The 274,770-nt window shown below is 40.5% G+C and overlaps 1 long non-coding RNA gene across 2 annotated transcripts; it reads left to right on the top strand.

Moving 5' to 3' along the window:
- Positions 1-44,530: 44,530 nt before the first annotated feature.
- On the top strand, positions 44,531-200,486 carry LOC131577523 (uncharacterized). 2 transcript variants are annotated; one of them, XR_009277229.1, is made up of 3 exons: positions 44,531-44,646; positions 140,943-141,042; positions 199,221-200,486. It is a non-coding gene; the product is annotated as an uncharacterized LOC131577523 (long non-coding RNA). The 2 variants fall into 2 exon arrangements; XR_009277230.1 differs by lacking the exon at positions 199,221-200,486 and adding an exon at positions 198,987-199,120.
- Positions 200,487-274,770: the final 74,284 nt, after the last annotated feature.

The raw sequence follows: 274,770 nt of genomic DNA, 5'->3' as shown, positions 1-274,770 counted from the left end.
AAAGACTGATCAGAACAGAGGGATGCAGTACAGCTCTCCCTAGTACTGCAAGCTGAATTATGTTCAGTGGATGGTTACTGTCCTTGGCAATGTACTGTAGCAGGCAATGCAGAGTGTGAGCTAAATTGAATTAGGTATTAAAATGAAGGTGTTTATTATCTAAAAATACTTATTTGGAAGTAAAAATTCAATGCATTGACAAGTTTATTAAACTCATTACATGTCCAGAAGCTTTTTTAGTGGTATGAATTTACATACTTTCGTTTACAATAAACTCTTCAGGTAAATAGCAATGCCTTCAATCCATCTAACAAGAGAACTGTTTTGCCTCATATCCACAGGACTGCTTATGTGAGTATACATGTCAAAGGCCCATAAAAAGCTAAAATTACAATGCTTTATTTCTTCAGGTTAATGTCACTGTTGTATCAAATGAAGGAGCTGTTGTACTCGGGAGGTTTTATTTGTTTAATTTTGTTTAATCAATTTAAAAAAAAATCAAAGACCCAAAGTGTGTTCTTGACCAAAAGTAGCACATTTGTGTAAAGCAGTTCTTCTAAATAGGTTTGGATGATGTTTGGAAGTCTGTGTGCCTTGTCTCGTATCCCTTTCAACCTGATACTGCAGATGGCAGTGTTAGACTTTTATAAATAGACTTCTGGACTAGGTGTGAATGCTGAGGTCTGCATGTACAAAGCACGAGATTCAAAATGTTAATCTCAAGCTCACAGGTGTGAAAAAAAAGAAAATAGGTCAGGTGTTCTTTCGCTAGTGGGGAAGATGGTTGGATAGAAGTGGCCTGAAGTAGCACAAACCAGAGCACTTTAATACAGAAATTTTCTGGGAGATAACATCTTCTGCTTTGAGAGGCATTGTCTTGAGGAAATGACTAGCTCAGCTTGTACTTATGCACAGTGCTGTTAATTAAAAGGGGATTGGAGGACATTTCCATTACATGATTTTCCTCCTAAGCTTCAATTACAGGTTTTGTTTTAAAAGGATAATTTCTGAAAAGGATCATAATTCATTGTCCAGTAAAATACACAGGTTTCATTGGTAAATGTTTAAACAAGAGTAATGCAAGGCTATTAGCTAAGACTCACTGAGATAGAAGTCCATCTGGCATAATTAATTATATGCAGGTATTTGACATTTTTAATAGGGCAGTTTATATAGATATAGCATATGCAATTTTTTGAATTTTTTTTTTTAAGGCTTGCATCATTCAGCATGGCTGTTAGTAGTGTGGATTGTGGCTTTGGTTTTCTGACACAATGCAACCCACACAAATACACCACAACCTCACCCTGTGCTTATGCACTAACAGCCCTATTAGAAAGAAGCTTGAAATCATGATTATGAATGCTAAACGGTTTTTGCATCACTGAAGTGATTTTTGTTAAAAATTTTGTTTTGATTCAGACATTTAGTGAGTTGAAACTTTTCTTGCTTTCCAGTCTTTGCACCAAGGAAGTGGTGAGGTTGGTGAGAGCACGTGAAGTTGGCAGCTGGGACTAGAATTTGGTATGAGGTTGCATGGTGAATTTTCCAAGTTCACAAAAATATATTTCATAAGAGAAATTAAATTGCGGCTCAGGATGTTAAATCCCATTCGTGTTAGTGGCAAATAACTACATAAAAATAGCAATTTGGCATTAACTGTCCTAGCCATATAAGGAGATTTTTACTGTAACACCATGATTATCTGACATGAGAAACTAGGTATTCTCCCAGCAGTGTGAAGTTTCCATAGATCTACTCCTAGAAAACATTTCTCTGACAGAGAGTTTACTGTGGCTGTAAACAAAGAGGGAGTTTTCCTAGGGCTTAAATTTCCAGCCTTAAAAATGCTACCCATATGACTTGGGAAGTCAACATATCAGTGAGGCTCATTTCTACTCCTTCAGTATTTTTATTACTGGAGAACTGCATTCCTAAGAGTTTGTTTTTTATTAAGTCATCTTACTTTTCCTGGCCTTGAAAATCAGTGCTAGCATAGAGCTTTGTCAAAAACTGTCAGTGTTGCAGTTACACTGAAAATCTCCTCAAACATATTTGTCTGGAATAGTAAAAGCTAAGCAAACAAAATTCTCTCAGGATTAAGAATTTTCTCGGGTTTAAGAGGGTAGACTGATACTCAGTTTTTAACTGCAGGGCTGGGACCATTACAGATGTCAAGGGAAATCCTGGTTTTCATAGTAAATGACACACATTACCCAGGAAGTGATGGTGACCTGTTTCTGCAGCTCTAGAAGGAGAGACCTTGGTTACCTAGATCAAGATTTGTACCAGCTCAGCCCCAGAAAGCTTTTGGGAGCCATGAGCAGCAAACTCCAGATGTGTGGAGTTACATTGGTGGAAGTGGCAGCTGTGGCACAGGGTTTCCAACTTAGAAGTCCCAAAAGAATTCAAAGTGGTTGCTTCCCTAATGTGTACCAAAGGCTATGAGTTTCTTGTAAATTGAGATGTAAAGATGTCAAAACAACATTATTAGTTTATGTTATTATTTATGTTTCTTAGACATTCACTTGCCAGTGATTAAAAAAGAAAAGGGTGTTAAGCTACACCCATTATAGAAAATAAATACAATTTGTCATTTTAGAATTACACATGATACGTATTTGTTAAAAAATGCATTTAAGTTCTGCAGTGGAACAGTGTAATTTCCTTTTTCCTAATCTGCTTTGAGTAGTGCTTCTTACACAAACTTTCAGAAAGTCCACATGAATGCTTTTGTTTTGCAGAGCACTCTTAGCATCTTAGCATTAGTGGTATTTTTTTTTTTTTCCCCCTTCAACTTTTTCTTTCCAGTGGGGATACACTTGTGATATTTTATTGATAAAACCAACAGTTTATTTTTTTGCTGACTTTTAACCTTTCCTGTAGCAGAAGATTACAGATCTATGGAATATTTAGTGTTGGTGATCTAAGAAGCGGACCTTGAACTGCACTGTTTTCATCAGCTGTACCAAAGGGGAAAGAGCAAAAGCTTGTTTTTACTACTAAGCTGAGTGAATATGGCATGGAAATCTTGTAATGGCAAGGTATCAATTTGTAAAGTGATATATTTCAGAGGGGATACTAAATTTGACTGTGAATAAAAAGCTTTATAAATGGAACATTTAAGAGGCTATCTTTTACTTTTCAGTGTAGGGTTGCCTTGACATGCATCATTACAATTTGGCAGCCCCAGCAAACTGATGGAAGCAATTCAGTATGATAATTCAGTATTGCCAAGAGGCTTCTTCTGAGTCTGGTGTGGACATGTTCCACGGACAAATTTAAAGCCTAAGTGATAGAAAATGGATTTAACCCAGCTCTATACTGTTCCAACTTTACATCGAGACAGTCTTGGTATCAAAGGTACCTAGAGAGCATATCCAAAGAGTACATGAACCACAAACTAATTTTCAAGAGAAGGATCACCTCCAATTTCTGGTGATACATCTTGGACAACATTGTTCTAGAACAGACAGAAAAGAAGTAAAACTCAAATGTGGTTGCAAATGGACTTTATTAAAGTACTAATTCTAGGGGTAATTCCTTAGCTACTGTTTACCTACAGAGTTTGTTAAGGTAAAGGAGCAGCTGCTGAGTTCTGCAAGTGAAAAAGTGGTCTGTGATATTCTCTCATATGATATAGATATTTCCATGAATATGGTGTAGCATTTTTTTTTCTAGATTGCTTCTTTTTCATTGCCACCTGAGTGGTTTTTGCCCCCATAGGAACAAATGATTTCATTGTTTAAAGTAACAAAGTTCCTGTGCCCATTATGGAAAGGTGAGAAGGAGAAATGCCTAGTAACAAACACAACTTGGAGAGCATAAGCAGTCTTTTTCATTTGTTGCCCTGGGCTGACAGACCTACTCCTCACCTCACACACAAGACAAAACACGTTTTCTCCTGTGAAGTTTCCATGGAGAGGGCGATTCCTTAAGGCAGTTAATCACATGGGGTGCTGCCTGTGGATGTACACATTACACATCCACCTGTGTGTTATAGATCTCCTGGCTGTCAGGAAGTTTGGTGTTTAACAGAATACAAAGTGCATATTACTGAAATGCTATTGTTGGAGACTCTGTATAACATCAGAAGCTTAATTCTCTTTGCTTTAAGTCAGTTTAACTCTTGATTTCATTAAGGTCACAGTGGCAAAAATTCAGTACAAAAGAACTGAGAATTTGGCTTTATGTAGGTATGAATGTCTCTATGTAACAAAACCAGCACTGAAACACTTACTTCCAGTGAAATTTATTAGTCTGTTAAAGTCTACTTCCTCCCTGCTTTGAGAGTATTTGTTAAGCTTTGTTTACTTTTTATTACATACAGGGCTTACTATTCATACTTCCATACAGTGCCTCAACTTCTTATGGTAACATGGTCCCAGATGTTTGTAATTTTGCCAGCTTTTAGCTACTTGTATTGAACTTTTTCATGTTTGGTCTCTTCCATGAGTGAATTCCCCAAAACCCAGAAAGGTTGGGTAGTTCTTAAGAGTGGTTGAAGAACATGGTGTGTGAGGTATAGCCCACACTGGAATGTCAGCTTAAAATTTCCAACTATTGTTTTCTAAAGGTTGTAACTCTCCTTCACTGAGGTAAAAATTTGAAATGCATCGTTAGGAGATTAAAAAGAAAAGTTATCTCAGTGAAAATTTATCCAGGTACCTCACAAAGTGCTTGGTAGGTAGTGGCCCTTACCCTGCTCGTGTTCTGTTTTTGCCATGCATGGGACAGTTCCGAAGACACAAATTGGTTAGGGAGGAATATGGGCTTGAAAATTAAAGTTCAGTTTGTCTCAGGTGATGACAAGGCTCTTTAACATACTATATTTGAAGAATTTCAGATCTAGTACAGCTTTTCCATTTTTAACAGTGTTGTTTTAATGTAGATTTTTATTAATTTCAGATTTTTAAATACCTAAAGTAGACCACAGATGCTCTTATATGTATCTGATTCATTTGCATTATGATCACACTGGGATTTAGTTTTGTACCAGTTAAACAAAAATGGAATTAACTCACATGTGACATCTCCCTAAGTGGTAACTCCAGTGTAAGGGTGCCTCTTTTCACTGTTTAAGTATGTTGGATGTATTAAAAATCTGAAATTTTGATTTTGTCTCACCTCAAAGCATAAAGAAGGGTTAGAGTTGTCATACTTGAGTTTGTTTGTTTTGTAAAAGGAGGTGCATTTATTTTTTTAAGCTGTGGGGGGCTGCTTTTTGCTTGAGCTGGTAAAATAAAGTCTGGTCCATTTCACATACTCTTTTTAATAGCTGTTCTTGTGGTGTGTCAAATGAAGTATCCTGTTTTTTGGAAGATAGATCATTAAAGACTAAGAATTCGACCTCATCCCTTATATATAGAATTACACAGAAGACTTTGAAATGAGTAATTTCTGGGCATAGGTTAGTATTTCTAGATGTACCTGTGCTTTTTCTTCAAACCAGGGCAAACTGCCCAGACTGAGACTTATGTACCTTGTACACTTTATACCTACTTACACGATTTAACAGGAAAAAAAAAAGTTTCGAAAAAACTTCTTGTTTTGTTTGTTTTTTGCCAGCTGGGTGAGGTTGTACTATCAGAAAAATGAAGGGTCAGATTTTGCCCATGGATTTTCTTGCACAAGTTTTCAGAATGCAAGAGGCCAGATTCTGGTATTGGCTACAGGGATTTCTGACTTGCAGAATTATCTGAAGCCGTGATTCCCATGGCAAAAAGGCAAAATCTAAGCCAAGCCTTCAGTTAATGCATAATGGTAAGTTCATCTTGTCCAAAGGGAATTTGAGGTTCTAAGTCATTTAAGACAAAGCCTACACTGGGTGGCTGGCTGGCCTCAGTAGTCAGTACCTCAGCTGGCAAAATTAGTAATGATTTACTCTACTCAAGCATCCCACCAACAACAGGGGGAAAAAAAAACACCTGAGAAAAATCTGAAAGCTGATTTTCAGCTGGCATTACCTGCAGTGACTTTGCTGGCAGTGTGTGTGTGTGTTAGCACATTTGGGACCCCCATCTTGATAAAATAGCTGAATATTTCTTTGCTGTAACTGCAGAGCACAGACAGAGCTTGGGTTTTGAAAAGCACCTGAAAAATGAACCAGTCAACCATGAGCTTCGAAGTTTGTAATTTTTCTCTATTTAGTGTTTCTTGTATTTTTTTATTTTAGCAGTTTAACTTACTTGTGTAAGTATTAAGTTTTGGGTTTGTTTTTTTTTTTCAGTTTGATTACACAGCACAACACAGAAGGTGGGTAAATTCTCATGTTTAATTATATTAGTGTTTGAAGGCCATTTAATCTCTTTTTCAGTCTTTCAGCTGCCTTTCCTATGTTCACCTTCAACGTAATTCAACTGTGTGGCTCTACTTCTGCCTCTGAAATTAGATTGAATGAAAGAAATACTGCCAGAAATTCTTCAGGGCTCCTCACAACTCTGTGAGTGTGATATTGTGTGTGATATTGCCTAAAAGACAATAATTGCTACAAAAACGATGAATTAAAATGGGGAGAATATCTTACAGTACATTAAAATGGTTCAAATTAAAAGCAAAAGTGAACAGTATAAACATCCCTGAAAACCAATATGAACTGTTTGGCTCCTCAGGAGCATCTTCACCCGAGTGTCTCCCTCAGCACTCAGTGCCCTCCAGTACGGGCAGCATTCCTGCCCCAAAATCACCTGCTCACAACGCAATGGGAGTTTGTTCCTTTCACCATTTCATAAATCTCATCAGCAAAATCAGCAGTGCTGCCTTAGGGGGCACCTCCCCTCGCTGAGCAGGCCTGTCACATGCTGTGTTTGCTTCCCAGCACATGGTGAGCTGTACTTCACTTCCTCTACAAGGAAAAGTGCGAGGAAAAAAATCGACTTTTCCTTGTGTTTCTGTCTGTATTAAGCACACCCGTGTCCCTCAGCGGAGGAGCAGCAGCTTGGCAGGGCAGCAAAGCGGGGACGTGTTACTGAGAAAATGCATTTAATGCCTGAGGAGCCCCTTCCTTCCAGTGCCTGTCAGATGTGCTGCCGAGTGGCATTGTCTATTTATTATTTGGACAGTCCCTTTTCACGTTTTCCCAGTTTCTCCTATGAATGGAGTGCCGTGGAGGGGCGGCATTGGTGGGGGTGACCCTGGCGGTGACAGTGTCACCTCCCCATCCCTGCAGGTAACCCTGGGGGTGACAGTGTCACCTCCCCATCCCTACAGGTGACCCTGGGGGTGACAGTGTCACCTCCCCATCCCTGCAGGTAACCCTGGCGGTGACAGTGTCACCTCCCCATCCCTGCAGGTAACCCCGGGGGAGGAGGGGATGGCTTGGGAAGGAGGGAAAGCAGACTGAGACGAGGCCTTTGGTGTCAGCTCCAGGAGCTTTGGGCACATTTTTGCCGCCCTGTATCTTTGCCACGTGGTGGCAGCAAAGGAGCATCGAAGAGAGAAAAGAAAAAGAGAGAGAAGAGGGAAGGGGGAAGGTGGAAGAGAGAAGAGAAGAGAAGAGAAGAGAAGAGAAGAGAAGAGAAGAGAAGAGAAGAGAAGAGAAGAGAAGAGAAGAGAAGAGAAGAGAAGAGAAGAGAAGAGAAGAGAAGAGAAGAGAAGAGAAGAGAAGAGAAGAGAAGAGAAGGGGAAGAGAAGAGAAGAGAAGGGGAAGAGAAGGGGAAGAGAAGGGGAAGAGAAGGGGAAGAGAAGGGGAAGAGAAGGAGAGAAAACTGGGCGAGAAGAGCTTTAGTCTTAGAAATCTGCTCCTGAGGTTCTATGGGGGAAAAAACGACCCCATACAGACATCCCTCCCCCCGCCCCCCCCCCAAAAAGAAGCCCCAAATCCCAAAACAAACAAACCAACCCCCCCCCCCCCCAAAAAAAAACAATCAAAAAACCCACCAAAACCAAACAGACAAACAAAAAACCCCAACTCCAGAAAGCAACCTCTCAAAGTCTTTAAAAATACAAAAATACTGCATTTCTGAGACAAGTAAAACTGCTGCTACATGCATCAGGTTGTCTAGTTAAAAATGATGCTTTTTTTTTACCTTACCTCTTTTTAACAAGCCCATGTAGCAGACTCCACCACGGGAGTAGACAGACTCCACCATGTCTTTTGGCTTTGGCAGATTTTAGCAGCTTTTTATGAGCAACCAGTTAAATTTCCATATGTTCTGCTTGGTTTCTGTCTGATTTCCTGGAGAGGTTTTAAAAATGGTGTGTGTATATGTGTGTGTTTATGTACACAAGTAATGTAATGTAATCTCTGCAAAATTGGAAAGTAATACACTGCCTTCTAAATTCAGCTGAGTTTATGGACCTGTTTCTACTCTCACTTACACCTGTTTTATACTCGTGGAAGGCTGCTAACGTGGATAGCTTTGCTCCTGATTTACAGTGGTGTAAGCAAGAAGCAGATTAGGTCCTTTATTCTCAGGATCCTGATAGGTGGCAAATATTGAGTGGAAAAGGGCAGCATTTCTCCTCTGCAGACTGGAGAACAGGACTCCAGCTGGTGCTCTGTGGGCTCTAAAGGCTTTGCATTTCTTTGGGAATGAATGATTTTACCAGAAGGGCTAAGCAGGTGTTGCCTTGTGTTCTGTGGTCACTGCTGGCCTGATGTGTCACACCTTGTCTGGGGTGAGCACATCTGTGCAGTGCCCTGTCCAGATTGTGTCCTTCCCACTGTGTGGGGAAAGATGATCAAGGGCTGCAGCCTTGGCCAACAAAAGTAGATGTTCTTCTCTTATTGGAATGATGTTGAGTTTCACCAGCACAGGATGGTAGCCCCAAATACCCCATTTTTTCTTTAATGACTTTATCTGGGAAAGTTTTTTTAAGTCAAAGTCTAATTTTCATGGAGTTTATTCTCTGCTTAGCATCTGGTCACTAATTATTTTCATGCCTGTGCCTAAATGAGCAAATAAGCATGCCACAGGTCCAAGAAACTCTTATTTTAAGTCTTAAATCTTGCTTTAACTTATACCTCTGTAAATCCTGGGAGGCTTAACTGATTCCTGTGGATTTCCACCATAAAAAAAAAAATCAAGATATTAGTAAGGACTTATTTAAAGAGTTTCCTTAGACCTAAAATTGGATTCTGTTTTTTAATAAGCCAGGTATGACTCTAATGAAATCACTGGTGTTCTGTGGTTGTGAAATCCTGATGGGGGCAATAGAGCTTGAGAGTTCTGCTTTACATTCCAAGAGCAAACCTTTTGGTGAGTCACCTCTCCTGGCCAAGTTTGCCCACTGAATTTAGGAGGAATGCAAAATCCAGCCTTTGGGTTCAGTCACAGCCCACTGACCCATGTAGTTACTTGCATATTGGTTGTTCTTTTTTTCTGTCTAGAATTTCAGCAGTTGGAGTCTCTTTGAAGATTTTGCTCCTGAATCAACCCATTGGTATAAAATTACTCTGGCTGAATCCCAAGATGAGTTCCCTGTTTGAATCTTGGAAAGTGAATGCAGAATACTCAGCTTCCAGAAGAAACCCTGAAAAGAATGAATCTGGTTTTAACCCTTTAGCCCATTTTTTAAAAAAATTTCTTTTTAGAGGGAAAACTTATATCCATTGAGAAAAAAAGAACTTATACCCTTTCTCCTCTTCCCTTTTCTTCTTAAATGATGTGTCTAGACTTGTTCTGCTTCTTATAACACTCCTGAGTAACACTATAAAGGACATCAGTGTAACAATTAAGATGGATTTTAAGACAGGGAAATGAAGTCCTCCATTAGGCAACCATGGTTTCTGCACGTTATTAGAGTTGCCTAGTTCTGTTAAAAAATCCTGTCAACATTCCTAACTAATTAGGCTTATTGGCCCCCAAAAAGTTGTTCCATAACTGTATTCTTGTATTTAAGCAGTTGCTTTAGTGACAGCTTCCTTATTTCAAACCAAAATACACAACTTACAAGCCATTTGTTCCTGTGTCTAAGTACTGCTTTAGTTTAAATGGAAAGCCCAGTTTTGCTCCAGCTGAAGTGACTTTTTCTGGTTTTGATCCATTACAATGTTATTCATAGGTTTGCTTTGTAATGGAGGGAGTGGGATTACAACTGGTAGAAACTTGTCTGTAGGTGCTGAAAATACCATACTAACACTCTGATCTCAAGTCCCAAGCAAATTTCACTAATTTGGATTAGGTTTTGCCATCATAAATTTCAAAGTCCTTCTGTCTTCTGGATCTGGAGGTGAATCTTTGCCCTGAATGCAGAACTTAATTTACCTTTCTACTAGTGAGTGCTTCTAATAGTGGGTGCTATTTTCTAGTAAAATAAATAATTGGTCTTTTCAAGCTCAGCAGGAGGTCCAAAACTTCAGTCAACACTGTGCCCATCGTCATGAGTGATTGGAAGAAAGGAGGATATTAAAGATTAAATTTTTCTTTTTTTTTTTTTTTTTTTTTTTAAATGATTCAAATTTCCAAAGGGGAATAGCAGTTTCCATCTCATGCCTTTACGATGTTCTTTACGGGTACAGAGACCTAACCCTCTTTAACTCCTCAAACCCTCCTCAAGCAGCAGCAAGCAAAACTCCCAGGCTTTTATTCCAGCCAGTGGCAGAGAAAATAGAACTGGGAAGAGAATATGTCATCTCTTTTCACTGCATTTCCCTGAAAAGACAGGTAATCTCGGTTCTGCCCTGTGAGGATAAGTGCCCCCATGGCTCCCCAGCAGCAGCTGGTACACAGAGCACTTTGCCATGGGGGAAAGAGGTTGGGTTTTTTTTTCCCACAGTCCCCATGAATCCATTGTTATTATTATTGTTGTCTACTGTAGACAGGCATGGAATTTTTTCTTTTAAATTTTATTAAATTAAATCCATTAAGGAAAGATTGGCAGAATCATTTGAATTGATATAATTTTGATTATAAGTTTATTATGCCTTGATGATGGATGAGTCAAGGAAAACAGACATTTTTCATGACAGAATCAGGTTAACTTGCTGGTTATAGTGAAATATAATTTTCTAGCTGTCTTTATGGCAGTGAGGCCTTTAAGTTTGGAGCTGTAAGTGCTCTTCACATGGCTACTGGCTGAAGGAGCATTATTTTGAATTATGCCAGCTGCAGATGTGGACCTTCATTTGTGGGGCCATGTTGCAGATGGAACAATCTTGAAAGGCAAAGTTATGGTTTTCAGCAGCATTCCTTCAGCATTTTAGCCAAATTTTAGCAGAAAAGATAAAGCACTTTCAAGGGCTTCTCCCCCTCCCTGTGTACAAGTGTGAAGTGTTTTCTTTTTGACAGACTGAGAGCTGTTTGTCATTGCTTCAGCTTTGTTCAAGGATTGTCAAAGCGTGTGGGAGAAGAGGTGAGAGAAGGCAATGCTTGCATGCTCTCAGACCACCTAGAGTTGTCTTCTGTGTGCTCTTGCCTCCCCTGCTCTGTGCCTCACGCCAGACCTGCCCTTCTGTACTGCCTGTGGGTATTGTTTCATTGTCTGAGGGTTCATCTTCTCCCTGCTGTCACCAGACCATCATCTCTGAAAAACTGAAAGCTGTAAAGAAGTTCTTTGTAGCCCTCTTGGCCCTGACGTTTTGCTTCCCCTCTTCAAAGGCATCTTGCTCTGTTGTGCTCTTGCTTGTCATTTAAAAACCAGCAGTAATCTGTTTCCTTTGCTGTTGGCTTTGGCCAGTGTGTATAGAAAGCATTTCACTTCTACAAGTGTCATTTTCAGGCTCTTGAGGGCAGGGATATTCACCAGACTAGGGTCTTGAAACAGAATATGTTGTCCCTGATTTGAAGAGGGTAAGGCTTATTTTGTATGCAAATAACAGAGTATTTATAATAACTTTTAATAATTTGGCTGCTCAAAGTGAGCTACAGAGGTTCTTATCGTCACTCAGAGAGGGGGCAGGATTGCTGGGTCAGGTCATTCCAATCCACATGTCATTTTGTCTGTGTGTCATAAGAGAAAATTCTGGACTTGTGGTTAGACTGGAAGATTTATCACTTTTAATATATTGTTCCCCTCTTCCCTTTTGTTTCCTTTTGTTCTTATTAACAAATACAAACTCAAGATCTTAACAAGAAAATCTGGCTGGTGTTTGAGATGATGAAAGGCAGCAATCCTACTTTTAAGTAGTCACTAGAGGTGAGGAGGTTCAGCCAGAGCTCCTCAATGACTCCCTTGTAAAGGCAGGATCCCACTGCAGGGCAAATAGTCACAGTTTCACTGAGACTGATTTCAGACAAAGAGTCATTGGGCTACTCCAGGTGTTTGTCCAGATTCTTCTCCAGATTCAACCAGTTACTCTTTTTCTGTTTAAAACTGACAGGTGAAACTATTTAAAAGGGCTCCCTTTTGTAGGTTATTGCCTGAAGATCACAAAAGATACTAATAAGAACGTTAAAAATAAGAAAGTAAAAAATCAGGCAAGAACTACAAAGGAATGGAATGCATAACCCCTCTTTCTCCTCAGTATTTACCTTGGAGTGTTCCCCTCAGAGATCATCCTATAATGTCAGCTCTGTTTACTCCTTGAGTAAATGTCTGGTGTCACTTTAATAAATCAGATGAACTCTGCTCAGAGAGATATGAAGCCTGTCATTTGATCATTAAGATTATTTACTGTAGGGCATGTAGCTGAAATACAATAGTAATACAGACACACACAAACCTAAACTCCTAAACAGAACAAAATTAATGGATGAAGCCTGACATAGTATGTTTTAAGGTAAAAGGACATAAATCAATCAATACCTAGTTTAGATCATTGTGATGGTGTTTGATGCAGAACCTTCTGAGCCAATCCAAAATAGTACAGCCTGTTTTAAGTAAATCAGCACAATACATAAGACTAATTTTTATGGGCCATCTGTACATAACAGGCTGCTTTCAGATATTTTTTCCAAGTGCTATGAGATGTAACTTGCAGCTCACAGAGCAATGTAGGCAGTATGAGTCTTAGGTGTAGGTGTATTTACAATTGCAAAGCTGTGCACCAAACCCATGGAGTTGGCTTTCCTTAGGGAAGAGCAACATGATGTTGACATATTATCCCCTGCATTTCTTTGTTTCTGTACCCTAGAAATGGGTTGTTTACATTTTGTCAGATTAATTTGTGTCTTCAAAATCAGAGTGCTCGTAAGAGAAATATGTCCTCAGCTGGCCCCAGAGGTTGTGGATAGGGAATATTAAAATTTTGTTTGCTCCTTGCTTTCAAGATGCAAATAGCTTTTCATTACAGTTATAAATGTTGCCAGAATGATTCCTTGAGAAGCCAACAGACACGGACAGAGACCTGGCAGCTCTCTGACTTTGCAGCTCATGCAGCTTAATCCTGAATGAATTCCTCTGTGGCTGAGCAAGGCCCAGAGCAAGGGGCAGGCTCTGATATCTGGAAGTGTAGTGGGATGGCATGGAGGGCCAGCCTGTGCTCTGTAGGAGGATCTACAGGTGCTTGCTGACAGTGTTCTGTATCAGCTGTGATCTGATGTGCAGCTGGATATCATTCAGAAGGGACATTAAACTGTGAAGGGTTGTGGTGCTCCCAATGACTTCTTCAGGATAAGCTTGAGTGGAGATTGATGGGCTGGCGTGTCCACACTAAGAGCCAGACTCCTTTCTCTTGCTCCAGGCACGTTCTGCTTCTGGCTAAGCAAAAGGGGGACCTGCTGTTTATTACAAGTGTTTCCCCCCACCCAGGAGTGCCCTAGGACTATCCCTCTCTGATCCTCAGGCGCTGGAGGAATAATTGTAGGACTGGGGTGAATGCTGTCTTCCTCCCTAGGTTTTTGTGAGGCCAGTGGGGTGCAGTTAATGCCCTCAGGAGATGAATTTCACCCGGATCTGCTGCCTGCAGAACCTTGCACATTCGTGGGATCCAATTGCAGGCCATGGTCTAAGCTGTATTAAGTTTCAGGAGGAAGTCTGGCTCAAAGTCCCGAGCCTTTGTGTAGCAGAGCCAATAAAGATGTGCTCAGCTTTGTGAGTAACCCCCAGCTCTCACCTCTCCTTCCACGAGAGCAGTGAGAAGTGCAATTACTCAGGACAGCAGAAGTCACAGTGAGCCAAACACGGACGTGTGTTCTACAAAGAGCTGTTTTATAATCCCTTCTCTATGGGCAGCACAGACTGCTGTCCACCTACACCCAAACAATTCAAATGGGCTTTGGTTGTTGTAACTCAGCCAAAACAGATTGGGGGGGGGGGAGAAAGAATTTTATTTGGAAAGAAAGCACCTGAGCTGTTATATCCCATGTTCTTCTGTTGACATTTTCATGTTTGTAAAACCTCACAGTTTGATTTGTTGATCCCATGAAATCATCAAGGGACTGAAATACCTGGAAAGACTGTTTGCCATGAAAGCAGATAGTGAGAAGTGTACTGAACTAGTCACTTGAAACAGTAAAAAAATTAAATAAATATGAGAGAGAGAGGGGAAATGACAAAACAAGCAGTGGGAAATACCATTCTAAGTTTGTGTGGCCTAGGATCTCTAATGATAGGCTTTTATCCCATTACATCTAATTGACATAGAACTTTATCATTAACAAATTGAGAAGTATTTATTCCCTGAAATATTTGGAACATTTTAGTGACTTTCTACTCATGATAGACTGTTGAAAGGACTATTATGGCTTGGCTGACGTGTAACCTGGGAAAATCATCCAGCAGCCTTCAAAGTTAACAAAATGTCATTTGTCATAGGCTTTGCAGGTGTGACTCTGTTTCTATGTTATAAGACATGATGGAGTAATAGCTGGATTGCAGGCCTGTTGCCAAGCATGATGCACATTCTGTGAGTGTCACTGGTGCAGAATTGCATAAATCTTACTGATAGTGAGAAGTCTTGAAATGCATGATCTTTCTCCTCTAAGGTCAAGCAAGAGTACACCATAACTTAATTTTAGCCTTGCTGTCTCTGCAATCAAAATGGTAACATTCAACATTGGCTGTCCAGTGCCTTCCTCTGATGGGTTAATTTTGAAGGGCTATTTGATTTGATTTGATTTGATTTTTTATATCTTATTTTATATTTTATATTTTATTTTATATTTTATTTTATTTTTTATATTTCATTTTATTTTACTTTATTTTATATTTTATTTTATAATTTTATTTTATAATTTTATTTTATTTTATTTTATATTTTATTTTATTTTGTTTTATTATTTTATTTTATTTTATTTTATTTTTTATATTTTATTTTATATTTTATTTTATATATTTTATTTAATTTTTTATATTTAATTTTATTTTATTTTACTTTAGTTAATATTTTATTTTATTTTATTTTATTTTATTTTATTTTATTTTATTTTATTTTATTTTATTTTATTTTATTTATTTTATTTTATTTCTTGTTTCCCTCTCCTTCTTCCCCATCCCCAGCCAAGAATGGCATGAGCAAACTGGCTCTGGAAGAGTGTTTCGTAAGGAATTTTTTGGTTCACTCCCAGGCCTTTGCACCATGTCAGAGCAGAAGAGATGGCATTTTTTCTAACTTCATGACTGAGGATGTGAAAAATTCTCAGATGGCTCCCAGCAGCTTTACCAGGACTATTGGTGGGTTACTGCAAAGTCTCAGATTCAAAAGCTGCTGAAGTAACTTTCTTACAGGAATGTGCTGTTGGCTAGAGCTCTAATTACAACAAATAGTGCTATTTTCTTTTTCAGTGCCAGATGTTTAGTTGGGGTAAATCACTTGATGAGGTTGAGTGAAAATATTGGAGAAATTCAAAAGGGAAAAATAATACCCAACCCCCTTCAGTTTATCTTGTTAAAGATCTAGTCTGTTATTTCTTGAAAATTATGTTTTCACATGGTTGCTGTTTAGATATTTTATTTGCACTTGCTCTCCCTGAGCAAGAAAGCAGAACAATGGAGAAGGGAAGGTTTGATTCTTTCCTGACATGCAAAGCTGATAACCCTGTGCACCATTTTCTGAATTGTTTAGTCAATCATACACAAACCTTAAAATCTTCCAAGTTTGAAGTGCCCAACACATTTGCTTAAACATTAAATCTGAGGTACCTGGAACAAGCCAGCTCATAGAGAAACCTGGAAATGCTCTTTATGCTTTTGCATATTCCTGCTCATGCACATTTCTGTCCCTCTCTGTGATGCTGGCCCTCACAGCATCACAGCTTGAAAAACCCCTTTTGAAAAGGGCAGGCAAATTACAGGTCTGCACCCCCTCTTAAAAAACCCCCACAGTATAATAATAATAATAATAATAATAATAATAATAATAATAATAATAATAATAATAGCACTATTGCACAGAAGGTGAGGCCTGTCATTACTTCTCTAGGCTCTCATATGCAGAGAAGTTTAGTTTTGCTGGAGGCCTAGAGACTAAGCTTTACCCATGTGAGTACAGCACCACCCTGTTGCACACACTTTACCTTCCAAGTAATCTTTCTAGGTGGAAACTGCCTGCATGGCACCCTTAGTGCTAAATACTAAAGGACAGGTTTTGTTGGTATGCTTAGCAGAATCAGGTGTGTTGAAATTTAGTTCTTAAATTATATTGTTGTTTTGGTCACATTAAAAAGAATAATTTTTTAATGATAGTTACTTGTATAGGTTTATAAATTCTTATATGGTTCATGAAGGCCGTGGATTCTGTTGTCCTGAATTTTATTTGCCTTTAGAGGAACTGAAAGAATCTTCTAGGTCTGTGTGGGTAACGTGGCTTGAATGAGTCATGGAGATACACCTCACTATGTAGCCTTATCCCAGCTTGTAAACCCCATGAACCTAATTTATATTTTTTAGAAGACTGAAGCTGTTGCAATCAGCTCCTAAGTAATATGGTGTGTGCCTTACAGGAAGACTAGTGAAAACAAAATACTCTTTTTTTTTTCTTTTTTTTTTTTTTTTTTTCCAAAATATGTCCCCTGTGGCCCCTCACCTTCCTCCCTCATTGGTACTGAGATTGAATTTCAAAAGAATTCTAGAAGCATATTGAATTTCAGGTTTTGTTTTCCCATAGCAGTGATTCTGGCCAAAAAGCTTTTTAATCAAAAGGACCAACTGTAACCTTGTTAATAACTAAGAAAACAATGGCCAAAGGGAAAAGACCTGCCAAAAGCTACAAGTCATTCCTGTTGGCAGAATAATTGGTAGATCGTTATTTTGGTTGAAAACAATGTGATTTGTATTTCTAATTTTGTAAAATTACTTAATTAATAACACATGGCCAGCAATGTTGATTGCAGAGTGACTCTTGACAGAGGACACTTTTAAAGAAATGTTATGGGGGCAAAGGTAGGATTACGCAATAGCTGAGCAAATAAGGCCATGACTGCTGTTCAGCAGTTGATTCTTCCCTTCTTGGGAAGGCATAAATTATTGTGACAGTGAAAACACAAAACACTGTAAAGAGGACAGAAGCATGCAGTCGTGGCCATGGGATGCAAACTGGGTTAATTCCACAATCCAAGAATTGCCTCCTCCTTGTTAGAGGAGAATGCTACTTCATGGCTCTGCAGGGGAACTTCTGGCTACTGAGAAAATACCTGGGGAGGAACTGTATACCCACAAAAAGGAAGCCTAGGGAATGTTGCTGTTTCTGCAGCACCAGTGGTGTTCAAGTGTTTTTAGGCTCCAGTATTTGTGTCCATGTTTGTGAGCAGAGAATGTGGGAGCATTAAGGGAAAGTGTGGAGTTACAGCCCTGGCCTGTAAGGAGCCCACGGTTCACAAGACAAAAAAAAATCCAAATCCTTTGTTACAACATAAGAATGGAAATTCCTTTTGTTTCCCAGCACATGCCTTTCTCACTTTGGTTACTAGCTGCCATCAGACTGGACTTGCAGCACAACTTTCTGCTTCCTTGCTTCTTTTGTGCAGTCTGTGTTCCTTCCCCGAGCAAAGCAGCTCGCAGTGTGTGTGGAGGGGAAAGGGTGGGAGAGAGGAAGCAGAATACAGGAGTTTTACTACTGCCAAAACCATACAACCACCAAGACACTTGCTGCAATTATCCAGAACACTGTGGCTCTTGGGATGCCTGCAAGTGCTTGTCTGCTATGTTATGTACAGTACTTGATTAGCTATTGTTTCACGCTGATGAAAGAGGTTGTTCTCTCCATCACTGAGATCTTCACAACCTCTTTTCTGTAAACCTTGTCTTTCTTCATTATACCATGCTAATTATTTCCTTTTTGTAGAGTGCGTAGCCTAACACCTATGTACCTTGAGTGCCGGGGTTTGAAACAATAATAAGGCAAATGCTCACCTTTGAAGCCATTATTCCAGTCATTACAACACAGTTTATTCCTCTAGAGGACATTAACATTTGAAAATGTGTCAACTAGAGTACGAAATTTATCATGGTCATGAACCACCTGCCATCTCATTAGAATATAACATTCTGATTTCCTGTACTCCAGTATTAATCTGATGCTTTGCAGCCATATATATTTTTAAGTCATTTTAGTTTCTATCAAGTTGTTTTTGAAGGCCAAAGCAGTATGTTCTGATGTGGGAGAGATCAAGCAAAGAGCCAAAGGTGTGGTCAAAGTGCTGCTTACAAAGGCTCAATCAGCAATACAAGAAATGGCAAAACCACTGGACAGGGGGCAAAAAGGAGAGGAAGAGATATTAAACATTTCTTTATATAATTAAGGAGTAGTTTTAAAGTGTCCAGTCTCTAACAAAAGAACAAATTGGAACTATTCTGCAATAATGGAAATGTGTTAAAGCTGAGAAGAGTTTCAGAGTATCACCTTGCTAGAAGTCTGAAAATTCCCAGTAACTTTTACTGTAAGTGAGGGCTCATACTTCAGCTCAAGATGTAATATAGCAGTTGGTGGTTCTGCCTATTTTTTCAGCAAAACAGTTCTTGTTAACAGTAATAGTTCTGCTATTGGAATGAAAAGCTTTTTCAGGATTTGAATAAAAGGCGTGTATGCAAATGGCTAAAGCATGTGATGACTTTTACTGGCAAAATCAGACTCCCTGAAGATAATCTTGTTTTTGTTAGTTCCTGAAGATCCACTCAACAGATGATGTTGCAAAATCATGCCTTTTAGGGTGTTTCAGATTATTAAAATAAGTTATGTGGTGTTACAAGGCTGAGAGAAAGTGTTCCTCAGTTTGAAGTTGGAATTTACATCTCAGCTGAATCCTCTTCCCCCACCTTGCAATGGCCAAATGATTTTGCTATTTGATTTACCTCACTTGTCAGTGTGCCAAAGGGCTTTATATGAGAGAAACATTTGCAGAGAGATGTATTAAATCCCAAGTGGTTAATTATTTGCTGTAATTGTGATCTTAGCTGTATGCTTTGCTTTTCCTTCACGGTAATTTCTAGTTAAAAAAAAAAAAAAAAAAGGAGTAATAAATATGCATAGTGCTAGGATGAAAATGAATATTTGGTCTTGGCAATCAGTAGGTCTCCCCCAAGGAGTTAAAATAAGTCTTAGGCAGATAGCTTCAAACTGATGCTTAAGGAGCTGCATGATCCCAGAACTGGTGCTTTTCTGTTGACTTCAGTTCAAATCTGGTTTTCTCCAGAACACTTTTTTGATTCTTCAGGAAGAGAGAAAGATTGAGAGAATAGTTAATGCAAATGAACAGTCACAGCTGTGCAGAAGAGTTCATGGAAAAGCAGTGCTATGAAGAAAGGGGAGAGGGGGAAAATAATTCCTTTCTTCACCGTGTGAAAAGGTAAACCTTTAAAACCTCTGCCTAGAAAAAAGGGATCGTGATTCAGAATAGCTTCATGAACAGAACTTTGTAATAAAACCTTAATTTGTAAAGCCTGACCAGGTGCTGTGTGTGTGTCACAGATGTGAGTTCATACATGGTGGAAGAGGTGGCCTTGCACTGCCCTGGCAGCATCGGAGATGTGAGCTGCAAGTGTTCCACATGGACCAGCTGGTGGCCTGACGGCCAGCTCGAAGCTCTTGCTCTTATCCATCCAGCCCCCCCAAGCTTCTTCCCTGGACAACAGCTCTTTGAGCTACAGCATTCCAGCAGCTGAACTTGTCCTCCAACACAGAGCCAAAATGCTGTTGCTGTTGACAGGAGGTGTGTGTTTTTGGGGCAGAATTAGTTGCCACCAAGGGGCAGAGGTCCAAGGGGCTCAGCACCCATGGTGTCTGTGGCAGTGCCTCATTGCTGCTGCTGTGTGGAAGGTCTCCAGGCACTGCTGCCCTGGGTTTGGGGAGGGAGAGGCAGGATGTGCTGAGCAAGGTGGGAGGAGAAATTGTGAACCTGAGGCTGGACCACCCTGCGCTACCAACAACAGCAGGGCTCAGTCAGGAGTGTGTCTGCACCCACCAGGCATCCATCAGAGATGCTGTGTCCTTGCATTCTCTGAGAAACAGCAGGTCTGGCTGGCAGGAGCAGGATGTTGTTCTCAGAAGAGCTGTCCTGGCTGCCTCTTACAAGGGACGAGTGTGTGCTGCCGCCGCTGGTTCAGGAGCCCTGGCCCCTCCTTATGAGAGCTAGTGGCCCACTGAATTCCAGAAAAACAGGATTTGGAGAATCTCAGGTGGGAACCATGGAGAAATGAGTGCCTCAGCAGAGAGGTGAGACCAGGAGGAGAAACTTCTGCCCAGTCTTCCCGTTAATATATGTAAATCAACAATAACCCAGCCTTATGAAGGGTGTGTGAGGAAGTGCAATGATGTGTTGCCATGAGAATAAACAGCAGCCAAACCTCAGGACAGGCTTGGAAGTAAAAAGTCCAAGGTGTAATTTTTTTATTCCTTGCTTTGTATGTCCGTATTTGGACACACGGGGAACAGAATAGAAGAGAAAATCCTTTTCCCTGAGTCCCACAAAGGAATATGCACCTGACAGTGCAGGAAATTTGTGACTTGTCCAGGGGTTTTACTGGCCATTATTTCTTCTTCCCCCAGGGATGTCACAATGCCAATGGAGTGATGAAGCCATGAGTATAAACAAAATATGACTCACATCTGCTTTAGGATATGTCTATATTACTACCAATTTATTTTTTGCTAATTATTACATTTGAGTTCGTTCTCTGCTCATCACCAGACATAGTTTTGCAGCCTGCCGCTCTGATGGTGCCAAGTTTGGAGCCTGCCACCTCAGTTTTGCAGCAGATAACACATGTCTGGATCCAGCCTCCTTGCAAGCACGGTGAAGATGCCATCTATCCCAGCAGCAGTGAAAAGATGAGGTGGCAATGCCTGATTTTGCCCTCAACTGTCCTGCTGTGAACTAGAGCTAATCCCCTGGAGAAGTTATGCCTGCAGTATAAGCTGTGTGTGGGCTGTGAGGATCTCATCTGTTGTACCTTACAGTTTGTAGAGCAGTTTCTTGTTTCCTTGATTTGGAAGGGGAGAAGGAATCCTGTGGTTAATGACTGCTGTCTGAGCCCTACTAAATTACAGCTACTTATCTAAGTACAGCAGGAAGGCTTCGTTCTTGGCTGGTGCAGTCACTGGAAATGAATGATCCAGGCTGCCTATGCTTATTTGCAAGGCCACTTACCTTTGTATAAAAAGCCTTCTGCTAGATCCAAGCCCCTTTTCCCCCTCAATACTATTGTAGAACAAATTCTGATTTTCTCCTTACCTGATGCAAGCCACTAGTAAGGGAAGTGAAGCTCAGTACTAGGTGTACTTCTCAAAAGTGCACAACAATTCAGTGGAAATGCTGAAGTCATGGCCAAAACAACTTGCTCTATTTTTGGGGGATTTTTTTCCATGGCTTTCCCAATTCTGTGAGAGCTTAGGGTATGTAAAATTAAAGTGGGTGATGCCTGAAGTTCACAACATGTCAGGTAGTATCAGTGCTGATATTTCTTGTCTGAGTTTATGCAGAGCACATTGGTCTATAGCTACCAGATGGTATTCTCAGGAATTAATGCAAAGCACTTCATGTACCACATACAACTGCATAAACAGGTTTACAAACTAACCCTGTAAACACCGAACCAGCAGAGATCTGTGTTGGTATCACTCACTACTTGCAGCACCACCACTGAGCTCTCCTGGCTTCATCCCAGTTGAAGGAACTCAGTCAAACAGAAGAATCCCACCAAAGCATCTGGAAGGGACTTCTGACATGATTTTTTCACTGCTGCAAAGGCTGTTTGGGGTGTGTGGAAAATGTCTTCAGCTCTGAAGAATGGCATAGTGTAATGTGATAACAAATGCTGTGAAGGTTATCAGTGATATAATCAAATCTATCTGTGGGACAAAGACACTCACTGTACAGCTAATTAAAACTTGTTTCTTCTCTGCCTGCTCTCATTCACTGGCCATTATTTAGAACTGAGCTGCAAGGCACTGGAGCGGAAAGTTAACTCAATATTTTAAGACTAGCTCTGTCCAAAACCTTGTCTTGAAAGAAACCACATACTCTTTTTTTCTTGTGCATGAATGGCAGATCATGAAGCCATTTTTGGGAAATTTTTGTTTGCTTGTAAGGTCAGTTATAAGACAAGCACCTGGAAAAAATCCAATACAACTGAACAAAAAAAACCCCAAAGAAACAAACAACCCCCAAACCAAACCACCTAAAAAAGCACCCCCAGACTCCAAAACTTTCCCTTTTAAAATTTCTTCCAGCTGGTCACATTATTGCAATGGCAATATATAAATATATAAAATGTTTTGGGACTTGTTGAGCGCTTTCCCATTCCTTCCATGAGGCAGGCATATGTGGGTTGCATCTGCTAATTCCTGGTTTGTACCTCAGGGATGGATTCCCTGCCATTTCTCAAAGGTGATGGTGTTGTTGAGTGTCTCCTTCTTCCTTCACTGTGTAAATTCAGGGAATGACATAAGGACATCCTTTCTCCCCAGTTGAAAAGAAGGGATTGTGGGGTACTTTTTTTTTTTGTTGTTGTTGATGGTACCTTTCTGTTGTCTAGCTTGTTCTTAGTAGTTATGTGATCTTTACAAGATAAAGTAGCTGAGATAAAAGGTTGGAATTTGAAAGTTTGCTCTTGACTCAGTCAAAATCTGAAGAGTTTGACACTGAGTATGACCAGACTGTGAAATATGAGTAGTGATTCTTGCAAGTGGCCTGTGACTCTGGTGCACAGAATCTCTGCCATTTTAGGCAGACATTTAGCTCTATTTCAGTGCCTTCAGGAGCTGGAGAAGTCGCTGAGTCTCTATGTAGCAGTGCTGGAACTCTAATGGCCTACTTTCCCTTTTTAGAAATGGTCACCCTTCACGTCTCTGAACCTGCCTGGCTTTGGCTCCTGGCCATGAGGTCTTGTCATGCCTTTTCCACTAGAGTAATGAGACCTTTAGTACCAGAAATATTCCCCTTGTAAGCATTGATCATATCTTCTGATAAATTTAATAGAGTTCTGTTCCATTTTCTTGCTACAGTTCAGACTCCCTGGCTTAAGTCACTGTGACTTCCAGCAGTCTGCATCTCCATCCCTGCTTTTCAAGGTGTGGATAATGATACTCAGGGTTTTGTCTTCCTGTTTTCCATTACGTGGTTTTTTGCAAGCTGTTTTATGCCAGGGACATTTTCCTTACAATAGCTTTGCAGAGTTTCTGGCCTGTGAGCTCTTGACCTGGGCTGGGAATCTGAGGTGGCTACTTGTTATATCAGTAACAAAATTAAAATAAATACATTCAAACTCAGAGCTTGCTATGTTCCCCTCCAAGTTTTAATACTTGTTCAATTAAGAAAATAGCACATTCCCACGCTGCTACTCAACTTGAATTAAAACATCATAACGTAAATCATATTTTATTAATTTTTTAATTACTAGGAAACACATTAGGGAAAAGCCTTTCAGGTAAGGTTCCAAATTTGCAATAGTGATGATCTGAGAGGAAGTGATTGTTTGCCATGAAGTAAATTATGCATTAGAGGAGCCTTTTAATATTCTTATTTAACATCCAATACTGATATATTTATCGGTCTACAGAAGCTGCAGTACTGTAATATGCAAATCAATTAAATCTGTAATTAAATTGAACAATAGGTACATGCACCAGGACTTGTGACAAAATGTGTGTGTACATATATAATCTTCAGTTCCCTTATATCTCCACTCTGCAGTGACTGATGCTATTCTAAGAACAAAAGAAACCTCTCTGGGCATAGAAGTTGCAGTAAACAGAGTAATTTGGCTGTTAGCCTGTGCGAGCTGCAGATGATGCATCACTTCCATTTGCTCTTTTTAAATACGTCTGTTTATGCTTTGGCCAAGCCCACGCAGAAAAGCTTGGAAGAAAGGGCAATCTCCACACCAGTCACATTCTCTGGCAAAATGAGAAGCACGTGGTGATGACTGAGAAAATAGGTGGCAGTGCCATACAGGACCCAGGCAGCTGGATTTCCATCAGTGATCAAGAGGCAGCAGTTTCCAATGAATGTTTGGCTCTCTGTGGTTGCTGTGTGCCATTTGCAGCAGTATTTTTCAAGCAGACAAAAGCCAAGAATTCTCTTGCTCAAAAAGCCAGTACCAGCTAGAAAGGTGCTGAAAGTTGTGGAGGTTTTTCCCCTTTCCTGAGGTACCTAAATAAGAGCCATCCACCAGAGAATACTGCCCTTCCTTTCCTGCTGAAGAAGCAGCTGGATCCTTATATCTGCTCTCTACAAATGGCAGGTCAAAGAGAGTTAAATCCTTCCCAGTGGCTTGGAACAAAGTGGCAAAGTGACTCTGACTTCTTCAGAACAGAAGTAAAGTCTAACACAGATGCCCTGCATGATGCTGTAGCACAGAAGGTCTCTGTGCTCTGGCTGTCACCCTGGAAACACCCAGAAGGAAAAGCAGGAAACTGCTCCCTGTGCTACAGCCCCTTGTGTAGAGAACCCTGATACACCCACATTCCCTGGGTCTGACTCCATGACTTTCCACAGAGAACATCATGTACCAGTGGATATAGAAAACTACACCCAGCCTGCCTTGCCATTCCCAGAATTTAGGAGAATATCTGTAGCTGTCCATCTTCAGCACCATATAACTCTTGAGGAGCTCTCACTATGTGGGCTGCTACTTCATATTTTTTTCTCTTTTCCATTGGTCTGTTGTAAATGGAGGAAAACCAGACAAGTGCAGGCAATCCCAAGTTTGTGATCATGAGTAATTTGGAATGGGTTTTAATATGGTGGAGGAGAGGATAGAAAGACAATATTTTTCTGGCTTCTTGTGCTTTAAGCTGGGAAATCAGAACAGTAATCCTAGGACCCTCTGAGCCTGGTTTCTCTCACAGCAGCCCCAGGGATATCCCAGGAATATGTGGCAGATTCTGCCTGCATTCTGCTCTGGCAGACTTCAAGAGATCTCTGCTTTTGGTTCTTGGTTCAAGTGTGGTATTTATGGCTGGGTTTGCTTGTAAAAAGAGTCTTTGAAGGTTATTTTGGGGACTTTCCCCCTGAAGTAGAGATATTACAGAAGTATCTTGGACAATTTATTTTTCAAACTTGATTGTTTGTAAAGCAAACAGTGAATCCAAGTGATACTTTTCAGATTGGATCTGAATTCAGACCAATTCATATTCATATAACTGAGCTACCTCAGTCAAATGAAATACAGATCCCTTTCTTGCCCTAACTTCTTTTATAAAGAAATAAGATAAAAAAACCCAAGTAAAGTAAAATCAGAAAGAAAACAATGTCTTTGTCACAATGTTTGCCCAGAGTTCAGGTCCACTTGAGATATTACTTAATTTCTAAACTAGAATATTCATTCACAAGTAGACAGTTAGGTGGAATTTCCTGTAATCTGTAATTTTTTGTTAGTTATTCACGCTATTTACAGGTTGCACAGAGTACAGTATCATCCCTAGGGTCCTGTTTTATGAGTTTACTAAAATTAAGTTTGGAGAGTTTTCCAGCCAGAAGGAACACAATAAAATAAGTAGGGAAGGATATCCTTTCATCTTCAACTTACATTTCTAATCCATGTAATTTTTAATTTTTTTTTTTTTAAATTTTCTTTCCTCAAACATTCCTATTTCCCTCCTACTTCCCCCTGTACACCTATGTGAGCCCTGGTTTGAAGTCATCCATGTGAACAACAGCCCACAGCTGCCCTTCCAGATGCACCATGCCTGTGATTCAGATTTTGTGGTGGTGGAAGAAAGAGGGAAACAAACCAAAACCCACCAGTGTTGGAAAGCAGTTTTCCTGCTTACCTTCTTGGTGGTTGCCTAACACACCCTCAATAAACAAGACAAGGAGAGGGTGTCCCTTACATTTAAGGTATGTTGGGAGCTCCATGCTAAGTGACATCTTCAGCAACCGCTGTGCTGGGAAATCTTTGTTTTCAGGCTTACATTTTGAAGGTCACTTGTAGGCTGAGGATCCTAGTGGATCAGGGCTGAGAGTTCAACAGTGAAGTGGCTATAGGATGTAAAACCACTGTTCCTAGTTAGCTTGCTGGTTTTGTTTTCTGATTTGCTGGGATTTCATCCTGGTGGGTTGTACTTGCTGGCTTTTGCCTGCATGCTTTTATTTTTCAAAAAAATGAAAAATCTTTTGTGCAAAGAATGTTATTATATAAAAGACTTTTTGTATGGGAAACTTTCTCCTATCTTTTAGTGGGAGGATTGATTAATAAATTTAAAGAATGAAGATGGAATTTTGGATAGGTGGTGAGATGAATCATTGTATGGAAGAGAGATTAAAAAATGCCATGGGATTTTTGAGTACAATTTCCACTGAAAGTTTCTCTACTTCTGTGTTATTATGAGAAGTTTTAACTTGGAATTTCAGTCGTCTGGCCCCAGAGCACTCCAGGCTGTGACAAGATCCATTTCCAGAAGCAGAAAGTGGAGGCAGAAGCGATGAGTACTTTCCCCAGTCCTTGAGTGATTCTCGGAGCTGTTAGCTGGCTCGTTTTCGTTTTGGAGACCGTAATGTGCACTCCTGGAATTCTGTTCTCTGAAAAGGGGATGGTAGTGGAAGCACAGAGGGAAAATGAGGGTCTAGAGATCCTCTGCTCCTGTAGAACAGCTGGGTAAGAAACAGATGTTTGTCTGTGGCTGAAGAGCACAGTAGGGCAATGTGGGCAGGTGCAGCTGAAATCTCTTCTGCCCTTCAGCACTGATAGGGAAGGAGCAATTAATTAAAAAAGAGTAGGAAAATCCACCAGTATAGGACAGAAAACTCTTCAGTGTGGTATTAGTTCATAATGTAGGATAGATTTTCTTTTGCAGTATTTCTTTTCAGATTGTCTTTCTAGAACAAAATGAAAATTTCCTGGGGTTTGAGTATCTTCTGTCTGTAAAACATGACTTTTTGATCTTGGTTTTACTTACTGGGTGTTTCTTTGCTATCTTTTGTGATATCTTCCCAGTAGATGGTAAGCTTTGTGGTATGGCAATGACAACTGAAATGAACTTTATCCTTGAATTCAGTATTTCTGGGGCAGCACGTTTTCATGTGCAGAAAAGGAGGCTGACTTAAACATGGCCCAAGAAGTGGAAAATAGAGGTATATCATACTCTTGTCAAAATCTGAAGGAGAAATAAGCATTCTCTCACAGAAGTCTTACATACTTATGGTACCTGGGTGTTTTGTTTGGGTTTTTAGATGTGTTCTTGAGATTTTTTTTGGAGTGGAACACATCTTTCTTTCCTCATCTAGCCTTTTATTAACATTATTCTTTATCATGAATGCCATATGACTGCATACCCTGGTTAATCTTCCCAACAACTTTGCAAGGTCACCTGGGGCATTCTCTGCACTACTTGAAAATAATAAATTCCTCTCTTAGTGCTATGCTGCAGTGACCATCTCAAAAAAATGAGAGAACTTAGTGTAACACAAAGTGAAAATCCACTCTATTAAAACAAAATCCCCTAAAGAAATACCATGACATCTGGGGGATGGATTGGAATTCTTCTCATGAAGTGACTCATGACCACAGCTAAAACACCTAATTTAGTATCCCATTAAGTTCTGTTCATTGCAAAATTTTCAGATTTTTAAATTTTAGGACTAGCATTGTGTGCTACAACTAAATTTCACTGCTACCCAGGATTCTGGGTCAGTACAGACTCTTTTGGCTAGAGGAAAATGATTTTCTTCTGAACTTCTCTGCTTCTGAATAGCTTAGAACTCACAGCTCTGCTTTCCTAATGAGTTTGTCTTAGCTCATGAGGGTAAATTAAAGGTTATACATTCCAAGCAAGGCTTTATAGTTTTCCCAGCTATGAAATGAACTTGTTTGATAGGAACCTGAATTATGGAAGGAAGAAGGATGTAAAAATTAGATTCTTGGTCCAGTTTCGAGGTCTTTGTTTACAACTTCATGGGCTATTGTGATTTTTATTGTTAGCAATATGGATGCCATTTCATGTAAGCAAGTGTTTATTTTGATTTATAGTGCACCCTGGATTGTCAATTAGAATAAGACATGCCAAAATTAAAAAATAAATTATATAGGAGTAAAGAAGTGTCTTGATCCTCACACAGCAATATCCATGTTAGAGTTGTTAATATCAAACTATGATTAACAAATCAAATTAAGTCCATGCTGGCAAAAGAAGAGAATATGCTCATCTTGGTAAGTAGGACTGCACCTATTAATTGTGTAATGCCAAGCTTCAGGATTTATCCTGTCTTCTTCCAAAGTATGCACCAGCACTATCTAAATTTTACTAGCTGTGAAGCTGGTCTGTTTATCTATGGAAGCAATGAAAAATTCTGGTTGTTTTTGTAGCAAAAATGCTTTTTTAAGAATAAAATTAAGAATGTCTGTAATTTTTTGCAGATTAGACCTTCTGTTGTACTCTTCAAGGAATATTTTTCTACTTTTCCTACAGGAAAAATTTGATTATTAGACTAAGATGTCTGAATTGCTTTAAAAGCATAAATATATTTGTTGCCTTATATGTCTGTTGCAACTGTTTGGGTTTTGTTTTTTCTTGAAAAGAAAATTCATATGAAGATGTGTAAATAAAAGGAAGAATGCTGATGGGATATTCATGAACTGCTCTGCCTGGAGAACTTTGAATCGACTGTGTTACCTCATAGCAAAGTGAAAATATTTCAAATACTGAAAAGGCTCAGAAAATAATTCTGCAGTGATTTCAAACTTGGTATTTATTTTAAAAAGAATTTTCTAATATTGGTCCTTGAGAACTCCTATGCATTATGCAGGTAGTAAGAATATAATATTTTCATGTGTGAATCAATAGTATTTCCTACAAAAAGAGATAAAAATTCTTCTGGAGAGCAACAGCTGATCCATAAAAGATAAACAAGCGTGTGGGTTTTGTAAATCTTTTGAGAAGAGAATTGATGTTCTTCTCTAACCTAAATACAATGACAAGAAGAAAATGTAGTCCAAATAGGTTCTACAGCCAAGCCTGGCACTAGAGAGAACAAAGGCAGAGGAAATATATGGGCAGCAACATGTACTTCCACGAGCTACCACTGCACTCAGATGAACATGGATGTGTTTTATTTACACAGTGAGGAAAGGAGAGCATATAGACTGCTAGCTAGGAGGATTTATTTTTTTTTTCCCTTCATCTAACATCATGAGATGCACCTAAATATTTCAGTACCTGATTTATACCTTAATCCCTGGGACTGTGTTTTACCCCAAGCCTTCACTTTAAGGAGGTGACATATTTTCAGGACTGGGTGTGAGGGGGGAAGTGAGAAGACCTGCTTTCTGTTCCTCACTCTGTCATGGAGCTGTTTGGTGAACTTGGAGCAGTTGTTTAATTTCCTTGTGCTTGTGAGAAACTCAGTGGAAAATCTTGTATGTTAGAGATGTGTAATCCCTACTTAATATTTATGGATGCAAATTTACCCAGAGTTGCCATCTGCTTGTATGCACAGGACCTAAAGAACTTCATGCATTAAAACACCGAGGTTTGGGTGTGTTTAATTCTGACATTCTGAACTTGTGTAAGTCTTTGCAAGGAATTTTAGCTGGAACTGCTCTTATGCAATAAATGAGTCCTATCCCATCAATTTAATAGTACGTACAGAACAATTTAGGGAAAACAGTTAAGAAAGAAGTGATCTGAAATGAGGGCAGGATATAAACTCATATGCTCAGATTTAGCTTTGATGCCAAGTCAGGCAGCTCTCTTGAGAGTGGAAGTGGATCCCAAGGATCCCTGTGAGTCGGGAATTTGATTTGGACTCTCTTGGAAAAGAGAGTGTCTGAGCATCTCCTGCCATTCTTTTGATGTGGCTGATCAGAAGAAAGCTCCATGTACAGAACAAATGACCCTCTTCCCCCAACAACCCCATGCCTGTTTTCTCAGCTGACACTTGACCAGACCTGAACCTGTGTAGATTGTGAGCTTTGGAGAGATAAAAGGACAAATAATGCTGTAGGGAGAGGAAGCAGGTCAGAATTTTTTAACTCTAACATTGCTGTTACTTCACTGGTTTTGAAATCTTAGCCTAATGTAAGAAAAAGAAATCATTTTAGAGCTGAGGCAAAAGAAGGGATTTACAGCCCAATATGAATCAAGTGCAAACCACAAGGAACTTCAGCACAAAATCTGCCAGAAAGATCTGTTTCCAAGGCATGGGGTATTTTTTTTTTTTTAATGCATTTCCTATGTCCATTTGACTGGACAGGAAATCAAATGAAAATCACATGTAGTAGTAACAGCTCAAGAGGTAGATCACTGATGAAGAAAATTTTGGAGAAAATTATTACTTTCACAAGATTTATGCATCTTCTCCATTTCTATTCTACCTCCCAACTATGTTCAGTCTTCTGTTTAGATGATTAAAACCAAGGCCTGCTAAATCTGGGAGAAAAAAGGGATGGAAAGAAAAATAGCAAAAAAACCCAAACCAAAACAACAACAAAAATTAAAAAAAAACCCCAGCAACAAAAAACCAACAAATCAAACCAAAACAAAAAAACCCCAAGTCATCACGAATGGCAACCCATGAAAAAAGCCAACACTTTTGCCTCTGGAGGTGAGACAGTTTCTGTGAGTTTTTCCCCTTCCTTAAACTAAATAAATAAGTACTTTAACGAGTCTTGTTAACAAGGAAGCTGTTGGTTGTAATAATATCCCCCCTTCACCCAGAGCAGAGGTTCTATTCTGTTTCCTTTCACACACGTGGCAAAGGTCAGCTATTGAGCACGACTTGTCTTTGCTACTGTGGGAGTCTGTGTCTCTCTGCTACTGGCTACTACTGTTTCAGTCCCAAGTGTTTATTTATTTTTTTTTTTTAAGGCTTCAGGATTCCAAGATTATTGGGAGAGGAAATATATCAAAAAAAGGAGCCCACAAACAAGGTTAAAAGCACGAATGAAGATGAAGAGAGAAATGGAAAGGGGAGGAGAAAAAATGGGAGGGGGGGATCAGTCCAATTTTCTTTGGAGAGGTATTGCATTGTTGGGGCTGTCTGGCAGTGTTCCAGGGCTTCAATTGAAAGTGAATTTCTTTTATTGAATTCCATCCAGAGATATCATAACCTCAAAAGGCTACTATTACCCAGAGGGTTTCAGATGAAACCATCTGAGCGTGACTTTCGAAATGCAAGAAGTCACAATTGTTGTTTGACAGCATGGGACCTGTCAAGGACCCTCTTTCCAGACAATTGTTTACATAATCCTTTCACCCACCCTATTGAGGTGAAAACACTTCCATTGCAGGCCTTTTTACCTCAGAAGGTGCAGAGCGAAAAAAAAAAAGAAAAAAAAGGTCAAAAAGGCATGGTGAGCTCCACAAAACCATCCCATGCCTTGACAAGCAATATTTAACCACTGGCTTTTTAAATGTGCAGTGGAAGGCAGTGAAAAAAATTCTAGGTTTCAATTAACCAAGTTACTCCTCTTGTAGTGATAATTATAATAAAACAGAATGGCAAGTAAAACAATTGTTTGAAAAAAGACATTAAAAAAAATGCAGCCACAAACCTTAGAAAAACCAGCATGCAGAAGGTGATTGGGAAGCTGATGAGACACATCACGGACCCTCAGCTTCCCCTGATGATGTAAGAGTGAAACACAACCACTGCTGGTGGGAACAGCTGTCATGTACCCCCACCCCTCACTGGGTGAGGTGATGGGGCTGAGAAAATTTGAAGGTGAGTGGCATCCTTCCTTCAGCTTCTGGAGAGCAACATGCCAGGAATCTTACTAGAGACATCCAGAGTTAATTTCTAGTTTGGAAGATTTGGCTGGTCTCCATCGATGCTGTGATAGTGTGTGTGTGTGTATGAGCGCACATTTTCAACAGATCTTGGGGTTTTGGCTGCTGATAGACTGACTATGTGTAGAGCCCAAAGTGGAGCTGTAATGATACTCCCACACTTCATAGGAGGTTTTGATGCAAGAGGAATCAATGTATGGGGTGTGTAGCACATGACTTTTACTGAGGACAAAAGAAAGCAGCAAAAAGATTAGTTGGTTGTGTTTTGATACAGGCTCCACTCCCAGACTGTCAAGAGGGCAGAGAAGTGTACAGTGAAAAGGGGAGGAAATCATAAAGCATGCAGTAGGCAGGCTGCATAAAACACTTGGGGGAGGCAAATGGAAATAAATTTGACAAAGATCTGGTAAGAAGAAAAATACATAAAAGTGGCATGTGGGAGAAAGTGATGGAAAGCCCAAAGGAAGTACAACGTTTTCCTTGTGTACAGTCACAACACAGCGTGGTTTTAGGCGTGGGGGGGAGCTCTGGTTGACAGTGATGCAGCAGTGGACAAGGTACTTCAGAAATCTTTTGGGAGCAGTTTGGTGACCAAAAGACAAGCTGCACTTCGACTGCACAATGTGGGTGAGAAGATAAATGTCTTATGATTCACTGCTCAGCAAAATCCCTGGTGGAGCTGAAAATACCTTTAAAAATTTCCTTCAGTGTCAAGCCTTTCTAGGAGAAAAAAAAAAGAAAAGGAGAGTAAATGAAACATTTTTCTTTCGTTTGTCTTCAAGCAGGAGAGACAAGATGTAGGTGTGACATTGATCCATTTGAATTCCTCAATACACCCACAAGCACTTACTTGTAAGTTTTGTTTTACAGAGTGTGAGATCAAGATAAGAAGTTTGATGAACTGTTGATTAACAGTTCATGGAGCAAAGTGTTTCAGACCACATTTAGGACAGACTGGTGAGTGTCAGATGAATGTAGATATGTGGTGGAATAATGGATGTTGTGTGGAAAACAGCATTAACATGACAACATCCCTAAGTCCCCAAAAGCCAAAATATAATTTTTTTTTTTTTATGTGCAAAAGCAGAAAACAAAACTGAGGAGTAACTTTGGTAGACAGGGAATATGTGAACAAAAAGACAGTTCAAAAAGGAGAACATGTGTACATTTACCTGTCTGCAGAGAATCTTAATTTATAGAACTACTGCATGTTGAAAGGCATTCTTTACATAAAACTTTAAACTCCACTCCTTGAAACTTTTTGAGTACAAGAAATTATGCTGGCAAACCAGAAAGGCTGAAGAAAATGGAAGATAAAAAGCAAGGAATACTCCGGTTATTTGCCAGATTAAAAAGAGAAACTTGTAAAGGAACGTAAGAAGTTTGGGAAATGTAATGAGACTTCCCTATAAGGTCAGGAAAAAACTCAAGGGAAGTTATAAAAATTATTTACTTTGAGGTTCTGTTGGCAATCTCTCCCCAGTATTGTATTCTCTATCTAGACACTGCTAATTTATCAGTCTGCTTAGGACTGGCCATTTGCTCCAGGTCATTCAGATGCATCAAAAAGAACACAGGGAAGAATGTTATGCAGGGAAAAGGTGCCCTTAAAGAGTTACAGATTACTGATGGTAAAATGCCCCCATATTTTAGGACTGCATTTGGAAACTTTGGAACAGACCACTGCAGACAAAAACTGATGTCTGCTGTCTGTAAGCACAGCGATGCAAAGACTGTGACAGTGTACAGAACTGCACAGAGAGAGAGAGGTTTCTTGGGACAAAAAAACCACCACTGTAAGCTTGTATTTCTTAATGCTGAGTAGGGTTTTGAATTCTAAGTGGAGAAACATATTGATGAGCACTCAAACAGCACTGTAGTAAACTGAAAAATCCAGTTCTATTGGAAGTAAGTCAATATAGAAGATACAATAGCATATGGAACAGACGCTGGAGTTCTGCTGCAAGAAGAATACTAATTCTGGATATGTGCCTGATCCAGATGTCCTTTCATAAAAACAAGAGTTGCAGTTATCATCTTGGAAGCTATAGTAAATCCATAAATATAATAACACTCAGCAAGAGCAGGAAACATACCAGTGGCAAATTTGCAAGGCATTTGTTGCTCTTTAACTCCCTATTTAAGTGGGCATAGTTTTGTTGATCGTGCCTTTACTTCTGTCAGGAGACGACTTTAGCATTGCTAATCTCTTCTAATTAATGAAAACAATCATATCTCAGTTGCAGTGAACTGTATGAGGTGGGTAATGAAAGTGTGAGAAATCCGAGAGGGTGAGTTTGTGCAAGAGAGAGCTGCTGCTAACTGTACCAGTCTCTCAGTAGGGAAAACCATTATTTTCCTGTGGTAATCTGGAGTATGAAGATTCATGGTTTTATTTTTTGTGAAGTGTCTCCTCATCAACAATAGGAAAAAGTATTATGGCAGAGAATGGGTCAATTGATTTCACTGACTGGTGCAGGTTTGCTGCTGAGGGCTGGGAGCCTACAGGTGTTAGTCCCACTGAGGCATTCTCTTGTCTTCCTACAGTTGTTGGAAGTTATAAATACAATATTCCTTCGTGATATACTTCCTCCCTCAGTACATTATGTCAGGCTGTAATAACGAAACATGATCTGTAAACATACTTTTCAACAAAAGGATTCCTGGCAGTAGAAAAGTGGTAATTTTGTATTATGTTGTTATCAGTATGCTAATTAATATATTTTCCAAGGCAGTACATGTTACATGTGTGATCTGCCAGTGGTGTCATAGCTGAAAACTGGAATGCCATGAGGCACTGCAGTAGTTCAGATGAACTCAAATAAATATATCTCCATTGGAACTGGATAGTTTTGTTTTTAGTCTCCTAAGAGGAAGAAATGAGATTTTTTTTTGAATGGAAATGTTTTTCCTGAAACTACTTGTTTCACTTGAAGACCTTTCCCTCTTAGACAATTCCAACCCATGAGTGCAATTATGATTAAATCTTGCCCTCAGTGTTACTGAAGCTAGTAGTGTTTGTTGTGATTTTTACTACATGACACTAAATAACATCTGTAGCATTTCAGCAGGTGCTTGCTGTAGTTCTAGCTCGGCTATACTCTAGTTCAGGTGCTCTCTGCAGGAAATGTCTGGGAACAGGAATGAGAAAGAAAAATCATCACAGGTCACTAATTGGAATGAACCTGGATGTTTATTCCTTGTCTGGCAGTGCTGACTGTGGAGCTTCTTGGTGGTTGAGTTGTGGCTAAATGAGTGTAGCTGCTCCTGGTAGCAGCAGTGCATTTCTGTAATTTCTCCCCTTCAGGTTTTATAAACCAATTTTTTTTTTTTTCCCAGAGTGGAGAACAAACTCCTAATTTCAGAATTTGTAAAACTAAGAAAGAACACACTGATTTGTGGCTATCCTTACAAATCTTTCATCAGTATGCCTGTATATTTCTTGATACCTTTCCATGCTATTATTTTGGGTAAGACTGTGCACAGAAACACTCTTCTGTATCTCAGGATAAAATATTTCAGAGTCACTGAATTGAGAACAGTAAGAATTTTTTCCACTGTGTTGATTTTGTACAGAATAACTCCCATTTAGTAAAGTATTTCACAGGACAAAATGAAATACATATGGGAGATTCCCACATTTCTGCCTGAATCTATCTGGGTACTTTAGTTTCTAAGCAAAGAGTTTAGAGACCCAGAAGAGGAAATATAATTTGAAACTGATGTTTTTGCTTATACAAGAATCTCTCATCTGCTGGACTACAGGGATTTACTCACCCTTGGGTATTATCACAGCAGGTGTCAGCCTTCAAAAGTGAGAGAGGACTGGAGGGCTGATGCTTTGAAATACTGGCATTTAATGTTTTTTCTGTTGAGCTGATGTATTTTGATCTCTGTCAGAGCCTCTTTATAAATGGTTCGGCTGCAGCAAAATGCAAAGGAGGGAGGTAAATCTCATGGCTGGTGTGCTGGTACTCCCTCTGTGGTAGAGACAGCCTGGCCCTGTCTTAGCAAAATGACAAACCAGTTTCATTCATTCCTTTTCATCACCACTGAGCTTCAAATCATCAGGGAAATGTGATTTGGTTTCTGGCTTTAATTTTGTTTTTAAAAAAATAGACAGCAACACATCTCTATGCCTGCCATCAAAAAGAGTGTGCGATAGTGCAGTGACAAAAGATGTCTGAAAATGTTGCATTAATTCTTCTTGTCTATACTGGGGCAATCTTCAGGTAAAAGAATTCAGTAGGAAGGGTTGTCCTCAGGATGAAAAGGGCACTTTTAAGCCCTGGCCTGCATGAGCCATCAAGTAGAGCCAGGAGACATGGCTTCTCACTGGGTAACACATGTTGAGACCTGAGAAAACAGGATGCATGGAGTTTCACGGCAGCAGGTTACTCAGCTCATTTGATCATAATTCAAACCATTTGTGTGACTAATGATGCTCTCAGATGTTTGGCAGAATAAACTAATCAGCTGTTTAACAGCAGCACAGCTTCTCTGTGGCTGACATGGATACAACAGACTCTGCTTCAGTCAAGGACGCAGCTCCTCTCTCTGCATCTTCCTTAACGGCGTAGTTCAGTAGCCTTTCAGCAGACCTGTCTCTAAAACAAGTAGTTCAACAGGAAGAAAGAAACAGGCTTGGGAAAAGGCTCTCTTGGTCAGTTGCTGCACATCTGGTTTAAAGTCTTAAGGGTGAGGCTGTGTACCAAGCCAGCATGTGTCCTGCTGAATCTGAAATGGTGTGAATCAAATGGTGTCCTAGATGAATGCCCTGTTGTGTGGTTTGTAGGTGTCTCTCATGCTAATCCAAGCCCACTTCAGGTTAAAAATCACACACAAATTGCCTGAAAGATGAATCAGATGATATAGTCATAGTAGTTGAGTTTTAGATTTTACATTTCAATCTCTCTTTTTTTAAATTTTTTTTTTCTTAAGGGAGGACTGATGAGACCTACTGGCCCCACATAGCACGGTGTTATAGCCCAGACCCTCTGCTGTTACTAAAGGTGCAGCTCCATGGTTATTTGTGCAGCTGCACTAGTTCATATTAGTAAGGAATATAGTTGCCTGATGCATTTATCAAACTGATTTCCTCCTGTATTTAGAGAAAAGCTAAGCCTGAGAAACATTTATTCTATCTCTGTACTAGTTTGAAAGCAAACCAATGGGAGTCAGAACTACAGTTTAATTGGAAAATTAAAATAAAGGCAATAGTACTGGCTTAAACTGAAAGAGTCAGAATATGACCTGACACATTGTTGGTCAGGGTGATGGCAGCAGCCTGATTAAATGGTGCCTACAGTCCCACTGGAGTGATGGATGTGGTTCTGGGGTGGGGGGAAACCCACCAATTGCTACAAAGGGCACAATCCTCTTGATAAACTACTGAGCATGTTGGCAGGGTTTCAGGAAACAGGCCATTACAGAGAAGTTGGCATTTTGTTTTTTCACATCTGTGTTGTAGGGCCCTGAAAACAATATTTACAGCAAAGTTGCTAATACCACCAAGTTCCACAACTCCAAAACCATAATATTAGTGCTGTGCAGGTATGCACATTGCCACAATGTATTACTCTGTCCCTGGAACAGAAACCACAGTTAATGATGACTCTGGATGAGAGCAGTTTAAAGAGGAAGAAATAGATAGGTTAGCCAGATGATTTATTTGACAAGGAAGCAAATTTATCCATTTATGGGATAGATTTTCTTATTTTCAGGCTTTAAAGCTTCATTTAAGTTTTAGTGCAATATATTTGATAGAAAAAGAGGAGTGTGTTTCCAATAGAATTAGTACCCCTAAAGGTTTCTTTTTGCCTGCTGTTTCTGCTGAAAACAGAGGCTAGGATTATTTATTTATCCTTTTGTTTGGTCTCTGATACCCTTTTCAAGGAATGGCTGGCTGCAGAACCTGGGTATAGTTTGCATACTAATCATTTTTGTAATTGATCTTTTCAGCTTTCTTCAGTCACTGTGGAAGGTTGTCAGCTGCTTCTTTGAAGTTAACTAATGATCATACAAGCAGGGAATCTGCAGTAGGAGCCAGGATCTCCCTGGTGCTGGAGCAGCAGAGCTTCCTCCTGCTGGCACTCTCCTGTCTCCTTTCGTGGTTTACTCAAGTGAGCTTGGAGTTAGAAAGATTTGATTGCTGTATATATTATATATTATATATTATATATTATATATTATATATTATATATTATATATTATATATTATATATTATATATTATATATTATATATTATATATTATATATTATATATTATATATTATATATTACATATTACATATTATATATTATATATTATATAATATAGATATGTTACAGTATGTATCTTGGGGATCAGGCTAGTGCAGAGGTACTTCCTCAAATGGAGGAAAAAACAAAAAGGCAAACACAATGCTCTTTTCTCCTTTGTGTCAGAAGCTGGCATTCCTCTACATAATTTACACCATAAGGGTTATAAAGTCTAAAATAGACTTTAAAATCCTTTTTCTCACTTGAACATTCACAGACATGTTTTTGTAACTTAAAACTGTGTACAGGAGAGGCTGGGCTGGCATCTGTGAGAATTCTTCTGCTGACCTGGCTGGAGTTTTGGATTAGCTCTTAGAGTCAGCCTATACAGTCAGATACTAATTGTACAGGATGAGTCTTTTTTCCCCTTGTTTTCTTTCCTCTCACTCTGCCAGTATGTTTCTAATAAAACCCTCATATGCCAGCTTTTGAAATGATCAGTCTGTCTTTATTTCTTCTTTATTTTCCCTTTTTATCTCTGTTTCTCTGCTCTTGTCTGTGACTACTACAGCAGAGCTCTTCTCTCTGCTCTAGTCACCCTTAACCCATAAAATAAACTACTTTTAAAAGGGCAGGGAACAAACTATAATAGATGGTCTAATAAAAGATACTGTCTCTCTCTACAAGCCTTCTCTCACTTCAAAACAATACAGGAATGTGATAAAATAAACTGATGTTGCCATATGTTTTGCTGAAGAACCCTTCCCCCTCTCCCAAGTGGTGACAGAGTCACAGTTGTGTTGAATTTGGTATAGCTGAAGGCTGACCTTTAGAGCTCTTAGTTTGGAAAATGATCATTTTGGGGTGCTACTGTAAGTATTCTTTACTGACAGCCAAGATAATGTCAGTGAAAAAAGAGAAGAAAAAATAATTAAAAAAAAAATATATATATAGGTACACATGTATACAGATATATATACATATATATATACATGCACCCTGTTATTTTACTCATGTCATCAACAAAACACTGTTGTGGTCTTGCTTGTTTTTTCCTTACTCATCTGGAATAGGTCTTGCTGATGCAACAGGCTGTGGGAGGACGTTTGAGAGGAAAAAGTGTTGTGTGGTTTCCTTGTCACCCTTGCTGTTAAGCTGAAGCTGTGTTTGCATCTGTTTTGTACTTAATGTGCCTCATGTGAGAGCAGCACCTTCATGGAACTTGATTTGATTCTAGGGCCAGCATTGCGTAGCATGCTGGGATTTTTTCTTCCTTTTCTTCTCCCCTCGTTCTAAGAATATACTTAAGTCTGGGAAAACAGTGTTTTTGGGTTTTTAAAAAAATTATTCTTAGTTATGTATTCATAGCAGGTAAGAAATCTGTTTATCAATCACAGCAGGAGCAGGGCTTGCAATTTTAATATCTGTTAGCATCCATGGTACAGTCTCTGCATTTGTCAGTCAGTGTTTATCTAGATGTGCTAACATGTACTGAATTCCTGTTCTCTGTTATATCTCAGTTCTGATGTATTAAATAACAGTTGATTAAAGTATATTTTCAGAGGGATTACTTTCTAAATCAATAAGCTACCTGGGAACATTGGTTATTTTTAATCCTAGCTCATCCTGCTACCACTGAAGGTCAGAGAAAACATCTGTAAGCTCTCTAGGCTACGACACTCTGCCCTAGAGTTTGACAAGGTGCTCCTGTACTGATGTGACTAGCAGGGGTGTCTTTGTGTTGATACCAGCATAAAGGCTTCATACTTGTAATCCCAGAGGAAGGATTTAAACTGTAAAATGAAATTGCACTCTTATTTTTATCAGTCATTTGCATATTGCAAATATTTCACATATTCCTGTTTCTGTTAGTGACACTTGGGGCTGGGGAGCATCATCTGTGACAGTAGAGATGTCCATTGTGCCTTGTGAAAACTGTAACTTGTCTAAACTTGAATACTTTATCCCTTTTCTTCCTTCTGCAGATCTGAAAGAAAGGATTTTTTTTTTTCTTTAGGAAACAGTTTTTTTTTTTTATCAGGGCAAAATAATATCTATTCTTCAATCTATCTATTCTGCAGGAAGCCAGCTAACTGCCTCCCTTGCCTAGTTGTATTGGCTTAAGCCTGATGATAGGCTTGGAGCTGTACAAGCCTCTGGCATCAATGCAATCAGTTCCTAAAAAGTCATATGGAATGAGAGTCACTATTTTCAAAAGAGAAAAAACAACTGTTCTCATATAAGAAACAAACAAACTTAACACATGTCTTTGAATTGACTGCACCCAACTCTGATGTTGCTAGATATTTACTAAACAGTCTATCATGGCCAATGTGGAGTATTTTCATCCCACATCCATCAAGCCTTACTGCTGAATGTAAAAGTTATGAGGTGGTTGAGAGAAAAGCCACAGACTAGATTTGGAACACGCATGGGTCACCACGAATATGATCATTTGGGGCTTTCTTCCCTTTTCCTGTCATTAGCCAATTTGTTGCTTCTGCTTCCTATTTTACTTCTTAAATAGTACTTTTTATTTTCTGTTTTCCCCTGTTTGCATTGGGATTTTCTTCCTCTTCCTTCCATCCAGCATGATGCTGCTGAGACTGGCTCGTGGTGATTCTGGGCTTTTCTGGCACTGCTCACTGAGATAAAAAGTGACAGCCCAGGAGCCCCCTCGTGTGCTCCAGTGCTTTCAGCCTGTAGCACAGAGCAGTGTATCAAACATCAGCAGGCCAACTCCTTTTTGTTGCATTAGCCAGTCAAGCATTTTGTGCTGCTGAATGTCATCTTATTTAACATTTTGTTAAACAACTTCTAAAGGTCTTAACAATATGACAGATGGGCTATTGAATGGATGCTTTAATGGCTAAGCATTAGTTTGTTTTCGTTTCATAGTGTTTATTGTTAGTTAAGTACTGTTTAAATAAATCAAGCTTTTCCCTCTCTCTTTTACAATGCAGACACATTCAAGAGAGGGTTTTATTCTTCTTGTGATGGCTGTGTGTTTCATTCTGTCAGGCAGACCTGATATATGGTGGTCTCGTTTCCAGTCAGTCCCTGCCTCATAGGATATGAACCCAAAGTCTAGGTCATATCTCTAAAGGTGAAAGTGTGACTTGAGTATTCTGCCTAGATGGCAAAGTAAAATTTGGAATGACATTTTTTTTGGTAACCTTTTTTCAAGTTACAACCTTCACTGCCACCTGTCCTGTCCTGTCTCTGAACTTAATTTCCGTAACCCTTAAGCCTGACTGCTGTTAGAGTTGAGTCCATGTGAAGGCAGCAGACTGGGTGAACCATATTCCTTCCAAAGGTGAGAAATCACATGTGCATGCAGGCTGTCCCTTTGGCACACGTGGAAAAACTTCCTTTTGGCAAGAAACAGCTGCCTCAAATCGCCATGTGCCATGCTGGGCACACCTGATGAGTCAGGACTGAGCTTTCCTCCAAAGCAGGTGTGTGGACAGGCAGTGGTGGCTGGCAGGAAGAGCATGCTGTATCTGGAGCTAATCTAGAGACTCTTCCCAGATATTGTCACTGACTTCTGCTACCAAGGTATTAAAGATGCCTTTTGCTTTTGGTAACACTGGACTGCTGGATTTAAAAATTATGTATGTTAGATTTCAGGAAGTCTCTGGAAGTGTTCTCTTACATGCTATGGTCAAGTCAGAGACTGGATTTCTTGGCAGTGTGAGAATTCTGTTTTATCAAAACTAAAGGACTACTCCTGGGATGGGGTGAAACAGGAAATAAAATATTTGGAGAGTCAAAGAGAAGCCATCTCCTCTCTGCAGCAGGTGGGAGGTTGGAATGCAGAGGAGTAGCATTTCCCATCCCTGAGAGTGTTCAAGGCCAGGCTGGATGGACCCCCACAGCAAACTAATCTAGTGAAAGGTGTCCCTGCCCATGGCAGGAGGGTTGAAACAAGATGTTGTACATATGTTATTACATAGATGTAAAACATTCTGTGATTCTCTGATAAGTAACTGCTATCCCTGCAGCATCTTCTGTAGCGGAGTCCAGTTGGGCCTGAGTTCATGGGCTGCAGAACTATGGCTATTTTGCAGCTTGCAGAAGTCTGATGTAGTTAAAGTTACTGATTTTGCTTCTGCAGAGAGCCTGCACTAGCAGAAGTTTTCAAGACTTTGGGATGGGTCCCCAAGGTACAAAATGCAAGCAGTGTGCCTCCTCCTCTTTTTCTGACAGCACGTGTTCGTGTCAAGTACCTGCCAGGATTAGTCCTTGGCTTGAGTACAGCTATTGCAGTCTATTTCCAGAATCTTGAAAACATGACACAAGATCTAAGAGTTAGGAATTTAGTGTGGCTATTGATGCTTAGCTTATTTTTGACTTCTGGGGAATACTGAGCTGATTGTAGATTCCAAAGTATGAAAATGCTTTGTGTTCCCTTGAGACAATTGTGAATTTTTGTCCGTGATCAAAATTTCCATCTGTGGTGGTCATTAGAGGTCCAACTTTACAGGAACAGATATCACCCTTGGTGTTTCAACCAAATTCTAGTTTCAGTAAACAAAGCTCATCCCTCTGTTATTCCCTTTGCTGTCTCTGGTGGCATATCTATTCTTCATTTCATGGGTCATTCATCATCTCATTCATCATTTACATACAGAACTGGGGAAGAAAATACAGGTCTGTTTCTGAGGCAGTGAGTGGCCTTAGGTGATGCCATTTGCCCATAATTTTTGAGCATCAATTCCTCACTGGGAATATGGGAGCAAATTTACTTATTTTGTGAGATGGTATCTGGCTTATTAAGTGTCGTTGGGGGTTGAGTGTCTACACCATTTGTAATTTAACGTTGTCTGGATCTCACTTTAACTGTTCATGCATCTTTGAGAGACAAATAGCAGTAATACATTTGCTTTCATTAATTTGCAGACTGGCTTTTTTCATTGTCCCTTTTCTTTTTTTCTTTTTTTTTAATAACTCCATCCCCCAAACTTTCAAAACACTCATCTGAAATAACAAAGTGTTACAGATGAGGTCTTCTGATTATTGCCCTTTAAAGCTTTTTTCACATGGCCAGGCTTCACAAAAACCTATTTTACTCAAAGAAATTAGGTTTCTGGTTAGCAGGAGCCCTAAATAGACATGAATTACAGGAACGTCCTTTGAAATCCCACACAGTACTTGTTTCATTAAATCCCATGAAGCGACCTTAATTTAGTGGAACACTGGATAGGTTGCTCTTTTAACCTATTAGCACTTTGGCCAGTCCCATAAACCATATTCATGGATGATTCCATCAAGAAGGACAACAGTGGGATTAATATTATTTCAGGATACAGTAAATGCCACAATGATGAAGCTGTTTAAGATCTGGTGCTCACTGTGTCACACTGAATGCATTGACATTTACTCTGCCATCACTTCATTTCCAATATTCTTTCCAAATCAGCCGATGCTAATGTTTCAGTGTGTGTGCAGAATACAATTCCATCAAGGCTAGGGACGAGGAGAAATGAGCTTAAAGCAAGTCCTTCTCCCCTGTTCCCTTGGCACCCTGCTGTTCCACTCCCACCCCAGCATGGCAGATGGCTTATCTGCTGTGACTTTGGACATGGCTAGGAAAGAGCAAACACACAGGTGGTAGTGTGACAAAATCAGGGCTTTGTGTTGTGTGGAGCCAGCATGGGTCAGGCACAGGTGTAGTTCAATGGTGTGTTTATAGGCACAAGAGCACAAGGGAAGAGCCCTTTTGCTCGCCATGTGGCAAAGGGGCAGCATGACAAAGAGCTGGCTTTTTCACAGGACAAAGATGCCACCCACTGCCTCACTTTGCCTTCCCCACATCTGCCTTTGGAAGGGCAAGAAAGGCCGCCTAGTTACACACCCCTGCACCACCATAACCGAGCTTGAGAAGGCTTTAATATCTTTCCTCCTCAGCAGCTTTGGGGAGTCAGCACAGAGCCTTATGCTGTTTTGCAGGCTTAGGACTCAAAGGGGATTTCAGTTGTGATTCAGTGGAGAGAAACATGCTCTTCTAGAGAGATTCCAAACTGCTCTCATTCAGCTTGTGTAGGAGCCTCTATCTTTGCCAAAAAAAGGATCCCAAATTTCCTTGCTGATGTTAGCACAGGAAACCAGCTGCAGAAGAGAGGCTGAACTCAAGTTTCCCTAGCCTCAGTCTATCCAAAAGACATTCCTTGATGTGTCTGAGAGGTAGCAGGAGGAATGAGGAGAGAGCTGTCATAGGGCATGACCGATGTGGCTGGGCTGCTATCAGCTATGCTGGGTGGCACTGAAAGCCTGCTCAAGTTCATCTGTCATGTTCAGTTGCAATGCAGGGGAGAAGATTACACAGCTGGTTTCATTAATCACTACTACTCTGGTAAGCTGTGGGAAGCAGGAAGGATCTGGGTCCTCTGTAAGCCAAAATTCTTGAAGCTGGGAGAATGAGGTTAGGAAACTAGTTATGTGTTGGTCTCATGTTCATATCCTCCAGTAGTGTGGATGCTAAATGCAAAAAATAAGGGAACAGAGCCTGTGTGAAACTGTCACAGGCTTCTCATTCTGGCCTGAGAAAGCATGAGAAAGAATCCAAACAGTCCTTGGTAAAGGACAACAATCTTTGCAGGTGGTGTTTGGGAAAACGGTCAGGGGTGATGTTACACTTAACCAATGATGGTGATGTGTTGCTTTAATGACCAATGCGAGTTTTACCTCTCGACTTTCTTGAACATGTCTATAAAAGAAGATCAAAATGATAAACTTTTCTCTCCTGTTCAATGCACAAGAGAGAGCCTGTGTCATTCTTCTCACTGTTCCCAACAGAGCTACGCAGTAGGACTTTTCTGTTGGTCACTGCTGGAGGTGGTGGGAGTTGGTTATCTGCTCTGACTTGGTGTGATCATTCTTGTGCTAAGGAATGACCAAATAAACTACTCCTACAGTGAAGAAAATGAGCATTTTGAGCAGAAAACAAGGAGCTGAGGAGAACTGGGGCAGCCATTGAGACTTTGGATTTACTGGATGTGCAGGAGGACCATTGGTTAAGCAGGTCTATCCAGATTTGGGTTTAGGTTATTGTACTACAAGGAAAGAGCTACACAGTCTATTTGGTCTAGGTTAGGCAAACAATTATGTTATAGTCAAGGCAATGCAATACTTGTACTTGCATAAATAGAAAATGTGCTGGATTGTACTCTGCATGGTGGAAATGAATGTGCCTATCTGGGTAATCTTTCTTTTGACTGGTTATTTTTCATGACTCAGTAAAGGTAACTGGATACTTGAATGCCTTACTTGTTTATGATGGCACACAGTGTGTTGAGAACTTCAACCTTGATTTTGTACAGTGTCCACTGGAATCCTCCATAAGAACTTGTGTCATTTTATTGTATCACCACAAAACCTTATCATATAATATCCTGTGACTGGTGCTGTTAACAGCTTTGTGCTCCATTTGGAAAAAGATGGCATCTTGCATTTGGAAGGCCTTGTTGCACTTGGAGAACTCAAAAAAATCAGATACTATTAGCAAGAAGTGTTAAAATGATAAATTATAAAGCCAGACAGACCCATTCTTCATGGAACAGAAATCTACCTTTGAAACATATTGAACTGCATTGGTCCTCAGTATTTTGATGAAGAGTTTTCTCCCTTCTTCATAAAAGAGCTATTCAGCTAACTGGAGAAAGTGAATAAATTCCAGAGTCTATGTAAACAGAAATCCATGAATTTGGCCTACACTTTACCTAAGCATTTGGAGCCCATAAGTTCTCTTTCCTCTGTTAGAGCTGAGCCTTAACAGGTCTTCAAGGGCTGCATTACAGCTGTTTTGGAAGGGCAGCTGGCATTTGATTTGGTTCTTGTGTCAGGAGTCTGGTGAAGAATTTTGGTGGAGTGGTGAAGAAAAGGGCTAGGTCCTGGAGAGAAGCCAGAAGATAGGAAAGGTGGCATCTCTTGACCCTGTTGTCTGTGGTGTTACACTTGCACAAGATTTTGAGCTCCCTGCAAGAGTACCAGCAGTTCTAAGCTATTGTTAAGCTGCAAGATGAAACTTGATTCTTCTGCCAGAATCTCAGATTATGTGCCATTTTGCATGGGTTTGGATGCTGAAAGATGGCACACATGCATATTTTAAGATATCTGATTTCAAAGTGCAGAAATTAGACTAATCTAATAAGAGTGCATGAAAAACATTTCCCTGTGATGGTTTCATAGCCTTTCTTACTGCAAGAATGTGAATGCTTCAGAACAAACACATACTTTGAAAAAATAGACAGATGTAATCCTCCTTGCTTTATAGTAGTGGGTGAAAAAATTTTAGATCTAACAGACTACAGAGGCCTCATGGTGTGACTGGAAGTCAAGTGTCTGCAGGGGACTGTTGATAAACTAGGCCCTGGAAGTGAAGTGTGCCTGTGGCTTTTGGCCCTTTTCTTAGTCCCTCTGACTCAGTTTCCTCATCTGCAAAGCAAACCTCAGAGAACCCTCTGTGAGCGCCATTAGCAAAGTCAACAATTATACACAGTTATTTTAAGTAGGAAGATGGTTAGACTTTTGAACTGCCACCATGTGGTTCCTTCTTACAAGCCTTTCAACTTTCATTTTTATCAATTCCTGCTTTTCCCAACACATTTAGCATTGGAAGCTCTACCGTGTCCTTTGTTGTGTAAGGTCATTGCTTTTACCAACACTGTTTTACAGTGGATTTGATTTATTGTTTCGTCAAAAGATCCAGCTTCAATCATGTGCCATATTTTCTGTGTTATCAGGTCAACTTTGAGTTATTTAATAGGAGCAGTTTTTTGGAATCTCAACGATGATGTTTTGTGGAAACCCTCTGGAATTTGGCAGGAATAGGATTATCCTATGGAGGTGTCTGACATTTGTTGGTTAAACTAATCAAGTAAATTTTCGGAGTGATGGGCTGTTCATGGTTACATTTTGGTCAGCTGTATGGGGCATCAACTGGATATCTTTGGTGTGTAACCACAAATTTTCAATACCTGATTTCAATATAACTTCTAAAATAGAAGGGGAATGGGAGGAAGGGAATTGCTTGATCTTGAAATGATGGGCCCTGGCAAAGAGTTTTCTTTTTTCTGTTTAAAAAAAGTGATATTCCTGGTTTAAGGGAATCTTGCAAGCTTGACAATTTTATGAACATATACTATGTTCATAGTATATATATAATATATTGTATATTATATACAATATATATGTATATATATAATATATATATAATATATGTACATAGTATATAGATAATATAAATACTATCAAGAATTTATCGACTTCTTTTAGTTCTATATTGTGTAGTGATATTTTCATTGCTTTACCATAGTATTAGATTCCTTGGTGACCTATTAATTCAAATTTGAGGTTAAGACAGCCTTTTTAAAAAATAAAAAAATAGTAAGTTGAAAGCATCAGGAAAAGTCAGTGGGCTAAAAAGAAGTAACATTTTTAAAGGCTAGAAGTCCGTACTTGAGTGTCAGCATTTAATGTTAGTTTCTTCCTTTAAGTGTCTGTGTCACACAGCACAGACAAAAGACAGTCAAAGGACTCCATGGGCACTTTTATAAGGTCACTCCAACATAGAGGTGCTGAAAAATAGTTTTAAATCAAAACAAAATCTTTGCTGTCTTCTCAAGAGCTTGAAAGGCAGCCAGGGACATTTCAGCAAAGCAGCATGTCACTGTATTAACACCAGACAAATAATTGTGTTGATTGCAACAGGGAAGTCTGTGTAGGGTGTGTTCCAGAGACCAACTCTTTTCCAACAGGGTTGTTAGACACCTTGAAAGTTGATTCACTTTTTTTTTCCTGGGAATAAACTAATTTCTATAATTTTTTGCTGGATATTCTACTGGATAAAATTACTTCCTCCTCTGTTGCTGATATAAACTTTGTGCAAGATCTTTGGGCTGTCACAGCTGCTCATAAAAATAGTGACCATTGCTGGGAGCTGTGTTTCTGTCTGCTTCCTTACAAATAGGCTTTCTTCATGGATTGTAGGACAAGACTGGAAAGCAGATCAGCTAAAGGGGGTTGCAGAAGACATGTGATCAAATTGCAGCTTGGCATTGCTGTAAAGTGCAACAACTTGCCTGTGTCCCAAACAAAGGATGAGGTACATATGCACTGCCTATTTTTTGAGGCAAAAGAGAGAAGAAGTGCTGCAGCTGGCAGAAATTTGCTTTTGGGCAGAGAATATCCAAGTGCTAGCTCTTGTCCTGGAATCAGTCCTCTTGCTTATTGAGAACAATTGAGAGCTTCCTGCTAATTTTGGGGGGCTTATGTTCAGAGCAGCAATAGTGCAGTTGTCTACAATGAAAAACATTTGAGCCTTCTGCATGCACCTGGCTTATGTTTTCTGATTATTTTATCACCACTGTAGATACTGCATTTTTTGCTTAGGTCTTGCTAATTTTAGGCTTCTTCAACTTGGTCCCAGTTGTCATGGGTAGAACACTGATGTCAGTGTGGTTCTTAGCCCTAGCAGGAACTGCTTCAAACACCTCTTGGGTGTGGCTTTTTCCACATTGTCCAACCAAATTTCTCCTTTTCAGAAGGTCAGCTGACCCTATCATCTCACTCCTGCTAACCAGTAGCCCAGCTGGCCGTCCTGGATCCCTTCCTTGTTTCCAACCACGCTCTGTCAGTCAGTCCATACAGCACTTCTGCTGATTACATCATATTTAGCTGCAGAGGTGCACAACAACGCTCTTTCCCTTAAAATGGGAACGCTTTATTTTACAGAGAGGAAGCAGGATGATTTCCTGTGTGAGACTTGCTGCGGATTAATGGGTCTGTCAAGATCCGTAATCGGCAGCTTAGCTGGGCTGACACATGAAAGGACTGCAGTGCTGTGTGTGAACCACCTTCAGGCTTAAAACTATTTCTGTAGTTCAGTCCCAGAGAGCTGAATGAACATGAACTCAGAATTCAATTACTTCCTCACAGTCCCAGTAGAGATCCATTTACACGCCAGGAGAAACCATTGCTGAGCAAGGACATAATGCTGCTCTCGCTGGGACCCCATAAGCAGGATAGCTGTCCTCCAAATCCAGCATGTTTGGCTGGAAGTCTTCAAGGATGGCTGTTTACCACATGACAAACCTGTACTTTTCACCAGTATGTCATGCAGCATTTTTGAAAGCTCTTCTCACTTTCTAGAGACTTTACGGCACATTCTGGTGCCCCATAGTCTGACAAAAGAAATTTCTCTTTAGTAGGCTAGAAGCAGACCCTAGGGGATTTTCAGGGTGAAAAGACAAAGGGTAAGGCAGAATGGATATTGCTAAGTTTTTACTTTCAAGGACTAGTGTCTTGGGGGTAAAATCTTTACTTAGTCTCTATTTCCTATTTACCTGTCCTTGGATGAAAGAGAAAAAAAATCCCAAGAAAATGATCTACAGATGCATAATAGCCTTTTCTGCAATGGCTCTGTATCTTTCAGTTTACCCATTGAAGGAAAAGCTGTAGACTGCTTTTGTAACATTGGAAGAGATGAATAATGTCTATGTCGTGCTTTTGGCTGTAGCATATAGTGAGCAGAGGTAGTGGTAGTTTATTTTGCAGCTGTAACACTTTGGTAAGCTGCAGGAAAGAGAGAGGTATCCTGCTTCTGAATTTTGCTCTATAAATGCTATATCTCTGACTTCTCCAGTATGGTAAACTGAAGCAAAAGTCTTTCAGTGAAAAGGAATCTTCTATGTATTGTGAATGTTTAATGGTATTTCATTTAAGCAGTCTACTTCCTCTGATTCTTTTGCTTGATTCATTCCCTTTTGTGCATCATTACTTGGCTTCCCTGTCTGTATGAAAGCTCAGGCAGCTTGTCTTTTTTGGGAGACTTGCCAGGGAAAATCTATAAGCCAGTGGTTTGTACAGTGCAACTCCAGTGTGGGTATGTCTTTCCCAGTGGCACTGAAAGACTGAAGAACACTGGCACAGTGAAACCTACCCAGCCTGTTCCTTCCAGGCTGGGATGTGATTTACCTTGTCAGCCCCACAGGTTACACCCCATCTTTTGGCTGCAGATACCTCCTATGGCTTTCAGTTGGAATTAGCATACAACAGGACCTCAAAAATTTGTTGGCAATCATTTTCCCATGAACATTTTAAATGAAACCGCAGTCCAGCTTGTAAAAGTTTCTTTTTTCCTCAGATGGGCTATTGAGCCTGAAAGGTACTGCTTTGGATCTGTTTCTGACTCTACTTTCACCCTGAATTTTACTTGTATTTCCCCCTGTGGTGCTGACAGGATAATAATATTGTAACATTGTCACATCTGGTTAGGGAGAGGGGAAAGAAGAGGAGGAAATGAGGAACTCTCTCCTGAACTAACCTAAGCACTATTCTATAAACAAATGAACACAGGAAACTCTGGTGAGTGGGCCACAGCCTCCCACAGCTGCAGAGGGATGTGTCTTGCCTTTTTCTGTGCACCCAGTGCTCTCATTAACTTCAGTGAACCCCAGAGACCCTGACATATGAAGATTTAGAAAGTCGGTGCTAATGCAACCTTTCATCTACTGTCTTTTTTCCCTCCAAAGTCAGTGGGGGACTTGGATGTTCAAGAACATCTGTTAGTTTCTAAACATTGGAGTATTTACCTTTTCTAATATCTCAGGTTGCTCATTTGTACCCCAGCAGGTTCCTAGGAGCTCACTAGATGACCTCTGGGACTTGGATTCTAGGCCTAAAATAAGCAAGATGGAACAGCAATTTTTAATTTTTATTTTGCTTAAATAAAAAAAATAAAAAAATCTGTGAGCAATGATTAAATTATTGAGACTTACCACTAATTATTATTTTCCACATGCTAAATCAACTTTGAAAATAACACAGAAGTTTACAAACTACCAAAGCAAAGCCCCAGGTTTTGTGGTAATTGCCCAGGCATTGTACCCTTTACTTTCAATGCTGCAAAAGAAGCATTAGAGTGAAAAACTTTTATCTTCCCGACAACAAAAAGAATAAGCAAAAAGTATCATAACCCTTTTTCCCACTCTTTCCCATTTTAGGACTCAAAATCTATTGCCTGCTTCTATGACCTTTTTGCTCTGCAGTTGGGTAAGACTCTTCCATGAAGTGTAGTGTGATTCCAAGCCTATTTTTGGTCCCACTAATCTTGAAAATGCGGATTCATGACACAGAGCCCAAGCTTGCTTGCCAGATCTGTGCTTTTGCTGGCAGTCCAAATTCAGTCCCTCTGAGCTCTGTTGCCAGGCTCCCTTTTAGTCAGGTACCAGTGCAGGCTGTGTAATGTTTGCAGCAAGACTCCCTATCTGAGAAGTGTTTCATCTTCTTGATAGATCTTTCTTTTTGTGTGTTCATGTGTATTCAAATCAAGCATGAGTGCAGCAGACCTGCTTTTATTGTTTTTCCCCTCTTCTTCACCCCCCAGCTCCTCTTCTGCTGTGGTTGGAACCCCTTTATGGCAGCTCCTTTGTCTTTGCAGATGTAGTAGGGGTATGCAGTAAGATGAAATGCTTCTGTTGTCAGGGAGCCAGCCCAGCTGGGTAGGATCAGGTGTGAAAATGTGCTGCTTATATCATCCTCAGGCTGAAGAATTACATTCAGGTGTTACACACCAGTTTTGAATAAAGAGGAGAGCATAGTGAGAAAGATCTGTAAAGCATCTGGTGTCCACTGTTCTCCTCTGTTTCCTGCTTCTTGAGTTTTTTTTATTCTCCCCCATGTTTCATTTTGTTGTGAGTCTGAATTGTATGCCTGAAGTCTGAGCAGGTGAAGAGGAGTCCTGAGAGTAGTGAGGGGGTTTTCTCTTCTTTCAATATTTTTGTTCCCTTTTTTCCTAAGGACTTTTTCTGTAGCCCCAGAAGAGTGGGACTGTGGTGATAAGGCACACAATCCTTACAAGTCACTGTCAAATCTCTTCTGGGCAAGCCAAATACTTGGCCTGGGTGCCAGCTGAGTCCTGAGGAGTGGAGTTATGCTACGCTATCAGTGGGAACTTAAAGGAGAGCATGAGGAGTAGTGTAAGGGAGCAAGGTTTCTGCATATGCCTACTAAAGAGTAATGAAGATCCAAGGAATCCAAAGAGCTATGAGCCCAAAGCTTTTTCAGAAGGATGGAAACATTCCTTCTCTGAACAGAAACTTGAAGATTTTCAGGGGGAATGATAGAGGCTGGTCCCACATTTCATTCTTTCAAATTGTTTTTTTTTCCTCCATCTTCAGATTTTTTTTTTTGGTTTTTTTTTTGCCTACTCAGATTCTTTCTGTCAGGGCATGAACTACGAATTATGTAGTTTAAAACAGCAACCAAACCAAAGTATCTATTCAAGCAATAAGGTTCTGTATACCAAGAGATTTTTAGAACACAGGGAGCCAGTTCAGACTTTAACATCAAGGAGGCTTAGACTCATCTGTACTCTTAGACACATTCCATACCTGCTCCTAGGTGAAAGTACCATGATAGTAACATATGGCGCCATGTGGGCCTCCAGCTCTGGGCAAAGGAACCACTGTGACTGCTTTTGACACTTGGAGAGGTGAGTTGTCTGCTGGGTTCTTTGATTTAAGGATGGAATATTCCTTGTGAGGACCAGAGTCCTTAGGGCTTTAGATTGAAAAAAAAAAATATATGAAAATCAGGATAGTATTTCAAGTGTTACTGTGCACTAGGCAAAGATCATGATCCTGGCACAGAATCGTCGCTGCAGAGCTATGGCTTTTTCAACCCCTCTGGTAGTTAATAAACTTGGGAGATCATGGATACTTTTAAAGTCTTGGCCATTAAGGAGGCTTTTTTACATGTAATACTGTGTAGTCACTAAAACTGGGGAGTAATTAATGAGTATTATTGGAAGTATGGTGTGTTGAGGCTGCTTCACTGCCCTCACTTTCCTGTGGGGTGTGGGCTACTACCCTGACAACTTAAGTTAAAACCTGTCAGATCCAGCCATATCCTCTGGCAACTGCAGTGGAAATTATGTGAACCACTAATTCAGTGGTGAGGTACAATTTCTGACAGCATAACAGAGAATCAGAATGTTTAAAATAGTTTTGGCTATGACTTTTGTATTTTGAATGTTTCTGGGGAAATCTTTTCTTTTAGGTTTGCTTTTTACCTGGGGGATTTTTTTTTATGTGCTTAATTTATTTTAAAAGAAGTCTGAGTGTGTAGGGTCTACTTTGCCTCCTTGCTGTTGGTGCAGTACTGATCCTGAATGCCAAGTGCAAAGACATTAAATATTATATTTGCTAAACAAAACTGACACATTCCTACTTTTACACAAGGAAGCAGAGGCACTTCCCATGCTCCTGAGAGTTTAAAATGATCCATTTTATTGAGCGAAATAATGACAGCACTAGCTGAGCAGAACAGTAATTATTATCTCTAGGAGACCCAGGAGAACAGTGTTTTAAAAGGAAAAATACTGTTTTTCATGTATTTCTTTAAATTCTGGTATCAGCAGTTCAAGATTTGTCAGGCGTAACTAAAAATAGAAATTGTAGCCAGATGTGTTTCAGGGGACAGATTGTGTGGAGGCCTCTTGGAGTCAATGGGGTGGGATAAAGCCCAGAATTTGTCTGTCCACTGGCTCCACTGCTCTGGGAAACCTGGCACAGCTCAGCATGTGTATGATGAAAATCAAGTAGAAGGGACTGTGTTTAACTTGTATTCAGGCTGTTTGAAGTGGGGGTAGGAAGTTGAGTTGGCTCCATTTCGCCCCTCCAGGATTTTTGTCAGCACAGGTGGTCTGACTGCTGCTTGCTCTTGGTCTGTCTGTATGACAGTGTAAGATGTGAAAGAAAAAGTCAAAAAAACTTGAGATGCTGCAAACTTCTTGGAGTGTGTACTGGTTTACAGTAGGAGGTAGGAAAGTGTGTAAGCTTTGATTACAAGGACTAATCTTCAATATTTTGTGATGCTGACAAAGTAACAAGTGCAGACAAAATAGTAGTAGACAACTATGAGAGTAGACAAGGCAATTAATCTCTTTTCTTGTAATTGTAAACAAACAAAATAAAAAATATGAGCTGTGATAAGGTCAGACTTGAGTTCATCCTTTATCTTAGAGGCATCGCTGCATGTCCGAGGTTTTCTTCTTTCTTGCTATGTTGTGAGCATCCTCACAGAGGGTACTACAGAGCTGGCTGTGCAATCTTTCTCAATGCTGTTGGATCACAGGCATATTTATTATATAAATGGATGCTAAATTTGGTATTTTTCTGGGAATATGAGGTCCCTTTAAGACCTTGTGTGAGTAGAATGTGACATAATGAATGAACTTCCACATTATTTTCTCAACCAAAAAGCCAAAAATGCCTAGAAAATTATATTGGTCAGATCCTCAGCTTATGTAATGGGCCTTCTGAATGAGTTTTCCTAGAAAGGAATCTGTTCACTGTAAGTTCACTTGGCTTGGTATTAGCATGGCCTGTGTTACTCAGACATTCCTTCCTAAATTCAGCCAGTTGGCATTCTGCCCACTGCGGTTATTTTTGCCTTTTGTCCCTAAAGACTTTTCTGAGAGCCAAGGTCCAGGTGTATTCTTGGGTGTCAGTTGCACGTCAGATCTTAGGGCAGCATTAAATTCCAAACAGGACAAATGGAGTGCTGGCTGCTCCCTTCCCACTATAGAATATTCTACTTGATGACACAATTCCTTCATCCCCTAGATTTACACTTCATTAGAAACCCAAACCTGCTCCCAGGTTTTCAAGAGCTTGTTAGCTCTCAAAGCACCAAGAGTGCTGCCTAATTTGCAAGTGGGAAGGCTTGGGGAAGGCAGTATGACATGAAGTTTCTTTGATCCAGCTTTTCAAGTTGTCATGGTTTGATACTGGCCAAATGCCAGGTATCCATGAAAGTCGTTCACTTACCCTCTCCTGCAACAGTTGGGCAAAGGAGGGGGAAAGAAAATTAACAAAGGGCTCATGAGTTGAGATAAGGATGGGGAGAAAACACTCTAAGGGCAAAACTGGTTTAAATTCAAAGGTATAAAGTAAATTTGTTATGAACAGAGTCAGAGGAGGATAATGAGAAGTAAAATAAGCCTTTAAAAAACCATTTTTTCCCCCCCTCTTTCCCACTGACAGTGCAGGGAGACAGGGGTTGGGGGTCTTGGTCAGTTCATCACTCAAGATCTTCCTCTGTTTCCTCAGGGAGAGGAGTCTTTTCTCTGCTATGCCATGGGGCTCCTCCCATGGGCAGTCTTCCCAAAACTGTTGTGGTGTGGGTCACTTCTCCATGGGCTACAGTCCTCTAAGGTTCTACTTTGGAAGGAAGGGCCTTCTCTCTCTCTATTCAGTTCTCCCACTGGACCACAGCTTTCTCTAGCATCTACTCACTCTGGTGTGAGCACTTTTCCCATGGGCTGTGAATGGATTTTTGCATCTGCCGTGGACTTCACACATCACAAGGGGACAGTTGGTTTCACCATAATCCTCACCACAGCTTGCAGAGGAATCTCGGCGCCTACCTCACCCCTCTCTTTCTTTTCCACTGACCTTGGTGCTGCCATGTCGTTTTCCCTCACATGTCCTCACTTCCTCCTCTTCTCTGACTGGAAGAGAAACTGCTGCTTGTACATCCATTGCCAACAAGTTCCACAAATTCAAAGATTTCCCATAGAGAAGTTTATCTCTATGGTTCCTTGTTGGGGAATTGCTTGTCATGCTTCCCCTGCTGGTCAGTCGGCCCTGCCACAATTGTGCAGGCAGTGGTGGCCCCTTTGGCACCAGAGCTATTTAACTCTTGTCAGGTGGGGTGCTGGGAAGGGGAAACCACTGCCCCAGCCCTTTTCACCCTCAGTGTGGCTGGCTAGGGGCAGCCAGGCAGGCAAGGCTCACTTACAAAGATGGTGGTGGCCACAGTGGTGCATTGTGGCGTGCCACGCTGGGGACGGCCCCCAAAGGCTGCACTTTGCCTGTCCTGGAAAAAAAACTGTGCATGCCGTTTTGATTTTCTTCTTAAATATGTCATCACAGAGGTGTTATCAACCTTTCTAATTGGGTCTGCAGCATGGGTGTATTCAGAGCCATCAGAAATTGGCTCTGTCAGACATGGTGGAAGCTTCTTCTTGCAGAAGCTACCTCTGTGCCCACCCCCCCCCCCCCAACAAAAACCAGTCTGTGTCAAACCAACACACAAGTGAAGGTAAATAATGTGACCAGGACTTCAGGAGGAAAAATTAAAATAAGGAAAAAGAAAGTGTTGTCATAGAAATACAATTTCAGTAAATAGCAGTGGTGCTGATTTCTGGAAAAACAGAGTTAAGTCAGTATGGAAACAATTAATGCTGTCTGCTGTACCCATGAAACAGAAGTAAAGATAGCTGATGCTTTGGGATAAAGTTCTTCATCAATCACTGGTTTATTTTATTAGCATTCATAGTGCTGTGTGGTGTGATTACTTCTGATGTCTTGTGACAAGCATAATGAGAAATTTCAGGGCCAAACCCAGACCTGGCACTGGACCCACACACACAGCTCTGAATTTGGACTCTAATGTAACACATATGAAGGCATAAACCTTTCCTGAAGGAATACAGATTCCACCTCCACCCCTGGCCCTCACTGAGGTTATTGCCTACATTCAGATTTATTGATAAAGCATTGCTGAAACTTTGTCTCCTCTTTTAGCAATTGCCCTACAAATGATATGTTGAAAAATCAGAGGTTCCCATATTGTCTGGACTGTTCTTTATTGTGCGAACATCCTGGTTTTTGCTAACTAAATGACCAAATGCTTTGCAGCCAGATGGTATTGATTCCTTACAGTTGTGTTCATATATCAGATGTAGATATTGTATTCCACTTCCCATTACATCTGAAAATGACTGAGTCTGATTGACAATATGGCATTCACATTGAGATGTTTGCTTTGTGAAAACTGACTGCTGCTCAGAATTATTTTGTATTATTAACTCCTTTACATTGCCCCCGCTGTTTGATCAGTTTGTTTCTCTTTGTTCTAAGCCATATGTGTTTTCAAAACTAATACTTACACACCTTTCAAGGCCTTTGATTGCTGTACAAAAGATGATGAATCTCTAGGGGATCTAACTATGTCCTGGAGCATACAACCTAATGAGAAAAATAAGTTCAAAATACCAAAGTATGGTGTTCTGATATTCTATCTCCTAGCTTTCAAATTCAAATGAAAAAAGAAAAGGATCTGCTGTGATGAAGCATTAGCTGCATGAATAGCAAGTCTAACTCCAATATTCCCAAGAGACACTGTATTTAACAGTGCACTGCCATTGCTTCTGGATTTCTCATCAGTTCTTTGTACACTTTCTGTAGATGGTAAATACTCTGTTTTGTTTGTGAGAGGAGAAAGAATGTTGTTTCGAGGCCTTTTTTTGAGGTTTTTTTTTAAGGTTCTCAAAAGCTTTTTGACTGCTGTCTCTGTGGAAGAATTAGGGGGAAGGAACAATTATTTTTGAGTTGTGAATTGTGCTGGATTTGCACAAGAGTGAATATACCCCAGATTCTTTTGAACCTTGCCATAGCTATGATGTAGGGGATCACTTAAGGGTAGAAAAAGGAGATAATCTGTGTGTGACTTGAAAAATTGCTATTTCCTCCCTTCCCTAAGTCTCCAGCCTATCTGGAAATGAAGATAGCAGTATATCTCTGTACCTTTTACTTTTGCTCTTCTGCCATCTTCTACAAAATGGTAGGTAGCCTCAAGTGTAAAGGTACAGCCATAGGAGGAACAAGGTAAGGACACCATCACCAAAATTACAGCATCAAGGATAAACTTTTCTGTCAGTTGCTTGGGAATACAGAGTGTAGGTCTAGGAGGATGTAGTAAGCTGGGTCTTTCTGTGGCATCAGCAGGAAGCTGCTTTAGCCAAGGGAAAAAGGATGAAAGCCTTGCTTCTGTTCAGAGTAGAGGTGCTTCATCTCGCTGTTCCTCATTGGCTTTTAATCCTCTTCCCCAAGATGAAGCACAAAATGATGCCTCTCTTGACAAGGGGACAGTTGAACAATGAGGACAAGAAGTTGTTCCATTCATGTTCAAAATGACTGTAAGAGCTTCCCTTCCCTGAAAAGTGACCAATGTTTCATTTTGCTATTTTTGGGTGACATTTTGTTGTTGTTTTAGCCAGCTGCACTAGTTTTAGTCTATCATTCTGTTTGGTTCAGTGCCTTGATATCATGGCCCAAGTAGACGTGATAAATATTCACAAGCTCATGAACAGTACACAGAAGCTAAGACTTGACTTTTTTTTCTGTAAAGCTATGGAATATCAACTCTCTGTGCAGGTACTACAGCTTTTTTAGGAAAATGTGGTATGAAAATCGACAAATAAGATACAGTTTTCTTGTCCATTGTGAACCAAGAGAAAGCACTTAATGCAGATCTGGTAAATATGTTAAATCTGATACAAAAGGCTTTCCTGGCACAGGTAAAAAAAATATTTCAGGGGTGAATTTGTGTGCAAGCTGCATGCATGTGATGTTTTTTATTTAGAATCTTTTTCTGCACAAAGGATTTTGTAACAGTGCAATAAAACAATCATGCCCAGCCATCTTGAGCCAGAAAATGGTATTTAATTTTTGTTGGTGGAAATAACCACTGTTTCAAACTCCCAGCTTAAAACAGTTTGGTGATCTGAGTGAAGCTCTGAATGAGCAGCAGTGAACCTTGGTTACTCCTACATGGGCAGATGCCAGCTGGGAAATAAATAACTTCTAGGTACTCTTAGTGCCTAACATGAGTACCTTCTGTCCTTCAATATATTTATCCTCACCTCACCCCTCTGAAAGGATATATCCCCACTTGTGCAATTGGGGGTTACATTTCAGAAAAGCCGAGTAATACACAGCTGAGTAACAAGTCTTTATGGGAAATGCCAGTTAAACTCGTTTCTTCAGGGCCCTGAGCTACCTCTGCACTCAGGCCTGTCCAAATCACTAGAGATCAAAACCCAAAACTGATTAAAAGATAATAGGACAGTGCTTAGCATCTTTGGCATTAAGAAGCTCCTACTATGCCCAGTGGCTGCAAAAATACGTTAACTGGATAGTTATATTGCAAAAGAGATTACCCCCCGATTTAAGAAATGCAGGGAATGCCAGATCCCTTTTTCCAGGGCTAGCCATAATCAAATTCCTTTCTTTACTGTTTTTTGTAATCCCACTAATTGAGATCACCCAAAATGTTACCATGAGCTGAAGTCAGTGTCAATTAAAAATCCCATTTATATTCCCTGTGAAAACACATGGCCTTCAAAAGTGTTTGATTTTCATTGGACCTTCTCATCTGTTTGTCATTTAAAGTTCAGGCCATTTTCCATATTTCTATCAAATGCTGCCTCATATGGAAGTCTGGCAAATGAGTTTGCAAAGTAACTTATTTGAAGTTATAAATAATCTAATGCTTGCCTAAAGTTGACCTCTCTGTACAATAATATACAAATTAATGTCTGAAGCTGAGGGACATACAGTTCTCTAGAGCTGCCTTGTTAGTTAAAGGCAGGGTTGCACTTGTACCCTTACAACACTTGTGGTTATTCCCACTGGTGCAGATCAGGCCATGAGGTAAGAAGGATTTGGAGGAGGAAGCAAGGCAGAATCTGTAACACTGGCAGCTCTTTTAGGCATAGGAATTGACTCTGCCATCACTCCCAAGTACCCTCTTGTTTATCAATTAAAAAATCTCTGGTGAGTAGGCAAATTTATTTTGCTGTCACATTTGTTCCTTCAATGTCTATTCAAATTAAAGTCTGGTCTCTGTTACATTTCCTGTTATGATGGGGAAGTGTTTGGGAACCTACTGGTTCATGGGTGGTTGGAGGATGGACAGGGGGCCCATAGGGTGCCAGGGCCACCCCTGAGACTTCAAAATTGTTTTGGAGAAATTCACCTGTCAAGGTGCTATTCATCCAGTGAATTAGCAGGCACAGACGAATTCTTGTATGCTTTTTCATTTCTTTGGGTGGAGAGAATGGATCAGCCTTAGCCATTCTGCATCTCTCTAACGAGGCAATCCCTGTCTGATTTATGCTTCCCTGCCACTCATCTGTGACTCAGACTTTTGCAATGGGAGGTTCAGCAAGTTGTAGCAACAATTTTTGACTCTTTTTACCCTGCCTGAAAAATGAGGATGGTCCTACTCAGCCCATGCTGGTTTCCTTAGTATCTTATTCTGTAGAGTATTCTGTAGTGTATACTTAATTTTGGTGTTAGCAGTTAGCTTTATACGGCAGAAGTGCCTTTGAGCCTGGCTTGGGGTCAGACTCAAACCATCCCATCCACATACTTAATTCCTTAAGTAGGGCTGGTTTGTTGTTATTCCACTGGTAAACCTGACAGATGGGAGCCTAGGCTGACTCCTGTGCTTTTGGAGCAGCTCTGCTGAGCCAATTTGCCCAGTTAGTTAGAGCTGCAAATTTGTTGACGTTCCTTGGGTGCCCCATCATCCCATTCCTCTAGTCTGCCAAGGGACCACATTCCATCAGCAGCATGGGCAGGTGAGCTTGAAATTGGGGTAGAATTTCAAAGTGCTTATCAGTAAGTTCTGGACATTAGCTATAAGATAATTGGAGCTCTTTGGATGTCAGGTCACTCCCAGAACTGACCAGTGGAGATACACCAAAGATGTAACAAACAGGAGTGTTGGAGTGGAAAGATGCTGCTCATTTTTCAACAGAGCTGCAAAATCTTGTTCCTGAAATCTTTCCATGTGAATTCTTATCAGTGTGACACTACACTTGGTTGAGCTCCTTTTGCTCTTAGGCACCTGTCTCATGCTGATTACATTTTAACATATTAGTTAAAGGACCTAAACATTTTTGGAGGTTATTGGCACCTGAAATTAAGGTGTATTGTTATCTCCTCTCTCAGAAAGAGAGGACTCTGCTAATGTGAAGCTCTTGAGCAGAGTTTTATTTTTCCTTTTCTTCTAATCAACTTCAGATATAAAGTACTGTCAGTGAATGACCATATTTGCTAATTAAATTGAGACTTGAATGACCAGGGTAGCACTCCAGTTATCATTATGCTTCCACTTGATGGATTATATTTCAAGTTATTCTAGAGATTTTCTTAATGGCAATCAGGTTAGTGGAACCTTGATCTTACCACTGTGTATCCTTTTGCTTAACTCAAGTAGGTGCCCAAATGGAGTCCAGCAAACCTTTACTTAGTCTTTTTGTTGTTTTTGTTTTGTTTTCACACAGCAAGCATTTAGAGGAGTGGGAGAAACTCCATATCATGTGAGGTAAAATGCCAGTATCCTGGTTCGCAAAAGGAGACACTAATATTTTATATGCTAAGAGAACCAGAGTCTATTCACATCAATAAAAATGTCCTTTCCTGTTGTGAGAGCTCTTTTTTCTTTTTTTTAATACACCTTAAGACTGAGCAAGTTTTCTTACTTCTTGGGGAGCAGATCTGTGCATGTAATTCAGCATTTCATGTTGTGCATGACAACAAAGATACTAAAAGATTAGTATCTTTTCTAAATTTGTATATGCAAAGCTACAGGTGGTCTCCAAACACAGTGTTGTACATTTGGGAAGATTTATATGAAGATTTTGCATAACCATGTTGAGGTTTAGGAGCTCTCCTATTTATTTCTGTTAGAGAATTTTCTCCATTTTTTGTTGGTAAGAGACAATAACGGCAGGGTACTTAGGAGAGACAAAAGAAGTTTCCCTGGGAGGAATGCGGCTTGCTACCCTCTTAGCTGGGGGGTTTTTCGTGGAGGGGCAGAGAGACTGTGAGAACTGGGCTGGGGAAGAGAGGTTGGGGCAGCTCCTGGCTCTCTCTTGCTCTCTGGGCATTCTGAGGGGAAGGAGGCTGTGGTCGCTGTGGGGAGAATTCCCCAGCACTGCAGGATTCTGTTTTCTGCTGCCTTCTCCTACCATGAGTGGAGCTCTGCTCCTAAGAGCTGCTGATGCACTGGGACCTTACTAACACCCAACCTCACCAAACAAAGGACCCTTCACCATCTGCTGGGGTGCCTCAGAGGAAATCCCAGGATCCTGGAGCCCCTTTCCCCTCCCAGGGAGCCTCTCCCTGCCTTGTTTGGGAGCTGCCACTGCCCAGCCCTGTGGCTTCTCTGCCGCTGTTCGCTAGAGGGTGGCCTGCCCGCCCTGCCTGCTGGAACAACCTGAGGTTCCAGCTACAGCTGCAGAGTTTCTGATACATTTTGTTTACTACTCCAGGATCTGCTGGTCCCTGCTGTTCCATCTTGCTGTTTCCAAGATTACTGCTGCAGCTCATTTCGCCATCCAGAGGACACCGGGACCTGCTGTCGCTGGGTTTTTGCAAAGGAAGCTCCTTTTCCATCCCTTCCACCGGCCTGTCCGCCATTCCCGTGTGAGGGGAACGCGGCCGAGCTGGCGGCACAGCGCCCCCTGGCGGCGCGGGGGAACCATCGCACCCGCCCTGCCCGGCCGGGAGCCACCAGCGCCCCTGGCGGCTGCGAGCGGAACTGCAGCCAGGGGAAAGCGCCCGCGGCCGGGAGAGCCCGGGACTGCGTTTGTGGTTCCGCTTGTTGGCGCTGCTGGTGCTGTTTGTCTGCCTTGTTAGATATCTATTTATACTCTATAAAGGAGTGTTATTCCTTTTCCCGTATCTTTGCCTGCAAGCCCCTTAATTTCAAAGTTATAATAATTGGGAGGGAAGGGGGTCATATTTTTCATTCCAAGGGACGCTTCTGCTTTCCTTAGCAGACATCTGTCTTTCAAATCAAGACACCCCAAAATACAGAAAGTTATAATTTGATATTTACAAATATTACATCTACATATTGGTTAATAGCTTTCATGTTATTCTCTGAAATAGTTAAGTTTAGATGTTATTTGACCTTCCTTACATTTAAGTGTAATCACAAAACCTCCAAGACTGGAGTTTTACACAATAGCAACAAATATCACAAGCTTTGTAATAATAAACACAAGGATTGACAACAATTACTTTCCTTAACCCAGTGAGAATAATGTAAAGCCACATATCTGTAACACAGGAAAGTCCCAAAGAGGTAGATGAGCAGGCAGAGAAGTTGCTCAGCTCTTTGTCAGCCACCTGGTATTCTGAGGATCCTGGCTGATAAACACAGCCATCCCCATCTGTAGATGGAGAGTTATAATTAATTACCATGACATTGATAAATTTCTTTTATGATCTTCTCTTAATCCAGTGGTGCATCTGCATCAAGTCCTCTGTTCACTCTTCTGACATGAAGAGTCTATTTATAGACTTAGATTCATGTTTCATTTGAAAAAAAGGATGGTTCCCAGGAAAATGTGAGCTCTAGTTCTGCATTTGCACTGGGCTTTGTCAGACATTACATAAGAGCTTTGCTCATATTGGCCTCCTGCTCCTGGCTTTTTAGATCATTCTTTGTATTATGTTTCCAGTGCATGTGGATAATTTAATTTAATGTTTTTCTAAATGCCAACATGCAGGAAGGCTGACCTTATAAGATCATAATTAGAATTATTTATATACTGAAAAAATGTAACTGATTTGGAATTACGGGAAAATGTGAGATTTTAAATTTTTTTTTAAGAATTAGTTTTGCTGGAATGGAATTAAGTTAAAGCTGTAATTATTTTTCAACTTTTACCTTATGCTAACCTTCTCCTTCTTGATCACATCATTTCTTTGACTATATGTAAAGTTCCCTTTGGCAGCAATAGCTATCCTCTTTATTGCTTTGTTTCACTAAGCCTCTAAGTTCTAATAAATTATGTTAACAGGCTTAAAAACTTGTGTGAATAATGTCTTCAGGTTACTGAAGCTAATGTAGATTTGTGTCTTGATAGCTATGAAATAAACAGAGCCTCCATCCTTGTTGTACTAGATACCATTTATACTATTAACCACTGCAGCCTGCCTTGGCTGGGAGATAAATGTGATCATTGGTGAGCAATTAGAAAACAGTTTTGTGGAGATCTGGACTTTGTGTAGCAGCCTACTGGGGCAAAGAAGCAGCCTATTTTCTGAAGGTCAGAATATGTCATGAGGGGATGAGCTCACACTGGAGAAAGAAACACAATTTTAATGAATGTGTTTTGGTGATGTGGAGAAGAGAGGAGGCAAAAGGCTCTTTTTTGGTGATGCAAGTTTGTTGACACTTGACCACAGACATTTTGATGCCTGAAAGCTGATCACAGGCAGTTTTATTTTCATATTTATACATATATTTTTTTAAAAAAAGACTGCTCAGTCTGAGTTTCAAGGAAAGGCAATGTTCTGATGTAACACAATATGGCATATATACTTCTGTGCTTTTATATGTGTTCCAATATATGCAACAAATACATGAGAGAAACAAAGAAAAACCTCCAGGCTGCTTGTTTGACAGTTTACTTCATTTTAAAATTGAATAAGTATGGAAATACTATGAAGAAAAACATTGAGTGGTCATTTCTGCTCCAGAAATTAAAACCCATATAAATAGCATCAAAGCTTGCCTTTGCTACCCTGCGCAGAAATGGAAAGGACAGGTTTAATGCCATGCTCAGGACTGTAGATGAGTAGTGAAATGACATCAGCCTGTCTTAACTTCAGTTTTGGGTCAAGCCTAACCTCAGCTATGGACCTCCAGAAACTAAGGAAAATACTAGTATTGAGACATTTAAATATCACACAACGTGCATGGTGTAAGCACCTAGGATGGAGACGAAGATAAAGTGTTAAATATTTAAAGATTGGGTAAAAGCTGAAGGCTCTGTATAGACTCTCTCTTTCAAAAGGTAAATTAGCAGTAGCATTTATGGCAACAGCACAGGTTCTATTTAACCGTGTAAATTCCTTACCCTGCTTTCAGTTTTGCCATGGTCTTGGCCTTTTAAAGTTCCATGAAAATAGAATTTCAGTACAATTCTAAGTTTCTCAGAGAAATTTGCTTTTTCCAGTTTCTGAATTTTCTCACTTTTAATGTTATAATCTGTCTCCTTAACTATGGGTTAGGACTAAAACATCAGGCTTTTTTTCACAACATTAGGCTTTCGTGGTATCTTTCCTGCTATTTTATATATTTTAGCATCACCTTCTGAGGCTTTTTGGGCACCTTTTAGCAGTTACTGGGAGATGGGTGGATGTCTGCATGAATCATAGTCCTGGCTCTTTTGAGAAGCTATTTTCTGTGATGGAAACCGCTGGGTTGGACCATTTTTTTTTCACTAGGCTGCTGTACAAGCTTCATGCTTGAAGCTTGAACTCAAGCTTGTCAGACTGACCAGTTTGGGTGTTTAAATTCAAACTCCTATCCTACATCTCAGGACATTTTTAGCATTTGATGATTCATCTATGAGTGGTCTGGACAAAACCAAAAGGTTGTGGCAGCCTAATTCAGAACAAATGATTTCAATCCACTATGTTCTGTAGCAGGCAGCAATCCTTTGACTTACTTGAACAGAAGAAATGGGACAACTGGGCTGGACATAAAGCTTAGAGAGTAGTGGCAGGAAAGAGCCTGACTTCTCTGAAACCAAATCTTGCCCTGACCCAGATTAATTACTCAGGAGTTGTTCCTGCAACCAAATTCCTGCTGTCAGTATGTCCAGTGCTGCCTGCCAGGCCTGCCAATGAAAATAGAGCAGTTGTAAACCCTGAGAATTATCCGTGTGGCTGGATGTAGTGTCCTATCAAATAATTATCGTGTGATTGGGCCCCTAGTGCTTTCCAGCTTCTCTGGTTCCCCTGATGAAATATTAATATGCTTTCAACATTTAAGGTTATTATTCTTGTGTGCTACACTTCAGGCATATCTTTCTCTGCAGCCATCAAATGCTTTATAGAGCCAAAATACCCAGTACAGGAGAACAGATCTTTATGTCTTCCAAGACAGCCTTATAATGAATGCCCTTAGTTGAATCATTATGCTAAATAATCAGCAGTGCCTTAAATACCCTAATATGGGCTGAAGCAAGTGTAATGCAGTATGAAGTACACAGCTTTTCCCAGAAGAATTGATTCTTTCATCTCTAGCTTAGCAAGTAGAGCTGGGGACCTGCTGGATGCCTGGCTTGCATGTTAACTTGCCATGAACAGCACACAGCTGTCCCATGCTGGGGTGGGGGCTGGCTCCAGGCTGCTGCATGGAAGAACAGAGACATCCTTTGGATAAGCATGGAAACAAGGGGTTAGACTTCCTTAAATAATACAGTTTTGATAGCCAGCAAGGTATATTTTTAAGCCCAGTTCCAGGCTTTTCAACAATCTCAGGTTCTTTTCTATTCCAAAATTCTCTGAAGCTTCTCAAGAGGAAAGAAGCAGATTTATTTGATTCTCTTATGCTTGGGCTTAAGAAGTTCACTTCTGAGTTTTCTTCCTTAAGAGGGCAAGAAATGCACATTAAAAAAAAAGTTACTTTCTGATAATCATCCACTTTCAAAAGCTTGAAATCAGAGTGCAGACCAAAACAAAACACAAGTGTTAGGAGACCTGCAGCAGAACCTGCAGGCTGGCAATATTTTTATGAATGAATGAGTGAATGAATCCAGGCTTTTCTCAGCATGGAACTTGCTCATGGTAGCGATTCCTCGCACATAGGTATTTGGCTGTGCAGGTTATAGCTCTTGCCAGCTTTTCTGGAAAGCATATTATTTGCCTTGATGTCTGAAATTCCCTGAGGATTACCCAAAGAGAGCTCTTAAAGTGGCACTATTTTGCTAATTAGTAAGGCCAACTGTTGTCTGGCTGAATTGTCTGCACTAACAACGGGCTATCTCTCCAGTTTTAATTCTAATGCTAACAGAGCACACTGTGATTATGCTAATAATTCTGGCTTTCCTACATAAGGACATATGTGAGGTGTGCTGCATTTTCTAATTGTTTCATTCTAGCCCTAATCATTCCTGTACATGGGTCTTATTCTGCTGAAAAGGACAGGTCAGCCTAGTTGGCATTGCCTCAGCAGGCATTTTTGGGGATGGAAAGCAAAGGAGAAGCAACAGCTTTAGCCATCATTTAATTGTTGCTGTTTAGCTTGGTTACTGATAAAGCCACTCATGAAATGGTAGTTGAGCACCTCAAGGTCAGCATTGCTTGGGGTTAGTGTGAAAAACCCCAAGGCAGAGAAGACATTGAGCAGTTCTCAGGTGCTGGTTAAGAGCCCATCACTCCAGGTTTTTCCTCCTGGCTGGGAATGTGCCAAGAGGTTTGTCAATAAAGCCATCTTTTCTGAAGGTGGAGGATAAATTGCTCTCTGAGGAAAGTGTAGCTGTGATTGAACTTCACAAGAGAAAAAGTAGCTCCTCCTCCCAAAACAGAAAAACCAAAAAACCAGACTCTCTGTAGCAGAAATCTGGCTGAGACATGGAGTTTGTACTTCTTAATATTTTTTTCTTCTTCAGTAAATGGTGAAATCTTTTTTTGGTTTGTTTGTTTTTGTAGCAGTATTAGGTACAGGTATTAGGTTGAATGCTGCTTATGAATTAGGTTGAATGCTGCAGAGTAAAGTTGACTGACATAAGAATGTTTTTACTGTGGTGTTAATTTTAAATCTAGCCCTCAAAAATAATCTCTCCCTCATGGAGACATCCATGACTGGACACATCTGCCTCCACTGAGCTGTTTTCCTGCAAGCTGGGTGAAGCTTGCTCTGGTATGTGGTACCAGTACTGTATTGAATCTTTGTAGCATCATAATCGTTCTACAAAGGGTAGCTTTCTGCCAGAAGGAAAAAAAGTGGCACAATGTACTGAAATTCATGCTGCTGGGTCTTGCTCTGCATGTGCACCTGTGTGCAGAGGCACAGGGAAAGGGACACAGCTGCAAGAAGATGATTTTACATGAAACAGGACTGGGGCCGAGAAGGACAACCAAGACTTGGCTTTACTGTACTTCACACAATCACAGACTCCATGCACACAGTAGCTGTACCTGCAGGAGACCTGGCCATCTTTCTGACTTTTGTGTCTCTTTGAGGTCCCTTTGCTTTGTGCACATGACTCACCCCACCTTCAGCAGGGGGTGATCAGTGTCCAGGTAGTTTTGGCTTTAAAGGGCATTGCAGGTGGGCATGGAGCCTGCAGGGAGAGCATTTCTTTCTGCCACAATATTGTGCAGAGCCCTTCATGAGATGCTAGTGAAAAATTGCTGACACCCCCTCGGTGTCTGTACCCAAGTGTTGCTGCCCCTGCTAGTGGTCCATCATACAGTTTTATAAATCACCTTGAGATCTGGTGAAAATGCACATAATATTTACAGGATAAGCATTATTGAGAGTACTGTGAGATTCCTCTCTTGATGCTAAAATTCTGTATATCATCCCTTTTGGGCTGATGTCCATAAGTAGTGGTTGTCCTGACACAAAATTTATCCCAATCTTTATGGCATTCAGAACCAACAGGGCAACCAAAATTACAGTTTTGGTGTGACTGAGTTCTGTTGTTTTCCTGGCAGTTTAAACCAGATTGTTAGCAAAATAGCTGTTTGTTACAGGTTTTGTTTATAAGTTGCTTTTTTATTTCTTAATGTTAGTTAAGGACATAAAAATGAGAAGCCAAAATATAGGTATTTATTTGATTGACAGTAATGGCTCTGAGAGAAGCCATTTAAATGTTATTTACATATTATTTGAAGCCATAATAAGCGATCATGTCAATCCATAGCACCTCATTGTTATTAAAGGAGTCTGCAATAGTGTAAGTCATAATGGTGTTATGCAAATCAAGCACATTTTAAAAAACTTTTGTACGAACATTACTGTACAAGCAAAGCAGCAAAGTTTTCCACATCAGCCACACTCTGTCATTTTAAATTTAAAATGCACAATGTGTATGTGTGACTAATATCTCTGCAAAGCTCTCTAATAAGGACCAGACTCAGCAAATGCTGAATGTGTAAGTCCTTCCTGATTTAAACAAATGTTTCAGCATGTAGGACTTTACTAATGTTGCCTTGCTGAACTCAAACCAACTATTACCCTAGGATGGATAGAAAATGAAAATATATTTTCTCCTCTCCTTAAAAAAATTTCTCCCTTAGAACAGCCTTTGGATGTTGAGATTTGGTAAGGCTTGGATGAAAAGGGGCATAGGGTACAGTTTAACAAGGAAATGCTGGAAGATTTCAGCATTTGTAATGGTGGCAAATGACATTTTTCTGTAAATGGTCTCTGAGTATGTAGTTCTACAGCAGTAAATACACAGCTGAGTGATTATCTTGGCTGGCCATATGGTTTTGGAGCAAATGACTGCTCCAAGGCAGGTGCTCAGCTTCCTCACCAAGACACAGATTATTAGAATGGTGTTGTCTAAGCTCTTTTGTAAATAGACCTGAGTACAGATAAAGGATTATGAACCCCTTTTCTCTGTCCAGAACACTCAAAAGCCACCTGGCTGGCCAAAATACAGCTTGAGGAAAATCTAGCTCAGAGCTGTATAATCAAACTTAAAAAGGATGGATGGGTCCTATCCCTGAGCATGTGATGAGAATGAGGCCTCCCAGACATGAAGTGTAACTACTGCTACTCTTCTGGGTAAAAGCATCAGTGGCTAAGAAAACATTAAGCTGAGCTGCTGTGCAAGTGTCTCCATGCAGTCACTGGAACACATGGCTTATCCAACCTGCACAACCTGGGGAATGAGACCCTCTTTCTGGAAAATCTCAGCGTGGTACTAGAGACATCTTGAAGGAAAAATGAATCTGTTTTTCAGGAGTATCCTCCTAAGGTGCAGAGTAAACATTTTCTTGCAGATATTCACATCTGTGTCTGAGCAAAAGGTTGAGTCCCACCAGAGGCTGAGGAGGTATTCCAGCCATTCTTTTCCCTGTGTAGTGGGACCATTAAATGTTTCATGGGAGCCCACAATACCCTCTTGCAGTATGTCACTTGAAAAATTACCACAGTCATAAAATTGTCATTTGGGGTTTCCTTTGAGTCTGAGAAAATATGTTCTCTCTGTCTGTCAGTCCTGTTCCAAGTTTGTTTTTTGTTCATTTTGTGATTTGGAGTTTCTTGGCAGAGATGTGCCTCCCTATTTCTGCCACTGTTTTCCCTTCTTTTTTATGAGCACACATTCACACATGTGTGTATGACTGGTGAAAAAAAAGTGTGGGGAACAGTCTCACTGGCCTAGACAACATGCTGTCAGCACCATTTGAAGCCAAACTTGCCTGGATTTTTTTTTTTTTTATTTTTTTTTTATTTTTTTTTGGCTGTGCAGATTCCTATAACATTGAAGAAAGCAAAATGAAAAATGTATTTTAACCAAATGAGGCTGCATTCTTTCATTTCAGCTGTCCCACGAGGCTTGGCCAGTCCCTCAGGATAGGTTTTTAGAGGGATTCCTGCAACTGGCTACCAAAAAAGTGGCTTTGGAGTGTCCAGCAAGATCTGGATAAAGCTGCTGTGGTGTGCCAGCTGCACTGGTATGATGAGGAGACTGCAGGGTCTGATACAGACACCTTGCACTGACTCTAAACATTCACTTCTCAGGCTAAATTCCTGTGCCTTGGGGAGCCTGCAACCGCTTCAGGATGTACTGACATAACTTCCAGTTGTATTGATGATGGAGATCATGCATACTTTGGATTTTGTGAGTGTTTGACTTTAAAATACACCTGGTTCTGTTTTGCTCTCTAATGAAGCTTGACTGCTTAGAAGCAAGCTGTGACCAAAATGCATTGTGCATGAGAAGATGCCTCCAAAAAATACCACCCAAACTCCAACACAACCATTCCTAAACACTACCCCCTTATTGGACACTGCTTTTGAATTTCTTCCTGCCCTTATTACCTCCATTTGATTTCCAGTCCCAGTCTGCCAAAAGATTTGGATTCCTGTCAAGGCAGTTTGGAAGAGCATTAATACTCAGATAAATAAATGCAACAGGCAGCTAAGCTGCTGTGAACTAATGGCAGGACACTTGAAAATGCTGTATTTCAGATAATGGTGTCAGTTTCAGAAAGGCATGCAAACTGGTTTAATCAAATGTTATATTTTAGGAAATTCCTGACCATTGGGAAGGAGATTGCATAGGAGAATTTGAAAGACTGGGAGTTTCTGGCTTTATTTCTGCACTGCTGATAAGCAGCAATTTTTGCAGAAGGGGGAGAAGTAACCCTCTGCAATAAAACCATTTTCATAATACCATGGGAATGAGTTATTGCTTGAGGTGAGGCACAGTTTCTAATGGCTGCCTAAGCTTTCATCTCCATCTTTCATGGGCTAGTCAGACATTTTTATAGTGCTGACACAAAAAGAGAGCATTTATGTTGCTTCCATTCTCCATCTGTCAACAGTTAGGTTAAAGTGCCACTACAGGAATACTTTTCATCTGATTTCTATTCCAACGTGGTTCATCAATATACTGTATTTGAGCCATGCCAGCTCTCAAGGTCCTAATCACATATTTTTTATGCACCATTAATGGTTAGCCAATAGGAGACAAAAGTCTGCCTTTTTAATGTGAAGAGGGTGGTATTTACTTTTATTGTGAATTTTTCTGATGTACCTCCTGTACAGTTTTCTGAGCTATCAAGAGCTGGTTTCCAGTAAATAGTGTGAAAAGTCAAAATATGTCAGGTAGATTTTCATTTGTCTTGTATGAGATACATCCATGAACACCAATAATTGATTAACGATTTGGGCATCAGGTAGGAGCAAAAGGGGAAGAACTCTCATAATCCCTGTTTTACATATAATTCCTTTCAGCTAATGAACTGAGTTTTATTAGTGGCAGAGACCAGAAAAAGGTTATGTAGTGCAGAAATTTAGAGACCTTAATGAAAAAACTTAAGGTCTTATTCTGTGCTTAGTGCAGTTGTAAGTTTGGAGAGGGTAAGAGTGTAGATGTGTTGGTAACAAATCCAGAGAAAGGTAGCTGTAACAGAAAATTGAACTACAAGGGCAACAATTATTACCTGTATTTTGGACACATTTTTTCTGGGCTTTTATCTAGGATTATTCTTGCAAATCCTGGTGTGATTTTTTTTGTTTGTTTTTTGTTTGTTTGTTTTTAATTGCTTTTTATTATTATTATTTTTTTTTAATCTAGGGTTTCTTGTTTTTTTCCTGGTTGGTCTCTACCTTATTTGTAGAATAGCACCTGGACCCAAGTACCCCCAAATGCAGCTTCTTTCACTGACATGGAGAACAAAAAAGCTATTCCAGACCACTTCAGTTCTGTTATACAAGACAATATGTTCCAAAAATATCCTCTCTGTGCTGAGAAAGAGGTGGTTAGGGGATGACAAACTTATTTTAAATTAGAGGAAAAAAAATAAAAAGGAAAAAAATCCCTAAAGAAAGGAAAAAAAAAAAAGTTAAGACTGAAGAGGGGGAAAACAATCTGTTTTTAACAGGATTTTCTTCCAAGTACCTCTGTCCCTTGGGTATGCAATATTCACTTAGACTAAATTTCTTCCAGCTTTCTCTCAGATTTTGAGAGCCTCATTTTTCTCCAGCTAATATAGTGCAGCTCATATAGTATATTTTATGGGTGACTGGCTTCCAGAGGAATGTAGGTGTGAAAGACCACACAACCATGAATCTGAGTTATAAGGAGTAATCACTACAGGGGGAGAAGGAGTGTTTAGTCCCTTTCTTGTCACAGTCAGATGAGGCTTTCACACTGTGGGAGGGATTGTAAAGATCCGAAGGAGATATTATTTGATTTTGTTTCAAGTTGTTTTCAGTTCATTGGCTGAGATTCCTGGCTTCTGGAAACCTTACATTACGTTTTGATGCTGTTGGCCACTGGGGTGGGTATTATCACACTCTCACTCTACGGCTGGCTTGAGCTCCATGATTGGCTTTTTAGCTGTGGTCTTGTGGTCCATGTGTGTGCAGATGTAAAGTACTGTGTCTTGGCTTCACGTAAACAAAAGGCTTTTTTATTTATTTTTTTTTAATCTCAAAAAAGTGCATTGTGTTGCATTTCTTGCTGTCAGAGTCTGTGTGTTTGTATAATTAGGACTGTCCAGCTGGTGCATGTGGTTCTGTTTCTGAGTTCTTGCACAGCTGAGATATATGCCTGAATTTTCACAAAATTAAGAGATCAAATCCAAAATTCCTTGGGCCTTTTTTTATGTCCAGTCTTTTAACTGCCTTTGTCCTGTGACAGAGTGACGCAAAGCATCAAAATATTTTAAAAGTGCATTTATTTGGGGGTTTAAGATGCTTAAGTTGTGCATATATTTGTAGGTCTGATCTTACAAGTTTTTCATGCAGCTGGGAGCCTTCTGTTCCCTCAGCCAATCTTTCATTGTTCCCACTAGGCAGCAACCAGAGTGCTATTAGAAACAGGAACAAAAAAATGAATTTTATGCCTGTTTTATTCATATCTACAGCTTTCTGTCTCTTAGTTGTGTTTCTTCAGCCCTCTTCTCATATTGTTGTCCACCCTCTGTTACCTCCCACAATGATGATTAATGGAATGCTCTACATCTTTTTTTGAACTCTTGGTTTTTCTTCTTAGTTCCTGATTATTTTAATTCTGCCAGACCCTTTTTCATATCCTTTCCTCGTCTGCCACTAATCTACAGTATATCATTTCTCCTACTCCAATCCCTCATTTCCATTCCTGTAACGTTCCATGTCCTTTCTTGGAGCCTGGGCTGAGCACACAGACCAGTTAAAATGAAAATATACTTTCCAGATTTTAGTAGCCTAATTATTTTATTTTAAATGAAGCCGAGACATCAATCAGATTGTTCTCTAAATCCCAGTCACATCAGCAGCTAAATGAAAATATCAGTTATTCTCTGCCATTCCCAACCCACTTGCCTTTAAATGGTATTATCACAGCAAATATTAGGAGTTTAGACATGTCCATAGTCTTTTGTTGAAAAGCTCTTGCAAACAAGGCAAGGGAGATGCATCTGAAATCCTAATATCTTGTGAAATATTATTAACAATGGGTCTGGCACATGTGAGAGTTTAGACAGGAGGCTGTCAGATCCCGGGAGGTTGAAAGAGAGAAATATTTGAAAGACAAAGAGCAAATCACAGAAATGGGAAGTTAAGAAAAATTTTTTCAGGCTAAGCAGTGCAGGCTCCTGGGGCTGGTTCTCAGTTCTGACACCAGTTCACTTCTTGGCTCCAGCCAGAGATTTCTGAAGAGCTGCACAGGGCTCGAGCATCACCAGTAATCAGATCCTGTCCTCCCTGACAGCCTCAGCTTTTGTCAGTCATGAGTGCCCAGAGTTAATAGGGACTTTAATTAGAGCTGTGGATGCTCAGCTTGGCCAAAAACCAGATCCAACTCAATAAATGTGTGGCCACATTGGAAATATTTGCCTTTCAGACCTTATAAGATTCCTCCCCTTCTATCTTCTTTGCTGTTAACCAGGAGAGATACTGCAGAAACTGAAAGTTATATAGCTGAAAAAGCTATGTTAAGAAGGGGGACACTTGTCATATAATCTGCTTAGAAACTTCTCTGAGCTTTTGAATTTGAGTCCTGTGTATTTACTCACTGAGGAAGCATGTAATAGATGTTAAAACCTCTTTTGATTTTGGGCTCCTCATTGAAGGCAAATCTGTGAGTCCCTCTGGTTAGTGGGGAGGGGTGTTCTTCCAGAGGCTGATTTGTTGACTTTTAGGGGCGTTATGTGAAACAGATTTTTCTGATAGTTTTTACTGCTTCCAAGCCCTCTTTTGTATCCTTTTCTGGCCTCTCTGCAGCTTGCAGTAGATTGCTTCTCCTACTCTGACCTGTTTTCTCTGTAACTGGGAGAACAGAGGAAACTGTGAAGAATTTAGGCACATCTAGCACTACCCTCTATGCAGGGAAAGACGAATTAAATGGGCAAAATGATGGGAGGATGCTGCAGAGGATGAAGTAATTTGTGGTCAGTAACAGAGGTAGGAGTATAATTGTAATTGTCCTTCCAGGTCTACTACAGTGTTTTTTTGGTTTTTTGTTTTTTTTTGTTTTTTTTTTTTTTTTTCCCAGTAGACTGTGCTTTCTCTTCTTATAACTACATGCCTTAGAGGCCAGTCTTACATTAGGGATCAATTCCATTTTTGTTTTCCCTGAGCAACTTGCTGTATTTTAGCTTATCATAGTAATGAACCAAAAAAGTCTGAAGTTTTATTACTTCTATTTCCCTTTTAATATATTTCTATTCCTGTTTTTATTTTTCCTCTTTTTTTCTTCCATTAAACTCCATGGGGATGAAGGTACGTGAGAAATGACGTTAAGAGCTTTATCAAACTTCTGTGTAATAATAATGAGATTTGCAATGGGCTTCTAAAGGACACAGATCAGAACCACTTACCATAATGACACTACAAAGTAATGAAGATTCAAGTGGTTCTTATTAGATATGAAGCTCTTTCAGAGAATCCAAACTCTCCTAATATCCTTTTTGCTAGAGGAGAGGTGGGCATTGGTGCTGTGAAATGTTTCTCTTTTTTTTTGTTTCAAATCCAGGCAAATCTGTTTGGATGTGTGGGACTTTATGCGTGCATGCTGTGACTCTCCCTCCCATTAAAGCTTTAAATAAAGGTTCTAGTAAATTCCCATTAAAATAAATAGTAACCACATTTAATGACCAGTTTGTTTGAGTGTTAACAGCCTGTAAGCTAACAAACTCATCATTAACTGGTGATAACTTCTCTCGACTTGTTTAAATAATCCCTTAACATCAGCCCTGCTTGTATTAAGATACCCATGGAAAATTTCTGCCTGATTCTTCCTTTAAATTTTTTCTTCTGAGAATACTGTATATTTTTTGTCTGTTCTTTGATTGTTCCACTTTCCACTACTAGTATTTTCTCCTTATTCATTAAGATAGCAGTTTTATTTTCTTCCGTATTTTTTTTCCAGATTTATCTTAAAATCTCTGCTTGTTCAATGAATTAGGTGACAAACCCCTAGGGATAAATTCAACTATGGAACATAAAACTCACAAATCAATGGAGCTGTGGGCTACATCCTGATTATGTACAGAATTCAAATGAGCTTGGGGAACCCATTTGTGTGCTGTTAGAGGAAGCAGAAATCATATCCCCAGTCTTGCAAAGATACCAGTGCCTTTCTGCAAGTCCAGCAGAATGATTTATGCATAGACTTGCATCACATTTGCAGATCTAGGATCTGTGTGTTGGAGGCCTAATTTGGTTGTAGCATTTGTTTTATACCACAAACTGTCTTGGCTTCATCCTGTGGAAGGAGGATGAGAGTCAGTTCGGTTCAAATAAAATCTTAAACTTTGGCCAACACTCAGATTACAGTTGAAAGCCACTTCATGTGATATATTGTGGGGAAGGAGGAAAGAATAAAACATTTTCCATGTTCATTTTCTCTGAATGATTGCAGACTAAACTAGTAATTGTCTGTCTGTGTCCTTACCTCAGAACAGGATTGCCAAAAACTGTGTAGCATCTGGCATATCTATGTGACCTCTTTTTAAAAGATCTCCAGGACCAGCTGCCCTGTAGCTTTCTTAGGTTTTCTGCTCGTGCATTTTGCTGCTTTTATTACTGTCAATGCCAGCCTGGAATTTTCTTCCTGCAGTATAAGGTTGTTTCCTGGCTACAATAAAAAATGATTCCTTCTTCTTCTTCACAGTAACCTACCACAGACTTTAAAATGTTTTCCCATCTCCACTGAGTTTTATGCACTTTAGAGTAAATAATCCCAAATGTGTGCCCATCTCTCCAGCTGAATGACAACTTTCCTTAGATTCAGGGTTCAAAGCTGGACCCAGTATGCAGCTACAATCTAGCTATAGATATAAGATCTTTATGGATATAGAAATTTTGTTTCAGGTATCTTAGAAGATAGATTTCTGTGTACTTAATCCGAGTATAAAATATTCCTTTTTTTCCCAGGAGCATTAGCATGGCCTCTCTGAAGATGTGTTATCCAACAGTTTGCCACCACTCTTTATTCTTGCATGCAGTTATTCCTGCTTAACTTACACCTGTCCTATTGAATTCTTTTTTTTTTTTTTTGCTTGTCAGTATGTCATGTCAAGTTACTATAAGGGGACCTATAGTCATGAAATTCCCATTGCAGCCTGGCAGATGCAAAAAATCTGGGTTATTCAGATATGCATGCATAATGTGTGTGCCTCCTATACCACCAGTCTTTTAAGCAGTTCAGTGTCATTCATTGCAGTTTTTACATCTCAGTTACTCTCTGTCTCAATAGCTAATAAAACAGAATGTAAAGCTTCATATTCTGTAGGCCAAAATTGAGGATACTTCTGTTGTTCTGTTTTATTAAGAAAATAGGATTTGCAGTTCAGCAGTCCTTGCAGCTGTCTGCATCCAAGTCCCTCACAAATAACTTTTGAACATATTACTGCACTAATCTGACACAGGGAGAGAGCCCTTAAGGGGATTGAGGCTTCCAGGATTTTGGTGAAAGCTTGAGTGGATGGAGGGAAGGGAAACCCTCTTGGCCAAGGTAAAAGCAGCAGCCACATGGCATGCACAGAGTTTTTGTTCAAGTATTGAATAGATGTTCCAAGGTGTTGGTGAGAGTTGAGTTTTTTGCCATCTTTACCAAGCAGGAATAGGCACTTATGCATCCACTCTAATAGACAGGTAGAAACATCTGATGAAAAATTTCCACCTCTAAACTCAGTTTGATTTTTTTTTAATAGTAAAAACTTGGGTTCTGTCAGGTCTTTATATTTTTTCAGACCACAAAGAATAAAGTGAGCAGCTCTTGTGTGGCTTTGTATTTGGTCAGTTCTAAAACGTGAGCTGATGTTAATATGAGCACATTATTTGAGGAACATTATCTCTGTATCCTTTAAAATGGTCACATCCAGCAGTGGAAACATGTAATTCAAGATGTAATTCAAGTCTCTGTATCTTAGGATGTTATCTGATTTTTCCACTTGTGTTCTGTTTCTTGCAATGGGAAGGACACTGGAAAATTGTAAGCTCTGGGGTGATTTAGTGCTATGCTTTAGTATTGTCAGTTTAGCCTGTACCATCTAAAGGTCTTCAGCAGGAGACTTCCACTGTAAATAAACTGTCCAGTCCAATGGAGATGTCTGGTGAAATTAAACACACTTTAAACAGAGGACTGCATACGCTTCTTTACCAAGAGGCTGCAGATTTACAAATCCTCAGCTTCACCTTTAGATGGAGACAATGCATTTCAGCCACAAGATATCTGCAGGCCCTTTGGGTGCCCTAAAAAATCTCTTGTAAACATTTCCAAGGTCATCATGACTCTCTGGAATGGAGAGGCTGAAGTTTTGGCTTTAAGCTTTTTGTGGATGTCTTGGATTGGGACAATTTAAAGGAGAAGATTCTGGAATGAGTCATCACCTCTAAGGGTTCCACCAGTCCCTTTCCAGCAATAAGAAACTAATACTAATAGGTGAAAGTTTATTAAGAACAAGAATGCCAATAAGCAGGGAGGAAAAGACTAAATAACTGCTAGGTATTGAACTGCTAGACCTCCCCACCCCACTGAAACAAAGACAGACCCGAAATGCTGGAAAATCCCCGTTCCCAATATGGGCCTGTTGGGATGGCTTGGCAGGATGCAGTGAGCAGATGGTGTCAGATCCGTCTCAGGAAGGCAGGAGCCTCACGGAGCAGTTCCAGCAGCAGATGAAGAGCTTCCCCAGTGCAAGGCATGGCTTTTCTGAGCCAAGGGGGACAAAAAAACCAAAAAAAAACACTCCACAAGAAAAAACAAAGGAGGAAAGAAAAGGTCCTTGACTGAGTAAAGGCTGAGCAGCCAGCTATGCAAATACCATGCTGTGAAAAGCTGTGAAAAAACCTGGTTGCGGTGATTTTTAAAACACCTGTGCAAAGCAACTCCACCCCCAAAGTCCCTGGCTGCAGGGCCTTAAAGATATAATAACAATATTTAGGGCACAGCTGAATATGGGATACAATATGAATCACCCCAAGACGGGCCACTTTCCATAAAGTAACAATTTCCAAATTGCTGCCTCTTCCAGGAGAATCAGAAATGTGGGTTCCAGGGATAGATCAAAGGTGTGAGTCCCATTTGAAAGACCTTGCATATAAAGATATCATGTGTTATTCTTGTGTGCTCAGATGGACTTTTCCATTCAATGAGGCTTTTAATCACCCTGTATACCCCAACAATGTAGAATGAGGTGGCTTTAGAAAATCATCTGTGTTAAAAATGCTGAGAAAAAAGCTTGCTTTTTTTTTTTTTTCACACCGCTCTTGTGAAAATGGAAGATGTGTCAGATGTGTTATTTTATAGACTTGTTTCTCCTCTTTTGGTTTGGGCAGTCACCTGGCTTTAAATGATGTAGCAAGGACTTATTTATGTTATATAGTTTGAAGCAGAGAGAACTTCCAGTCCCACTTCAGCAAGCTGTTAGATGATACTGCATTAAGAACATAGGCAGTCTCACTGGAATATGCTTGTCTCTAGGTGCCTGCTTCCATGCCTTGCTGAATTGAGACCCAGGGACCGGTTTTTGAAGGATAGACAGGCACCAAAGCAAATCAGGTACAGAGCAGGCAAATAATGGGTGCCTAGGTCATGCTATTATATTGCTTTCTCTGCTGTCTTGATCCAAGCAGGGGCTTACAGGTATTGCTCAAATATTGAGTGAAAATGTGTGTCTCTCTCTGCACTGGAAGAGGAGGTGCGTGATAGCTAAAATCACTAGAGACTCATCCTCTGTTTTGTTTAGTGTTGTTTTGTTTTCCTTGGTTGACAACCCATTAGTGAATGATTTCTTCATAACAAACTGCGATGAAAATTACTTCTCTCATTTTCCTCAGGCAGCAGGGATGGGAAAAGCCAATTCATAGCCCTTGTGCAACTTAGGTGATGAAGGAAATGGCAAAGCAGTTGCTTGTGGTGTGGCTGGCTGGCAGTAGTGGGATAACCATGAGTGACAACTTTCTGCAGAGGTTCTGCATTAGTGCTGCCTTGCTTTGAGCAGATGTTCTGGCTATTCTGGTCACTCCTCACCTTTGTCTGCAAGGTGCATCAATCACTGTAATTTATAATGGGACATGGAGCCAACAACTGAAGGAGAAAAATCAACCCAGTCCTAGGAACAATCTTTCTTGATGAATTCTCCCCCCTAAATTGAAACAATTTGCTGGGTAACCCAGCTGGGGTTCATATGCTTTTGATTACTGTGGGCTATTTAGCTTTACAAAATGACATGCTGCTTAATGGTCTTTTAATGGTTATAGGTTTCTCTCTCTTTTTTTTTAATGAGCTTCACCAGTTTGTTACTAATGCCCTGTAGAAATCTGGCAAAATGCCAGATTTTGTGTTACAAATTTTCTGGTTTTTGCGTGGCATAAGTGGAACCTGTGCAGCCAGTGGGGATGTCTGTGTTACTAATCATACTGTAATGCCATTAAAGAAAAGGGGAAAAAAAGAGCTAATTGAGTATTCTGCAGTCCCAATAATGGCATATGCAAAGATGGTATCATTAACACTTCGCAGCTGAAGTCTTGCAAGAAGTCCAGTCTGTTGTTCAAGCTCTGAAAGATGGAGTTTCTCAAACCTCATGTATTCCAGTTAAAATGTCAAGTGAAGGTTGCACCACTGTCAAGGCACAGATAAGATTATGCCCTTTTTGATAAGGAAGTGAGAACTTTCCTAACATTTTGCTAAATATAATGGCCTATGTTTTCAGCAATGACTATAGCTCAGCTTTCAAATGTTCCTTCTTATGGGGCCTTGTTTATTTTCAGAGAGTGAATACTCAACACATTGTCGTTTTTTAAGTTGAAGGAGATTCCTGTTCTGCAATCATTACTTGAAACATGAGCTGATAGTACAAGTAGGTCTTGATGGGAAATCTGGGCATTGCTTTTGATTTATATAAACTTACAGTGAAAGAAGATTTAATTATTAAATCTCTTTTACTGTTTTAATTTGGTGGTAGCACAAATCTCCCTAATAGAGCTGATAATCCTGAATTAATACATATTTCTACATAAACTCTCTGTTCAGTCTGAACTGTCAAAATACCTTGGGCAAAGCCCCTCTTCAAGCACCAGTTTTAGGTGGGCCTTAGGCAGGTAGAGGGTTTGTACTGTGTTTGTCCATGGCATTATGGACATGCCACAGTGTGGATAAGCCAAACATGTGCCAAGCTTTGCCAAATTCTCTGTTGAGTCCCAGAAGCTGATGTTCAAGAGGAGCCTTGTTTGTGCAGGTGCCGGTGCCAGAGAGGGATGTGCCATGAGGCACCGTGCTGGTTTCTGAGAGCTAGCCAGCCACGCTGTAATGTCGGCTTGAAGAAGGGGTCAAGAACCAGGCAAAGCTTTGACTCCTCCTCCCAGATCTAAGGGGCTGTGTTGCTCTTCTACTTCCAGCTAAGTATCTGGGAAATACTGGGCCATCCCTTCTCACTGTAAATTCACAACGCTCACGTGGTGTTGTGGCAATCATACAAATTTACGCTGGGTGAGTGTCTGGGCTTCTGGTTTCCATGAATATCAAGCTCAGGTACCAGCTGAAGTAGAAACAATGGGAAGACTAGTGCTGTTTCAGCTCAGAATAAAATCTACATTATTTATGCTTAAAGAAAAATAAAAAAATAAAAAAAAAATTGCTGTGTTGTCTGGAGTGTGGCTGTTTGTGTTTTACCGAGAATGAGAAACTGCATTTCTCTTAATCAAGAAATGAATGCTCTTATTCAGGAACTGGATGAGAATTTGGTAAACTGCCATCCCAGGACAAATACGAAGGAAGAGTAGCAAACATACAAGATGTTCTTTGGAAAGTTGTAAAAGGATGGGCTTCCAGACCTATACTTTGAGCACAAAACATATTGAAAGGTTGGATTCATGACTTTTATGGCAGACAAAACTCAGCTGAGCTCAACTGTGTTCCTGCTGCAGCCAGTTTTTCTTCTGGGCCTTACATTGCACTCAGGTCATGTGTGAAGAGATTGTGCTTGCTTGTGCAGCTGGAGCCTAGGCAGGGTTTTCCAGCCATGATTAACAAGAACAGTGTCATGGTCTTCTTTTGGGTCTGTCCTCTGGGCTCTGGTCAAGGATGCTTTTGGAAGTGTGGCTTGAATCTTTGCAGTTAGTTTCTTTGTTTGTAAATTCAAGCAAAGTATGAAATTTTCAGCAAGGTGTGCTCAACTCCTGGTTAGTGTGAGCAACAGGCAGGAAAGAGCTGGAATAACCTACATAAAGTAAAACTGCTCAGCGCATTATACATCTGCAGCTTGCACTATCAGCACACAATATGTAATATTGCAATAATATTATAATAATAATGCAGTAATGCAACTGTGGAAAGAAGTATCATCAAGACAAAATGCAGAGGGTCCTGTATGATTGGCCTGAGCTGGTAAATTTGCACAGCCTGGCTGTAAGTGAGCACAAAGAATGCTTCCAGACTGATTTCAGCTCCTGGGGAATAACCTACAGCATCTCTACTCTCATGGCCCCTGCCTGGAGACTTCGTTTATGGATAACCAAGAGAGGATTGTACTTTCGTTTATTCTTTATGAAGTTACAGTTTATCTTCAGCTGACTTTGCAAAAAACAAAGACAAAAATGTCAACAGAAAGTTGATAAAATACCAGCTGAGTCCGCTAGCTTACTGAAGGTAGTTGATGCAAATATTTTGTTCCCTATTTCCTTTTGCTCTGAGGTTGCAGAACTTTGTAATCAAGCAAGGACAAATAATAACATACTTAGGAATGTCATAAATTCAGATAAAAAACCCTACAAATACTTGTCTGAATTCTCAAATTACATTAGTTTATGTCCCTTTTATAATTCAGATGATTGTTACTACCAGGAGATGAATTTGGCTAAATATTCACAGAAAAAGCAAATCTAAATGAATATCAAAAGTTGTTCAACGGGACAAAACGTTTTATCTGAGTATTTGCATCCAGTCAAAACTGGTCAGACTTCCAGTGTCGAAGTTACAGAGATGTACTACTGCAGTCAGGGATCTTGATGGAAACTGTTTGAATTGCCAGGATATAAATAATTGTAATGTTGAGTGATGCCTGTATAATCCATCTGTGGACAGATAAAAAAGAGGCGTAATTCACGGAGTGAAATTGTTAACTGCAATTCTTAATTGTTAATTAAGAGCAGATAGCAGCTCTAAGATGTATAGGTCTAGAAGCTTGGTCTTGGTGAATTTAGCAGCAAAGCTTTAAAACTTTACTACCAACAATATCTGCTGCACTGTATGGCCTCATCCCTTTTCAGAGGGATAAAATTTAATGTTACTTCCAGGACTGAAGCATGTGTAAATGAGTGTTCTTTTTCCTCCTTTTTTTTTTTCCTCTAGACTATTCTTTAAGGTTTTACATAATTTACATAGAACTAATTTGTTCCATATTTTAATAATTTCCCGTGTAAGGAGAAAGATCAGGGGGCTTTCCTGTTGTACTGTGAATGTATCTGCAAATATATCTCCATTGTATACACTGCCTGTGCTGGATCTGACCTGTTCAGGCTGGGATTTCTCAAAAGAACTCATTTCTTAGTTCAAGGAGTCTATCAACTTGACAGTATTTGTTCAATTTATTTAATGGCTTTGAAAACCATCATCATATGCTGAGACAATCCTAGCATAGGAAGAGTCAGGTGCCTTGGATCCTTGTACAAATACATTTCTCAAAAATACACGCACACATACAAATAAAATTCCTCAAGCAGATGGGGAAAACTTGTAATTAAACTTGCCTGAATTTTATTTACTAATGAACACTTTACTTTAGCTGACCTGGTGTTCACCAGGAGTAGTAGAAATCTTCCTGTAAAACAGCAGCAGATTTTGAGTCCAGCCCGTATTGAAAATATCTCAGCTCTCCTGAGCAATCTACCCAATCTTAGTGCCATGGCATTTCTGAATAATCATAATCATTCCTGTAATATCCATAGCTCTGCATCTTCAGTCAATTAGCCCCACCACCTTCATGGCAGGGTCTGAATCTCTCCTGCTCACCTTATTACTACGTCTGTGCCAGCTGGAAGATGTACAAACACATGGCTTCCCTGACAGGGCAGTTTTGGGTCTCCTACCCCCCCTTCCACGAGCCACTTTGGCCTCTTGCACGACAGGATGTAGCAGTGGCCAGAGACACAGCATTATTTCACATCTTGCACAGAATATGGCAAGGAAAGTTTTCCTTATTTTCCAATTATTTGTTCTCTTCCTCTCCTCCTGAAATGGTTGTAATATTCTTAAAAGTTGACGTATTTATTACATTTAGCAAAAGAATCTCCCATTAGCCACAGATCAGGACAATTTTACGGGCTGTGAACAGAAATGCTTTGTGAGAGCCTGTTTTGCCGTGCCTCAGCCCTTATTTGAGCAAGAACTGTTTAGTTTCCCACTGAGATGTGGGTCCAAGCTCCTGAATGGTGGCTTGGATGGTGCTGGCTGGAAGTGTGGCCTCAGGCAGGTGCCTACCCGGGGTCCCAGCGCTTTATCTGGGGGGTGTTTCATGGGCTGGCTTCAGCTGCTGGTCTTGCTGATGCCTGTGGTAGAATTAGGTGGCAAACCTGCCAGAAGTCTGCCCAAGAGAACTGATGTTTTGTATTAGGCAGACTTTTTGAAGATTTTCTGTAAAAAAAAGGGAACACAAAGCTTTTAGTGAAAACAGCGACTTTTTAAAGATCGTTTTCACTTGCTGGGTTTTTTTCCCTCCTCCCTTTAAAGCCTCACACACAGCTTTATCTGTCAGGAAAAGCAATAATTTGTCACTAAATTGTCGCTGTGACTAATACTCTGTGACTAAACTTACCTTTGGCTCAGGAAAATGCTCTAAAAGCCCCAAACTGGGGATCCTCCTTAAGACACAAAAAAGAGGGGCAGTGGAGATCCTTCCTACTTGTCTGACCATAAGCAGTGTGGGTACCAGTCTGAGGATTTCCTGTGCTTGGTTGAATACTCTCCATCTGGGATAGGTGCAGGGAAGTCAAGCTGTGCTTTATCACCAATGATTTAGTGGACAGAAGGCTTCCTGTTCCTATTGAGTGCTTTATCAAATATAAAAGGAGATTAATTTCAAGTGGCTTTGGGTTTTGCAGTGAGCACTGCAGTGTCTAGGCGGGTGTCATTCTCCCATAGGTACTCAACAGTTTGCAGAGTATGATTAATAATGTTTTTCAGTAATCAAAATGCAAACTGAAGCCCTTGATTCTAGAAATTATTGTTGTGGGGTTTATTTTTGACCAAATGGAAACGTAATTGTTATGTCTTCCTACAGATTGTATTTATAGAAAATGGATGAACACAAGCCTGAGGCCAGAGCTAGGAGGGCATCCACCAAAGCACCATTTTTCTTACCCACTTGGGATTTTTTATCCTCAGGCTGGGATAGATGTAGGGCAGGCACAGACATCCTATTTCCAGTTTGGACACAAGAAGCTCATGTTATGTCCTCCCTGCAGTGGCTCCACTCTCATCCAGTTAAAACTGAGCTCTCTGAGTTCTCAAACAAGAATCACTTCATACTAAATCCTGACACAGGAGCATGAGGGGGAGAAAAGGTGCATTGGGCAGTGAATCCATACAGCTGGGCTCTGAACTGGGAAATGCAATGTTTCCTCTGGGCTTGAATTTAAAATTGACTCTCTTGGGTGCTGATGAGCTGAACCTTCAAAGTGCCAAACCTCTGAGCTGTGTTTGTGTCATCAGCAGCATTATTCCTTGGACTTTGAAAGAGAGCTTTATTTCAATGTTTCACTCCAGCAGTATTTTCTAAATCTTTCCTTGTTATGCAGCTCTGGAGGCAGGACACCAGCCATGTTGCTGCTTGCTTGTTGCAACTCCTATGCAGGCCAGCAAATGATAAACAAAAGTCTTTTGTATAATATTAATAAGCTTTCAGCACTTCTCAGTGTGGCCTGTTGTCATCAGAGTAAATCATGTTTATCAAAAGCCCTTATATGTGAAAGTTTGTTTTCATATCTGGCCAGCTTTTCTATTCAAACCCTTTTATCATCTTGTAATAAAAACATTTATTTATTTTTTCAATAGCACTTCAGTCATGGTGCAGGAACTGCTTCCATGAATAGAACAGCACTTTTCTGAGGAGCTTTCTTTCAAATCATTTCAACTGGCCCCTTCTAGCTGCCAGTGGACTTTGAATCCGGTTTACATTAAAACAATAGTAGCAGCTTCATAAATAAACAGGAGCACACATGTCTGAAAGCCATCTTGTAATTGAAAAATTAAGGTTTTCTCCTACTCAACTCTTTTATCTAATTCACTTTGGGTTTGAGCTAAATTTAAAGTTCTCTCTTTATGCTTAATGCACAGATCATATTCTACTGATGTGTCCTACAGTGAAAGTTTTTAATTTAAGCAGGTTCTGCTATGTCAATATTTCAGCACCAACAGATATTTGCTAAAACAAACAAACACTTTTCCTTGTCTCAAGATACAGAGATAACATCCTGTCAGTACCTGTGAGTAAATAAAACCCTGAGACCTAGAAACCTTTTATGTGCTCTTGAGCTACTGCTACTTTTCTGTTTGCTTTCTAGCTTTTTTTGTGGCTGGTTGCAAATGCTAGAGGATGGAGTTCAGGAGATAGAGAGATTTAATGTGTTGGGTTGCCTTAGGAATACTTGTTAGGGGGTCTTTTAAATCTCTTCTATCTCAGGTTCAATGTTTGCTTCCAGGCACTGTAGGAAAAATTGTTTTACTTACTTTTGAACCCATTTACATTTACCATTTCTAGCAGCTTCCTTGTAATTTCATGCACAAAAAGGATGCAAAAGCACCCAAGTGACTCTAGAGTTGAAAAGGGCCTGGGTAAAACAGAAATCAAAGTTTTAATCAAAGCAGAATCAGAAATTCATCTAGCCCAAAGTCCACTCAGACTCTGAGTGGATACTGAGATATCTGGGCAGGTAAGAAGCTGCAGCTCTGCCCCTAGGATGGGCTCATAGATGTGATAAATGACTTATCCCCACTTAGGCACCCAGGTCTTAGGACCAGTCCCACACTGTCATGTCTCTGACATGGTACCAGCAGAGATTTGTGCAGGCAGAGAAATCTGCTTGTTGGATCAGTTGTCGATTTTTTTGGCCAGGAGCTTACCAGCATCTTTATTACTGGGTGAAATGCTGTTTTCCATTTCTGGAAAAATATGTCCTTAATTTGTAGGAAATTTCTGTAATCAAAGGAAATGTAATCCTCTAAGTTACATTTCTTATTATAGAGCTCTGACCTCGGAAACTTGATAAAATACTTTTTGCCTGGGCTGTTTATGTTTTCCCCCTGCCAGTGAAACAATGGCATCTCTAGCTGATCTGACATCCTTCCTGGCATGTCCAAAGGAGCAGAGGGCTAGGAGAATGGCTCAGTAGTTGGTTCAAACACCCCATGCTTCTCTCATTAAGAGAGGGCTTTGGAAGCATTTCCACAGCTCTAATTTGATCTCTGGGAAACTGAAAGGTTAATTGCACAATGTACAGGGGCAAAATAGATTTCCAAGAACATCTGGCACTATATTATTGAGTCTGAAATGAGATTAAAGTCATTCTTCTGGGACACGAGCTCTTGCCAACCACAATGGGGAAGGTGTACAAACTTTATCTGAGTTTAATGAAGACATGGTGTGTATATTTATACACACATAAATGCACACACACGTGTTAGCTTTATTTCATTTTATTTTTTTTTTCTTCTTTTGCTTATGGCCTGTGGTATCTGGGCTTGGTTTTACAGGATTTTCTCCTCACTAAATTTTCATGAGTGCCAATTAGGGGACATTTTGCTGCCTGCAATAAATCTGTGTTGCAGGATATGTGGTCTTTTCCCCTTCTTAAAAATGAAAAATCACCAGGCATCTTTCCTCTCTTATCTGGCACCATCCCTCTGTGCTGGCCAGCAATAACCTGATACTGCAGAAAGCAAGCACGGGGAGGGAATATCAGGGGACACAGTAATATCTTTTCAAAGCCATCTGTGTTAAAGGTCAAGGCAAACATTTGCCACCTCTTAAACACCAAGTTTATCCTGAAGGTATCTGGGTGTGTAATTAGGGATGGAAGAAACACTTGCTTGAAAAACATGAGCTGTGCTTGTGTCCAAGGCAGGTAGGGAAAAGACATGTCGGAGGGCTGCAGGTGTGGGAGTGAGTGGTGAGGAGGCGACTCATTTCTTCTCAGGGCATTTTTCTTTGCCAAGGTCAGCTGTGATCTATGCTCTTCTCCTCAGCTTTTCTAAGGATGAAGGAGGAATCTGTCAGTGGAAGAAATGGTAATGAATAATGATGGCAAGATCATCTCTTGTACTGGAGAAGTCCTAGTGGAGAGACGGTCTCTGAGCCATCCGTTTCCCGGAGTGGACGGCTCAGTATTACTGGCTTATCTGCCTGATATGTGACCCTCTGGTATCTTTAATATGTCACAAGTTCTGACAGATTTGGCAGGTCTTTAGCTTGAAGATCAGCTGTGTAGCTGGGTGGTTGAGCAGACTGCAGAGGGCAGTCTGAGACCGCCAGTGATGGGCTGCTGCAGCTGCTGGAGGTGTGCAGGGTCCAATATCTGCCACCTGTGGGGATGGAGTTCTGGTAGGGGGGAGTGCAAGAAAAAAAATGGGGAAGCTGCTCACTTGGATTTACAGTAAATACCTATTTGGCTTCACCTAAAAGGAATGCTTTATAGGACTTATTTTTCTTTAACTCCCTCCTTTCCCTCATCTTGCTCTGTTTGAAAAGAGCTAATGCTGCTACTGCCTGAACAGCTGTTTTTACCCTGCAGTCACTATTTGAGTGAAAGAAACTTGTTGTGTAAATCCTCCTGCTGACAGTTGAAATGACTTTTAGTCTGTTCACAATAGGTTTGACTTCACCACACTGTGAATGAACGTGTCAGTGAGTGGGATGGTGTTGTCCAAACACCATTTTACTACTTGCCAGTGCTGTGAGTTAGACAAGAGAAATCCCAACACCTGAGGCAGGGTGCTGCCAAAGCAAACAGGAATGATGGATGTTGTCCCCCTGCAAGGGGAGACAGTGTGCAAAGCAGAGCAGTGCTGGACCTGGGCAAGCATTCTTTCTCTTATTGAGGGGGCTAAAAAGCAAATTTGTAGCTGGGAAAAACTCTTCAGCTTTTTTTTTTTTTTTTTTTTTTTTTTTTTTTTTTCATGCTTTTAACCATCTGTGAGCTATGAGAGTTGGGGCCTGATCCTGTGTCCTGTGGTGATGTTAAGCCATAAGGTGATTTTACATGTTTTGAGGTAAGGGCATGTGGCACTGGTGGCTCTGTTAAAGGTGGCCACAGGACAGTGGGGTCACCAGGAGGGGAATTGCTTGGCACAGTTGCTCCTCTCTTGGTGGGCAGATCTGAGATGCCTCAGACTGTTGGTGAAAAAGGAGCAGGCTATAAGGTATAACAGCAGTGTCACACCAGTCTCACTTTTCTCCATGAAATAATTTTTAAGAGAGCATCATCTGAATTGGTAAGCTGGGGGAAAAGATCAGTCCTGTCAGATTCTGAAATTCCTGGCAGTAGAGGTTTTAGCTGCTCTGCTTCCTGCATTAATCAGAGGACCAAGAAGCTACTGGTAAACACACTTCTACCCAGTTTTCTTCTCAGGATCTGATTCTACCAATTTGATTTCTGTAATTGAACTCTAGTTAATCAGGAGCAGTCATGCAGAGCCTGCCCCTATAAGCACCTTCATGCATAGGCATATCCTTATTCCTGTTAGTGTTCTCCTGGATTTGATTGAAACTGTTTGTACTTGTAAAAGTTGAGTCTGCAGAATTTGGTCCAGAACTTAATCTGATTTTAAATATCCTCCCTTTCTAATAAGTCTTTCAAGGCAGAGTTTTTTTACTGATTTTTAAACTGCCCCTTTGCTTACAGTATGCTTGGTATTTCTTGCCTGTCTTCTGGAGGGCTTAGTTGTTGCCATTATAAATTCAGCTTCACAGAACTCCCTTGGAGGAGATGAGTAGCTTAGAGCCTGTGTAAACTGAGGCAGAACAAAGCCAAGAGGTTGTTTTCCCTTAGGGCTTGTGGCAAACCTCTGGCAGAGCTGGGAATGCAAGTCAGCTTTCCTCATCCCCAGCCCTCTTCTGCAGCCATGGGCAAGCTGGAGCAAATTAAACCCAGGCAAAAGGGGTTCAGCTCCTCTAGCAGGCAGGGAGGATTGTGCCCATCACACAAGCTCTGTGTTTGGCCCATTGCCTGCATGCTCCTAGAGTAACAGACATATGGAACACGTTGCCAAGTTAGGTCCTTAAATCAAGCTTTTATAAATGAGTTCAGGAGGAAGGGAGACATATTTTATTTCTACAGAAAGAGGGGAGGGGATTGAAGGAGGTGGTGTCCAGCTAACCCCAAAGGGGGGAAAGTTTATTAGGCCAAGTGGCCTTTTCCTTCTCTGTAATACATTCAGTTCATAACTAAGAATTCACTGTGCAAAAAGATAACAAAATACAAGCCTTGCTTCCAAGTACGTGTTAACACTTTCATTTCAGGTGATCAAATTCTGATAGGGGCCTAAGCTGTAGCCCAGCTAGAAGATCAGCTAAGCAAGAGTCTGTGGTACTGCCTGTGATAGAGGAGGGAGGAGAGCTCAATTTTTAGGCTGGAGAGCACATATTCCACACGGACCTCTTTTGCAACAGAGTAGGGGTCCAAGAATCCACTTAAGGCAAAAGAATGCTGCCATGTTAAACCCTTGGCTGTAAGCCTCAGTCAATTGCCAGCATCAACAATCACTTTTCCCATGGAAAAGAACGTTTTCTGCTCTGGCAATGCGAACATTGCCTGCTTTTAAATCAAGGCAGACTGTGCTGATACAGGACATGGCTTTGCAGTGCCAACCTACACTGCATTAACGTAGCTGTAAACCCTCACCTCCTCCCTGTTTACTTCTGAGCTCTCAAGAGGCCTGTTTTCTTTTCCTTGTTTTCTTTTTTTCCTTCCTTTGGGTGTAGGCTTCTGAAGTATATGCATTTAAAACCTTGAGCATTGCTCAGATGTGGCCCATCTTCTTCTGACTGATGTCATGTTAAATATGAGCGTTGGTGGAAAGGAGAATTTTAAACAAGACTTTACTGAACCCACCTCCAGACCTGTGCTTTCCATGTGCTTTTGTAAAGGGACAATGAACAAGAGAGAGAAACATGATGGCTCACAATAGAAAGGGGGTAGATTTGTTGGTTGCTTTTTTTAAATCCAAAAAAAGGAGGAAAGAATCTCATTTGTGTGCATTGCAATCTTTTAGAGCCCTCAGAAAGGTAAAATACAAAACTGTGTGCTGTATGTCCATGTTGTCTGGTAGAACTACTGAAGTCCTACATGCTTAGTCAGTCCCTAGAGGAGCATTAGAGCTAGTCCCAGTGCTGTGCCCTTTGCTTCTCACTATTTGGGATATTTTCTGTTGTACTTAGTAGGTAGAGGTCCACTGTTCTCACAAAAAAACCAACCAACAAAAAAAAAACCACAACAAAACTCTTGTCTTGCATAAAAAGTTTTACTACCTGATTTTCTTTGCTGTCCTGTCAGAAATTAAACATCAAACTCAAAATTAATTAATTCATTCAGGATCTACATGTAGTCTATCTGTATGAGCACAGTGTGCAAGGAACTTCAACAGGTCTTGGATGGAGGATGCTCAAAGGAACATCTCACAAGCATTGTGTTGGCTGAGGTATATTCACATGTCTTCTTTGGGGAACAGACAATGCATTAACCCTAAGAGAGTTTGGAATAGACAAAATGTGTTTTTTAGGCACCTTATTCATGATCAAGAAATCAGTGAACTGCTTTCCTAATATTTTCTGCATACTCCTTCCTGCCTTTGTTTGCAGAAGGAGATTCTGCATGATGAAGAGAAGTTGATGATAAGAGTCAAGCTGCACTGGGTTGTTGGCAGAGACATCTAAAGCATCATTGAACTATTTACTCTATTCAGTAATTTAGCAACCAAAAGGTATTTTTGGAATACAGTGAACTGCAGTGGTTTTCATTCATGCCAACCAAGTCAAGTTCTCCCCATAGCAATCTCCATATGCTGACAAGATAAATCTCACCCCTGTCCCTGAGCCAGGTGGATAATCATTGCTGTGTAGCTGGTTACATGTGCACAGGTCTACTGTCTTTCTAGAAATAAGGAGCAAGTCAGAAACAAAGAATTCTTTAAAGTTTCCAGACTTTGTGCTTCTCCTCCCTAGCTGTTAAAACTGAAGAAGTCCTTATTTAGTGTTTAAAAATCAAATCCACCTGAGAAGGGGCGAAGGTCATCTTTGTCATTATCAGAGCTGCTCAGTTTATTTTTTTCTTTTCTAGTAAATTATTTGATTTTATAATACCTTCCTTTTTTTTAGCTGCTCCTGACAATTGCAAGTGTGTTCCTTGTTTGCAAACACTTATCCAATGATTTAAGGACATAAATCCTGAGCTGTATTCAAGATAACTCTACTCTGATGAGTAGCTTTTTTTGACCTGCGTTTGGATTTGTCCAGCTCATGCAGTACTTACTCTGTACCCTGACTGTATGGTCAGAACTGGTTTAGACAGGCAGAATAAACTCAGGCTGTTGGTAATACAAAGAATGTCCCTAGTGAAGAAAACATCACAACTTACTGCATTTATCTAGTTTTAGACAGTCCTTTGAATGAAGACTTCCCAGTCACTGCTGAACAGAGGTTGCATATTTTGAATTACCCTGCATCTGTGAATAAAAATACCCTTAGCAATGCATTTTTGTGCTGTTGTTTGGGGAGGTTATCGCACGTATCAAATATGCTTGATCACTTTTTTCTCTGGCCACAGAAAGGTTTGTTTTGGCAATGTTGTGAAGATCCTTGGTTAGTATTGGCTTCAGTGCTGATTGAGGCTGAGATTCCATCTGCTGTCTCCCCCAGTATTTTATTCCTAATTAATGTTTTGAGTGAGTTCTGAACCCAAAAAGTAAGTTCAGGATTAAAGTTGAGCATAATCTCTATCACTGCAAAAGTCTACTGTTGTTTGGTAGTTGGATTTTCTGTATTTTGAGGATACATAGGCTAACACCAGGACTTAGAGGAATCATTGTCCTCAGAATATTCCAGTGACACCATCCATCATTTAAGAATCTGCCTGGAAGGACTTCATGTGACTGATTCCTATTCTGTTGGCATTCTCGTATGTTTTGGCCCTTTATATCAGTGGTGACATAAACAAGTTCTCAAACAATGTATAAATGACTTTGTTCTGTTGCTGAATTCTTGCATGCAGTGATCATTCCTTTCCTTTGTACACATTACAGTCGTCTAACTTAACCCCAGGTAAGTACAGATTTTTAAATAACAAGCATTGGGAATATTTCACACGAATATAAAAGGAAAAATGGAATTTAGGATAAGAGCACATGGGGGAAAGGTATCCTGCTTAGCAGACTGAAGACTGGGCTTAGAAGGCACAGTCTGACTGACAGTCTGTGCACCTCCTCAGCTGGTGGTTGGATAACGCCACTGAGAACATTTTAAATGAACAAAAGTGCATGTAGTTGCTTTTGGCCTCCTTATGAAGTGCTTTCAGAGCAACACAGAGCTGAAAAGCCACTCCCTGCAGCTGCACTGGAGACATGGAGAAAGCAGCTGCAAGGGTTTGTTTTCACATTTCATACTCGTGTGCCTTGAAAACAGGAATGCTGGAAGGGAGCTGGTGTAGGATCACTCACCTACAGGGCACAGACCAAGTCTGCAATCCTCACCTGGGCAGAAGGCCCATTGATGGATTTCAGTTTTTCTGTGAAGCTGCAGCCGTTGTTTTCAAAGGGAAGGCTGGCTTTTGAGCACAAGTAGAGAGCAATAGCTTGCCAGCTGTGAGCTGGGCCGTGACCCTTTGTGTGTGCACTTGCTGCAGTCTTTGTGGTGGGAGTGAGATATTTCATTTGATGAGGACTGAGCAAACACAGTTTACTCTGGACTGTTTTCACAGGGTTCATGTTTTCCCCGGGGGCTGTCTCAGTGCCAGTGGAGTGCAGTGGGTGAAGACATGGTCTCTGATCCACAACCAGTTTGTGTTGCTCAGTGTCCCTCCAGGAAAGGCATTCTGAAATGTGCCAGCCTCTGAGTAGAGCTTGGTCATGACTTGAAGAGCCAAGACTAGCTGTCCCAGAACGTGCACATCTCTCTGTTCTCCAGGTAAAAGCCTGGTGGGCAATTTCAGTTAAATGTGGCAGAAAGAAGTCTTGAAGTTACATTGTTCCATCAAGTCCTGCGAAAAATAGGCAGCCAGGTAGAAGAGGGAGACCTTATATGTGTCTCCACCAGGGAAAAAGCTGTGGTTTGAGCTCGCTCTGTGTGAAATCCCAGAGGCTCCACATGAAAGAACCCTTAATAATACCCCAAACTGGAAGGAACTTTTATCAGATCATTCATATTTCCAAACACAAGGGAACCTGACCATGATAAACAAACCCAGGGAAGACTGGATTTCATTGTGTTGCTCACAGATATTTATGTATTTATTTATGTATTTATGTATTTATTTATGTACTTATTTATATATTTATTTATGTAATTTTATTTATTTATTTATTTACTTATTATTATTATTATTTGGAGAATAAAGTAGCCGATGCTAACAGCAGCACTAGTCTAAAAGTGAAATCCATGAGAACCTGTGGAGTTAAACATTTAAAGCTATATTGCATCTAGGCATCCTGGAATGGTCTCACTGATAAAGTCACAGCATATCCTGAGTTGTAGGGGACCCACAAGGATCATCAAAGGCTGCAGGAAGGTGAAGGAGAATCCTGAAAAGCTTCAGTGCTCCATGTTGAGCACTCCAAAGTTCACATACCTGCTGCTCAGCCTCAGCTGGATTGAATAGATAGGAAGGTGGAGTTCCCATGCCCTGTTTCCACTGGGGAGCTTTCCTTCATATCACTCCCTTGTGCTAAGAGGTTTTTTTTTTCCTGTGCTTCAGCTCACCTAATTAATTTTATATCTGAATCTGATCCAAACCGTCTGAATTTCTGCTTTCACAACCACTCAAAAAACCTCAGATTTTCCAATGAAATTTTCCTTCTGCATCTGTCTGGGCCAGTAACACCTTGAGAAAAGGCTTTTTTAAGTGTGACTGGTTTTTTTCTTCTTGGGAATTAATGTGTGAGTTTGTTAAGATAATGAGTCAAAAAAAATTTTAAGCTATTTTTAAATCCACATGAAGTTCTTTCCAAGTTCAAATCTAGACCTGAATTTTGAAACTTGAAAAATCATTTAAGGCTTATTCTCCCTCTCATGGGGAAACTTGGAAGGACTTGGAGGCTAAAAGCACAGTCTTCAAGATATTCCTGTGCTCAATAAAAACCCAAATTTTGCTTAGAGAAGATAAAAATTCTAGTTAATGTATGGAGATTACAGGTTGGGGGATATTAGACTAGTGTTTTAGAAAAGCCACAAATATTTGGCTTGTGATTACACACAAATCTCTGAAGATTTTGTAAACAAAAGGGTGAAACTATCAGGTTTTGCAGAAAAGAAAATAAAGGCCATTTCCTCCACATCAAGAAGAGCAGTACTGAGAATGATAAGTGAAGTTCTCAAATGGATATGAAACCATGGACCTTTAGTGACCCAAGTAATGAATCACATAGCAGGAAATAAAATAGTAACAGAAACTTTCTTGGAGGAGTTGGGCCTTTGCTTTTATTCCTTATAGGTTTGTCTAGATGGTCATTAGATATTATCTTTAATAATGAACTATTGCTGAATTTGGATCAGGCAGTGCCATTTCACCAGGTATTTTTCCTCCTTAATACCCTCAATTATGAACAAGTTGATTAAAATTCTATTTCATTCTTCTCGCTTTTGACTCTCAGGCCACTCTTTTCTAATTGAGCTTTAAAAATTTACTGCTGTTTTTTTGCTTGGGTTTTGCTGATTTTTATTTGGGGGGGGGAGGGTGGGGTGGGGCGAGGTTTGGGTGTGAGGATGACTTTTATTGCCAGGTTTGGATTTGCTCTCTTTCCCTTATATTGTGGGTCATTCACACCATGTAGCCAATGTGTCTGCTGCGAGTTGGATGCCCTGCCTTGGCACTGCTCATCCCAGAAACCTTTTGGCCAAGATTGGGAAAAATCTTCAGTTTGTTGCAGAAAGTGTGTGAAGGCTGCAGAGAGATGGCAGCTGATTCCATATCAGAACTCCCTACCACTGCAGCCACCAGAGGGGAGAAAAGTGGGATGCTATGGAAGAAACAAACGTTTGCAATTGGATTCATACTGTTAGGATTAATGATAGAAGGTAGAAGAAAACTGGAGTAGCATTCCTAAGCCAGCACATTGGAATGATTAATTGCATTAAGGCACTGAAAAAGAACAACAGCTGCAGTCCATGAAAAGCCAAATTTATCTAAATTTCTCCAGCTGATCAGTAAAATCATCACTGTGATTTCTACTTTATAATTGCTTTTACACAGAAAACCAGAGCAAGCAGGGAAGGAAAAAAAAAAAAAAAAAACCAACTTCCTGATTATAGAGATGTCTGTGTTTACTTTGCCAAATTTTTATAGCTAGCAAACCTTCATGTAACAGAATTCCATGTTGCTGCTAGCAATGGGGATTTTCAGTGGAGCTTGTTTGGGAGTATATATGCCAGGAAGGTGCAGTAAGGACCCTCTTTAAATAAGCAGTAACTGCTGAAGTTTGGAAGTTCATATCTAGATGAACTTTTCAGGTTTTTGTTTTGAAGACAAGGGCTGCCAGAGTGCCAAGACTTCTCATAGGGGGAAACAGGTTACAATATGGACATGAGTCAAGATACTCACAACAGGCTGTCTGGGCTTTATTATAGCAGCATTTAAAGTCTCCATCAAGATCAGATATGGGAGGGATTGTTATCTCTGTGTAACAGCAGGGTGACTCAGATGGGGGGTGATTAAGTTACTTTTCTGAAGCATGTTTTGGTCAACTGTAGCAGTACAAAAATTTGAACCACCTATACTAGTGGTTCCTGTCCAAGATTGCTTTTTTCCTCCTTTCAGAACTAACCCTCTCTCTGACCAAATATGACCTAATGATAAATCAGTCTTTTGCTGCTGATGTCTCCACTGGGATCTGAGATGTCCATGAAGTGCTTTCCCACTGTGGCTTACAGTACAAGCATTTGCTGCTGTTCTGCAGAAACAAGAAGGGGTAGTGGGACACTATTACTAAATTACTAGTAATAGTAATTACTGTTACTAAATAATAATTTACTATTTTTAGCAATTAGTAATTTTATTGACAGTAATTACTAAAGAACAAGTTCTAAAGATGGTGTGTATCAGTTTATGTTAATAGAGACAGAATTTTCTTATTTGATATTATATCCCAGAGTATCCTCTGGATGTTATTTCAGTATACATCAACATATTTTTGGTATATTTCATTTAAATCTTTCTGCTTGCGAAAGTGAGCCAAGCTGTTGGTCTGCAACACAAAGCCCCTGTGTCAGGCATGTGGGCAGCACGTCCCATCTCCTCTCCTTTGGATGGGCTGTATGAACCTGATGGGATGGAGAGAAAGGAGGACTTGCTCCTGCTCTTCCCAAGGGAGAGAATGGAAAAAAAGAGTGTGAAAAGAAAATGAGAAGTTGGTGAGGTATGAGCCCAGTATGAATTCGAAGTAAAAGAAAGAAATCCAGAAGGGAAGTTGTTCTGGAAGGCTCAAGAGGAATGACACTGGGGTGTCAAACAGAAAACTGGGAGCCAATGTGAGATGGTTGGATTTGCCTTCTGCAGGTCCCAGATCCCCCTGTTTACAACTCTTGGGATTCCAGCCCTGCTCCAGGGTCCTGGATACACGTCCTGCAAAACCAGCTGTGTGTCTGATACTGGAAAGGAGTGGGACAGGATGCAGGCTCATTGCAGCTCCAGAAATCAGGATGTGGCTACATTTTGTAAGGGAACCTGTTGAGGAAGAAGCTTTTTCCTCCTGAACAGGCGGGAACTGTGGTGGTTGTTTCATGCTGGGTTTTGTAGCTCTCATTTATCTGCTGATAGCTGTCTATTCTGCTCAGTCCCACTGTGGGATCAGAGCAAAGGAAATGATTAAAACACCTGAACTTGGGTGTCTGGGGCTCTGGTCAGCAGGTGTGTGTGTGTGATATAGCATGAATATATTTCATATTTCCTCCAGTCATTTTCATGATTTGACTTTGTTCCCATAGATTTATGAGAATAATTTTATCCTAGATAAGGATATATTTTTTTTCATCTCTTTATGGCATTAAGTAGGTTTTATTTATGGGTGAATGTGTGTGCATTTGTGATTTTTTCTGTGGTTGACTTATAACATTAACCTTTCCTGCAGTTTCCCAATCTTGTGTTTGATTGCAAGTACGTTAAACAAATGGACTATAAGGAGGCAATTTTCCCTCATTTGGAAATTTTTCTATGAAATACATCTGTGGATCACCCAAAATAATAATGTTTTTGTGGTATTTTCTCTAGCTTCTTGCTAGGAAATTGTATTTTCTCTTATGTTTCCATCCATGTACCCAGCACCTGGACCAGTGATACACGGCTGTTCTGGCATTCCAGTGCCAAGGAAGAGGAAGCCACTCAAACCTTGACCCCCCCTCCCTATATATTCACCCCTTTAATTCCTGTACCAATACTTTAATTTCCTGACCAGCCCAGTAACACCAAGAACTGAAGGGAGAGTGTTTACCTGCCTTTTGTTTCAGCCTGCACTCTGTTTATTTTGTTTTCTTCTCATTTGGTTACATTCTTTAGGGGTTACCCAGGGCATATTGATGCAGCAACTAAGTAGATACTCTAAAAGGTTAAAAATGGCCGCTCTGGACTTGCAAAGTCAGTGAGAGTTTCAGCTCTGACTCCAGTGCTATTTAATCAGTGAAAATTTCTGCTGAAGAATGTAATATTCTGTTCTTTTGGACCACATTTGCTTAATAGGATCAAAGGGAGGAAATACTTTTTCTCTTCAGGGTAACTGAATTAAAAAAGCACATATTTTGATTTGCCTGTGTTCAACCTTGAGGGCAGATTTTAATCTAGTCTAAATGTGTGTAGCTCCATAAACTTTACTAAATTGTACTGATTGATAGCAGCCAAAAATCTGCTTTTGTGCTCACACTGCACCCACATTTGAATGATTGAGTGCTATTTGCAGTAATATTTGTGAAAGACAAAATACTTTGTATATTCATTTGTATTATTTGAGATGTATGCCATGGTAGTTTTGATTACTTTAGACTTGTAATCAGATATTACAGTGATCACAAGATAGTGTTATGTTAAAAAATACTTCTTCCAAGTTGAATTTTTCTTTTTTTTTTTTTTAAGAAAGCTGACATGTCTTCTTTAATGAAAAAGGCTTTTCATCAAATCAGTGGTGAAAAACAAAAACCCCAATGAAAAATAATTCAACATGTGTGCTGTCACTTTTCCATGGAAAATTAAAAAAGAATAAAGAAAAAGAAAAAAAGTGCGCTGGAACAAAAAAAAAATATTTCCTGACCAGTCCTACTTAGAAATTCTTTTTCTTAACATGTCAGTGCTGCTCCTTCTTTGCAGGAATACTTGAATTGCTTTGTAATGCAGTTTTTAGGCAGGTTACAACAATGATGTCATGAGAGCCACAGAACTGGCTGATAAACCCTGGACATTAAGTCCAAGCACTGGACATTCACAAAAATACCTTTTTTGCCTGACCAGAAAAAATTCATAAGGGAAATCCAAATGTAATTAGGTTTAACAAGCAGTCTGTGGAAACTGGTGATGTTTGAGCCAGCCTGCTCCTCTGGCCAGTGTGGAGCTGTTGTTTCACTCACTCGGGTTTTGCTCTTTGTGGGAATTAAGAGATCCTCAGCCTTTTCATTTACCAAGCAGTCAGGCCAGGATTATTTACATTTACATCCCTCTGGGCACTTTGTGGGGACAAGCTGATTTTTTCAGGTGTTGTATTTATTTTGTTTTTCATAGCATTTTACATATTGGTACAGGAACACCTTTTATTTCATTTCCAGAAGCCTTAACCATAATTAATTTCTACCAAACCCTGCTATTTGGGTTATGTTTTCTTAGTGTCTGCGTGCTTCTGGTGTTGTTAATGTCTATGCCATTGTAAAATAGCATGAATACCTTCTATTTAAATTTTGCTTCTTCAGATCACATTTGCAGATACTTCGGTCTTTTCATCTGAAATTCTTAATCTTTTGCTAGAATGGAAGTGCCTTCTGGTATGATTTTCTTTGGATGTTTCAGTGTTTATTGTGGGATAATTGTGTTTTTCTCTGAGAGGAACATTGGTAATAAAGTTTGGATTTACAAAATTAGCGAACTTTCTGTGGCTATCAATTACATAAGTGGTAAGAAAGTTTGAGGGAAGCTATTATGGGCCCATTTGATCACAGTTATTATCAGGTCACTTGGACAGGCTCTTTAGTATCCTGAGGAGTTGCATTTGGTGGGGTGATCTTGGCTGAATCATTCATGTGGATCAATTTGAAGTCAGAAGTGATTTCAGTGCTTATCTCAAAGGCTGCCCAATGAGAATCCTGTATCCTCACATGTGTAAATGCCTGTTGTACAGCTAATGGACTCATTTCCTTAGCTTGGGTGCAACCTTTGTCTCTCAGTAATTCAAGCCTCTAATCTCAGGCAAAGGAACCCCAACCAAGCAATGAATGTTTTGGGAGCTCATTGCTGATAAATCCACCAAATGTGAAAAGTTGAGGAAAAAGGAGGATTTGTGCTGTATCCTGCTAAATCCTGGCACACCTGTGGGGCAGGGAATGAAACTTTTAAGTTTGATGATAATAGTGAAGATCAGTCTGGTGATGCAGGATTGTGTTCATCCTTGGGGACTGTGATCTCTACTGTGCACTTAAAATAGGTGGTGAAAATATCCTTCTAAATGTTTTGTGTGTGAAAGCTGTTGAATGTGTCTAACTCATATTCAGTGTTACCTCTGAGTGTATCTGTTGAGGAATAAGTTATTAATTATTGCCTTTGTGAATGGAGTTTAAAAATTTGGAGCATAAATTTCACAATTCACTTCAGCTGTTTTTCTGTCCACAACCCTTTTTTCTGTTCAGCAAATAATAGCAGGATAAATTTTCCTTAAGCTCCTGCAGAAATCCTGTGCTACCAAAAGTCAAAGGCTGATTGTCCCAGACTCCATGTTTAATGAATGGAGAAGTCAGTTCTGAGTCTCTAATGTAGATTTAGGTTTTATGTTAAGGTGCTTACTCACTTATTCAGTCAGAGAGCAGAAAGAATGCCATGTACTTTTCATCTGCAGTTGTCTCCTGCCAGAATAAGTGTCAGGAACTGAACACTTGCAGACAGCTTTTTATCACCAGTAGGGAAAAACAGCCAGCTTAAAACTTAGATTTATTATTTGTTAAGAATTAGGCACACAGTGAAAGAAAATGAATTCTTATACTATCTAGTCATAGCCATTTGAATGTGTATTTCCAAGGAATAGCTCTAGATTAAGAGAAAGGAAAGTTTTTACTTGATTCTTTAACTTTATGAATGGGATTTGAACAGAATTGCTTACTGGTTTATCTCTAGTTTTTAGATACCTCAGTATCTAAGGAGTGGCAGCTTGTAAACAAAGTACGTACATCTCATACAGTGTTGTGTGTCATTACCTGAAATGAGATTGAATTTAGCGTTGTTATTGACTAGTCTTACAGATTTTTTAAAAAGCAATCATAGCCAGAAGTTACACCCTGAAATAACTGTGTGTCATTCCTTATTTGCAGCCAAAATATTCCTGGTCCAACTCCAGTCAGGTCAACAGAATGAGAGGCTTTTATCCCAGTAAGTGAAATGAATTTACGCTTGGGATGGAGCAGCAGAAAGATGAAAAGTGGTTTCCTTTCCTATAGGGATTTAGTAGCCACTGCTCATCAGCCTCACTGGACTTCTGCATGTACTGACTCACCACTCCTTAGGCTGAATAAGAAACTAAGAGTGTGAAAACATGCTATTTTCACTTAAATGCCTGCAGTTGTGAATCTGGCATCCACGTGGTTCCTCCAGTTTTTCTGTTTTCAATTTGGATTCATCTCCATAAAGGTAAAGCAATAACCTGATTTCAAGTAGTATGAACTGTACAAAATTAAATCTTTGACAGTGGCTTTGAATACTGATATCCTTTTGCTATCTCATGTGGAAGTTGAAGGGAAATGAAAGGAGGAAACATTTATTTGAAATAAGATCTGCCCTTCTGCCAACCCCTCACCTCTACAAACATAACAACTAATTTCCAGGCCAGAAGTGCCTAATGTTACTCCAACCCTTTTGGCCCTGGGGAAAAAAAAGTGTGTGGGTGGTGATGGAAGGGGAAAGACTTTTATTTGTCAACCTGTGAGAGCTGGATTGAAGAGCCTGTATTCAATATTGCCCTGAGTTATGCACAGCTTCTCCTACATATGTAGTCTCTGCCACTGGCTATCAGATCTCCCCCAGAAGACCATGTCAAGACATCAAGTCTAACAAGTGGAAATCACAATAGTCAGCTTCACCTCTTTTGTTTTTACTTATATACTTGTAGAAACTGCCAGTTCCCGCAAGCGCTTCTGTACTGGGAAAATGTGCTTGTGATGCAGATTGCTTTGATTCTCAGAAGGGTTTTGCAGACTCTGAGTCTGTCCCTGCAGGGAATTCTGTCTTTCAGCTCTCTCTGCTGTGTGTCTAGCTCTCTTCTGATCTGGAGTGTTTTATTAATTAAGATCTTTGAGTAGAGCATCAGAGGTGAGCAGGTGCCAGCTAGTTTACAAGGGTGTAGTGTAAGAGGAAATCTAGCTCTCCAAAAGAGAAATAAAAGTATTTCTAAGTGGACACAAATACCAGGAAATTGCAGATAAGAGAAGTCTGTATGGATCAATGGCAAATTGTATAGTAAATTATTTACACTAAAATTTCTGGAGTGTCAATGACAATTGAGGTCTATAAATCCCCTGTGGCACTTTTGTATAGCATGCCTAAATTCTGTTAAACCTGACCTATTTCAACAGGTTGAATTTAACATTTAGTTGGATGAAAAGAACGTGTGAAATCAACAGAACAGGTTTTGTTTGTGAAAGCCCTTAGTGGTGTGTTTTAAGTACACTTGAGGTGAAGTATGTTGAATAAGTATGGAGTATTTAGGGACAGAATTGCTGAGGATTTTATGGAACAAAACAGCAAGAAGCTTTGTCATTCCAAGCTGTAAATGATGCCTAGCTGAGCCCATAAAACACACATCAAAGGTGTACATATGGGTTACATTTTAATATTCTTTCAATATTAAAGACCTGTTACTAATTTTAAACTGCATTGGTAAAAACTAGTTTTTGGTTTGTTTTTTTTTTTCTTTTTGTCTTTTCTTCTATATTGCTAAATGATGTAAATCACTAATGTCAATTTTATGTTGATTTATGCCAGCTGAAGATCTGACCGTGAGAGATATTTCCCCTCTGTATAATCATCCCAAATAGGGGAGGGAAAAGAGGAGGAAGAAGTGGTGTCATCTGGATATGTGAATAGTTTGGCTGCAATACAATCCTGAAAAAGGCTCTGATACAAAGATGGAAATATGGGGATTATCGTAGAAACTCTTGAAATAATCCTATAAATAGCAGAGGAAATTCTGGCTAGGAGTTGTCTATTGAAACCATTTTGAAATGAGATGGCTGACAGGAAGAGAACTTAAAGCCAGAAACCACAAGGCAGATCCTCACCTGGTGTAAATCAGCATAACTACATTAATTTCAGAGGCATTGACTTGAAAGAGCTGTGATGATCTCCAGCAGCTGAGGATCTATAACCATAGGTAGTGGGTGCCAAATGCTCTCACTCACACCAGTGTAAATCTGGAGCGCCTCATCCGACTCGGTGGCGTTATTTTGGATTAACGCTACTGTACATGGGTGTAGGACACCGTCCTTTGTGTTTGGAGAGTGAAGACAATTGACTCATAGGATGTGAAATGTGTCTTTTTGGATCAAGGAATACATATACTTGAGAGATTGTTTAAGTCTGGTATTGCAGATGCAGGCTGTTTAACAACCAGGAATTTCCTTGTTCACCATGCTGTTATGGAAAGGTGTTGACTCCATACAAGCACTCATAATACTCCTGGGTCCCCTAGCTAGCACATCAATAAATGAACTAATAAATTCTCTGGAATTTCACTGTATGTTTTCCCTTCATTTTACTGATAATGACAACAGGACGTGCCCGTTGTGGCTGACTGAGGCATTTCAGTGTTACACCAGCATCACTAAGGGAAGAATTTGTCCCATGCAGTAAAAAGATAGAGTCAAAAATGAGACTCTCTTAAGTATGTCTGTTCAGATATGTATGTAGTAATTTCAGTCCACATTCAACACATATGAACCTGCTAGCACCTGGGGAAGCCTTGGTTTTCATTCAAAACCATTGATAAAGGACCAAGATTTTTAGAATATGCTTTCATTTATGAAAATACATTTTTAAACACATGTAAGGGCCTCTATTTTCCAGTGCCCAACATCCAGTATCTTTTGGTAATTACCTACTGTCTCTTTAGGGGCTAGATCAAGCCCTAGAATATGTTATCAGTAAAAGACTTCAAAAAAGGTCGCATATATTGGGTCCTGTGTGGCTGCTTTCCCATCTACAGCCGAGGGCTGTATGTGTAGCAGGAAAGCACCTTCTTCAGCTGAGATTGCCTTGGCAGAAGGAGGAGAACACATGGCTGTGTACTCTCAGTTGGCAGTTCCTAATGACACTTTTATTAACATTACCACATTAATATCTCCAGTGAGATCACAAACATGAAACAGTGTTCAAACCATGGCTAGCTATACTCTGCCTTTAACAGTCCTACTCTGCCTCTTTTTCAAATGCCACATTTTTCAGCTGGTTATGTGTGATAACTGTTTTTTTTAAGGCTAGAGTAAAGTTTATACCAGCTGTTTCCATCACTGTGCTCTAAATAAACCAAAGGGTGCTGGTCCAGAGCTGTACAGACACATGAGAATAACCAGAAAAACAAACATTTCATATTGTATCCAGAACATTTCCTATAATTACTCTGTTTTCTGCTCTGCTTCCTACAGAACTTCTTTACCCTCATTTTACTGTCTTTTGCCTCCTGTTTATTGCATTAACCTTTACTCAGTGTCCCTGAGCATCATCTGTTCCAGGTGGGGCACTGAATCCTTCATCCCCACTGTGCCTACCCCACATTCTGTGAATGGCACTTTGACAATGACATAGTCAGCTCAGCTACTGTTTCTTACAGGCAGTAGAGAAACATAATATTAACCAAAACAACAACAATAAAAATAATAATAATAATAATAAATAATAGGGTGCTCTGGACTTAAATCAGCTTTTTCTGTGGGAACGTTTATATCCCAAAAGCATAATGTAAGAGTCATGTTTCTGTAACTGGGTTTTTTAAATGAGTTTGATTGATCTGATGGTGAAAAGGCACATGAGATTGCCCCTTCTGTTTTCCTCAGGCCTCTCAAACGGTTTTAGCATCTTCTGTGTTTTTTACTTTTGTTTCTTAATTGCTGTTGTCCTGGAAGGAATTATGGACTGGATCACTGGAGCCAGGGAAATGATTTTTATCAGCAAAGCTACCAAAGCAGTGTTGAGGTTATCAGCATTATTTTCCACTGATGCAGCTGTACCTTTTGATAACTCTTAATGACATGGCATTGGCTGGGATTTTGGTACAGGACTGGATGTACAAGTGTTGCACATATGCACACAGACATATCTTCAGATTTTCCATGGTTTGGAATTAAAATTCCCAGTATTATTATGAGGAAAGTAACCAGATAAGGAGGGAGTGGAGAGGAAAGAAGGGTGATGATCTGGTAAACAAGGCCTTGTGGTAGGGCAGGGGAGAACCAGCTTACTTCTCGCCTTGTCTGAGACATTTCCTTTGGCAGACTCCATTGAGAGGGATTTGAAAAGAATTACTTGCTCACTGCTGTCCAGAGGAGCACGAGGATGCCCTTGATCTCTGCTGCCTTTTTTTTGTGCATGTTTGTTGTGGGGGACTGAGCCCTGCAGTCCCTCTGTTGGATGTTTCCAGCCAAGCCTTTCTCAGTCCCAGTGAGGAGCTCTGCTCTCTTTGGAAGTTGGTGGGAAAAAAACTCCATTTAGCTCCTGGTTTTGCCTTTGAAAACATCTCCTTGCTCTTTTCCTCTGTTGTCCAACTACAAAAGTAAGATTTCTTGCAGTGATCCATTTTGGGTTTAAATGCTGAAATAGACTAGCCTGAGGGCTATATAAACAGAGTGCACAGTGATGTTCCATGTTTGTACATATGTGTATTTTTAAATTGTGTTTATTTGTAGTGGTGATGCTGCTGTCCTTGGTCACTTGTTGGATTTGACCTTTTCCTCAATTCTGGGTGGGATTAATTGCTCCAGCTTTAGCTATTTAAAAGCTGTCTAAGCAATTTGGTTTGACTCTCTCTTGTCAGTGCAAAGAGTAGCAGCAACTCCAAAAAAAGAATTAATCCCATCCAAAGAGAAGTATTTAGGGTATGGAGGTTTTGGGAGTAGACAATGGGGAAGACAATTTTTTAAATGGAATAGTGAATTAAATGTAGTAGGAAGAAAATGGAAGTGTTTGGCACATCTGCAGTGCAAGTCTTTATTCCTTAAAATTGGCAAACCTCCCCTTAACAGCACCATCAGTCCTTCTGCAGACACAGGAAAACATTTGGCACAGGAGGTCTGATTTTAAACTAAAACAACGGTGAGATCAGAATTTATACTAAGATTTTATTTGATTTAATTACTTCTATTAATTTCATTTAACTTATTTTTTTATATATAAAATATAGCTATGTTTAAATTCTTTTTTCTACAAACAAACATCTGAATTAGCTGATGAATTATCATGGTGTGGCAATTTTAGTGACTCTTTCAGTATTTTGAAGATGAAATGACTGCATTTCACATGACTGCCTACCACAGATATATAGTTTTATATTTCAGTTGATATAAGTACAGCAAAAAAGCCCCAAACATCCCAGATGTATTCACAGATATATGTAATTCTCATTAAAACATCGTTATTATCTCCAATACTGCTGCTTTTATTAAATAGAAAAAGACTCCCATGTTTTTGAGGACATTCAGCATCAGAGTTCCTGCCTTCCTCAACAGACATTTGTCTTTTAAACCAAGACAATGAGTGATCTCTCTCTGTCCTTAACTCATGAAACCTTTGTTATATTTTCTTGTCCCTGTCCAGCTGTGGGGTGAGAGAACAGTTTTAGTGGGTGTCTGGCATCCAGCTGGGGCTTAACCCACTGCTGATGCCTTAGGGTTTTAACTTTTATATTTTTCATGTATTTGTAATCCTGCAATTCTTTAGTGTATAACTCCAAACCCCATGTAGAGTGTGAGCTACTGCTTCCCCATTTTGGTCAGACACAACAATTCCTCTCTAGGCCTGGGAATCGAGGACACCTTGCTGTTTCAGGCCCCAGTAAATGTAAACAGAAGTGAGTCCGGGGAGGATCAAACCTGGGGTAAATGACTTCATTACCTGAAGCTGTAACCGGAAGATTAATCCCCAATATGCAAATGTACAAAACTTAGAAAAGCACAACACCCCACCACTTGTCCATTTTGGGTGTAGCCCCTGGGGGAAGCTTTGGCTGCCTGAAATGTACCTGAAAGCCTTTCAATAAATATAACCCCTTTTTATTCCCTTAATTTTGTTGGCTTCTGTTTTTAGGTAGTCCCAAAAAGGCATCCATTCTAAAAGCACCTTATGGGAGGAGTGGAACAAAACATATCCTGGAGAGACTTGAAGAGAAAACAAGTCAAATTTGAAGATGCTGTGTCCTCTGCATTGTGATTTACACATACTAACTAGGCAGGCATCAGGTCTAACATGTAAATTGAGGCTCAGACTGAATTGTGCTGGACTGGCATGTATATATCTGGGTACCATGCTGGTAAAACAGTCATGAAGAATATTGGGAGCATTTGACTGGAAAGGGACTGCTTGAAAATGTCAGATTACCAAATCTGATGGCCATACCTTTAAGGCCATCTAGATTATCTTCTTACATGGAAAGGATTTCCCAATTATTTTTGGTTCAAGACCAAGAGTATTAAATAATACTCAGTAACTGCTAATGCTGAAAACCAGTATATAATTTGTCACATATACCTTGGTGAAATAGCCATGAAGTTTAAAAGGCTTAGAATAAACAAGCATAAAAGAGTGCTGTGGCTTTTCTTCTTCATAAAGATTTTTCAATTTTGTGCTCAGAGAAGCTTTTTCACTGCCAGAAGGCAGTTTTTGATTTGCTCTTGTTTATATATATATTGGGGAAAACATGTACTGGCCACCTTCTCTACAGACCCATCCTGTCCCAAGCCTGTACTGTGTCCTGGAGTTTCTTTCCTGGGGGAGGACTTTGTGTTTGTCCTTGCTGAATTTCACAAAGTCCCTGTGAGCCCTTTCCTTTGTCCTGTCGGTGTCCCTTTGAATGGCATCCCTAAGCAGGGGGTGTATCAGTAGATCCCCTACTTTGGTGTCATGGCAAACTTCTGAGAGTGCTCTCCATCCTCTCCATCCTCTCTTCCTGGTCACTGATAAGGATATGAGCCAGTACATGCTGAACTCTGGGTAGAGTATGAGCATCCTTTTTTTTTTTAATTTAGAAAGCTGTGCTGTTTCTCCATAGCATTTAAACATTTTGATTCACTTTTCCTAAACTGAGCAACAGAAATATATTTCCAGTGTATTATCAAAAGAATATAATACTCATCAGCTGCTAAAGAAAAGGACTTGTGATGCATGCAGCATCTGTAATATTTAAAATCACTGTCACTGATAATCTCGTTTTCTGTCATTCAAAGCTTATAAAGCTGCTCTCTGAGTAGGAATCAAATACATAAATGATATTCATGTCGCAGGTAGTCTATAACTCTGATTGTCACCTTGATTTACAAAGGGGAGAGTTTAGGCATTCACAGCAACCTAAACAATATTTTCTTTTTCTTTTTGTTATAATCAAATACCTTTAGATTAAAAAAAAAATCTAATAATGACTAATGGGCAATGATCTTCTGGATTAGCTGCAGAGCATTCAATATCTCTTTGAGTAGCGATTACCATCTTTTTTTGGGGGGGATATCAATTTAAAGGTCAAGTGCTTTCATAAAAAAGGGTGATTATCCAGTATTTCATATGTTGAACAAAAGCTTAGCAAGATTCATTGTGTGTCAGTTGCTTTTGTGTATAGCATATATGCAGTGAAATGGATTGCTTAATTATCTAACTACCTGTCTGCAGGGAAGGGATGTGACCGTGAATAGAATCTGTCAAATAGATACTTTGCTTTGCTTGTGATAATTAATCAATTACTATAATGGTTTCAGGTTATAAGTTGGCTTTTTTAAAATAGGCAAAAATTTAAATTACTTTCATGCCAACAGCCAGGGATTTGGTTATAAATGGGTGATTTTATTGGGAATGGAACGTGGAATGAAGATGAAAAGGAGAAAGGAACAAAACAGGGCTAAACTTATAGCTGGTCTCTTTCCTTTCAATTTTCATACTGTTCTTTTACAAGCTATAAAAGTATTCTGTGACATGATAAAAATGACTAGGGCTATATTTACAACAAATCCAAGCAAGTGAACTTGGAGCTGTTTTATAGACTCTTTTCTTCTTTTATTTTTATAATTACTTTTATTTTTTTCTGGTGCATTTTTATTAGTTAATTCTGTAGGTTAATAGAATTGGATGTATCTTAAATATATTCAAACAAAATATGCAGAAAAAATATCACATTTTCATTTTTCAACTCTTTCCCCCCTCTTGTAAGATAATTTTCTAACAGATGAAGACATTCTCATTTGAAATTAGGGGATACCTCCTTAATTTGTAAATATTTTGTCTGTTTCTGGATTTTGTTTTTGGATCACATCATTTTTGGCTGTGCCTGTATTTGTCAAATAATTAATGTGTGTTTGATCCCCTTTATTTCAAGAAACACTGCTGGGGCTTCGTGAGGTTCTGTTGGTCACTTTACATGGTATTGTTACCTCTCCCTTAGAAGAACAGAAGCTTTTAAAATTGAATAGTAATAACTGATACCCAGAAAATGTACTGGGAGTAGTGGATCATTAATAACCTTTGCTGCTCTTCAAGTAAAATATTTATACATGAGAAAAAAGTCTTTGTGTGAAGTTCAGCTACTGGCTGGACTTTTGGACAGAGATCAGCTCTGAAGAGTACAAGGTATATACCTGAGTGATGACATGCTAGGAAAATTTGTATCAAATGATTTTGATATTTTTTTTAAGGAAAATGTCTCTAAAAGTATAAAATCTAAATTTAAAAAATCCTATTGTTGCTGTAGAAGGAATCTAATAAATACTTTAAACATCCCAAGTAGGCTAGGAGTTGTAAGGCTTTTCTCATTTATACAGACTCACTGAGGATAAGCTGTTTTATCTGCAGAGGGAGAGAGAAAGGAGGCTGGGGTTTTTATAACATGTCAGATTCAGATTCATAAAAAAACAACAAAAAAATACAACCCAATGAGTTTTCATTAGTTTTATTGTATATTAGCCCCACTCTATACATGAAAGTTTTTTTTTTTTTTTTTAATTCTATGAGAGGTGAGTACCAAGGGAGTTAAGATAATTCACTTGATGTACATTGCCAAAAACCTGTGTTTGGTTTTGTGTCCCTGCAGAGTGTTAATGCCTATTGCCTAGGTGAACATCCACCTTTTAAACAGCAAGCATTAGCTATTCTTGAGCTTTGTTGCTTTCTTTTCTTTTGAGGGTTTTCCTCATGGCTGCACACATGGTAAATCTTTAACTTCAAGTGTCCTTCTGAGGTGACCAACTAAAATATTAGCAAAATAAATGTTTTATGGGAAAATGTTGGCAGAAACCCCAGCAGAAACAGGTGGTATTGGGTTATTTCAATATAATGTAATGATGCAGCCAGGTTTCCATCTGGACAGCATGTGGTTGTGTCTACTTAGAGAGTATCGAAGAGCGTGAGTATGCACCAGGGATAATGGTGGTGCACAGAAGTGTAGCTGGATGGCTACTTTGCAAAATAATATTCAGGGTTCCAGGTCCTCTGGGTTAAATACTTTTACTGTCAGAATCTGAACTTCTTCATAAAATATTAAAGATGAAGCAAACCTCTGACATGCAATACTGAGCCGTGTAATTATAAGGCAGTTCCTGGAAGCCAAGTATTGTTCATGTTATAGCTAGGCGTTTATTATAAAAGAGTTCATTACCCTTGGAAGCTAAGACATATTTCAAAAGAGTCCCTGAAGCAGAGGCACTTTCAGCAAGCTTTACTGTACGAGGAAAAAATCTCCAAGTAAGTTGATCAGAACATAATTAGGAAACAGGAGAGGAGTCGGTGGATGCATGATTGCCAAGGATCAGATAAACATCTGGAGTAAATGTCTCCCTCTTCATTGGCTTCACTGTAGGCATGCTGAATTGCACTGGGTAAGGCATTTTTAAAACCAGATGTTGTTTTCCTTTGGACTGGCAGATCCTCTCACAAATCACAGGGCTTTGCTGAGATATGCCCACAGACCCTCTTCACACCTGTGTGCTCTCTGTACAGGTGCAGAAATCTGGTTACAAACACTGGCAAAGGCTTAACTGGGGACAGGATTTAGTCTGACGCATTTACAGGGAGATTTGGAAGATACCCTTGTAAAATCTCGTTTTGTGGGCAGGGGTGTAAGGAGGAGGTTTGTGGGCTAAGAGGAGGAGCAACAAGCTCAAATTCCCTTGGGGCTGTCAGCAGGAGCCAAGCTGACACAGAACCATTTCCAGTACTTGGAAGTGAGGAGAAGTGTTATCAACACAAGGGAAGCGTATTCCACATTGGAATTATACATTCCAGTGTATCCCATGGGAAACAGAGGGCTGTTAATGAGCACACAGGACCTGTTTCTTTACTGTCTGTATTTTGTGCACATTTAGTCCTTGTTTACCACATCAATCAGCTTGATAGCATTTGACACCCTGTGTCAATTGATCAGCACAAGTTTAAATCATGGAAGCAGGGCTGAGGAAAATTAAGACCAGGTCTGAGGCTGCCATGAATCACATAGCCTTTGTGGTCTTCTCTGATGATGGAGTGATTTGTACCAGCTGAGGAGCTGGCACAGGCACTTTTTCACTGCTGATATATCACTTCTATAGATGTATTTTTTAAAAATCCCCATGTCTCTTTTTCCCTTGCTCGTGGATGACCTGATTACACTGGAAACAGTTCTTTCTGCCAGGGTGAAGAACCACCGAAAATTTAGGGTGCTGGCCAGCAGCTCTTGGCAGCTAAAGATCAACATGCTGCTGCCATTAATTGGTAGTACCACACAGAGGTGCCAAAAGCCATGGAAAATATGAGATGACATCCAGCAACTGATGAATGTGATGATTACAAGATCAGCAAGTATTTAACAGTAATGAGTATTGGACAGTTTTTGGAAGGAACAACCCTTTCCTTTCCATTCAGCTGTTATTAAAAAACCCAGAACCATGCACCTGACACTGGCTAATGAGGCTTTGTGCCAAATAGAGATCCTTTTCCCCTTTCCTGAACAAATCCAGCTCTGGTTCATAATGCCTATATTTAGAGGAAGTGCAATTAAAACAGGTATAAAGACTAGACATCTAAGGCCTCCATCCAGACTGTTCAGAAAAATAAGGATATTCTCCTTCAGGTGGCATTCTATTTAAAGTGATTTTATCTCACATACCAGTGCTGTAGTTTTCAGTTTCAGGTTGCACATGTACTCACATGCTGGACCAGGGAACTGCTGGACCCTTTTCCTGGAGCTCCAGTGACTTGAGGGAAGCTGTGTGATGGTGCAGCTTCATTTTATTGTTCAGTCTCACCGTGTTTGTGGTGCTTCCTGTGGGGACCATGCCTTGGTGTGTTGTGTGTCATTTCCACTCACTTTGCCCTTTGAGGTCCATGGAGGAACAGCACTGTTCAAATTACATTTTACAAGTGTTGGATCATGGCCTTCTTTCAAGTGAAGTCTTTTCAGCAGACTGGAAGGATTAATGGATTCCCAGTTTCTTCCAAGTTCAGATCTGTGGCTACTCTCAAGCCATGAGTTTGTGTGGCTTCTTCCCTTCCTTGCTGAAAATCAAGCCATGCTTAGAGACGAGACTAACTTTCTGTGATCTGTAACTTGTTCCTCCCCTTGCCACAAGACTAGAGTTGCTGGGGCAGCAGACAGTTTTTCCAGAGCCAATTATGCAATTTGAAAATGGTTCTTCAATCTCCATAGAAGCCTCAAATGACTGACTTGTGACAGCAAACAGGCTGAAGGTAACGCAGAGTAAGGATGTCAGTGCACATGACTGTCCATCTACATCCTGATTACAGTGCTGATTTAATAGGTCTGGTTCAAGGCTCCTTGGCTGGATGGACTGATTTGAATTTTATTTTACCAAGGATGAGAAGAACTAAGATATCCCTGATCTGAGCATGACAATGAAGTAATGGGAAAAAGAAAAAAAGTGGAGGAGCATGTGACCAGCTACTGTCAGTACTTGTAAATCCCTGTTCCTCTCCTGTCTCTGTTATGCTCCTGGAACAAAAGCCCTTTGCCACTCACCTTAGCAGTGCTCTGTACCTAAAACCAGCCTGTGACCACAGGTACATTAAAAGTATAGTACTGCTGAGAGTTTAAGAGTCTTGAGAAAGTAAGAGGAAATTTGGTGCATTCAGTCCTCCTCAGAGAATTTTTAAATTCAGATAATCCTGTCTAGAGATATAAAATGGTCACTTCAGATCTGGCAACAACCAGGAAAGTTCAGTAGTACCTCTTCTGAAGAGGCTGCCAGCTGACAGTGAGCAAGTGCCTGGTATTTGAAGGAGGAGGAGAAAGGAAGAAATCAACAGTTCTCTGGAGGAGCCTTAGCTGTAAAAACAGTCCTAATTTTTGGCCTACTTCCTCTCCCCCTGCACACCTGTATTAACAAGGAGAGTAACTCCTTTGAGCACTGAGTCAGGCTGACCAAAGTCATTACCCTCCACTTGTGAGGAAAGAGCAGATGGTCTCAGTGCATTTCCAAATGTGGGGGAGATTTAGTCATGAAACACATCAGGTAAGGGAGATTAAGAAACTTTTAGGCGACACAGGAGGGAATGATCTAGTAGCGATGCCATAGTTTCTGCCAGCACATCTCTGTGCTGTGGGGTGGGAAGCCTGAATGTGTTAGAGGAAAAGACCATGGTTCCCTTTCCTCTTGATTTTGGCTTTTGCAATGGAGTTAGGGTATGCTAATTTCCTTGACCTTTTCTGTTTGATGGGCACAGGGAATCTGCTCAGCATGTCTAAGGTTCCCACTTGACGTCTGCATGTGGCTTTGAATCAAGAAATGGTTTGGGTTGGAAAGGACCCTACATATAATCTTGTTCCAATTCCACTGCCACAGGCAGGGGACCTTCCACTATACCAGATTGCTCAGGACACCATTTAGCCTGGCTTTGAACACTTCTAGGGATGGGGCATCCACAGTTCTTCTGGATAACCTGTTCCAGTGCCTCACCACCCTCACAGGGAAGAATTTCTACCTAAGGTAAACCTCTTTCAGTATAAAGACATTTCACCTTGTTTGTCAATCCATGCCCTTGTAAAAAGTCCATCTCCAGCTCTCTTGTAGCCCTTTAAGTAATGGAATGGCTGCTATAAACTCTCCTCAGAGACTTCTCCAGGCTGAAGAGCCCCAACTCTCCCCATCTGTCTCAAAAAGAGAAGTGCTTCATGCCCCTGATCACCTTGGTGGCCTACTCTGGACTTGCCTCAGCAGGTCCATGTCCTTCTTAAGTTGAAACCACAAACCTGGACCAAACACTAAAAGCTGGGTCACACCAGAGCATAGCAGAGAGAATCTTCTCGTTCCAGAGCTGCCCACTCTGCTTTGCATGCAGCCCAAGATGAAGATGGTTCTCTGGGCATGTCTGGCTCATGTTGCTTCTCGTTCACCAGCACCCTCAATTCCTTCTTCTCAGGACTGCTCTCAAGCTGTTCCATGCCCAGCCTCTCTTTGTGCTTGGGACTGCTCTGGCCCAGGTGTGGAACCTCATAGTTGGGTTTGTTGAGGTTTGCACAGGCTGTCTCCAGGTCCTTCTGGTTGCCACCCCTTCCTTCCAGCACGTGACCTCACCCCACAGTGTGGTGTCATCGGCAAACTTGCTGAGGGCCGTGTCACTACCAACACCAACCACAGAGGAACTGCTCTCATCACTGTTGAGTAGCTGGACACCAAGTCATTGAGCACAACTCTCTGAGTGTGGCCATCCACAGATCTTTGGGTAAAGATATTTACAGATAGACCCACTGGCTCATGGTGACAAACCCCACCTCCATCATGTTGGATCCAGGACTTTCTTGTCCAAAGAGGTAACAGCTTCACAGCTGCCTTTGGACTTGAAGCTCCTGCTTTGAAAAATATGAGCCACCTGCTATTTTCTGAATTGAGGTTGTGTCTGTGTCTGCCACCATGGCATCTCAAAGGAACTTCGGTTCATTTTGGGTCTATCCAGAGTGGAGAAAGCCTGCTCAGCTGAACTTGTTCCAAAGCAGTTCATCAATCCGTAATATTTTCAAGAAAGTTTTATTTTGCCGCTGTGTCTACTAAAGAGTTTAAAGCTGCCCTGGCAGAGGATCAAACCTTGTGTTATTTGGTACTGTACTGACTTCATAAGGATTTGCAGGATGGCCTCAATTAAGTATAAAAAAATTAGGAAGGTGTGTCTTTCTGGTCTTTACATTAAATGCATACTGTTTCTCAAGTGTTCTGGAGTTGAACATACGCCACATTTTGGAGCCAGTATATTTCAAGGTCTACAAAGAAATGTACTATGCTATGTATAATATATCTCCTGGAAACAATCTAAGGTATATTTATGTCTTCTTCTGCTGTGAGAGATGTTAGTAAGTGCTTCCAGTAAAAGAGCATATAAAGGTGAATCCTGAAAGCCAGGGTAAAGAGTTGTAGGATATTATTATTTATCATTGAGTAACATTGCAAAACTCTCCATCTTCATTTCACTGGAACCCCGGCTGAGTGTCGAAAGACATAATAAAAACAATCAGTATATTCTCATTTTTCTGCGTGAGAGGATGAAGTCATGGCATATGGTCAGCTCACCAGTGCTGTTAATAATAAACCACAGCTAATTAAGTGCTGATTTATTCCTCTACGTAAGTGAAACAAATTGCTTTAACGGCTTTTGCTGAGGACCATCTAGTCAGATGGATTATGTATAGGAAGTTCAAACTAAAAATTATTAGAGATCATATTTCAGTGTAGTGGAGTTTTATGGTAGAAACAATTAGAAACCTAACAGAATGTGTCCTGTATTCTCTTTGATGGAAAATCAGATATTAATCTGGGGAAAAGTCCAATTCTCAACACAGCTGCTCCCCTTGCTCTATTGCACCAGATTTAAGCTGGATAAAAATGGAAACATGTTTAAAAAATTGATCATAGCTTATAATGGCAATAATCACCTTGAAATTGGTTGTTACTGCAGTTAATGAACAGAGTATTAGAGCATAAAACACCCTCGGATTCCCTCAGGCTATTAGCTAACATGCTGGTTATTAACTGCTGGTCAGATAGTGTCTTTATTTGGTGACCCTCTTTCAAAGACATGGAGTCGATCCTGGGAAGCTGTGGGGTGGGGTTCTTCCTTGGATTCATGGCAGAGAGAGAGTGGCACCTTGGACAGGTTATCTCCATTGTGAGCATCCTCTTTTCCCCATGCCTGCAGTCCTGTTCCTTTAGAGCGTGATTATCCACGCAAGTGAAATCCATGCTCCTCCTGCTTGTGAGCTCCCACTAGAGTTTTCCCAGAGGAGGTATTTCCCAAAAATGAGGCAAGGGCAACCTGTTGCAGGGTGCTGGAGATCTCAGGCAGGCAACCCCTGGGACTCTTTGCAAGTAGAAGCTTGGGATGGCAGACTGGGATGGAGAGAAGCCTTTCCTTTTCAGAAATGCTTAGTGGGATTTTGCACTCCTGCTGGTAGCAGTAATTGTACAGTTGCAAAAAAGGATAGGAATTGTTCAGATTATTGCAGTGAGTTTTGCATAATCTATGTTCCTTTTTCATGCATTGTTCACATAGTACCTTACAAAGTCCTGTCTGATGTGGAGATACTGCTTTAGTTTAGATGCTTACTACTTTCTGAGCTGTGAAGTAGTAAGGGGCTGATAAAATTATATCACTGGAATTGCCTCTGCTAGGCTAAAGATTCAATTTTGCCTTCTGGGATTTGGTGGTGTTCATAAATTTATGGTTTACTAGTCAAAGTTTTGGTATCTTTGGAAAACTTAATGTCACAGAGCATTTATGACCAACTTGGTGTCTTGATCCCAGGAGTCTGAAGTAATAGGAGCAAATTTCACTATTGCACATGCTATATTTAGGTGTGATTTTTTCTCAGCAGTGCTGGGGCCCTTGTTCCTAGAGGAATAGCTCTTTACCAGAGCTAGTTGCAATTTGTGGCAGTGAATTTTTTCCCATGACTTGTGACGTGTCCACAACATTAAAAATGCATATGGAAACAAGTGAGTGACTTTGGGTAAATTTCTGAGTGTTTGATGGAAAAGGTTAAAACTAAACGTTTTTCTTGACTAATATCTGGCTTATAGCACTAGAGAGGTTTGCTGGGCAGACCACCACAAGCTTTTTATGGGGCTTAAAAGCAGTTTATATCATGCTAAAACTTCAAATATAATTATGCTAGCTCAGAAAATGTTTCACAGACATAAAATTCCGTGAGTCAGCCTATAGTTTCAATATCTGCTAGAGGAACAGGCTGCTTCAGCAAGGCATTCCAACTCTGTACTGTGAAGGCCGACTCATTTCCAGGGTCCAAATATTCTGTGGCCTGTTGTGACCTATGAAACTTCCTAATCAAAATGAAGAGAGGCAACTTGCTGAATGTAACCTCTGTAGAGTAGGAGCTTTTTTTTTATTTTTTATTATTTTTTACAACATTATGCCATTAGTTTATGTAACTTAATTTTCCATTGTGGTGTCAACCATTCTTTTCTCCTCCTTCATGGGCCATGCTCTCCTGCAGCAACTGGTTACTCACATGGACCTGTGAAGCAGGCTCTGGCAGGGACATCCATTAGGGACAAGGGCAAAGTGCTTGGGTGGTCCCAGCTAGACCATCAGGGCAGTGAAGGTTCGTCAGGAGCATCAGGAGTCTGACAGCACCATGTGGGTTTCCCTTGATCTCACTTGCTTCTTGGTGGAGGTCAATTTGTGTTAAAAAAACCTGCATCGGTGAAGGGAATGGCTTTTGTGAGCGTATTGAAGGAAGTGTGTAGAACTTGTTTCTTGGCCAGGTTCTAGGCAATATTTAACTTTTGATAATAAAATATTGTCATTAAACAGCATCATTTGAACAAAGTGAGAATAATACTTCTGTCTGTAGGTGTTTTGCCATGATGCATCGTGTTGGTGGAGAAGTGAGGTATGGACTGCAATTTTCATGGGAGAAAAACAGGACTGAGGCTTTCTTCCTCCTCTCCAGATATTCTCTTCTGGGCCACAAAGTAAATGATGAGTTTCAGTCTTCTTTATATCTGATTTAATTTTATTAATAGAAGTATCTGTGTCCGGTGAAATGGTGTGGGCTTTTTTGAAGTCTGGATTTTGTTGGCCCAATAAGATAAAACCTAAACCTATTAAAATTTGGTTCAGCATGAATGTAAGGGTTTTTCCTTTTTTTCTTAGTTTTAATTCAGCTGCCAAATTGAAAAGAAATTATTCATACACTGCTACCTGACAGTTTGTTGGGGAAATAGTCTTCTGAAAAATACTTTGTGAAAGATCTGTGATTTGCTTTGTGGAAGACAAAATGCTTCATTTTTGATTCATTCAGAATCAAATGAAAACTGTAGAAAGATTGCAGTAATTTAATATGTTTTATCCTAAATTCTGCAACATTTTTTCTGTAGTTACATCTACTCACACTACCTAATGAGCTCCCCGTGCTGGTCAAAATTCCCAGACAAAGATTGAAAGTACAATGATTTTGTTAAAATATAAACAACATTTTCTCTTTCTGTGTTATAAACTACCTGAAATTTTACAGCTAAATGGTTTATTCAGCTTCTACTGAGTTGTACTTAAAGTGCTGCACTTTGCTGTTATAGGAAATCAAATGCATTTAACTTATCACAAGTAAAATGTTGGGAGAGAGTAAGGCTTTTTTTGGTTTTGATTTGGTTTTCTGTCTAAAACCACAGTTATTAATACTGAACATAACTATTGTAGTTAAAATTCTAAGAGACCTATGTCCAGCAGCCAAAGTACAGAAAAACAGCTCTTTGGCTGGGGACACTTGCCAAAGTTACATCAAAACCAAAGTGAAATCGTGTCTAAGCTAGCTGATCTTTCTGATTATTGTATTTTGGTCCAGAGAACAAAATCAAGAGCATGAAGCAGCTACACAAAAAAGGCACATGTGGAAAATGCACTTTCAGGGTTGAATTTATTTCCAGTTTTAATTTTGAGTAAGAACTCATTTTGATAATGGCTATTGTTTCAGTAGGACTGAACCAAAGAATACTTTGGTGGGAATGAGGCTAGTGGCTCTTGCTTTCAGTTAGCCTGCAGGTAAACTTGATTTTGGTACAGTGCCCCAAACCTTAAGGTAAATACCACTGAGAAGTTTTTCTGGTAGTGTTGAAAACTCCAGAAATATCTTTGTTTCTTACTGCCACTGTAACAGTTAAGAAATTTCCTTGCAATATAGCAGTTGTTACACCTCCTCATCCCCACAAGTGATAATGACCCAGCACTTAACTGCTCAGCTGTTTTCTCTACTAACAGTCTACAAGGAGGTATTTTCCTGAAAGGTTGCTGAAACCTGGAGAGAGAAAAAAACAAATCTGGACACCTGTATTTCCTGATTTTTTTCAGCACTGTAAAGGTGTTGTCCTTAGTTACTTTATTAAGGAAGCACCTTTCTGGGAAGAGCTGGTAGCATAAGAAATGACATCATGGACCAGAAAGGAAATTCAGGACTTGGAGCAGAGACACCAGGGGCCACAGCTGGAGGTATGAAGATATTAAAGCTGGGATAAGTTTGAGTTTCTCCTCACTTTTCAGAGTAGAAACAAGAGAAAGAGACAAAAAATTAGCCTAATATTAACATCATTTCTAGAAACACAGTTTTCCCCAAGAAATTTAATGCTTTCTTGATTCTGTGTGAAATGTATCTTAGCTGGAGTAGAAGAATGGTGGGCTGAGGCCAGATTTTTCTGAATCTTTGAAGAGATGCTCATAGTGAGGCTTTTAGAGTTTAGTTAGGTAACAAAACAAAGATGAGGCTTCCAAAAGAAAGAATGGACTTTGACACAAACATCAGCATGCTGTAAGCTGACTCCAGCAAAACAGAGGTGACAGGCAGTTGTCAGCTCCTTCTTTGACTTTCACTGCAATAGTTTTGTATTCTGGCACAGCCAAAAGCCTAATTCTCCAATCAGCCCTGTTTTGGGAAAACAAGGTGTTGAATGAAATGCCAATATTGAGTGTCACTGCACTTTTGCTGTGCAAGATCCTTGACATGCTTTTCAAGTTGTTCTGTGAGGACTTTTCTTCCCCAATCACTTTCTTTTCTCAAGTTGGTTTCCAGCTAAGCTTCATTGTGTTTTCACAGGAGTTTTTGGCTGAGTATCACTGCTACCTGCCCAGCCCTCACAGTAGCAGAGTTTAGTTAAATCCTGCTTCTTGTGTTGTCTGTGGTTCAGCATGGGAACTATCTGTGCCTCTGCCTAAGGGACCTACCTGGGCATGTCTGTTCACACAAACAACGTGTGGGAATTCAGCAAAAAAAACCCAACTGGCTGGTTTTAGCTGATGGTAGCAAAAGAAAAGCAGCTGCAATGTGTCTATGTGTGTCAAGTACAGACTTAGAACTGGCTGCTTTAGAAAAACTGCAGATTCACATTATATTCACATTATATTAAAATCTTGCTACTGCAAGACCAACAGGTCTCCTGGAACAGTACATTTGTTCTTGCAATGGAGTTTAGTGTGGCACTTTATATGAAAGTTCTACTTGTATATAGTTTGTAAAAAGTTAGTAACTAAAAGTGTAACAGGTAAAAACAGCTTGGCCTGTAACAGGCTCTGCACAGATATCTGAGGGATAAGTAACAATTTGTTCAGATACACCTCACACTTGGGTATCTTAATCTTGTGTTTTGGAGTTACCTTCCTGTCTCTACCTTCCTCTCTTCTTTGTAAAACTGTAATGTTGTTATACTGGCATAAGGCAAAAATTGGTCAAAGTTGAGAAGAGACATGGAAAATATCAATTTGTTTTAATTTTTTTTTATTTTTTATTTTTGCTTCTGTTAGTTGTATTATTAAGCAAAACTGAACTCTACACTTAACTAATCTGAAGTTTACGGCCTAATTTTTGTCCCCCTCTGTTAATGCAAAATAACATTTCCTATGCTTATAAAACATGCTTGAATCTTAGGTATGTCCTACACAATGGTTAAACACCTGTGAGGAGATTTCCTCTCTTAAGGACCTCAAAAATTCAACGTGCTCATCAGATGTGCCTGCTGAGATGTGCTGGTTCCCTCTTGTGTTGTCACTGCTCCGTGGCTTTGAGCTACAGGGAGGACAGCTGCAGGAAGTCACAAATACTCAGGTGATCTTCCTCCAGCCTGCCTGGCCCTGAACTGGACATCAGGGCCAAGAAATGCTGGTGCAGCTCATGTGCTTGGTGTAATTATGTGTTTTGCTGACAAGTGGGAAGTTTTGCTGCTTCCTCAGACAGCAACTTCTTCAGTCTCCACTAGGTCTCTAACTTAGCTAGTGCTAAATTAGCCTTATGATCCCTAAGATGGACTTCTCCCCAACCTCATTAACTAATTAAACAAATCAAAATAAAGAGTTCTTCAGGCTGAAAAACATTGCTGAGAGGGCCTATAGCACAAACATTGACATTTCCACATAATCCATTACCATTAGGAAGCAGAAGCACTATGCCCCAGACTGTCCTGTCTTCATCATTTCTGGGCTGTTACATATTAACACATTTTTATACAGCCCTCTCTCAAATGTCCAGGTCTCTGTCCCACAAAAATATCCTGTGTTGCTGCTTGCAGTCTGTTCTCTGTGTCAGATTCTGCATTGAGAGGTGTAGGACAAGCAGCAGGAACACCAGTGATGTCTGGCTGCTCTGCTGCAGTTTTTACTGCAACTCGTTCTCAAGTGTGCGATGCTCGAGTTTTTGAAAGGGATATTTACTGTTCCACTTGCCAGCAGGAAGGGCAGGATAATTCTTTGCCTGAATAAGAATACTGTGTGCTTCTCTCTCTCTGAGTATGCATTGAAAAACTGCTGAAAAGCAACAGGAGAGGGAAGGTGGGGAAATGATAACTTGAATAGAACGCTGGTATTTTTCAGAAGGGCAGAAAAACTCTGAAGGGAAGAAATATATTTGTGAGGGATTGTCCAGAAGAGCATGTTGCATATTGTTTTCATAGACTCTGCTAAATACCTGATAACAGTGAGAACATGGTTGAAGTTACTAATGGTATACAGTATTTTGGCAGTGATATAGGGAAGGACCAATGCAAATTTTTCAGATGCACTAAATACAAAGAAAAGTTAACACACAAATACTGTGAGTTTTACCCTCCCTAGATCTGAGAAAAGCCATCCAGTAACTTTGTCAGTTGGTGCCACACACCACTTTGGAATAGTCTTGAGTGATTTAGATGAGTTTGGAGCAGGTAAGACCAAAGTTTAAGAGATTGGTGCAGATAGATAAACACTGAAAGAATGAGCTGGCTTGAAAAACATTTAACTGAGGAATCTGTCACCATTTGCTTTGCTCAAACTGGAATTTTTGGAAAACTAGCTTCATACAGCATTCTTATGGAATAAAATTTAAAACAACTTTCAAGGAAAACTGGTCAATCAAAGCACAAAAATAAGCTCTGGCTTATTTGGAGCTCTGGCTGTGAACTTGCTTTCTAACACTTTCTGTTTTAACACAATTTGATTTTAATTTTAAAATAAAAAATCCTTAAGGCTGCAGAGCTGAAATCATAAGCTTTAGACAAAAGGTTTCTCATTATCTACATGCACACTGTTATAAATGCATACATGAACAATGTTATAAGATGTAATGGCTCTTTGGATGCTAACTTTTTATTTAGGCTTAGTTTTGATGGAGCCATATGCAAAACATTGGAAATGCAGTTGGGGAAACAGAAAGGACAAGTGAAAAATAGCCATAAGCCTGAGCTAGGCTCTCAAAATGCTGTTTTAATGAACAGTAATTGTTGTAGGTTTTCTCTGTATTGAGGGGGTCTCTAGACACATTTTGCACAAAATTATTGTACACCAAATGTAACTCTGTGATCATAACGACTTTTCATGAAAAGGATACTTTTTTTTTTTTCCTGTTTTAACTTCTTTTGAGGAAGGACAGTGAGTGTAAGGTGCATTTTCAGTACTCTTTGTCACCATCTCTTCTTCATTGCAAGTCTACATGAAATACTAACCAAAGATTGGTTCAGTGCCACAGAGCGATCACAACTAAGAAAAAGATAAAGTCTTACACTGTGCAAGACTCAAAGGTTCACGTAATTGTGCATTCATTGTCAGACATTAGCAGTTAATTTTGAAGGATTATAAGAACCAAGGATAAATCTTGACCTGCCCATCCCACAAAAAGTCAGTTCGGACTTCACAGAATTCACAACTTTATTTTGGCCAGACATCTCTTTAAAAAAAAAAAAAAGAAATTAAAAATTATTGTCAAAGTATTTACTTAGTAAATACTATGTTTAGGGGAGCACTGCTTATGTTCAGGTCACAAAGGCTGTTGTACTGCCAGAGCCAGCTCAGGACTGGGGTCAGATTTTTAAAGATGTAAATCCTAGTGGTTCCACTAGCTAGAGAAAACCATGTTGATCTGTTTGGGTCAAGAATGTAGCCTGTAACTTTTATGTCTTTATAGCTAATCTAAGTTTTCTGTTACTCCTTGGTGGATTTTTGTGGTGATATTTTCATAATTACACATATCCTTATGATAAGATCCCATCTGATAAACCTTTTTACATGGTTTTGGACTCTGTATTTTCCTGTAGCCTTTTTCATGGGGCAGTAAAGTCCCTGCTTATCAATAAACAATTAAGGGAACAAAACCAGTCCAAATACATTGTTCTTTCGTATTGCTCTTTCAACTCTGTCTCAACTTCTTGACCCTTTAGTCATAGCAGGGTTGTGTGAGCTCAGTGAAACCCATTTGCTGCTTTGCAGTCTGTACCCCTGTCCTAGTTTAGGGCAAATTAGGAAGGAAAACTCTCCATCTGGGCAACATGATGGAGAGAGTTTAAATCTTCCACATTGCCAGAGCATTTCATCATGGGGTGCCCTCTTTCCCCCAGACACAAACTGTCAAACAGAACTCATTTTCCATCAACAGAGAGCTCAGCAAAATAGGGGCCCATCAAAATTAGTGGTGGAAGAGGCTTACTGAAAACCATCTTCTCTGCTCTTTGCAGATGGAGGACTGTGCTACACCGAATTTTTTTCCCCCATCCTTTGTCCAGGCAGTTTCAGAAAGGCTCAATCAATACAGCTCAGCTGTTTCCCTCGAGAGACTATTCCACAGCCTAATGGCTAACATTTAGACATTTTGCTAAATGTTTCCAGATAGCCAGCTCTTCCCCTGCCCCATACGCAGTTTCATCCCATCACTTCTAGTTAGTTAAACTTCCATGAGCCAACTGATACAAAATCTTTCTTATTCACAAGAAAAATCCTTTTTTGCTTTGGGAGGAAGAAAACAAGGCTTGACTCAAGATGAAGCTTCTCCTTTTCCAGTGTTAGGGAAATTTCTTTCTTGTCCTTCTCCTTCTAGGAAGAGCTGAGAAGTGTTAATAGCTGGAGGTGCTTCACACACACACACACATACAATCATCAAATATTTTAAGTGCTAGATCCTACTTTAGGATTTTTAGTGAATGCTCCAAATATCTGAGATGATGGAGGGAAGCCTGGAGGGCTATATTTATTGTTTTCTTTGCTTTTTATTTTCCCCTCAAGTAATTTTAATTTTTTTTTCTGTATATAAACAACTTTCAATACAATACTGATGTTTGTCTCATTCAAAGTGAGATTTTTATTCTTCTTTCATGAGACTGACATCAGTGTATCTGGAAAGGAATGGAAATGGCCAAGATATTTTTCAGAGTGTGATTCAGAAGGGTTTAGGTCTGTTTAGTGCTGACTGTGGCGTTTTTGGTCTCAACTGAGACTGGGATGTGCAGGTAACACTGTGGTTGTCTCAGCTTCTTGGGACATCTGGCTCCAGCTTGACCTTCCTATGGGGTAGTCTCCAGGATCAGGAAATTTAGCAGACTCCAGGTGGTGGAAACAAGGATTTGGGTGTCTTTGAAGTGCTGTACCAGCTAATGCAGTGGCTTTGTGAGAATTATTATGGGAATAAATCAAGTAAATGGAGTAGATCTATTGATAAGGTTTCAGGTGTAACTCTCTGCAAGTGAGTGTTATGCTTTGACTAAGGAGTTGCTTTCAGTTGTTTTGCTGTGAAGGAGTTCTGCTGTCTGCAGTGTCACTTGAACATACCAGCTCTGACTGTATTCAAACCATACTGACAATAGTGCTGAGCTCTTCTATTTTCCTCTAATTTTTTCCACTTTCTCCTTCCTGCACTTCTCCTTTATAACACAAGAGTCAGTAGAAATGGTCTCCTGGAGGAAGACTATGTTCCAGAAGATATGCTTGCTATATTTAATCATCCTTGGAGTTTTATTTTGCTAGAGGACTGAAGTGACAGCCTTTAGAGAATAATTATATGAAACACCATGTGTGAGCAAAGTGTGAAATGTCTCCAGGACCAACCAGAGCTATAGATATTTTTATTAAATATTAATGCCATGCATTCACGAAGGGTTTGCCAAGCAGATGTTAAGCTGGTCTTCGTGGTAATTTAATTGAGCAAGGAACATTTCCTGCCATTTTTATCAATGTCAGGCTCTACATGATATTTTACATTGAAAATAGAAATTGTAGAGAAAGAGAGAGAAAAATAATTAATAATCAGTTTCCATTCATGAGTATCTTAATATTTCCCTTCAGAGGATTTTGTGTTTCTCCTGAATGTTTTTCTTGGAGGCCAATACGAATCTGAGCTAACCTGGACTGTGTGCAAATTCTTCCACAGGGCCTCCATCTGGAGTCAGGCCCACTCCTGCTAATGCAATTCTTATTTTTCTGTTTGCAAAAAGATGATGATGATGCTGTAAGCAAACCAAATTCTGAAGATTTTGATATAGAGCTCTGAAACTATCTGTGGATAGAGTCCTTCTGTCCTCCTTGGAGCATCATATGATGATCAAATGTCACAGCAGGATCTTTCTGTACAGAAAACATAGATTGATTAACCTTACTGACATGCCTCTGCACAGTGTAAAGTCTTAGCAAGATTTTGCATCACAAAGCATTTGATTATGTACAACACATCAAGCAAAAATAAATAAGAAAAAATAATAATGCAAAAAGGGAACTGCACTGTCTGTGGATCAGGTGGGACATAATGAGCCTATTCATGAAATATCACCAGAGGCCCCCTCCTCACAAGTATGACATTATTTACATGGAAAAAATGTTGTCACACTTCTAGATGTTGTTTTAAATTTATGAAACTGTTTTTCCTCCAAGACATAAGTGGACTTGTCTCAGTTTCACTCCCCAGAGTCAACATCTGTCCCCCACCTCAAGGGCGGGTGATCACGGTGGTTGACATGACCAATTGTAGCTCCAGCTGAAGAAGGGAAAAATAGATGATAATAAATCAGAGCATGGTAAGGCTGAGATAAAATGAAAAACCATCAGCTTAGTTTGTGGGTTTGACCTGCCTGCCTATAATGGCACAGGCTGCTTTCCATCATCTCTGGGAACTTCTGTAGGCACTGCTGAAACGGGTTATGTCTGTGAGAGCCCCAGAACTTCTCCTGCTCCACTCAGTGCTCTGCTGCTGCTGTGCAGAAGATGTGTGCCATTCTTTTGGTTCATTGGATGCATTTGAGGCCACCCTGCTTGAGGCAAAAAAGGTTCATTTACAGTCTGGCTCCTCTAGCGGGATACTGAAGGTTTGGTCCAGCAAAGGATCATCATGCTAATTCCTGACTTCTAGTTAAATCACTACAAGCCCAGGCTGTAGGGTAGAGCAAGGAAAACTCCTTGTTGAGGGAACAGGAGATGGTAGAGGGGCAGAAAACTTGACTGGTTTTGCCTCCTAAAAACAAAGGATTGATTATAGTAAATTCAAGGGAAAAACACTAAACAGACACCCTTCCTTTGGTTTCTAGAATTGTTGCCACTGATTTGTGTGGGTGTGTGCCTGGTTGCCTAAAAGGAGGGAAAATGGAGAGGATTTTGCAGACTACCTCTGTGCTGTTATTCTGTACCAACAATGTGGGAATGCAGTAAAGGCTGACTTTTTTAATGAGGTCTGTACCAAACCCAGATGTGTACAGAAGACTGTATGTTATGTATGTGAGCACAGAAATACAAACTTTCCAATATTTTCTGTAGAATAAACTTAAAATATCACAGTAATTTGCTACATGTGCTCAGAGATACGATACTGGTTTCTTCCCACTTCTCTGTACAGGAGAAAATTTATTTTACATGCTCTGAAAAGGTGTTAAGTTTTCAATGAATTGTCCTTCTAGACTGTTTTGAGATCAATATGTCTGGTTGACAGGCTGAGGATGAAAAATCTATTTATCAGTGTTGGAAGCAGGCCTTGGACCTGATCAAACCATTTCTTTATTATTATTTTGAAAGGAGGAGAAGGCTTAATATTTACTTGAAGCTGCTTGTTGACTACTCATATAATTTTTCACTCAGCAGAGTACTGAGCAGTATGAGTTACAAATATGAGAATAATCAAATGCTACCTAATGTAATATTAATACTAATACTAACACTGATATTAATACTAATACTGCTAAATACTAATACTAATACTGCTAAGAATTATTTTCCAAGCTCTGCTTTAAGTTTCTCCATTGTGCCTGGCATCTTTCCAGCTTCCTTCACATTTAGTTGATACCATTTGGTGAATTCATTGCAGGTAATGTCCAAGAGGCTGTAAGACAATGGGAATGTTTTGTACTCCGTAGGAGTCTGCATGCCACAAAGAAACAGAAAGCCCAGGAAGGGGCAGGCAGAGCTGCTGTGTGTTGCAAATATCTAGTGACCTTTTCGAAGGCCAAAGATTCATCTTGTACTTTGAATTTCTGGTTTTGGGAGTAATCAGCAGAAGTTTTCCCAGCAGGCTTTCTGCCCAAGATGCTGGCTGTAAGTCATGTGGGTAATGCTGGCTCAGCATCCTCGATGTAGCTTAAAAGGCTTTAAAACCTCCCAAACTGCCAGAGAGGGGTTCATCACTATCTCTTGAGAACTCCTCATTTTGCATGCACCTAGGACTGGAGGTTCTGCTGGCTCTGAAATCTGAGCTCTTTTATTAGCACAGCTGTGCCAGCAGCAGAGGTAGAACTCCACGCTTTACGCATCACGTGGCTTCTCACTTTTCAATTTTCCTTACCTGAGTGAAAATAGCTTTGAGAATGCAACACTTTCTGGGTTTTTATACAAGTATAGGAGGATTTGGGGTCCTTGGGTGGGAGACAAAATATGTGGGGGAAAGAAGGTGAAATCTCAAAGGTTTCTTTGCCTTTTCACCTTCTGAACTTGTAATTAATTAAAAGGTTTTTCAGGAAATATAAGCCATCTCCATGAGAAGGGGTTCTCCCTGTATAAATAAGGAGTTCAGGGCCTGTGCCCAGCCATCACTGCCCTGTATGACATCCCAGAAGAATAAGAACTAGTATCAGTTTTTGGTGTTTTTTTGAAACATATGGTGCATTTCACTGTTCAGAGCTTATACTCCACATGTGATGGGCACACAGCTCCCATTAACTTTAATGAGAATTGAATGCACAAGGGGAGCATATAGGCCACATCTCGAATCTTTGGATTTTTACTACTCTGTGTTACTAGCTGTGATAAATTAATATGTATCTGTACTGCCTACTTCAGTGTGCCAGCTCCAGTGGATTTTGCCATATTGGGTTGTTATCATGCTTTAACATTTACATCTTACTCAGGACCACGTCTGGTGGGCAAGAAAGACCAAGATGCTTGGCCAGAGGCTCATGTCTGACTCAGAAAATGAAATGGGATGTTGAAAGGTGTTTGGAGGACATGGTGTGCAGCCCAAAATGCTGCGTGCACTCTAGACACTGGAGCAGACAGCTCAGTATCTGGCATTTCTTGCTCAGGTTCATGACTCTAGTGCTTTGTTTCTGAGCAAAGTACGTTTCTAAGATATTTCTTTTCAGCTAACCCATGAAGAGTTAAGCTGAGGTTTCTGATGAGGATATTGCTCACTGGAACACATTTACATTACTGGGGATTTGACAGAATGTGTCTTGATTATAAAGGGTAGACTGCAGATGCAGCATCTCAAAATAAGGATCCTAAACAATAAGCATTTGTGCCAGGGAGATCAAGCTGACACTGCCTGAACTGGTGGGGTTAAGAGGCCAGAGCAGGTGTGGGGAATCCAGAGCCCAGGACTAGCAGTTCTGATTGCAACAGGTAGCTGAGCCAGGTCTGTAGAAACACAGCCAAGCCTTTGCAAACACAGACAAACTGCTTTAGGGTGCACAATGCCTGTAAACCAATGGTAAATATGTATTGCATGTTCCATGTTTTGTACTAATTTCACAAAGAATATATTTACTCCAGGCTCTGGTGCAAGCAGTAATGCCTCATCCATGCCAGCTCTGGACATTGGCAACTCAGTCCCAAGGCAGGATACAAAAGCCTAAATTGGATTTGCATGTTTGCAGTCAGCTGCCTACACTGCAGCCAGTGGTGAGGCTTTTATCTGTAAGGGCTGAATTTCCTTTGAATATTGGAAGGGTAAAAGACTAATTTCAGCAGTTTAAAACCAGGGACTGTCCCACTGTACTCAGCGCTGGTGAGGCTGCATTTTGAGTCCTGTGCTTGGTTTTGGGCTTTTCATTCCAAAAAGGACATTGAGGTGCTGGAGCAAGTCCAGAGGGGAGCAGAGGACCTGGTGAAGGATCTGCAAAACAAGTCCTGAGAGGAGCAGCTGAGTGAGCTGGGGTTGTTCAGCCTGGAGAAAAGGAGACTTGGGGGGGACATCACCGCTCTCTACAGCTCCCTGAGAGGAGGCTCTAGTGAGGTGGGGGGTTCATCTCTTCTGCCATGTCTCAAGACAGAGAAGATGAGAGGAAATGACCTTAAGCTGTGCCAGGAGAGGGTCAGATTAGGTATTAGAAGAGAAATGTTCACTGCAAGAGTGATTTGGCATTGGAATGTTTTGCCTGGGGAGCAGGTGGTGTCTCTGGGAGTGTTCAGGAGGCATCCAGATGTGGCACTTGGGGTACAGTTCAGGGCTGATTATGGTGTTGCTGGGTTGGGGGTTGAACTTGACCATCTTGAAGGTCTCATCTAACCTTGATGATTTTGTGATTCTGTGAAAAACAGGGAAATGTAGAGCCATTCATACAGTTGATAAAACACATTCAAAAGGAGCATCAGACAAAGTCTAGAATCCACCCTTTATTTTGATAAGAAAATAAGAGGGAACATCACTTTTTAAATCAGCCATGCAACTACTTCAGTGCAAGCTGCTTGTCTCTTTTGTTATCCTGTCTACTGATAGACAAGTTTGTGTGTTTATTTGGACAGAGAGGCACTAGGGGATGTATTCCCTTCCAAGCTGCTGGCAAGTTTATTGTAGGTTTATGGATTTGTTCTGGTAAAAGATGATGGTGTTTTTGTTGATGTTTTTTTTTCCTTTCCCTTCATGAGCAGAAATGTGACTTAAAATCTCCTATGTTGTTCAACTATTGAAATTTAAACTGGAAAAACAGAAAGATAGAAGATTAGTCGTATGGATGCATGGCTGGTTAAGAAGGAGGTATTTTCCAGCTGGGAGCTAAGACTGGGTCTTCCACAATGAAGAAAATGAGATTAGAATAAGACTGGAGGAATAAAAAATAAAAAAAAAAATATAGTCTGGGGAATGAATATTTCAACATATATGCTACAATGGCCATGAATGTTCTTCCTCAGTTGTTGAGGGATTTTGCAGCAGTCTGATTTAGGAACAAGGTGTATGTGACCTTTGCACTGATGGGGTCAGATCCACTTTATACTTGCAGAGGTCAAGGAACTCTGGGAATGAAAATAATTTGTGTATTTACTTTTCTTTTGCTAGAGTCCATTCTGGAAAATAAAATAAAATAAAAAAAAAAATGCTTGGCCACTGCTTTAGCAAGGAAGGAAAGAAATGACATGTTTTTTTTGTCTTGACATGACTGCATGCTGCAACCTTCATTCTTCGGTTTAAATACTCCAAAATCATCAGAAACTTGAATCTGAATGGACCACTTAACTCTGTTATGATGAGAGAATGTGATTGCCCTTAATGTTACAGAAAGAGATGTCTGTCTTTAGTGCCAAATATCTTCATTTGAAAGTTGCTCTCTCCTACTCTGTTTGAATTTTCTGAAGGTCTCGATTTCATCCTCTGGATGAGGATCAGACCTTTCAAAACTTCAGTGCCTCAGCCTCCATTCTGCACCACCACATTTCTGGCAATGTTCAATAATTGTTCATCTTGAAACTCTGGGGAAAAATGGATCCTGTTAAGACTGAGCAGGGAGAAGAGGGTTGTTGAAAGACTGACCTGCCTTTTGATGAGGTTCATCTTTATCACAGTGTCCTACTGTAACTTTTCCTAGACTCCAACACCTACTGCAAAGGGAGGGGAGAAGCTAAGGTGTCCACAGGCAGCACAATCCTGAGCTGAGTGATTAAGCTCTGCTAAGAGATCAGAGCTCTCACTGGACCAGTGAAAACCAGCCAACCAACCAAAAAAATCCAAATACCAAACCCACCACCTTTGGACCTCAATTGTGTTTCAATTGGGAGAATAAATTTGCTTTTCATAGGAAACTATATTTGGCATCTTTCTTTCTGCTGTGTAGCAATTTTCAATGGGGACTTTGATTTTCAATTAATTTTGCATTTTTATGCTGGAAGCTAGACATTGCCATGATGGCTCAAAGATGCTCCCAGATATAATATTGGATTTTTTTTTTTTTTAAATTGTTCTTGGGACTAATTGAAAATGTTAAAAATGCAGCATTTTTCTTTCAAATGTAGCTGGTATTACTCAGCCTCATACAATCAAAACCCAGAGTTTGGCTGCTTGAAAATGCAAGAGGAACAGGAAGTTTATATTCTTTTTGAGTACTGGGTTAAACTTACAGAACACTTTTGCTTCCGGTGTTCAGAATTGTCCCTGTGGTGCTGTCAGCTGGAAGCACATCTTGTAAAATTGCAGGTGAAATTTTAACGTAACCACCTCATTTTGGTGATCTAAATCCTCAGGAAAAATGCCAGATATTGAAAGCTTCCTTCCTGATAAGAATACTGTTAACTGGCAACCCTAAAAATCCAGATTTTTTTTTTTTTTCCATCAGTCCTGTCAAGGGATGTTTTTACCTGATGAAATATGCTTTACCCAAAATTGCCTCTTCTGTTAAGAGGAATGAAGTAGCACTGCCTCTGCTTGCCTGAAAACCAAAATATATTCCTAGGGAGACTGTTCTGTAAAATCAGGAATTACAAAATCTTGAAAGCTGAGTGACCTTTTTAGTCTTTGTGATGCCACATAAATGCAGAGACTTCCAGTCTTTAAGTACTGCATTTTTTCTGCAGCCACATGTCTGACTAAATCAAATATTTAAAAAAACAAACTAATCACCACCTGCTTATTTTCTCAAATAAATGCCTCCAGATTAAGGTAATGCCAGGACTTTTATCCTCTCTCAGGAAGGGATGGAGGAGGAGAAACGTGGTTATTCTGGGAAGGCATAGTCACTTTCTTGTCTGTCAGGTTGATTTGGCCAACTCCAGCACTTACTCCATACAAGGGTAACAACACTGTACTGGCACCTAAAGTCCTCTAAAGCAATATTCTCCCTTTATTTTTTTTCTTTGGAGAAAAACAGGTGTCTCATTTGAGTAGTCAAAATATAGGTAAGCCCCAAGATTAATTTCCGTATCTCATGCCCTGCTGCCCTGAAAGGTGACTTTGAGTCAGATTCTCAGGTTCTGTGAGTGCATCTCTCTCCAGTTACACCACCCTGTGCTTTCCAGAGACTGTGAAATTTGTTCACTTGTTGAAAAAATTTCTTTATGTTGTGGTTTTGAGTACTCTGTAGAGAGGCAACACAGCAACTTTTCTTTTTCTAGAACTACTCAGCTGCATCCTTTTGACATTATTTATTGAAGGCAAATTATTAACAGTTAATACTGGCTTTAATTCTGCTCCCCCTTCACAGCAAATGTTGATTCCAGCTCTTCTGATTTTGATGAAGACTGGCTTTGCTGGCAGCCTGTGGCTGGCACAACTACAAAGCTGATTTTGGGAACCTTAGAGGTTTATTTAGATTCCTTAAATATTTTGGCTTGATGGTATCATGGGTGTTTTGAAACTTTTGAAGCCTTTTCAATTCCTAACAACAACAGGCAGGCAGACACAGAAACACACAGGGACTAGGAAGCCAGTGACATCTTTGCTTTGTTCCTCTTGCGTCTCCAGGGGGAGGAAGGAGGAGAGGTCCAAGGACAAAAAGGAGAAATAATAGCAACTGGTAGATGGGGACCACGTTCTTCACCTCACTAGGGGAGGATGGAGTAGCAGAGATGATGCTTTGTGTGCCTGCCTTGGTGCAGTTTGCGTTGCTGGGAAGGGATGTGGAGCTGTGGAGTTTGGACCCTGTGTGTAAATGCTGATTCCTGTGCTTTGGTGATCATTCTGAGCATTAAAGCTAGTTCCTAGGGGTCAGCCTGCTTGTCACCTTCAGGAAGTTTACTGCATTCCTCTCTCACTCTGCTATGGGCTGTTTGGATTGGTACCCCACAGAAACACGCTGCTTTAACTTTGATTTCTTTTTTGTTTGGTTTGGGTTTTCTTGGGGTGGCAGAAGCAGGGAGGGAAATGTATGTGGAGGAATGCTGGGAGCATGTGGAGGCAGCAGTCTTGGGCAAAATGTTTTCAGTGTGCTACACCTGCATGTTTTGGTACTAGAAAATCACATTGAGCTTGAGCTGAGGAGATGGAACACCTTTGCACATCTTTTTTTTTTTGGTTTTTTTTTTTTGGGTTTTTTTTTTTTATAACTTACGGTATTAAAGTGATCTCCTATGGAATGACTGAGTAGAAATAGCCCAAAATAAATTTGATCAATTTTGAGAACTTGTATGTAGTTCCCAAAAATCATCCAGTGATTTCTTGTTAATGCAGTGAGCCATATTTAATGCTTAAGACCAAGTTGATGCATGTCATTTCTCTTACAGCACTGTGCTTCTCCATTCTCCCTTCTTCTCCCTGTCCTTCTGCCTTTCTGGGCTTCACAGCATTTTCAGCAAAGCTTTGAAGGGGTTGATACCTAATGAGTTTGTTAACTATATTGCAGCCTCAGGCCTGCTTGTCTTTCTTGGTGCATCAAAGCATGTGGGAGAAAAAGCTGTGTGCAAGAAATGTGGCAGAATATGACTTTTTCTTCTTTGCCTGGAAGGATGGTGGACAGTGTTTCGTGCATCCATTAGATTTGTTCCATTCCTTATGAGAGTGTTTTGCAGTGAGCAAGACAGATGAAACCTCTACACAACTTAAATTTTAATTAATTGAAATTAAAGTAGTCTAATGATTAGATGAAGGCTACTCCCTTAATCTTTAACTATTCTCCAGAATCCTGGCAGAAGAATAAAGCTGATTAACTAATTCTATACAAACGATCTTCTCTTCAGTTAAATGCCATAGGAATTTCCCAAATGGGAGCTAACAGACAAAACAAGTAATCCCTGTGCCCTGCACTGTCTATTTAAATTGGTAAGCAGAAGTGAATACTCCTGTCTTAAAACCCATCATGCTTTTCTGATGGGCACTGCAGGCTGGATCTATGAACCGTCTGTGTCTCTAATGCCTGGAAAAACTGTGAAATAAGAACTCCTGCTCTGACCTCAAGGTGAAGCTGCCCATGATGCACTGGAAGGAGCCTTTTCTGTTTTCTTCTTTTCGGTATTGTGAGCATTGGAAATGCCGCTTTTGAGAGTGTCTTGGTAGCAGAGTTGAATGGTTGTAGAAAGCTTCCCAGCAGAACAATAGATTGTCAATAAACAACACATTTTCTCTGAACTGATATGTATAATAAAGGTCAAAGATCTTGATTTAAGGCATGCAGAAAGGCTACTAAAATCAGAATTGATTTTCCCCTGCAAGAGAGATTAGAAACAGAATACATTATTGTCACAGTTCATAGTAGTTAGGCTTGTCTTCTGTAGCTAAACCAGAACAGTATGGGGATATGGCAGGCCTGAGAAGAGAAGCTGTGGTTTTTGTATGGAAAACCAAACTAGTCCTTGCCTTGGCCCTTCCCCCCAAACTCCATCTCTTCAGGTTTTGTGTCAATTAGCTTCAGCGACCACTGGATGTAGCTGTCGCTTCACAGAAATATGGCCAAGTAGACACCTTTCCACCTCCTTCAAGATGACATTGGAGAGATCCCTTCCTTCCTTCCTTCCTTCCTTCCTTCCTTCCTTCCTTCCTTCCTTCCTTCCTTCCTTCCTTCCTTCCTTCCTTCCTTCCTTCCTTCCTTCCTTCCTTCCTTCCTTCCTTCCTTCCTTCCTTCCTTCCTTCCTTCCTTCCTTCCTTCCTTCCTTCCTTCCTTCCTTCCTTCCTTCCTTCCTTCCTTCCTTCCTTCCTTCCTTCCTTCCTTCCTTCCTTCCTTCCTTCCTTCCTTCCTTCCTTCCTTCCTTCCTTCCTTCCTTCCTTCCTTCCTTCCTTCCTTCCTTCCTTCCTTCCTTCCTTCCTTCCTTCCTTCCTTCCTTCCTTCCTTCCTTCCTTCCTTCCTTCCTTCCTTCCTTCCTTCCTTCCTTCCTTCCTTCCTTCCTTCCTTCCTTCCTTCCTTCCTTCCTTCCTTCCTTCCTTCCTTCCTTCCTTCCTTCCTTCCTTCCTTCCTTCCTTCCTTCCTTCCTTCCTTCCTTCCTTCCTTCCTTCCTTCCTTCCTTCCTTCCCTCCCTCCTTCCCTCCTTCCCTCCTTCCCTCCTTCCCTCCTTCCCTCCTTCCCTCCTTCCCTCCTTCCCTCCCTCCCTCCCTCCTTCCCTCCTTCCCTCCTTCCCTCCTTCCCTCCTTCCCTCCTTCCCTCCCTCCTTCCCTCCCTCCTTCCTTCCCTCCTTCCTTCCCTCCTTCCCTCGTTTTTGGGGTTCTAGACTCTGTTTTGAGGTTCCAGGCCCAAATTTTTGGTGTTCTCATCCCAAATTTTTGGTGTTCTCATCCCAAATTTTTGGTGTTCTCTACCCTAACCCTCCTCATCCCAAATTTTTTGGCTTTTATACGCAGAATTTCGGGGTTCCAGACTCAGAATTTGGGGTTCCAGACTCGGAGCTTCAGGGTTGTGGACTCAGGTTTCGGGGTTCTGGACTCGGGGTTTGCGACTCGGGTTTTGGGGTTCTAGGTTTGGGTTTCGGGGTTCTAGGTTCGGGTTCTAGACTCGGGGTTTTGGGGTTTTGAACTCTAGTTTTTTGGGGTTCCAGGCCCAAATTTTTGGTGTTCTCATCCCAAATTTTTGGGGTTCCATCCCAAATTTTTGGAGTTCTCATCTTAAATTTTTGGGGTTCCAGGATCAGATTTTTGGTGTTCCAGGCCCAAATTTTTTTGGGGTTCCTACCCTAACCCTTCTCATCCCAAATTTTTGGGGTTCTCATCTTAAATTTTTGGGGTTCCAGGCTCAGATTTTTGGGGTTCCAGGCCCAAATTTTTGGGGTTCTCCCAAATTTTTGGGGTTCCAGGCCAAATTTTTGGTGTTCTCATCCCAAATTTTTGGGGGTTCTGGGCCCAAATTTTTGGAGTTCTAGGCCCAAATTTTTGGGGTTCTCTACCCTAACCGTTCTCATCCCAAATTTTTGGGGTTCTCATCTTAAATTTTTGGGGTTCCAGGCTCAGATTTTTGGGGTTCCAGGCCCAAATTTTTGGGGTTCCTTCCCTAACCCTTCTCATACCAAATTTTTGGGGTTCCAGGCCGAAATAATTGGAGTTCTTATCTTCAATTTTTAGGGTTCGAGCCCCAAATTTTTGGGGTTCCAGGCCCAAATTTTTGGGGTTCCTGGCCCAAATTTTTGTTGTTCTCTACCCTAACCTTTCTCATCCCAAATTTTTGGGGTTCTGGGCCCAAATTTTTGGGGTTCTCTACCCTAACCCTCCTCATCCCAAATTTTTTGGCTTTTATACGCAGAATTTCGGGGTTCCAGACTCAGAATTTGGGGTTCCAGACTCGGAGCTTCAGGGTTGTGGACTCAGGTTTCGGGGTTCTGGACTCGGGGTTTGCAACTCGGGTTTTGGGGTTCTAGGTTTGGGTTTCGGGGTTCTAGGATCGGGTTCTAGATAGGTTCTAGAGTGCTCTAGAACGGTTCTAGATCGGGTTCTAGAGTGCTCTAGAACGGTTCTAGATCGGGTTCTAGAGTGCTCTAGAACGGTTCTAGAGCGGGCTCTAGAGCGGGCTCTAGAGCGGGTTCTAGAGCGCTCTAGATCGGGTTCTAGATCGGGTTCTAGAGTGCTCTAGAACGGTTCTAGATCGGGTTCTAGATCGGGTTCTAGAGTGCTCTAGAACGGTTCTAGATCGGGTTCTAGAGTGCTCTAGAACGGTTCTAGAGCGGGTTCTAGATAGGTTCTAGACCGGGTTCTAGACTCACAAACTTGGGGTTCTATGTTCGGGTTCTTGACTCGGGTTCCGGGTTCCAGACTCGGAATCTGGGGTTCTAGACTCGGGTTTCGGGGTTCTAGGTTCGAAACTTGGGGTTCTAGACTCGGAACTTGAGGTTCTAGATCGGGTTCTAGATCGGGTTCTAGAGTGCTCTAGAACGGTTCTAGATCGGGTTCTAGAATGCTCTAGAACGGTTCTAGAGCGGGTTCTAGAGCGGGTTCTAGATCGGGTTCTAGAGTGCTCTAGAACGGTTCTAGAGCGGGTTCTAGATCGGGTTCTAGATCGGGTTCTAGAGCGGGTTCTAGAGCGCTCTAGAACGGTTCTAGATCGGGTTCTAGAGTGCTCTAGAACGGTTCTAGATCGGGTTCTAGATCGGGTTCTAGAGTGCTCTAGAACGGTTCTAGAGCGGGTTCTAGACCGGGTTCTAGACTCACAACTTGGGGTTCTATGTTCGGGTTCTAGACTCGGGTTCCGGGTTCTAGACTCGGGTTCTAGACTCGGGGTTCGGGGTTCTAGACTCATAATTTGGGTTCTAGACTCAGGTTTCAGGGTTCTAGGTTCGGGTTTTAGACTCGGGTTTCGGGGTTCTAGACTCGGGTTTCGGGGCTCTAAACTCAGAATTTCGGGTTCTAGACTCGGGTTTCGAGGTTCTAGACTCGGGTTCTAGACTCGGGGTTTCAGGTTTTTGAACTCTAGTTTTTTGGGGTTCTCCTCCCAAATTTTTGGTGTTCTCATCCCAAATTTTTTGGAGTTCCAGGCCCAAATTTTTGGGGTTCTCTACCCTAACCCTTCTCATCCCAAATTTTTGGAGTTCCAGGCCGAAATTTTTGGAGTTCTCTTCCCTAACCCTTCTCATCCCAAATTTTTGGGGTTCTCATCCCAAATTTTTGGGGTTCCAGGCTCAGATTTTTGGGGTTCCAGGCCCAAATGTTTTGGGTTCTCCTCCCAAATTTTTGGTGTTCCAAGCCCACATTTTTGGGGTTCTCTACCCTAACCCTTCTAATCCCAAATTTTTGGGGTCCTCATTCCAAATTTTTTGGAGTTCCAGGCCCAAATTTTTGGGGTTCCTTCCCTAACCCTTCTCATCCCAAATTTTTGGGGTTCTCATCTTAAATTTTTGGGGTTCCAGGCTCAGATTTTTGGGGTTCCAGGCCCAAAGTTTTTGGGTTCTCATCCCAGATTTTTGTGGTTCCCTTCCCAGATTTTGGGGTTCTCATCCCAAATTGGATGCCGCCAAAGCCCTTGGAGCCGCCGTTCCCAGCGGCTCGAGCTCGGGAAGCTCGGCCTGAGCACAAAGGCATGGATACAGCCCCGGGAATGCCATCAGAATCCCGGGAAAATGGGGAGAGGAGACAGGAAAAGGGAATTGGGGACCCTGGGATAGAGAGAAAGGAATGAGGGAACAGGAGAGGGGATGGGAAGAGATTCCTGCTGCAACCGGGGGGAAATCCAGTGAAATTCCCACTGAAATGGGGAAAATCCATTGAAGTTCCTCCCAGCATTTGGACATCGCTTCTTTGGACTTCCAAAAATTCCCCGAAAAGCCAGCGGGGTTTGGGATCTCGGGCTGTGCCGGGCGCAGGGAGGAGGAATTGCCGGGATTGCTCCAGGTAGGATCCAGCTGATTTCCAGCTGCCACCGCTGGAATCCCAAATCCTGGGAATTCCAGGGATCCCGGCCCTTTCCCACCCCGTAAATCCTGGGATTTGCAGCTGGGCTGTGCCCGCAGCTGGGGCCGGATCCCAGGAATCGGGAGATTCCCTCTGGAATTCGGCTCCAATTCCCTCAGCTCCAGCCTGGGAGTGGGAAAAGGGAGGAAAAACTTCCCCAAATCCACGAAATCCACGGGAGAGGATGGAAACCTCCAAAGCGATGACACCACCGGCCTGGAAGAGCTCAGCCTCCCCTGTGTCCCACCCCCGGGATTAACTAATTAATTAATTGGATTAATTACCCGGGTTAATCACAGCTGAGGCAGCACTGGGATCCTGTTTTTCACCTGGAAAATCCATCCCTGCCTCTATCCCAGCACCGCTTGGGGAGGAGTAAAATTTCTCTTCGAGCCCGGAAAATTCCATCTTTTTCCCACAGAATTGGGGTTTTTCCCTGCCCTGCTGGGGGCTCCTGTCCCCCCCAGAGGGTGCCTGGGATTTGGATGTTTTTCCCCAAGAAAATTCCCAAGATTTTCCCTGAATTCCCAGCGCAGGGAGCCACCAGGCCTCGGACAGATGTTTTCCATAAATAACCAAACAAGGAGCGCACGGCAACAGGGAAAGCAGATCCAAATAGGCCGGAGGAATTCTCTGGAAAAGGGCTGCGCTTTCATTATCAAAATACCAGATTTTACCTCTGGATTCCAGTTTTTTTTTCCCAGAAAATACCTGTCAGGGAGCGTGTCCCTCTCTCCCTAAATCCTGGCCCAATCTCCTCATCCCAACCCCTCAGAAAAGAGATCGGGAACAGCTGAGCCAAAAAAATTAAACAAAATAAAAGCAGGGAGAAAAGGGTTTTGCCAAGGGGAGGGGAAAAGCTCCGGACTTTGCTGGATTTCCCCCCTTCCCCCCTCCCTCCCTCCCTCCCTCCCTCCCTCCCTCCCTCCCTCCCTCTCCCTCCTTCCTCTCCTTCCTCTCCTTCCTCTCCTTCCTCTCCTTCCTCCCTCTCTCCAGAGTTGAACATCAGTTCCATATTTCAGAGGTAATATGGAAGAGTATTTATGCTACAAACAGACATTTTAGAAGGGCAAGTTTTCATAGATAAAGGGGAATAGCCTTAAACTGAAGGAGGGCAGGTTTAGATTAGATATTGGGTAGAAATTCACTGTGAGTTTGGTAAAGCACTGGCACAGGTTGCTCCTAGAAGTATTGTGGGTGCCACATTCCTGGAAGTGCTCAAGGCTGGGTTGGACGGGGCTTGGAGCAAGTGGGTCTGTTGGGAGGTGTCCCTACCCATGGCACACACAGTGAAACTGAATGATCTTTAAGGTCCCTTCTACCCCAAATCATTCTGTGATTCTATCATTTTGTAGGTATTCTCTGGAGAGGCAAGGAATCTTGGAGAACTGGAAACAGACTGAATCATAAAGGAGAAGATCACTATGACACCAAGGAGACATACTTAAATAGCAGGTGAAAACTGATGATCTATAAAGGGAAAAATATGAAATTTCACATCTGTATTTACAAATACAAAATCTGGGTATTTCTGAGCCATCTAAAGTTACTATACTGTTCCCTTGCCACTGTTTGCTAAAACATGAGTCAAAAGTTTGGAGGCTGGAAGTGTTCAGACATCTATACTTACATGTAGTTTACAAATATTCAAAGCTTTCCACTTATTTGGTAGGAAGCAAAAGTGATTTAAAAAACATGAAAACCCCAGGCAAAAAACCCAAGCACCATCCAGCTCCTCCTATTCAGGAAATATGCAGGAACACTGACTCACTGTTACAGCTCAGATTTTTAGCTTGAATTTGGTCATATCACCTTGGAGGTAGTGCTGGTTTATGGATTTGGTCAGAGCTGCTAGAATTTTTGTTTCCACACACTGGTAAATGCTGTCAGGTAGGTTTGAGCTCTCCAGTTTTTATGATTTGCTCTTATGCCCTTTCTCACAGCCAGCTCTGGTTGAATTTGCAGGTAGTGACAAATACTCTTGTCTTTGCAAAGGAAATCTTCTGAGAGCAGCACCATTTTTCCTACTGTCCTACTGCAGATATTCTGGGGCCTCCGTTCTGAATTTGGAGAGGTGTCACAGCCCAGCAGGGTTCACATCCTGCCTGCTGCAGGATCCAGGCTCACCTGGAATTCCAGGTCAGGATATGTAGAATAAATGTAGAATAAATTTCTTGCTCCTGTGCTGCTAGATTTTCCTACCTGTTAAGAATTTACAGGGCTGCACATGGAGACACTGAAGCTTTACTTCTTAATTCTACCTAGCTCACTGATAGGAGTACAGCCAGGTGTATCACTGAACCTTAGCAAATGGGGCTAGAAAGGACAATAAGTTATCTAGCCTGGTCTCTTTCCCCAAGGCAGGATCAACTGGACCTAACCCTCCTTGACAGATATGCAGCAAACCTGGTCTTCAAAACCACCTATAACAGAAATTTGACACCCTTCCTCAGGCTATCTTTGCCAAGGCAAAACTCCTCTAAGTGCTAGAAATGCTTTCCTAAGGACAAGCCTGGATGTCCCTTCCTGTAACCTAATCCACTGACTTCTTGCCTTATCCTCAGAGGAGACAGAAAAGAATTTTCTGCTTTGTAGCAGGCTATGGCACAGTGCAGAGCAGCCATTGCCTGTCCCCAATATCTACTGTGGTCTATGTATTTCAAGATTTTTTACTGACTCCCCATCCCCCTGGTCTTCTCCCCCCTGCCCCAGACCAAGTTTTCTGCATCTCTGTTTGCTCTTGATGCCCTCCTGTGGTTCTCTCAGGCTGATATATTGTGGAATAGCTCTTTTTTTTTTTTTTTTTTTTTGTTTTTGTTTTTGTTTTTGTTTTTGTTTTTTTTTTTTTTGTTTTTTTTGTTTTGCTTTGTGCTGGAATGCCTACAGCTGTCTCTCAGCCAAGGCACATTCAACTTTTAGCAACTAAACCATAATTTTGGTTTAGAAGGCTTTAGGGAGACAATGCATAAGTAGTATCTTGCTACCACTGTGTACTCACAGAATGAGGAAAATGTTGGAGAGTTGCCTGGCTGGTTTTTGACAAACAGGGTTGCTTGGGTGTTTGCTTCCAAGGAAGACAATAGGAGGAGAAGGGAGCTGTATGAGTGGTGTATCGTGCCCACATGTGAATTTAGGCCCTCTGGTGCTAGACATGGAAGAGGAATCTCCAAGCAGTGCAGTGTCAGAGCCAGAGCAGAAAATTCCTGGAGCTCCTCATTCAGATTGCCTGCATTAGCAAGAGCAAACGCCAAAAAACAACCAAGAAACAAAACGAAAGGAGCTCCAACACAGTGGCTCTCTGAGATTCTTTCTCATTCAGGTTTATTTTCATATGACTCTTAGTGGGACAATGAGAAGGATCTCGCCTTCCCCCCCGCTGCTTTCCCTCCCCTTTACCATGGTGCATTTTAAATCAAGCTGTCCTCTGTAGCTCTGCAGCAAATCTGCACATTTCTGGTTTTGCTCTTTCAGAGGATAATTTCTCCTGTTTAATGAGATCTGAAAATGAAGTCAGGCATGAGTTGGAGAAAGGTCACAGCATGTGCTCAAAGGTATATTAACTACTGTTGGAGCTGGCATCCATTGACTTCCATGAGGACAAAATTAAGCAGCAAACAGTAAATACATCCACTAGCACTTTATTACAAGCAGGACCATTTACAATGAATAAGAATTTGAGAGGCTTCAAGGATGAAATGGGGATGCTCACAAATAAAAAGAAAAATCTTACTACTTAGCCTTAGAATATGATTCCAGTCAAGGTTAATGGGGAAACAGTTAATGAGGGGTACAGAATCCAAAGGCTGCATTGATGCCATATTGTGTCTTACACATGTAATTAATGCTACTGACTACTGCTAAATGGCTCTACCTGAGCACATTTTCTCTAGCAGGAACTTTAAATCCCCCACACTGTGTACAGGAGAACTCTCCTGATGCTTTACGACTCCCACTAATGCTGAACAGGCTAAATCAGAACCAATTTCTTCCACTCATTTCCAGGATGGTGATTTGCATCCATCACCACCATGATACATCCATCATTCAGGGCCCAGTGGTGCAATGGCAAGTTTGGCATCAGCTTTATAAGAGGCAGGATCAGCCCTTGAATGCATGTAATGAGGGAAGAATCCCATTTTTCCATTTAAGTGGTGTTTCCACAGCAGAAAATGCTGTGGAAAAGCGAGAGCTCCCTCTTGGTGAGTGTTTTCTCTCCTGTCATCTTCCTCTTGCAATTTTTTAATTCTATTTTTTTTTGGGAAAGTTACTTTTCCACAAGTTCCAGGCAAATATTTCTGCTCAGTGGCCAGCACAGAAAGGTAAGAAAAGCATGTGAAGGCAGAGGTGAACCATTAGGCATCCTGTGCAAAGCATAAGGATGCAAAGCCCACAGAGCCAGCTGTAACCAGCTCCCTCCACTCACATCTGCTCCTGGAAGTTGAGCTGTGCTCAGGGCCTGGCATGGGAAAAGGAAGGGCAAAATGAGATTATTTTGAAGGAAAGAGAGGGACTGCATAGAGCTTACACTTACTGTCTGGTCCTGCTGTTTAAAAATATTTTGTTTTCTTTTCTTTGCACAGAGGCTTTACAGGAGGGCATTTGTAAACACTGTTCTTTCTACCCAATGCTCATTGTATTGACAGGAATTGCTTCAGCTGAACAGTTTCATCAATGTGCTCAAGCCTGTTTGTAGGTGGCATCCAGAGGGCAGATTCCACTCTCATCTAAGACCTAGGCCTATTCCATTTCTGTCTTTAAGGCATCTCCCAGGTGCACTTAGCCATTGTTTTCCTTCCCAATCCCCTCCTCCCCCACCCTTCCTCTTCTCTTCTGAATGAAATGGTTTGAAAAACCTGGGGCAAATCCTCAATTTCTTTTGGGTGAGGACTAACAGATTCACAGGATTAACCTCCAGGAGAGGGACAGTTCCTCCAGTGCCACATAGCCACGTGGCACCGAGGGCTGCAGAATTGAACCTATTCATCTTTGAGTAAGAGAGCATTTCATCAGCCTTTAATTGGACCCAAAGCAGAATGGGGTCAAATTGGGTTGTGCTGTTGAGTTTAAACAGCCTTACCAAGTAGAGGTAAATGTCTCATAAACAGGTCACAATTTATATCCTTGTTGCATTCCTTGTGATTTGGGATTTATGGCCTTTGGGGAAATCTTGGGCTGTGAGTTGGAGGAACAAAAAAAGACACAAGATTGGAGCATGATTCCAGTCTGTGTGCCTTCCCCTGCTTTTAAGTGGATTTTTTTTGTTTGTTTGTTTCAGCTTTTGACCATTGTAGTGGGCTGGATTCGATGGGGTGCCTACTCATTGAGCAGGACGAAGAGGGAGAAAATAGGGTGGAAAGAAACCCTTGTAAATCAAAATAAAGACAGTTTAGAAAATGAAAAGCAGGGTCCATGGTGGAAGCAAAGGAAAACAGAAGATTTATTCTCTACTTTCCATCAGCAGATGATGTCCATCCACTTTTATGGGAAGGAATGGTGTCTCAGAAAGGCAAATGTCCCAGTAATGAATGCCCCCTCCTTTTTCAGAGTGTCATGTAGTATGGAATATCCCTTTGGTCAGTTTGGGTCAGCTGCCCTGGCTGTGTCTCCTCTCCAGGTGTTGTCCACTCCCAAAATACTGGTGGTGGTGAGGAGCGCTGGAGACACAGCCTTGATGTTGTGGAGAGCACTGCATCAGCAGCCAAACCTCTGATCTGTTATCAACACCTTTCTAGCACTGCAAAACCCCACACTTTGAGGGCTGCTATAGGAAAAGTTAACTCCATCTCTCCAGACCCAATACCAATCTCCACTTCAATGAGAGCCAATCTGCATCCCTACAAAACTACACCAAGCCAGCACCTTCCTGTGTGCCATCCCCACTGGTTTCTTCTATTTCTGGGACTTTATTCAGCACAATTTCTGCTCTCTGCAAAGCAGCAACACAATTGGAATCTGCTGCAAACCCTGTAGATTGGTTCTCTGGGTGTGAGAGGGAAAGCCCCACTTTCTTTGAGTGGCCTGTTCTTGTCCAGCTCTCCAACAGTTTTGAAGATTGGAGTTCAGTTTATAAATTCCTCCTGTTGCATTCAGAAGAGGCTCTTAGAATGACTGAACAAATCAAAATTGTACTGACAGTGAACTTTTTCTCTTCTCTCCCTTTTCTCGTTTCTAAATGTTGAACTTTGAAAATCCTAGATTAAGTTTGTGTTACCTCAGCTGCATCATTGTTTTCTGGGAGCATGCTTGCACTTTTCAGGAAACTGAGTGGCTTTTTGACTTGGAGAAATGGGAGAGAATTAGAAGTGCATCTAATTCCTTTTGCAATGTGGTTTATTTTTGTTTGTTTGGGATTTTTGTTAATATATCCTTTACATATCTACTAGTTGCAGATGTACACATCTACACAGTTGATTGTACACATCTGCTGGTGAGAAAAGAGGCAGATAAGATGATGATGATGAATAAATTTAGATCTGTTGGAAACATCACATGAAATGAAATTTGATTGTGATAATCCTCTTGCCCAGATTTTGACCCTGTAAATTTTTAAGTGGAAGAGACTTAGGTATTGCCTATTGAAGCCTTACCCTAGTAGCCTTCTCTAGTGGTTTTCCTGACAGATTTTAAAGCTTATCTGTTTTCAGTAGTTTTTAGAAGCTGTTTCAACTGTATGAACTAAAGTCCTCAGAGGATTTAATCAGTCAATGGAGCATAAGATCTGGCCCCCTCTATTTTAAATGCTGATAATAACAATCCTGGCTAAACTCACACGAGATTGAGGTTAATGCAAAACTACATTAATAAATAAAAAGCAACACCACCCCCACCTCCTTCCTCCTGCCCCCCAACTTGTTTGGCAAGTGCAGGAGAGTGCCTGGTTTGTGAGCAGGAATGCTTAGGAGCATGTTTGTGGGCTAATGTGAAAACCTTTTTAATCCTGGTGATTTTAACTTGCTTAAATTCCTTTGAAGATCCCCCTCCTTGGTGGGGATTGAGGTTCTATTGCCATGATGCATTTTTATACTGCATTCCGCAGGAGTTAGCACTTGCCATGGAGACCTGCACTTTGTCTTTTAAGCAGATAAAAAGAGAGGTCAGTCAGATGTAATTCCCCAACTCCTCGTATAAACAATTTAACCGCTGCAGCAACATACTTGTTTGGAATTACTCCCTCAGATTCAATTCCCTTTTCCTGCTCCACTTGTAAAAATGGTTAGTGTCCTCTATAAACTGCTGCTCAGCCAGGTCCAAGGCTTGCTGTGGAGTTGTAGAATAAATGTTAATCTAATACAGGTTACTGGGTCAAATGCAATCACAGGCTTGTGGGAAAAGCTTAATACTGTTCTGCTTCTTCTAACACAGTAAACCTGGATATTATATGATAGGTTAAATACCATTGAACCATGGCAAGAATTTTCTTGAAAGTAGGATTTAGTACAAAGGAAACTACACTGGAAGAGTGACCTAGGATTGACTTTGCTCTCTGAGAGCATTCTAAGAAGCTGAGGTATGTTGTGAAAATTATCTCCCTGAAAACATTAGGTACAAAAGACCCTAGGTCAGCTACAGCAAGGATGATTCAGCTAATAAAAGGCTGCATGGGTTTTTACACTTGCTGCCCTCTGTCCATAGGAAAGAGCATTTTGCTTTCCTTCCCCTGTGCAGTGACTGTGAAGCCAGCATGATGTGACTAGCTTCAACATCTGATATCTGAGATTGTGTAAATACACACTTAAAAATATATAACTTTAACACTCACATGTGAGTGCTGACAGTCGCTTATTTCCCACAGGCTGGCTTGTGTTATCCCTCGCTGCCATGTACCTCCCTGTCCTGCAGATGTAGTTTGGCACAATATTTCACCTTCTTTAGTGCAGGTTTTGTTTGTACTCAGTACTGCTGAGGTCAGAGACTCAGTGAAGCCCATTAAGGGAAAGCTTGAGGACCCAATCCTGCACAGAGATTTGGCTCAGTGTGTGCTAATTTCTATCAGCCCAGACCAGTCTCTTTCCACAGTGTATGCTGTCTGCCTCTCCTTGTTTATGCACTTATTTATAGTCCTGGTATTTAATTACAGAATGAGGGCAGATGGGCACAAAGATGAGGGGTGTTGTGGATTTCATTTTATATTTTATATTTGTTTTTTATTTGCTGCTTTAACCAGCCAAACCATAAGTCCTGTTAGTGAGAGAACCTGGATGATAGCCAGGGAGAGAGGACAATCAGAGTGCTGGGGCTGAGAGACCAGTTGAGCTCAGACATCCTTTCTATCAGTCTGAGCAGGAAACAGAGATGAGGCATTTACACTGGGGTGAAAGGTGGCATGTGAACATACAGCTTTGCTAGTCAGTAAAAAAACCAGCCAGACCCCATTGCATCATTGCACTGAAGGGTCAAAATGCTGCCCCAGCAATGACAGAGCAGTGCCAAACCTCATTTTACATGTGGGCTGGGAAAGGCAGGGTCAAAGCAGCCTGTGGAAGAGGCAGGAGCACAGCCAAGCTTTTGAGATTGGTTGGCTGGTTTTGTTTGGTTTTAGTTTCGTTGCAAAGTTTTATACTGAAGACAAACTTCCTGCACAAGATTTTGTGTTGGGTTCTGTGTACACCAAGCACTGCATACCTTAGCTTGTCTCAACCATTGTTTTTCATGTTTTAATTCAGAAATACCACTTAGGTCTCTTCAGGCTTTGCACACGAGGTGCATTCAAGATGTGAAAAGAGCCTCTAAAAACAAGTGAGTTGTGGAGTCAAGAACTCACATCTGCTTTGGAAAATAAATCCTGGCCAGTCATGCACAGGGAGCTCCTCATTGGGGTATGCTGGCCCTGTTTGGCAGCCAGCTGGATGTTTCCAGATAACACCCTATGCCCCTGGATTTTCCAAAAAATCATTGGAAATCATCCTGGACTGCTGAAATGCCATGACTGCACGGCAGTCAGCTTTTACTGCCATCACCTGAGCAAGGATGGTCCCCATGTGTGAGAGACTGACAGGACTGAGCTCACAGAGACCAGGAAAAAGAGAGGCACTGCTTACATGGCTGTTCTGCAGGGAAATGGCAAGGGAAAGATGCTGAGGAGGCTGAGATTCATGAGACCTTTGGAGCATTTCAAGCAGAGGGTTTGCGCTTTCATCAAGTGATGTCAGAGCTTTTACACAAATGTGCCTTTAATTTTTATTTTTCTTTAACACTCAGTAGAACAACTGTGGATTGTATCTTATCTGGGGAAGCGTAACAGTCTGCTGAAACCTGTGCTGAACAAGAGAAAATGTTTTGTCTGTGCTATTTTCTTTGTGTAAGCCACGAAACCTTGGCTCTGGTCCCCGAGCTCTCTCCTTCATTTCATCTTCCATATCATATCTTGCCAACATTTTGTTGCATCAATCTCCTGAACAGCCAGGTCCTCTGCTTTCTTTTCCCTCCTCCAGGGTTAGTTGTGGGGTAAAAAAACCCACCCATTTTTTTCTTTTCATCCCTGTTCCATTCTTCACTGGCGTGTATACTTTTCCATCTTGTGTATTCTTCATCTGGGCATATTTCTGTCTTCTGCTTATTCCTCATGTCCCTCACACAGGTTTCAGCACCTTTCTCATTTCTTTGAGTCTCACTGGCCCTGACAAACCTGATGCACCTGCCAGAAGTCTCTCCTCTGTGCTCCCAAGGGCTACCCAGGACACAGCTGCCTCTATGCAGCTGGAAAGTGAGGGGAAGAGGATGTCTGGAGTCACTGGTCACTCACTCCTTCCTCCCCTCTCTCCCATTCAGGGACAAATCTATAACCTGATTTTATTCTTTGGCCAGTCAGTGAAGAAATATCAGCTGATTTTGAGGGTTCATAGAGGAAGTCCTGATCCTGCTGAAGGGTAAACTCTTACTGAATTTCACCTCTGCTTTCTCTCTTTGTTCTGTGTGGTGCTGCTGTGCACTTTCAAATAAATATGTTTATGACTTGTTTGTCTCAGGAAGAAAAGAGGTAGGAATGTCTCAAGAGTTGCCAGATACTCTGTAAGGCTTTTTTGTTGTACTTTTTAAAATCCTATTTATTTTCTCAACCCTTCTTGTCCCCAGCTGCCCAGTAACCCAGACCTTGGCACACTTTAAATTAATGCAGTTTAAACTGGAAATGCTGGCTGGTGTGTAAGTCAGAAGTAAGCAACCAGTTGTTATTCCACCTCCCCAAAAAAAACCCCCGAAAACCAAAAAATAAAATTAAAAAAAAGTATGGCTGTTTTGAGCCGTCATTTCTAGCTGGTTGATCAGTTCTGTCCAATAAACCTTTTTCATATTTTACCACAAGACATGCTTGTGGCACAGCAAGAGCTTTGTCTCTTGCTAAAGGCTCAGTGTCTCACCAGTAGCAAAGTGTGCACAAGGGCTGTGTCCTTTTTTGAGTCCTGAACCTGATGTGTGAAAGGCAGAAAGAAGGCTTGCAGGGTGTTTCTTTTCCCTTTAAGGAATAATTAAAAAACCTGTGACATTTTAGAAGGCGATTTGCTAAGCTCTGCATGTTCTGTGTACTTTAGTGTGTGAACAAATTAGATTATGAAAGGTAATGTATTAGTGATTTGACAGTAATGTGGAATTTTGGAAGCATTAATCGCTAATGCATGTTTCATAATTTCAGCTAAATGATCTCAGTTGAAATGCAAGAGAGGCAATTGAAAAATTCATTGAGATTGCAGTGGAACCCGCAGATTACTTTGATTTACTGCAAAATACTGCAAGGCACTAGGAAATGTTCACAGCTGCTGTGTTTATAATTACGGTAGAGATGTGTGATGAAACGGTAAATTCATACATGTATTTATCTTGTCAAACATAAGCCTCATTCTTCATGTTACATATTAAAATAAAACCAAACCAAGCCAAAGTGCAGGTTACAAGATAGTATTTTCATTTATCATTTGTGTTAGCAAAGTGTTTAGATACCCTAACTGAGATCAACGCTTTCATGTTTTCATGCAAGCACGACCTTGCTGAATGCCAGGGTGGCAAGTTTTTTCTTCCAAGTTTCACTCTCTGTCAGTACTGTAACAATCTGCCTGCTATGGCAGCTTGCACAAATCTTCATGTTTTTTCTTCCTGGTGGGACTAGATGTGCCAGGAGAGTTGACACTGGTGAGATTTAAATGGATGTAGGCTTCAGAGCTAATGCATGTGGAGTCCCTGGCAGTTCATCCTGGCTGCACCATCAGGTTTCTTTTTGCTATTGGGGGACCAATTTATTTTATTTGAATCAAAAGCTAAGGATTTTTTGGTCTCTCTTCTTAGCTACTGCTTAGTGAGTCATCACCATGCTGTGGTGTTCACTTTTATTTCAGTTGATGAAATCCACTGTGCATGGGCTAAACATCTCTTAAAGCCAGTTTTATGGGTTACTGACTCCACTGTCAGGTAGGAATTGATGCTTCCACAGTTGGATTTGTTTTTTTTTCAAGTAATCTTCTTTCTGCTGAGTAGTCCAGTTGATGCTGAGGACACTTTATTCCCCCCTCTTCTGCCTAACGTGTAATATATGAAGTGAGGCATATTTGGGATAGTAAAGGTGAAAGGATTGGGCTCTTTTCCAATGGCAGCAAAATTGGTTGTGAAGTATTAAGATGATACCTGGCTCCTCTTTCATCAGAAACCATAGAGGGCTGCTGTTTAATGCATATTAAGTAGCGAAGAATCATAAAAAAAGAAATTTCTCCATTGAAATTGCTTTATTTGGTGTGAGGAAAAGCAAGTCTAGTCCTCATAAAGCCAGAATTCTCTTCAAATCAAGAAAATATTGCACATAATGTGAAAGCTACAATGCTTGCCATGTGTCACTTCTTCCTCATTGAGAGGTCTCTTCATGGCCTATATTTCCCAAGTCAATTACAAAAGCCCAACAAATTGATGGACAACTTCTGTTTATAAAGAAATTTCAGCAGAAGCAGTATGGACTCTAATTCACAACAATGCAACATAACTGGTAAGTTCTTTGTGTAAATCCTTTAAAGGGGCTCAGTGGGCTCTTTACCTCTGCCCCAAAGAGCTTTTCAAGCCTATCCATGAAATTATGATTGTCCCAGTGACTTCCATAAACGCCTCTCTGTAACACCCACCCTTCTGACTAGTGCTGCTGAGTCTTCAAGAAGTGGCAGAAGCTCTCATTCCCCTTTTTAAAGTGGATGGTGCTTAAGAGAAAAATGATGTCTGTGTTTGAGCTGAAGTACAGATTGAGTCCACATGGGTACAAAGAGAGAGAGAAATATTTGTTTTTCAGAGTATAGTTTTCAACCCCTTTTTATATGATTCTTTCATTATTATACTTGACTGGTTTTACAGAGCCCAAGGAAGTACCTGGTACTTTTTGGAGCATATAGAAGGCATCTTCCTTGCCTTGAAGAGTTATTTTCCCACTGGGTGTATCCACACTGGGTAATGGAAAGCCGCTCAGGCTCCTGAGCTGGCAGACCCCTCCAAGGCAAAAGCAGCTTTGCTGTGAAGGACTGTGCTGGTTATTTTGCTGAGACATGTGGCCAAGTCCTGGCCAGGTGCCACACAAGTGTGGCCCCACTGCTTCTGAGCCACGAGTGAGGAGCTCCAGTAACTCTACACGGGGTCGATGCCGTCATTCCCTTGGCAGCCGTGCGGGCAGCTGGCCCTGGTCCTTCTTCCTAGGTGCAGACATCCTGACATCAGTGCTGTTTCTGCCCAGATACAAAGATTCCTTGGACCAGAAGAGGCAGCCCCCTTCCTGCAGTGGAAACAAACCCCTCACTTGTTCCTACTGCTGTTGAGACTTGTTTATTTTTGTCTTCATTTAAACACTGCTGTTTGTAGGAGGAAAAGTGTGCTTCCAGGAAAATGCTTAAAAAGTATCTGAAATATATAAAAATGGGAAGTACTTTTCATATTAGTAATCGGTGTTTGAGAGAAATAATAGATTAATTTTTGTGAGAGGTCATTTTGAAATGAAAATATAGAAAGTATTTTAGTTTTTGTGGCTTTTGTGAAGGATGACAGTTGTGGAGAGACAAGCATCATAAAGTTACTTGCATTCTGAAAAAAGAGAAACCAAACACCAATTTTAACTGCCCCACCTAACCAGAATAACACAGCATCCTGTCTTTTCCCACATACATGTTTACTTTACCTGTTACTCCTGTGCTGTTTTCCTAATGCATTGAATCCAGGATCAGATTGAACACTTCTCTCCTGATACCCACATCCCACAGAGTTTAAGTATCTGAGAGATCACTATAACATGACTCTACATGTCAGCTATATTATAATAAAACAGCATAATTCCTCAAACAGTATTACACAGCTTGTGAATATGATCAGAAACATTTGCCGACATTGAAAACAGGATCAAGGTTACTTCCCAAGGCAGTTTATGCACTTTAAATACATAAAATTAAAAGAACAATCTGGTTTTCAAACAGCTCTAATGTACAAAAAAATTTTGAAAAAAATGCAAAAGCAACATAATGTTCAGCGAAAAGTTGGCATTTTAAAAAAGTAACAAGCAGTATTGGAAATTAAAACTGAAGTAAGACTTAGTTATGTTGCAGAAAAAAAAAAATGTTGAAAACCTGGAAATGTGTTTGCCAAAAGCATCTGTATAGATAGAAAATGCGTGTGACAATTTTCTTTTTTATACAGCCTAATGAGGGTAAGGACAGGTGAGTAATGATAACAAAACCATCATCAGATCTTATAGTGTTATTGGATTTCATGATGGAAGTTAGAAAGATGAAAGCATTTTCACCAGTATCTTAGCAGCCTTTCTGCATCAGAAAATGTGGTGTGGATGTGGGATTCAGCCCTTCCCATATGGGGCTTGGCTCTTGTCTGGAAGTGTCAGGTCAGGACATGAAGGACTATCTGACAAGATTTTGGGAGCTGTGAAAAGAGCTTCAGAGAAAATGAAATGATATCTTATTTATATATGGACAGGTTGTGGCTAAGCTCTTAAGTACAACTTGATACTCAATTCAACCCAAAGTGAAGACCTCAGCTTCCTAACCTCTCGTTTCCCCCTTTTATTAAAGGGGATGCTCCGTAGTCTGCACCCAGCTCTCCTTGATGCTAAACTCTGAGCAGCCTGCAAAAACTTTCCTGAAAACTGGCCAGAGCAAGACACTACCTAAAAATGTTTCTCCTTTTCCTGGGAAGCCTCCAAAGTGTGGATAAACCAGAAGGATTTTCATGTGTAACCCAAAGGATCTGCCTCCTACCTGCCTCTGTAAATGGTGAAGAGATATTGGCAGCCCCCTATGAGAGAAACCCAACACTCCAGCAGTTCCCAGGTACAGCAGCAAAATCTGGGTTTTTATACCCAGGCTGCAGTGAAAGGGCACAACCTTCAGTGCTTTGCTCTTCTTCATTTCTTTGTACTTTGTTGGAAAGACTGGCATTTGATACTTTGTGCCCAAATCTCTTCTTGCTGTACCTGAAGTGCGCTCAGAGCTGTAAGATGATGGGCTGGAGTGAGCCTGCAAGGGCCTCCAGCTTAATCAGAATTGTTCTGAATTGTACCAAACAATTCTGCAAGGTGTTTCCAGGATGCCACCCCATGTGGACAGCTCAAAGAGCACACACAGTCATGTGTTAGAGAGTGAAGCACAGGGTTAGATTATATTTACAGTTAAGAGAGGAATTTTTTTAGTCAAACCTTTGACAGGTACTGTCATGGTTTTGGTGGCACGGTAAAGACACTGTGCTGAACCTTTTGGGTTCTGACTTATTTTTTTTTTTCACCACGTGCCACCTCATCCAGCATTGTGAATGTTTTGATTTATTCCTCAGAAAAGCAATTCAGCAGCTTGTTCATTGGTTTGTGATGTGTAAGGCAGAATGCAAAGTCCAAACTACATCAAGGGAGATTTTAGGAGCTTACATACACCTACTCATGAGCAAACTTCTCAGATTTTTTTGGTTTTGTTTTCCAAAACAAAAGTCATTGATTTAGGAGAAAACAGCATGGCAAGGTCCACTAATTGGATGTGTATAAAAGACAAATTTAGGCTAAAGAAGAGATGCACATGTTTAGTAATAAACATAAATCATCAGTGGAAGTATTTCCCTAGAGTTGTGATAGATAGAATATTTAAATGAAGATTTTCTGAGTTGTAGAAATCCCTGATGTGGATTCTATGCTTTAGATTAGAGAGAAGGTCAAATGCTTATCTAGGAGATAAATGGTCCTGCCTGGCTTGAAAATTCATGTATTTATTAAATGTAAACAAAATACAAGCAGATGTACATTCTCATTTACCCTAGTATTTGAGAGGAGAAAAGGCAAGCCAGCACCACAACACATATTCTCTCTTGGCATAGGAAAGAGCAGAGCTGTCCTTGCCTCTCAGACAGCAGAGTTTTGTGGGTATGTGAAAAGACTGGCTGAAGGAGGACTCTTTATTAGAGGTCTGATTAATAAAAAGATTATTGATGAGTAGTTTTTAGGGTGTCTGATTTAGAGATGGAATGATCTCTGTTTAGTTGTGGCTTATTGGCAATGCAGATAGTTAAAAAAAAATAAAAAATGCTAAGGATATGTATTTTGGATAGATGTGTCTCTGTCTGTCTGTCTGAAAACCAAATTTGTGATAATTTTGGCTATTTCAAGTTATAGGTTGTTGAATAGGTGGTCCTTAAATGAAATTGGTTGTGTGATACACAATGTAATTCTGAGATGTACCTGAATTTACCAGTCACACTCAAAAATGTGGGCACCACCTTTAAGCAAAATTGTAGCATCAAGCAAATGCTTTTATGTCATCCTTATGGGGATAACATCCCAGGAATCCAGTCTGTGGTCTGTTTGATGTAGGGAGAGTGCAGGGTCTGCTGAGGCTGCTGAAAACCCATAAATAGCACTGGGATCTGAAACATATTTCCAGGCAAAACTTGTTCTGCCTTCCAGTAAGCAGTAATTTTCAATGACCAGATTTATGTTAGAGCACTGTGTATGAGATCCAGGTGTAGACAAATTCAATGTTAAATGGTCATCTTGCTGTGGCTTGATTTGAAATGAAGCAAAGGGCAGTGCATCAGCTTGTCCAAATAAGGTACCTTAGAAAATGAAACCACTGTTGAGAGAAGCTTTTAAGGCAAGTTCTTTAACTCTCCAGTACTTAATTTTATGAAAGTGTTGTGTAGCTGCAAACCATTCAGTTTTGATTTGATTTCATTCAGATTTTGATTCAAAGTGGATGCTGATTTTGGTTGCCTAATTTGCTGCATTAAGAAATCCATGTTCTGTTCAGTCTTACCTTCATACAGTCCCAGTGAGGGCTGCTGCATTTAAAATAATGTATGAACACAGAAATGAGCTCATTGCTACATGATAATATACTATGATAAGGTGATACTTCTTTTAAATGAAAAATTCTCTTTTTCCTTGGAGAGGAAAGGAATGGAGGCGTTTCCCTTTCTTCTCGTCTCCTGAAAATACCATTAAGTTGGGATACATTAGGGCTTCTCTTTTAATTTGGAGAAAAATTTTTTTAAGATGCATTAATAATTTTTCTTGCCTAAGAACTGGGTACTTGAGGGCCTGATCTGACATCCATTGCTGTAAATGCAAAGCTTTCTCCAACTGTAAATACTGGATTGTTGCTTGCCTGGTTTTCCCATCAATAGAGTGAATTCAGAGGCTGGTTCATGCTCATCAAAATAAGTTTCTTCTTTTTTGCTCTAAATGTGTCAGTTTTGAGCATCTCCTTTTAAAGGGAAGTTTGAGATTTTAATTTATTCACAGAACAAATGTTCTTCCCTTGGATCTTCACTTTTCATAAGTCTATAACAGAAATAGCAACAAAATCACCTGAAGCATCCATTCATATACCTAGAAACATTTTATGGGGACACTGAAAGACATTGATGTTATCTTTTTAATATTGTAAGGAATAATCCTATTAAAGAAGAAACAAGGAAAACTGTTATGCCCACAAGGCAGAATTATCCAAAGTTGATTGGAGAAGCTCAGATTACTCTACAAAGCCCAAGCTGTGTGCTGGCCTATCTTTCCATCTGGGCTTGGTGAATGAACAATCATTTGTGGATTCTGCTCATCTCTCTTTGCGAACTTTGTTCAGTGGAATTAGATACAACTTTGACAAATTAGAAGTGCCCCTTAGCCCCACTGTCCCTGCCACAGCACAGTCTGCCAATTGTGCCTGGTTTTCTGAGGCTGGGCTGCACCAGAGCCCTCAATGGCAGGCCTTCCACAAAGCTACACTTTTTAATAAGGGAATCTGTCAGCACTGGCTTCACCAGCCTTGCAACCTTCTCTTAATCCACACGGCAAAGTGCCTTCCCTTTGCCTTCCCTCTGTTGTGACTTGGACTCTGAAATAAATATCCCCTTTGTTTACAATATGCCCGCAACAAAATTAACCTTTGGGATTAATCGCAACAGAGAGCGGTCTGTGTTTCATCTTTCCTCATAGTACAGGTTTGGGATTAAGTAAAACTCAGCCACCTGCCTAACCAATGTCTGTTACTTCCGTTGCTGAATCCCTGGTTTTCCTCAGAGTTTCTTAAAAGATGGTACTGGTTACTGAGCTTTATATATATTTTCAGAGAAGTTGGTGGAAATTTCAAGTAGTGACCTTCGGGACCAGCATATCTGCAGTAGACTGGGTGAGGAGGGAGAGTGGGACTAAGCTCTGCATAAAATCTGTAACTGGTAACTGGTTTGGGGTTCAGCACAGAAAACCAGCACTGCTGGGCCAGGTGCTACCTCTGATTTATACTAATCAATTATTTCAAGAGAACTGGCGTAGCAAAGAGTTTCCTACTCTGTATCTCACCTTATTTTTTTTCTTTTTTTTCCCTTGTGAAGAGTATTTGTTAAATCTGTCATTTTGGTAGGACTGGAAATTAGCAGCATATTCTGTTGCAGAATTAAAAATCACAAGTTCTTTACTCTGACCTGTCATTTCTTTTGTGCCCATGCTGCTTGTGCCGATGTGGAGGAGCTCGTGGTTTTAAAGGTGTTGGTGAGTTGCTTTATGGCCCTTGTCTGAACCTGTTTGCTGAGACGGGACCTTGAAAATGAAATTTCAGCCTCTGCTTACTGGGTCTGTAGAGACTGGCCTGAGACAGGTCCTTCAGTTCTGTATGAGCAACCAATCCCCTGCTTTATTAGCAAAATAAACCTTTACGTGTTGCCTTTGGCTCATGATATTTCCACAAACTGCCATGGGGGACTATGATGTCCCTTGATCACTTACTAGAGGTCATGAGATGAACTTGTTGCTTTCTTCAGAAGACATCATCACTGAATCCCCTCACTGCCACTGAGAATAAAACTGCTCCATATAGCCAGCTTTGAAGGAAAAATCAATGTTATCTGCATTCTGTGTACATCTGTGCATGTGCCTCCCCCTTATAACAGTTTAGTGTTGTCCATTCCCAATCCTGTGTGAAATAAGAGTTTTAAATTCAAAGGTAACTAATTTTCCCCCAGTGTTGGGGAAAATAAGAAACTGGATAGGGAAGAGTCACACTAATGGAGCATTTATTGGATGCATGGTTTCAGTGGCATGGTTTCAGTGTGTGTTCACAAGTTATTTAACACCAGAGAATCCACACAGGAAGGAATCTCATAGTGCTCTGCTGCCAGAAAACCTTCAGACTCTTGTGCTGTCTTAGACACAGAAGTCAATCAACCACAAGAACCAAATAATAAAGAAACCAGACTTCATTAGTTTCAATGCTCACGGCACTATTTCTTTCATTTATGGCTGTTCTGGAAGCAGAGATGGCTTTCCAGTGATGCATGTGCTCCACGCCTTCACCACCCCAGGGTTAGCACTGATTGCTTGGGGCTGCTCTTGCAAAGGACTTCAGTCAGTGCAGCCTGCAGCAACCTCCCTCTTGAAGGTCACCTACTATTAGCCCATAAATCTTGAGCTTTGTGCTCTGTTCTGGCTACCTGTTTATTTCAGAATATAATTCAAGATGTTGGTTATAATCTTATTAAGCCCTTAAAGGCTCGGGACAAGGTTAGCTAAGAAAATTGCTTCTCCCTCCCACCCCCACTTCATTCCCTATCATGGGAGTTATGATCTGTTGGGTTCCTGTGATTATTCTCCCTGCAGTCAACAACATGGTTTTGCTGGGGAAGCAGAATGTGTGCCTCAGAAACATGCCTCCAGCAGCCTGAAAAAACCCAGGTTTACTGAATGCAGTATGAGGCAAACAGCTTCCATTAACATTTTGAAATTTCCTTGGATATTTTTCTGCAGAAGGAGCCGGGGACTCTGGTGATGTGCATCACCATCTCTGGTATTTGCTGGTTTTGCTGCACTGCTGCCCAGCGCCACACGGTCGTGGTGTGCGATTTTTCAAAAGCACAATGGATAAAAGCTCCAGTGTTAATACTTGTTGTTTTGCAATGAAACATGGCAGCTGAGATCATGCTCCATGACTGCTCATGTTGCAGCTAGGGAAACCTGGAGCAGTGAAGCCTGAGAACTGAGCTCCAGAGACAGCTGGAGTGATATGGGAAAGGTCAGTGGAAAGTGCCGGGGGATTGATGAGCTCCTTGGTGAGGTGCTAGAGGCCAAGAAGGGCATGATAAGAAATTAAAGCAGTGAGACAGTGAAAGGAGGCAAGAAATGGGTGCAGAGCCTCCCTTGGTAGTTCCCTTGGGGACCTTGTTAAGAGAAATTTCACTCCAAGTCTTAAAGGGGGGGAGGAAATACCTTTTTTTTTCTTTTTTTTTAATGATGAAAACATTTCCTCTGATGTAAAACCTTTAAGGTACTTTATGTCAGCTCTTGTACATTTCAGAAAAAAAGTGCATAAAGTACTGGTACAAAGTGAACTAAAAGATGCAATACTTGCTAGGTTTCCCATTTTGGGGGTTTTTACACATCTTTACCTCCTCACAGCTGATCTTCCTGCATCAGTAGTGACCTTCTGTGGCTGTTTCACTGTTAAACTCTTTGTACCACACCTGTTGGACAGGCTCGTGTTGGGCTGCTGTTGGAAAGGAAATGAATAACAATATTTTAACTTTTAAAAAGGATAATGTTATATCCATCCCACTCTCCTTGTGTGCAATCTAATCTTAAAGGTACTGCAGAAATTTATGTTATAGATACAGACTTCACATCACTGTGTGGTCTTGACATGCATGCCACAAGTTTTGTAACACCTGGAGCTAGCAAGGCAGAATCAGCAACAGCCTTTCAGTGTGTGGGCAGCCAGAGAATGACAGTGTTTGCAACAGCTTCTGGTGTTTTAAAGTATTTGTTTTTCTTCTTCACTAGGAGAGAGTCAATGGCTCTTGAGCATTTCAAAGGAAGGAATTTTGTGGAAGAAGTCAGGTTTGTGATTTTTTCCTTCCCAGTGACAGAACAGTCCAGCCCAGGCCTCAGAGATGTTAGTTTTGAAAACTTTGCTGAAATAGATATCACTGTGAAATGTTCCCACAATATCAGCATATTTTGATCAAAATAAATATTTTTCTAAGAATTGTTCCAGGCAGTTCCCCCTTGAATGCCTTAACTGTTTTAATTTAAGTCAGTTTTCCATGGCAGCAAGCTGCCCTTGATGCAGGCTCTGCTCCTGCAGCCTTTTTGTTTCTTCAGAGCAACATCAAAACCAATCTCTTATACAGGGGAAGAATTTACTGTCCCCTTATTCCATCAAATTATATAAATGAAATAGTGGTGATAATTATAGCTCATCAATAAAAATATGTTTAGTCATTATCTATGCCAGACTGAAGATGTAATTAAACTATACAGAGGACCTTGAAGTGATGTTAGCTTCTTAATACAGAGAAGTAGAAATATTCATGGAAGGACAAATCATGATTTGAAATTTTACTGAGTTCATTGCAGAACTTGTTATATTACCTTCACTTAAGCATATAATAATGAACCACACTCAAGCTCAGCTAAAACCTAGTGGGATGTTGGCAATCAAACCTGCAAGCCCTTGCAAAGAGGCTATTAACAGCTAAAACTGAATCGATGCTTAAGCAAAAACTGCAGAGTTACACCAGCTTTTCTGAATACTCTGCTGATGGAGTTTTGGTCCACTTTTGATGTTCATCAAATCAGTTTCAGATAACCATGAGCATTGAAGTTGCATCAAATTAGAAGTTCTGTGTGATATTTTAAGGAGAAACTCCTTGAAACTTTACTATGCTGACCAAAGATTTGCTTGGAGAACTGGGCTTTGTTCTGTTGTGAAATGCAAAGTAGAAACTCAAAGCCTGCAAAATCCTCGTGGATGAAGGAAGGTGCTCCCACTGAGCTCAAATAAAGTTTCTCATGACTGTCATATTGAAACTGGACTTGGCTCCAGGGTTTTTCAAGTCAGGAATGTCAATGTCCCTGAATAATTAACTGGCTGTTCAGCCTGATGCCTAGAGAGGCTGACCTAGAACAGAGTTAAAGAATAAAGGAGGTGTTGAAAGGCCTTAAAAGATACTCCTTGGGCAGTACAAGAGCCTGGCCAGGGCCACACCCAAGATGGAACCAAAATGGCCACAAAATGGAAGCCCAGTCATGAGATTTCACACTTTTATAAGTTTTGGTCCATTTACAATTGGGGTTAATTGTCCAACCACAGCTTCAGGTTAGAAAGTCCCATCCTCCTGGTGTGCTCTCTTTAATTCCCCACCGTTTAAACTTTTTGGGCCTGAAGCTTGTAATCCTTGTCCTTGGTCTCAAGCTGGAAAAGGATTGTTTTGTCTAACTACTAACACTTAATATGTAGTTCAGAGCTACGGAACTTGAAAAATATGGAAGCTAAAACTCAAGGCAACATTTCCACCCTTTAGAGGCTTGACATGGCCTTTACCTTGTCGAGTTTCTACTCTAAATACCTACTAAATAATAAGTTTTAATATTATTAACTTTATTATTTAATTTTATTTATATTATTAATTTTATAATTTAATAATTTAATAACAGATAAGTATCTAACAATAGTAAACATCCAAGAACAGATAAATATCTAATAGCAAATAAATACCTAACAACAGATAAATATCTAATAACAGTAAATATCTAACAGTAAAGCTAAACAGTGAGCTCAAACTGTCTGGGAGAAAACGTGGATAAATCTACCAGGTCAAATTGTTCCCACACTAGGTTAATGCACTACAAAAGGTGATTTTGGGGACTTATGCAGAAACTTGGAAACCAGAGGGCTTTGTGCTCTGTACTAGCTGTGCATCAGCCTGCTGACATATTTGAAAAGGCCAGCTTCAGCTTTGTTCCTTACTGAAATAAGCGAAAATAATGGCACTAATGATATGAAAAATAAAAAGAAAACCAACACCAGGAAAAGCATTGAGATTGGGTTCTGTTATGTATGTCATTGTACTGGCCAAAATTTATATGCAGGTTATGTGCAGCAATAAGGATCTTTTTACACTGTAGATGTATTCTGTGGGGATTAAGCCCTCTCAATTTAGATGATATGAGGGGAAGGTAGTGTCAAGTGCCTTTCAAGATGAGACCTTCTGAGATCTGAGATCATACTGACTGGGAGCTACAGAGGAAATTTGGCTCAGGTGCTGTCCCTGTGCGTAACTCTACGCAGTATTTTCCTGGCAGTGATAACACTTTGGATTATATTTAACCCAAATACTGTTGGTTTTATTTGCATGGTTATTTTTAACCCGCTGGATTCTCTGGCTGGCTCTGTAACAAACATGTGGAAACAAGTCAGACAAGTGCTGCTACAAAAAATCACTGAATGTCAGGGCACTGCTTCAAGAGCCACCGAGAGAAATGCAATGTGCACCTAACCAAACGGAATGGTTGTGTGCTTAGAGATAAAACTCTTTCAGGTTCCCAAACCTGCTGGCTTGTCCCTGCCCTCTGCTGTCCCTCTCCCCTAACCACACCTTGTGCTGCATTGTCCCAGGAAAATGATACAGCCCTTAAAAACATAATTTTTTTATTAAACTGGAGGATTTCTTGTGAGTCTACAGCATAAGGGAGAGTGAGTATGTACCTGCCACAGCTTGGAGGTGAGGATGCTCTAGCTGCTGTGTCCTGTGTACAGCTCTTCACGTGCCCTGGGAGTACAATTCTCAACCTACAGTTGCTTTTCCTTTTATTTCCTTCCGTCTTGTGTTTTTGCAATCCAGACAAACGATTGAAAATGAGTCTTCTCTCCCTAAAATACGAAGTAGTGCCCAGAAATAAGCAACACCCAAGGATTGTGTAAAACTGAGAGCTTTGTGCAAAGGGAAGGAGGAAAACCATTTCCTTGTGGATGCAATGTTCACTTCACAGTCAAGTGTCTGTGCTGCAACTGACCTGTGTGCTAAACCTTTTCCTGGCTCAGATGGTTTGTTCTTGGGGATAAAAGTGCCTCTCTTAGCCAAGGATCAGGCGGTGTGGGATGGGGCAAACACAGCAGCGATGAGAGCTGCCTCGCTGAAAGGATGATGATTAGGATTGTGTTTATGGGAAACCTGAGGAAATTCTCAGACCTGATCTCTCTGCCTTTGAACTTCTGATTATTTCTCAGCAAGGAAAAAAAAAAAGTCTTACTGGTCTATGTGTTGAATTTGTTGTTTTTTTGATTTTTTTTTTTTTTTGTAGCTGCCATTTATGATATGCTAAATATGCTAAGCTGGCCATTCTGAGAGTAGTGGCAATAACTGACCAAGGATGGGGTCAGTTTTACAGTCTATGCTTTTAAGGCCTCTCAATGGTTTGACATTGGTTAAAAGCCAGGCACCCACAAAAAACATTCATTCATTCTCCTCTGCTATAACTGAACACAGGAGGGGGGAAGAAAAACTGAAGGGCTTATGAGTTGAGAGGAGGATTGGAAAGAAACACCCTAAGAGCAAAACAGGCTCAAATTTAAACAGTATAAAGAAAATTTATTATTAACAGAATTAAAAGTGGGTAATGAGAACTAAAATAAACCTTCAGAACACTTTTTCTCCCCCAATCTTTCCCACCGACAGCTCAGAGAGACAAAACATGGGGTCTTTATTCAGTTTGTTACTTCTAAAAATCATTCTTCAATTAGCTTAGGGGAAGGAGTTTCTTTTTTCTGCTGTGCCATGGGGTCCTTCTCATGGGAGACAGCTCTCTGCAATCTTCTCCAGTGTGGTTTTAATTTTCACAAGTAGCAGTCCCGACCAACCTGCTGCAACGTGAGTCCCTCCCACCTGCAAACAGTCTTCCCACAATTGTTTTGCAGGGGTTATTAGTTCATGGGGTGTAGTCTTCTAAGGATGAGCTGTTTTAGTTTGGAAGCAAGGGTCCTCTTTCTCTCCTTCTGGAAGCAAATGTCTTCTTTCTCTGTCTGGGTCTTCTATTAGACTTCCACACGGCCACTCGTGACACTGGGATGGTCATGGTGCCTCCCCACCCCTTGGCAAAAGGGAGTCTGAAAGGTGGGTTTTTTCCTTCTGAAATATGTCATCACAGAGGCCTTACCACCTTCTCTAACTGGGCCAGCAATATGTCCTTTGTCAGAGCCTTCAGGGGTTGGCTCTGCTAGACACAGAAGAAGCTGCAAGCAGTTTTTGGTGTTTTTTCTCAGGAGCCTCCTCTGTGGCTTCTCCTGTCCCCACTAAAAAAAAATCAGGCTGTGTCAAACTGACACACACTGATTTCCCAGGTTAGGAATACTGCAGATTAAACATGATGCCTATTCAGTGTCATCTGTATGCTCTTTCTGTGCCACTGAGTTTCTACCCCACTTGTAAGTGCAGGTTAAGAAGCAGGAAGAATTGTGGTACTTGGCAGAAATACTGATGACAGAACAGTGCATTTCTTTATTCACAATTACTGACTGATTTTGGATAGCTTTGCATGTTGAATTTAAAAAAAAAGTCTCACCATATGGGCAATATGAGTTGAACTGCCATGTTGCAGAAAACTCTGGTGAACATATTGGGGAAAACAGAAGCATTTGGTCTTTGAAGATTCTTTTGTTTTGAGGGGGGGAATGGAAAAAAATCATCTGAATCTATTTTAATTAATATTTTCCTTGTTCACCCTCTGTAGTTCTGCAGCCTCAGAATAAACATGTGATATTGAATTTCTGGCCAGGCACCACTGCTCAGATGTAATCTGAGATGGCATATCTGCAGATACCTGCACTTCTGACTTCCCTACAGCTGCTCATCAGGTCAGGATATACCATATGCCATGGCAGAATTGTCTCATCTCTGTGCTGGAGATGCTAAGTCAATCACATAGTTTTTGCTACGACTTTTGACTGATGACAGAGATATCTTGGAGAGAATGTACCACTCTGGTACCTGAGTTGACATATTTAGGGTATGTTCCAATATCTCTGTGTATCACCACACTGTGCCATAATTCCCCCAAACCCTGCTCTCCCCCCACCCCCACTAAAATGATAAATTTGCAACATCTGGCTGTGCAGTTGCCACTTTAAGTTGTTTCCCCAGATGAAAAAAGTGGCAGCAGTCCAAGAAAGAGCCAGTTTACTTTAACACACTCATGCAATTCTTCTGTTCTGTACTTTTCAATAATCACAGGGCATCTTTCAGCTGTTTGTGAGTCCTAGCTTCAAAACACTCTGGTGAAGTACAAGCTCTGTTTGCTAAATGGAGAATCAAAGCATGGGCCAGAACAACATGAGACCTGCTGGTAGGCACAAACCTGTCTGAACTCTGTTTGTGGTGCTGATGAGCTGGTGGGTGTCTGTGCCTTGCTGTACAGCCAAGCTCTAAGAACACAGAAAATATAATATCATGACTCAAGTCCCAGTGCCCAGCCAGGCCTCCTATGCCAGACCATGCTGCTTGAAGATCTTATGGCAAGCCTGCTTTCCTTAAAATTTCATTAACAAGCTGTTCTCCTTCACCAGGAATTAAAGTCCTATAATTTCTACAGCTTCCATTGCAGTTGTGTTTTTGCTCTCAAGCCCCTGTGGAGCATGGCTCAGGATTTCCCTCCTTCCCTGTGCTCCTGGATGCATCTTTTCATCTGCAGATGGGCTACAAGTGGTCATGGGTGTGGTAACTCATCCTTCTGAATTGCCTCGGTGGCAGCAAGAGCCGCTGATGACAGCCTGATTTAAAGTTGTCTGCAATATAATGAGCATAACCATAAGTAGAGGAGAATTAGCCAATAACTGCTGCTTAGGGATCGCTTTGTGAGGTTGTTCCAAATGAATTGTCTGGGAGCTGGATCAGCTTCAGATGCCAGCAAGGGACAAGTGGTTAATTGTAATGAGTTTTTTGTGTTATGCCACTCCCTAACAATAAGGTTGTTCTTAGGAACAGGGCACGGTACATGTCAGGAGAAGGTGCCCATTATGAATAGAGGTTGGAATAAACTCAAGCTCTGTTAGTTTATTATTAGAGGCAGCCTAGAGAGATAAGAGGAGAAATTTCAGTATATTTAACAGATGCTTATCAATCACCACCAGGGAAAGTGTTATGAAAACTTTTAAAGGAGGGAGGGTGTCCTCTCTGTACATGCCCCCCCCTTTGAAGGCTCGGGGTGTGTGTACATAAATCCAAAACATATAAAAATCCCAGTGACATGTTGTGTTGTGACAAGTCATCTCAGATTGTGTCAATCACAGTGCCTTATGCTATATTAAGTGACATACTATAATGTGATTGATACAACGTGAAATGACACATCATTGTACAAAATATCATCTGGAAAATTTAGGAAACTACTGAGGAGCAGAAGCTGACTGAGGCCTTTCAAGTTTTGAGGCAGGAGAACTAAAGGAGTAAAAGGAACCCCTTGGAATCAGACCTGCTGCTGCCACTGAGAATAAGGTCAAGTGTGCTCTACTACCTGAACCTTTTCATGGGTAATTAGTGGGTCAGTTTTAAAAAATGCTCCTGTTTCTTGGGGACTGACACATATCTGTGGGTCTGAATTGAATTTCTCTGAACCACTTGGCACATCATTAATTGTTAGTGTATCTGAGCCATACAAACAGGGCTGCAAGCTAAATGCAGCCAGTTTCAGTTCAGGGGAAAAAAAAAAAAAAAAGCCCTTTCAAAACAAAACCAAACCAGACTGTGCTCCCTTTCTCCATCTGGATTCTGCTTTCCTCCCATGCCTTCTCTTTTTAATTTTTCTATTTTATTTATAGTGACTGCAATCTCAAGTAGTGAGATGTCTCCAGACCCCATCACAAAATCCAGTGGGGTCTGGAGTGTCCTGTTGTAGCACCCCTGCAATGCTGTGGCATCAGTGGGCTCACCAGGCAGTGCTGTGGAGCAGCTTCTCCTTGGCAGCAATGGCCACAGGGCTTCCTAATCTTTGGATTTGGCATGGATTTTGGATACATGGAATCTTTGTGTTTTGAGAGCATCCTACCCCAAAGCTGCATGGCATGGTCTCTTGCTCTTGCCACCTGCAGGCACCAAAGCACACTGAGGTTGGTGTTGTGTTGATAGTGTTGTGTTATACTGACTGCTGGAGCAAGTAAACACTTCCTGCAAATGAGAATTTCTCTGAAATCAGGGCTTTAAAGTGAATAGGAGCTCTTGAATTAAGTTTGCTTCAGTAGACGTTTGTTTAATGGGATTTAGAGGCTGCTTTCTTATGCTTGCTGGAAAAAATGGGCCAGGTACAAAAATTTAAACCTAATTTGGTGCTGCCAGCAGATAATAAAATGTAGAATAAAGCCAAACATTTTGAACATGGAAAAAAAACCCAATAATGGGCTATATATCTTTTCATCATCTTAGAAAATGGTATAAATTGGACAACAATCAGTTCTTCAGTAACTTTTTTATTTTAACAGCCTCTCAACCCTTTCCTGCTTGTTCTGGAGACTAAGGTTATTATGTGATAGAGACATAATAGTGGTAATTTGTTCTTTCCAGAGACAGAAGGTTTGTGTTGGAGATACTTTTGCTGCTGTCTGAGCCTTGTTCCCCTCTGCTTTGAGGACAGGGCAAGAAACACACACAAAGAAAGACAATGAAGTCAGGAGAGCTATTTCTTTATTTGGTGCTGACTTTTACCTGCAACTTCATGCTACATGGAGACACAGGTGGACTGTGATCTTATTCCAGGCAAGTTTTGATCTTTGAGACATTTAACATTGCCTTTTCTAAAATGTGATTTACAGCAGCTTTTAGCAAGCCCAGTAAAGCTGCTTTTAAACAAAAGAGAAAAGCAGTAGAAATTAAAATTTAAAAAAACAAAATTTTTTTGTGGGAAAAAAACCCCACAAAAAAACCCATACCACAACAGACAGGAGGGAAGGTAGAACCATAAGGAAGGCCATTGCAGAAGATTTTTTATGAGCCATTACAGATGTCCAGGGTATAGCCAGTGTTGGGGAAAGTGCTGAAATCATCTCTCTGAGACACAGAAAGCCCAGCAATGTCACAGGGAAACCTCCCCAGTTCTTAGTGTAGCTATTTGAAAAAAAAATGTAAAAGTATTAATATTTGTTTTTCTTGTGGTTTGTATTTGCTGGTAGAAACAACTTGGCAGATTGAAATGGGTCTTGTAAATTCTAAAAAAGTAGCTTGCATCTGTCTGGCCCAGGCCAGATTTGGTTTGTGATCTTGCCATTCAGGCAAGGAATGAGATGCAGAGAAGTCAGAGAAGAAAGGTATTTAAGGTCAGCATTGCTTTAAATGGTCATCTCTAAATCTCCTGACGTGTCTCTAGCCAGCACTGAGCACAGAGTAAATTGGGACCTTCCATAAGCTTGTTGGAAGGAGAAACATTCTTTGGATGTAGGTGTATGGACAATGTAAAATCTTAGTTGAATGTGTTTGAATGCTTGCAGGCTTCTGGGGCAAGTTTATCTCACGAAGTCACTCCAACACCAGGTTCCATGTAGCTGGATTCTCCTAAAAATACGTACCAGTACAAATAGTTCCAGTCTTCAGCTGGAATGTCATTATTAGTTAAATACTCAGTATTGTCAGTCCCATGTTAAAATAAATTAAAACTAATAATAATAAAAAATCAGTCATCTGGCAAAGGAGTGGGAAATCTGCTGTACAAGCAGTCCTGTGGCTGGAATTGTTACCAGCAATTATGCAAAATGGAACCTGGGAAGATCACGTGGATAATTTGTGAACTTGGATACTTAAATATACAGCCAGTTTAGTAAAATAAATCCAATTGCACCAGAGATAACAAAAAAAGAAAATCCTAAAGCAGGCTACTTTTTTCCTTAACCCACACCTGAAGATGAAGGGGATGGGGCAGGGAATAAAGAGGCGCCACATTTGTTTGAATTTGGAAGTGCAGTCTTTGTTACTTTATTCAAATCTTTTCTGAATTAGCAGTTCCTGTTCTGCAAATGGTAATGCCCTGATGCTCAAAGCACAGGACAGTGTTTGCATTGATGTGTTGGGTGGTAATGCTGAATGTAGGAGGTCATTAGTCATTCATAATAAAAGGCAAAAGAGTAGGAGAGGATACAAGGGCACCTTACAGAATTTGAACTACACAGTGATACAGACAATTTCTCAGCTGTTCTATTGGCAAACCCCAATGAACTGTAAGCTGTGCATTTTAGAAATATGGCCTTTGTTTCTTTTTGTTTTGCTCATGCAAAATGTCTAGTGTTTTGTAGTAGCTAGTCCTATTTGTTCAGTAATTGGATGCCCGTGTGAACTGATTTAATGAATGGATATTGTCTTTTGTGATTTTTTCTTCTCTGCATGCCAGTTCTCTTTTTCTGAATGGAGTTCAATTATTATTATAGCATATATTACTTTGGATCATTTTACTGCTCAATCAATACACATATCTGTACAATAAATATTGACGTTGCTTTAATGTTCTCCAGTGTTCACTATGTCAAGATTATTTCAGTCAGAAGCCACCCATTACTGCTTGTTTCTAACATTTCCTGTCCACTCAATGTGAAAAAATTTGCTGCTCAAGCTTCTCTTCTGCCCTCCTTTCAAAAGATAAATGGAGGTAAGCACAGTGCCCTTGGATTAATGCACTGGGCAGGATGACTCAGACTCCATTCCCCTAACCCTTGTAGGTGTCACTTTGTGTCTTCTGTGCTTTATTTCTCCTTCCAACCCTTTTTTATCTCATCTGTTAGCGCTGGTAGGTAGCTGGGATCATGTCTGGAGGTGTATTTCTGCAGAGCACAGCACATCAGGGCTCAGATTTCACTTGTAACTCGCCTAGCAATGCGAGCTAGCTGCTGTGGAGCGGCGAGAAACCCGTGTTAGAAGGCACAGCACACACCGGCACGTGGAAGACGGGAGGTGAGAACAGCTTGGTTTGGTTACTTCTCTCCTGTAATGTCTTCAGGAGTAAAGGAACTGAGGGAGAGATGTTCCATGAGCCATTGTTAAATGTTACACTACCAGCAGCATAAACTATCAGTGGTGAGAAAAACACAGCATCTTTTTTAGTAATCAGAGGCAGATTTTCTCACGCGCGCGTACGGACTTCAGTGGGCGCTGGCAGCGGTATCTGGCTCGGCACATTCAGTGAAACACATATGGCTAATCATTGGAGTCTGAAAACACTGGATCACGGCTCTGTCTGTGTTGTGAAAGGCACACTGAGAGTTACTTGAAGACTGCATTCAGGTTGAAAAAATTGCCACTTTTGGTGTTTCCCATCTGGGACAATATTGTCTTATTTGCCACCAAGTAATCATAATATCTGTCTGGCATATGTGCCATGTTAACACAAACACATGTATCTGCATATCTATATCTATATCTATATCTATCTCTACATTCCACCTTCTTCTTTGTACAGTATGGCATCAGGTCAGTAGCAACTATGAAAAAATCATCATCTGTTTATGCACAAACGCGTGGCTATTTATGTCCATGAAAGGGAAAAAGTCATTCAGATTGCCTGATATTCTACATTCCTGGCTCCCTCTGCAGCCTGGGAATTGAAGTAATCGTGATGATGTAAGTGAGGTATCTACAGTAAGAGACTAAACACAGCCCAGAGTCACCAAGCTGAAAAACAAGTGTGTTTAAAATTGCTAGAATGTCACTTGGGAATCCTCTTCCTAGGTGCCTGCTGGAGGAAATGCTCTACTAATGCACTGGCACTCGAAGCCAAAGGGAGATGTCTTGCTTAGTTGAAGATTTTTGGGGCTAGCAACCCCTCTGGCACAGTTTCTCAAGTCTTTCTTGTCTTTTGGCAACACTTAAGGTTCAATATCCTGGACACCTGTTGTTCCACCATTGTTTATAGTTGCTTTGGTTTTTTTGGTCCTAGCTTTGAATTGTCACAGTTTTATATAGGCTGCATTTAGGTGAAGCTAATGTCTCTGAGTGAACAGTACTTTGTACAACTATCATTCATTTTCCATATACTTCTCACGTGAAAAATAACTAGTGAACTACTGCTTGTTACTATTGATGAAAATGATTGCTAACAAGTTTTATAAGGGTGAAAAAAAGAGAAGTTATTAGGAATGTCTATACTGTAAGGGACTTGGAACTGGAGACAAGAAACCAAATGTTATGCCACTTCTTCAGTGCTGAAATGTCTTATTTCATGCTGTAATTAATTCATTATAATTAATGATAATTCAAATCGAGACATTGCACTGGGGAGGGAAGCTACCCAAAACAGTACTAGTGAGATCTGATGAGTTCAAATGAGTGTGTTTTTGCATCTCCATGTCCATTATAAAACCTAAGCTCTGTTCTTTCATAAGGCTTGGAAGAAAGACTACAAAGGTTTCTGGAGATTGCTAAGTTAACCAGGAAATACCTCTTAAAGCACCTTGTTGATCTCATCCCTTGATCTGACATTCAGCTCACAGCATCTGTCTCTGGCCTCCTCTCTGGTGCTTAGTTAACTTTATATGGCATTTTGACTGGCCCCAGCTTTTGTGATCTCTAGTTCAAAGGGTTCAGAACATTATCCCAGTGTTTATTGCTGGAACACCATTACCTCTTGCCCAAGTGACAAGCTGATAGGGACAGTATCAAAGACAATGTCAGGAAGCACGTTTACTCAGCGTGCCACAGAGAATCCCCAGGTTCCTTTTTTTTTCCCCCCTTTTAATTTTATGACATTCCACTCTAAAGATGATCAGAATATTCTCTGTTCCCAGAAACATATTTTGAACTCAGTCCTCTTGCGTTGTGGCATTACCTGGTTTCTTCTTTTTTGTAGGCAAATCAAATCAAATACTTTATTTTAACCAAACTTTGCTAACATTGATGCTCAGAATCTGGGAATATATTTATGTTTTCCTAAGGCAAATGAAATTCCATGGACTATTTCTTCCTTCATAAAGCAAAGGCCGTCTGAGTTAATGTCTCTTCTGTGCACCAGAAAAAGTGCTGACCCAGCTGGGGGCACTGGGACTCAGAGCTGGGTCCTCAAGAGCAGATGGTTTAACAGGCTAGTCCATTAATCAACTTTGCTTCCCCAAGCACTGTGTTGTACTTTTTTTTCTCCCCCTTTTTTATTTTAGCAATCAAGTGCTGGGTAAGAGAAATGTAACTTCTTTTCTTTTTCCAAGAGATGGCATCTGATGTGTGCGTGCCATTCTATTTCAGTTATTTACAATTATTGAGCTAAAATGCAACAGATGTTTATAAGTGGTTACGACTAAATTCTTTGGTAAATATGCTGAATGAATCCCATACATTTTCAATGTGCTTCTCAATGTAAAAAGAGAATTTGTTTCAGGTAGACAGAATAATCCAGCCCTGGGATTTACTGGTTAGAGGTAAAAAAAAGAGTCAGCTAACAAAATCTTTAACACAGTCAGACAGGTAGAAGAGTCCCAAAGCCTCTTAATACACATAACCTAAAATGAATTACTTTCATTTCTGGTTAAGCCCCTGAATACTTGTATAAATGCTTGAAAAGAAATGAAAAAAATATTGAGGGAACAGAACGTTTCTATTGCTCCCTGTGAAAGATCTTTAACTGAAGGGGAATGCATTCCTGCCAGGCCTGTAGAAGTAAGCTTGTGTGTGATAATTCCTTTACATTCACAGCCAATTGCTTGCAGACCCAAGGGATGAAATGATATTTTAACCTGACTTTGTTCCCTGTAACCCCTCTGCATACTAACTCTGTATTTGAATGCCTAGAAGTGTGCTGTTCCAGGGAAAATTTGGGTAGTGCTGTGGGAACTTGTGTGAGGAGTCCCATGTGAAAGTGTTAAATGCCACTTCCAAAAAAAAATTATTATTATTGTTATAATTTTGTTATTATAGTTTTTCTACATAAGGGTTTAGAGTTGGTGAAAGGCAGTGAATCAGCTCCATTCTGAAGGCTCCATCAGCTCCTCAGCATCCGCTGTCTGTCCAGTCCACCCACGGATTGCAGCAGGAATACCTTTCCAGGAGAAAAAAGTCTCAAGGATGTCCACATATTTGCTCTCTCTGCTCAGAAAATATCACTTGGAATAGGAAGTGCAGGGATACCAGCTGGTATTATCTGCTGTTATTTTTACCTGCTCAGAAGGAACTATTCAATATTATCTAGCAAGCATCAGTCAGCATGTCTTTTAAGTCACTGATAACATAAACTGAACTGCTCTCCATGATTGTACCTATGCCACATCTATACATTTAATCCACCCCCAATGAAGCTTTCTGCAGAGACATGAATATCACTACTCATTTACTCCATCAGGATGCAGATCCCCATGTGCCAGATGATTCAATAAACATGGTTGGCATTTCCCCACATTCCAAGGAGCAAGAGGAGGGCAAGAGGAGGAGCTGTGCAAAAGCATGGGAATATTTATCTCCCAGTGTTAGAATGAATAAAATTGCTCTGCAATTGAGATAGAAAAGTAGTTTTTTCCTAAAGCCTGACCACCTCAGGAGCCTTTTCTGTCTTTGTTGAATATGTGTGGATCTTCAGCTCCTAACTCAGGTGCCTGCAGCTGATAGCAGCTCTTGTGAGTGTAAATTGCACACAAAGTCCTTGTTAGAGCCAGGTACTCTACCAAGTCCCCCAAGCCTTAGTGCATTATAGCTGGCTGCTCTTTTATAACTACCCTTAGACTGAGGTGAGCTGTCACCTGAATGAATAACTGGAGTTCATTTCTCAGAGCAGCCCTCTGCCACTGGACTTATCTGTCCAATATTTTCAGTCTCCTAGACTAAACACGTGCAAGGCTTCATACACTGCTGTTCATGGCAGACTGACTACTTGGGTCGCTTCTATACTCAAAATAGATGAAAAGTAGCTCAACAGTTTTTGCAGTTTCCTCATCACTCAAAGGCTGGGCTAAAGTCTAGGCTTTAGGCAATAACTCTGGGCTTCAGGCAATAAATTATGTCAGGTCATATCATGAGCCAAACTCACCTTGAAGGGCAGAAAGTAAACCCGTGACTGACTTCAGTGAAGATGTAGTCATTGGTTTGACCCAGAACATATTTGGGATTGTTTTAATCTCTCCTGTTTCATTTTGTGTCCATTTTTCTTTCTCCAGTTTACAGAACAGAGATGAACTGTGGAAAGCTTCTAAACCCAGCAAAGAAAGATTAAACAGATGGGGATTTTTGAAAGATGATGTGGTTATGAGGGGGTAGGAGACAGTGTCTGGGATCAGAATGTTACCTGACCCATGAGCACCTTGCTGCTGCTGGAGTTTTAGCCTGTCATTCACTGTTGAAGAGTTCAATGTTTTGTCTGAGTACATGAATAAAATTAAGACAATATTGTATGAGGGACTTGGGATGGAGATGAATGCCTGAGCATGTGAAGTGCAAGGAAACACTGGGTAGTTTCAGACTTGGAAGCTCAGCTTGCAGGAGGAACACAAACTTCCTGGAAGGTAATAGAAGGAATAAATCGTGACCCTTCTGAATGGGTGCTCTCTAGAATGAGTGGATTTGCTTGGGACATCTCGCCTCATGGATCTTTGTGGGATATTCCCTTTGTTGCTATGAAAATGAGTCCAAGCCTACACAAAATAATCTTCTCAACTGACCTGCTGAACACTCAGTATGAGCTCTTGTAAAAACATGTGTAAGCTCCTCTTTGGAGGCTGCTTGGTGAGGGTTCTCATGTGAGTGCCAGAGTTGTAATCCAGCTGACAGGGGGTGAGAATCTTAACCTGTATATCAGGGGGAAAAAATATTCAAGAAAACTATTTTCATAAAGCATTTTTATAAAAAATATTGTTTAGTCTTGAAGGGCAAATGGGGCTTCTCCATTGACTCAGATGGCAACAGTCTCTCCCAGTCTTTAGGGAGCTTAAAGCCTTTGCCAAGAATGTCCTGAAATACCATTCCCACTGCCTTATGGAGAGAGGTTTGCAGCACTGTGATGCCATGGTGGAGACTGCTTCCTCTTACTGTCCCCTGGAAGCCAAGACTGTGAAGAGACTAGGCAGAAATCTCAATTTGGGTCAAATGACCTGTGTAATTTTAATATTTACAATAGACTGTAGAAAACCATATACTAATGACTTTATATTTCCTTCACTTGGAGACAGCCAAAGAGTATTTGTATTTGAAATACGGCATGAAATATTCCCAATAGTTGTCCTAAATAAACACAAGTGTTTGCATTACCTTTTCACCTGTAGCAGATTAAAGTGCTCCTTAGTCATTGGCTGTGAGTGAAACCAAGATCAATCTCTATAATTCTACAAACCATTGTATAAATATATTCTGACTGTTTTTATACATTAATCACAGAAGATTATGAGGGACATGCCTTACTGTGCATATTTCTTGCAAGCAAAATAGAGCTGTCTGCAATTCCCACTGCAAAATTATGGAATGGACTGAATAATAAAAAAAATACAGGAAAATCTGCTATTTCAGGACAGCTGTTCAGTATTTTTGGACAGCTGAAACTTTTTTTTTTTACAAAAATAAAGCATGAGAGCTTTTATTTTTTTTACTTGAAATAGTGAGCCAGATTCATTAAGGGGATAATTTCAATTTGCAAAATAGATCATTTCCTTTCTTCCCAATTCTTGCTGAGCAAGCAACATTTCTTATTGCCATTCCCTAGAACTTTTTCTTTTTTTTTTTGAGTTTCCACATTCAGGCCCAGCAAAAAATACCCCATTTTCAGACATAAATGACAAAGAAGAAGAAAACAGCTTGCTACAGTTGTAGAACCATGTGCTGTGACTCTCTGAGTTCTCTCAATCCATCACTTCAGACACCACCGTGGAGGCTGGACAGCAACCTGTGTAGGGAAGGGAGCCTTGCTGGTAATACAAGCAAGTTGTGCTCTGTCACACAGTGTGTGGAGAGGGTCAGGAGTGGAGACTATGACTATAAATCATTGTGGTTCAGGTTAGGCTCTATCCTCCAGCAAGTGAGATTTTAAAAATTGATTAATCTGTGAAAACTCGTGCTCATTAGAATAATTTCTTGAAGGTGTTAATTTTGTGCTGAGTTAGACACGGTCTTGTGGGACTTAGATCTTAAGGGGTGTATTCAGACCTAGTCTGACTGTTTATATTGCTCTTTTGGTGAAGATATTTGGTGTGTCAACTTAGCTGTTATCCTCCCATTCTCTGTCACATTTAGAGTTTTTTTGTTTTTTTTTTTTTGTTCAGACAAGGCAGAGGTTCTCCATCTGTGCAAAAAAGAGGGAGGATGGCAAATCAAATTCCTGAAGGTACATCTGCTTAGAAATGGGGTTTTGCAGTCTAAGAAGAACCATCAGTTAGGAGGCTCAAAACAAATTCTTACAGAAATTTTGTCGCCTTAGGTCTGCACAGAAGTGTGCCAGTTTTTTACCATGTGATTGTATCTAATGTAACTGGGGTATAATCTCTTGACTGAGCTGTGTGTCTCTGTGAATATACATATGGGGGGGGGGGGGAAGGTAAGAAAAGAGAAGAATGAGAGCTGAAATGTAGAATTGAAAAGCCTGAGAGCAACAAGGTGCAGCAATTTCCCCCTGTAGGCCAGTAGCTTGTTCTCCTTCTCTCCCTCTCCTCTTCTCCCTGTTTCACATTCCACCTGATCACAGCCTCAGCCAGCAGAGTTATGCTACATTGCATTACTGTTCTGTCAACAGTATGTGGGGTATTATGATTACTACAGTGCTTTTATGAACTAAATCTTGGAAATTGCAGCCCGTGTCTGTTACTGGAATGTGCCTCACACAGCTTCTAATCAAATGCTTTCAGAATCAGATAATTGAGCAATATGGAAATGCATGTTTAAAGAGAAAAGCACATGCAAGGTTCTTTTTTCAGTTCCCAGTCCTGTGAGGTAATAAATGTGTCTTAGCATCCCCTGTTCCCTTCAGGTCATGGGAAGTTGAGGGTACTCAGCACCTCTGAACATCTGGCTTTAGCAGCCTGGGTAGCACATTGCATGATTTCTTCACACAGTTGTTCATAGTGTAATTGTGGTACTTGGACAGGGACACTTGACAAGTTGTTTTTGGTTTTTTTGTTTTCTTTTTCCTTCAGGAAAGCCCATTGAAAGTTTGTAGTCTAATTCTTGCTCAATGACAAAGAAGTTTCCCATCTTTCAAGCAGTTGGAAGGTGAATCCTACCAAGTGCCTCTGATTATTTGGTTTGGCACTCAATTTAATAATAAAACCCTTGTGGAAACTGAGCCCTCCTTTGGTCAATGCTCTTTTTCATCCCATCAGAGGCCCCCTTGTTATTTGAAGGTTGTAAGCACAAAGCAGGAATATGGACAAAAGCTGAGGGAAAAGTCTTGATATTACTAATGATGGGCATGTAAAGAACAGAAGATTTGAGTGTTGTTGCCATAAGAGAATACAAAGCCTTGTAATTTCATGAGTTTCAGACAAACAATATTATTTTTGCACAGTAGTGTGCTCTGTTTGTTAAGGTGTGGCAAAAGTTGTAGACCTCTGGAATCTCAGCACTGAAGGAAAAAGGGTGGAAACAACTTAAGCACAATAGGAGAAAGCCATGTCTGCTGTGGGTGATAATGTTTGAGGAACACTCAAGATAAAATTGCAGAGTGTAAATCTTGACTCTAAATCTTACAAAAAGCAGGGATGAAGAAGAAAATGATAGATGGGTGAGAATAATACAGACCAGTTGCAGTGCACCCTCAGGGCCTGGAAGGAAAATGAAAATAATTTCTGCTACAGAGCAGCCTTTCCAGTAGAAAAAGTGGATGCAGGAGCCTCTCTTGACCTATTTTTTCTACCATTTACTGCTTTCTTCAGAGCAAAACCATGCCACGATGAAGTTGAATGTGACTTTGCAGATTTCTTATGTTGACCTTCCTCGTTCATGAGACAGTATCAAGATCAGATGCAAACTAGAGGAAGGGGAGAAAGAATTGCATGAATAAAACTAATGTCAGGTGAAAAATAATGTGCTTGCCTGAAGGGGACTTTGTGGCTTTGGCATTGGTCCTGGCCAAAATGTTGAATGACACTGTAGTTTCCTTGCCTTTGTACTAAGGTCCTATTTCTGTGTGGCTCAAAGGGTGTAAATCTCTTTAAAAGGCGTCCAAGCACATCTGTAGGTGGTGTCCAAAGTAAGCTACATTGATGGGACAATTCTTCGACTACCTGTCAGAATTATTAGAATTTACCACCTATTACTAAGTGGGTGAGTCACAGTCCAAAGCCATTATAAATTATTTAGGTATAAATTATTAATATTAACCATGAGCAAAGAGTGCTATCTGATACTTGCTTCTTAAACTGTTCATTTGAAAATAATATTAGCTTATTTTACCAACTGTAAGCCCCACTCACAGCCAGGCATTTGGTTTGGTTAAAGTACTCTGCTGGAGCATATGAAGATGCCTTGCCTTAGAGGGATTTTGTTTGAAGATGTCTTTCTGGCATACATTATATTTAGCATCAATTTATTGTTTGCCATATTTCCATCAGGTGGGTAGGAGTGGAAGGACCCCACTAATCCATCTAAACCAATAATACTTTTTTGGCCTTAAAATCTAATGATCTAATCCAGTGCTTCGTCCTTGTGATCTGCACACTTCTGCAAAGACATTTTTGTCTTGTAAAACTGTTTTTTTCCCCACCTGGATGTCCTTGTGTAAGGCTTTAAAGCCTAGGGCTGCCACTCCAGATGAGAGCTGCAGATTGCAGCCTTGGCCTGTCCTGGATGCTTTTTGTGGCTGACTCTTGACTTGTCCTGAGAAAGACAAGCCCATCCTCTTGTTGCAGAGGACTCCCAGCTTCAGTGTGTCAGATAGTGCCAGTTATAATTACAGCCACTAAGGTCCACACCAAAGGGGTTAAAAGGAGGTGCTGTAAACTTGAACAACCTCGCTACTATTTCTGAGGGCTAGATTTATTCTCTGGGCTACTTCAGTCTCCCTCCAGAGAGTTCATTGTGTAAGTCAGTATGACAGATTTATCCATGCTCACAGAGATGGTGGCTGTTTTCTCACTAGGCAGGTGGAAGGAGAAAGCAGCATAAAGACAGCTGCCAGCTGAGAGGTCACAGTTGAACTCATGCCACGAAATGGTCATAAATTATAAATCTTCCAAAGAGTTACAGCTTCTGCTCTTATTTCTGTCTTGTCCTAAATTTCTCAGTTACACTTCTATTTATTTTTGGCATGTTATTATTGTCTGCAAAGGTTGCCAAGTGATAGCTGGGCAGAGTTTCACCCAAAGAGCCCAGTCCCTGGCCACTGATCACCGATGTTTTACTGCATCCTCACTGGTGTACTCCCCACACCTGCACTCTGCGTGTCTGATGCATAGAGATGGGCTTGGTGTCAACTCATTTTACTTTCATGGCTGTAGTTAATGCTCTGATTGGGAGCATCATCAAAGCCATCCCCAGGCAAGTAAAGCCAGTTAGCCAGGGGTAATTTGGGAAGGGCTGTAGCTGGTGAGACTGGATACGGTCATTGGAAGTCCATACCCACCCTTGGAGCTGTTCAAAGGTCTGCCCTTGATGTCACTGGGATTAGGCCCCGGGGGCACAATCTTGCACAGTGAAAAAATGTTGCTGCATGATCCAGAGCTCTGCAATCATGTTGCTAGGTGTAGAAGGAAGCATGTAGAGGCTGGATTTCAACTGGGAAAGATCAGTGGAGCTCCTTTGAGGAACTGGCACTCAGCACCTTGCCTGATCATGCTCATCAATCAGCAATTTTTTTTTTTTTTTTTTTTTTTTTTTTTTTGCTGGTAGCATCTGTGCATATCCTTCAGTATTGACCCCTTCTGAATATTTGCAGACTAAGTTTGGAATAACCATCTACGAATAGCAGCTGCCCCATTGCTTCTCCAAGTACTGTCTATTCTTAGTGTAGCCAAATTCCCCACGAATTCTTTTAGGGCCTGACTTCTTAGCTTAAGTGAGTGTCATTGACACCATCTCCCTCCAACATTAGTCTCTCTACTGCTGTTTGCTATTTCCATTTGTATGATATACAAGCTGTAGGCCCAGTTTAATTACTGCTTCTTCACTGGAGCAGAAACTCGTGCACGGGGATGGATGTTTGTGTGCAATTCCAGTGGCATCGATGGAAGAGACACACGCTTAAAGCTGAGCTGGTGTGTGTGTGTGGGACCAAGCCCTTTAGGATCTGTCACTTTTATGGAGCAAGGTCGCTGGTTTTTCAATCCAGTAGGGATTCTCTAAGTCTTTGATAAGGCTTCTGTTTTCTAGATCTGCTTAAAAGGTAGTTCCAAGGTGGAAGCACCCACTGGGAGCAGTACCAAGCACTGCAGCTGCAACAGGGGGTTTGAGACACGCTGTGGGGAAGTGTGGTGGCCACGCTCCTCAGAAGTGCTCCTGGGGAACATTCCGTCACAGACACCCTTTCTGTCGCAGGCTGACTTGGCAAAAAAGCAGGTGGTGGAAAGGAAACCAGGCCTGCAAGAAGGAAGCAAAGAAGACTGGCCTTTTTATTGCTAGTAAAATTTCCTAGGTCTTTGAAGCAAAAATACCAGCTTGCTGGGTGGCATCCACAACCTGATTTTAGCTTTAACCATATGGCAGCGCAGTGTCAGATTTCCCCCAGCACATACAGCTTCCCGTCAAGTGCTTTCCAGGTTCTAAGAGTCTGCAGTATTTCTTCCTCTCTCCCTTGGATTTTGGGATACAACATGTTTGCTGTTCCAATTTTCTTTTTTTTTTTTCCAACATTCCACTTTCTTGATCACCAGTACTAGTATGATCTTGATTTCCTTAAGCACTTCTCTTTCTCCTCTGGGAAATTTATGTTTCTTTCTGGCATCTGTCCCCTCTTCTCTCTGCACACTCAGGCGAAGAATTAATTTCATTTTTTTCCCCTTAAACAATGCCCTTACTACTGTGTCAATAAATTACTCTTGCCATTTTTAAGAGGCCCTTCTGTCTCCTTCACTGCCCTCTCCTTCTGTATGTACTTTAAAAATGTCTTATTTATCTTAACCCCTGCTGTGATCTTTCTCTGTTCAATTCTCCATCTTTGCCTTTCTTAAAATTTTTTAATCCAGCTCTGCCCTCTGATCTTTTCACTCCTCTGCTGGACCCCATATTTTGTAGAGAAATTTTTTTACATAAGTTATTTTCTTAATTATAATTAATCCCACTTAATCATGGGATGTGGAGTGCCAGTGCAGTGACCCAGCCTTTCAACTGGGGAAGTAAAGTAGAATTTTCTGCAGCCAGTTTTCCAATTCTCTCCTCAGTTAAGCTTGCCACTTCTTCCTGTATGCTAAGCAAGCATTTCTGGGTATGTTTCCCAAGTGCATCTAGATGATTTGGGTTTTCACATGACCCTGTAATATTCCCCAAAGCCAATGTCACCTGCCTGCCAAGCCTTGAAGGATAAAGCTATTCCAGGTGAGGTCCTGGTGACACACTTTTGCAGATATCATTTTGATTTTGAGTGTTTCCTCAGAAGATCCTGCTGGAGCAGGCAAACATATTCACACAGTACCTTCTATGACCTCAAACAGATTTTCTTCAAAGACCTAGGTTTGATAGTTTGCCTTACTTCACAGACTCATCATACCTTCTACCCTGATTCACTTTTAAAACTCCAGTATGTTTCTCACCTTAGAGGAGGTGCAAATGATCGAGAGGCTTAGATCCTGAATTAAGGCAAAAGCAGGTTAAAATGCTTTTCCCAAGCTTTCTCAGCTTTTCCAAGTTGCTTGTGAAAAACCATTGTGCTGTGTAACAGATTCACTGGTTTGGTCTGATGGCAGTGGAAACCACGAGCATTTTATCAGGTTTAAAGTGTAGTAGTCCTCTCGTGGAAAGATTTATATATGTTAAATCCCTTAATTTACAGTCAAAAAAAGAAATGGCATCCAGAACAAACTCACTTGGTTTTCTCCTTTACATTTGAAGAGAACATGACAGTAGATTCTCCAGTGTAATTTTAGCTAGGTGCTTGGTTCCAGCCTGGGTCTTCCCTGATGTTTTCCAGCCATGAGCTGCTCTGTGATTTAACATCTCTTATGCAGCAGCCCCTGAGTCCAGACCCAACCACCAGGCAACAAGCAGCTACTGTTCTCAAGAAAAATATACCACAAAGCACTGTGGAGCAGAAGAAGCCAATAATAGTTTATCCCTTAGAATTTTACTTCAATCTCTGCCTCATTGTCTAAAAGAGACTTTTCATATGTGTCTGATCAGGTGTAAACAATTTCAGGATTCATTTGGGTCGTTGCTGCTGGTTTAGGCACTCACCCTGATCTGACAGGAGTGCTCCTGTCTTGTGTATAAAAGTTGGTTGTCTGAGGTTTTGGGGGTTTTGGTTTTTTTTTGTTTGTTTTTTTTTTCTTTAGACTCCTGACTAAGGAAGAATAAGGGAAACTTCCCACCCTTGTCCCATGCATCCTGTCTCAGAATTTTTTAACATCCCCTCAATTTCCATATGGTTGAAGAGATTCCAAAACTGAATTCAATCTCTCAGAAATTTTTTTTATCCTCTTTTTTTCAACTGCTTTGTATTTTTCCCCAGCCCATTCCCCGCTCCTCCACATTAGGCACTAGATGATTATAGAACAAACTTCATGGTGGGCATCAAGAGGAGCATTTAACATTAAATATATAATAATTCCCACACCCAAGAGAATTTAATCTGATACAAACACAAATCTACAAAGAGCATGTTTTTCTTCCACAAAATATAATTATTTACCTCTTCAATTTGCAATCAACTGGCTGGTGTGACTATGCAGCTAAGCTGGAAGTAGCTGTAGTTGCAATTTTATTGGAATAATATCAAAATTCCTTCTATGCTTTGCACAGCTGTCACCCAGTGATATAATAGGTCCATGATTTATTGACCTACTAAAAGCACTTTCACTGACTTGTCACAATAAACTTTACTTAAAACATTAAAACATAAAACACCAACCAGCAGTTTAAACAGAGATGCCATACAAATGCTTTCAAATTTAGTTAAGCGCTGGTGCAAATCCTGGAAATGAAGACCCCCAGCATAAGTTTTCTAGTTGTCATGCTAGAATCTGTTGTGTTAAGTAGCAGGAATTATAAATACAAATGCCTTGAAGTATGAAGCGCTGACAAGAAGCTTGGCTCCGTCTCAAACCCTCATCAATTTTGAAGGTCTTGCTGAGACCATGAAGCTGAACCCAGCTGTAGCAACCACAAGAGATTTGAACTGCCAAAAGTTGTTGGAACGTCTTGGTCTTATGTCCCTGTGACTGTTCAGTTTAGAACCTGTCTTTGTAAAGCCTGGGAGGCTGGCAATGGCTGTGATACAGACCCTGGCCCAGACCTTTCATCAGTGTGACTATTCCCTGCTTGAAGATGAGTATCTTCAGCTCTTTTGATGTAGCTAGATTAATTTGTGGTCTAGTCAGCTGGGTTGTGTAGTAACAAATAGTTCATTTAATCTGAAATAGACATCAATGATGACCAAAAGGATTACTTTTTCTGATTGAATGCATATATTAGTGTTTTTCCAGGATCTGTGAGTTAAGATGGGAAGATGCACATTTCTTCCAGTTCTCTTTGGGGTCAGGGTCCTGTGCAGCAGTGACAGGGATTCTCAGCACCACCCCACAGCAGCAGTGGTGGTGTGCTAGAGCTGTTCAGTGTTAGCTGGTTTCCCATCATGTGATGTGGGCTGCCTTGATCATGCAGTGCTGCTTGGCTTTCTCATCAGCATTCCTGGAAGTCTACCTGAGCACCACTTGCCAAGCTGAAGAACTTACAAGTTCTTAGTGACTCTTCTGCTTCTAATTGGTGAGCAGTATTCTTAATTTTGAAAGCTATTGCTGTATGTTGAAATTGAGGATAGTTTCTTTCTACTTGCTTTATTAAATCATCATCATTATTGTCTTGAGAAATATTAAATAAAGGGATGGCAAGGCATGCTCTGAGTTTCTGTCTCTCACCTTTAGAATCACTTCTTTAATTCTTTTCTCAATAGTTTTAGTTTGATCATGCCAAAACTGTCTCCAAGACTGAATATGCAGCTTTATTAACAATCCAGAAGATGCCTTGGGATTACTGTTTTAGTCATAGTAGTCCACAATTCAACATATGTCAGGTTTACAGACCCTTTCATGTTATCTGATCCATGGAGTCCCATAGAGATTTCCTGAGACACTTTAAAACTGGTGAGGAAATACTACAAGTAAAGCATGCAGGTAACAAATCAGGGATCCACAAATACTTTAGTCATCATGAGACTGCTCGAGGCTGGAAATACATGTGTAAAACACTGGTGATGAAAAAATGACAGATGAGTAGCCACTCTTCTGGAAATATCAGGAAATACTAAGTTCAGTTTTCTCTGCCAGGAGGAAGGGGTGTTAAGATTAAATGGTTTCCATAAGTGGGAAAAAGAAAGATGCAGCTAAACTGTATTTTCTCTCTGCCATACACAAGTGCATAATGTAATATCAATAGTTGTTTATGTCTGACGTTCTTTTGTGCTAGCTAAATGGGAAATGGATGATTTGCTGGAAGTATATTTGTGGTATTTTTGATTAGGATACTACAAACCAAAGTAGTCATTCATGGTTAAATTTTGTCAGACTGTCATTCTCCTTCATCATTTACAGGCAATGATGATCAACCACCTCTTGCACGGGAATGCTATGGCTGAAACCAATTTGCAGCCCTGAATGAAATTAATGACATTTCCATTCTGGACAGATGTCCAAACAGATGCTGGGGAGAAGGTGATAGGGATAAGTGTGTGCAAAGCCTGATGGCAGGAAATAGTCCCCACGACCTGCTGAAACATATTTTCTCCTTCAATCAGACACGCAAACACATTGCAATGTATCCTTGGAGGGTGAGCTGTGTGTGCTGCTGGTGTGCACCTTCCTCAGGTAGCCTGTTTGGCAGCCAGAGTTCCTGTATTCTTTCTGGAGAGAAACAGCTTCCCTGGAGACAGGCAAAGGGCTCAGCACCCACAGTCAGATACCCATGGGGAGGTGGTGCAGATCTCTGGCCACTACACCTTCCTTTTGGCAGTCCACCTTCAAACTTCTGTCTTAAGATCATTAAAGATTCTCCATCCTAAAACTATTGTCTTAATTAAGGAGGGTCATCAGAAAGACTCCTTTTGCCTGCTCTTGTCTCTCTCCATTCAATCTCTTTCACAGGGCTCAGGTTGGAAGTAATGGTTTTATAGGAAAGGCATTGTTTCATTCTGGGCATGGAGCCTGATTAATGGGAAATCCAAAATGGGAAGGGAAGGGAAGGGAAGGGAAGGGAAGGGAAGGGAAGGGAAGGGAAGGGAAGGGAAGGGAAGGGAAGGGAAGGGAAGGGAAGGGAAGGGAAGGGAAGGGAAGGGAAGGGAAGGGAAGGGAAGGGAAGGGAAGGGAAGGGAAGGGAAGGGAAGGGAAGGGAAGGGAAGGGAAGGGAAGGGAAGGGAAGGGAAGGGAAGGGAAGGGAAGGGAAGGGAAGGGAAGATGAACATTTTATCAATTCTTATACCAGATAACTGGAGGCATAATTTGATTTTTGAAAGTGCCTTAAATTCACTTTTGGTCAACAGGAAAGAATTTTCAGATCAGTAAATAACACAGTCAGTTTCTCCATCCAGGCTTTTTTCTTCCCTAAACTCAGATGGAAAGGTAAAATATGTCTCACAAGTTCTCTTACCTGGGCAGTGGTAATGATATAGTTTGATTTAGTGTCATACATCACATTGGTATTTCTATTGTGGGAAGAAGAAAAAAAAAGAAGGCTAAGCAGCTTAAATTTAGAAAAAAAATACTAGAAATATGACATTTTTCTCTTAGTGAGTGAGAATTAGCTTACTTGTGCAGGGTCAGAGGGACAGCCAGGTAAAATCTTGTCCATCAGACCAAAGATTTTTACATGGTACAGGCTCCTTTGCCAGGGTTTCCAGATTCTACACTTGTTCTACTCCTTGTTTAGCTGTGTTTGCTGAAACTGTAATTGTCATATGCTGCTAGAGAGGGGGATGTTCATTCATTTCCTTCCTTTCTTGGTTTTCATAGTAGAAGGATACTTGATTTTATAAAATGTAATTGCATTGACTGCTCTTGTTACCAGGATTGATTGTATTGACTTCAGTTGCATGTTGTTATGTTTTCACACTCTTGATTTAAAATTTAGTTTTGCTTTTGTATTTTTTTCTCCCTTGCATTTTAAGATTATTTACAGTACATTTTGAATTAAGGGTCTTCTGCATTTGATTTATCAACCACTGGAATTGCTCTGAAATGCCGTCAAAAGTATTCTGAGTACGTGACAGTAACCACTAGAACCGATTGCTGTTGACCTCAGTCATGTCAACTATCATAACCTTCCCTCAGGTTAGAAGGTTGAGGCTGGGAAATACATTTCAGCTTCTTATTCCTGTGTGTCACGTCCTTATTGCAATCCATTACAATTGTTCATTAGGGAATTGGGATAGCTGAGAATACCACAGTGAATAAATAATAGCAAATAGATGTCTGTAGAGAATGATGCTGGTAGCAAAATGCAGGGGATGTGCCACTGAGCCCTTGTGGTGAAGGAAATGATGAAGATTTCATTTTAGATGTGGTGGTGATGCATAAGTTATCTGTGGAAGTGTGTATTTACTTGGATACCATGAGAAGTGCATGTGAGGGTGGAGGCTGACATTTTTCAGACTTTGACACTTAGGTACTTAACTGTGTATATAAGTCTGTGAAAGGATGTAGTATGTTTTTAATACCTGATGAATACTGAAATTATTGAAATCTGGGACTACTTGCTATCTCTGGAAAGTAGGCTACTCCTATTTAGCTGCTCAAACATTGTTTTGCAAAATGATTTTTGAAGATATTTTAGAGAATGTGAGTAAATGCAATGGCCTCTTTTAAAAACCTTTGCTTGAAGTGTCTGTTTTTGGCTACTTAGGTGGAATTGGAAAAATTATACACACTGCTGTAACTTTTCTCTTATTCAGGTCAGTGGGAGAATTACCACTGATTTCTGTGGGAGCTGGATTCAGCTGATGAATGCATAAAAACCTGACTTTGAAATTAGACTTAAATCTTGAAAGTCTTAAAGTCTCTTTCTTTGTGAACACAGCTGATGCAGGATTTCAGGAACATTTACTCAGATTCCTCACAAGGAGAATATATAAAAGCCATTTATGTGGTTCCTTTGCAGAAATAAAATGCTTTAGCAACAATAATTGAGAAATTTGCTTTTGTATGATTTCTGCTTTTCTTCCCTTATATTGTTTTTCAGCCTTTCTCCCACTTTGTATTCCGTGACATTTGGAATTCCTTCTCTAAGTTGATGTGTTTGCAAAGACTTTGAGAAGAGATGTGAAATGCCTCAGAAGGAGATGCTAATAGCCTCAAAGACCGGATTAGAGGACATATACATACCGTCTGTGTCGTATTAGGTCTCAAGTAAAGTCTTGTTTAAAGTAAAATACCAACTGTCTTTTGAAATGCCATCATTCCCTGAAGTCCTGTTACAGAGCCCTAAATCTCAAATACAGTATCTCTACATCTACAGGCAAAGGACAAAGGGTCAAAGACATAGTTTCTCCTTATTTAAGATTCCTCTTTCATTTTATTACAGGACCCTGGGGTAGACTCTCTCTTCAAGTCCAGTCTTCACCAATCACATGCTAATAACTTCAGCTGAAAGAGGGCTCTACCCTAATGTCATTATACTCCCAAGCAATGATTGATTGTGTTATAGTATGTTTTTGAAACCTAATTACTGTCTCAGTTTGTATTTGAGCTCATTAATCTTCTAGCCTGTAAATAAGTAAAATTGACTAAATAACTGAATTTCTTTAATGATGGGTTTAAGTTATCTTTATACCTACTGTTTCTATTAACCTTTTTCTTGCCAGAAATGATTTTTTTTTTTTTTTAGTTATTTCTTAAAGAAGTTTTTATAAGCTTGCATGGCAGGAAATGCACCTGTTTCAAGCACTCACTTCGCTGAATGCATCACTGACACTGAACAGACAGACCCAGCCTGGCTGCAGCCTCCTCATCCTCCTCAAGCCAGAAGGGCTTTTAGGGTCCTATATGGAGCAGTCCCCCCTACAGCTGCAGTCTTGCAAAAATCATCTGGGGATGCTGGTAGGAAGGCACGTGGCCAGCTGTATATTTCTTTTAAGAATTAGATAAAAGATGAGAGGAATTCTTCAGAAAGCTGTTTATTCTGTAGCCTCTGTATGGAAAGCACTGGGCACCTCCTCCATGGTGCTCATCCCAGCATGATCCCAGCAGCTTGTTTGAGCAGCCATGCCTAGACTTTGGGTCTAGGACGATGTGTTCTTCCAAAAATCATCATCAAGTCCTCAAGGCAATATGCTGTTGTACAGCCTGGAGTGGCTCCTCAGTGTGTGGCTTTTGGATGGACCCTTTCTTTGAGAGTTCAACCCTTTGGTATGTTTGAACACTACTTGAGAGGCCAGTGCTCCCTGCAGTCCTTTCTTCTTGCAAGAGCCTCATCTACTGGATCCTTGCCACTGCTGACAAATAAATGAAGGCTCTGGCGATATCCAGACTAAGCTTGTGGAACAAATTTCCAGGAAAAACAAGCATGACCACTAGCTTCAGCACAAGCAGAAACATATGGCAACTTCATCTCCTTGTTTTGGTTCCCTCTAGTAAACTGATTTAATCTACAGATACACGTACCTATTTAAATTCTCTTCCTACGTGCCAGTCAGGAAGCAAGGAAACAGTGATTGATTATTTTCATTTATTGGGAAACACTTAGATAGTCTGGACAATGGGGACTTTATAAGCACCCAGGTGGACAGGACATCTCGAGCTCTTGTCATGCTTGCCAGATGTGTTAGCTGTGACTCCAGGCCCTAAAGAGAGACTTCAATTTGATCTGTGTCTTGCCAAAGCACTTAAGCACATGCTTATCTCTAGATATATGAATAGTCCCTTGAGAATGCCCATGTGCTTAAAGTTCGGCATGCATTTAAGTGCTTTACTGGAGCAGGCTCCTGAGTCTTTCTGGGGATAATTAAGTCATGCCAAAAGCTATTTTACTGCCACATTTTCTTTCTGGTTCACAGGATGAGAAAATCCATTTTCATCAGAATACCAAGTGGATCATTTTTAACCTGATTATTTGTTAAAGGATTCATGTCATTAAAAAGAACTTCTTTGCTCCTTCCTTCCATTCAGTGGTTGGTGCCGATGTTTTTTAATTCCTCCTTTTCTATTGCTTACCAGTGAGGTATGCTGTAATTGAGCCAAACTCTGCTTATATACCTGGCAGTGCTAATGAAAGGTGATGACCTTTGGCCACTCCTTCAGTAATGAACCTCTCCACAGTAGGGCCAGATGGTGCTTTCACTTCCAAGGGTGCAACTTTACTGAGGTTATGCAGGTGCAAGAGTATTTCTGGAAAGGTTTCCTGCATTGGGGAGTGCCACAGTGGTGTTGGTAGCCAGAGGGAGAAAACTGCCTTGGGAGGATAAATATAAAAAGAAACACACCCAGAAAATGGAAAATGCTTTTTGTGCAGTTGGTATTAAGCACAGACTTAGTGGATGCAGCCATAAAGCTCCTCTGTGCTGTAGGTAGGAGCTCGTACACCTTTATGGTTTGTGGGCAAAGGAGTTAGATTGTTCACTGCTTAGCAATGCAAGAATCAAAAAAACTCAGCAAGCCAGTGTGGCCATGCATGTAACACTTAAAAATTTTCTGTGCAGCTCCAATGAAGAGAAGGATTAAGGTGAGGAACAGGGAAAACTTTGGGTCAAGAACCTGAAAAGTAGAATTGGTCCATCCTTGGACTGAGCAACCTGCTTTCCTACAGATGTGGCCAAAGGTGTTAGAATCAATGTCCAAAGCCTGAAGGGGGTGAAAGGAGGAGAGGAGCAGCATGTCTGACTGCATCCTCGGCATCTCCCGTGTTGGGGTGGCTCAGCCTCCAGTCTCCTGATAAAAACAAGCATGTTCCGCTTCATTTCCTGTTTTGGAAAATGCGGGTTGAATGCTAAAAGGCTAATTGCACATTGTTTTTAAAAATTAGTTTGATAATTCATCATATTGTAATTAAACTAATTAGAACACTATTCATTTCCAACCACCTTAATTAGGCCTCAACTTGGCAGGGAGCCCGTGAGACCAAAATGTTGCAATTTGTTAAACAATCGAAAGACTTTGATAACAAATGACTGTATTCAGCTACATTTTAGTTAATAAGATTTATATATTAATCTGGTTATACTTTGTTCCTTCAGAATCTGGCAGGGCTTACAGGTCTTCTGATCCCCCTACGAAATTCCTAAAGTCTGAGTTAAAATAACTGGAAAATTTTCCCAATCTTACAGACCTTCCTGATTTTTGCACCGTAGCAGGCATTTGTGAGACTGAAATGATTTTTTTAAACTTTCTAATTTTAAAACTTTTTTTAAAAAATTTTTTACCATTTTTATTTTTCCCTTCTTCTGATCAAGTAAACGGCTTTCAAAGTGAAATGGCAAGTTTGTGGAGCAGATGCAGGCTGGGTCTATGGGCTGGGAGGGTGTTGGTGTCTCCCTCTCTCTGGGTTTGCTTTTGGGGGCGCTGTTGGATCAGGCTGCACTTCTTCAGTTGCACAGCACAGGAGATTCCCTTCGCACCCTTTTTTGGACTTCTGGCCCTTGTCATGTCATTGTGACAAATGCTTGGCCAGGGCATGAGCTGGCACCCCAAACTCACATGAGAGGTGCAGGACTTCCGTGGTGGCTGGTTCATCGGTGGTGAATTTCCCTGCGTGCTCCCTTTGACAGCGTAATGAAGTGATAATTACCTAAATGAATAAATGTTGATGGCTGAGATAAATATCCACATTCCCTTAATCTATTTTCCTCTGAAATTGCTAAAGGAAATTTGGCTTTAATGAGAGGTATATGTCAATTTTTACAAATGATTGTAAATCTGTTTAGAGAGAACTTAGACGAGTCAGTCTCTGTTTCAGCAGTAAAAGTTATTGATGTATGAAGGCATAAGATGGACCAAAAAAATTGAACAAGGTATTGTAATAATTTTGTTTCTCAGTGTCACTACCTTTTGCAACATCTGGTTTGTTTCTGTTCTTTCCACATCCTGCAGATGTTGCTGAACACATGAAAAACACTGGTGAGAGAATATTTTAGCCAAGAAGCAGTTTCAGTGAATATTATAAAAGGGTATCCTCTTAACTCTCCAGAAGTTGAGTAACTAAAAAATTCTAGTTTCATTGCTAGTAAAGATCAGATCAATAAGCAAATGGGCCAGGGGCCCTCTAAAAGTGTCAAGAATAATCTGTTGTGGATGAAATAGAAAAGTATCTGGAAACAGTATGAAGTAATAAATCCAGATGGAGTCTTATTCTGACACCCTTCCTGAGCCTTACTCCTTAAATAGCCTTACTGATATTAGAGGCTCGTGTTCAAGCTGCTGATGTGGGATTTCCTTCCTTGCCCATCTCTGGTTCACATGGCAGAGGAAAAGAAGATTAAGGAAACGTGAAAAGCCTACATACAGGCAAATTTTCCACAGTGTTTATGGGTTGTGTAGCTTACTGATGGGCCAGGTTTTAAATTCTGTCTTCCCATGCACATCGCCAGTGCCAGTCTGGTGGGCAGAGGGTTCTCTGGACAGCAGGCATAGCACAGGATGGCTCAGGGATCCTGTTTCTTGTTGCTGTAGAGTTGGGAAGGGCAGCCTGGTTTTTGTTATGCCTTTACCACAGCAAATCTGTTTGCTGAAGCTGCCCTTAGCTCTTTAATACTCCTAAAATAGTTAGTCTGAGGTTGCTGACTGGTTTTCCATCCTGTTTCACCTGGTTTTACCTATTGATCATTTTTCCATGGGTCTAAGCACCTTTCTGAGCCCTGGAGAATATTCTAGAAAGGGCTGGAAGGCAGGGAAGTTGCAAACAGCATGGGTTTCTGCCATGGCCTTGATTGGAGCAGCTCCCAGGGTTCAAGAGACAGAACACAGCCACTCCTCCTTGCCCCAGTCATTCTGAAAGGGTCTGTGTGTAGAGACCACTGCACAAAGCACAGAGCCTGGAGTAACTCTTGGCAGTAACTCTTCCATCATTGATGTCAGAGGTGGGACAGAACTCCTTCCTCTTGCTGCCTCCTCAAAATACAGATGGCAAAGGAGAAATATTGAGTGCGTGGGAGTTAATGGTAAATTTCATCTGGTTTCTCAATGGCCTGGGCTTCGCTTGCATGCTGAAATGAGGAAGAGTGATGAAAGGGGTGACTCTGAAGCAGTATAAGTTGGGAATATGAAAAAGACTGAGGAATGAAAAGGCTACTGTATGTAATGGCTCTTTGTCAGGGAAAAACAGGACATTATGAAGGAGATGCTAGAAGAGTTCTGCTGGGACTGAGTAAGTGATAGCACAGGAGAGGGCAGGATGCAGAAAATGCATCTGATGTACCTTGGCCTTTGGCATGGTGGCTCCAAGTGGTCACAGTGTAATTCAGAGGTGAATTTAAAAATGGGTACCTGGAAGATAGGCTGAAATGGCCTTCAGCTGCCCATGCTGCCAGAGGAAAATCTTCTTCAAAGTATTTTTCTTTTATGAAGATGAGCATAAATTAATGGTTATTTTTTCAGCAAAGAAACAGCAGTAGATGGGAAGGTGCATAAACAGGTGCATCGTTTCTCTCCTCCCCTCTTGAGCAGCTCATTTTAATATACACCAGTTATTGCTGTGCATAATAATGAACATCTGTCAAATGCTTTCCAGAGTGTGTGAAAATCCACCTACAGAGCTAAAAAGCAGACAGGCTGTGTAGTTTCTGTGCTGCTCCCCCTATTGCCAGAGAAACTTCTCCAAGCTGAAATCTCTCCAGTTCACACTCTACTTCAGACCTCTGTTTTCTAGTCAAATACGTTATTTCTCTGCATAAAACATAAGGAGACTCCAGTGACCACCAGTGTCCCTAATGTAATTTCATAGAAAAAATCTGACTCCTCTTGAGTCCAAAGCCCTGGAGATCCCCAGTTCCTGAGGTGATGGCCTCCAGCCAGGAAAGAATGAGGTCCCCTAGGTCAAATTCTCCCCCCAGATAGAGCCACTGCAAACCTAATAAAGGAAATGAGGTTGCCAGGGTGTGGTTGGAGACAGAATTTGGCCATATTTGAAGTCTGTGGAGTGGCTCCAGGATGAGATCAAGAATTGGCCTCTCCCTCCAGCCTCCCCTTCAATATTAGTTCTTTATAAAGCAGCATAGGTTGCCTCACGCTTGCATTCCTGCAGGAGAGGCTGGGTCCAAAGCCCTCTAAAGATGTTCAGAGATTTCCTTTTGAAGACTAGGTCAGGTTTCCAGACAAGACATACCATCCAACTGCAATCAACTTGTTCCTTAGGTATATTTTTGTTCAGACCAACCTCAGACTTAATACTCACAGTCGAATTTGAAAATTCCTTTTTCTCTTTTACTTTGCACAGCTGAGAAGTAAAAGGGAGATAGAAAAAAATACCCTCTAAAGAAAATCCAGCACTTAGCTGTGAGAGCCTGTATTTGGTTGGTGATGCTTTGTGGAGGTCACAGGGATTAATGAAAAACATGATTAGAACAACATCAAGCTGGGGGCCCCAGTTTGGCACTGAAGCATCCATTTGGGTATATCATATTGCATTATGTGATGTAAGAATGTGGGCTAGTGTAATCAAAATGTAACTGCAATCCTTACCAAAAACACCTGTTTAACCTCAGCTAACCCGGGAAGGGAACGTCAGATATTTTATTTCCTTGCTTGAGCATCAGAGGTGTAGTGGTGAAAGCACAATAATAAAGCTTCTGTTTGTAGGTCCTGGAAACTGAAGTATTTAGAGCTTGTGCCCAGTCTATCCCAAAATACATTTTATGTTCCTCAGTTATGTGATTACTTAACTTAGTTATGTGCTTGGGAAGAATGCCGAAGTGAGGGGAACGGAGTCTGAGGATGGAAATGTTTAATCTGTGATTTGATAAACTGTAGCTAGTGGCAATATGAGCTGCTTCTGGCCCAAGAACAGAGGTCTGTAAAGTACCAAGGAAGCAGAGAGGTCTTTTGGCACTTTTTGAGGAAAAACTGGTTTGAAAAAAGAGTGGTGAATTATGATCAGGGCTCAGAACCCAGATCTGAGTTGAAATTGCCAATTTTATCACTTTGCCCAGAGAACCCTTGGAATCTTGGAATCATTCCCTGGGTGATAAATGCTGAGAAGCTGCCAGAGCAGGGTGGCAGCACAGCAAAGAATAAATGTTCTAATGGTTCAGGTATCAATGTGAGACTGAAGAGAAAAAAATTTGCCTTCTATTCTGTGGCAAGATTCTTTTATTTTTATTTTTTTAAATTTTTTAAATTATTTTTTTGAGATTAGGAAAATTATTATTTCTCTTGATTTTACCTGTCTAGAGATTAGTTTTTAGTTTAAGTCAGTCACTGAAATTCCATCTTTCTTCGGTGATTCATCCTCCTAATGCAGTCCCTTGTGTATGGGATGATTTATGTTCTGAAGAAATTTCTCTAACAGTTGGAGCACATATAACTATCTGAGATGAGATGAGATGAAATGCTGTGAACTTTTAGTCAGCTAAGATGAGGTGAGATGACTCATGGCACCCCAGCTGATTGCTTCTGTAGAGCAAGGATACCCATACTTCCACGTTTCATTGGTGTAAATACTTGTAAGTATAAAAGTTAAACTTTAAAAGGAGCACCTTTCAAAGAGCCTACATGAGACAGAATGTTTTAGAAATTAGTGGGAAGCACTCACTTGTTTTTTTTTATAACTCCCAAAGAAGGCTGAAAAGCCATCATAGATGCTTCAGAGGTTTGGGTTTTTTTCATTTCTGTACAGTCCAATGCTTTCCTTCACTTGCAGTGAAATTGGTGTTGAATTCCTCTTTGTACCTTGAGCAACCTAACTTGCTTTTGCTGGACTGTGCTGAGAAACTTCTCAGTGCCTGGTATGAGTTCAGGAGTCCTCAAGGAGATTTTGGGTAGTAGGGTGTTGACCTAAGAGCTCTGGTGCGGGGTGCAGATGGCTCAGTGAAAACACATGGACCCTCAGTTGAGGCTACATCTTGAACAGGTGATAAATCAACAGGATTTATTGACTCCAGCAGAGCTATTGCCTTGTTTCCAGTCCAAAGGATCCAGTGGATATATGGTACTTTTACACTTCCATACAGAATCCTGAGTGATGTCAGAGCTGTTGCAAGGTAAAGGTGTAGTTTTGGAAGGGTAATCAGTGACAGAAAGCAAAGAAAGGACTTTGACAATGTCAGACAAATGAGAGACTTTGTGTTTTAAAGATCTGGAGAAGCTGTTCTGGCAAAAGGGCTCAGAGCTGAAACGACAGACACAAATCTGTCATGAGGAGCAGCCAGCTCCAGAGTGCCCAGATCCCTGGTTTGTCAAACTCCAGTGCTGATGGATGAACTACTGAGGCATTTCCTGCTGAAATGCACCATGAAATTTTGTACAGAGATGGATAGAAAATAAAAAGAGCATTGGCATAAACCAAATGAACAAAATGGTGATGCCCCCATGCCACCAGCAGCCCATACTGCAAGGTGTGGTGTACAGTGTGTTCTGGCTTTGGTACAGCAGCACTTAGTGGGCCCAGAGTCATTGCATGGAGCCAATGCATTGCCTGTCTGTGCTGATTTAACCAGCATTACATAAATCATTCATTCCCACAGACATTCTATTGTGAATATTTTTTGAGCAGCTTACCAATTGTATTTATTTCTAATTTTTTAATTAAAGCAAGGCAAAACCAGATCCTGTCCTCTGCTGATGTCTTGGTTCAGGGAATAGTTTATCTTGAGACAGATAAGAGTGTATCAAGTTCTCCACAGTTTGTCAAGGCAAATACTTGTCAGTGGCCTAAATATTTTAATCAATATTATGGAATCATGAATATTAGGGAATAATCTTTTAAGAGGGAGAAGAGCATAAGTTCCAGCTGACCCCTCCCACCGTTTTCCCTGAGCCCACAAAACCTGGAAAGACTAGCTACATTTGGAAACAGATGCTCCTACAATTATGGAGGAAGAAACATGACTGACTGCTTGGAAAAGACAACTTTGGGTAATGTACCAGCAGATCCACAGATTCATTACAAAAGTGCAATCTGACAAAAACATCTTAAGGTCTCAACTCACTGTGTCTCTTCCATGAAGGCAGTTTATGTCAATGAAGATGCCTCACAGTTCCTCAGCCTAGGAAGGTTCAGACATGGGAGGGCCTGTGGAAATTTACAGCAGCCAAAAAGCCCAGTACTGAAATTTCTTTAATCTGATCAAGCTTTGTTCTTAACCCTGAGACATAAATATCCAGCACATTACACCTTTGATTTACTATTGTACATGTATCAGAGAAACAGTGGTCCTTTTGAATTATGCATTCTCTTAACAGAACATTAAACGTTATGGGGAGATGGAGTGGCCCAACACACAGCTATTATCCTGACAGAGGGGAGGGTGAGATCAAGAGTAATGCTCCCAAGCTACAGAAACTCTGAGTTTTTGTTGGACTGCTTGAATGAGCATTATAAATAGCGCTTTGTTCCTTCTTGTTAATAAATAGTGTTTAGATTGTTCACAAGAAACCTGATAGATGGCTCATCAAGAGGAACAGGAGGGATTATTATTTGACATAAAAGAAGAACGACATCTCTAAGTCCTGAAACTTGCCTTGAAACTGATAAACGCATGCAGCAGAACTGTTCCTCAGCTTCTGAGAACAAAGCAAGTCTTTTAATAACTTGAAAATTCATTTGTTATGGTTCTTCATATAAAGACATGGCCAAAAGTTACTACAGTACTGTAGGAAATCAAGTTTGATTTTGTAATATAGTCAAATGAGTACTTTGGAGTGCTATGTTTAAGATCAATAAGGAAGCGGTAACTACATTTGCTGTCATATGATGATATTGATGTAAAAACATAGTGGTCAAAATGATAAAATCAATTTCATAATTTAATCAGAAATGTTTATTGATACCATTAAAGCTGAATTCAATAGCTCCTGATATCCAGGTAATTTCTTATCTGTCAGAAAAACATATTGAAATGTTCTTTCTTTTAAATGCTTGGAGTTAAATCACTGAAAAAAACCAGCAGCAACCTGTGGCTGGAGCGGGCAGGGGATGGTAGATGGGGGGTGGAGCTTTTCTAGTGGTTCATACAAAATGCTTTAAGCTTTTCAGAGCTCTTGTATTTCATGTGTGATGGGTCCAGGCTATGCTGTCTTCTTGTGCTGTACAGCCCTGAGGTTCCATAGCTCCTCCTCTGTAGGTGATGAGGATGGGAGCGAATGTGGATTTAAGGCACAAAACACAGTTATTGGGTTTGTCTTTGCTCCTCTGCCCCATCCTAGCCAAAGTTTGGGCTAAACCCTAGAATATGCTGCAAAGGCAGTGGAGCAGGCAGGGATGGCCACAGAGCAGGTCAGCAGCGTGTGGGGTCAGGATTCACAGGTGAGAGTGGCCTGTGGGGGTGGGAGAGAGGAAAAGGCAGGTTGGAAGTGGCTAGGTATGGGTTATATCTTCCATGTGTGGCAGATATATGTGTTTCATCCCTTGTGGGGATGAAATGCTTTGCTCTGGGCCGTTCTCCTCATGCTGCTCTCGTGAAGGTGTGTCTGAGCACACAGGGTACCACCACAAGGTACCACAAGGGCTAGGAAAGGCACAACCCCCCTGTAGAAATCAGGGGGTCACCACTGATGCAGTTCTTTGGGAACAAGAGAAAAAAGTTTTTTTTTTTTAAATAAATTAGATAAATAAGAATTGAGATTTTTTATGATTGGAATTGACTGACTTAGAGAAGATTTCATAGAACACATGGCTCTAAAAGCTAGAGAAATGATAGTTAAGGCTGCCTAATTCTCTCTCTGAAGACTGTATGCATAGCAGAATAAATCCATTAATCTTGGGCAGTAATATTGAATATGTGCTTCATTATGGAGCTGAAACTGATGTCATCCCTGGATGGGTTATTTTAATTTATTTTTTTTCACATGGTATTTCTGGTTTTTAAATACTTCATTTTAAAAGAAGCCATCTGGTGAGAAATATTGTTTTATCAGAGCATTTTTGCACTTTGTAGAAATTAGTTTCTGTGTAGAAGGTGAAACTTTTTGGCTCTTTCTCTCTTGAGGTATGGAGGATTATAGGTCTTGCATTTAAGTATATATTTGAAATTGATCAATCTAAATTACTGATGGAGTAATTTATATTTCTTTTTATTTTTACATAGCTAGTCAAAGATGAGTACTTCATCTAGGGCAGTGCAAGAAAAAATTTACTTTGATGGAAAGGCATATTTTGACTCCTTGAAGTAAATGTGAATGATGTGTATTTGTCACATACCAGGAACAGCTCTAGATATGCACAAATTTATTTCTACTGAGATTCATGTTTCTCATACTTTAAATCCTGCTACTTTGCATAGGCCAGAAACCAGTTCATTCCATGTCTCTAGGCTGACTGCAAACAAAACATACCCTAAGCATTCTTTACTATGCCTTTCGAGGCACTTTGCAAGGATGGAGAAAGATTCTATAACTGCCACAGCTCAGTATTCAGAACCAAAATCATTTCCAGGAGGCAAATTTTTGGTGGACAAATTACAGTTTGGCTTACTCTTAAATTCAGCCCGAACTCTTAACTCTGCCACAGGATTTCTGTAGCCCCTAAGCTGCAGAAGGCAACCTAAAATTGTAGAGTAGGTTTAGACTGGATATTCAGAAGAAATTCTTCCTTGCAAGGGTGCTGAGGCACTGGCACAGGTTGTCCAGAGAAGCTGTGGATTCCACTCCACTGAAAGTGTTCAAGGCCAGTCTGGATGGAGCTCTGAGCAGTCTGGGATAGTGGAAGGTGTCCCTGCCCATGGTGGGGGGGTGTTGGAACCAGATGGGCTTTAAGGTCCATTCCAACCCAAACCATTCCATGGTTCTGTGCAGCTGCCCATCCATCAGGTATAAATCTCAGCACAGACACTCTGCACAGTGGGAGTGAGAGGCCCTCACCACGTATATAAGTCTTGCTTTTATTTTGTGAGGTAGCAGGAGCCATTTGGGAAGCAAACAATGAAATTCTCTGCTGTCATCTCTTCTTTCATTATATTTGTCAGTATGGAATCAAATAATCTTTTCTCCTTCCTACTCCAGACAGTGATAAGAGCAAGCCTGAGCAACCCACCTGTTTCAAGGTTTGTGGAGTAAGGGATTTTTAATATGACAGGCAAGAAGATGGATGAGGCATTTTTCAAGGTGGAAACAAATTTAAGTCACTAAATCACACACACAGAGCAAATGCTCCTTTCTCTATCATTTCTAGAAATTCCTCATTGTCCTTGAAATGTGACCCTTGAATCTGATATCATGATTTCTTTTTCTTTGCAGAATTACATGAAGGATTTATATTCAACTTGGTGAGCGAGACCATTCCTTGAGAACGTGGGCTCATTCTCCTGGATTTGCAGAGGCTTGTTTTACTGGACTGGAGCCTTTTACAACTGTGTGTCCAAGTCTGCTCTATGGAATTGCATGTTCACTCCTCACCTAATGGAAAAAAAATAACTGCCAGAAGGTGCATTCCTCCTTTTGTAGGATGGAATGAGCTATCCTCAGAAAGATCTCACTTTCTATTATGGAAAGAGTGTAGAGAATGAGAGTAGATACAATTCTGACTTGTGTGTGTTTATAGGAGAACCAAGTGACCATAGGTTTTGGATGTATGCAAATCCAAAAATCTTGTAAGCTGGCAATAAATGAAGTAAAAAGTTCAAGAGATTTTGTTACCTATTAAAATGGGATTGTCTGCCTCAGTGTTTAAAGATTTTCTGTGAGATTTAACTGAAGGACTGCAACCAATTAGTTAAAGATTAGACTATGGACTAAACAGGGCTTAGGTCTTTTCAGTGTTGCTTGTCTCAGTGTTAATTGCTTGTCCACATTTTAATTTCCTTCAGTGTAAATAATGATGATAATGTATAAATCAAAATGATCTTCTGTAACGTAATTCAGGAAGAATTATTGATTGCTAGACTGTGTTTGGATTGAACTACTTTTGACAAATAGGAATGTCAAGATTTGTTTTCATAAGACAAGTAGCTGAGCCTTTGATATCTGATTTGAAGTATTTGTCTATATAACACATATCAGTAAAGCAACTTGTATCCAGTTTGTAGCTGAGAAACTGGCATATTTTATGGCTGATATAATTGATTTAGAAACTGACTTACCAGATTGTCCTATGTACACTAGAGAGGAATGGGGCTGCTGTAATGTGCCAGGGTGGGGGAAGAATGGAGACTTATTCTTGGAAATGTTCCGATGTTTTGTAGAAGCGTTTAGAGAAGCCACAGGAATGCCAGGATTAAAAGCTTGAATACAGAATAAAATCTTTAAGAGATGGTGATGGATTTCTTAGTTCTTTTATTAAGATTACATACTGAGCTGTATTTAGTACAGGTTACCATCATTTCCAAAAGTTTCAGTCAAATCTGAGAAGGGACTGAATGAAAAGGGCTGTGAGATGAAACTAATTCTAAAAAGAATATGAAGATTGGCTAAAACTTTTAGTCTTATGAAAGAATAATATGTGTTTGTTTATAAGCTGTATAAGATCTTAGATCCTATACCCAAATCTGTATTTCTATCATGGTGTCATAAAGCCAAATAAAAATTTTTGGTTTTCTACCATGAAAATGCAGTGCTGATGTATTTTGCTGTGTAATGTGGGAGACTGAGGTCATGGAGACATTACCAGATCTTTCATCATCCTGCAAATAAAATGCAACAATCAGTTTTCAAAGCCAAAATCCCTAAAATGTCATAAAGTTTTCTGAGTTTCAAAGCTTGAAATAGCAGCTCTTGGCAAAATGCCTTGTGCCGCACTGTTAACATTTTTTAGATGGCAGCAAAATAGCCATCTAGAGCAACTTTGTGATTTCTCCTTCCATTAGTCTGACAAAGTATGAAATTTGCCACTTAACCATAACTACCCCTTTAGATCTGTTGTTTCTTCCTGCAATTCTTGTGGAATTCTGAATTCAGAGATGCCCATTTAGATGAAAATTCTTGACTTAATCCAGATGATGGAAATGGCCATAGGAAAGCACATATGCTGATAGAAAATATAAACATAGTAGGTTTGTTCACTGAGAAATTTGCTGATGTAAAAATATTATTCTGAATATGCTGCCTGACAAAATAAGACAAACAGGAAGAGACAAACACCAAAACCAAAGCAATTAAAAATCACTTAATGACTTTTTAATGGAGGAAAGCAAGGATATGGAAAGAGACAGAAGCAGGTTTGGTGTCACAATATGACTTGGGATCAGTGCTAAAGCTTAACTTTCCACAGCTGATTTGGTGGTCTAGCCTAAAAAAACTCAGGAGTTGTTTGAGATAAATTTGTGGATACTTATGTGGCTCATAAAGATCTTATGTGGCTCACAAGGAAACAATCAAAATAAAAATTTGTCAGAGGTGTCCTGCAACTGTTTTGGAAGAGCTGAAAAAAATGATGAAAATATTTTTGTTGGCTCTTCAATTTCTGGACCTACAACATAAAGAAGTCTTATGGAAGAAATATTAGTGCAAGATTAGTTTGGCAGTCTTGAAAGAAAAAAGAAGAGATCCTGTTCAAAAAATTGACTTCAATTTGGGGATTGAATTTTGAGTTTCTAGGGAGATTTTCCTCGTTTAATAGAAATTAAACACCTAGGAATTAATTGTCTATAATTGCCTCTCTCTAGTGAGTGGGAGAAAAAAATGATCACTTCCATAGAATGATAAAGCTCTATTGTCCTTGACAGTTATTTTAGGATGGGCTGAATCATACACTAAAGATAGTTATCCCTCTCTGCTGGCTGTAGGCAGCTCTGATAAGTAGCCTAGACTTCACACACTGGAGTTTTTGATGGCTCATGTGGATGAAGTGTGTCCTCCTGCAGTGATTCTAAGTCCATCTCTGATCCAACACATCTGCTTTTAATAATCCAAAATAAAAAACCCAAAAAACTCTCCCCTTCTTAAGCCTTCGTATTAATTAGGTGTGAAAATTACTTTTTGGATCAGCTCACTAGCACTTCAAGGTCGTTTAACCACCTCTGTCTGACCTAAGACATATTAACTGTGATAGAGCAAGTGGGAAGGAGGAAACAGAAGTACCACTTTTTGAAGTATGAAAGAACACAGCATGAAAATAGTTCCTTTTCTCTTGGTTTAATATTTGCTTTTGTTCATCTCTTGAACTCGAAAATTTCATCAAACAATCTGTCAGCACTTGTATGGTGAACAGAGCCCTTGAGTAAAAGGAAGCCACCAGTAGCTGGTCCTGCTTGTAATTTAAAGCATATCACACAGTCCACTTACACGGGCAGGGCTTCTCTCCATCGCCACTGAGCACGTGTGTGTCTGTGGAAGGACCTTTACCTCCGTAATTATTGTTGGAGTCTGGAATACAGAGTGTGTGCCCTTGTTTCTGATACTTTTTTATAAGATCCAGAAAAACACTGAACTTCATATAACATGAAATTCATGAGCATGTTTTCATGGTGACACATGAAAACAAATGTTAAAGTTAGATGAAAAAAGCTAAAAGTGTAGGTGTATAGATTAGAAAGTTTTTTTGAATCACTGAGTGAAAAAGTTAGTTTAGAGAACAGGAGACAAAATGGAAGATTTAGGGTGTTGTCCCTTGTCCCTTCTTCTTTCTTCTTCATGTTCTTCTCCTAGAGGTTTTTGGGTAATAGTAAGTGATTGGACAGAAAATGCCGCAGTGCATCACAGAGGTGATGGGTCATTGGGTCATTAAGAAAAATAATATACGTGTCTGTTGTTAATTTGGTAAAAATAGGTATAAAGATAAAAGAACTGCGTAGTTCGGGGCCATTTTGTGCTTCAGACACGAGGTGAGCCACAAGGCCTTGTTTGTATCATCAGAAGAAAGAAATGTACCAGATTGCAAAGATTAACCTTGTGTAACCAGCCTGAAGAGACCTGTTAAGTTTTGTGATGACCTGTTAATAAACATGAGAAACAAGATTCTAATGAGCTCGGGAGTTTTCTTCGAATCATAAGAACTGAGATAAGCAGGGCCCCACGAGGGAGGATCCCAAAAGAATTCAGTCCAAAGGAGGCTGAGAAATCCAAGAATAAAAAGAAAAATACAGAAGAGATACAGCAGAAACAGAGAAACAGAAAAAGGACTTTTTAGAGAAAAGTTACAGTTATGAGTGTGAGCAGCCCAGCAGAAAGCAGCCATGTGCAGAAGGCCTGAATTTGAGCTGTGTCTCCTTTCCCTGCTCAGTGCAGAGAGCCTCGAAAAACAGCTCAGGTCCATGCAAGGTCCTAAGCAGCCTAGAGCTAATTAACAGGGAACACCAGGTAAAATAGTGAATTAGAAGGGATTTCCAGCAATGAGGAGTTCTGAGCAGGGACATGTTTGGAATAGTGTTTCAGAAATAAATTGTGGAAAGGTACTGGAGGTGTTAACCTACACTCAATACTTGGATCCCACAAAAGGATGGGTCAAGTCCTGATACTGAATTCAAAGGAGTGGCACCAACATCACAGTGTGGAGAATCCTACTAGTAGCCCATACGTCTTCAGGTACTTCAGGTACTGAAAATACATTTTGCAAATGTTTTGCAAACCAGTCACAGTGTGGATCTGTATTAGTGAAGTATTTGTAAGGCATCATTGCAGTAAATAATAGTAGTTTAATAACCAATTCACTGAGGATGGGAGGAAGGTTTTGTGCTGCTCCTTTTCATGGTGCTTCCTGTGTCTGAATACCATAGATCATAAAACTTTTCAGCAAGAGAACTAAATGATTTTGCTTAACTTGAAGCTTGCTGAGCTTTTCTGTTTGCTAGGGGAGCCCTTAAGATGACATTCTATTTCTCTTACTTGGCAATTTAGCAGCATTTTGCTCATGAAAGGGTGTTAAAATCTTCTGGTAATGCTGTATTCCTTTTGCTGTAATCCTTAAATAGTAATTATCTGGAAAAGGGTTTGCAATTTTCACAGAAGCAGGAGGTACTGGCAAAACAAGTGTTTCAATTCAACATAGAGTTTAGGATCTTTGGGGTAAAAATCACCCAAATTACTAGATCAGCTCCTCTAGTCCTCTGCCCAGGGTAGGGTTGATTGCATCTTTCTGTATAGATGCTTGTTGAATTTGTTCTTACAAATGCCTGGTGCTGAAAATTTCCTCATGTGCTGCTTTTTTCCCAGGCCATCTAATTCAATTCTGCACTCTTAGAATTAGAAACTTGTTGTTAGTGTCTGACCTGAATCTCTCAGATGTTGGATTATCGCTATAGTTTATCCCACCTGGACATAAATAAACCAGATTACGATGTTTGGTTGTTTATTTGTTTGTTTGCTTTAACCCTTACAAGTTCTTTGTTTTGCAAGATTGTCTTAATTTCTTTTTTGCATATGACTACTTGACTCTTCTTTGTCCAAAGTCAGAGCACCTCTCCTACAAAAACAGACAGAGAGCTGGGATTGTCCAACCTGGAGAAAGCTCCAGGGGGAATTTAGAGCCTCTTCCAGTGCCTAAAGGGGCTATGAGGATACTGTAAAGGGGCTTTTGACAAGGGCATGGAGTGGCTGACAGGACAAGGGGGAGTGGCTTTAAACTGGGAAAGGACAGGTTTAGATTAGGTATTAGAAAGAGATTTTTGACTGTGAGGGTGGTGAGGCACTGGAACATACCTTCTAGAGAAGCTGTGGATGCCTCATCCCTGGAAATGTTCAAGGCCAGGTTGGACAGGGCTTTGAACAACCTGGCCATGGCAGGGGGTTGGAATGAGATGATCTTTAATGTCCCTCACAGTCCAAATCATTCTACTATACTATTAATTCAATATTAGATAAGCAGTGTCAAGGATGACACCTCATTCATCCATTGATCTCATGTAATAAAAGAGTTCCTGTGTCCTTATTCATCTTTGTAAATTTAGTATTCTCCAGGCACAGAGAGATAGCAAGAGCTGATCCTGCTTTTTGCTGGTTAAGAAAATGCAGTGCCTTTCTAGAGGTCCAAAAAGAGATCTGCAAGGATTTATTGCTGCTCAAGGCCTGCCTGCCTATGCAGCAATCTGAAGAATGAGTCTTCTGCTCATGAAAATGTGATCCTTTATGAGAAAGAGAAAACTGTGATCTGGTGCTCTGGTTTGGAGCTCTTTTCTTTCAGGTTCTTTTGACTGGCAAGAAACGAATACGTATTTTAATTACATCTGGCCTTTTTACAACATGACTAAGCTGTCCAACAGATGTCTGCTTTGGGTCCAAACAGCATGAACATATGACAGGGAGGCAAACAATAATCCCAAGGAGTTTCATCCCTCTTGCTTTTCACACAGACTTGGCCACACTATATCAAACGTCTGCGCGAATTCTTTACCCTTTTGAAAGAGTAAAATTACCAACAAATACATTCTGAATCTGGAATCCTCTTATGGCTTCCAAATATAAAGCCCTCTTCAGGAAGGTATCTTCAGATCACATCTAATTGCCACTCATAACCTGATGATGTGCACCAGGATGGAAGCTTTGTAGGCTACACTCCAGCAGAAATCCTTAAGGAGAGCTAGGAAATGGATACCATCAGGCCAGATTTGGAGGACTGGAAATAATTTACCCGTAACTCTTGATTTAATCTATCTGTCTGTTCAAATTCATCTCTCATCTAATCAATCTGAACAAGAGGACTGAAATCCTGGAAATAGTGTGTTTATTAGTCTTAAAAAAAAAAAAAAAAAAGTCCTGGAAATGTGTTTTAACAAGTTGTTGAGTTAGCAATTCTTTCTTACTCTCCATCCCAGCCCTGCCACACATACTGTAACTTTCATCTCCAGCCAGAAAACTTCAAAGTCCTTCTGAGGTCAAGGGCAGTGTGGCAACATGTATTAAATCAAGAGTTCCCAGATTAGCGTACGTTCTCGGATGCAGACAGGGACTGCGAAGTATGATGGTGTTATAGAAACTGGGCTGGGCTAGGCACCTGGAGAGATTAAGGATTTTGGGATGTGTCAGCCTGCAAAATGGAGGAGATTAGATTCTGTTTAGTTATGTTTGTTTTAATTAGTACGATATAAGGAGAGAAAGGCACGTACACGACTGCAGTGTGCTGTCCTGCAGCTTTCTGCATTAGGTATGCTCACTGCTGAAATTCATGTGAGGGAGCTGCACAACCCAACTGGCAAACAAAATCCTCTCAAAGGGCAAGGAAACAGTCCCTTTCCAGATGTACCTTTATCAGAAACATAATGAAAACACAGTTTATAAGGTGAAAGAGTCATCTGTAGTAATAGTTAGCTTGCAGCAAAGCTCTGAATTGGTTGGTTTGCGACCACATCGAGTTTTTGTTCTGTTTGATATAATCTCATTTTCAGTTCACAACCATCATGTTCTTTCTGTCCTGAGAGTGAAATGCAAGCTAGTCCCTGCCTGATGCATTTCTGCTCAGAGCAGGCACTTAACTTTATTAGGCAGCAATAACAGTTGTGACTTCTTCAAGCACATTGGAAAGAAACATAATGAAAAATATACCTTTTTTATTGCTACAGAAACAAAACAAAGGACTTGTAGTAACTGGCATGACTTTACCCATTATCAGATGAACTAATATTCTGAAATTGTTAGAAATAACAAAAATTCATGGCAGTAGGAGTTTTTGCCAAAACAGATTTGTATTTGAATCAACAAAATAATACTCATGTAAAGCCTGCTTTCATCCCTTGAAAGTACAAGGATTTAAATAAGGTTTTAAGTAAGATTTTAGTTCCTGTAGCCTTCTTCTGGGATCAGCAGAGATAAACAGAGGGAGGCAGCTTGACTTTTGGGTGCAATGAATTGCTTTTTGGAACTGCTCATCTGATTTGGGCACTTCAGTGAAGTGTCTGGAGTTCAGCGTGGTATATTTAGCAATAAAGCACACTGCCATATGTGCAGGGTATGTGGAGTACCTGACTGCTTTAAGTGTGCAGCTACACACTTTTTTTTTTCAGAAAATTGCAGAAAAGACAGAGAATAAAAATCTTCAAACTGTTTAAATGAATGTGCATGCACTATGTTCCCAGTGTAATAAGGTGGTATATTCTTATACTATACATACCTAATATTTGCTTTGAAAATCTCTTTTTAAAACCCACTTCCAAATTTCCTTAGAAACTTTGATTGTCAGGGTGAGCTGAGCTAACTAAAGAGAGAGTAATAAAATTAATTAATGTGACTGGTAACACAGCTGCACTTTCAAATACCCAATCTAATTGCCCCAAACCGCCAGGTAACTAAGTTGGAATTCTGATTTCTCATAAAACATCTCTGTCCAAATGAATCACCCTCTTTGCTTCAGGTCTGTGCTCTTCTTGTTGCTCCCATCCAACTCTTGGCTGGTCCTAATTTAGTATGGATGCCAATCTGTCATTATGAGAGCAGGATATGAAAACACTCTTCAAGTGAACTTACATAATATTTCTGAACTTCAGCTAAAGCATGGTTTAGATTTTCAGCTGAGATTCAGGTAGTTTCTATTTTTGCCAAATAAATTACCTCATTGCTGAATAAAATTGCTATCTTGCTTCATCAGCATTACTCTGTGAAGAAAAAAAAAGAAATTAATCAGATTTCCTGCTGTTCCATTAGGGTTTTTTTTGGTGGTGGTTTTTTTTTTTTTTTTTTTTTTTTTTTTTTTTTTTTTGTTTCATTTAATATTTCTGCTGCCTCCAGGATGATTTTTTTAATACCAAAAGGGCTTAGTCAATTTTCAGGACTAACTACTTGCAAAATGTCAGTTTAATAAAGCACGTTCATTGCTGGAACTTGGCACAAAAAGAAAAGCTGAAGCAATGTAAAAATTTATTTTGATGAACTTAAAAGAAAAGGAGGGGAGGAGGAAGGGACGGCAGTCCTGGTGTCTCTGAATGCCCTTGATTTCTGTAACATCTGAGTCAACTGAGGCTACTCAGCATTTTTGGCGTTCACATTCTTCATGGACAGAAATCAGAGGAACTTTGGTGTACCTGAAATGATAGACTGAGCAGTCAGTCCTCAGCCCACCAAAACACTTCATTCTGTGACAGATCCCAGTCACAGTGTGCTAGAAGTCCATGACAACCACTGTCAGCTGAGGCACCTTTGATTAGCATCTTTACAGTATTATCCAGCTGCACTTTAAACTTCCATGCTTTAAATCTACCCATTGGTGAAAGCTTTGGATATAAAGTTTGACACAGGTTCTCTTGCACATTTCGTGTTGGTAGAGAGAGGGCTACAGCTGAAATAGTTGAAAAGAAATAAAACTATTCAAAAAATTGCTGTAAAAACCCAGCCTTTTACATTTCTTATTATGAAATAAAGTCTCAAGTCCAAAATACGTATAAATGTAGCATATTAAATATTTAAAAGGCCTAAATAGAATCAAAATGAGGAAACTGAACATGGAGAGAAATGCTAATGCTTTAAGTAGTCCCGTTAACTGATTTTGATTTTTTATTTTATGAAGAAAGCCCATTTCATTCTGGGTCAGCTCCAAAAGATATTTCTTTTCATCTCTTTGCTCAGGTACCCTTCTGGCCCATATTAACCTTGCTAGAGTTGTGTGTAGGGCAGGAATTATTGATGCCAAGCCAAAGGACAGTCATCTCCTTCCCACAGCGCTTTCCCTCTTTGTTCTGCCCCCTTGTAGAGTCTGCTTGTGTAAGGTGAGCACTTAACTTCCCCACACTGCCTTGTCTTAGGCAAGAAGAAGGAGAGGAGGATGGAGAATTGGGTTTTGCGTGCATGTTGTTTAGCATGAAAAGCTCTCTCACCTGCCATTCATCAGAAATAGTCACCAGCTGCTCCCAGGCTAAAGTTACAGCGTCAATGGGAGGTCTTTAGCATGAGAGGGAGAAAAAGGTCTTTGCCAAGATGTTAAAAAATGGGCTACAGTGAAACTGAAAACTTCCCTTGATAGTGAGCACATTATCTAAGCATCTTATTACAAATTACTGAGAGCCTTTTTAGCTATTTTTTTTTTTTTTAATGTCTTAAGGGGATTTAACTAATTAGGCACAAAGTCTTATGCTCAGGATTTATTCAATCATATTTTTCCACTTAAGGCATGGCAATTCCTCTGTTTTTTTCATGTTCTGGTGGTCATTTGTAGATGAGGCAGATTTAGCTGAAGGGAACCCAGCTGCAGTTACTAATAATGTTCAGCAGTGCTGACTTTCTGTGCTTGCTGCGCATGAATTCCTGTTGGAGTCAGCTGAAGACTTCTGTTCTTGTTAGTGTGTGGCCTTTCTGCTTGGATTGACACTCATATGGCATTGGAATAGCTATAGTGATGTCTTGTGAGGCTACCTGGAGCAGAGGCTGGACAGTGTTAAAGGAATAAAGTAGGTATTTAGTAAAAAGGCCTTCAAAAGCTGCACCTTGGGCAGTACAAGAGCCTGGCTGTGGCTCCACCCCAGACAGACAGCCAGTCATGAATTTCACACTTTTATAAGTTTTGGTCCATTTACATATTTGGGTTAATTTTTCAATTACAGCTTCAGGTTATGAAGTCCCATCCTCCCAGATTGCTCTCCTCAATTTGCTGTTGTTTATAATTTTTGGGCCTGAAGCTGTGTCCTTGGTTCTTGGGCTGGAAAAGGATTGTTTTGTCTAATTAAACTGTGAGGAGAACTTGCTAACACTTCATATGAAGTTCAGAGTTATACACCAATGCAGGGCAGAATCTGGAAAATATGAAAGCTAAAACTTAAGGCATCACTAGGACTAGATTTTGCATGTGCAAGGATGGCAAGGTTGGGTCACCAATGCTGATGCTGCTCCCTTTGCTCAGAGAACAGAAGCCCCTGCTTGTCTGATTGCACAGATTTGGCAGCCCTGAAAAACTTCAGCTTGAAGTGGAGAAGAAGCAGCAGCTCAAGGATTTGGAGGCAACAGGGTTGTAGATAGTGTGACAAAGCAGACTGGAGTGTCTCAGTTAAGGATCTTGTCTTTGCCTGGTGCTTAGGTGTTCCAAGAGGGCAGTGTGGGTGGCTTGGTTTGGAGCAGGATCAATGCACCTTTGGAGAGCACATGGCCTCTCTTACTGGAACTAAAGACATGTGGAGAAACAGTGACAGGTCCCAGACTCCTGCACTGAGCACACAAGCACCCTCAGACCATGTAAGTGATCTACCAAAGGTCGCTAAGGATCGGAAACCTATTGTCAGTGGATTTTCATTACAGATTTTAAATGCATAGAGTTCTGTGGACAGATTGAAGACCAGCCTTAATCTGACAGTTCCTGCTGTTTCCACTGAGGCCTCTGGGACCTCACATGCATTTCCACTGCCCCTGGTAGTAAAGCCACTGAGATCTTTGTATCTGAAGTAGGATCATGTAGCAGCAGAGCATAAAGGATGCACTAGAGAGTATTGTGTGCCTTCAGATTCCTGGGCCTGCCATGAGGTGGGAGAAGCAGCCTTGCAGACTGATATCCAAAGTCACAACAACAAACCTGTCCTTGCTCACATACCTGTCTGTGAAAATCCACACTGTGTTCAGGGGTACAGAACATATGTGTTATATGAACCTGTTATTAGTTTATTACCATTGGGTCTTACATCCAAAAACTCCTTGAGAAGTGTTTGTCCTTAAAGAGTCAAATATAAGTTCCTGTACGTCCGTTCCAGGGTAAGATAGTTTAAATAACTGAAAAAACTAGTGATGCCCAAATCCTGAATTTTCTCCAGACAGATATATGGTGAATTTTGCAATTTTTTTTTTTTTTTTTTTTTTTTTTTTTGATGAGGCATAAACTCCTCCACTAGACAGGAATCTCTGTAAGTCTTCCTTTGGCCTAGTGGTTAATTCAGAAATCCAAGTATGTTCACTCAAATGTTTTGTATCCTTTCAGCAAAGTTGCATCCCCTCACGTATTGAACCTGACTTTCTGCAGAACTTTGCTTTTTGTAAGGTATAAGGAGACATTACTGACACATTTATTTAACTCTCAGTTTTGGTTAATTAAATTCAGAAAACCAAGCTGCAAAAGCACTAAAATCTTACTACTCTTGACTTTTACAGAACACATTTCTTGATATCTCAACAAACCAGAATCATCTGGCACCAACTATGTTTGACTTACTGTCCTACTAAAAGGTGTACAGGAAAAATCAATATCTGTTTTGTTTCACGGTAGAAGATCCCAGCATTTTGCAGCCTAACATATATTTTAGTGGTTTCATTGCACCACTAAAGGTCAAGTACCATATCTGTGCCTGTGATTTCCTGTACTGCTTTAAAGCACAGCCAGGGCCTGTAACTCTTTAAGCTCTTTAAGGTCACAATCCTGTTCTACTGAAACAAATGGAGGAGATTTTGGAAGGCCAAAAATGAATAGTAGAGAATTAATATGTGCAGTATATTTGGAGCTTTTCATCATAATTTATTTTATTTTCACAGGTAATATCTAGCAATGATTCTATAAACTATGTGTTTAATTGTAAGCTCATGACAAGGGCCATTCTATAGCTTACAGGGGCAGGGAGTTGTACAGTGGGATTGAGATCTGAGTACTAGCAGACTGTCTTTGTATTAGGTATTTCTTGATTATAAATATTATAGTGGTTTATTAGGAATTTAAGATCTTACATGTTTTATTAGTGCTGTTTCCTGACTCAATTTGTATTCCATTTTGTGAGCAGCGTTTTAACTGGTTTGAAATATTTGCATTTCCCACTTTTTCCATTTGTCTGTTACCTGATATGTTGCATTTTCTTATTAGGAACTTAGCTGGTGAGATATTTGACACCACAATAACCCACACAGCGAATTCCAGACAAATTTATAAAAGTCAGATAAACTCCACACTTGTTTACCAACCACTTTTGCATTTTATTGGCATTTCTGGCTCTGTCTGTTCTCATTCTTACTTGCTGTAATGAAGGCTTTATGCTCCTTGATTTATTCGGTGTAAAGCACCATTATGCATATGAAAGGTACAATATAAATCAATCAATAATAACAATAAATAAAGCAAAGTTAACATTTCACTTTATGACCTTTTAAGCATTGGAACACAAAGTCTCTGTTGGCTGACAGACACTACACAAACACACCATCCCACACCTCTTGTTACCTACTCAATGCAATTAAACTTCAAGCTCACGGGTGGCACGATAGCAGTTTGACCTGTCTCTTGTTGTCCTGTCTTTTACTTTCAAACTGCATCCAGTAAATCAATTTCCCTTATAATTCTCATGAAAGAATATTTTGTTCAATACAGTTTGTGCTGTGTCAATATCAGATACCAGTACCCAGTCCCCCCTAGCTGGTCTGAGCTGTGCAGGACATGCATATCTCAGATTCCTCTCCCTGTTTGATGATCCATCCATGGCTGCTTGCAGGAACCTGTATTTCTGTTGTGAAACCTGTAATTCTTCGAGTGATCCCCTGAACCTTACTTAATGCTGCAAAACACTACAGGAAAGGGAGTTGAACTTTAATGTCTGCAAGGGAGAAAGTAATAACTTTCCCCATCTTCTACAAGTGACTTGGGCTATGTGATGAATGCAGAACCTTCACTCACAAGGCTTTCTTGATATTATACACTTGTAACAAATAAGGTTAGAACCTTTAAAATATAGCATTTAGTAATGTACAGGAAATAGCTTCTTCTCAATTCCTTTAAAGGTCACTGCATTTGCTTTTCAGTTGTAATTTTAGTTTGGGCCTCTACAGAGTAGAACTGAGAATGGGCTTGGCAATGTTCTCTCAATTTTCCCAAGACCAAAAATAAAATGGCATGGGCCATTCACATACAGTGAATGGGTGTGTATTTCATGTCTCTGTGTGTTGGTATGTTTGCATACAGAACATTTTCAAGTTTGAGAGTAAGCTGCTTCACCAAATGATCAGGCATACATGAGAAACAGAGAGAAGTTATCAGTTTATTATCCACTGCTCCCCTCAGACCTTTCTTAGCATGACCACCACTATGAGCTCACAGATCTCCAGCCTCCCCAGCCAAAGAACATTCCTGCTTCTGATCTTTGGTTAATAATATGACCTCACTTTATATATATATATATATATATATATATATATATATATATGAATGAAAGATATGCATTTCTATAATTATTTTGTTAAGACATCTAAAATGATGAAAGAAATTGAGTAATGAGTGACTCTAAGACAGTGTCTCTCTCACATTTAGGAAATACTCTATGACTAGGAGAGCAGTGAGTTTTATAGTTAGCCTGAATTTGCCAGTAATGCTATGTTTATTAAGAATTGGAGATTACTCATTAAAGACAGGTGTGGAATATTTAATATTCCACATTAATATAATGTTAGAAGATGGATTTTAGGAACATCTATGAAATACAGGCTGGGGAAGTATTGTTTCACTTGAAGTGGCACAGATGGGAAGCAGCAAAGAAGTGGGAAGGCTTTAGATTCTTTTTTTCTGGCTGTAGAAAAGTCACATAGATCACTCAGATCCTACCAATATTGAGGCCCTGACTTCTAATTCAGTGCAAAGATTAGGAGCCATAGCAGCAGCCTGAGAAGGGGTTTTGGTGCTAGAGGTCATTGTTTCAATACCCAAGTTTAACAGACTCCTCTGAGCCCATGTCGTGACCCTGAGTTCACGTGCCTTTGCTCTCAGCATGGGGAATGGTTGGAAGCTGAAAAGAGGATGTAATTTTTATTTTTTTTTTTTTCTGAAACAGGTCTTGAGCCATAATATTTTTTACACATGAACTTATATTTTAAGGCTCACCCTAGGCTTATAAAACAAATGCTTCTTTTAAAGAACATAAATCAAGTTGGATGCCAGCTGGATTTTCCCAGGAGAATATTCATATTCAGTGATAGAGAGGATTTATTCTCTGTTTACATTTATGAGATTTGGCAACAGTTAATGGAAGTAGAAAAATCAGCTGTCTTCCTCTAAAACAGGTAACTATATCCCTTTGGCTGATCAAGATTTACAAACATCTTTCCAGTTGATTTATTCATGCTAACACTACTACTGATCTAATTTGAGGGTCATAAGAATTATGCCAATTTTAATTTTTTAAAATAAAGTAGGAGAATAGGTTTTGTCAGATACCAGATAGCAACTGTCCAAAGAATATGTCTGGGGAAGTTTATCTGGTCCATTCTGAAGATGATTTGGCCTGTTTTGTATTACCTGAAGGACTGGGAGCTACATTTTCTAAAGTGACTGCTGAGAATACCCTGATAGTTTAGGTGTCCAGCTGAGACATCTGTTTTTCAGCTCTCACATGCTTAGGACATGAAAATCTCCCCTCTTTTGGGCTTTGAGCTTCAAACTGAAATACTCTGATCATTAGTTATGCTTTTTGCTAAATCCTTTCTCTCCTCAGATATTCTCTTTGCTCTAAGAGCATCTGAACTTGGAAGCTGCGCTGGACACTCTGCAACAGGATGCTTACAGTAGCTGAGGTTTTGGATCAGTCCTTGAGCTAATGTGGAAGGTGATAGGCTGGATTAAGCTGTACTTCAAAACCCATCATTGTGGCAGGTGAGTGTCAGCAAGAACTGACAAACAAACCATACCTCAACATCATGGGGAGAAAACCTCACTCTGAGTGTTTTGTCATCCCATTTAAGGCTTTTATTTTTCCCTAGCTTGAGGTGATACAGGAAGGCAGTGATTCCCCAACTCTTTGGATCAGTGTCAAATCCTCAAAGAGCTTGTGGAATGACAGGCACTGTCATTTATGTGCAGACAGCATACACTCCACTGTCTGATATGTCTTTATGGATCCGATGCAGGGTGTTGAAGGAGGTCTTGCAGACATCCAGTCATCCAGGCCCACACTGTGGGAGATCACAGATTATATCTGCTCTTCTTTCCTGGTTGCTTTACTCTATTTTAGCTCTTTTTGGTTTATGTGCTCTGCATGCAAATCTAATTTAGGAATATACCTGATTAATTGCCTTAGTGCATTTGCTGGGTGAGGCATTTCACAAATATGCTAAAGATACAGTCACCACTTTAAAAAGGTCGTGATCCATTGATCCTGTGCCACTGTGCCACAGCCAGAGCACAAGCCACTTTAGAGATTAAACACCATCATGTGTTCTCCTTTGCATCTGTGGAGACCTTGCAACCTGAAGACAAATTTCTCTGCCAGCTTCTCAACTGGAAGAGCTAAGCCTGCTTACCATCCCTCACCATGCCCAGTGCTGTCTGCTCCCAGCACAGAGGGCCCATGGAATACATTATTCCATTAACACTTGTCTGTGTTCTGTACTCTGCATATTAGAGCAACTGAGGAGATCAATTATCTTCAGCTGGGGATACTAAGCCTTATTATGTCTTTTTTTTTTTTTTTTTGTTAATGTTTATCCAGAGTGTTGTGAACTTTCATTCTCCAAAGGTAGCAATCAACAAAGATAAATTGAGTGGCAGAAAACAGCTACTTAACTAACTGCTTTCTGTACTCTGCCCAGGGGTCTGAATCCAACAGAAGTGAGGCTCTAAAATGAAAGCTAAGGGAGGGGCTGGGGGGCAAAAACCAGCCAGCTGAGATCACAGAGAAAGAGATGTTAATGGAAAAGATCACACGCAACAAAACCAAACAAAATGAAGCAGCTAAAGACAGTGATTATATAGATCTGAACAGACTGTTGACTATGTGGAATTGCAATTATCTTGCAGGCTCCTGGGACCTTGCTCAGGGAATCATTACTACAAAACTAAGAAGATTGTTCTCAGGTGCAGAACATATTGATTTTGCTGTTCTCCAGCATCTTGCAAAGCAACTGACCATGTCATTTAAGTGTTCGTTAACCAAACACATCAATAAACATAAAACTTTCAAAAAAGCAAAAATAACCTCATAAATAATTATAAAGGAGTGAATTATTACCTAGGAGCAAGTGTAATTGATGTCATTATAAATAAACCACAAAATATATTCTGTACCAAGCTTAAAAATGTATGAAGGCATCCATCTACCTTGTTAAAAAATGATAGTTTATCTTGCCAGGAGGACAGCTTTCATAGCTGCCTGAGTGGAAGAGGTGTGTGCAGAGGAGAGATTACATTGTAAATATTTTTTATTTTCTTTATTTTTCCTTATTTTCCTCACCCTTTTTATGTGAATTCAAAGCTTATAAAGAGAGAGACACAGATAACATTTATTACAAGCAGGCTGCAGCGAGGGCGAGAAGAGTTTCTCTGTATGGTTCACATCAGCCTTGACCTGAAGTGTTCCAACTATTGTAATCCTTGACCTTTGAAGAGCAGCTGTCAGTAACAACAAGGCTTTTCTTTCCCCCCCAAGGACTGCAGGGACAAGCAAATTCGTTTTGAATGTGTGATGTGAGGTAATCAGTAATGGCAAAGCACTCACATCCTCTGTTCCCCAGTATTGCCTATTCACCCGTAACTGCAATTAACACGAGCGAGATATTAATGCAGAAGGAAATGAGACCCTTGGCTCTGTGTTGACTGATGGCCCAACATATCTCTTAATCAGGGGTCCCTTCTTCTCCAAATACTGAGGCACAGACAAAACCACGGGGTAGGTCAAAGGGGTAAAGATGAAGGCTTTAGATTTTTGCTGACTGGTAAGTGAAAGGGACAGATGAATCCATATGGTAATGGTGGTCTTTTACCTCGTATTTCATACATGAAAGAAAACAGTTGAATACTTTCTTTGTGTGTGCACTCATTTAAATAAGCACAAATCTGGGGCTGACCAGCTCCCAGAGAAGTCAGTCAAAGACTGTCACTTGGATGTGAGGTATGGCTTACACATTCCTTTGAAGGAGAGCCTTTAATAAACCTGGAAACTTCCACAGCTTGCTAGCCAAAGTTGATGGCAGCGTGTCTCCATCCCCCTTCCCCTGGATCCTGCATGGATCTTTGCAGCAACAAGCTCTCCACCAGCCCCCCAAAGATTTTTGGAAGGTGTTTATAAATTTTAAATAAACTAGAGATGGGACATCATGTTGTAGGATTTAGTGTAATCTGTATCTAATTGGCTGATAAATCACATTTTCTGTTTTAAAAGTCTCAGTGAAGAGTCTGAAAAAACTGAAACATGAAAAAACTGATTTTGTTTTAATTTTGTACATGTCCAGAGACACGTTCCTTTCCAGATCAGATTAACTTGAATGCTTACACATGATGAGAGATTTGTACTCAAAAGGGGCTGCTGGTTGTTTTGACTTCCCAGCAGTTGTTGCTTTCAGTTATTCATGTTTCTCTTCTCTCCTGCCTTGCACTCCCCTGGCTTCTGTGGGGGTCTCTTTTTGCAACTGTATTTTCACAGAGTTTTGAAGCTCCTGTTCATACAATAAAACCTAAATTTTCTCCAAGTAGATGCTCTTATTTTTACCCTAGTTCAAGAATAAGGCTAATGTCAATATATCAGACTTTCTCACTGGGGTTTCAGAAGTCTTCGCTTCCAAATGCCTTCCATAAATTTGGAGTCCCATTTTTCTGTCAGTTTTGGGCAAGCTTCGGAGTCACTGCATTGGAGAGATGGGAATATGAAAAGGCAGTAATGAAGGCAGAGTGAGGGACTAGTACAAAAAGTCACATGAAATTATTCTAATTGTAAATCCATGGGACTACTTAATAGATCAATCTGGGCAAAGTGATAAACTTGGACAGGTCCAGGCAATTCTTGTCACATCGCTTATTAGTTTTATTTTCTTTTCCTACTCAGACCCTCTGTTTATTAATTTTCTTTATTCGTACAAGAATTTCTTTAAATTTTTCAGAGCATCTGGTTTATTTTGGTTTTGACACAAAACAAATTCAGACATGATGCTCAGGCAGGAGATAAATATTGGCAAGGGAAGACTGGATATGATCTGAGCAACATGGTCTAGTGGAAAGGGTCCTGCCCATGGAAGGGAGTTTGGAACCAGATGAGCTTTCAGGTCCTTTTCAACCTAAAAATTTCCATGACTCCCCTAATATGGTGGGAAAAGGAGGAAGGAAGGAGGTGAAGTATTGTAGAAAGAGAATGGGAAAAGAGAAATAAATAAAAAAACATAAGGAGTGCAACACTAGGAAAAGCTGGTGAGGTGCTTATTGAAAAGAGACTCTATTTTATCTTATGAAAAAGAAGAAATATCACAAGTTGTCATCACAAAGTGTATCTTGCCTCTGTGCCTATGTGTCCTGACTGCTTCCCTGTCTGACACTGGGTTTCCAGATAATGCTCACTGCTCAGCCTAGTGAAGTTTCCTGAGGAGCAGCAGAGTTAAAAAAAGTAAATAACAGTAATAGCAAATGATAACACTAACAACATAACAATAACAACAATGACAACAACCTGGCATGACCTGCTGGGACACCTGCTTATCTTAGACATGTACATTTTTCTCTGGACACGCCTTTTCTCTCTCCATAGACTGTCCTGTAGTTCAGACTACCTCCTTGGCTTGCCTTAATTTTAGATAGCTAATTTCTAGTGTCTGCAATCAAAGTTACTCCAGAAGTTGTGTTCTTTTCACAGAGGTCACAACTTTGAGAAGCTTTAAGTTTTCACTGCATGGCACCATATAGTTTAATTAATAGAGTTGGCTGATGCCGGGTCTCAGGGGTCTCACTCCTCCTGGATTTTAATTTTTGTAACAGTAAAAATTTAAGTGTATGTGCAATCTACAAAAGAGAGGAAAGAATGGAGCACAGATGTCAAAATGTAAATTCCATTCTTAAAAAAAAAAAAAGAAGTAATCTGATTATTTGACTGATTTTATCAGCTGATGTGAAACAAAAGTTATGGCAAGGTTGCAACTAACTTAAAACAGGAAAACAGGGTGAGTAACTGGTGCTACAGGAAAGCAAATATAGAACTGAATATTTTCATATTGCAAACCTGAAGTTAAGCAGTACATTATGCCATTAAAAAAAAAATAAATAGGGAGTTGACTTGGATCTGCAGAGCTTCAGTTTTGAATTTTGGAGATTTTTCCCTTGCTTTTCTAGACTGTCCAGCACTCCCTCCAGCTCCCACATTTCTGGCACTGTGTCCATAACCCTGGTTGGAGGAGCTTATCTCAACCTCTCCACTGGGGAATGGAAACAGAACATATAGTGCAAGTTCCTTGGCTCATCATCCACTCTGACAACAACCACAGCAACAACAAGAAGCTGGACTTATTTTTACTACTTGGCAGTGGAACAGCTTTGGGAAGAAAACGTTTCTGAAATTACATTTTCATTAAAATTTGGGAAAACATTTGAGGGGGAGCACAAGGAGGTATATTTAATGGTACATTGGGAGACCTATTTTCAGTTAAGCAGAGGCATGCAATAACGTTTTCTCCTGGACAAATACAGAATGCAACAAGCTAAAATTGAACCTGCAATTGAATCCATATCCAGAAAAGCTGTTAGGAAAAAAGACCAAGAGAGAGGGGAGGTCAGCCTTAGAATTAGGAATCAAGAGTAATATACTTTTCATCTATTACATCTCAGTAAATAAGTCACAGATTTTTTGCCTTCTAGTCAAGCAAAAATGTTTTATATCAGTTTTATGTAAATTTGTATCTTTTATATAATGATGGAAGATTCTGTATTGAGGAGTGTTAGTGTAATGATTCACAAGCTAGATATTTTTGATATTTTTGATGGACTAATTATCTAGATGTTAAGAATATTTCCCATGCTTTGGAATAATAAGAAAAAGAAAGGACCAAATTAACATTTATTAAGTGTGTTTGAAAAATAATTGTTATTCACCACTTCCTGCAATTAACACCATGTTAATTATCTTTGCCTAGTACATTTGCTCAGTTGTACCTAGTGAAGAGACCAGTTTCTGGAAACAAAACTATGTCTGCTAAGGAGATTAAAATTATTGGAGGAAATGTGCAATTCATTCATTTAATTCTGCTGCCTGAACTTTTTATAAAAAGTCTTTGTTAAGCTATAGATTTAAATCCTTCTTTTACTCTAGATTTGCAGAACTTTAAATGAGAGCAAACTCCTATACATAGGTTTTCAGGATTTTTTTTTTATGTGGTGGAACATCCTGGTTCTGCACAATCCAAAAGTTGGCTGGTTCCCACATTCCTAATGATGACGTGCAGGAAGGAGTTCAGCATGTTGGCTGTTGATTTGTCAATAGCTTAATTCTCCATGACAACCTCCCCAGAGGAGTGAGAAAAGTCAATATCACAAAGTTCACATCACCTTGGATAGCTGATGGGAGGCAAAACACAATAAAGAAGATAGAGGCCATAAACTGTGATAGGCAATGATTAACCCATCAAAATGGAGAAGTATAAAGAATCATTAAAATGACAAAATACTGTGAGTCATTTGGTGCTGATCTGATTAAATAATATTCCAATGTAAATCACTGAGTTGTATAACCTGAAAGCCGGGGGGGAAAGGCATTTGGCCTAACCAGTGATTTCTGGAGTCCCTATAATTATATTCCTCCACTTGACATCTTTGTCTTCTACCTGTAATTCATTTTTGGAAATTTCATCAGGACAAGCTCAGTCCAAGTCAGAAATAGCAGAAACCAAATCAGAAATAGCAGAAACCAAGTCAGAAATAGCAGAAAAGCTCTGACTAGTTTCTGTATGATTTTTTGGCACAGCCAAAAATGGATTGGTCAATCAATCTGGCAGAACAGATTTTTTTTTCCCAGTTGGAGAAGGTTATTTTTTTTTTTTCCTCACAGTTTGTAATTAGGTCTTATTTTCATTTCATCATGTTCTTTACTTCTTTATTTCTAATAGCATCATTGGTCACTGTTCTAAGAATATGGCTGATCATGTTTGGCTTTGGGAGAAATTGAGATGAGAAGCGGGATATGGATTTCATATCTATTTTACCCAGGCCCTGGGGCTCTGAAATTCCTTTCTTTAACAGGAAAATCAGGAATGATTTGTTTTTGCCAGGACTTCATTAGTAGTAATTTAGTTTCATAACATAAAACCAGACTGGTTTGGTTCAGGTTTATTTCCCTTTTTTACTGCAAGCTCCGAGTCTGAAGATGAAATTTCTTGGGCATTTTAAAATTTTGTGACTTTTGAAGCAAAAGTTAAAGTTTGTGAGCTTATTTCTTTTGAAGAAGCTCAGAAGAGGTGGTGACAGGGACTTTTTATTTTCTGCTTCATATTTGGATGTTGTTATTCTTGCTGGTGTGCATCTTCCATCACTGATATTCCCTTACCTGTATCAGCTGTGGTGCATGGGGCTGCCTTATTTACTCACAGGAACTTTAGCAGCTGATGAATGATAGCACAGAAATCGATTCTTCTAGTTCCTTTATGGCAAGAGGCAACATTTCTGATTTTGCTGGTTTCATCATGTGTATCCAGGCCAGATATTAGGTATATGTGAAACAGGATCAAGAAGACTGATGACCAGCTCTTAAGGATGCTTTTTAGAATGTCCTGCTTTAATGCAGCTGGCCATATTGTCCACAGTGTGTGGTATAGTTTCACACGAGTTCATGTCACTATGTTGTTCTCAACAATTTATTATTCATCTGCCATGTCTAAAATATTTATAGGCTGTAAGGTTTGTTTCTTCTCCAGCACCTGTGGTGTTTATGCCCAACAGTAACTTGGGCATCTGTCACAGCAGGCAGATTTGGTGGTTTTGGCTGCTGTTCCATCATCAGTGACCCAAAAGGCTCCTGAAGTGACCTAATTACGAAATGTTGCTGACCAATAGCACATTTACATCTCTCTGCTAACAGCATTATTTTTAGTGTAACTCTTTCACTTGCTGTCCTTCTGATCAATTAATAATGCCAGCATCTGCCATAATGAATGTCAGGTCCCCATCAAATAAACCTCTCTTACCCATTAGTAATTATTGGCTGTGGCCTTCATCAAAAGAGTGAGCTTGAAGTAAATGTTCAGATGATATTATTTGACTAATGTACCACTTGAATCTGACCTCTTCTTCATTGTGCAGTACGGGCTGATAAGAGACTTTGTTCCTTTTTAGTGAAACATAATTTCATTCATTAAAGTCTGAGGTATTTAATCACAGCCTTTTCAATGAGTCCAGAGTTTCTTAGAGTACAGGAAAAGACTGGCATTTTCAGGGGCTGCTGCAAACCCTCCAAGTCCTTGTCTTCTTTGTTCATATTTCAGTTTTTATACAAAGACCTTGCAGGGTTTTTTTTGGTTTTTTTTTTTGTTTGTTTGTTTTGTTTTGTTTTTTTTTGTTTTGTTTTTTTGTTGGTTTGTTTGTTTTTTGGGTTTTTTTTTGGTTGTTTTTTTTTTTTGTTTTCTGTTTTCAAGCTAGTTCTGTGTTCAGTAAAGCTTTCCCTTGTTGCACCTTCCTTGGCAGCCATTGTCACCCTTCCTGCTGCCTTTCTGGTGGTGATGAGCTTCAGTCTTGATAAGGCAGGTGAGTGTTTTGAAGGCAGTCAAGGAAAATAACAAAAGTTCTGTTGTTCCATGGATGAACATGGCTTAAGGCTCTCTTCACATGCATCAAGTGTCTCTCTGCTTCTGCACAACAGCAGCTTCTCTGGCTGTGTAAAAAATTTTTATTTTAGAATTAGGACTGTTACTGTTTGATGGAAGATTAGGCTGTTGCTTTTACACTATGTTTAATGGAACAAGGCTGCAATTAAAAACACTGAGAAGGTGCAAATATCTGCAAGTGGTCCCAAGATTTATCTAGTATTAAACATAATTTTGAATTTTGAAATTGCTGTTTTTCTTTGGAGTGGTCTGTTTTCACGGAGAGAATCTCACCTCTAGTTGCAAAATTCTTGAATTCTTTCCCTCAGCTCCCCATTCCCCTCAATTTTTGTAATTTCTCTCTAGGTATGGCTGGTTTCTACTTTGCAGTGAGTCCAGAAAATATCCTGAAAGTCTTCAGGATATTTCCCAATTTTCCAATACCTGCTTGTCTCTCCATCCCTGCTGCTGTTTCCTGGTACTGATGTTTTTCTTATATCCAGCTGTACATTAGGAATAGAAAACCTCTTTTACTTGACACAGTGAAGTTAAATATCTTCTAAAGCCCACTTCCCAAGGTGTACAAGCTTGATTGGCTTGAAATTGGATGAACTTAGGTCTAACGAGTTGATTCTGCTGGTTGATATTGGGAAGCAAAACTTACTGTTCATGAGTTTATTTCCACGGGCTGTTATTCCTTTAGGAAATGTCACAGGTCTCTCACATTACTTCTTACCCTGTGGATTACACACAAAGACCTCAGCCTCTTTGTTGAATCTCCCCTCCTTGAAAACATTTCTACTAGTTGCTTATTTTGAGGTTTCCATTTTGCTTCCAACATGAGAGGAAAGAAAGTGATCACGGGCTCAAGCTCTCCCAAGTGCTTGTGCTGTGGCTCAGCAAAACTCTTATAAATGGGCTGAACTTTAAATGAACTACAAATAGGACAGTTTCCCATGCATCAGTTCAGATGTGTGCTTTAGGGGCATTGTTAAATTAAGACCTAGACATTATGACTTTGCTTAGTGAGGGAAGGAAGATTGTATGTGCCGTGTACATTTGCCACCAATCAGGATGTGTTGGAAAAGAGCTCCAGAAGAGAGGACCTAATGGTGAGCTAGAAATGAATTCCCAACCTTAAAATTGCAATGACCAGCATCCAAACTCAACTCTTCTCCTTTTTCCAAACTGTCTGGTCAATGGAAAGACCAAAGGATTGTTAGTGACCTGAAACCAGTAAAAAATTGTAGCAGGGTTTCATGCAGCAGGGCTGCTTGTGCTGTTGTGGTATCTAATTCCGACCCAGACAATTTTCCTCTCAGTAATGGAGAAGAGCTGAGAAGCAGTGATTTAGGGCTAGTGGGAGGGACAGATGCAGGAGAGTAGCAGTTCTGGCTCTAACACTGTGCAGCCTGGTGTGTAAGATTAACAACTGTGGACTACTCTCTATTTTTCTCTCTACAACTGTGAGCAATCACCTCCGAGATCAGCCCACTGCTGGCTAGCCAGCAAATAGATAATAAGATCCCTGTGTGTTAAATATGCACAGCTGCATGTCTGACATTGCTGATCCATCTGCACTCCCAGCTGGGGTGGAGGAGGAAGGGATCCATTAAAGAAAGAAATCTCGCAGAGTAATCTCAGCACTTTTCTCCCTCCCAGTTGCTCTAGGTTCCTGGAGTCTCTCTCCCCTCCCCATCCTTTTTGGCTACAAAGGCTTGAGAGCATCAGGCACTTTTACCTTACCATCGAAAAAGTGAGCTGGGTGGTCAGCTGAATTTTTCCTGAGCTCCTGCAGTGCTAATTTTCTCTTCCTCAAGGTGGTTATTCAGAGGATCTTGGCCAGTCAAGTGAGTCACAGTACTTTCCTACAACCCTCTTTCATTGCCTGACACTCGTTCAGTAAGAAAACTTAGCAGTCCTCAAACCTTTACTTCCTTCTGTGTCTATCTCCTGCTCTCCATCTTCTTCCCCTCCAAGCAGGTTTTTTTTCTAGTGCTCTCTTTGGCAGCTCTGAGAGAAGAAAAACAGTATATTCCAAACATTCTGTGTGCTGATGCCTGAACTGATCTTAGGGGTCTGACAGCAGCTCAGTGAAGGAAGTGGTGTCAGCTCTTCAAAGGAGTTTCAAAAGCAGGAGCCTTCAGCATTGCTCCTGGTCCATGGTCAGGCACTGGAGTCAGTGTGGGTGTTCTTGCCTATGCACTTAGAAAATAAAGATTCTTTGATAATGGTGCCAAGGTGGAGATTAATTGTGTCTTCCTGTGACTCTATCACCTGCCTCTTACACCCTGGGGCTGCAAATCTTGGCCATCAAGGGAGGGAGGGAGAGAATGGGGGAAGCAGATCTGTGTGGACACCAGTGACTGCACTAAGGAGTGTTTTGCAGTGCCAGTGCTGTGGTGAACACCGCTCTGAGGCTGCTGTTTCTGTGTGAACTCTCATTTGGTCCAATCCTTAATATTTTGCTTGCAGCCAAAGCTGTGTGCCGTACTTGTAAATGAGGAATATCATCACTGTTCTACTGACAGATGTAAAAATCCTTTAAATCTTGATTTCATTATGTAAACTTCCTTATCACTGGCATCCTGTCAGTACTCTGGTGGGAGGGCTTTTCTCCCCAGGTATAGCAGTGCAAATGTCATGGTTATGGCACAAAGTCCAACTTGGTTAGATTCTGTCACATAAATATACATCAAGTTTAATCAAACACAGCTTTCATGATGTTGGAAAAGCCCATTCATGAGTAGTTGTTTGAGGTTCATAATATAACCCAGTGTGTAAATATAGCCATTTTCTCTTAAAGCCTTGTTACTGGGAAAACATGAAGGGCAAGTGAAGACCAGTAATTAGGCTAAAACTAACAGATGACCTATGTCCTTGGATTTTATATGCCTGGATTTCCAGTACTCCACCTTTTTTTCCCTTTGTTTTTGTGGTGAGAAACAGTAAAGGAATACCCAGAATCTGGGAGGGAGCCCTTCCAGAACAGCATGTAACAGACAGTCACTGTCTGGGAAAAAAGGAAGTGATAATACTTTGGAACACAATGACATTTTGTATATAAAATAATGGAATTGGCAAAAGTTTCATACAAGAGCACATGCTTGGTTATTGCTAACTGAATGTGAGAATGAATTCCCCTCCTCCCAGTCCATCCTGTGTTTTAAAGTGCAAAAGCATTAGCAATATCTAAACCCCAAATGGTGCAGAAAAGTTTAGCAGAATAAGCTAAAATTGATATAAACAATTGATAGAGGAGAAATTAAGTTTCTCACAGTCTTTTGGAGAATTGGGTTTGCTATGACTACAGATACGATACTGCCCCAAAGTACAACAAAAATAGCAAACTCAATAACCCCTTTTGTGCTTGAAATATTGTGGAATCTGTTGTGAGCAGGACATTTCTTTTCCCTTGACAATAAAGACAGCCAAATAATGTATCAAATATACTTGTAAGGATGTATCATCATTTTTAATATTTTTCTTCATGCTTTTCAATGTATTTTGTTAGCTAAGTGCCTGTTCCAGAGTTCAACCTGGTTTAAAAAGGCCAGGAGCATATGAACTTTTGATAGGGATCTCTATAAGTGAGATTGGAGCCAAGGCAGTGTCTAACATGAGTTTGAACCAAACTTTGGCATCCATATGATTCTCTATTTTTTTTATTTTCTTTTTTTTTATTTTTTCCCTTTTTTTTTTTTTTTAATTCTTGTCAAGAACCTTTGGAAAAGCACCACCCTCCTCCTGGGCAGAACAAGACCCTGGATGCAAATGGATTTGAAGATATTTAGGGCTACATTTCTATTGATGGAGCAATAGGCATTTCAAATCCTTGCACTTATTTATCCCAGTCAATGACATTTTACAATCAACTGCATGTATATCTCACTTTTTACATTTAAAAGATGTGCTTTAATCCCAGGTACCACTTTGGTACATTTTGATTAATCAGTTGGACTTCATTGATTGTAAAGGTGGTCTAAGATGAATTGTGCTACAGAAGTGGGTGCTGTGGTTAATTGCCCAAAGCTGGGCAATCCTGTGACCTTTTCTGAGGTGCTTTGAGCCCTGGTCTGCCTGGTTCCCATCATATGTTTACATTGCCTAGAAACTCAATCAGATCTAAGAGCCTTCCTTAGATAGGATATGTTTGGCCTCTGCTTGCACGTGGCAGCAGGAGACACGGCTCAGAGTGGAAGCCACAATTATTATAATTTTATGTATCAAGGTTTGTCATCTATCCACATGCACAAGGTACTGAAGAGTGTGTACATAAATTATGTTGTTGAAGCCAAACAGGGATAAGTAGATATCTAGTGGGTTATCTGACAGCATAACCCAGAGCTGATTTATGCCTGCAGTCACTGTAATGGAATGTGCAGTCGTTTGGAGGCCAGAAAAATTTTTTTTTGACTTCAGTAAAATTTAGGCTAAGCCCCCTGTAACTAGTGCATTTCTGCATTCCCAATGGAAAAGGATTCATTTCCCCCTTCTTTACTAGAATTCCCATTGAGATAAAGATGAAGAGGCTATAAGGCATCTGAGCCTTCAGTGTTAAGGAAAATACCTTTCAGAGTTGTGGAACCATAAAATATTTGCAAAAAGCTGGAGAATCTATGAAAGTAGTCTGGTATGGGGGTTTTGTTAAAGAAATTGAGGCTCAGCCAAGATTCATTCAAACATTTACAGGGTGAACAAGGCAAGTTGCAAAAGCAAAAATGCAATTATCCACTAGAAATTTTTTTCTTGTCTGTGGTACTTTTCTCCTAAGACTTTCAGAGGTGTTCTAAAATCCAAACAGTATCTGCATCCTTTGCAAACCCAGAATCTAGTTTTCACTACAGCTCTCAATTTTTGCCCTTTTTTCCAGATTTACTCATCTCTGCTGGACCCACTACCTGAAATCCAGCACCAGGCTGTGTGCTTGCTTCAGTTTGTGTAGATCTAAAGTAATATCTTTTGACACAGTGAGGGATAAAAGAAATTTAAATTCGGCCTTAGAATCATCATGTTCTGGAAAGCCATGAGAAAGGTTAAATCTACAGGTTGATATGCCGATGTACCACAGAAAAAATTATATTCTCAATGTATTTCTATAGGGCCTGAGATTCTCATCAGGGTTCTTGTCCAGTTTTATAGGCTTGTGAAGGCAGATCATAAAAGTCAGAAATTAGTGGGATACCTCAGAAGTAGTTGGCTGCATATTTGAAATATATTTTAAGAAGTGTGTCCCATCATTGGTAATGACAAAATCAGCTCTGTGTATATTGGTACATTAAGGAAAATATGTATGTCAAGGAAAAATGCTTTGGGCTCTTTTCACCTTTGTGCATTTATAAAAATCTTTCACACATACCAAGATGATTTCTCCTATATGTTTAGAGCATAAAAAAAAAAAGAAAAATAATAAAGACAGCCACTAAATCTAGCAAGCTGATGAAACAGATGATGAAGTAGAGTAAATCCTGCCTACTGTCTGCTTTTGGGAGAAAAATCTACTTTTGAGTCTTCTCTAATGAATGATGACATTTTGCATTCAAGGAGCAAATGTGACTTTTCCTGCTGGCCAGCACTCTCTTGCTTTCTCTTTCTTCTCTTTGGGTACATGTAACACAACCTCACTAAGGAGGAAAACAGTCTTGAATTGCAAAGTTATAGATCTTTTTAAGAAGGGTTTTAACTGCTTAATGTAGTCATGAATTAAAAGGCAAAATAATATAGTGAACTGAATGGTAAAGTCAGCTTGCTCTCTGTAATGGGGTTGACTCCCTGGAGCTACAGCAGGGAGGAAAACTGCAAATCCAGGAGAAGCAACAATTTTTTTGGCTTTCCAGATTTTTCCTGGCAATCTTCTGAAACAAAGGTCTGCAGGTGGAGTGGTTTGCATGAAAAGGAGATCTTGCTGAGTCTGCAGGGAGAGCAGGGCCAGATTTTTAACCTGAGTCTTCTTTCAGGATTGATGTCCACATGATTTCAGCATCTTCTCTCCATTTCCCTTGTGAGATGCCTTTGGTGACAGAGCTGTGCAGGGCTTGGAGAAGGGTCCAGAGTCAGGGTGGAAAGCAGTCCTCCTTCCATCCCCTCCTTCCATCCTGCTTTCCACCTGGGATCTGTGTAGATTTGAAACAGTGCCTTCACCTACTGATGGGAGATGCCTTTGCATGTTTGGTTTTAGTGGGAGACAGAGGCCCTGGGACTTCACACCTTCATTAAAATGCCAGAGTTCCCACTGCTTCTAAAGTGGGAATGCAGAAATAAAAAGTGACATATTTTAATTATGAAGTGGGGCGGGAGTGGGAAGGAGGGAATAGAAAGCAATCCAACAAGCCAAGATTTAGGGTGACATCACTTTCTATATAATTTCAATGCCAGCAGACACTCAATAAACATATCAGCATTGTTAGAATGATTTATGACCCAAATAGTTGAATATAAAATATTATCAATAGATGTGTCATCATTGATCTTTCCTGGGGCTAGCAGTTGAAGGATGGAAGAGGGAGGTGATTTTAACAAACAATCCTTGACAGGAATCCAAAGGAAACAACGTGCAGGGACAGACAGCTGACAAATTCAGTACGGGGCCATTAAAACATGTGATGAATTTGCTGGGAAAGTATATATTTGTGGAAGAGGTGAGCTCATATCTACCATAAATTTGTCAGCAGTGACACAGTGTTCTCAGGCCTGGCATGAATAATGCCTAGCTATTTACAGGCTTTGTCTGGCAAAAGCTCTATCAGTCACTCCAGGGTTATTTACAAAGAAAAGTGTCTATCAGTTGCAAGGACATGACTTTGCCACTAAAAGATAACAGGACAAGTCAGCCAGTGGCCTCTCCATGCAAGATGAGTCTTCTCCAGAGAAGCTCTGGGCTGGAATGATCCAGATGGACTGCAGGAGGACCTCCTGGCAGAGTGCCTGGCATAGGCTGCAACAGTACATTTATCCACACTGATTAGATTAGAATTATTAATAGGGGTCTATGGAGTGGAGCAAAGGGTCATTTAGAGTTTAATTCTGTTCTCAGATAACTTCATTTCGGCTGATGGGATTGTTATTGTTGGGGTTTTATATGTTTATAGGAAACAATATACTCAATAATGAAGTCATGCATCCTTCTGCAAGATTAGGAGAGCTATTGTGTAGCTGGAGTGAAGTCTTCACAATTGTGTTAATTAAGTAATAGTGATTTGACTTTGTCTCCTCCTCATAAAATGCATTTAAGAAGTGACTAAAAGCTGCTGAGAAAGTGTTCCCTCAATAGAAATATATAGCAAAACAAGCAAGAAATGAAAGCAGCCTGGGATTGAGTAAATAGAATTGCTGATGCAATGCTTTTACTTAAGGCAGACAACGACCTGCTCTGGATTTTCAGCTTCCTGCTATGGTAATATAAATGGGTCTCAATTTAGTATTGAGTATATCAGGGTTTTTTTTCCTTGGCAGAAGTGGAAGGCATGACATATGGATACCACAGTATATTCTGTGGTATTTGTGGCATGTTTACATTTATCAGTTGTTTCAAGCTTCAAACCATGAAGTTTGAGATTATGTCCAGCTTCTACACGGTGGGCACCCAAAGTTAGACATTGAAATCTGCATTTGAGATGATAGACTGAAATGGGCTGCTGATGTCCAGGGCAGAATATGCAAGTGTTTATGAGCAGTGCCAGTTAAGCTACTTTCTGAGGGAAATCTGGACATAAATCTCATATCAAACGGTACAGACCAAAAATACTGCCTGTGTTCTTTTCAGAAATGCTGTTCAGATTTCATACAGCATATTGTGCTGTTCCTAATAACTCAGTTGTGGTTTTGTCACTGGGTGCATTATCTTCAAGGCCTTAAGTGTGTTGATAAAATTTTTCTGAGAAGTTTAATTTTGCCTATTTTTCAGTGGCAGGGAGCCAACTTCTTGCATGGTGTAAATTGGACCCTTTCCATTCTCTCCAGTGGAACTGTAGTAACATACACCATTTGAAATCAAATTAAGCAGTAAGCATGGAATGTGAAAAAGCAGCATATTAATGTTTCAGGATAGGATTTCAACTGCAAGTGAAGGAAGTCTCTCATTCATGACCCCAAGATGTGACCACAATATAAATAACAAATCCTGACAATGCAAAATACTTCCTTAGCCTTCTAAAGGTAGTATTCTCACTTAAAAAGGAAGGTAATCTCACCTTTTTCAGCCAGAATGCTGCAGCTAGGTGATCACTGAGAAGCTGCTTAACAGGATGGTAATTAATGAGGAGAAAGAAATTTACAGCACTTCCAAAATGGACACAAGCTTGTGCAGTAAAGGATTTTTAAAACACAGGTGTTTATCTCACAGGCTTTGCGAGCATGTGTGACAACCCCATTGGCGTGATAAACTGTAAGTGCTCCAAAGGAGCTATCATGGTCAATTGTGTCAGTGATATGTTGGCTTCAAGTGATTTAATGTGTGTGGTATATGAAATAACTCAAAGGAGTTGATATGGCCTGTTGATCAACTCTGTTCTGAAAGAACCTCCTGAAAGCAACAAGACCTATTGCTCAAAGTCAGACTAGATATGGCAGGTTTAATTCCCAGCATGGTTAAATAACCATTATGTCTTCGTATTTTTAAGTGGGTGAAAAAAATATTAGGGGCTGGCTTGAATACTTTTATCCATTTTCTCTTTAGTTGATTGTGTTACCAATGGAAAATCAGTGATTTCCATCAGGGGATGGAAAATGAAGCAGATACACCTGCCAACATGCTCCTCCTAATTTTGCTCTTGCTCCACAGAAAAGTGTGCTGGTTCAGAAAGGAAAGAGACAGCTCTTAAAGACTGACCATATTTGAAGGGAATCTAATTCTCTGTAGGTCTGGTGTTCATTTTCGCTGGGAGAGGAGTGTTCTGAGCATTTGGGAACTTTTGTTGTGAGGACTTGCGCCATCCACTCACTCTGGGAGTGAAAAGACTGGAGATCTGGTTTGGCCCTGTCCTGAGTCTGCTGGGAGAGTTTTGACAACTCTGGTATCCATTTGAATTTTGGCCGTTCTATCTGTGTGTCCAAGGATTTATGCCTTTTCCTGGCTGTGTGTCCCATGACTTCAGGAATTTGCCAGCCAACATGAAGATTATTTTAATGAAAAACTCTTTCAAAGTTCGGTTTCCACTACAGGAGCCCTAACTCCAGCCCTGTTGATTCCCATTGAATCCAGAAGAAGTCAGAGGGAATACAACTCTAACAAACAGTTCAAAGCCCATAAAGACAAAAAACAAATAATCTTTCTTCAATGAGCTTTACATCAGTTTCAGAAAGGTGTAATCCTGCTTATTGACTTGGTAGGAAAAATCTTCCTGTGCTGGCCTGGAAACTTTGCATATGCCTCGTTTTTATTGGACTTGATATCCAGCCAGCTGTTCCACTGAGTTTCTTTTTTTCTTCTGAGGATCTTGTTGGCTGTGTTTTACTAGATTTTATTTGGGCTTTTGTATTTAGGAAGGTAATGGTAATACAGCAGCAGACTAGGGAGTTTTGAGGTGGAATTTAAGGTGCTTTATCTCCTTTGGAAAGGTCTGTTCCAGGCTGCAGATCCCAAGGCACTTGTGTGAAGTCTGGTGCCTTCATTCCTGCATCGCAGGAAACTAAACTGCACAGGGCAAAATGTTTAGCTTGGAAAAGAGGAGATAAAGTCACCTGCCGAGCCCATTGCTGTGTCTGTGGGGGCTGGTGGGCTCTGGGAGGTTTGCAAGCACCTGGCAGACACTTTGAGAGATGTGGAAGGGGAGAAGTGAATGTGGGCTGGCTGGTTTTGCCTCTAGCACGTACCAGGCAGACTTGCATTCTGAAACCTCAAAACCTGTTCGTTGTTGCAGTTTTTTGGTTTTTTTTGACTAAATATAATTTGACTATAAGGAAAGGAAACCCTTAAAAGCTCCAAAGTGTCCAGAAGGATTCATTCCTCTGACAAGAAACTTTAAAAACATGTCTTCAATTGAGTCCATGTGTCTGCTTTCAGACAATTTCTACTGAAAATGCCTCCACAAGTAGAGGCATTGCTGTAAATAATCAGATTTCAAATGCTACAACTCCTAGTAATTTTGAATATGGTCCTGGATTTGGAATAACAGACATAAAACTGGCTGTTCTAATATAGAAAAAGGAATTGTAAGGCCATCAGCAAAATCCAACCCAGGAAATGCTGCCAACTTAAGACAAAGTAAACTGAGAGCAGTAAATCAAACTGAAACACATATTTTTATTGTGGACCAAACAATACAGGGCCTAACATTTCCACAGGCAAGGCACAAATGTCCTTTTACTATCAAAACCAAAAGCTTTTAAAGCTTCAAAAGGAGCTGCAGGCCATAATAAATGACAGGCAGAGCTGGTCTGGCCAGGGTTAGGCAGGTTGTGTTATAGGGGTCCTGAATGATTCACAAATGTCAGTGTGCCCTCTCAGCATCACTGCTGCCCACACTCCATCCCCAGCTGCCAACACTCGCAGCATTTTTGGGCAGGTGAGCTAGAACAGCTTAACAAGTGCCCTCCCTTCAGCTGAGCACCCCTGTGCTCGCTGCCAGCTGCCTCTGTTGCATTGCAAGACATATCCACTGGTGTTTCTTTTGCTGAAGATGCCAAAATCAGCATTCTGGTAAAGAGAAGACAGGAGTTTGAGCTTGTGGTGGGGACTGCTGACAGGAGGTGCCTCCTCGAGCTCTTCTGGCCTGCTCACAGGCAATTGTGAGCTTGTGCCCAGGCAGCTGCTGTGAGGCCTCATCCTGCTGCCACTGTGAAAGTAAGCATGCAATTGAACCCAGTTTGGCTTTTAACTTAATTTTACTTTGTCACTCAGTGTGTCAATTGTTCTGAAGTCTTGAACGGGGAGGAAATGTCCTTTTACTGCTTCAGAGCCTGAAGATTTTCAGGAAAGGGAAAGAAGATCCTAGCTGCTATCCTCTTCTGTGAGGAAGAAATGCAGAGAGGGCACTGCAGGGTGTTGCACTCACATCTGAGCAGACTAGACACCTTGTCATCCCTTTGAAATGTACTTCAGGGTCATTCATCTGGGTATTCCAGTCTTAACAGCTCTCTTTGCACCCCAGTTTTCTGGCCTGTGGCCGCCTTTCCTGTGCCTTGTCTCCATAGGGCTCATCCTCAGACCGCTGTGGGTGACATTTGGCCCACACAGGAAGACAAAAATTAAGATTGAAAGGAATTTCCGAAGTCATCAAGTCCTGTCCCCTGCTGTTGAAGGCAACCACATCATATGATATCTTTCAAACACTTATCTAGCTCCATCTTGAAACCATTTAGGTTGCTTGCCCTCACTACTCCTACTGAGAGGCTGTCTTTCTTCTCATGGTTATGAGCCTTCTTCTAATTTTCAGCCTAAATATGTCCAGGGCAGTTTGGCTTGTGTTTAATAGATACAGAGAAAATAAATTAGTCACCAACTTGCTTTAATTTATGTGCATCAAGCTTTTGATACACATGTCTAGGGCCCTACTGCTTCTGTGTGTAATTTTTGCTCACAGGACGATGTCTGGGTGAGGGGAAAGTGGGACAGCCCTGCTGTACACTCCAGTTTGGGAATGAGAGGGACAAGGGAACAAACAGAGCAGGAGAGTGAGGAATGGGAAGCAAGAAGATAGCTGAGCCAGGAACAAGGTGTTAGAAGTGATGTGACCTGGCAATGGGCAACAGAGAGATTGTGAAACAGAAGGTGGGGTGAAAGGTACTCTTAAGAAAAATATAGTGATGCAGGTAAAACATAAGCAAACAAATAGTATTTACACAGCAGGCAAGCAGATGAGAAAAAAATGTAACATAAAAGAGGAGGATTTACAAAGAGTTTAGAGCAGGGGAAAAAAGAAACCATTCAGCAATGAAAACTAAAATGGTTTCAAGTGTAGGGGTGTCTGGCTTGTGGAGGCACTCTCCAGTTCTGCTCCACAAGCTGGCTGGAGATAAGCTCTTCTCTCAGTTGTAGATCACAAAATCGAGAAATGAAGGCTTAGTCTTAATGAAAAAAAAAATCTTTAGAATGCAAAAATGTGCTTTCTGAGAATATTTTAACATTATTTCTGTGGAGAGCATGAACTTGAAGAGTGAATGAATGGTAAAAAGTTGTTTTCTGGTGCTCAACAAAGATCTTTGCTGGTCTGTGAGAAGTTGATTGTTACTATGGCAAATATGAATACTTAAGGAGAAACCATCCCCTTCATCAAAACAAGCTTCAAATAATGAAAGAATTTCTAACAAATCAGGTAATTTTGAAGAGGATGGGGCTTTTCCCCCTCCCCAAGGCTAGCACCCTATGCCAGCATTATGTGGAAATTCATGGATAGAGTAAGAAGAATGGGTGGCGACAGGAATATGAGTAGGTGATAACACAGATCTTTGTGCTGAGCCACCATTAAAAGTCATTTTTTTTATTAAAATAAAAATTCCAGGTTGTAGAAAGCCGTGTCTGGTGGATGAGTGAAGGAGCTGTAGGATGACCTGTAATGCTGCATTTATGGCCACTGAGGATCCTGTATTGCAATGGCTTTACACAGAGCAAACACCTGCACAGGGGCCTGCAAGCTCTGCTGGGTAGGGATGGAGGCAGCATGGGAGGTACAGACACCAGCCACATCTGAGCCCCTAAATGTTTAAGCATGTCCTTTTCTTTGAGAAGCCCTGGGGACAGGCAGGTGCCTCTGCACAGCATGTGTGGGCAGCTTTGCCAGGTCAGGACTGCTGTGTGCACTCTGCACGTACAGCTGATGTGATATTCTGTCACAGGAATGCTGCCAGTGGCCAGAGAGAGGATGGCTCTAGCTTTGTACCTGCCCATATTGATTACAAACAGCAAAGGGAAATGGAATTTCAGCTGTCAGTGGGTGATCAGGTGGTGATAATGTTGGCTGTCCTGTCTGTTCTCCTGCTTTCCTTAGTATACAATTTAGAAGATCCTTTTTGCTTACCTTGCCTGGAACTCAGTGGAAAAGAATCTACCAATCTTCCTTTTCTTCAAAACCATTCCTCTCAAGCTAAAGAGAATTACTATCTTTATGTCTTTTATCTGAGCCTGGTGTTGCCAGCACAGTTCCAATCTGCAAATTATCCAGAATTCATTCAGGAGCATTTGTCTTGCACTACTCCGTTTTGTTCAGAGGTCTGTGAGTTGTTCCTTTATTTGATTTTTTCCTCCTCAGATGCACACATAAAAAACAAATGGTTTCTGTCCTTTTAGAAAGAGAGCTAGTTTCCATCAAGCCAATTAATGAATGGGATGGGATCTTTGGTGTTTGCACCAGGGGTTGCTGTCTGATTGGTGAGCTGGGGGCATTGCCTGTATCTTAGTACAAGTCATCAGGTGGCAAATTCACCAAGGAGTCTGCCAGCTGTTTAACTTCATTACAGTTTGTCATTATGTCTGCCTCTTATTTTTTTTTTTTATTTCTATTAATCACCTAATATCATTTTTATCAGCTTGTCAGGGTGTGGGAGAGAGCAGTGGGGAATTAGTTTCACTTTCTCATATTACACATCTATTTTGGTAAAATATTATGGCAAGTTCATGTCTCTCCCACTTTGAAACAATAAGATTCAAGTGAACTAATTAAGCCTCTAGCATCTAATTGGTATTAACTCTTAGCTGTAAAACCAAGATAGGTGTCTACACTGCAAGATACATTTCTGCATGGTTTAAAATGCACAATGAACCAGGAATGGGCATCCAGACAGTTGCCTAAAGACAGCACTTTCCCAGCTCAAAGAAGCCACCTGATTTTGACTGAAGCATGTTATTGTCAGTATGACAAAGCTGTGACATACAGTCAGAGAACTGAGCACCAGTTCCAAAAGTATCTTCATCTGCAGTTTGATGAGGCACCAAACTAAATCACTCTTCATGCTTGGCCACAAAAAGAGAGATAACCTTCCTTTGTGCCATATTTGTATTCTGGATGTGGGAACGTGTTGCAGTTTTGGTGGAGATCTAAGGATTGGTTAACTTATACATGATTTTAAGAGGGCAATCAATAGTGAGATTGGAAATTGAAATTCTAGCTATTCAACATTTGCTGTATATGCCATGCCTGGTTTCAGATGCTGTACTTGCAGTGGAAGCACATTCTTGCACGGACATAATCCAAAAATAGCTGTTAAAAAAAAATAGTTTAAAAAAATCCTGTAGGCTTCTGAGGTATCTTTGCATCCAGATATGCTGTAACATTATGAATTCAGGCTGATGTAATGCAGGCAGTGGTGTTCATCTTTTGATTCAGAAAAAAGCTGGTTTGACACGTATCAAGGTGATTCTAAACATTCATCACATCTTGTTCAAGAAGCTGCTCCACAATAGTGATCCAAACTTTGCTGGAGATTCCTGTTTGTGAATACACTGTATACATCACACTTTCCCCACCTCCTCCTCTGCCAGCTCTTCTGTCTACTGGCTGCATTCAGAAAATTACCTCTATCCCAGAAGGTCAGAACAAGTGCTACCAGTGGTGAGATCCCCTTCTATGGAATCTCCAGTCAGATTCCCTGGGGGTTTGGAGCTCTGCTGATTGTTCTCCAAATTACTGCATTTCTCTAACAGGCTTTAGTGTCTCAAAAATTTACTCTATTCCTGACCTTCTCAGACCTCTCAGCTGGAAGTTTTCCACAACGCCATCAAACTGCATGCTGTAACCTTTAAAAAAATGTTGTTAACGTAGGTTAAAATCACAAATGCATTTTAGGTTTGATTTCTCTTTTAGAAATTCCAAATTACTCTGCACATTGGAAAGGCCTGCTTTGGCTCGGAGCCATTCTGATAGATGTCACATTGCTAAACAAGATGGGCTTAGAAATATGCCTCAGTGTTTCCTTTTTGATTTCAAACAAATACAAGCAGTAGATTAACATTTGGCTGACCCTGGCAGCAATTGCTAAATGTAATGTTTAGAGCAACCCAACACTCTGATACTTCGTGGTCCTCCACAGCGGAGCGTTGTGTTCAGACTGCTTTCCAAGTTGTACAAATTGTGGGCATTTCTACAACAGGAGGTCTGGTGGCACCCAAACCATGTGGCCAAGCAACGTGAGAAGAATTTTTCTTGACCTGGTTGTGTGATCAGCATCAAGGTGCTCCTGCAAGCTGGCCATTTGCTTCAAGTAGTCAATTAAAACTCATACTTTTGTATCTGTTATAAAGTTTGTGTGAAGTACTGCCCAGAAAATCTTTCAATGAGCAGGGAAGCCCACGCCAAAAAAGCGTGTAAGCAAGCGATAGAGTCAAATCATGTGAGAGAAAATTAAATTTTCATATCTCGTAAATGAAATATACATTAGGGACTCTCTCTAGCGACCTCCAGACTCTGTAATTTTTGGATCAGAGCTAAAGATCTAAATCATGCAGCCACAATGGCCTGTAATGCCTAAGTGGTGGGTATTGCTTTGCTATGGGCCTGCGACGGTAAACAAATGGAACCAGTTTTGGAGAACTGCTATTGACAGTAAAATTCTAATTTTGCTCCAGCTCCCAGAACAGATGTACCTCAGAGTCCATAGACTGCAATACTTAACTGCAGCTACTCAGCTGTGACCTTCAGCCTCAGGCTCACTGCAATAAAATTTTCATGCAACCATATGGAAGAATATTTTAATAGAGATTTACTGTCAGTAACTGTCCCAAAGGAGCAAATAAGGAAGCTGTAACATATTGCGTACAGTAAATCAAGGGGACTTCAATGGAAAAACGAAACCTCCCTGAGGCAAGCATCTTTAAAATTACAGGCAACACTTTGTACAAATATGTGTACAAAGGACTAGTTATGCACTCAGTTAAGCAACGCAAAATGGTTTTGGTTTTAAGATATATTTATTAGAATTTATTTATCGCGGTTTGTAGGTGCTAATGGAGGAGGGGGACATCTCGCCGGGTTCACCAGCAACTGCTGCGCAAGTTTGATTTCATCAGATGCCACGCAAAATGGGCAACAGCAGAGGGAGGGAGAAGGAGCACCGAGTGCATGAGTTCACACAGCAAATTGCATCTTCCAGCAAACACAACTGCAGTGGTGCTCTCTCAGCCTCTTTGACCACATTGCAGGGTTTTAGTTAAAAGCAATTAACCCCTGCAATTGCTCGCTGCCTCCTGAAGCCCGGTGGAGCCAGCAGGGAATGAAGGGGAAACTCCTGCTGGAGTGCTCAGAAGTAAGCAGGAAACACAAATGCCATAGCTCTGGAAGCATGTCAGAGCTGTTCCCTGCTGGCACTCCTCTGGCAACCCTCGTGGGGGCAGACAAATCTGGGAGGCACGAATCAGCAGAGGCCTGGCTCTTTGGAGGTCTCCAGGGAGTTCATAATTCCCTTTATAGGGCTTCAGTCTCTTACCCTTTCCTTTGGCAGTATGTTTTTGGGAATTTCTGCAAATGGATAAAGTCAAAGAGGAATGTTAATTTCCCCTCTAGTCTCACACAGCACACACACTTGTTTTGTTCCCCTATCAAAACTAATAACATGACAAGGCAATAAATCAGGATCAAGTAGATCAAATGCTGACAGAGGTAAGACCGAGTTATCCCTTGAAATGTTCACGTAAAAACCAGCCTACCTTAAAACAGACAGGTGTCTGCTAAGTACACTGACTTGGGGAGTATATGATGAAAAAAAGGCATAGCAAAGCCCAGAGAAAACAAATAGCCAAGTGGCAGGAAACAAATATGCTTTTTTTGAAAGAAAAGTGTATTATACATAGGAGGGTCCCACCAAGCCACAAGAATGAGGCAATTGTCAACTTTGATTAAAGTAAATAACTAAAAAAAAAAAGAGATAGTTATTCTTTTAGGTAAATCTCTGAGGGCAGAAGGTCTAAGGAGTGTCCTCTGCTTAGGGTGGCTGTGGGGGTACAGATCTCAGGGCTGGGGTGCATTAATGCTTACTGCTGTGAATGGGTTGTATAAACCTCATTGCTTTGAAGGAGAAATAGCAGGAGTGTACCTCAATAAAAAACTGTGAAGAAAGGAGTTACAACCACACCATAAACCTGTGGATTTGGTGGGTAGGCAAACGTTACAGGAGAGAATGAGGAAAAACAAAATCTTCTCCATTTTTGCAAATAAACATGCTGTGTAAAAGGAGCTGCATTTCATCTTCCATATTTTCTTAGAGTGCTCTGTGACACCCTGCATTTTGACTAATTAAACGGTGCAAAGTGACCCCTAGAAAGTGAAAAGCACTTTTTAAGTGGTCCTTTAAGTCTGGTCTCTGAAATGCTGCTGTTGTATCAGTGACCTAATTAGAAAAGAACTTTATGATTTCCACCTGCTATTTCAAAGGAAGGACAGGTTTCAACCTTAGAACATCTCATGCCTATTCGTGCAATTAAAAGTGTTTTAAAGGAAAAATAAAAATCTTAAGAAATATTTTTCAGTTATAACTTGCAACCATCTCTTTCCTTGTACTTTGCAAATCATTCATTCCTGTGCTCTAAAATAGGATGGGAAATTGTGGTGGCAGCTGTGTGTCCCCCTCCTTTGCTCCTCACATGTGCCTTCTTATCTGTAAGAAGTCCTTACTTGCCATGAGTCTGAGCACCTCCATTCCTCTGAAATCTTGCTGTGCTGTGAAACATGAGCTGCAGACACATTTGAAAAAAGGCAGGCAGAAAGAGTCTTTTAATGACTGAAAGTTATGTCTCCCCCAGACAACAACGTGCCACTATGCATTTGTTTTGATTCTTTTGCCATTTTTTTTGTGGGGGGTTTGGTACTATCCCCAGCGCTGGATTCTGACATTGGTTTTCTTTCCTTTTTATTTCTATGTTCCTATTTCAACCTTGAAATGCTCAGTTCAAAGAGTACCAAAAGGAGAGGATTCTACAAGTTTTGTTTTGCTGAATGACTGTTGACAGAGGCTTTTGAGGAGAGACAAATCACTGAGTCTCAGAGCGTCAGAGAGATTGTCTCTTCTTAGCTCAGTATCATTTAATCACCTGCAGGCATCCCAATTACCATAAGCAGAATTACTATCCCAATTAAGCAGCAGTCCTTGCCACTTGGTGTCATTAGGCTTAATTTGGTTCCTTGTGAAGTGTCCTGATTAAGTTGATTACCTGATTAAGTGGGTGTACTCTATATGATGGGCCTGATGCATCAGTGCTTTATGTCAGTTCTGCTTGTTGATTAAAGTGCTATTATGGCAGCGTTGAAATAGAGCGGTGCCAAGGTGAATCTGGCCCATTGGTTTTAGCAGTCGTTGTCCAAGCTTGCAAAACACTTTGTATTTTTAGCAGGAAGTCACTGGGCACAAATTACCCCTGGGTTTATAATTCTACAGTGCTGGAGGAAATGAAATTGTGGTGAAATTGGACAGGCATTTGGGGATTTTTTTCTTCTACGAACAGGAAAGGGAAATTTGCTCTCTGCAAAGGGGATGGCTGATGTGGTGGAAATGGTCTTGAGAAAAGCAAGATAGGAACATTTGTAATTGCAAGAGGGTGGGAAAAAAGCCCCAACCCTTAACATTTCAGATTGCTACTATTTTTCCCTGGTTTTCCATGCTTGAAAATATTGGTAGCATATCACCCCATTTCAACCCTGAGCTAGAAAACTGCTGTCTGAGAATACAGTCACAATTATGTTTTTAAATGGTTTTTATCTCTATTTGTGGTTCTTGGCTATCTCTGGGTCTAGCATGGAATATCAGAATATTAGGAGCTACATGCATCCACTGATTGACATCAGTGACATCATAGGAGAGGTTAATTAGGCATAAAAGAAAAAAATCTAATTTCTGGCCCAGCTAGAAGTAAGAGGAAACAGAAGTAAAACTAATAAAGCAAAGTCTAGGAAGACTTTCTTTTTAATTTCTACTGTAGGAATAAAACATGTGGGATACTGCTTAAATATTCCACCTTTTGATGTAACTACAGTACTCAAAATCAGCAGGTTAATCTTTGAGAAGTGGCTCCATATCTAAATGACACCTGTAATAGAATTTATCTCAGCTGCCTTTGGGCTCATTTGTTGTAGGAGTCAATACTGGGATGTTTCTAGGCTTCTTTCACAGGTGGGGAAACAACACAGGAACTTTTGTGGTGTTGATCCAACCTGGGATTAGATGTCTGCTTCAGGATGAGGTGCCCTGTTAGTGTGAGGTGAGTCTCTTCAGTTCACTCAGAGGTTAATATCAGTGCTGTAGGCACCTCCACTTGGCAAGGTGAATCAAACCCTCCCTTTCCACTGAGGTGGTGCTACTGGATTGCCCACTACTTTCAGCAGAACATGCTGAGAAAAGAACCTGCCCATCTGGCATGAGATGGAGAGGTGATATCTCACCTTACTTTTATCTCTTGTCCCTTTCATCTGGAGCATATTGCTGCAACTGGAGTTAATACAGCTATTGGCAATGATATGAACATATTAGATTTTTTTCCTCTCATTAGGTTTTCTTGGAGGACAGGAAGCAATTTTCCCTCTTGTCATGCCATTTATCTAAGGATAAAGGAGGAGGGATGCAAACCTGCATTAAACAATTTTTACTAACAGAAATCAGTTGTCCAGCCATATCTGTTTGATCTGTCCAGCTGATGGAAGAGATGCTAAGCTGATACCATATTTTCTAGACTCTTAGCCAGCTTTTATCCATCTTTTGGTGGCCCTGAACAGAAAAAAGGTAGAAAGAGGGCAGCTTGCCCACAGGGGTAATCAGAGCAATACCCTAGTTTAGGTTCTTTGAAAGCCTAAATGTGATGGATATGGTAGCAGTGGAGATTCTCCATTTAAAATATTCTTAAAATAGCACACAGCTGTTGTAATACCTGTGTCTTTCCTTCTTACCCATTCCTCTCTAAAAATCATTCATCCCTAAAGACTCCTGCATGAGGACTGCTTAGGGAATGGAGAGGTTTCATTTGTTAGACTGGATCCAGGGAGACTGGATTCTTGTAGAGGTCTAGCTGACTTTTCAGATTGATAAAATCTGTGCTGGGAAGCGGCTTTCCTAGAAAAAGAACCTTTTCCTAGATATTTTCTCTTGAATTTGCAATAAATTCTTAAAGCAGATGTTCTAGCCCAGACCACATGGATTGAAAATGCTGCTTTGGAGACTAGTATCCAAAAATGCTTTTAGAATTGCATGAACCTGTGAGATAGAGGTGTGTATCATTAACTGAACTTCTAAATCTCCTTTTCCTTTGGAAAGCTCAACCTAGCTTTCATTCCCATCAGGATGGTTAAGAGCCTGAGCTGAGGAAATGATTCTGAACCTTGTTTGTAAGCACTCATGGGTCAGATTGAAAGTAGGGATCCCCGTTATGGAATTGGGCTGATAGACAGCAGCTGGAGTGTCTGGCCCTTTGTACCGACATCTCCTACGTGTGCACATTCAGCTGTTGGGACCTGAGCATGTGCAGCACATTAGCTTCTCTATCTTTGCAATCTGGCAAGAAACTACAGTGCCCTGAAAGGTTACAGATGTGGCTATAAAGTTTGCATGAATACTTGCTCAGCCGCATGCATCACAGCTACTTGAGCCTGACTCCTCCTTGGAGTCAAGTAAAGGAGGAGCGGGGATTTCTGTAGTGAGTGCACCTTTAAAATAAGAACATAAACACCCACTGCAGCATAGGATTCCCCAGGCTAGCTATAATTTGGGCTAGTAGGCCATATTCTGTAGTGAAAGATCCATATGGGAGTGTTTCCTGCTTGCATATCCAGCTGCCTTTGGCTGCTTAGCCTGAATGATTTTCAGAAGCATCAGCATTCAGCACAAGTCTACAAGGAAGCTCAGCCTCCTGTAGATTTTGCCACACATGCCTCAGCTTGGCTTTTGCTGAACAGTAGGCACAAACCATTTATTTACACTGCCTCTTTTTTTCTTGCTCCTGAAGATACGATCCATTTCCACAGACGTCAGCAATGATATTCACATTTGCGTCAGCGTGGCATGGCTGGGATAGGCAGAAGTGGCCCCTATGGCTCTTCCAAGTGCATCTGCTCCCTGGGTTATGAGTGATCCTTGTTCCCTGCATGTGCCACATGTTCAAGGTCTGTTCCTTCATTTTGACTGGCCAAACAACCTGTGAAGTGTCACTTCTTTGTGCCTGGATGAGCACTTAGGATCAGGCACCTAATTGGAATATTCATAGCAAATGTACTTGAAATGCTTTCCAACACAGCTCTTCAGTACTTCATTTGGGGTCACTCCCTCTGAAAACTCTTGCCAGTAAACTTGTTCACTGGAACACTGACAGGAAGAAAACACAGAAAAGGTGAAAACATAATTTAATCCATTTCCTTTCAAACTAGAATGAATGAATGAACAAACTAATATTGCCATAAAATATTTTTGCAGCAACCTCCCAGATGTCTGTCTTAGACTTTGGATGAACTTGGCTCAGAAGCAACTTTTTTTTTTGTTGTTTTTTTTTTTTTTTAAAGTTTTTGAACAACATTTTACAACCCATAACAAATAAGAAATATTAAATCTCATACAGTCTTTCCTAGCTGATAAAGAAAAAAGTGCACTGTATCCTACCAATATGTCATTGTCTCCAAGAAAGCTTTGGTACCTTAGAACTGGGAGTGGGCCTGGCTACCCCAAACTGAGTACTTCCCTTCATTGTTTGGGGTATGTGTGTTAGATTTGTAAATTTGTATTCCTACAGCTTTCAGTGAGACAACCAGGATGCTCTGTGCTCTATCATGTATTTATAAGATGAGATAAATCATCAGGATGTGTCTTGAGAGATTTCCACTATTACAGACCTCGGAAACTTCATGAGAGGAGATCATCTCCCAGAGTTCGTGTCTTGCTGAGGTCAAAACCTTGTAAGAACACAGCTATTCTAAAGAATTAAATGTGAACCTGATGTTAGCACTGATTTAATCTTGCTCATAAACTTCCAACTGGAGCCAAAACTGCTCTACATGCGGATAGCAGAGATGACAGCTTGATGGATCTGAAACTTTAAGCGCTGTGTACAGTTGGGATTGCTAAGTAGGATGAGGGATATGTAGAACCTTGGATAGTCCTGTTAGGATGTATAAGCCCTCCACAGTTTTGCCAGATGAAGAGCAAAGATGGATTTGTGTGTTATAATGAAGGAAACTGGAACCTCTCTACCAATGAATGCTAGGAAAACTCTTACATTTTCTCCAGTGAATTGCAGGCCTGCATAAGCCAAAGGGATTTAAAATTGGCTCTGCATGCCAGGGGCCATAACCTTCGGAGAGTGCAAGTGGTTTTGGAAGATTTGGAAGAATGAGACCTTCAGGTAAATAGAGGGTATTTTTAGGGATGTTGGTTGGTTGTTTGGTTTGTTTTTACAGTTAAAGGAAATGAAATGAAAGCCCTAACTTTATTTCTCCTTGCAAATTAATCTGTGCTAATTATTGCTATTCATAGAACAGTGTGCCCTCAAGGTTCCAAATGTGCAGAGACTTGTACAGCTATTTTATGTAGCTATTGAATCCAGAACTGACAAAAAAATGCCTAAAAAGTTAAAGGTACATGTCATTGCAGGATTTGGGCAGGAGGAAGGGCTTGGAATCACTGTTATTTTAAGAGCCTAAACCAAACAAGGGTGAGTGGAAAACATGAAATTAATTCTCTTTATTCAAACACAATTCCTGATCAATTGCTTGCTTTGAGGCTCTCTAGCTAAGCCTTGTGCAGGAGAAAGTAGTAAGGAATCACAAGCGAATGACAAAATCAATCAAAGGCAGGAAAGAAAAACAGCCTCCTTGGTTTTGATAAGTATCAGCTCTGTTTCCTATGTGTTGGCTTCACCCACAGCCAGCTGTAATCAATAATATCTCTCCTTTGACTTCAGAGCACTTTGGGTGAAAGCCTGCTGCTGCACATGGCTGTTTTCCACTGTGAGTCTCCGAGCACAGCTGCACAAAACGTTGGGCTGTGGTACCACACTCCTGGACCTTGTGCTGTGCAGGGTGTCCTGCAGTGATCCCAGCCCAGCCCTGCGGCTGGCACAGCGAGCTGCTGCAGTTGCACCGTCCTACAGAAACATCCCATGACATTCCCTTCACAACAGCTCCTGGCTCAGAGAGAAAATGTGCACTGAAGGGAATGCTGGGTGGCATCAGCATCAGCTGCCTCCTAACAAGCTACAGCTCCCGGGGGAGTTACTGTGAAGAGGCGAGTGCATGGAATTACTGCGTGGTTTTGTCTAGCCAAACTAATTGGGGAGTGATTTGTTTCCTCTCTTCTTTCTTAAAAAAACAAAAAAAAATTCCTTATCACCCCACCATGCACAAACACACGCAAATTGTCATGACAGTTTTGACCCTCCTGTAAAAAGACAAGGAAAAATGCACTTAATGTTGGTAGATACTTGTTTTCCAGTTTCATACAGAGGTGATGCAGTTCTAAATTACTGCAGGGAAGAGACTCTTTTAACAAGGGATGGAGAGTCTAAAATGTGAATAAAAATAGAAACATTTCGTGAAAGAAAATGTAAACCTTTCCGTAAAAGAATTTCAATTGCATTTTCTTGCTGTATTTTGCTTTAGCTCTATTATTTGGAAGAAGAGGAGGGCAACTACACAGTGGTTCATCCAGCTGATTTTATATATGTACATGTGGAACAAATTTCTTTTAAGTTGCTTGGGAAACACATGACATTTAGGGAGTGAAAACTGGTGGGACAGACATTACACCCATGCAGAGAATAAAGCAGATGTCAAGGTTTCTAACAAACAAAATTTTAGACTTTCTCCTAAATGCTTAGATGAAATATGAAACAGGGATAATTAAGCTAATAATAATTCTAATACTAATAATATTATATAATTAAATACTGTAGATTAGTCACCTTGTGTGTTTCATAACATAACTAGACTGGGTTTTCCAGAGAAGTCTGGGTTTTCTAGGTGTCCGAGCTCAATGAAAATTCTCTTTGAAAACTAAGGATGTGGGGAGGGTGTGATAATGAGGGTCAAAGCAGCACTGTGTCCCTAGCAACACAGCACAATTAAAAGTAACTGTGATATATTGAAGTAATGCACAAATAACAAATTTCAGCAGCCAGCCTTTGGTGGAAGGATGTGGAAGGGAGTACCCAAAGTGTGAACAAGGTGTCTCTCAGTTCATGTCTTCTTGGAGTGTAATATTTGAGAGGTCAGTTTTATGCACAGAGCACACAGCTGCAATCCCATCCTGTTTGTCATCTGCTGGGATGAAGTAGAGAGAAGATAAGGGGATTTTTGAAAGGGATAAAAGACTGAACTCAGAGATTTTAAATTCTTTGTCCAGAACTGAAAGTACTTTCCATGAAGTTTAAAAAAATATTTTATGATACATTTAGATGTTCAGGCATTAAATCAGGCTCAGCTTTTAAATACAACCCTCACACCCTGTTGCTATTTGAGTAAGACTGGGCTGCCCTGATGCAAAGAGCAATAGTATTAAGAATAAGAACAGTGACTTGTAAAGAATATTGAGTCTGAATCACAAAGCTGTACTTCTGAAACATAAGTTTTCATTAAAAAAATAGAATGTCTTCTTAGCAAGGAACCACAGAGTACTTTAAAAGGCTAATGATGTTATTGGTAGGTAATATATTTTGAAAATGGAAGACAAGGAAGAGAAAACATAATTTCCTCTAAATTTAGCATAAATTCTATTACCTCTGTTATTGTCCCATAGGCCAATGGCACAGCTTTCCTAAAGCATCTGCTTCCTAAATTATATGGTATGGTTTGTTCTTTCAGAGCCCTGTATTGTTTCTATGGAGATCAGAACAAACACTTAGCTCCTCATGCCTATATAGGGATTATGAGTTAAAGAATTAAAAGGGGATGTGAAGTTGGGATCTATATATGTACTTAGGCACCAGTAGCTTGGAATCTGCTGGCAGATCATCAGTGGTGAAAGTTTGCTTTGTGTTTCGATTCAGGGAGGCGAGTTCCAGGGTCTTCTGTGGTCAGAGACCCCTTGGCCAGGGTCTGCAGGTTATTTACTGATCGGTCATGTTTTATCTTGATTTCCACCTCCTATTTCCTTTTACTTAAGAGAACTCTTACAATTAATCACAGCAACATTTTTAGACGCCTGTGATGAGGATTTAACATTGCTGGGCACTTAATACAAAGCATTTTTCCCATGTTGCTGCATAGATACCATGAAAAGCAGGTCAGGATTTACGGAGTGGTGATACACTTTCATTGCAGAAAGGAGGTGGAGGTACAAGTAGATTATATGTTGTTTTGTCCAAAGCCTCTGGCAGAGCTGGAAAGTGAGCTCCAGCCCTATTTTCTTGTTTGAATGTCTGTAACCCCAGAACAGCCCCTCTGTCTCATCTTGCTCACAGACTTTATTAGTGTGTGGCTGGACCTTGGCGTCCCAGTCACTCAGTGTAATTATTCAGCAGTGTCCTGCAGGACTTGGGTGCTGGAAGTATTAGATCTATTTTACATAATTTATATAATTTACTCTTGAATGTCAGAAGGGAAAAGGAACCCCTAAGTTTGATTAGACACTAAATTCATTATTTCGCATTAGAATTGCCTTCTCCAGAGGACCAAGGATACTTATTTGATTCAGTAACGAGAGCTCCAAAGGGTACTAATTTAGTAAGACTATTGACTGTTCATTACTCTGATGTTGCTCAAATAGCTGAGAGCATGTGTGGTGTTTAATGTGATCTTAAACATTACTATCTACGGTAAATCAGAAACAGGGCACAAGTGCTATAGCTGCTGTTTAATGATGTATGAAAAAGCTGCCTGGTAAAGTGCACCATTAAGAAAAGCTAAAACCAGTGCTGAACAAAGACCTGATGAAATATTGATACCTTTGCAGTCAGTACGATTTCTTCTTACTTGCAAAGTGAAGTCTGGGTTTCTGAAATATCAAAGTTGAGCAAAGCAATGCAATCAGATGGATGGGAGAAAACTAACTATTAGGGCAAAACCAAACCACAAAACAACAAGGAAAAATAATACAGTTAGTCTGCAACACGTCAATGTTTAGTTTATAACTGGGAAGACTTCCAGTTGAACCATTATTCTCATTCCATTGAAATACTGAACTTTCCCCACCCCATCCCCAACTCCTTCCTCTTAGAGAAAGAATCTAATTTAAAAAAACAAAACAACTTAGTAAGGCATTCCATTTTAAGAGATGGACAAAAGGATGTAAGATTCATCCCACCTTTAAAAAGTCTAAAAAGACTTATGTTTGTGGAAGCTTTCTCAGGTCAGATGCCATCATTGCCAGATGATTCTCAGAGAATTCTCTCGGAGATTCTTGGGAAAATCATTGCTCCTCCTGCAGTGGACCTGCATGTGCTAAGCAGGAAGAATGCTTCTTTCTCTGCACAGGTGTATCTGAGATAATGGCTCTGTTCAGCACTGCCATGAACGCTGTTACGTAACTCCAGACCAGTAAAATGAACTCACTTTTGCCAATATTTTGTCATAAAGCTAGTGTTTATACTTTGAGACCTGACTCCAGAACAGGGTTAGTTTCTTTTAGCTAGGAAAGCACCTCTTTGTCTCTTTGTGAATCAAGGCTCAAACAGCTGTGAAAATTAGGTTATTTTTACTTTACTTTCAATTTCCTTGTTTTGTTTTTCCCCCTTTCCACAAAACTCAGGCTTTTCTGTAACTAGGGCTGTGGCAGGTCAGTGCTGTTGCCTGTTTTAGCTGCTGCAAGTCTTATGTCCAGACATGTGATGGAAGTTTTCATAAATCAGGGTTGTATCAGTCATGGAAGCTGGCAGGAATGCCAGAATCTGTGCTTAGTGATGAGAGTGTCTCTCTCACAGCAACATCTCTGTAATTTGTGTTGGGGGAGACATGAAGTTTGTCCTACCCAACTGCAGCCTGAGTCCTTTGTGGGTCCCACAGAGCCCTCACTCAGCCTGGAAAGAAATAAATGTGAAACAAAGAAGGCACCCAGAAATGGTCAAAGCAGGGAGTTTAATAAAACAAAACAAAAAGGAAGTGCTTCTTCACATAGCAGGTAATGAAATTGTGCTGCTCATCTACACAGGATGTTGAAGAGACCTGAAGAATAAACTCAATTCAAAACAAATAAAATAATAGGATTAGGAACTTTATTAGAAGAGGTCTATTGGTGGTTATTAATGAAGAAGGTGAAACCTCCAGGTCAGGAAATCCTGGAGCCATTGATTTTAGGAAACAGGACACTGTAACCAGGATAGAATCTTGCTTCCCTGACCTCATTCTTATATGGAGTTTCTTTTACTGAGGTGTGCCAGGGACTGCAGGTTAAAGCAGAGCAGCCTTTCTGCTTAAAATATCCTAAATTTCCTGAAACCAGGGACTTGATTCAGTCCAGGTGAAACCCACAGGTGCCTGCTCTGACAGGGATGTTGCCATCTGCACAGAGGCCAAAACAGGAGGTCATATTTCAGGATTTGGCAAATGTCTGGAGAGACCCTTTTCTCTCAGCAAAGTCTCGGGGGTTGATCCAAACTTGGGAGAAGCTCCAAATTCACAGGATAAAGGCCAGGCAACATGGTTATTAATGTGCAGCATGGGCTCTCACCTCTCTGTTGCTCCAAGATGCTTTGTGTAGTTCTGCCTACTCCAATACACACCATAAATGAGCAGGATGTGCACAGGTGCCTGTATGTTTGTTGACTCTAGAAAAGGAGCAGAATGAAAGAAGAATCAAGAATCATATGCTCCATCCTTGCTCCAGCAGCATTTCAGGATTTTTGGGGCAGCAGCATAACTTTTTTACAAGCGGGTACTTTAAAACCAAATAATAAAATAAATTTCAGAGATAATTGATATTGTGCAAGAAAGTGCCCTGGAGAAAGACCCTGAGACAGGCAGCTCATTCAGGCTGTAATTAGCTCACAGAGTAGCTTGAGGGGAGAAAGAAGCCTCCAGCCTTTCTACTCTTCTCCTTAAACAAAGACCACCTTTACAAATATGTGTGTATTAGACCCTTTGGTCTGCAAATCTCTTTCTTGCTCACACCATCATAAAAGATTCAGAGAGCTGTATCTTTTTTGATTACTAATTTATGCTGTTTACAGGCTGGGTAAGGGGAAAAGAAGAAAAGCTCTGAAAACTCCAGGAGCTGTGCTTTATTATAAGGAGAAACCAACATTCTTCAGTGCTGTGCAGCCTGATAGCAGGATTTTATTTACTTGGAGAGGATGATATAGAGTCCAGTTCAACAATATGGGTTCTGAGGAAAGTAACACAGGGTGGGAGCAGTAAAAATAGGTCTGGGGAATATTTTCTGGATGAGACCTGACACCAGTCTGAAGCCAGGGCTCCTGGAGATGCCAGTTCCACTAAACTGTGGGAAAGGCTTGTGTGCTTAGCGTCGTGCACCTCCTTCCCACTTCCTTCCCTGCATCAACCTGAGGCTGGCCATGCACAAAATGCACGCCTTTCCTGGAAGACCTTAGAGCCATAATGTCCCATTTGTACTTCCTAGAGGTCACAAAATGTTTTATCTACCTCAGGTGTGTGCCTGCCTGGAAGCAGGGTAGCACTTTGCTCTTGCTCTGTCATGAGGCTGCATTTTATCCACTCTCACCATCTGCACTGCACTGCCATAATCCCCATTTCATTTCTCTCAATACCGAGCCTTGATTTTCATCAGATGGGTCAAGATATGCAAGGAAAGTAGGTCCAACCTCTTCAAGAGACATGTATGTGATCTCTACAACTTCATTTTTTCCTTCTTTCTCATTTTCTTTTCCATTATTCAAGCAGAAACATGACTTTCCTCCTCCACAGCAGTGCAATCAGCACATTGAAGATCTACGTATTGTAATCCCTTTGCATCTTTTCCCAGGATTTCTTACACTCATTTGTTCACTGAAATATGTGACCAAAGCTTTTCCTCCCTTGCCTTGAATGGATGCAGACACTCCTTAAGTTAAAAGAAAAAAATGATATTGAGGTGCTATCACTACTTGAGAGAAGCCAGAGGAATCAAATTAAGGCCATCACCATCATTGCATCCTTAACTCACACATTTTTGGGAAGGAAAATGGAAAGTTCAGCAGCATGACTGAAAGACGGAGTCTGGTTTGTCATCTTTTCTTCTTAAAATATCCACCTTAGTGATCTGATGGATCACAAGTATCCCTCTCTCTGAAACAAAGAAGTAAGAGATGCTCTTTTGCTGGTGATGTAAAGTAGAAGACACAAGTCTGTTGAGGATGCATCCTCTGTGAGGCATGTAAAGAGTTGTATTTGCTTGAGGTTAAGTACAAATGCTGGCTAAACTGTTTCCCAGCCAAAGAATTACAGGGATAGATCAGGTTTCCATTAGAACACAAAAGGATGAAAAAAACCCCAGTTATACCTTAAAATATCAGTGCCCATGTGACAAACATAATTTAGGGTGTGGAATGTAGGTTTCTCTTTGCAGATAGGTGGGCTCAGCTACTCTTTGTGTCTGTAGTTTTGTTCACTTGTACACACACACAGTCTGCAGATGCTTTGCTTTGATAATGTATTCCCAGTTCTGTTCTCTTTAACCTGCAAGGAGTTTCATCTGATGGTGGCTGGACTTCTTCAAAAATTCACTCGTACTTTTCAGAATCAAAAGAGCTTTGAGAAAAATTTTATTAATAGGAAAATCTGGCTTTGACATCTGTAGAAGGAAGGGGAAAGTAGGTGTCATAAGTAGATCATGTGTTTGCTTTTCTGAAATTTCAACAGGGCTCAGTGGTCAGGCCTGAAAATTTGCAATGTGCCTCCAAAACCTGCTGGTACCCAGGCACCAGCATGCACAAAAATCCACCCATCACGCCAACACATGCTTCTCTGGTTCAGAATAACCTCCTTCCCTGAAGGGCCACGTGCATAAAGTGCCAGTACATAACAGCTCTTGTAACTGAATTTTAAACTGAAAATAGCATCTTAGATTGGAAGTGCTGACATAGGCTTAGTGACAGCAGTGCCAATTTAACAGTTGTATGCACTATGGAGTGTTCTTGCAACATTCCTCATCTGAAAGACAATCTGTGCATGGTATAGATTAGTCTAGTTGAAAAAAAAAAAAATAAAAAAAAAAATTGTGGGGAGAGAAAACCCCCAACTGTGGTCTTGGCTGGCAAACTCTGTCAACCAATGCAATCTGTGCTCCTGATGTTTACTGCTTGAAGCTAAATAGGATATTTAGCCAAATTTCAATTCGTGCTACAAATAAAGCTCAATTTGTGTGTGTGCATATGTGTGTGTGAGAGAGATGATTGCTCATTTAAATGACAACTTTATATATGATAATTACAGTCATTAATGAAGACACAGTTACTTTACCATAGATTACAAGGATAAAAGAAGATCGCCCAAGAATCATGTTCTGGTATAGAGTCAATAAGAAAATTAGTCCAAATACTATCCGGAAAATTGTTCTTAAATAATGCCCTAAAGGTTAAAGGAACAATGGGTGTAAATTCAGTGGAAGAAATTTGAAAAACACACTAGAGGTCACTGTTGCTTCTTGAGCAAAAGCTTTTTCTGCTTCCTTTTCATTTAAGACATTAAAGATCAAATATTTCAGCTGGGAAAAAAAGTACTTCTGTTTCTATATATATCAAAGCATGTACATTTTGATATCCTAAAAAATAAACAATATATTGATACAGAATGGATGGCTGTGCTATGACTGTGGAAATGGTATGTACTTTACTTATGAAGAACTTGGAGTCATAGGACAATGCAGTTCTATTTTGTGCAGCATCTTTCATACAAATGGCATCCCCCAACACTTTATAGCTCGTAGCATTAAATAATATAGCTTTAAATTGCAGAGATAAATAATCAGTGGGAGAGAAATTAAATGTTATGGGCAAGGGACAAAAGAAATGTTAGATATTTGAAAGCTGTGAGAAGGCATAAATTAGAAATCGGAGCCAAAGATAAATGAGGAAGCCAAACAAATAAGTTTTGTGATGCAGGAGAAAATACTTCAGTCTTTGCAAATTATTCATGAGCTGGGTATTAAAGGGAAAGCAATTGTTTTATATCATAAATACAGTCCTATTCCTGGCTGCATTTATAAAGATGTGTGCGTGTGTTTGGGCAAAATGTGTGTCTGAGTGTATATATATATTTATATCTGCAGAAGAAATCCATCTGAATGCCCAAGGGTGTAGACACTCACTATAAATGCAGGACTAGACCATGGCATGTTGCATTTGTTACAGCCTTCAGCAATTAAAAAGGACTGGATTTAGCGTAACATTTTTACCCATTGATATGGAGAATAAAATCATACACTTCAGATAATAGGAATATTATCATAGACTTCAAAAGCAGAAGGTGAAATGTTCCTGCAAAATGCAGGTTTTTTTTCTCTGAGGTCTTGGTTGTCTCATGAATGCCATTAAATTTCAGGAGACAACCAGTTTCTCTAACAGCTCAAGGAGTTAAGCTTGATAGTAAGGAGTGCAACTGAGTGAGAAGGCAGGTACATTGAATATTTTCAGAGAACATTGTTCTGTGTTTGGTCTTCAAGCTCTAATTATCACCTCATCTTTCAGAGCTGCCACTGAATTGGATATGGGTTTAGGGGGCTGCCCAGTGATGGTTGCTGCTTCTGACAACTCCTTACCTGCTAACGTCACTGGGATCAGAATTTCCAGCTCCTTGGGAGCACTGATACTTTCCCAGCTTTCCCTCAGACCTTTTGAAACCATGTGGATTTTCCCTCTGTCCCATTGTCCCCTGTGGATAAGAAACCCCACGGTTATAATCCCACGCCTGTAAATATCACAGTTTTTAGTGATAAAGCATATCCACTGCAATTTATCTGTGGTCTCATTGTCCCTTTTTTCTGTATGCCTGGGTTTTTCAGGAATCTGGCAGCCCACTCAGCTGCTGCACTGGCTGGCTGTGGGCTGTCTGGACAGCTGGCCTCTGCCACAGGCACACAGATTGTTTCTGTAGCTCCTGTCTGTTGGTGGCATCACTCAATTCTAGGGGTCTAGATGGTCCTCAAACATCAGCAGCTCAAGACTATCCCAAAATACACTACTGAATTACAGAAGCAGGAGCAAAATTTTATCTACATATATTCTGTATGTATACAGTATCAATTTATAGGTTTAATACAAGTCAGGGCCATGTTAAAGCCTTAGGCTGTTCTTTTTCTTTTTTCCCAGAGTTGTAGTATTTTTTTTTTTTTTAACTAGTTTCTTCTTACAGCATTAGGCATGGCCCTATCTTTCCATGTGACAACACCCAGAGACCTGTAATGTGTTATATTTAGACATCCAAAGCATTCCCTGATACCCAGGTAGCTTTGTTAAAAAGTAAAAGTTTTTAGGGTGAGGATTTAGCAGCTGCTAAGGGATGATGGACCAACATGGTCAGTTTTCCACAATGATATTTGTGTGGCTATAATTTTCCTCCTGGCCATCTTTGGACTGAGAAAATCTCTCCTTTCTTAATAAAGCAATACTAATGAGGGAAATGGGTGGAAAACTGGGGAAGTCACCCAAACCTGTTTGTAAGAGCTGAGACCTTCAAATTTGGATTCACAGTCCAAGTCATCTTTGAGAAATGTTATTTTGAGAGAGCTGCACAACCATTTTGTGGAAACTCAGCTCCAGTAGCTCCTTGCAGCTGTGAGTTTAAACTGGATGTGGCCTGAGAACAGTGTACGAGGAGAGGAGGGAATGAGTAAGTTTAAAAGACTGGCAGAAAAGTTCTCCCTCTGGTTTTCCTGTTTGTATTGTTTTAACATTGGTCTTTGACTATGTAACACCTGGCCTTGAGTCTTTTATTTGGTCTTCTCTTGAACAAAGCTCTTCTTGCCAAAGCCAGAAAAGAAATGAGGATACTAAAGCAGAAAAAAACCCATGTTGCAAGAGAATCCCTTCCCAGTTTGGGGTAAGTTTGGGGTAAGTGTGAGGGATTCTGTGGTGTAAGAAAGGCTCAGTGGATGACTCTGATCTTTTTCTATAAGAGAAAATACAGCCCAAAGGATAAGATGTTTTCCCACTGGCTTTCATGGCTAGTTTATCTTCTCCAAGTTTGTCAGCAAACCCTTGTCCCTCATTCCTTTCAAGCCCCCAATCCAATTCCATTCCTAACATACAGTCTTCAGTAATTATAACCAGAGATAGATAATCCTACGTGTTCTTCTCCTTCTGTCATTCATCTTGCATCGCAGTGTACCCTCTGAAGATGTTTGTTGTGCAGACATCTTCTCCTGTCATGTGTCAAAACTGAGGCCAAGGAATTGTGGCTGCCATTGAGTTACACTCTTTGGCCCAGCAGCTTGGATTGGAAATCATAGGTGAGCTGGTGAATTCCCAGGCTGCTACCAAGCTGGACAGGTAATTTCCTCTTTCTGTTTTCTCTCCCATCTTATTTTTGTACTACAATTCTTTAGGACAGGGAATATCTGTTACTATGTGAATACACATAGGTCTATTCACAGGTGTAGTGTAATAGCTGCTAGACATTACTGGAATGAATATTATAAATAGGTGGATGATGATTTAGCAATTTTGAGGACTACAGTATTTATTTCCTTGCCAGTCTTTTTTTCCATGGTTACTTTTCTCTTTGTCTATTCAGTGATTGCTTTCTCTGAATAAAAGCAGAATCTTACTTTCTTTATGAAGCACACAATGAAAATGTGAAAACTCTAGGTACAGCCTCAATATTATTGAGAAACAATAAAAACATGTCCTAGTATCTTGCAATCACTGCATGTGAGAGAAAGAGGCAGGAAATAAAAGAATCATGTTGCATGCCCTTACTGAACGAATATTAGCTCTTCAGGGTACTGTATTATCACAATGCACTTAAGAAATACAAATTATTGTAAGGTCTGAATCAAACTTGCTCAGTTCCTTCCCTGTCACACAGGCTCAGCTGCTGATGTTATTTTAATCAAAGATTTGATCAACAATATTAGGAAGAGAGATAGCAGGGAAAATTAACACATATGCTTCTCGCTAGGGAAGGGATTATTATTTTTAAATCTGCATTTAGTTTCCCACTACCCAGAGTGATTTCTTTGGAGATAAGCCAAATGCCATGTCCTGTGTCTCAAAGGCAGTAGAGATAGTCACAGTGCCCAGAAATTTACCTCATGTTTTTGAAGCTTTTTGAGATTTTTGAAAGAAAACCATCCCTCTCAATTTTAGTATGAGGTGAAGGAGCTCTCCACTTCACAGTTTCATGTTTTATGTGAACACTATCGGATGAAAGCTGTTTTTCTTGCAAGTGGATTCATAGTATTAGCCTTTTAATTAAACCTGGGTGCTGGAAAATTAGATCAACCCTTTTGGGGGAAAGAAACATTTTCTGCATTCACCCTGTTATCCTCTTACAGCAGGGTAACTCAAGTGGATATTCCTGTTTCCTGTGAGTGTAAGGAGGACAAGAAGTTCAGGACTGGGGGGGCTTTATGTGCAGAAGCTTGTCCAGGTACTGGAAGTATCCCTTTTCCTTTTTGCCTGTCATTCCTGGCTCCCCAGCTGACTTGGGCAGACAGCACAGCAGAGCTGTGAAGAGTGGCTGCCTGTCCCTCTTGGAAAGAGCTTCCACTACCCTGTGCCACCGTCTTGGCCAAGTGAGCTGGCTTTGGAGCAGGATATGGAATTTCAGTTCCTCTGAATAGCCAGGGCAGAAGCCTTAAAATCAGCCCAGTGCATTCACATCCAAGTAGGTAGCATGGCCCAGAATCCACATAACAGAGCTGAAACATGATGGCACAAGACATTTAACTGATGTCAAATTTAAATTCCTATTAAAAAGAAGTGTTCTCTAGTCTGCACCAGGCCATCCATTCTGGTAATCTCATTCCATATTTCTTTTTTTGTTGAAAGAGTACATGGATTAATGACAGAATGAATCTCAGCAGAAGGAACGTGCTCCTTATAAGGCAGGCTTAGGGTAGAGATGGTGGAAATTGTAACACAGGATGACTTTGTTGGCAGAGAAAGTTGCATTTGTACCATTTATATTTGAAAATCCTTCACCCAGGACAGCATAGTTCAGCCAAATTAACTCCATCTGGCCAGATGGAGCTGAGGATTGCCTGTCAGAAAAGGACCTAGAATGGCATGTTGTAACTCAGGGAGACGTTTTAAAAACCTCTTAGTGACTGTGGTGGATCCATTCAGACAAAGGGGGTGGATGGGAGAGGTACAGTGGGGACTCCTCAGAGGGATGGAAAGTCTGAACAAGGCCTGTTTGTTCAGCCATCTCTCCCAGATTGTCTGTCCTGACTTGTTGCTGGCTTTTAGAGAAATATGGTTGTGGTTCTTGATGGTCTTGAATTAATATACAGCCTCACCAGACAAGTGAATGTTTGCTATTTGCTCTCCTGTCAGCACATGGTGTTTAGTGAGATTCCTGTGATGAAAGCCTCGGGCTCTATAGTCACATGAACACAGACTCATCCCTAGCTTCTTGTAAAAAAAATAAAAAATAAAAAAAATACAATCCCAGCCATAAAACAGAACTTTGATCCTCATGAATGTAGAGGAAAAGAACAGAAGTGTATCGCCAATTTGCAAAAAACAATGAATGGCAAATGAAAACAAACAGTGTACTTTTAACAGTGTCACAGCCTTAAAACCTGCCTCATGATGGAGAGAAGAGACTGGTGTGAGGGTTCAGAGCAGTGCAAAGCCATATCATGGTGTGCTATCTGATATAAACTGGTCAGCTCACCTGTGGGGTTTTTAAACTCTGGTTAATGTGCAGGGCCACAAATGTCCACACTACGTGGCAGATCTCACAAAACATTCCCCTGCCACTCACTGGCAAAGCTTGGGCTTGTTCAAGGCCACCCAAAACACCAGCAGAGAAAGGAGGCAGCGCTTTTCCCTTCCTATTACCATGGTTAGAGCAGTTCCCCCTCCCTCTCCTGTGCTCCCATCGCCTTTCTGTCCTACAACTGCCTTCATGGGAAGGGAAAGATGTACTCTCACATGCCAGTCTGTGCTGTCAAAGCTGGTGGAGATGGAAGGTTTTGCTAAATATTCATTGGCCTGTGGAGAGAGATAAGGCCATAATCCAGAGTGGAGTAAGGGCATAGACTCTAGTTTATCTTCAGGTTTCAGGAGCAAACTCAAAATCTACATTTTAAGTAAAGACTTCTCTAACTAATGCATTCCTCTTGGCCATAGAAAACCAACAAGAGTGACTGTGAATGGACCAGATTTTCCTACAGTATCTGGCAGCCCAGTGTGAAAGGCATCCCCAAGACATTATATGTTTAAGGTTTCTAAAGAAAGTGAGGTTTATACTGCAGGGTGCGTGTCCTCAGAGTGTGACATGGGGAGAAAACAGGAAGGGAAGGACACGATCGCGACCTTCTCCTTTTGTGTACAGTGTGTGCAATGTAGCTTTTTTTGAATGTATTTTTATCTCATATTTTTTTGACCCTTAGAGATTTTTTTTAATGTATTACTCCTATGGGAAAATGTTTTTGAGTTTTCACGGAGGAGAGGAGGAAGAAAAAAGTGTTCTATATCAACTGAAACATATTTAATTTTTCACTGAAGTAAAAAAAAAATATAAATCAATGATTAGTACAGCCCTAATCTGGGGATGTATATTTTAGGGATCACATTATGCTGAATATGTGCATTACAAACGCAAAGTAAAAATCCATGCCATTATTGTTCCTGTTCAGTAGCCACTTTTCAAACTGAAATATCTCAGCCATTTTAAATGACATTTTTATTTTTGCAAAAACGTTAAAAGCAATTAGAGGGCAATATTGACTGTTCATTTGCCAAGTTTCACTGTTCCAATGGAAGCTGCTTTTGAGTTACTGTACACAAGTGCAAAAAGCATCCCAGATCATTTTACATACATTACAAGTGAAACCAAAAAAGAAATCGCCACTTAAAAGAAAAGAAAAAGCTGTTTATAAAAGAAATGCTTGCTCCCAAGTTGAAACCATGTGTCAGCATAGAGCAATCTGTTAAACTTGAGGTAGGAACCCCTGGAAAAAAATAGTTGTTTGCAATGCCATTGCTGAGAATCATAATTCAAACAGAGAGGTTTCATACTGATGTTCTGCCTGGGGAATGTTCACTACATGCCTTTGGTGGGAGAATTTAGTCTCTCCTCTCTCAGCAACATTTATTAGTTACCTATTTCAGTTGTCTCTTTCTTAATAAAAAAAGTACATTACAAAACTCTTGCATATAGCCATGTACAAATGAACAGGTTGGATTTTCTGTAATTCTAAAAAATAGTGGTCAACCCATCTTTCCAGAACTTGAGGCTTCCTCAAGTTCATCTGAAGGGCTATTAATTCATCCTCAGTGTGAATTTATGCAGCAGGGTCATTCTTAGAGAGCTAAGGCATAGGAAAGTCAAATCAAAATTGTTTTGAGGAGCTCACAGACATGATGTTGTTCACAGACAGAGAAAATGATTAGAATCCTCTTGCAAAGGTGCTTTTGATTGGATTGGTTAGGAAGTTATCCAGGCTGACCTGATGGAAAATTGTTAGAGATACTCTTGTCCCTTGGGGATTTTTTTCTCCACCCACACTTTGTCCATGCAGTGCAAAAGTCTGATGCCTTTGGGATCAAATTCTCAGGGTATATGGTTGTGTTAAAATCAGTGGGGTTTCATGGTTGGGGTAAAGCATAGCTCTAGTTTCCTATCTGCCATTAATTTATCTGTGGGCTATGAGCCAACATCTGTTTTTTCTGCCTCAGGGTTTGATTCTCATTAATGCTTAGGCTTCTTTACACCTTATTGGAAGTAAAAAAAAAATGGCCTTGCAGCAGAATTTTATTTACACCCATTTGGTGGCCCCATTTTTTAACTTCTGACACACTTTTCTGCCTTTTCAATGTGCTGCCCTGAAGAACTCACGGGTGCTTTACTCTTGGATCAGAGTTTTCATTACTGTGTTGTCTGCCCTCATGCATGGAAAGCAGAGATTTTTATCTGCCAGGAATGAATGAGTTTTAATTGTAATGGTCCAAGCAAATGTCATGATTTAGAGCATAAGAGGATCGATGGCATAGATGGGTTGTACAATGAGCCTGTGTAAACAGAAGCTGGGATGTGAGAAGGTGGAATGGTTTCCTCTCCTTTCAAGACAAATGTTACCCTGGGAGAAAAATGGGGTTACATTTTATGAATTGGGGGAAATTGCCCTTTTTTCCACAAGGCCAAGTGGTGTAAACACAAATTTCTCAGGTCTCTTCCACACCCTGCTCCTTTTCACCCCCCTCAGTCCTTAGGGAAAATGGGCTACTCTCCTGGGACATCCTAAATAGAGTTGATATATCCCTGGTGTTTTCTGGTGTCTGGGAAAACAATTTTCTCCTTCATTTCAAAATAACAATTGAGTGCCACACCATGTGCCTTTGAGATATGAGCCAGGGTAACCCTGTGAAGAATTCAACCACAGCCATGCAGAAAAGGAAAGGGGGTTATCTGAGTGGGGTGACACAAGGGTGATGATTAGTAGGCTGCACTGAGCCATTGTTCATGGGAACATAGTCTTTATTTATAAATTATAAGTAAAGATCTGCTAACTGCCCAACTGAGGATACTTACTCATCTGCACACTTCAGCCCAAGTGCAATAAATACAGATCAAATGTTCACCATCCATATAATAACAAGGACCTGATCCAAAGCACATTTTTATTTTTACAGGGTTACCTTCCACCACGTTGTGTTTTGCTGGATTATGCATGGGTGCATCATTGTTTAAAGGAAAATAAGAGGTGGAGCTGAAAAAAAATTAATTGCCTTGGAACTCTTGGGACACTCTCCAAAAAGTAGCACCTTAGACAATACCTATTTATATATCTTGTCTGTGCAATTTACAGTGCCATTTATTTTACATCATTTCATAATATTTTCAGTTATTTTTGAAGTAATTAAATTGGAAAATTAAAAAAAAAACAACAAACAACCTGACTGTCGGGGATTCAGAGCAATATGAAAAGTTTCTACTGACTGCAATGGGAATTACAGGTGCTCTTTGGCTCTGGGAATGCAGCATTTTATTTTTTATTTTGTTGGTAATCATAAAAAAAGCATATTGTGTTGGACTGAGTGTCATATTCCCCATGATGCTGCAGGAATGCCATGATTACAAAATGAAGAGCTCAGAAATGAAGAAACAATGTGCTATGTGTGGCAGGTCTGACCCCAAACCTCTACCTTCTGTGGAAAAATTTTGATTTGCTCTTCTATTACTCAACTGTATATCTCTTTTACACAACATCACTGCCTAATTGAGAGCACTGGATGGAACAAGTGTAGACAAAAAAGCAGTTTGTTTTGCATGCTTGTCATTGAGCTGAGCTTTAATTTATTAGAGATCATTTATCTAAGTGTAATATAAGTTTTGGACTTCCCTTCCCTTCCCTTCCCTTCCCTTCCCTTCCCTTCCCTTCCCTTCCCTTCCCTTCCCTTCCCTTCCCTTCCCTTCCCTTCCCTTCCCTTCCCTTCCCTTCCCTTCCCTTCCCTTCCCTTCCCTTCCCTTCCCTTCCCTTCCCTTCCCTTCCCTTCCCTTCCCTTCCCTTCCCTTCCCTTCCCTTCCCTTCCCTTCCCTTCCCTTCCCTTCCCTTCCCTTCCCTTCCCTTCCCTTCCCTTCCCTTCCCTTCCCTTCCCTTCCCTTCCCTTCCCTTCCCTTCCCTTCCCTTCCCTTCCCTTCCCTTCCCTTCCCTTCCCTTCCCTTCCCTTCCCTTCCCTTCCCTTCCCTTCCCTTCCCTTCCCTTCCCCTGTTGTGCCCATTTTTTAAAGGATCTGAGAGTATCAAAAATCATAGCAGGTTTTACCTTCAGCAGCAGCCCTGGCAGTATGTTTGTCCCAAATTCACATGCACGGATTGAGACAATTTAAAGCACAAAAACTTCCTTTGGCTAGCATTTATTTGGTCCAGGAAAGCTGATGCCTCTGGAGAAAAAGTCAGAGTAAGCAATAATTAGGGGGGTAAGCTGAGTCCTTGGCATGTGCTGTGAAGGCTTCTGTGTCTCCCCTATTATCCTAGGGTTGTAAGGGACATTTGGGGACAGGAATACAACAAAGTCACAAAGAACCAAACCACCTAAAAATCTGCTAAGACATTTTCTCAGGAAATTAGCTAGGCTAGTAGCAAATATTACTGTCCCAAGGTGTTCTTCATCACTCATGTCCTGGAGATTATTGCACTCGGCGCCACGGATACAGGCGCGCTCCAGCTGCCCTCACTGCTGGTCTGCCTTGGAGCTTTGAACCACAACAAAGGCATCCCATGTCAAAGAAACATGGAACCATAAAATGTTAAGTTCTTGGAAGTTACCTTAAAGATCATGATCATCTCAACCTCCCTGCCATGGGCAGCGACACCTCCCACTAGACCAGGTGGCTCAAGGCTTTATCCAACCTGGCTTTGAACACTTCCAGGGCTGGGACATCTACAGCCTTTCTGAGCAACCTCTTCCAGTGTCTCATCACTCTCGCAGTAAAGAACTTCCTAATTTCCAACCTAAATTTCCCCTCTTTCAATTTGTACCCTTTTCCCCTTGTCACTACAGTTCCTGATGACGAGTCTCTCTCTCTGGCTTTCCTGTAGGTCTCCTTCAGATGGAAGATGCTGTGAGGCGTCCACACAACATTTCCCTCTCTAAGGCTGAACAGTTCCAGCTCTCTCAGCCTGTTTTTACAGGGGCAGGTGCTCCTGTGTTCATAGAAATGCTTCATGTCCTGTTAAATGTCAAAACTCCATCACAATACACCACTCCACCTACAAATTGAGCTCTTTCCTGCTTTTGTGACCTTTCTCTGACTTTACATGCCACACTGCAGCATCCTCAGGCCAGATGCAAATATGAGGCAGAGATCCTTCAAACACTATTTAATTTATTAACTCTCGTGTTTCATCTCTTTCCTGCCTGAAAACTGATAAAACAGGATTTACAGTAGTTAAAAAGAAAGATCTGTGGACTTGTAATGTCTCCACTCCTGGGACAAAAGTTTCTCCAGAATTTTTTGTTTGTTTTGGATGGGATGTGTCTCATGTCATTTTAGATGGCAGTGAAGTAGATGCCTGTGTCTAAACCAGTTGTGAAATTTTCTTTTTCTCAACGTTGGGTCGGATCTGTTGTATTTTTAGGACCCTGCTCAACAGAGCACCAGGGCACGTGTTTGACTTTAAAGTGTTGGTTCCAGTCTTTGCTGTGGAGAGGTGGCTTTGACCACCCCCCTGAGTGCCAGGCTGAAGTAGCTTCTAAGCGTTCTTTTAATGGGATGTTTACAAAGAATAGCAAAAAAATATATTCTACTACCTCCAGCTTTGTGCTACATAGGAAAAAATTCAGTGAAGATCTGTAATCTAAACCAGAATTACAGAAGCTGGAATTAAAAAGTTAGTTTTCAAAGTCCTGTTTAAACTCGTGCATACAGGTCCTCATCTCCAAAGCAAGGTGTTGCTGTTCCTGTTACAGCTGCTGTATTTTCTATGTATCTATGACAAGCTTTAAAAACCATTTTTTTGCATTATTGACTTTAAAAATATTACAGAAATGTACTTCTTTCTGCTTTAGGGGAATTTCTTGGAAGACCTCTGTTCTGTCATCTATTAATACCAGTGACTATTACTACCACATAAGAGAAGGCCCACAGACAAGAGGCATGGAGTTTTTAAATAATGAAGTGGCAAGGAAGGCTGTTCCTGCTGTCTTTAGCTAAAATGGGCAATATTTTTCTGAAACAAAACTTCCATGTTTCATGTAGAAAGCAGGGAAAAAGCCTTGGCTTTAGCTTCTGTATAAATATTTGCACAATGCTAATTCTCAGGTTTATATCTGAGTATCTTTAATTGTTTTAAATAAACATAATAAAGAGAAGAACCACTGATTTTTCACAAGATAGACTGCCTGCAATTATGTAGGGAGGGTGAAGTAGTGGCAAAAAATGTACACAGTTCAATGAAATATGGAAGGAATGGATTTGTCTCAGAAAGTCTGAGACGAAGCAGAGCTGTTTCAAGAAAGTCATTGCAAGTGTCAGCCTGGAAATTGGCAATCTCTGCACCTGCTGAAGATCCACATTAACACCGGTTTCCACTGTACCATCTTTTGGCTGTATGAATAAGAACAGCACAAATTTGGATTTCAGAAGACCTCACTAACGACATAGTGGAAGAGGGTGAAGCTACAATGACTTCAAGAAGGGAAAAAAAAGATAGAGCAGCTAACAAAGGGTCTGCTATATGTTCAGGGGGTTTGGAAAACTGGGCTGGTGTTAAAATTAAACTTGTGGACTGATGTGAAAATTAAGGCTGTCTCATTGAAGCTTCTGGCAGCTGGTTTGTGAGCCCTGGTTGTTACAGAGCAGTTGCATCAACACAGAAAGCGACACCCTTAGTTACTGGGATGTAATACCTGGGTTTTGCTCTGCTTACTCTCCTTGCTCTGGGTTATTTAAGGCCATTCATCTGCATGGAATAGACTATTATGAGTGTTTTCTAGGCTTTGACTCTGTACTTTTGCCAAAGTAAAATGAGCACGTTCTATTTCTCCACCCAAATACCAAAGGACAAGTGTCCAACCTTTAGCCCTCGATCTGAAGGGGGCTCTGAATTTTGGAAGTGTCCCTCACACTACCAGTGAGCAGACTTGAAATCCTGTGTCTGACCAGCTCCAGACTTTCTGGGATTTGAAAACTGAACTCCAGATTCGATATTTGGCCTAGCTTCTTAAAGAAAATGGAAAATTGCATTTCCTCAGCCTTCCTCAAGAGCAGCCCATGAACCTGATGAACTTGAGATAAAAACAAGGGCTAGCAGGATGCTATGTAACTCCTCTGACAGAGGTCAGCAGGAGTTTTGAGCAACGTGGGACTGGCCCCTCCAGCTGGAAACTTCTTTATTTGCCTCTGAGCTCCGCAGCCACTGGGGTTTGAGACCTACACAGGTGTGTGGTGGTGAGTGAGCCACTTCTTTTGCTCAGGAAAGGATATTTGTGATGAGGGAAATCACAGATTTTATGTGCTAACACTTTTTGATCCTTCTTAAGCAAAAAGGGAACGTTTAGAATGCCAAAAGCTCGTCTTAATATTTCACGGAGGTAAGTCTTTTATAAACGCGTGTTGTAAATGGCACTATAAATTCTCCACTATGGAAAATTGCTATCTGGTTTGAAACGAGGCAGGATAAATAGAACTATAAAAGGTTACCTGGAGTAAACAGATAGGGTTTCCAAAATGTACCACATGAGATAGATTGGAGCTCATAGTAATCTGTTTTCCATGCTTAACATACGATCAGCATCAGCTGAACTCTGTAACTGAGCTGCCATCTGTATCAATCCCATTCCTAGATGCCTTGGCCTTGTTAATGAAATCTGGAAGTGGAATTGCAAATGGATTCAGTGAATGGTAGATGTCAGCCCATTGCGTGATGGGCAATCATCAATCATCCACTGTCAGTTATTTCTGTCTCAGTGAGTAAGCCTTTATTTAAAGCATAAAGTAAGAATGTTGCCAGACCACAGGAACAAGCCCTGAGCTGTTTGCAGGTGCTGCTATTCACAGCTGCCAATTAAACCCCTGACATTTCCATAATGGCCAAGAGGCAAAGCATATGCACTTGATATAAACATTTTTGTAAAAAATTAATCTCAGTTTATCAATACTTCACTTTTTTTTTTTTTTTTCCCTTTTCCCAGAGCGACATACAACATCCTACTTTTGGCCTATTGTTTGTTTGCTGTAGAAAGAGAGAAATAGGAGTTGGAAAGCAGCCAGGGCATTCATTTCCCCAGGATATACAGTAGATTCCAGTGGCTCATTTCAACCCTTAATTGGGGAGGGAAAGCACAGTAGTGAGGAATTCCACCTTCAGAAAATGGTGTGTGTGCCCCTTGCCCCCCAGCCATGTGCACATGCTCAACTCCAGAATTTCTCATCACAAACTGGACCTTACCTTGGTAAAAATGTAATGTTTAGTTTAGCAAATGCTGCTCCTGAAGTTACCCAGCCCATTGTGGTTTGTTGCTGCTATACCAAAATTTTACCTCATCTGGATTTTTGTACAGATCTCTAGACATACTTCTTGTGTCTAGTCCTTCTCATTACCCCTCCACTATCTGAAAAAAAAAAAAAAATAAAGAAAAAAATCCAAACCACCAAAACCTTAAAATGTGAGCACATTTTAATATGCTCATTATTTTCTTTTGGGCAGGAGAAAAAAAATAAATTGTCATCTCAACTTACCAAAGACATTCATCAGTATTTCTGCAAATTTATATATATATTTCATAAAATTGCCAGTGATGAGCTATGGAGGCTTTTTGGGGTTGATTTTTTTTCTTTTTTTTTTTGCTAGAGAAAATATTTTCATGGAAAAAAATTTATATATTTCTACAGAAAAATAAACTGCCTAGTATTGCCACCTGACATTTATATTTTAGAGGACATAAAACTTTTCAGAGGTCCTTTTATTTCTTGCTCTCAGCTGTTTATAGTTCTTCAGGGGTACCCTGATCTGTAAGTAAATACAGAAAAAGAAAGGACTGCATTCACATTTTGGAGGAGATTTCATTACATTCTGATTGCCCTGCCCCTTTTTGCTGGAAAGACTAGACAAGGCAGAACATTGAGTGTGAAACTGGATAGCACTGGGGCATTTTAAACTTGTCTTCCTCACTCCTCGTGGTACTGAGGAAGATCACATAAGTCATCCTGAAATTTGAAGTGGATTCTCATGTTTCGTACTGTCTGATTATAAAATGCTGCGCTATTGGATGAAGTTAATTTCTGAAATCTATAGAGTTCTGTTAACATGGTATATTTAGAATTGTTGTTAGAGATCTTGCTGGCACGGGGGTTTAAATTAAATTGGGTGTAATTGTTTACCCAGTAGCTGTTCCAGTGTGCTCGCTGTCAGATGCAGAGGTGCCAGTGCGGTTTTATCAGCATTATTTATTTTACTTCACCTGACTGAAACAAGCCCTCCTGCCTTAAGCATTTCATGTCAATGGAAGTGGAGAAGTGTGTCCATACTGACTAATTTCCTACCTATCGTGGTTCTGAAATTTTAAGCATAGATTGAACTTTGCTCAATGTCCTGTTTCTTTTGTCCATGTAGGTGCCTTGTTAAGTTCCACATTGCTTCACATTTCAGGCACAGATGTTGCTTCAGGATCAGTTTTGAATTCAGCTAATTCAGCTTATTTTTTATCAAGTTTCTTAATTTTTAAAATTTTTCCTTTTCATTCAAAACCACTCAGAAGGTTTGAGATCCATGAAAACGTTGTCTTTAGACATTATGTAAGAATGTTGGAACCTGAGTAATGTTTTCATTAGGTGTCTTTAGAACTGCAAGGACCAAACTGGCTAAGTTATCCAAGGTAGCTCAATTAATCCCACATATATTGCCATTTTATTTTAAAATCAAGAAAAAAAAATAAAGCACTAACTTAAAACTGGCTGACTTAAAAAAAAATCAAAAATAAAAAAAAAAGTCTCCCAAGTGTCAGCATCAAGGGCTTCTCTGTAGCATTTCTTTGTGGCTGTAAGGTAATTTCCTGTGTTCAGAGTGACTCAGCATTCATTATCACCCAAGATAACCATCTACTTCGGGTACTTCCATGGAAGCAGAAATCACTGAGCTGCTGTGTTGTCCCCTCTTACTTGCCCCCCCTGCTCAGAGCTAAAAGGCAAAGGCAAAAGGCAATTAATCCCCACTGGGCTCAGTCCCTGTGCTCCTGCAGATGTTAAGGCAATAATAACAATATTGCTCTATGTCCACATGACAATGCAGAAATGCCCAAGCTGGCTGTAAATGAACCATTGTGGATACTGAACACAGTCAAGATGAGACAGCAGAGGACACCAAGAGGACTAATTTACCCTGCTTTTTGGCAGTGGCAGCTCCATATAGGCAAGTCTATCCTGCCAGAGAGCAGCCTTACTTATGGTTAGCTCATTTACAGCTAGTCTGAGTACTGGAATTTGCAATGGAGACTCATGTTCTATTAAGGTGACAAGTGTGTGATTGTTTTAAATAAAAATATGGAGGTTGGGGTTTTGAAGAGCTTCCTTTGAAGGTGGTTTAAGAAGTTGCTACCTCCAGTGATCTCTTTTTGCAACTTCTGCTGAAGATGGCATGCCCCACGAATCAGCACATGGGATCACATACCCACCTAAGTCTCATGTGTTTGCAGCACAATATTTTAGCTTAAATCACTGAAGAGAATGTGCTTGCATTTAGAGTCTTACTCTAAACGATGAACTGAATCAGAGCAATTTTATCTTTTGGGGTGGCAGAAGCAGGCAGACAGCTTGGTGATAATGCTCCATTTCTCTCCTTTTACAGAGCCCAAAGAGACCTGGGTGCCAGGGCCCATGGAAATGTCTCTGCTTCACAGTGCCTTAGTGGTTGGGCACCTCATTCTCCTTATATCCTGTCAGAAATTTTTGTCTTTTTAGGGTTGTGGCACTATCTAGTCTCCTGCTGTAAAGTTTGATCCTCATGAAGAAGGCAAAGCACAAACCCAGATTTCCAGCCTGACACCAGTGAGATTTCTCAGGTGCTTATATCAAAACATATTTTTAAATCAAAATTCACTTACTCAAGTTATATTGCCTTTATCTTCAGGGATGTTTATACATGTGAACACTCCTGGTACAAAGGGATACTGGCACGTAGAGAAGGATTTGGCATCATGAAAGCAAACAAGTACCAGTAGCCAATCTTCATTCTATTGCTGCACTCATGCATGATGAGCTCCAGGTTTGTCTCTTGCTTCCCAGCTCCCGAGGCTGCCCGGCTATGATCTGCTGTGCTGACCTTCCTAGCCAAGTCATGGCTTTCTGGCTACCAAATCCCACCAGGAACTTCATGTCTCTTGTGGTAGTCTTCATCCATGGCTAACTTGTATTATCATTGGCACGCTTAAAATTGTGATGTTATGTTTCAAATGTTTTTAAAGCTGAAACACACAAGCTCTTTTATTTCTCTTCTGCCTTGTAGGATTATTTTAGCTCTACGCATGCAAAACCTCGTATTAAGCAAGAAATTAATCATATCAGGGTAAAGTAGCTACTGAAAAATTGCCAAGCACCATAAACATTGGTCAAAATGCAGGCCAACCATTTGCAGAGCAAGTAATTGAAGCTAGAGGTTCACTGGAGCGGCGCGTAACTTTTCATTTTGAATTAGAAAGCTTTTCAAACATAAAATGATATCTGAGAAGACTGCACTACCTAAAAGGTTTCAGTAAACACTGAGAAAAAAAAAAAAGTGTTAAAATATGCTGGAGAGATCAATCATGCTTTGTGGTTACTTGCTCCACGTAGTTTCACACACATTCTCTGATAAACAATGTCCCACACACTCTGCCCACACCCATTATTTTCTTCAGCACCAAAGCGTCAAGGGCCAGATCCTCATTTGGTTTAAGTCAGCAGAGCTCTGCTGAGGTTGACTGCTTGCCATTGATTTATGCCAGCTGAAGATCTGGCCTGAAGAGTGACAAAAATATAATTTTATGTTTTATTTATGGGTGTAAAACAATAGTCCTAAAGGGAGCAGATGTTCCATGTCAAGGGAGGAGGTTTATTAAATGCAATTCCAGACACAAAAGCTAATCTCTGTGGTCAGGGAAGGCATGAGGCCTGTTTTACATGATGAACTTTAATTGAAATCTTGCTCTTTTGTGTTCATTTATTTCTTCTATTTGGGAGCTGACAAGCATCATTTAAATTACTTAACAGCTGCCAGACACCTTAAAACACAATAGATAGTTGTCTTAGACACCTGGAGAAGGTTAGACAGTCTTCATTTGTCTTCCCAGTACCTGCTGAAATGGTATTAATTTGGTATCACGTATTTTTAATTAAGTGGTCACTTCACTGAAGAAATTTCCATCTGTTTCAGATGGAGCTGTGGGGAGAAAGATCGCTCAGTTTTATGGAGAGTTTTGCAATTGTAAAATGTCTTTTATTTTTTCCAGTTTGGATTTAAACCCAAAGGATTATGAAATACTCTCAAAAAGAGAAGGGAGTGTCTGTCTCTAAGTCTCAGGCCCCAAACCTCGTATTGTCCCCAGCACCAAAACTATTCCCTCTGTAGGTCCTAAAGCAGGAGTTCCTTGGCTGCCAAAAACTGAAGTTAGGGAGCTGAAAGAAAACCAGCAGCAAAAGCCTGCTTTCAGGAATGTCACAGTTTTTGAAGCTCTCCCTCATCATGTTTTCTTTCAGTGAGCCAACATTTTTGACCCCCATGCCACTGTACCACCCTAAAAAGGATAGAGCATTCAGTGACATGCCTTTTCCTTGGATTTAAATGCCACAGAAATGTGCCATGGTGAGATCTGAGCTCTTTAGAGGCAGACAGCAATAGTCAGCTGAGCAGTGCTGATTCACATCAGATAAATTTCGGAAATTTTTATAAGGATGAGATTAACTCCCTTACCTTCTGTGCTCCTTCCCACACCCTCACAGTCGAGTACAGTACATGGATCTCTAGAGAACAAGCTGTACTTATCAGAGGCCAACAGAGACATGTAAACTGGAGCTTCAGAAAAGATGACAAGTAGAGGAAAATTGGAGTGAATATTCCTGTATTCTATTAAAAGAGAGGAACAAAAGTAAAGATTGAAGAAGGCTGTGGATGGAAAACAACATGGAGATGGAGCAGACTCCAGTGTGTCAACTTGGGTGGAAATCCCACATTTAATGTGTGATTTTGTTCTGAATCAGGCTGAGCATAACAAGTTTGAAATTGTCTATAAACCAAAATTAGAAAAAAATCCTGAGGCTAAGCTGACAATGGGATGCAGGGAATGCTGAAACATTTCATTCATGTTTCAGCATAATTTTTTGTTAATTTATGTTAGAAATCTGGTGTGTCTTCATTGTGGCACTTTTCAACACAAACAGCAGCAGCAACCACAACCTTCCATTCTGTAAACATCAAAGGAGGAGCTTCCAAGGTTATAAAAAAGCCTAATACTCGTTAGCCTCCCTGGATAAGAAGTTAACGGAACAAGTTCTTTTTCACAACAGATTTATTTTGTTTGACATAACATTTGTTTCCTTTCAAAGCCACTCTGAATAACATTTCCAGTTGCACATTTCCAAAGGCATGACTCACTTCATGGGATGGAATATGTCTATGGTAAATGTATTCTACAGCCATACTGGGCCTTCTAGACACTTCTAGACTCCTTTGTAAGCATCCCAGCAGAGAAAGAGACCCTCAGGGACACAGTCTCACCTTCTTTAAGCCTCTGCTTTAGGATGATGTAAATTAGAGCCTGGAACTCTTTCTTTTCCCCTTATCACCAAAAACTGGTGTAGGGTGACTAAGATTCAACCTAATTTCACCCAGATATTCTTGTCCATGGGGACACTTGCTGTAGCAAATTGTGGTAAAGAGTTCACATCTCCAGATACCACATGCAAGCGAGAGAAAGGCTTATGCATTGGAGGGAAGCCACAGAAGAATAATAAAATGCTCCAAAAATACAAAGGGCTTAGTTAGAAAGAAGTATGAAAATGCCTAAACGTACACAAATGCAAAGTGCAGGATGAATATGTTATATGCCTAATTATCACTTCAAATGTGAAAATAAACAGGGACAGTAAAAATTAAGACTTTCAGGGGAAAGAAAATAGAGGATGGGTTGGGATAAAAGGGGAAATAATTTTCTTATCAGATGATCTGTTTAGTCTGGGGACCAGTTTTCAGGAGAAGCAGTAGCTTCAGGATTTGAGTAATTTCATACCAGAGCTTGGAAATTCACAATAGAGATTACTCCTGTCTGGGAAGGGAATGAAAAGAGGGTCTACTGATCTCATCCAGCCCTCACTTCATTCAGCAGGAATCTTTTCCACTGACTGAAGCAGGATTTGGATCAGACCCTTTTTTACCTACCATGTTGATGTCTGTCTGAAAAGACTTAGGAAAAGACATTAACTGGAGCCCAAGTATGACACTAATAATGGCTTTTTTGGGCTGCTGTAAGGAAAAAGGCAAGTTGCAGAAAATTATGAAGCAGGCAGCTGGCAAATCGGAGGGACTGTTTTACAGCTGGGAGCTGAGTCAATCTCTAAAATGTCTTTACGGAATTAAATGACATTAAGCTCGGTGTCGGTAATTCCCTTAAAACTGTAAGCAAACACTTCTCGAACAGCAGATCTAAGGGCAGCGTCATCGCTTGGCAACTTTTGCTTTTGCCACAGCGGGGCTTTGCTATCCAGCTTACTTTATTTTTACACACAATATTTGAAAGAGGTTTTGCTATGGTTAACAAAACATAGCTACATTTTATATCTGATTCAAAAGAAAACAATAATAATAGAAGTGGGGTAACATTTTTGTATATGCCTGACTGATTCCCTTTGCCTGTTTTGAACCTACCTAACGGCAAACCTCACTTCATTCTACACTGCTCTAATTAATTTGACAGGACTGGAAACTTGCTCTTCCTGCTCACACTTATTATTCATCTCTTCAGAATGCCCTGTAGGGAGTATGAAGCACAATAAAGCAGTATTTACCAAATCCCTCAATGCTAAATACACCTTTTAAGCTGACTCTGCACAATGCCAGCAGTGAGCAGATCTGACTAAAGGGCAGCCAAAGAAAAACAACATTTTCCAGAGCATCGTCTCTTTACCCATGGCTAGCAGGTCTTAGGCAAGGAAACGATGTCTTTTTACCCCACTTCAAATTCTATAGTAGGCTCTGGGGATCCCAACTTAGCTCTACTGCATCTGAAAGCTTTGCCGTAGCCAAAGCAAATGACAGAGTGATCATACTCAATAAGCTCTGATGCTAGTTCACAAGAGCCACTGAGTAATTTCATACAGGCGTATCTTTTAACCTTTCATCACCCAAATTAGAAACATCATAACACAACATAAAACACATCTGAAATATCCATCGGAGGCAGGAGCTCAGAAAAATGCAAGTAGAAATAAGCGTTTTGAGATTTAGGTGTTTTGAGAAAACACTGAAATTGAATGTTAGATTTCCTTTTTTAAAATTCTCAGTGCAGAAAGGGACCTTTTACAAACACACAAGGCGATTAAGGAATTTAAAAAGTGAAACATGCCTATTTGCACACACTGGGGAAGTAACTCAGACATTCCATATTTTAAAAGGGAAAGATCAATGAAAGATTTTCAGCAGCAAGTTACCAGTTGGGTCCTCGAATCTAATAATGAGCTCCCTTTGCACCTTTATGCCTCTGTAAATCTCGATTTACATGAAGCTAAAGGTTAAGTTTTCAGAGTACCTGAGACAATTTCTCCATGGCATAGGGCTGCACCGTGCACCAATACCCACATCAGCCCTAAATGAACTAGCTCAAGTACCCAATGGGACAGAATCACTGTAGCTGAGCAGGTTTTCCAGCTTTCTGCTCTTAACCTCCAAATATTTATTTGTGTGGCATCCACTGGAGTTAGATGTCACAGTATGCAAGTCACTGTTTCTAATGAGGAGTTACCTTCAAAGAGGTGTGGAGAAGCAGATGGGCATTCAGTGGGATTTTTCAAGGCACACGTTAAAATGGAAACTTAAGTAACTGCACTTAGATGCTTCTGAAAATTAAACACTTTAAATTCCTGAAAAAAACAGAGAACTAAATTCCTGACCTGCTTCTGAGAAATTTATGTTGAGTCATTTTTCCTAGTTCCTGAACCTTTCTATTCATATTTCATGGAAAAGCATGGACACAATCACACACAGACTTCCTGATTCCCTTTAGTCTTACCCTTTCTTCATTTATCCACTTGTTCACCTATGGAGAATTTCAACACTATTCCTTTCACAGCCATGGAGTTCTTACACTCATGTTACACCGTTCATCTTTAGGCAAAGCTTAATGAAGACAAACAGGAGACTCCTGTCACTTCAGCTTGGTTTTGGATCAGATCCTAATAGAGAGGAGTTGGGCTCGTTGAATTGTAGATAGAATAACAGCTCAACTCCTTCAGGCGTAACTCCTCTCTGAATTGTTGTAGAGGAAAACCCACTCTAAACAGATTGAATCTGGAAAAAAACCTTGGATAATTGGGAGTAGAATGGGTCCATTGACTTCAAGAGGAGCTACTGCATGAATAAAAGGTGGGCTGGCATTGGCTTTTGCTGTGTTACATATGAAAGATGGTTCTTGAAACTAATTAATCCTTGAAAAGATCAGCTGACCCATCTCATTGTTAGCAATACATTTTTAATTATTCATTTTAGTCAAGCATCATTTGAACACAAGTCAATTTGCAATTTCATTAGAGTACAGAAAAGGCCTGGGGTCTATTCCCAGCAAAAAGGAAAAAAAATCTCTGGCAAAATTTCATAAAAGATGTTAATCCTCTAATTAATTTTATGTATCAAGCAAGAATTAATGTGTCCTGCTATTTGAGCAGAAGTCATCTTGCCAAGAAATGCATTTTGTCATACCTTCCCCTCCAGGAAAACCTCTTTACAAGCTTTGTGGCAAAACACCCTGGCAACTAATGACTAGCTTTGAAGCAACATTCACAGACCATTTGCTTTGATGACATTTGGAGCTTTTTTCTCCCCCCCACTACTCATTCCAAAGTCTATTGTAAGTGTAGTTCTCTCACTGCACT

This window comes from Poecile atricapillus, chromosome 3, assembly GCF_030490865.1.
Source record: "Poecile atricapillus isolate bPoeAtr1 chromosome 3, bPoeAtr1.hap1, whole genome shotgun sequence".
NCBI lineage: Eukaryota > Metazoa > Chordata > Aves > Passeriformes > Paridae > Poecile > Poecile atricapillus.
This window is presented reverse-complemented; position numbering and strand designations above follow the sequence as displayed.